Raw genomic sequence first — 288,358 nt, forward strand, 5'->3', positions numbered from 1 at the left:
CGTCTGAACTGATAGTGACAGTTCTGTACCACGAACCTGAGGTACCCTTGTTGAGAAGGCAAATTTTGACATGTAGGTAAGCGTCCCTGATATCCAGTGACACCATATCGTCCCCTTCTTCCTGGTTCGCTATCACTACTCTGAGTGACTCCATCTTGATTTGAACGCTTGTATGTAAGTGTTCAAATATTTCAGATCTCACCGAGCCGTCTGGCTTCAGTACCACAATATAGTGTGGAATAATACCCCTTCCCTTGTTGTAGAAGGGGTACTTTGATTATCACCTGCTGGGAATACAGCCTGTGAATTGTTCCCAATACTGCCTCCCTGTCGGAGGGAGACGTTGGTAAAGCAGACTTCAGGAACTTGTGAGGGGGAGACGTCTCGAATTTCCAATGTACACCTGGGATACTACGTGTAGGATCCAGGAGTCCACTTGTGAGTGAGCCCCCTGCGTGCTGAAACTCTTGAGATGACCCCCTACCGCACCTGAGTCCGCTTGTACTGCCCCAGCGTCATGCTGCGGACTTGGCAGAAGCTGTGGAGGGCTTCTGTTCCTGGGAATGGGCTGCCTGCTGCAGTCTTCTTCCCTTTCCTCTACCCCTGGGCAGATATGACTGGCCCTTTTGCCCGCCTGCCCTTATGGGGACGAAAGGACTGAGACTGAAAAGACTGTGTCCTTTTCTGCTGAGATGTGACTTGGGGTAACAAAAGGTGGATTTTTCAGCTGTTGCCATGGCCACCAGGTCCGATGGACCGCCCCTTTATACGGCAATACTTCCATGTGCCGTCTGGAATCTGCATCACCTGACCACTGTCGTGTCTTCGTCTGGCAGATATGGACATCACATTTACTCTTGATGCCAGAATGCAAATATCCCTCTGCGCATCTCGCATATATAGAAATGCATCCTTAAAATGCTCTATAGTCAATAAAATCTTGTCCCTGTCAAGGGTATCAATATTTTCAGTCAGGAAATCCGACCAAGCCCCCTCAGCGCTGCACATCCAGGCTGAGGCGATTGCTGGTCGTAGTATAACACCAGTATGTGTGTATATACTTTTAGGATATTTTTCAGCTCCCTATCAGCTGGCTCCTTGAGGGCTGCCGTATCTGGAGACGGTAACGCCACTTGTTTTTATAAGCGTGTGAGCGCCTTATCCACCCTAAGGTGTGTTTCCCAACTCGCCCTAACTTCTGGCGGGAAAGGGTATACCGCCAATAATTTTCTATCGGAGGAAACCCACGTATCATCACACACTTCATTTAATTTATCTGATTCAGGAAAAACTACAAGTAGTTTATTCACACCCTACATAATACCCTTATTTGTGGTACTTGTAGTATCAGAAATATGTAACACCTCCTTCATTGCCCTTAACATGAAACGTGTGGCCCTAAAGGAAAATACGTTTGTTTATTCACCGTCGACACTGGAGTCAGTGTCCGTGTCTGTGTCTGTGTCAACTGACTGAGGTAAATGGGCGTTTTTACAAGCCCCTGACGGTGTCTGAGACGCCTGGACAGGTACTAATTTGTTTGCCGGCCGTCTCATGTCGTCAACCGACCTTGCAGCGTGTTGACTCACGTAATTCCTAAATAAGCCATCCATTCCAGTGTCGACTCCCTAGAGAGTGACATCACCAATACAGGCAATTTGCTCCGCCTCCTCACCAACATCGTCCTCCTACATGTCGACACACACGTACCGACACACAGCACACACACAGGGAATGCTCTGATAGAGGACAGGACCCCACTAGCCCTTTGGGGAGACAGAGGGAGAGTTTGCCAGCACACACCAAAAACGCTATAATTATACAGGGACAACCCCTTATACAAGTGTTTTCCCTTATAGCATTTTTATATATGTAATCATATCGCCAAATAAGTGCCCCCCCTCTCTGTTTTAACCCTGTTTCTGTAGTGCAGTGCAGGGGAGAGCCTGGGAGCCTTCCTCACAGCAGAGCTGAGCAGGAAAATGGCGCCGTGTGCTGAGGAGAATAGGCCCCGCCCCCTTTTCGGCAGGCTCTTCTCCCGGAGTTTGTGAGATCTGGCAGGGGTTAAATACATCCATATAGCCTCAAGGGCTATATGTGATGTATTTTAGCCATAAAAAGGTATTATACATTGCTGCCCAGGGCGCCCCCCCCAGCGCCCTGCACCCTCAGTGACAGTTGGTGACTGTTGGTGAAGTGTGCTGACAACAATGGCGCACAGCTGCAGTGCTGTGCGCTACCTTATGAAGACTGAAAGTCTTCTGCCGCCTGTTTCTGGACCTCTGGACGTCTTCAAATTCGGCATCTGCAAGGGGGGTCGGCGGCACGGCTCCGGGACGAACCCCAGGGTGAGACCTGTGTTCCGACTCCCTCTGGAGCTAATGGTGTCCAGTAGCCTAAGAAGCAAATCCATCCTGCACGCAGGTGAGTTTACTTCTCTCCCCTAAGTCCCTCGTAGCAGTGAGCCTGTTGCCAGCAGGTCTCACTGAAAGAAAAAAACCTAACTTAAACTTTTATTCTAAGCAGCTCAGGAGAGCCACCTAGATTGCACCCTTCTCGGCCGGGCACAAAAATCTAACTGAGGCTTGGAGGAGGGTCATAGGGGGAGGAGCCAGTGCACACCACCTGATCCTAAAGCTTTTATTATTGTGCCCTGTCTCCTGCGGAGCCGCTATATCCCCATGGTCCTTACGGAGTCCCCAGCATCCACTAGGACGTCAGAGAAAAAGTTTTCTCTGTAGAGTAACCGGGAATCCCAATTAGTGCACCGTGTCCCCTCGCATGGTTCCCCATGCTGCGCTCGGCACAGGTTACCATTCCCAATTGTAGTCCATGTGGACCGTAAAGCATGAAAAAGTAAAAAATAAAAAAATTGTGAAAAACTCATGTCGGCCTTCTGTCATATCGACTTAGAAACCCTGTCGACCTACTTACTGTCGATCAATAGTGGTCAACCTAGACATTGTCGACCTAAGTGGCGACCTAGAGACCAGATACCATGCCGACTAATAGGGACTATTCCTACTCGTCAATGTCCACGAAACCCATAGAGTTGGAATAGAACCTGGGGCGAGCCTCCAAGCCCGAAAGGGGCTCACCCCCCCCCTCCACGCAGGCAATCTGGGGACTAGGATCTCGGGGTCCGTATGGTGATCTCCTGGATCCCAAACGCCGGTCTCCAGATCCCAACGCAGCCTATCCTATATAATAAAAGGATAACGCTGCTCCTCATCTCTCTGGAGGGAATTCGAGTGTTTTGCGCAACGGCGGCCACTAGATGGCGCCCGATGTAGCAATTCAAGTGTTGCCTCGTTCGGGCGCGCACAGCCGCCGGTGCTGACATTACTGTTACGTTGTTCTGACATTTTGACGAGCTGGTAACTAGACACACACACTCACAGTATAATGGAGAGAAAAAAAAATCGATATTAGGACCTTGGTATCTTGGGTTATTGACCAACAGTCTCTAATTGGCTATCTTTAGCATGTGGTATATTTACGTCTAAAGAACATAACCAACAGTTCTGCCGGAGTGATAATAATTGTTGTAAATGTAAAAGAATTGAGGTGGTGGCCTTCAATACAGATGTTTGGTCTTGAACAAAAGGCTGAGGCAAGAAGTCCAGTTATTGTACACTTTGTAATAGAGAGAGCCCCATGTATAAATTAAAGGGGTCATTCCGACCCGATCGCTCGCTGCAGTTTGTCGCAGAGCAGCAATCAGGTCAGAACTGCGCATGGCCGCTTTCATTACCTAGCGATCGCCTCTGAGACAGAGGCGGTCGCTGGGCGGGAGGGGGCTGAACAGCGGCGTTATTTAACTCTATGGAGCCCTAATGCGGCATTGTTTTTCTTATGACTAAGCAAATGCGAAACGATCGTTAGGAGATCGGACGCACTTACTCTGTGTCCTTTTAATGTTAGCCTAGCCACTGTATAAATTCATGTTTGCCTAGCAATGGTGTTCTTATAATTAAGTGCTGTGCCTCATAGCAAAAGCTGCTGCTGCTGCCGCTGCGGGTGCGACCGCCCGCACTCCACACTAGAGACGGCTTCCACTTAGATCACCAAGCGGGTGGTCTCATATAGGAGAGCCGCGGCCAGCGGCTTCCCGCTAATACACGCTGTTACACACAGCGTGAGGGAGCCGAAGGGCAATGCCGCATTAGGGCTCCATAGAGTTAAATAAGTGTGGTGGTTCCGTAAATTTGGTATACTGTGTGCTAGCGGCAATACATGAGGGGAGAAATTATGGTCTCTGGTATATTTAGTACAGTGTGTAGGTAGTACAAATGCACTGCGTTACCACATATAGGGACAAAAGAAAATACATGTGCTAAACACAATAATAAACACTGTTCCAATACAAACAAAAGCTATATGGCAAATGTGATATAAACTAATCTACAATATGTTACATATGTGTGTATATTTGGTGCGGTCATAAATAGGGGTGATTGCTATACAAAATTGAGTACCTTTATTATTATATAAAAGGAATAACTGTTCTATTACCCACAATAAATAAAAGCTGTATGGATATGCACTTTAAAGATCTTATAATAACATATCATATGTCTGTGCAAGTAATGTGAAACAATACGACTTACTGCCATACAGAACGGAGCACCTTTAACATAAGTGATATACACACATAAAAGGCAGAGAGAACGAGAATAAGCTCCATTTGTCCGTGGATTACATTTTGGTAGACATAACGTAAGGGAGCTTAAGATAAGGAGAGAATTTAGATACGCACAAGCCATCATATAGCTATCTGCCAGAGACAGGAGCATAGGGACATCAATCCCCCTAGCAGTAATAAATAAATACAATTATAGTAGGCACTTTATAAATAACATGGTTCACCACTTAAGCAAAAATAGAGTGTATTATAGCCAGTGATGCGCACGCTGGAAACACGGAGCTGAATTATAATAGTGGTGACACAATCTTATTACACCTGGGAGCTGTCCACTCCCAGATATGAATGTATCATTGCAAGATATTTGGCAACTAATTTTGTTACATAATTGAAACACTGTTCAAGACATTAGAGATAGTGAAGTAATACACAATTACAGTGACTTAGCTTTTTAATTCACTTTATTTAATTTTCACGGTATCCGGACTCCAGGTCGACAGCACAAAGGTCGACACACCTTAAGTCGACACCAATTGGTCGACACACCTTAGGTCGACATGGACAAAAGGTCGACAGGAACAAGGTCGACATGGAAAAAGGTCGACGTGGTTTTTTCACGATTTTTTTCTTTTTTTGAACCTTTTCATACTTAACGATCCACGTGGATTACGATTGGAATGGTAAAGTGTGCCGAGCGAAGCGGTAGCGGAGCGAAGGCACCATGCCCGAAGCATGGCGAGCGAAGCGAGCCATGCGAGGGGACACGGTGCACTAATTGGGGTTCCCGGTCACTCTACGAAGAAAACGACAACAAAAAAACATAAAAAACTCATGTCGACCTTTTTCCATGTCGACCTTGTTCCTGTCGACCTTTTGCCCATGTCGACCTTTTGTCCATGTCGACCTAAGGTGTGTCGATCAATTGGCGTCGACCTAAGGTGTGTCGACCTTTGTGCTGTCGACCCTCAGTCCCAGACCCAATTTTCACAACCTTCACAATTTAATCCACATGCACTATATTTCGCTAATGTTTTAAAGATTATAATAAAAGTTATATTTTAGAATTTGTGGTCATCTATCATAATAGATATTTGACTTTTAGAAATTACACAAGTCCGAGTGTGCCCAATATAGGGAATCTTCTTCTTTTTGACTTTCTACATTTATATTATTCCTTGGAGCACCTCCCAATATATAAAAGGTACATACCTGGACTATTGAACATAAGGGAAAGGACATACACTACATATGAAAAATATTTAACAAAAATACTTAACGTAAATAGGCGTCTGTGCGACTCTTCATTCACCCTGTAAGTGTATCTTAGCATAGCAGAATTGCGAACGAAAGCTTCGCTAATTTTCTCGGAACGATTACCCCGCAGTTTCTGAGTAGCTCCAGACTTACTCAGCCATTGCGACCAGCTCAGTCCTTTTCGTTCCTGGTTTGATAACACACCCAGCGTTCGCCCAGCCACTCCCCCGTTTCTCCAGACACTCCCGCGTTTTGGAACTTGAACGCCTGCGTTTTTCCCCACACTCCCATAAAACGGCTAGTTTCCGCCCAGAAACACCCACTTCCTGTCAATTACACTACGATCAGCACAGCGATTAAAAAACTTTGTAATGCCGTGAGTAAAATACATAACTTTTGTGTAAAATAACTAAGCGCATGCGCTCTGCGAACATTGCGCATGCGCAGTTAGCGGATAATCGCAGAATAGCGAAAATCGGCAACGAGCGAACAACTCGGAATGACCACCCTTGTTGTGTATCCTGGGTATTGTGTAGAGACTAGGATTTTACTGGCACTTCTTCAAGTACTAGTGCATTGCTAGTTGCTGGTGTATGGTAACCAGATTCTCCTCGGCTGCTGTTATAGTAGAGTAATAGTAACAGTGGGGGTCATTCCGAGTTGTTCGCTCGCAAGTGGTTTTTAGCAGATTTGCTCATGCTAAGCCACCGCCTACTGGGAGTGAATCTTAGCATCTTAAAATTGCGAACGATGTATTCGCAATATTGCGATTACACACCTCGTAGCAGTTTCTGAGTAGCTCCAGACTTACTCGGCATCTGCGATCATTTCACTGCTTGTCGTTCCTGGTTTGACGTCACAAACACACCCAGCGTTCGCCCAGACACTCCCCCGTTTCTCCGGCCACTCCTGCGTTTTTTCCGGAAACTGTAGCGTTTTTTCCCACACGCCCATAAAACGGCCTGTTTCCGCCCAGTAACACCCATTTCCTGTCAATCACATTACGATCGCCAGAACGAAGAAAAAGCCGTGAGTAAAAATCCTAACTGCATAGCAAATTTACTTGGCGCAGTCGCAATGCGGACATTGCGCATGCGCATTAAGCGGAAAATCGCTGCGATGCGAAGATTTTTACCGAGCGAACAACTCGGAATGACCCCCAGTAATCGGTAATCGTTTGTGTACGCTTAATGTCCCTGGTAAAAGATTTTAATATAGCTGAAATTTTTGATCAGAAACAAGGGGCTAAATGCGCCTATAAAGCTATTACATTTAGCGTAGCTTTACCACGGTCGGCTGTTTTATCAATAATACATGTAGTTTATTATTAACTCTCAATATATCATACCCTCCAACATGACCCGCCCCACTAGGTACAAAATGCTCAGTTTCTGGACTTCCATCTTAATTTATTATTGCCATCACCTGAGTAGAAACAGCTTTCTTATCATTTAACTAGTTCAACACAGGTGCTGGAAATCATAAATTAAGAGGGAAGTCCAGAAACAGAGCATTTTGTACCTAGTGGGGCGGGTCATGTTGGAGGGTCTGAATATATTACATACCCCACATGTGTAATAAATGTGGGCAGTGTCTGGAGACCGCAAACCCAACAATTATAACATTCCCACATGGAGATAACACTGTAGGGAAAACATGATAGTGATCTTTACCCAAGATTTATCAAGGTCTTAGCTACCTATTATAGTAACATTGCACCATTCTGATTCTGCACTACTTGCCTTACTATGGCAGTAACACAAACGGGAAAGGCTTTAAGAAAATGGCCGACGCAGCGTGCGCCCACAGTGTAGCTGGAGACAGAGCGACCTCGTGTTGCTAATCAGCGGCAGCCACAGGAAAAAGGGCGTTACTATGCTAATATTTCCTTTGTGTAGATGCTCTTATAAGAGGTTGATAGTGCGACTGGTAACGCCCGCTAATTTGCATAAGGACGCCTCCTTAGACACTTGAGCGTTCATCCAGCTGTGTGGCGGTTTTTGTCTAACGGCGGCGGCCATTATGTCGGGGCTATTCTTACTTTGGAACGCACAAGCCGGAAAATATTTGGACCGCAAGAACCGGAAGTCGGTGGTAAGCTTCCGGCCATCGAGATGAAAGGGATGCAACAAAGTGAACTCGTTGATGAGCACTTTATAATGTTAATGTGATTCGTCTTGTGTAACAGGTATTGTCATGTCTTTCCTTATAGTGTTTATAGATGGAGCATGCTCTGGTGCCCTGTTATTATTATTATTATTATTATTATTATTATGATGATGATGATGATTATTCAGATGGAGTAGGCTCTGGTGCCCTGTTATTGTATTGCAGATGGAGCAGGCTCTGGTGCCCTGTTATTGTATTACAAATGGAGCAGGATCTGGTGCCCTGTTATTATACAGATGGAGCAGACTCTGGTGTCAGGTTGTATTACAAATGGAGCATACTCTGGTGTCCCGTTGTATTACAGACGGAGCAGGTCCTGGTGCCCTGTTATTATTATACAGATGGCTCATGCTCTGGTGTCCTATTATTATACAGATGGAGCATGCTCTGGAGTCTTGCTATTGTATTACAGATTGAGCAGGCTCTGATGTGTTGTTATTATAAAGACTGACCATATTATCCCTTTTACCTGGGACGCTCATGGATTACACAGGTTCTGTGGCTGACTGACTTCAAGCCTACATTTCAGATGGTTTTAATCCGCCACAGAACCTGTGTAATCCATGAGCGTCCCAGGTAAAAGGACTTTCTTCGGGCTGCACCCACTCTGTGGAACGCCCTACCATGCACAATAAGACTCTCCTCTAGTCTCCAAACCTTCAAGCGTTCCCTGAAAACTCACCTCTTTAGGCGAGCCTATCAAATTCCAGAACCGCCCACTTAACTTTCATAAACCTTCCTATCAAATTGCATCCACTCTGCACAGTCCACACATATCCTCACATGTCTTCTCATGCTTCACTTTCCCTTCCTCTCGACCCCAGTTCGTTATTGCTGTATGACCATATCATACAGCCCACCAAGAACCTTTGCAATCTGGCGGACAACTATGCAATAGATAGCACCTATCCTTGTGTACACATGCCTATTTTCCTATAGATTGTAAGCTTGCGAGCAGGGTCTTCCTACCTCTGTCTGTTATCACCCAGTTTTGTTATATCTCATTGTTATTTCCAAACTGTTAATAAATAATAAATAAATAAGATGATCACCCTATATACAGATGGAGCAGGCTCTGGTGTCCTGTACAGATGAAGCAGATTAAGATGTCTTGTTATTGCAATTCATATTGGAGCAGTCTCTGGTTTCCTATGCTTCTGGGGGTTACTGTACATTATATATTCTAGTATATTTATATATCCGTTCCCGGTTTCCATGTAGACAGGCACATTCTAATATATATATATATATATATATATATATATATATATATATATATATATATATATATATACAAAATGTCAAAAGGGAGCTAGATGTATTGTGTACATACAATATCTTTCCAGATTATGACCGCAAAGTGATAAAAACAATGGATTTTATTCACATATTCTCTATGCACAATATACTTTTAGTGTACATAGATTATCACATAAAAAATTCAATGGTGAATATAATAAAAATGCAGTTTACAATTTTGTTGAAGACATGATATAGACAGTATATCCCATCAAGTAGTATATTATATAGGATGTCTGATGTTTTCACAAGAAACCATACCCGACGCGTTTCGTCCCCACGGACTTCATCAGGGGTTCATGTCAATCAAAGTAGGGGCCAAAAACCGATTTTAGCGGTATAGTTAGTCCCACAAACAATTTCAAAAAGGATTTAAAATCAAATGATCACGCTGAATGCATCAGTATTCACCATAGGTCCAGCCCTCATAAGAGTGCAAACTGTAAGTTTGTGCTGTTGTGATCCCTAATTTGTTATAACCACATTTATAATGTTCCAGCTTTGAATAATGACAGGCTCTCCTGAACAGCAGTTCACTGCTGTTCAGGAGAGCCTGTCACTATTCAAAGCTGGAACATTATAAATGTGGTTATAACAAATTAGGGATCACAACAGCACAAACTTACAGTTTGCACTCTTATGAGGGCTGGACCTATGGTGAATACTGATGCATTCAGCGTGATCATTTGATTTTAAATCCTTTTTGAAATTGTTTGTGGGACTAACTATACCGCTAAAATCGGTTTTTGGCCCCTACTTTGATTGACATGAACCCCTGATGAAGTCCGTGGGGACGAAACGCGTCGGGTATGGTTTCTTGTGAAAACATCAGACATCCTATATAATATACTACTTGATGGGATATACTGTCTATATCATGTCTTCAACAAAATTGTAAACTGCATTTTTATTATATTCACCATTGAATTTTTTATGTGATAATCTATGTACACTAAAAGTATATTGTGCATAGAGAATATGTGAATAAAATCCATTGTTTTTATCACTTTGCGGTCATAATCTGGAAAGATATTGTATGTACACAATACATCTAGCTCCCTTTTGACATTTTGTATCTGTATCCCTTTTCTGTACTCTATCTAACAGGGAGTACGTCATTAAGGTTTGGAGCTTTCACGTAGCGCATAATTAGGTCTACATCTTTTTCAATATATATATATATATATATATATAATATACCCCGTCCCTACCATGTTCCTGCACCTCCGTTATGTACTTTTCTTCTGTTATTATACATTCCTTCTCTGTCACTAGCCTAATCCTCCATATTCACCGTCACATTTTATATAATGTTCAGGACAATTATACTGCTGGCCAGGTAGTAATAATAATAGACTGCTCAAAAAAATAAAGGGAACACTAAAATAACACATCCTAGATCTGAATGAATGAAATATTCTTATTAAATACTTTGTTCTTTACATAGTTGAATGTGCTGACAACAAAATCACACACAAATTATCAATGGAAATCAAATTTATTAACCCATGGAGGTCTGGATTTGGAGTCACACTCAAAATTAAAGTGGAAAAACACACTACAGGCTGGATCCAACTTTGATGTAATGTCCTTAAAACAAGTCAAAATGAGGCTCAGTAGTGTGTGTGGCCTCCACGTGCCTGTATGACCTCCCTACAATGCCTGGGCATGCTCCTGATGAGGTGGCGGATGATCTCCTGAGGGATCTCCTCCCAGACCTGGACTAAAGCATCCGCCAACTCCTGGAAAATCTGTGGTGCAATGTGGCGTTGGTGGATGGAGCGAGACATGATGTCCCAGATGTGCTCAATTGGATTCAGGTCTGGGGAACGGGCAGGCCAGTCCATAGCATCAATACCTTCGTCTTGCAGGAACTGCTGACACACTCTAGCCACATGAGGTCTAGCATTGTCTTGCATTAGGAGGAACCCAGGGCCAACGCACCAGCATATGGTCTCACAAGGGGTCTGAGGATCTCATCTCGGTACCTAATGGCAGTCAGGCTACCTCTGGCGAGCACATGGAGGGCTGTGCGGCCCCCCAAAGAAATGCCACCCCACACCATTACTGACCCACTGCCAAACTGGTCATGCTGGAGGATGTTGCAGGCAGCAGAACGTTCTCCTTGGCGTCTCCAGACTCTGTCACGTCTGTCACATGTGCTCAGTGAGAACCTGCTTTCATCTGTGAAGAGCACAGGGCGCCAGTGGCGAATTTGCCAATCTTGGTGTTCTCTGGCAAATGCCAAACGTCCTGCACGGTGTTGGGCTGTAAGCACAACCCCCACCTGTGGATGTCGGGCCCTCATACCACCCTCATGGAGTCTGTTTCTGATTGTTTAAGTAGACACATGCACATTTGTGGCTTGCTGGAGGTCATTTTGCAGGGCTCTGGCAGTGCTCCCCCTGTTCCTCCTTGCACAAAGGCGGAGGTAGCGGTCCTGCTGCTGGGTTGTTGCCCTCCTACGGCCTCCTCCACGTCTCCTTATGTACCGGCCTGTCTCCTGGTAACGCCTCCATGCTCTGGACACTACGCTGACAGACACAGCAAACCTTGCCACAGCTCGCATTGATGTGCCATCCTGGATGAGCTGCACTACCTGAGCCACTTGTGTGGGTTGTAGACTCCGTCTCATGCTACCACTAGAGTGAAAGCACCGGCAGCTTTCAAAAGTGACCAAAACATCAGCCAGAAAGCATAGGAGCTGAGAAGTGGTCTGTGGTCACCACCTGCAGAACAACTCCTTTATTGGGGTGTCTTGCTAATTGCCTATAAGTTCCACCTGTTGTCTATTCCATTTGCACAACAGCATGTGAAATTAATTGTCAATCAGTGTTGCTTCCTAAGTGGATAGTTTGATTTCACAGAAGTGTGATTGACTTGGAGTTACATTGTGTTGTTTAAGTGTTCCCTTTATTTTTTTTGAGCAGTGTATATTCCTTGCCTCTTACTGTTTGTTCTTCTATAACACACACACAATGGTAAAAATAATACATTTCATGGTGTTTGTTATATATACTCAATGTTCCTTTATGGAATGATTCCTATACCCCCATCATGCCACGTTGTAGCTTGAATTCAGTGGGGGGTATTCAATTGCTTGAAAAGTCAGTTGGGTGTCTGTTTTTTTTCCTATCTAATAGGAAAAAACAGACACCCCACTGACTTTTCAAACATTTGAATTCCCCCCAGTGTGTCTCTTTCTTCTATATGTGTCACTATTTGTTATTTTACTCACCATTTCTAACTCGCTTCTACAGGGGAAACTGTCCAGTATATGTTATCCCACTGTCTCAAGGAGGATGGATGAGGACAAAAGTCACATGACTCAGAAGATATTAAGCCTCACCCTGGAGATCATCTACCTGCTGACTGGGGAGGTGAGGGAGTCTGGGAGTGTCACAGTGACATCACTCTTATCTATAATACTAACACAGGGACCTGACTGTGGAGGTGAGGGAGCCTGGAGTGTCACAGTGACATCCCTCTTATCTCTATCACTGACACAGGGACCTGACTGGGGAGGTGAGAGAGTCTGGGAGTGTCACCGTGATGTCACTCTTATCTCTATTACTAACACAGGGATCCGACTGGGAAGGTGAGGGAGTCTGGGAGCATCACAGTGTAGTCACTGTCATCTCTATTACTAACACAGGGACCTGACTGAGGCAGTGATGGAGTATGGATGTGTCACAGTGACCTCACTCTCATCTCTGTTACTAACACAGGGACCTGACTGGTGAGGGGAGGGAATCTGGGAGTGTCACAGTGACATCACTCTTTTTTTTTTTTTTTTTTTCATCAATAGTGGTTTTTAAAAATTTTGTTTCGTTGGTCACGGATGTAGGGGGATACAGAAAAAATAAAAGGGAAGGGAAGGGGATAAAGGAGTCATCCGACACAGACATGTAAGATATTGTATAAACAGTCAGAATAACCTTTCCACATAAGTAGAGTGAACGACCCAATGTTGTTATAATGAACAATATCACCATTAAGGATTAGCTAACAGCAGATTATCCTCCAACAACAAATCAACCTTTTGTTTCAAGCAAGGTATTGGCTCGCTCTCCAGTTGTTGAGTATTCGTGCCAACTAAACCACTTAACTAGAGAGGATTTTGCATTAAAAGAGTATGGTAAACCCTGAGTCTCCATCTTAAAGGGCTGGTGAGTTTTACAAATAATTTTAAGAAGAGATGGAGAGGCAGAAGCATTTGCTGGGCGGGAGGGGGGTGGGCCGGTGACGCAGCAAAAAAAGTCGCCTACCAGTGCAGCAATGCTGCGCAGGTAGGGACTTACTTGCTGGGTGCGCTAGCATTGCCGCCGTGCGATGCTATCGCACCAGTGCGGCGGGGGGAGGGCCAGACATGTGGGGCGGCCTAGCCCTGTGCTGGGCGTCCCCCTGCATGTCAGGGTGGCTGATCGTAGCCATGCAAAATTTTGTGCGTCTGCAATCAGGTCTGAATTAGGCCCTTCGAGAGAAGTTTTAAGAACTTTAGAAGCGAGAGTAAATACTTCACTCCACTCTAAAGTTGGCGTATCTTGGGGCATGTCCAAAATATATGGAATATGTCTCCTGTCTCTAAGCAATTCCTCCAGCAAAACTTTGATTGATTAGACCAAATTTTTTGTGAAGTATAGTCTGTGTAGGAGTTTGAAGTGTCACAGTGACATGTTTTGCAATAGAACAGCACAAATCAGTACGTGAGAAGATGTGGAAAAACATATACCATTATCTCATGAACACATAGCTCAAACAACTCCCCACAAATGAAAGAGAACAGCAATACACATATCCAATATAGTAAACATATTCGAAAGAGCACTCAACCACACACTCATTCCACAAGACATACAGAATGTAAGGGGGGCATGAATCCCAAACCAGCATTCGAAAAAGAAGATAAATCATTCTAAACCATATAATGAGGCAATAACAGAACAAATAGAATGATTAGTCGTCCGACACGGTTTTGTATGATGTCAACGAAAGGCTGTCAAACAATTGTAGTATATGAACACGTTGCAAGGGTCCTAAAGATTCCACCAGGGGACCCCATTTCTTATAAAAGTGTGGTACCCAAATCTGGTAAGGTAGCTTGCCTCTCAAAGTATAATAGCGTTATCAGAGAGGTTTTCAAAACTTCTAACCTTGGGGGGGAGCACAGATCCATTGGGATAAGATCAGTTTTTTTCCCAACTGTAAGAATCACCCACAATAGGGGTATAAAATTTGAGTGAGAGCGGGGCAAGTTCCAGGACGAAACAAGCATGCCCAAGAAGGAATCGAGAGTCAGGGGATGAGGATACCAAAAGTTTGGCGTATGTTCCGTTGTACCTTGTGCCAAAACTTTACAATCTTGGGGCAGTGCCAAACATTATGCATAAAGGAGGCATCTGGTGCCTTACATTTGGGGCATCTGCCCGATTCCGTAGGAACCATGTGCTTCTGCTTTCCAGGTGATATATCTCTGTAGAAACTTGTAATGAGTTTCCTGCTATTGGGAAGAATGTAGTACTTTAAAGACCGTCGGTATAGATTTAAAAATATCTACCCAGGCTACATCTCGGGAAAAATCAGTGCTCCACTTTTGTGACCAAAGTAACCACATCTTATTTAACTTAGTACCCGCAGGAAGAAGGTCCCAGTAGATCCATTGAGTTTTAAAACTTTGTTTACTGGTTCTAGTGATTAGAGCCACCAGGGGGTCAGGTTCATCTTCGAACCTCCACACAGGTGGTAAGAACTGGACGTAGTGGCGAAGTTGGAGGTACATAAAGAAGTCTGAGCGATGAAGTCCAAACTTCTCCACTAGGTTCAGAAAGGAGTATAGTACACCCCCAGGATCGAAAACATCTCTCACCACCGCTATACCTTTCTCTATCGTCCTAAGTGGATGCTGGGGTTCCTGAAAGGACCATGGGGAATAGCGGCTCCGCAGGAGACAGGGCACAAAAAAGTAAAGCTTTTACCAGATCAGGTGGTGTGCACTGGCTCCTCCCCCTATGACCCTCCTCCAGACTCCAGTTAGATTTTGTGCCCGAACGAGAAGGGTGCAATCTAGGTGGCTCTCCTAAAGAGCTGCTTAGAGAAAGTTTAGCTTAGGTTTTTTACTTTACAGTGAGTCCTGCTGGCAACAGGATCACTGCAACGAGGGACTTAGGGGAGAAGTAGTGAACTCACCTGCGTGCAGAGTGGATTTGCTGCTTGGCTACTGGACACTAGCTCCAGAGGGACGATCACAGGTACAGCCTGGATGGTCACCGGAGCCGCGCCGCCGGCCCCCTTGCAGACGCTGAAGAGAGAAGAGGTCCAAAATCGGCGGCTGAAGACTCCTGAGTCTTCATAAAGGTAGCGCACAGCACTGCAGCTGTGCGCCATTTTCCTCTCAGCACACTTCACACAACAGTCACTGAGGGTGCAGAGCGCTGGGGGGGGCGCTCTGAGAGGCAAATAAAAACCTTATTAGAGGCAAAAAATACCTCACATATAGCCCACAGAGGCTATATGGAGATATTTAACCCCTGCCTAACTTCAAAAATAGCGGGAGACGAGCCCGCCGTAAAAGGGGCGGGGCCTATCTCCTCAGCACACAGCGCCATTTTCTCTCACAGAAAAGCTGGAGAGAAGGCTCCCAGGCTCTCCCCTGCACTGCACTACAGAAACAGGGTTAAAACAGAGAGGGGGGGCACTGATTTTGGCGATATTGTATATATATAAAAGATGCTATAAGGGAGAAACACTTATATAAGGTTGTCCCTATATAATTATAGCGTTTTTGGTGTGTGCTGGCAGACTCTCCCTCTGTCTCCCCAAAGGGCTAGTGGGTCCTGTCCTCTGTCAGAGCATTCCCGGTGTGTGTGCTGTGTGTCGGTACGTGTGTGTCGACATGTATGAGGACGATGTTGGTGAGGAGGCGGAGAAATTGCCTGTAATGGTGATGTCACTCTCTAGGGAGTCGACACCGGAATGGATGGCTTATTTAGAGAATTACGTGAGAATGTCAACACGCTGCAAGGTCGGTTGACGACATGAGACGGCCGACAATCTATTAGGACCGGTCCAGGCGTCTCAGAAACACCGTCACGGACACTGAATACAGTGTCGACGGTGAATAAACAAACGTATTTCTCATTAGGGCCACACGTTAAGGGCAATGAAGGAGGTGTTACGTGTTTCTGATACTACAAGTACCACAAGAAAGGGTATTATGTGGGAGTGAAAAAACTACCTGTAGTTTTTCCTGAATCAGATAAAATAAAATGAAGTGTGTGATGATGCGTAGGGTTACCCCGATAGCAAATATTGGCGTTATACCCTTTCCCGCCAGAAATTAGGGTACGTTGGGAAACACCCCTTAGGGTGATAAGGCGCTCACACGCTTATCAAGTGGCGTTACCGTCTCCAGATACGGCCGCCCTCAAGGAGCCAGCTGATAGGAAGCTGGAAAAATATCCTAAAAAGTATATACACACATACGGTGGTTATACTGCGACCAGCGATCGCCATCAGCCTGGAGATGCAGTGCTGGGTTGGCTTGGTCGGATTCCCTGACTGAAAATATTTTATTCATGTAGAGCATTTAATAGGATGCATTCTATATATATGTATGTGAGATGCACAGAGGGATATTTGCTCTCTGGCATCAAGATAAGTGCGTTGTCCATATCTCCCAGAAGATGTCAGGGACACGACAGTGGTCAGGTGATACAGATCCCATACGGCAGATGGAAGTATTGCTGTATAAAGGGAAGGAGTTATTTGGGGGTCGGTCCATCGGACCTGGGGACCACAGCAACAGCTGGGAAATCCAACCTTTTTTACCCCAAGTTACATCTCAGCTAAAAAAGACACCGTCTTTTCAGCCTCAATCTTTCCTTTCCCATGAGGGCATGCAGGCAAAAGGCCAGTCATATCTGCCCAGACATAGAGGTAAGGGAAGTAGACTGCAGCAGGCAGCCCTTTCCCAGGAAAAGAAGCCCTCCACCGCGTCTGCCAAGTCCTCAGCATGACGCTGGGGCCGTGCAAGCGGACTCAAGGTGGGGGGGTAGTCTCAAGAGTCTCAGGGCGCAGTGGGATCACTCGCAAGTTGACCCCTAGATCGTACGAGTATTATCCCAGGGGTAAAGATTGGAGAGTCGAGACATCTTCTCCTCGCAGGTTCCTGAAGTCTGCTTTACCAACGGCTCCCTCCGACAGGGAGGCAGCATTGGAAACAATTCACAAGCTGTATATCCAGCAGGTGATAATCAAAGTACCCCTCCTACGACAAGGAAAAGGGTATTATTTTTCCACACTATATTGTGGTACTGAAGCCAGACGGCTTGGTGACACATAGTCTAAATCTAAAATGTTTTGAACACTTACATAAAAGGTTCAAATCGAGATAAAGTCACTCAGAGCAGTGATAGCGAACCGGAAAAAAGGGGACTATATGGTGTCCCTGGACATCAAGGATTACCTCCATGTCCAAATTTTGTCCTTCTCATCAAGGGTACCTCTGGTTCGTGGTACAGAACTGTCAATATCAGTTTCAGACGATGCCGTTTGAATTATCCACGGCACCCCGGGCCTTTTTACCAAGGTAATGGCCGAAAAGATGTTTCTTCAAAGAAAAAAGGCATCTAAATTATCCCTTACTTGCACGACCTAAAAAGGGCAAGTTCCAGAGAACAGTTGGAGGTCGGAAGAGCACTATCTAAAGTAGTTCTTCGACGGCACGACTGGATTCTAAATATTCCAAGAATCGCAGCTGTTTTCCGACGATACGTCTGCTGTTCCTAGGGATGATTCTGGACACGGTTCAGAAAAAGGTTTTTCTTCCCGAGGAAAAAGCCAAGGAGTTATCCGACCTGTCAGGAACCTCCTAAAACCAGGAAAGGTGTCTGTACACAAGAGTCCTGGGAAAAATGGTGGCTTTTTACGAAGCAATTCCATTCGGCAGATTCCATGCAAGAATTTTCCAAAGGGATCTGTTGGACAAATGGTCAGGGTCGCATCCTCAGATGCACCTGCGAATAACCCTGTCGCCAAGGACAAGGGTATATCTTCTGTGGTGGTTGCAAAAGGCTCATCTATTGGAGGGCCGCAGATTCGGCATACAGGATTTGATCCTGGTGACCACGGACGCCAGCCTGAGAGGTTGGGGAGCAGTCACACAAGGAAGAAACTTCCAGGGGGTATGGACGAACCTGGAAAAGTCTCTTCACATAAACATTCTGGTACTAAGAGCAATCTAAAATGCTCTAAGCCAGGCGGAACCACTCCTGCAAGGAAAACCGGTGTTGATTCAGTCGGACAACATCACGGCGGTCGCCCATGTAAACAGACAGGGCGGCACAAGAAGCAGGAGTGCAATGGCAGAAGCTGCCAACATTCTTCGCTGGGCGGAGAATCACGTAATAGCACTGTCAGCAGTGTTCTTCCCGGGCGTGGACAACTGGGAAGCAGACTTCCTCAGCAGACACGATATTCACCCGGGAGAGGGGGGTCTTCATCCAGAAGTCTTCCACATGCTAATAAACTGTTGGGAAAGACCAATGGTAGACATGATGGCGTCTCGCCTCAAGGACAAGTATTGCGCCAGGTCAAGAGATCCACAGGCAATAGCTGTGGACGCACTGGTAACACCTTGGGTGTACAAATCAGTATATGTGTTTCCTCCTCTGCCTCTCATACCAAAGGTATTGAAGATTATACGGTGAGGAGGAGTAAGAACAATACTAGTGGCTCCGGATTAGCCAAGAAGGACTTGGTACCCGGAACTTCAAGAGTTGGTCACGGACGACCCGTGCCCTCTACTTCTGAGAAGGGACCTGCTACAACAGGGTCCCTGTCTCTTTCAAGACTTACCGCGGCTGCGTTTGACGGCATGGCGGTTGAACGCCAGATCCTAAAAGGGAAAGGCATTCCAGAAGAAGTCATTCCTACCTTGATTAAGGCAAGGAAGGAAGTCACCGCGAAACATTATCACCGCATTTGGCGAAAATATGTCGCGTGGTGCGAGGATCGGAGTGTTCCGACGGAGGAATTTCAACTGGGTCGTTTCCTACATTTCCTACAATCAGGATTGTCTATGGGTCTCAAATTGAGATCTATTAAGGTTCAAATTTCGGCCCTGTCAATATTCTTCCAAAAAGAATTGGCCTCAGTTCCTGAGGTACAGACTTTTGTTAAAGGAGTACTGCATATACAGCCTCCTGTGGTGCCTCCGGTGGCACCGTGGGATCTAAATGTCGTTTTAGATTTCCTCAAATCCCATTGGTTTGAACCATTGAAAAAGGTGGATTTTAAATATCTCACATGGAAAGTGACTATGTTACTGGCCCTGGCTTCCGCCAGGAGAGTATCTGAATTGGCGGCTTTATCTTATAAAAGCCCTTATCTAATCTTCCATTCGGATAGGGCAGAACTGAGGACTCGTCCGCATTTTCTCCCTAAGGTGGTATCAGCGTTTCACCTGAACCAACCTATTGTGGTGCCTGCGGCCACTGGCGACTTGGAGGACTCCAAGTTGTTGGACGTTGTCAGAGCCTTAAAAATATACATTTCAAGCACGGCTGAAGTCAGAAAATCTGACTCGCTGTTGATACTATATGCACCCAACAAGTTGGGTGCCCCTGCTTCTAAGCAGACGATTGCTCGTTGGATTTGTAACACAATTCAACTTGCTCATTCTGTGGCAGGCCTGCCACAGCCTAAATCTGTTAAGGCCCATTCCACAAGGAAGGTGGGCTCATCTTGGGCGGCTGCCCGAGGGGTCTCGGCATTACAATTCTGCCGAGCAGCTACGTGGTCGGGGGAAAACACGTTTGTAAAATTCTACAAATTTGATACCCTGGCAAAAGAGGACTTGGAATTCTCTCATTCGGTGCTGCAGAGTCATCCGCACTCTCCCGCCCGTTTGGGAGCTTTGGTATAATCCCCATGGTCCTTTCAGGAACCCCAGCATCCACTTAGGACGATAGAGAAAATAAGAATTTACTTACCGATAATTCTATTTCTCGGAGTCCGTAGTGGATGCTGGGCGCCCATCCCAAGTGCGGATTATCTGCAATACTGTACATAGTTATTGTTAACAAATTCGGGTTATATTGTTAAGGAGCCATCTTTAAGAGGCTCTTTCTGTTATCATACTGTTAACTGGGTTTAGATCATAAGTTGTACGGTGTGATTGGTGTGGCTGGTATGAGTCTTACCCGGGATTCAAATTGCCTCCCTTATTGTGTACGCTCGTCCGGGCACAGTACCTAACTGGAGTCTGGAGGAGGGTCATAGGGGGAGGAGCCAGTGCACACCACCTGATCTGGTAAAAGCTTTACTTTTTTGTGCCCTGTCTCCTGCGGAGCCGCTATTCCCCATGGTCCTTTCAGGAACCCCAGCATCCACTACGGACTCCGAGAAATAGAATTATCGGTAAGTAAATTCTTATTTTCTGTTTCCAAGTTTGAAATTGTATGTTTTCTAAAGCCGGGGTAAAACAAAGGTTGCCTAAAAATGGAATAAACAGAGACTGCTCAGGATGTCTACCTAGGGCTAAATTTATGGCCCCCCAAGCTTGGTAAGTATCCCAAAATAGTATATTGGTCTTGACACTTAAAGGTAACAGATTTTTTGGGGTGTGAATCAGTGCACGTAGATCATACGGTGCCACAAGAGCCTGTTCAATATCATAGTTAGCAAAAGTGGAAGATTCTAACAGCCAGTCTGAAAGGTATCTAAAAGAGACCGCCTTGGAGAATGCTGCCAATCCCCCATTAGTTTTCTTGAGTTTGGATAGGGCTATGCGGGGTCTTTTTCCACTCCATAAAAATTTTGTGAATAGTCTGTCATAAGCAAGAAGATCAGCCTTATTAAGTTTAAATGGTAACATCTGAAGAGCACAAGAAATCTTAGGGAAGATTATACTTTTTAGTACAGCTATTCTACCCATTAAGGAGATAGGGATATGTAGACCAAGAAAATAACAAGTGCGAAACTTTGGTCAGGATGGGGGAAAAATTGACCAAATAAAGCTGGGAAAGCTCAGTCAGGATAAAGATGCCCAAGTATTTAAGTGTGGAAGTATTAAACGTAAATTGCGACAGGACAGGTGAAGAGGCCATGTGTAAAGCAGGGGGGTTAAGTGGTAAAAGTTTGGATTTAGACATGTTAATTTTATACCCAGCAAAGGAACCGAACATGAGTAGCAAGGACATTATGGCCGGTATTGATTTGTGAGGGTCTGAGACAAATAACATGTCGTCAGCAAAAAGACTTAACTTTAATTCTTGATCACCAATAGAAATTCCAGAAAATTGTGAGAGCTCTCTCAAAGCCACAGCCAAAGGCTCAATAGCTAAGGATGACTGATAAGGGGCACAGGGGGCAGCCCTGTCTGGTACCTTAATGTAATTGCACTGGCGCAGAGAGATATCCATTACAGAGGATACGGGAGCTCGAGGAGGCACATTGGAGAGGCCCAGCGGAAACCCAAAATGTGATAGTGTAGTAAACAAGTGATCCCAACTGACTAAGTCAAAAGCTTTCTTGGCATCCATAGAAAGTATAAAGTGTGGGTTCTGGTCCCCGCTGAGCCCCACCCAGTGTGCCGCAGCCAGTACTTTTCGAATATTGCTAGAAGAGTGCCGCCCTGTAATAAATCCAGTCTAGTCTACGTGTATTAAGGAGGGAAAAGGGGTTTTAACCTGTCCGCCAATATTTTTGTAAATAATTTGTAGTCTACATTAAGTAGTGAAATGGGTCTATAGCTGCCTGGGAGATTAGGATCTTTCCCTGGTTTAGGGAGAAGACGAATCATGACATCATTAAAATATTGTGGAATTTTATGGGAACACAAAATAACATTGAACACTTCCGTCAGGGTTGCCACTATTCTAGATTGTAAGATTTTATAAAATTCCCCCGAAAAGCCATCGGGACCTGGAGTCTTAACTGGCTTCAGAGACCTTACTGCTTTCTCAACTTCTTGAGTAGTAATTGGTCCACAGATTTCGTTAGCCAGAGAAGAGTCGAGAACTGGTAACTGCAGAGAGTTCCAAAAAGAAGATTTAGAAGTTAAATCAATCTGGGGTGATGCATAAATATCCGAGTAAAAACTTGAAAGTACAGCCTTTAGATCTTTAGAATCTTTAGATTCTGTGGCGAGGGAGGCATCAGGGCGTCTAAGCGCCTGTATAAGTGAGTCTGGAGAAGCTCCCTTTAATAAGTTTGATAACAGTCGGCCTGTTTTATTACCAAAACGGTGAAATCTATGATTTTTATGGAAGGAATGCCTATCCCCTAAGGTTTTCAAGGTGGCCTCAAAGTGGGTTTTAGCCTCAAGGTAGAGCCGTCTGGAAGTTATTGTAGGTCTCGTCTTAAAATTTGTATAAGTCTCAGTCAATTTTAATTGGGCTAATTTAAAAGTGGCAGCAAACTGGGGGTTTTTTTTGTGGCGGGATACAAATTCTATTATACGTCCTCGCAGAACAGCTTTTGCGGCCTGCCAGAAAAGTTGAGGGTCAGTTTGGGCCAATTTAGCATTTTCTCTTTGAAAATCTTCCCAAAATACTGTCAACTGTTCCCGAAAAGGAAACAGAGGAGGCAAAATCAGTAGAGAATCGCCACTGACTAAAAGCGCCTACGTCTAGTGAAGTAGAAAATTCCACCCAAACCAAAGAGTCATCAGAGATGGCCATGGGTTCTATACTAGCCTGTATCGAACTGGGGATCAAAGAATCTGACAGTAAAAGGAAGTCAATACGTGACAACGAATTATGTGCATCAGAGAGCATGTAAAATCCTTCTCAGTAGGATGAAAGAATCTCCACACATCAGTAGTCTTCAATTGTTGCATTATATAGGGAATACCAAGCTTGGGGGGAGATCTCGAGTGTGTACGAGAATTAGTATCCAGCAGTTTCGAGGATATCATATTGAAATCGCCACCTATAATTAACGGCATAGAGGAATACAGGAGAAGTTTTGAAATGAGCAGAGAAATTGTTTAGAGTACTTATTGGGGGTATAAACAGCACAGAAAACATATCTCATATTATAGACATCAATTTCTAGTATTAAAAACCGGCCTTCCGTGTCTGGGGTAGATGAGATTATCTGGATTGGGAGCCTGAATCTGGCTAAGATCATAACACCTCTAGCTTTTGTGGAATAGGGGGCACCCGCAAGAACACTCCAACCTAAAGTACTTAGTTTTTGGGCTTCTGGGGAAAGGAGATGTGTTTATTGCAAAAGTACAAAATCCAGCTTTAATCTATTCAGGTACATGAGACACTTTTTCCTTTTGATCAGTGAGTGTATACCACCGACATTCCATGTTGCTACTCTAAGAGGGGCCATAACCCTGTATTATACTCTAGAAAGACATATATGCAATATACATAACAGAATGTTAGTAGCAGCACATCATGAATAGAAAGGCATTGAGATACTGAGGGAAACATGAGGGGGATGGGGAGAAATAAGGGGGAGGGAGGACAACCAGACATACTTAGCCATACCAAAACAACACAAAAACATTCTAACAATATAAACAAAGAACAAAATCACAGAGAATTCCTTGCCCGAAAAACTCTGAATTCTCTCTTCAATAGACTTCACGGCAGGCAAGGGAGGCCTTGCGCTATGCAGCACGGAGTTACCCACTCCTAGCCACCACCACCTATCATAGTCAAAAAGTAGGACACTGGATACCCAAACACAAACATTCGACCATATGAGATGAGGGATCAGCACAGAGACTGATCCCGTCAGAGGACATGTCCAAAGTTAGACGAGGTGTACATGTTCTCAGAATCACAGCAAAGGCATTTGGAAAAATGGAAGGACAAGAGCGCTGCAGAGGAAACCAACTATCCCGCAGAAACTGGAAAAATCATATATGATCCAGGAAAATCCCAGGTCTGTACAGTTAGTCAGCCTCAGAATGATTTGCTTCGGAGAGATACGCCTCTGCATCCTCAGGAACAGTAAAATCTTTAAACGAGGTACCCTCAAATACCCGCAGTCTTGCCGGGTAAAGTAACGCAAACTTACGCCCCGCCTGGGCTAGTTTAGAACAGGTAGGAGAAAAAGCTTTACGCAGCCTGGTGAGTTCTGGGGAATGATCCTGGAACACTAACAGTCGAGATTCCTCCCAAATAAGATCCTTCTTCCTGCGTGATGCAGACCACATGGCCTCCTTGTGAATGAAGTTGAGGCACCAAAACAGCACCGGTCTGAGTCTAGCAGAGGTAGAGGAAGTCATACGGACAGGACCTGTCCTATGGGCTCTCTCCACTACCAAATCTTTGCAAATGTCTGGTATCCCCAACAAATCAGGCAGGGTATTACGTAGAAAGTCATACAATGCGGGGCCCTTGATGGCTTACTGGAGGCCAATCAAACTGATGTTGTTTCGACCTGATCTGTTCTCGAGATCGTCCAACTTCGCCCATACCAGTGTATCAGATTTATGTAATTTGTCCATTCCTTCCTTCAGGGCACCTATAGCCTGGAAATGTTCCCCTGCAGTGTGCTCAATATAGGAGATGCATTTAGCAAGCTGCTTGCACTGGCTTTTTATGTCAGTGACTACTTATTGCAAAGCTGCAGCATGTGTTTGTGCCTGTTCCTGGAGCAGGGGCTGTACTGTCTCCCTAACTGCTTTAACTATATCTTGGTAGGACAGAGGGAGGTCAGGGGGCTGCTCAGTGTTGTGAGGCTGTTTAACTGACCTTTTGGAAGCGGGTCCGTCAGCCTGTGGTCCAGAGGCAGAGTCCCTGGCGTCAGGCTGAGTGGCGGCCGCCATTTTGGATGCGGACCAGCGATCAGAATCGCGCCGCGAACGGGCTGATTTCCCCGGCATCCCGGGCAGGAAGCGATCCATACACAGTGGGGGCAACCAGAGGCAGGTATGGGGTGCTGTGAGGGGGTGTTTAGACTCCTGGAAACGGCGTGGAGCAGGGTAGATAGGTGGCTGGCACCGGAGCTGGCTGAAGGAGCTGCTACTCCATGCAGCACCAGAACCGGAAGTCCCAGTGACATCACTCTTATCTCTAGTACTAACACAGGGACCTGACTGGGAAGAGAGGGAGTCTGGGAGTGTCACAGTGACATCACTCTTATCTCTATCACTAACACAGGACCTGACTGGGGAGGTGAGGGAGTGTCACAGTGACATCACTCTTATCTCTATTACTAACACAGGAACTTGACTGGGGAAGTGAGGGAGTCTGGGAGTATCACACTGACATCACTCCTTTCTTGTTTGTGGGTCCTTTTTTGCCTCTGGTGCTGCATGTCACGATCCGGGTATCTGGACGTCATTTCTTACCCATCAGATGCCTCCTAAGGCTGGCTCAGCGCTCCAGGACCGGATCCCATCTGTTATCCTAATGTTCACATTCCTGCATCCTCTCCTGTCTCTCTGAGACGCTGTCACAGTAACGCCTTATTACATCTGGCATGGCGTCTCCCGCGGCCTCCGCCGCCGTCCCTGAGCTTCTGCATGCAGAGTGTCAGAGTGGCGATTACGTCAGCCGCGGCCTCCGCTGTGTCCGCGTGGTTGGATGTGCACTTGTCAGCCTGGCGTCTCCTGTCTCCAGTGGCCGGCGCCGCCATTACTGTTTTCATTACCACATGGATTACAAACCAAACTTCCCTCCAAGTGTCTGCATGGGCGCAGCCATCTTGGATTCTGTCAGCTGATCATTTCCTCCAATCTGTTGTCAGTATTGTTAATCTGCATAATTGCCTAGCCAATCCCTTCCTTGCTGCAGGTATAAATACACTGTGCCTGAGCAAGGAAGGCGTCAGTGCTTTGGTTGTCAAACCTAGTTCCTGTTTGTCTCTCTCCTGTGATTGTCTTCCAGGTTCCAGCTCCTGTCTCAAGACTTCCACCATAGAGACCCGCACCAGCATTCCACCTGCGGTGTAGCCTGACTCTCCAATCCATTGTGGATTCATCTGTTTCCAGCTACAACATTACCTGCTTCCAGCTCAGCTTCCAGCAGAGTACAGCTTCCCTTAAAGGGCCGGTGTCCTTTCTACACTTTACCACTCTCCACCGGTATTATTATTTCTCCGCTCTCAAGTTCTACATTTCAGTTCATATTTCATCGCTCCCAAGTTCATTTATTATTTAACTGGTTCCAGCCAGTATCCACTCCGTGCTAACAACAGTCTGGTTCCAGCCAGTATCCACAGCAGCTGTTTTACCTTCAGCAACCCAGCTTTTCCTGGAACACCAGCTGGCACAATCCTGGGTTATCTCCATTGCTACAGTCGGGCCTGGTAAGGACTTTCCATCTAGAAGATCATAAGAACTATCTCACACTACCAGTGCCCTGTGGCTCCTGCCATCCTGTAGTACCCAGGAACTGTATTTATTATTTGCTGACTTTTACGTTTTCTTTTACTGCTGCTGTGTTGCGGAGTTGTCATAATAAACATCATTGACTTTTATCCAAGTTGTCGTGGTCACGCCTTCGGGCAGTTATTATTCATGTTACTTACATGTCCAGGGGTCTGATACAACCTCCCAGGTTCCGGTACATCTCAGCCCCTACAACTGAGGCTGCCTCCCGTCAGCTCAGGCCCTCAGTTGTGACAGTAAGCACTGACCTAATGAATCCAGCCGGAGACCAGGATCAAGCGGCCAGGCCGATGCAAGAACTGGCAGCCCGACTAGAACATCAGGAGGCTGCACAGGGCCACATCATCCGCTGTCTCCAGGATCTCTCTACTCGGCTGGATGGGATTCAGACAACTCTCCGTGGATCAGGCGCATCTGGTGCGTCAACCACAGTGACTCCAGCTATAACCCCACCCACCTTACCCATTTCTGCTCCACGTCTTCATCTTCCAACGCCAGCAAAATTTGACGGATCTCCAAGATTCTGCAGGGGATTTCTCAACCAGTGTGAGATTCAGTTTGAGCTACAACCTGGCAATTTTCCCAGTGACCGTACAAAAATTGCCTACATCATCTCTCTTCTCAGTGGCTCCGCCCTTGACTGGGCATCACCGTTATGGGAAAGGTCCGACACCCTGCTATCTTCTTACACTGCATTCGTGTCAACATTCAGGCGCATCTTCGACGAGCCAGGCCGGGTAACCTCAGCTTCATCCGAGATTCTCCGTTTACGCCAGGGGTCACGTACTGTAGGACAATATCTGATACAGTTCCAGATCCTGGCATCCGAACTGGCATGGAACGACGAGGCCCTGTATGCTGCATTCTGGCATGGCTTATCTGAGCTTATTAAAGATGAGTTAGCTACCAGAGACTTACCTTCTAAGTTAGATGAGCTAATCTCACTCTGCACGAAAGTTGATTTACGTTTCAGAGAGAGAGCAACTGAGCGTGGAAGATCATCTGCTCCAAAATCTTCTGCTCCTCCTCCTCGTCAACTGTCACCATCTAAAGATGAGCCCATGCAAATTGGCCGTTCCCGTTTAACTCCTGCTGAGCGCCGAAGACGTCTCTCTGAGTCTCTTTGTCTTTACTGTGCAGCTCCGTCTCACACCATCAATGCCTGTCCCGAACGTCCGGGAAAACTCCAAACCCTAGCTCGCCCAGGAGAGGGCCGGCTAGGAGTAATGATCTCCTCTCCATCTCCTCATGATTGTAATCTCCCAGTCTCGCTTCAAGTTGCTCAACGTTATCGGAACGTCATTGCTCTCCTTGATTCCGGAGCAGCTGGGAACTTTATTACTGAAGCCTATGTTAAACGGTGGTCCCTACCCACCGAGAGACTTCCTTCCTCCTTTTCCTTAACTGCCGTGGATGGCAGTAAAATTTTTGATACTGTTATTGCTCTAAGGACTCTACCAGTTCGTCTGAGAGTGGGAGTTCTTCATTCCGAACTTATTTCACTTTTAGTGATTCCAAGAGCCACACATCCTGTGGTCCTGGGCCTTCCATGGCTCCGTCTTCACAATCCTACAATTGATTGGACGACTACGCAAATCCTGGCATGGGGTTCCTCCTGTGCAGAGACATGTTTGTTTAAAGTATTGCCTGTCTGTTCTTCCTCCCCCAGGTCGTCTGATGTTCCACCTCCTCCATATCAAGATTTCACGGATGTGTTCAGTAAAGCTTCTGCTGATATCCTTCCTCCTCATAGAGAATGGGACTGCCCGATTGATCTCGTTCCAGGGAAGGTTCCACCTCGAGGCCGAACTTATCCGTTGTCTCTGCCTGAGACGCATTCTATGGAGGAATACATTAAAGAGAACCTAGCAAAGGGGTTCATTCGACCTTCTTCTTCCCCAGCCGGCGCAGGCTTCTTTTTTGTAAAAAAGAAAGATGGTGGTCTGCGGCCGTGCATCGACTACAGAGGTTTGAACGACATTACCATCAAGAACCGTTATCCTTTACCCCTGATTACTGAGCTCTTTGACAGAGTTAGCGGAGCTACCATCTTTACAAAGCTGGACTTGCGAGGTGCATACAATCTCATCCGGATCCGTGAGGGTGACGAGTGGAAGACCGCCTTTAACACCCGTGACGGACATTATGAGTACCTCGTCATGCCCTTCGGATTGAGCAATGCTCCAGCTGTCTTCCAGCATTTTGTCAATGAGATTTTCAGAGACATTCTAAACCGTCATGTCGTGGTCTATCTAGACGATATCCTCATTTTTGCCAACGATTTAGAGGAACATCGTTTTTGGGTTAAAGAGGTTCTGTCCCGTCTCCGTGTCAATCATCTCTATTGCAAATTAGAAAAATGCGTCTTTGAAGTCAAGTCCATTCCGTTTCTAGGGTACATTGTGTCCGGTTCCGGACTAGAGATGGATCCTGAGAAACTACAAGCAATTCAGAATTGGCCGGTACCCTTAACCCTCAAAGGGGTCCAGAGGTTCTTAGGGTTCGCCAATTATTACCGAAAGTTTATACGAGACTTTTCCACCATTGTGGCGCCTATTACTGCTTTCACCAAGAAGGGTGCTAACCCGTCCAAGTGGTCTGAAGAAGCCATGCAAGCTTTTCATCTTTTAAAACAGAGGTTCATCTCTGCGCCTGTCCTGAAACAGCCTGACATCGACTCTCCTTTCATCCTAGAGGTGGATGCCTCCTCCGTTGGAGTAGGAGCGGTGTTATCTCAGAGGGCTAAAGATGGCCATTTACATCCTTGCAGTTTCTTCTCCCGGAAGTTCTCCCCAGCTGAGCGCAACTATGCCATTGGCGACCAGGAGTTGCTAGCCATCAAGCTCGCTCTAGAAGAGTGGAGGTATCTGTTGGAGGGAGCTTCTCATTTAATCACCATACTTACAGACCACAAGAACCTTTTATACCTGAAGGGCGCACAATGTCTCAACCCTCGTCAGGCCAGATGGGCACTTTTCTTTTCCAGGTTCGACTTTAAACTCCAGTTCTGTCCGGGCTCTCAGAATCGCAAGGCCGATGCCCTTTCCCGCTCATGGGAGCAAGAAAATGAGTCAGAGTCTTCGGACAAGCATCCTATTATAAATCCGTTGGCATTCTCCACGGTAGGGATGGACTCTACGCCCCCATCAGGGAAAAGTTTTGTGAAGCCGATGCTAAGGAAGAAGCTCATGCATTGGGCCCATGCTTCCCGTTTTGCCGGACATACAGGTATCCAAAAAACCCTGGAGTTTATCTCTAGGTCCTATTGGTGGCCAACTCTGAAAAAGGACGTCTTGGAGTTTATTGCATCTTGCCCAAAGTGTGCCCAACATAAAGTATCCCGCCAGTCGCCTGCGGGGCAACTGGTTCCACTATCCGTTCCCCGTCGACCATGGACCCACTTGTCGATGGATTTCATTACAGACTTACCCATGTGCAACAAGTTCAATACCATCTGGGTGGTAGTTGACCGGTTCACCAAGATGGCACACTTCATTCCTCTCACCGGTCTTCCGTCAGCTTCCAAGTTGGCTCAAGTATTCATACAAGAGATCTTCCGACTCCACGGTCTTCCTGAAGAAATTATCTCAGATCGAGGAGTTCAATTCACAGCCAAATTCTGGCGAAGTTTATGTCAAGTCCTCCAAGTCAAGCTAAAGTTTTCCACGGCTTACCATCCTCAGACCAATGGTCAAACCGAGAGGGTGAATCAGGACTTGGAGGCCTTCCTCCGCATCTATGTGTCCTCCTCTCAAGATGACTGGGTTCAATTACTTCCCTGGGCCGAGTTCTGTCATAACAACCAGTATCATTCTTCATCTGCTTCAACACCATTCTTCACTAACTTTGGATTCCACCCTAAAGTTCCTGAGTTCCAACCGCTTCCAGCAACTTCTGTTCCCGCAGTGGATATCACCTTGCATCAGTTTGCCAATATCTGGAAGAGCGTACGATCAGCTCTGCTCAAGGCATCGTTCAGGTACAAGAAGTTTGCGGATAAGAAGCGTCGAGCAGTTCCTGCTCTCAAGGTGGGTGATCGGGTATGGTTATCCACGAAGAATTTGAGGTTAAGAGTTCCCAGTATGAAGTTTGCACCTCGCTATATCGGTCCTTTCAAGATTGAACAAGTCATCAATCCTGTTGCTTACAGACTCCAGTTGCCTCCCTTCTTAAAAATACCCAGGACATTCCATGTTTCCCTGTTGAAACCGCTGATCTTGAATCGGTTTCATTCCTCACTTCCTCCAACTCCGAAAGTCCAAACTCAATGAGGCGTTGAGTATGAAGTGGCCAAGATCCTGGACTCACGTCACCGTTACGGTCAAATACAATATCTTATTGACTGGAAGGGTTATGGTCCTGAGGAACGTTCATGGACCAATGCTTCTGATGTCCATGCTCCTGCCTTGGTCCGGAGATTCCATTCCAAGTTTCCTCAAAAGCCAAAGAAGTGTCCTGGGGCCACTCCTAAAGGGGGGGGTGCTGTCACGATCCGGGTATCTGGACGTCATTTCTTACCCATCAGATGCCTCCTAAGGCTGGCTCAGCGCTCCAGGACCGGATCCCATCTGTTATCCTAATGTTCACATTCCTGCATCCTCTCCTGTCTCTCTGAGACGCTGTCACAGTAACGCCTTATTACATCTGGCATGGCGTCTCCCGCGGCCTCCGCCGCCGTCCCTGAGCTTCTGCATGCAGAGTGTCAGAGTGGCGATTACGTCAGCCGCGGCCTCTGCTGTGTCCGCGTGGTTGGATGTGCACTTGTCAGCCTGGCGTCTCCTGTCTCCAGTGGCCGGCGCCGCCATTACTGTTTTCATTACCACATAGATTACAAACCAAACTTCCCTCCAAGTGTCTGCATGGGCGCAGCCATCTTGGATTCTGTCAGCTGATCATTTCCTCCAATCTGTTGTCAGTATTGTTAATCTGCATAATTGCCTAGCCAATCCCTTCCTTGCTGCAGGTATAAATACACTGTGCCTGAGCAAGGAAGGCGTCAGTGCTTTGGTTGTCAAACCTAGTTCCTGTTTGTCTCTCTCCTGTGATTGTCTTCCAGGTTCCAGCTCCTGTCTCAAGACTTCCACCATAGAGACCCGCACCAGCATTCCACCTGCGGTGTAGCCTGACTCTCCAATCCATTGTGGATTCATCTGTTTCCAGCTACAACATTACCTGCTTCCAGCTCAGCTTCCAGCAGAGTACAGCTTCCCTTAAAGGGCCGGTGTCCTTTCTACACTTTACCACTCTCCACCGGTATTATTATTTCTCCGCTCTCAAGTTCTACATTTCAGTTCATATTTCATCGCTCCCAAGTTCATTTATTATTTAACTGGTTCCAGCCAGTATCCACTCCGTGCTAACAACAGTCTGGTTCCAGCCAGTATCCACAGCAGCTGTTTTACCTTCAGCAACCCAGCTTTTCCTGGAACACCAGCTGGCACAATCCTGGGTTATCTCCATTGCTACAGTCGGGCCTGGTAAGGACTTTCCATCTAGAAGATCATAAGAACTATCTCACACTACCAGTGCCCTGTGGCTCCTGCCATCCTGTAGTACCCAGGAACTGTATTTATTATTTGCTGACTTTTACGTTTTCTTTTACTGCTGCTGTGTTGCGGAGTTGTCATAATAAACATCATTGACTTTTATCCAAGTTGTCGTGGTCACGCCTTCGGGCAGTTATTATTCATGTTACTTACATGTCCAGGGGTCTGATACAACCTCCCAGGTTCCGGTACATCTCAGCCCCTACAATTGAGGCTGCCTCCCGTCAGCTCAGGCCCTCAGTTGTGACACTGCAGTGCAGAGGAAAAGGGGGTCTCGTCGTCTTTACTGAAGGGGCTAAAAGAAGCTTCTTGTGGGTCCTAATAGTCAAAAATTTGTATTTCTCTATCGTCCTAGTGGATGCTGGGGTTCCTGAAAGGACCATGGGGAATAGCGGCTCCGCAGGAGACAGGGCACAAAAAGTAAAGCTTTTTCAGATCAGGTGGTGTGCACTGGCTCCTCCCCCTATGACCCTCCTCCAGACTCCAGTTAGATTTTTGTGCCCGGCCGAGAAGGGTGCAATCTAGGTGGCTCTCCTAAAGAGCTGCTTAGAAAAAGTTTAGCTAGGTTTTTTATTTTACAGTGATTCCTGCTGGCAACAGGATCACTGCTGCGAGGGACTGAGGGGAGAAGGAGTCAACTCACCTGCGTGCAGGATGGATTGGCTTCTTGGCTACTGGACATCAAGCTCCAGAGGGACGATCACAGGTACAGCCTGGATGGTCACCGGAGCCGCGCCGCCGGCCCCCTTGCAGATGCTGAAGTCAGAAGAGGTCCAGAATCGGCGGCTGAAGACTCCTGCAGTCTTCTAAAGGTAGCGCACAGCACTGCAGCTGTGCGCCATTTTCCTCTCAGCACACTTCACACGGCAGTCACTGAGGGTGCAGGGCGCTGGGAGGGGGGCGCCCTGGGAGGCAAATGAATACCTATAAAGGCTAAAAATACCTCACATATAGCCCCTAGAGGCTATATGGAGATATTTAACCCCTGCCTGATTTTTCTAAATAGCGGGAGACGAGCCCGCCAGAAAAGGGGCGGGGCCTATCTCCTCAGCACACGGCGCCATTTCCTCTCACAGCTCCGCTGGTCAGGACGGCTCCCAAGTCTCTCCCCTGCACTGCACTACAGAAACAGGGTAAAACAGAGAGGGGGGGGCAAATTTATGGCGATATTTTGATATAACAAAGCAGCTATAAGGGAGCACTTATTATAAGGCTTTCCCTGATATATATATATAGCGCTTTTGGTGTGTGCTGGCAAACTCTCCCTCTGTCTCCCCAAAGGGCTAGTGGGTCCTGTCTTCGTTAGGAGCATTCCCTGTGTGTCTGCTGTGTGTCGGTACGTGTGTGTCGACATGTATGAGGACGATATTGGTGTGGAGGCGGAGCAATTGCCAAATATGAGGATGTCACCCCCTAGGGAGTCGACACCAGAATGGATGCCTTTATTTATGGAACTACGGGATAGTGTCAACACGCTAAAGCAGTCGTTTGACGACATGAGGCGGCCGGACAATCAATTAGTGCCTGTCCAGGCGACTCAAACACCGTCAGGGGCTGTGAAACGCCCTTTGCCTCAGTCGGTCGACACAGACCCAGACGCAGGCACTGACTCCAGTGGTGACGGTGACGATTCAACCGTATTTTCCAGTAGGGCCACACGTTATATGATTTTGGCAATGAAGGAGGCGTTACATTTAGCTGATACTACAGGTACCACTAAACAGGGTATTATGTGGGGTATGAAAAAACTACCTATAGTTTTTCCTGAATCAGAAGAATTAAATGACGTGTGTAATGAAGCGTGGGTTGCCCCTGATAAAAAACTGATAATTTCAAAGAAATTATTGGCATTATACCCTTTCCCGCCAGAGGTTAGGGAGCGCTGGGAAACACCTCCTAGGGTGGACAAGGCGCTAACACGCTTATCTAAACAAGTGGCGTTACCCTCTCCTGAGACGGCCGCACTTAAAGATCCATCAGATAGGAGGATGGAAAATATCCAAAAAAGTATATACACACATGCAGGTGTTATACTACGACCAGCTGTAGCGACTGCCTGGATGGGCAGTGCTGGGGTAGTTTGGTCAGAGTCCCTGATTGAAAATATTGATACCCTGGACAGGGACAATATTTTACTGTCGTTAGAACAAATAAAGGATGCATTTCTTTATATGCGTGATGCACAGAGGGATATCTGCACACTGGCATCACGGGTAAGTGCTATGTCCATTTCGGCCAGAAGAGCTTTATGGACGCGACAGTGGACAGGCGATGCGGATTCAAAACGGCATATGGAAGTTTCGCCGTATAAAGGGGAGGAGTTATTTGGAGTCGGTCTATCAGATTTGGTGGCCACGGCTACAGCCGGGAAATCCACCTTTCTACCTCAAGTCACTCCCCAACAGAAAAAGGCACCGACTTTTCAACCGCAGCCCTTTCGTTCCTTTAAAAATAAGAGAGCAAAGGGCTATTCATATCTGCCACGAGGCAGAGGTCGAGGGAAGAGACAGCAACACGCAGCTCCTTCCCAGGAACAGAAGCCCTACCCGGCTTCTACAAAAGCCTCAGCATGACGCTGGGGCTTCTCAAGCGGACTCGGGGACGGTGGGCGGTCGTCTCAAAAATTACAGCGCGCAGTGGGCTCACTCGCAGGTAGATCCCTGGATCCTGCAGATAATATCTCAAGGGTACAGGTTGGAATTAGAGACAGATCCAACTCGCCGTTTCCTGAAGTCTGCTTTACCAACGTCCCCCTCCGAAAGGGAGACGGTTTTGGAAGCCATTCACAAGCTGTATTCTCAGCAGATGATAGTCAAGGTACCTCTTCTACAACAAGGGAAGGGGTATTATTCCACTCTTTTTGTGGTACCGAAGCCGGATGGCTCGGTAAGGCCTATTCTAAATCTGAAGTCCTTGAACCTGTACATAAAGAAGTTCAAGTTCAAGATGGAGTCACTCAGAGCAGTGATAGCGAACCTGGAAGAGGGGGACTTTATGGTATCCTTGGACATCAAGGATGCGTATCTCCACGTTCCAATTTACCCCTCACACCAGGGGTACCTCAGGTTCGTTGTACAAAACTGTCACTATCAGTTTCAGACGCTGCCGTTCGGATTGTCCACGGCACCTCGGATCTTTACAAAGGTAATGGCCGAGATGATGATTCTTCTTCGAAGAAAAGGCATATTAATTATCCCATACTTGGACGATCTCCTAATAAGGGCGAGGTCCAGAGAACAGCTAGAGATGGGATTAGCACTGTCTCAAGAAGTGCTAAAACAGCACGGGTGGATTCTGAATATTCCAAAATCCCAGTTAATGCCGACAACTCGTCTGCTGTTCCTAGGGATGATTCTGGACACGGTTCAGAAAAAGGTTTTTCTCCCGGAGGAAAAAGCCAAGGAGTTATCCGACCTTGTCAGGAACCTCCTAAAACCAGGAAAGGTGTCTGTACATCAATGCACAAGAGTCCTGGGAAAAATGGTGGCTTCTTACGAAGCAATTCCATTCGGCAGATTCCACGCAAGAATTTTCCAAAGGGATCTGTTGGACAAATGGTCAGGGTCGCATCTTCAGATGCACCTACGGATAACCCTGTCTCCAAGGACAAGGGTGTCTCTTCTGTGGTGGTTGCAGAGTCCTCATCTATTGGAGGGCCGCAGATTCGGCATACAGGATTGGATCCTGGTGACCACGGACGCCAGCCTGAGAGGCTGGGGAGCAGTCACACAAGGAAGAAACTTCCAGGGAGTATGGACGAGCCTGGAAACGTCTCTTCACATAAACATTCTGGAACTAAGAGCAATATACAATGCTCTAAGCCAGGCAGAACCTCTGCTTCAGGGAAAACCGGTGTTGATCCAGTCGGACAACATCACGGCAGTCGCCCATGTGAACAGACAGGGCGGCACAAGAAGCAGGAGTGCAATGGCAGAAGCTGCATGGATTCTTCGCTGGGCAGAGAATCATGTGATAGCACTGTCAGCAGTGTTCATCCCGGGAGTGGACAACTGGGAAGCAGACTTCCTCAGCAGACACGATCTTCACCCGGGAGAGTGGGGACTTCATCCAGAAGTCTTCCACATGCTGGTAACCCATTGGGAAAGACCAATGGTGGACATGATGGCGTCTCGCCTCAACAAAAAACTGGACAGGTATTGCGCCAGGTCAAGAGATCCGCAGGCAATAGCTGTGGACGCGCTGGTAACGCCTTGGGTGTACCAGTCGGTGTATGTGTTTCCTCCTCTGCCTCTCATACCAAAAGTATTGAGAATTATACGGCAAAGAGGCGTAAGAACGATACTAGTGGTTCCGGATTGGCCAAGAAGGACTTGGTACCCGGAACTTCAAGAGATGATCACGGAAGATCCGTGGCCTCTACCTCTAAGGAGGGACTTGCTTCAGCAGGGTCCCTGTCTGTTTCAAGACTTACCGCGGCTGCGTTTGACGGCATGGCGGTTGAACGCCGGATCCTAAAGGAAAAAGGCATGCCGGAAGAAGTCATTCCTACTTTGATTAAAGCAAGGAAGGAAGTAACCGTGCAACATTATCACCGAATTTGGCGAAAATATGTTGCGTGGTGCGAAGATCGGAGTGCTCCGACGGAGGAATTTCAACTGGGTCGATTCCTACATTTCCTGCAATCAGGATTGTCTATGGGTCTCAAATTGGGATCTATTAAGGTTCAAATTTCGGCCCTGTCGATTTTCTTTCAAAAAGAATTGGCTTCAGTCCCTGAAGTCCAGACCTTTGTTAAGGGAGTGCTGCATATACAGCCTCCTGTGGTGCCTCCAGTGGCACCGTGGGATCTCAATGTGGTTTTGGACTTTCTAAAATCTCATTGGTTTGAACCACTAAATAAGGTGGATTTGAAATATCTCACTTGGAAAGTGACCATGCTTCTAGCCCTGGCTTCTGCCAGGAGAGTATCAGAATTGGCAGCTTTGTCTTACAAAAGCCCATATCTGATTTTCCATTCGGACAGGGCAGAACTGCGGACTCGTCCGCATTTTCTCCCTAAGGTGGTGTCAGCATTTCATCTGAACCAGCCTATTGTAGTGCCTGCGGCTACAAGTGACTTGGAGGACTCCAAGTTACTGGACGTTGTCAGAGCATTAAAAATATATATTGCAAGGACAGCTGGAGTCAGAAAATCTGACTCGTTGTTTATATTGTATGCACCCAACAAGATGGGTGCTCCTGCGTCTAAGCAGACGATTGCTCGTTGGATCTGTAGCACAATCCAACTTGCACATTCTGTGGCAGGCCTGCCACAGCCTAAATCTGTAAAGGCCCACTCCACAAGGAAGGTGGGCTCATCTTGGGCGGCTGCCCGAGGGGTCTCGGCATTACAACTTTGCCGAGCAGCTACGTGGTCAGGGGAGAACACGTTTGTAAAATTTTACAAATTTGATACTCTGGCTAAGGAGGACCTGGAGTTCTCTCATTCGGTGCTGCAGAGTCATCCGCACTCTCCCGCCCGTTTGGGAGCTTTGGTATAATCCCCATGGTCCTTTCAGGAACCCCAGCATCCACTAGGACGATAGAGAAAATAAGATTTTACTTACCGATAAATCTATTTCTCGGAGTCCGTAGTGGATGCTGGGCGCCCATCCCAAGTGCGGATTATCTGCATAAATTGTACATAGTTATTGTTAACTAATTCGGGTTATTGTTGAAGGAAGCCATCTTTCAGAGGCTCCGCTGTTATCATACTGTTAACTGGGTTTAGATCACAGGTTGTACGGTGTGATTGGTGTGGCTGGTATGAGTCTTACCCGGGATTCAAAATCCTCCCTTATTGTGTACGCTCGTCCGGGCACAGTACCTAACTGGAGTCTGGAGGAGGGTCATAGGGGGAGGAGCCAGTGCACACCACCTGATCTGAAAAAGCTTTACTTTTTGTGCCCTGTCTCCTGCGGAGCCGCTATTCCCCATGGTCCTTTCAGGAACCCCAGCATCCCCTACGGACTCCGAGAAATAGATTTATCGGTAAGTAAAATCTTATTTTTTGCTTGGTTGAATCATCTGTATCTAAACTTGCTCAGATTATTCTCTGGTGCCTTTGCAAGAGTATGTGTTTACTAAGCTTAAATGTAAAAGGAAACAAACCAAACCCTCAATGTGCTATTAAGATACAAATATATATGTAATATAATAGTAATATTTAGAAGATAAATAGCAACTCCTACTCTTAGATCTGGCAGCCAGCAACCAATCTAAAAAGCAGACATAGAACAAAACAGGAATGTAATCAGAGAATATTAAACATTTCACCAAAACTCTTGGAGGATGGAATTCATCTGTATCCAAGATGACACTTCAGAAAACTGTGAGTTCCTGACTGGAATAGATCTCTGGTATGATAAAGAATGGATAAGCTGCAGGAACAGCCAACGCGTTTCAACAGCTCTGATTGAATGTAATCATAGCATATTAAACATTTCACCCAAAACTCCTGGAGGATGGAATTCATCTGTATCCAAGATGACACTTCAGAAAAGTGTGAGCTCCTGACTGGAATAGATCTCTGGTATGATAAAGTATGGATTAGGGAGGCCAATCCCGGGATATAGGCCCAAAATCGGACGGGATTCAATCCCGGGATTGAAAGCTCCAATCTCAGGGATTGAGGGATCAGCGTTGAGCGTCCTCAGGACGCTCAGGCACTGCCCGGCCTCCTGCTCCCAGCTCCCCCACGCAGCGTGATGTGCATTGAGAGGTCACGCTGCGCTGTCACATGCTGCCGGGAGCCGCCAGGAGAGAGCTGCTGAATGGTCCCACCCACCCGCCCTGGTGTATGGTTTGGGAGGGGCGGCCACACAGAGAAACACAAATCCCGGGAATCCTGGGATTGACCATTTTTCAATCCTGATACCGGGGATAGAGAAAATGGTCCAGGATTGGCCTCCCTAGTATGGATAATATGCAGGAATATCCAACGCATTTCACCAGCTCTGACTGAATGTAATCAGAGCATATTAAACATTTCACCAAAACTCCTGGAGGATGGAATTCATCTGTATCCAAGATGACATGTCAGAAAAGCGGGTGCTCCTGACTGGATAGATCTCCGGTGTGATGAAGAATGGATAAGCTGCAGGACCAACCAACACATTTTGCCAGCTCTGACTTCCTCATATTAGACCGATATATATTAAATATGTATCTGTCTAACTTACTAAGGCCATTCATTACATAGTAACATAGTAACATAGTATCTGAGGTTGAAAAAAGACATATGTCCATCGAGTTCAACCTATTTGTGGTCTCCTATGCATGATGATTTGACTAAAATTTCTGACTGATGCTGCTGTCAGCCGTTGCATTTTATCCCTATTTATAGTAACTATAATGCATGACTATGCACCATACCCCTGGATATCCTTATCCATTAGGAATTTATGTAACCCATTTTTAAAGGTGTTGACAGATTCCGCCATTACAACTCCCTCGGGCAGGGAATTCCAAACACGTATTGTCCTTACCGTGAAAAAGCCTTTACGCCGTATTGTGCGGAATCTCCTCTCCTCTAACCTGAGCGAGTGTCCACGAGTCCTCTGTGTTGATCTAACCAAAAACAGGTCCCGCGCAAGCTCTGTGTATTGTCCCCTTATATATTTGTAGATGCTGATCATATCCCCTCTTAGTCTCCGCTTTTCCAATGTAAACATGCCTAGTCTTTCAAGCCTTTCCTTGTATTCCATCGTCTCCATGCCCTTAATTAGTTTGGTCGCCCTCCTCTGTACCTTTTCAAGCTCCAGGATATCCTTTTTGTAGTACGGTGCCCAGAATTGTACACAGTATTCAAGGTGTGGCCTCACTAGTGATTTATATAACGGGAGTATAATACTCTCGTCCCTAGCATCAATACCCCGTTTTATGCATGCTAATATCTTATTAGCCTTCTTTGCTGCAGTCCTACTTTGGGTACTACTGCTTAGCTTGCTATCTATGAGGACACCTAAGTCCTTTTCCAGTACAGAATCCCCTAATTTTACCCCATTTAGTAGGTAGGTGTAATTTTTGTTCTTGTTACCACAGTGCATTACCTTACACTTGTCTGTGTTGAAGCGCATTCTCCATTTGGCTGCCCATGCTTCTAATTTAACTAAGTCATTCTGAAGAGACTCGGCATCCTCCTCTGTATTTATAGCCTTACACAATTTGGTATCATCTGCAAAAATTGACACCATGCTCTCTAGACCTTCTGTTAGGTCGTTAATGAAAATATTGAACAATAGCGGTCCTAATACTGAGCCTTGCGGCACACCACTTAGCACTTCAGTCCAAGTTGAAAAAGATCCATTAACCACAACGCGCTGCTCCCTATTATCTAACCAGTTTTTGACCCAAGTGCATATTGTGCTTCCTAGCCCTGATTCTTGTAGCTTGTAGATAAGTCTCATGTGTGGTACAGTATCGAACGCTTTGGCAAAGTCTAAAAAGATTACATCCACGTCTTTACCCTGATCTAGGTTTGCGCTTACTGTTTCATAAAAGCCAAGTAAGTTGGTTTGACAGGATCTGTCCTTCATAAACCCATGTTGATTCCTTTTAATGACCTTATTGGTTTCAAGGAACTTCTGAATACTATCTCTTAGAATACCTTCCAATACTTTCCCCACTATAGATGTAAGACTAACTGGTCTATAATTACCTGGTTCAGCTTTACTTCCCTTTTTGAATATAGGCAATACTTCCGCTATACGCCAGTCTTTGGGAACCATACCTGATATAACTGAATCCTTAAAGATCAAAGATAGCGGTTTTGCCAGTTCAGAGTGAAGCTCCATTAGAACCCTTGGATGAATGCCATCGGGCCCTGGTGATTTATTAATCTTTAAATGTTTTAATCGGTCACAGACTACTTCCTCGCTTAAATAAGTACCTATCAGTGTGATATTCTCATTATTGAGATTGTGTGTCAGTCCCTGAATTGGGTCCTCTCTAGTGAATACTGTTGAAAAAAACTCATTTAGTGTGTCCGCTATGTCATTAGCATTTTTGCTTAAGACTCCCAACTTGTCTTTTAAAGGGCCTATACTCTCCTTCTTTAATCTCTTGCTATTAATGTATTTAAATAATTTTTTGGGATTCGCTTTGCTTTCCTTTGCTACTAGTTTTTCAGTTTCTACTTTAGCCGCTCTTATTTCCTTTTTGCAAACTTTGTTACATTCCTTATAGTGCTGAAATGACTCTGCTTCCCCGTCAGATTTGTATTTTTTAAATGCTCGCCTTTTCTTGCCCATAAGTTCCTTAATCTTTTTGTTAAGCCACATCGGTTTATGATTTTTATTCCTTTTTTTGCTACTCATAGGAATACATTTGAGTGTATTTTTAGCTAGCAGGAATGTTAGTACCTCCCATTTCTCCGTAGTATTTTTTCCTAAAAACAAACCTTCCCATTCAATATCCCTGAAAAATACTCTCATCTTTTCAAAATATGCTTTGCTAAAGTTTAAAGTCCTAGTTGAGCCAGTATAGGGCTGTTTATAGAAACTGATATTGAATGTGACCATATTGTGGTCGCTGTTTCCTATGGGTTCCCCTACTATAATACCTGATACCAAATCCCCATTGTTTGTTAATACCAGGTCTAAGATTGCATTGTACCTAGTTGGTTCCTCAATTAGTTGGACTAAGTAGTTATCATTAAGGGTGTTTAAAAACATATTGCCCTTAGCAGTATCACATAAGTCGTTTTTCCAGTTTATCTCTGGATAGTTAAAATAGTATACGTTTATTTCTGTATATTCTCCATATATAGAGATACCAATGAAGTTTTACTTCTATAAACAGGATTATACAGTGGTGAAGAAGACATCTAAGGAGTTTGAGACACTCGGGAACCATCCACTTATCTCAGGAGAGTTGAGCAGGACACGGAGCCCCATCACGGTGCCTTCACCTCACTCACTGATAAATGAGAGGCACAATGACCAGAAGATCCTGGAACTCACCAACAAGATCATTCAGCTGCTGACTGGAGAGGTGACTGCTGGGAATGGGAGATTATACAGTAACACCAGGGATGTGTCTGGGTGATGACTGTATTGTGTTTGTCTCAGGTTCCTATAAAGTGTGAGGATGTTACTGTCTATTTCTCCATGGAGGAGTGGGAGTGTTTTGAAGGAGGAAAAGGTCTTTACAAGGACGTGATGATGAAGAATCATGATTATCAGACTCTCACATCAGTGGGTAAGAAAACATTTTCATTTATTGTGACCACCTCATAAACACATCATCTGATAATCACATATATACAATGTACTCAGTCACTGTGTCTCCTACAGATGGAGCCAGTAACAGGAATACCCCAGAGAGATGTCCCCGTCCTCTTTATTCTCCGGATCATTCAGAGGAGAATCACAGTGTCCCACAGGAGGATCAGGTAGATATATTTCAGGGTCTAACCAAATACCAACATATAGTTGCTACTCTGCACTATATGATAGTTATTGAAGCTGTGTGGATTTAAAAACCTGATTTTATTTGATTTAATCTCATTTAAATCAGACATCATTAAAGTTTTTTTTGTTTTGTGATTGTGTAGGGTGGAGACGTAACTGGTATTACATTAGTAGATATGAGGAGAGAGGAAGAGACATACAGGAGGGGTGATCAGCAGTGTAAGGAGGAGGAAATCCCTACAGGTATCAGCACAGGTGAGTAATAGTCCCTAAGTACAGGGCAGGGAGCCTGATTTGGAGATGTATGGAAACCTGATGGTTTCCGCACATCTCCGAGGGTGTGTCTCCTGAGCATGTGCAGACCTGTGCCTGTGTGGTAGCACAAAGTGCCCCCAAGCTGCAGCCTATTTGACAGATTGCGGACATTTTTGGGGCGTGACTTGGTAGACCTAATGAACATTACTGAAAACGGGGGGGGGGGGGGGGGGCACGTCGCCCGCATTTTCTGGGAGTAGTGAGACCGGGGTCTGCGTCTTTGGATGCAGATTTCCTGGCCTTTGTAGCGGGAACAGTCCAGCCATCCCGTATAACGTGAAGGTCACTAATGTTCAAGCAGGTGATACGACGCAACAGCAGAACACAGAAGCATTCAGGAGGCGTGTCTTCACACGAGGTGCCTCCAGTTGCAGCAGCTGGGTTCAAAGATCCAGCTGCTGCGTGAACTGTGTCCATCTCTGAATTAGGCCCAGAGTCTCATATTCCCCTTTTTCAGTCACTACAGCCATATGCACATAGGGGAGTTTCCAGTTGCCCGAAAAATCCCATTCTCCACAGCCTGGCCAGCGCCCACCTCAATGCGGTATAAAAGGTGAAATGGAGCTGCTGCACATGCCCAGTGGCAGTAGATTTTCCTGTATGTGTGTCTGTGGATCTGAGTGCTCAATCATCGAAACAGAGAGAATCTGGTAAGTGGCTTACCGTGATTATTGGGCCAGCTTATGCCTGACGTACTGTATTACATGAAATGCTCTTTGTTTGGGTGCAGACTACAGCTTGTTACAGGCTAATTGTGCATCCTTCATGGGCTGGTGGCAATCGCACTAAAATCAAACCTTTGGAAACCCCCCTCCACAAATTTTGGGTATGCTCCTGATGGAAATCTCTTATTCTACATACTCTTGTTTCAGTACAGACCAATGAGGGAAAGTATCTGTCCAGTATGGACTTCAGTCTGTATTTACTTACACCTGACTACCCATAGGGATCTAATTACTGACCAATGGCACCAATCATTACACAATCTACTATAGATGCACACCTCATCTTATAGTCACATATATGCAGTGTACTCAGTCACTGTGTGTCTCCTACAGATGGGGCCAGTAACAGGAATACCCCAGAGAGATGTCCCCGTCCTCTTTATTCCCAGGACTGTGCAGAGGAGAATCACAGTGTCCCACAGGAGGGTCAGGTAGGTGGAAGCACCAATATATCAGTGACTTCTCATTATATGGTCTGTACAGAAGCTGTGTGGGTCTTATACACTGATATATATATATATATATATATATATATATATATATATATATATATATATATTATAAATAAAATTCTTTATTTTCAAGTATCTTTTCAGAACAAAAGATCAGTATAGAGCATGTATAGTACAATAATACATAATACACTTTAGAGACCATGAAAAATGTATTCGTACATACTCCCTTTTCATAACAAACTGATACCTTACAAGGGCCCTCATTCCGAGTTGTTCGCTCGCTAGCTGCTTCTAGCAGCCGTGCATACGCTAAGCCGCCGCCCTCTAGGAGTGTATCTTAGCTTAGCAGAAGTGCGAACGATAGGATTGCACAGCGGCTACAAAGTAATTTTGTGAAGCTTCAGAGTAGTGCCAGACCTACCCAGCGCTTGCGATCACTGCAGACTATTTAGTTCCTGTTTTGACGTCACGAACACGCCCTGCGTTTGGCCAGCCACGCCTGCGTTTGTATGTGACACGCCTGCGTTTTTACACACACTCCCCGAAAACGGTCAGTTGACACCCAGAAATACCCACTTCCTGTCAATCACTCTGCGGCCAGCAGTGCGAATGAAAAGCTTTGCTAGACCTTGTGTGAAACTACATCGTTCGTTGTAAGAGTACAACGCACGTGCGCATTGCGCCCCATACGCATGCGCAGAACTGCCGTTTTTTTGCCTGATCGCTGCGCTGCGAAAGAAAGCAGCAAGCGATCAACTCGGAATGACCACCCAAGATTGTTAATAAAGAGGGTAATTCAGAGTTGATCGCAGCAGCAAATTGTTAGCAGTTGGGCAAAACCATGTGCAGTGCAGGTGTGGCAGATATAACATGTGCAGAGAGAGTTAGATGTGGGTGGGGCGTGTGACTTCTCATTATATGGTCTGTACAGAAGCTGTGTGGGTCTTATACACTGAGAGATAGATAGATATATGCTATTTATTTATCTATCTATTTCTCTTACGTCCTAGAGGATGCTGGGGTCTACATTAGTACCATGGGGTATAGACGGGTCCACCAGTAGCCATTGGCACTTTAAGAGTTTGAGAGTGTGGGATGGCTCCTCCCTCTATGCCCCTCCTACCAGACTCAGTTTAGAAAATGTGCCCGGAGGAGTCGGTCACAGCTAGGGTAGCGCCATAGGAGTTCTTTTAGTTTTATTATTTTGATTAGAGTTTAGACACAGGAAGGCTGCTGGCAACAGCCTCCCTGTTTCAAAGGACTAAGGGGGGAGTAGTGTCCGCCCTGCGGGGTCTGAGCCACTATCTCCGCTGACAGTACACTGAGCTCCTGAGGGGGTCGAACGTTCCCCGCCACAGGGGATCGCTCACCCCAGCAGCATGCCGCCACCTCCTTACAGAGCCAGAAGATCAGTGGCGAGTTAGTCACCGTCCCCCCTGGCAAGCGGGGAGCCTATATGAAGATGGCGGCAACAGGGTATGGAGCGCAGTACTAACTGCGCTCCGGGGCTCAGTGGTACATAGTGCGGCCCTGTGAGGGGCGTCCTGAGCCAGCGCCTACACCCTACACTGTCCAGAAAGCCTGTCAGAGTACCAGGATCACTGCCAGCACAATCACTCAGGCCAGTATAATCTTCAGGAGAGCGGGAAGCAGTGCAATGAAAGGGGGCGGAGCTTCTCAGAGCGGACCCAGCAGCGTTCAGCGCCATTTTCCTGCCTGCAAAAGAGCTGACAGGGAGAGCTGTCCCTCCAACTCCAGCTATCTTGTACAGTACCAGGGGGTTGTAGAAGGGAGGGGAAGGTTGTGTAAAGTGTGTGTAGTCTATTAAGGTACACAGACAGCGCTGGGAGTTTCATTAGTTCTACCTTAAAAAGTGCTGTGTGTGGGTTGGCTCCAATCTCTGTGTCTCTCTGTGGCATGCTTGGGGGGAAACGGTGTCTGACATTTCCCTGTGTGTGTGTGTGTGTGTGTGGGTGTTTACGATCTCACATAGCCATGTCTAGGAACTCTGTCATATGCTGCAGAAGATGTTTCCTCTCAGGAGGGATCCATTCCATGTACACAGGATTGTAATATTGGTCTCAGATAGCTAATATGGAGGCTGAAATTCAGGTGTTGGAAGTCTATGGCATGTTGGTCAGGCTCTGTCCTTATTCCTACAAGATCCCCTAGCATGTTCCCACAGAGATGTGCACTGGCCCAAATTATGCAAGATGACATGGATACCGATTCTGATACTACAGACTGTGATGGGGATGTGCTGAGGGGGGCGGCATCCCTTGCAAAGGGGGTGCAGCTCATGATTGAGGCCATTAGAGATGTGTTAAACATTAATGACACGCCACCTGAGCAGGTTGAGGAGGCTTACTTCACTGATAATAAAAAAGCCCCGCTAGCCTTTCCCGCGTCTAAAAAATTAAACGCTATATTTGAAAAGTCCTGGAAAAACCCGGAGAAAAAAATTCCAGATCCCAAAAAGAGTTCTGGTTGCTTTTCCCTTCCCTGAGGAAGATAGGAAAAAATGAGAAAACCCACCAATGACGCATCAGTCTCCAGACTGTCTAAAAGGTGGTTTTACCTGTGACTGGATCTACCGTGTTAAAAGAACCGGCTGATTGTAAGATTGACACTACGCTCAAATCCATTTACACTGCTTCAGGAGTGGCGTTAAGGCCTACTTTTGCCTGTGCATGGATTTCTAAACCCATAGTAAAGTGGTCAGGCACATTACTAGAGGATTTGGATACAATGGATAGAAGTGACATTGAATTGTTTTTACATAACAGACAGGATTCTGCAGGGTTCATGGTGGAATCCATGAAGAAACTGGGTACGTTGACTTCACTTATATCCTCCATGTTGGTATCCGCTCGCAGGGGACTCTGGCTACGCCAGTGGTCTGCAGACGCTGAATCCAGGAGAAATGTGGAGAACCTACCCTACACAGGTCAGGCTCTGTTTGGGGATGCGTTGGATGCATGGATTTCCACAGCAACCGCGGGTAAGTCACCTTTCCTTCCCTCTGCTACTCCTTCTACGAAGAAACCATTTTCTTCAGCTATGCCGCAGTCCTTTCGGACCGCTAAAACAAAAAAGCTCAAGCCTTCTACCACTTTCTTTAGAGGTGGTCGGGCAAAATCCAAAAAGCCTGCACCCGCAGGCTCCCAGGACCAGAGACCTACTTTTGGTCCCTCAAAATCCTCAGCATGACGACGGACCTCAAAGCCTAGAGGATGAGCTGGGGGGTGGGAGACTCAGACGTTCATGCACATCTGGGTGTCTTCCGGCCTGGATCCCTGGGTACAGCATATTGTGTCCCAGGGTTACGGACTGGAGTTTCAAGAACTCCCGCCTCACCAATTCTTCAAATTAGGCTTGCTAGCTTTGCTGACAGACAAGGCTATCCCACAGGAAGCCATCCTAAAATTGGAAAAGTCACAGGTCATTGTCCTTTTTCCACCTCATGCAAAACAAAGGTTACTATTTGAACCTTTTCGTGGTACCGAAACCGGATGGTTCGGTCAGATTAATTTTGAACTTGAAATCGTTGAACCCTTATCTGAGGGTGTTCAAGTTCAAAATGGAGTCTCTCAGAGCAGTGATTTCATGTCTGGAGGAGGGAGAGTTTCTGGCATCCCTGTATATGAAAGATGCATACCTCCACATTCCGATTTGGCCGACTCACAGGCTTATCTCAGATTTGCACTGTTAGATAGTCACTATCAATTCCAGGCACTACCATTCGGCCTCTCCACAGCACCAAGAGTGTTCACCAAGGTGATGGCAGAGATGATGGTTCTCCTCCGCAGACAGGGGGTGAACATAATGCCATATCTGGACGATCTGCTGATAAAGGAATCTTCCAGGGAGAGGTTGTTGCAGTTAATTGTTCTCACGACTCATCTGCTCAGGGAACACGGTTGGATCCTGAATCTTCCAAAATCACATTTGGAGCCGACCAGGAGGTTGTCTTTTCTGGGAATGATCCTCGACACGAAAGTGCAGAGGGTGTTTTTTCCGGAATAGAAAGTGATGTTGACACAAATAATGGACCGGGATGTCCTGAAGCCAGCCCGGGTATTGGTTCATCAGTGCATTCGCCTTCTGGGGAAGAGGGTGGCCTCTTACGAGGCTCTACAGTACGGAAGGTTTCATGCTCGGACCTTCCAACTGGATCTCGTGGACAAGTGGTCGGGATCTCATCTACACATGCACCAGAGAATACGTCTGCCACCAAAGGCCAGGATTTCACTGCTCTGGTGGCTCCAATTACCTTACCTTCTGGAGGGCCGCAGGTTCGGGATTCATGACTGGATCCTTCTAACCACAGATGCAAGTCTCCGGGGCTGGGACACAGTCACTCAAGGGGAAACCTTCCAAGGAAGGTGGTCAAGTCTGAAAACCGGCCTACCGATAAACATTCTGGAACTAAGAGCCGTCTACAACGGTCTTCTCCAAGCGGCCCATCTTCTGAGAAATTGGGCCATTCAAGTGCAGTGGACTATGTAACAACAGTGGCTTACATAAACCGACAGGGCGGAACAAAGAGCAGAGCTGCAATGTCAGAGGTAACAAGAATCAGCCTCTGGACAGAAAAACACGCGTTGGCGCTGTCAGCAATCTTCATTCCGGGAGTAGACAACTGGGAAGCGGACTTCCTCAGCAGACACAGACTCCATCCGGAGGTGTTCAGGGAGGTAACAGATTTTGGGGTGTACCTCAAATAGACCTGATGGCCTCTCGTCTCAACAAGAAGCTTCGGCGATATTGTTCCAGGTCGAGGGACCCACAAGCGGTGGCGGTGGATGCCCTAGTGACTCCGTGGGTGTTCCAGTCTGTGTACGTGTTTCCTCCACTCATTCCAAGAGTTCTAAAGCTCGTAAGGCGAACAAGAGTACAAGCGATCCTTATTGCTCCAGACTTGGAAAGCGGATCTTCTGCTAGAAGAGCCGAGGCCTCTTCGGTAGGACCTGCTGCAGCAGGGGCCGTTCGCCTATCAAGACTTACCGCGGCTACGTTTGACGGCATGGAGTTTGAACGCCAGATATTAGCTCGGAAGGGCATTCCGAACAGGGTTATTCCTACCCTGATACAGGCTAGGAAAGGAGTAACGTCTAAACTTTACCATCGTATTTGGAAAAAATATGTTTCTTGGTATGAGTCCAAGAAGTTCCTGCAGTGGAGTTTCAACTGGGACAGTTTCTCCTCTTCCTTCAAGCAGGTGTGGATATGGGCCTGAGGTTGGGATCCGTGAAGGTCCACATTTCGGCCCTATCCATTTTCTTCCAGAAACAATTGGCTGCCCTCCCTGAGGTTCAGACTTTTTTGGAGGAGGTTCTGCACATCCAACCTCCCTTTGTACAACCTACGGCGCCCTGGGATCTTAACGTGGTGTTGCAGTTCCTCCAATCGGATTGGTTTGAGCCTCTACCGGAGGTTGAGGTCAAGTTTCTCACGTGGAAGGCCGTCACTTTGTTGGCCTAAGCTTCTGCTAGACGTGTGTTGGAGTTGGGGGCTTTGTCCTGTAAAAGCCCCTACTTGATCTTCCATGTAGATAGAGCTGAGCTCCGGACACGTCAGCAGTTCCTTCCGAAGGTGGTGTCGGCTTTTCATATCAATGCAACCTATTGTGGTGCCAATTACGACTGACTCCTCAATTTCATCAAAGTCCTTAGATATTGTAAGGGCTCTGAAAATCTATGTGAGGCGGACTGCTTGTCACAGAAAATCGGACTCTCTGTCCTGCATGATCCCAAGAAAATTGGGTGTCCTGCTGCTAAGCAGACTGTATCTCGCTGGATCAGTTTCACTATCCAGCATGCTTATTCTACGGCAGGCTTGCCGTGTCCTACGTCTGTTAAGGCCCACTCTACTCGTAAGGTGGGTTCTTCCTGGGCGGCTGCCCGGGGTGTCTCGGCTTTACAACTCTGCCAAGCATCTACTTGCAAACACGTTTACAAAGTTCTACAAGTTCGATACTTTGGCCTCTGAGGACCTAAAGTTTGGTCAATCAGTTCTGCAGGAGCGTCCGCGCTCTCCCTCCCGTTCTGGGAGCTTTGGTACATCCCCATGGTACTAATGTGGATCCCAGCATCCTCTAAGATGTAAGAGAAAATAGGATTTTAATTACCTACTGGTAAATCCTTTTCTCGTAGTCCGTAGTGGATGCTGGGCACCCGCCCAGCGCTTCGTTTTCCTGCAGTGGTTATCTGGTTCAGTACAACTTTGTTTTTAGTTAAGTACTGCATTGTTACTTGGTAAGTAATGTTTCAGCGGTTGTTGAGTTTTAAGCTAGTTAGCTTGTTTTGCCTTGTATGTGTGAGCGGGTATGAATCTCGCCACTATCTGTGTATAATCCTTCTCTCGAAGATGTCCGTCTCCTCGGGCACAGTTTCTAGACTCAGTCTGGTAGGAGGGGCATAGAGGGAGGAGCCAGCCCACACCCTCAAACTCTTAAAGTGCCAATGGCTCCTGGTGGACCCGTCTATACCCCATGATACTAATGTGGATCCCAGCATCCCCTACGGACTACAAGAAAAGGATTTACGGTAGGTAATTAAAATTCTATTATATATATATATAAAACTAGACCTTGTGTGAAACTACATCATTCGTTGTAAGAGTACAACGCGCGTGCGCATTGCGCCCCATACGCATGCGCAAAACTGCCATTTTTTTGCCTGATCGCTGCGAAAGAAAGCAGCTAGCGATCAACTCTGAATGACCACCCTAGATTGTTAATAAAGGGGGTAATTCAGAGTTGATCGCAGCAGCAAATTTGTTAGCAGTTGGGCAAAACCATGTGCAGTGCAGGTGTGGCAGATATAACGTGCAGAGAGAGTTACATGTGGGTTGGGCGTGTTAAAACTGAAATCTAAATTGCAGTGTAAAAATAAAGCAGCCAGTATTTACCCTGCACAGAAACAATATAACCCACCCAAATCTAACTCTCTCTGCAAATGTTATATCTGCCCCCCCTGCAGTGCACATGGTTTTGACCAACTGCTAACAAATTTTCTGCTGCGATCAACTCTGAATGGTAAAGGGCATCAGACAATTTAGTGTTCTAAGAGAAAAGAGAGAGAGAGAAAACTTAGAATAAGAAAGAAAGAGAATAGAAGAAGAGATAAAGAGAGAAACAAGAAGTGTCCACCTGGCCGGGAGGTACTGCCAACAATATCTTCCAAGTCTTCCAAAAGAATAGGAATAGTAGGTACAAGCAGGCTAAGGGTATTATCGCCAGCTGTAGCCGTAACCATGTCAAACTGTGTCTAACCAAGTTAAGGTGGGGTCATAGGTGCCAAGCCTTATATGAGGGAGATAATTAGAATTCCAACCATCCAAACCATATGGCTCCATATATACCATGTTTCTCTGGGGTGGAAAAGTATATTTCGTCCATGGCCACATAAAAAGCCATGCGTTGACACCAATCCCACAAAGTAGGTGGAGAGGGAGAGCACCAACGAACTGGCACTACCGCTCTGGCTGCACTCTTATTTGCTTCTATAGAGACTGTTGAAAATTTTGAAAATAGGGATATCTGAGTGGAACAACAATCAAGAGTCAGGGCCCAGTGGGATAGGGAAGCCCAAACTCTCTGCAGCTAACCTTTTTATTCCATCCCAAAAAAGGGACGAGCATAGAGCAATCCTAAGAGATATGTATCAGTGACCCCTGTTTCCTACCACATCTCCAACACAAAGGAGACACACCAGGACAATACTTATGAACTGTAGTTGGGTAGCGGTACCACCTAGATAAATGTTTATATTGAGTCTCCACTACATCCATACTAGATGAGCAAGCACTAGTCACTTGGTATGTTTTGTTCCAGTTTACCTCAATTCCCTTATATAAAAAATCTCTGTCCCATAGGGGTTGGATACGTGTGACCGGCGGTTGGGAGACTGCCGGTCACCATCCTGACGGCTAGATCCCGGCATTTAGATGGCTGACGGGGAGGGGGAGGGGGCGAGTGCAACAAAGCCTCTTGCGGGCTCGGAGGGTTGCTGCCCTTGCCACAAGTTGTATTACCACTCTACCACGAATGGGAATAGTCCCTGGTGGTCGGCATGCCAACAGGTGGGCTATTCACCGCTCAGGATCCTGGCATCGGTATATTGACCGGTGCTCTCCCGACTACCGGTCACATAACTGCATCCATCCCATAGATCTTGATAAGTCAGACTAGAGGGTAGTATTGCTGGTAGGAGAATTTGATATATATTAGAAATAATATGAGTGGGGTTATGCAGTTGCACAGAAAGTTTTCCAAATGTGGTTAGTTCATAGTCCCATACGTTAGACTTCCCCAGCGAGGAAATAAAATGACGCACCTGTAGATAAAACCAGTAGTCCAACTTTAGGTAGATCTGACTCATCTGATAATGTCTCAAATGATTTAAAAGAGCCATCCAAAAACAAGTTACATATTCTGGTAATACCCGCTGATTTTCAGGATGCAATGGCTCTACCTGAAGTGCCTGGTGGAAACAAGGGCTTGTGAACAATGTCAATGGTGTTGAATTTGGGTGTAGTAGGGTATGCCGGCGGCCGGGGCTCCCGACTGCCGGCATACCGACAGCTGGGCGAACGCACATGAGCCCCTTGCGGGCTTTCTGCGCTCGCCACGCTGCGGGCACGATGGCGCGCTATCTATTCTCCCTCCAGGGCTGTCGTGGACCCCCCAAGAGGGAGAAAAGGTGTCGGTATGCCGGCTGTCGGGATTCCGGCGCCGGTATACTGTGCGCCGGGATCCCGACAGCCGGCAAACTGAAGACCACCCGTTGAATTTACTCTGTAACCTCTTCCACATCAATAAAGTGGGTCCTACAGTTGGATGATCAATTTGTCCCAACTTTGAGCACCATGACATGTAGTTGAGGTGTGAGTTGGTGGAGATTGATGCTATTGTCATCCATTGTTTGTCCCCTGAGTCTCTTATCCTGCTCAACAGAGGCGCTTGATAATACGCTGAGACTATTGCCAATTGCCTGCCACCGTGAGACTTACGTCTAAAAAGAATTTGGTGCTTAAATCTTGGTTTCCTCCATCTCCTACCTGCCATGTCACAGGCTGTGTTTGAAAAACGACAGTTATGAGCTGATTAGCTGGTACTTTACCTCTCTCCCCCCCACACACTTTGTCACTCTCCAAGGCTTGCTAAATCTGGGCCTTAGTATAAATAGTCTTAAAATTAGATAGGGTGTTGAATCGATAAAGCTCGGAAGAGAGACCATCGGATTAGTGATGGCAGCTAGAAGGTCATGTGCAAAAAGACTTAACTTATATTCCTGTGTTCCCAAATCCGGGTTTGCCTTAATCGCTCTTCCCAGTGCTTCCATACAAAGCAGAAAAATTAGCGGCAAGAGTGGGCACCCTTGTCTTTTACCATTCATGATATGTATCACTTTAGACAGGATACCATTGATCCTCACCTGCACTGATGGAACTCTGTATAAAGCAAGTATCTTATAAAGGAAGTATTCCCCCCAGACCCAGTTTTCATAAAACCCCTTACTTTTACCACTCCTGCTTTACGTGGTTCATAGGAAGTGTCACAAAGTTGTTCATCTCAATTGTTAGTCAGACAAAATAAAGTATTACTATGTTATTTAAAGTGTTTATTTTTATTGTGGCTTTTTTAGGGTGGAGACCTGAATTATACTACAGATACAGGCCATGAAAAAGGGACATATGTGTGGGGTGATCAGCCGTGTAAGGAGGAGGAAATCCCTACAGATATCGGCACAGGTGAGTAATAATCACTAAGTACAGAATCACATATTCTCCTTGTTCAGTCACTACAGCAATCTCTTATCCTACATCCTCCTCTGTCACTACAGACTAATGAGGGAAATGTATCTGTCCAGTGGGGTAGTCAGGAGCCATCAGCCCCTATTATACTCCTGCTCTCCCCCTCGCATCATGTCACTGTGTGTTACCAGCCCAGAGATCTGACCAGTCTCCTCCTCACACTCTCTGGTGTATCTCATACATCAGGAGCCATCAGCCCCTATTATACTCCTGCTCTCCTCCTCACATCATGTCACTGTGTTACCAGCCCAGATATCTGACCAGTCTCCTCCCCACACTCTCTGGTGTATCTCATACATCAGCCCCTATTATACTCCTGCTCTCCCCCTCGCATCATGTCACTGTGTGTTACCATCCCAGACATCTGACCAGTCTCCTCCCCACACTCTCTCTGGTGTATCTCATACATCAGGAGCCATCAGCCCCTACTATACTCCTGTTCTTCCCCTCACATCATGTCACTGCGTGTGACCAGCCCAGAGATCTGACCAGTCTCTTCCCCACACTCTTTGGTGTATACAAAGTTATTTGGGGGCTGTTGTAATACACACTGTATAGCTAATGTAATTCCCTTGTGTACTTAACATTCACTTTGGGGTTTTTCGCTGCTTATTTTTATATCTGTATATTTATTTTGTTTCCAACAGATAGACGTAACAGCAGTAATTACGCGGGAGGAAGTCTAGTTTCATCTACAGATTGTAAAGTGGAAGATACGGACATCACACAGGATTCTCCAGTAATAAACCCCATTACCCAAGTTATACATCCAGTACATTACAGTGCAGATACATCATCTGATCCCTTTATTAATGAGGAAGGTTCTCCTGGTAAATCAGATATTATTGACCAGTATGCAGATTACACTGGTGGTAGACTATTCCCATGTTCTGAGTGTGGGAAATGTTTTGTCTATAAGTCCATGCTTGTAGAACATGAGAGAGTCCACACCGGTGAGAGGCCGTTTCAGTGTTCCGAGTGCGGGAAGTGTTTTGCCCGGAAATGCAAACTCGTCAGGCATCAGAAAGTCCACTCCGGGGAGAAGCCGTTCCAGTGCTCGGAGTGCGGGAAGTGTTTCTCACAGAAGACCAAACTCGTAAGACATCTGCAAGTCCACACGGGCGAGAAGCCGTTTTCTTGCTCCGAGTGCGGGAGAGGTTTTACATGCAAATCAAATCTCATCCAGCACCAGAGAATCCATACGGGCGAGAAGCCGTTTCCATGCAATGAGTGTGGGAAGTATTTCAGGCAGAAATCGGAACTAGCCGCCCACCAGAAGGTGCACACGGGCGAGAGGCCCTTCCCATGTCCCGAGTGTGGGAAATGCTTTTCTTACAAGTCCAATCTCATCCAGCACGAGAGAGTCCACACCGGGGAGAAGCCGTTTTCCTGCGCCGAGTGTGGGAAGTGTTTTTCCCAGAAGTCAAAAATTGTCAGCCACCAGAAAGTCCACACCGGCGAGCGGCCATTTTCCTGTAATGAATGTGGGAAATGTTTTGCGCTGAAAGGAAACCTCAGCAGGCACCGAAAGGTCCACACGGCGGAGAAACTTTTTCCGTGCTCCGAATGCGGCAAGCGTTTTGTTTCCAAATCGCATCTCATTCGGCATCAGAGCGTTCACACCGGCGAGCGGCCATTTAAGTGCTCCGATTGCGGCAAATGTTTCCCGCGCAGATCGAACCTTGTTAACCACCAGAGGATCCACACCAGTGAGAAGGCGTTCCCCTGCTCCGAATGTGGGAAATGTTTTACTTGCAAGTCGAACCTCATTCAGCATTATAAGGTTCACACTGGGGAGAAACCTTTTTCATGCCCCGAGTGTGGCAAATGCTTCAGGCAGAAGATAGAGCTGGCTGTCCACCAGCGCATTCACACCGGCGTCAAGCCGTTTCCCTGCTCCGATTGCGGCAAGTATTTTACATGCAAAACCAATCTCATCCAGCATCAGAGAGTTCACACGGGCGAGAAGCCGTTCCCGTGCCCTGACTGCGGCAAATGGTTTAGGCAGAAATCGGAACTTGGCAGACATCGGCTGATGCACACGGGCGAGAAGCCGTTTCTGTGCTCTCAGTGCGGGAAATGTTTTGCCCACAGATCGAAACTAACGAGACATCTCCGAGTTCACACTGGAGAGCAGGAAACCATTCCCGTGAGCTGATGGAAGGTTATCCGGCCTCTAGGTCGACCACACTTAGGTCGACAGTCATTAGGTTGACCGCTATTGGTCGATGTGGTCACTAGGTCGACATGACAAAAGGTCGACACAAGTTTTTCACAATTTTTAATTTTTTTAAAATTTTTCATACTTTACGATCCACATGAACTTCAATTGGGAATGATAAGTTTGCCCAAGACACGGTGCACTAATTGGGGTTCCCGGTCACTCTACGAAAAAAACAACCCCCCCCCCCAAAAAAAAACAAAAAACCAAAACCTCATGTCGACCTTATGCTTATGTCAACCTATTTTTGGATGTCGACTTAGTTACTGTCGACCAATAGTGGTCAACCTAGACACTGTCAACCTTAGTATGGTCGACCCTATGAACCACACCTGATGGAAGTGCAGGAGGGGAGATTGATGGACTAGAATTGTATTATGGGAAAACGATAAAAGCAAGCAAAATACTTTTTCTTTTCTAGACTGTATTTAACTTTATCGCAGCCTTCCTGCTTAATGGAGTGCAATTCAAACCGTCAAGATATTAGTACATCCCGATTTATTGCACACACATAGGCCCTCATTCCGAGTTGTTAGCTCGCTGACGTTTTTCACAGCGCAGCGATCAGGTGAAAAATGCGCATGCGCATGGTACGCAGCGCGCATGCGCTAAGTACTTTTACACAAAACGTTGTACTTTTACAGAAGCTCGAGCGACGTTTTCTAGTCACTCGAGTGATCGTTGTTTGATTGACAGGAAAGGGGTGTTTCTGGGCGGCAACTCAGCGTTTTCAGGGAGTGTGCTAAAAAACGCAGGAGTGCCAGGGAAAAACGCAGGAGTGGCTGGAGAAACGGAAGTGGCTGGCCGAACGCAGGGTGTGTTTGTGACGTCAAAGCAGGAACTAAACTGACTGAGGTGATCGCAAGGTAGGAGTAGGTCTGGAGCTACTCAGAAACTGCAAGGAATTATTTCATAGCAATTCTGCTAATGTCAGACATCTTTTCTAAAATGAGAATAAGACGCATGGTCTGCGTCGGCTGCTGCTGCATCATTTACTTGCAATGCTGCTGGTGGGCGTTTCAGTACAAATCCGGTCAGCAGCGACAGTTGCATGTTTTCGTGTACATTCCCAGCTGCCAATACATTTGCCTACATCTCTGAATCGGGCCCATAGCTGGGATTTAAGTCATCAGAATGCAACCGATAGATTATTATCGGTTGGCTCATTTATTTAATACATTGGAGAAATGAAACAGTTTTAGGACATTAGAGGCCTGATTCGATAGGTGCTCGCAGTTGGCTGATTGTTTTAAGTCTGTGCTGAGAGACGCGGTACAGAATCGGACGCAGGGTCTGTGGTTTTTAGTGGGTGTTCCTGGGAGGTAGTGGGAGTGGCTAAGCCGATGCAGACATGTCGCCTAAAGCGGCCGCTTCCAAAGATGCGGAACCGCTCACTCAGGAAGCCATACCGGGATGGAGATTCTGTACCTGCCATAGGGCTGCTGCAAGTATTGATGGTGCGTCACGGTGGGGTCTAAAGACGCATAGACACAGAAATGCACTTTCTCAGCATGCTGCAAGTGGGCATTTGTAAAAACCAGCCACCGCGTTAACATAAGATACGCCGCTGCATCTTCATCCAATTCAGAATCAATCCCTATAGCATACCTTTCAACAGGTGCAGAATTGAAGTTTGGACAATCCGAAATAGAGGTGTGGCCTGCAGCTGGTGGGTGTGGCCTCACATTACATATCTCTCCCCCCCCCCCCCCCTTTGTTTTTGTCATTTGGAGGCATTCCCAGTATTCCCAAACCCCCCATCCCCGCAGTGTCTGTCCCGCTGTAATAGGGACAGTTGTGAGATATGCTATAGGTCACAGGAAGCTGATGGCTGTGAAAATATAATAATAATACATTGTCATCATGAAATAAACAGGATCAGTAACGGTCAATATGTAATTTTTTGAGCTAAACCTACCGCAGCCGCTTTACCGGCAGTACTGTGCAGGGTCAGGAGATAGAGCCCCATCAGCAGTGGCCGGATGTGGAAAGCCAATATATAGAGTATAAAAAAAGGCGGGAAGCTCAACATGCTGAATACAGCAGCTGAAATAAGGGTTACGGTGTGTACATACGGTGAGATATTTTCTTTCGATTTTGACTATATAGTCAAAATCGCAAGAAAAGTTAGTGCAGATCGCAAGGTGAAAGTCACCTTGCGATCCCGATTTGATCCCGATGCGCGGTCCCGCCAGGTCGGCATCGCAAGAAAAGATAGACTGTGCAGGCAAGTCATCCTTGCTAGATCGATGTACTATCTAGTTCATCTCACTTGTCAATGACATCTCACATTAAGCCAAAATCTCGCATAAGCCAAAATCGTAAGCACATATAGGGGTCATTCCGAGTCGATCGCTAGCTGAAAATATTTGCAGCGCAGCAATTAGGCAAAAAAGCGGCAGTTCTGCGCATGCGTATGCGGCGCAATGCGCATGCACGACGTACTTTCACAACACCCGATGCTTTTTTACACAAGGTCTAGCGAAGCTTTTCAGTCGCACTGCTGGCCGCAGAGTGACAGGAAAGGGGCGTTTCTGGGAGGTAACTGACCGTTTTCAGGGAGTGTGCTGAAAAACGCAGTCGTGTCAAGTACAAACGCAGGCGTGGCTGGCCAAACGCAGGGCGTGTTTGTGATGTCAAAACAGAAACTAAATAGTCTGAAGTGATCGCAAGCTAGGAGTAGGTCTGGAGCTACTCAGAAACTGCTCAAAAATATTTTGCTGCCGCTCTGCGATCCTTTCGTTCGCAATTCTGCTAAGCTAAGATACACTCCCAAAGGGCGGCGGCTTAGCGTTTGCACGGCTGCTAAAAGCAGCTAGCGAGCTAACAACTCGGAATGAGGGCCATAGTCCATATCTCAAGAAAAGTTAGTCAAAATCGGTGGTGCTGGGCTCCGGGGGAGTTCAGGGGAAATCGCAAGTGAAAATCGGGCATAACAAGGATCTCACCATGTGTACACACCCTTAGTCAAGCCCTTAATACTAAAACATAAAGAGAAAAAAAGATTTTTCCAGAGCTAGAGTTGTTTCTCTAAAGTAATTAAATGCGATGGATATAATTAAACACCAGTTTATTAAAAAGCACAGAAAATTAGGTTATGCACACAAATTCTGAGAATTAAAAGATTAGTTCTGCCACTTAGAAATAAATACCATGCATTGGATCCCGGACTAGATATTAATAATTAAATATTTGTCCTTATAGAAAATGTCTTTGAATGTCAGTTATTTGACTTGTATTCCTTTTAGCAGAAGGTTAGCACATGCAGCTGGTATTACCCGATGCACAGCAGTTTCACACAGGTGTCAGCAGAGGCAGCATGCAGTTACTGTGTTGGTGGTTTAGGAGGAAGTCCATATTTTGCTGCTGGGTGCAAGATGATGATCTGCAGAATTTTCCAAGGATTATCCGATGTAAAGTCCTAATCTGGATCCGATGGTGGTAAAAAAATTGAAATCTTAGTAGCGTTGGAGGGTTCTTAACGCGTTTCCCTGGGCTAGGTCACCCAGCTTCATCAGAAGTAGTTCTCAGTGTGACCTGTTTGGTCTTTTGGAAAGCCGTAGCGCTAATAGGACCACAGCTATTACATGTTGTACTGCGCAGGGTCAGGAGATGGAGCTCCATCAGCAGTGGACGGATGAGGAATGCGGCAGCGCTAATAGGACCACAGCTGTTACATTTTATAAAATGAACAATTCAGACTTTCTTCTGCAGGGTCCACAGTAGTATCCACAGGATATACATTGGGATATTAGGTAGCGTCAGTGGATTGGCACCAACGATCAAAAGATTTCAGCCTCCCAGAATGCAACGGGCCAGTCCCCTATATCCCCGCCTCCTGGCTCAGGCAATTCAGTTTTTTTGTTGGTGTGGCGGGAGCTAGACCATGATCTTTGGGCAGCTGATTTTGGCAGCCATAATCTTTTTATTCAATTTATTTTTATAGTCTTAAGTTTTTGAGCGAGTTTTCTAAAAAGCATCTTGCATGCACCTTAAAAGAGTTGCTCCAACAACTCCCCGCCGGGTCGCGACAATGCTTACCCACGTGTACAGTGATGTTTCGGCGGGCATCAGTATGGATGTACTAGCAAGTCCAGCTCATGTTGCCAGGCTGTGGCCCGGAGCACGGGGAGAAGGTAAGGCGTTGGTTCCGCTTAGAGGGGGAGACGCGAGACACAGCCGCCCTGTTTACAGGAGGAGACTACTGAACAGTCGCCGACGAGGCTGCCACCTCGGGTGCACCAGCGCTAGGCCCCAGGGATCATAGGCTACAGGGATTAGTGCAAGGCAGAGGTCCCTGGGATTAATGTCAGCAGTGAGGAGTAAGGTGCTCTCCTGGTTGCCCATCCCCCCGGTTCATGACCAGTTTCCGCCATGAACTGATTTCCTGCTTCCGTCTGAGACGCTGTGTATCTAAAGGACCCAGTCGCAGCATAGGTGGCTGTGTGACTGGTGCGTCTGTGTTCACTGAGCGTTTGTGTACACTATTTGCGTCTGGATCCACTCGGCATTCACTAAACTATTGATCGATCCTGGAAGCGGGGTGAAGTCTCCCGGTATCCCGCTCTCCTGAGGCAGGTGATACAGCATAAGTCTCTACCTACCATCGGGGTACGAGTAGTTGGATAAGTGCCTGAAGCATAGGAGTCTGTAAACTATTGCTGCCGTTTCTTTCGCTGTGCAACTGAATACGTTAAAGGTCCTATATGAGGTCCTATATGAGGTAATGCAGTAATATGTTTCTCCTACATACTTGAAATGCATCTGTAGTTGATTATGTACATATATTGCTTATTATACTAATGTATAACTTGTGACTGATTGCTAGTGTGATTGCTGACTTTTTACTATTCCTGTCAGTTTCTGTGTATTCCGATCCTCAATGCTGGGGCAAGGCAGGGAGGGACCAGATTGTATGTCACTTTAGCAAGCTATAAAGTGATTTCAGTCACAAATTGTGTAGTTAACACCATACAGGTGTGTGATTTGTTTACCATGTCTAAGAGAGGCAAGGGTGAGGAGGATACACTCTCCACAGCAGCACCAACACTAATTTCATTTATGTACTGCAAAGCTGGGTTAACTTCTCAGGATCTGGTTCAAAATGTATTATGTGCAAATTGTTATAGTTTTCACCAAAGCCTCCTAAATAATCCAAGGCAGGCACAGGTTCAAGTTGAACCCCTATGGGCTTCTTTTGTACAGACATCCAATGTAGCTGAGCGGATAGTGCCAGCTCCCATACCAAGGGATAGGTTACCCTGTTAACACTTACATGAAACATTCTCCCTGGGTCTTATCGCATCCTGTCCAGGAATCTGCAGCTTTTCAACAAAAACAGGTTGAAAGGCCTGTGGAAAGTAAATCACACAGACATGAAACAACATCTTCACAGTCTACACGTTTCAGATGGGGACACTTCGGAGGATGAGGATGGTTCCTCACATTCTGGTTCTGCATACAGAAATGAGGGTGAAGGTCCCAACTCAGTAGATATTCCTGAGTTAATTAATGCTATGAAAGCCATTCTGTCCTTAGAGGAGGCAGCAGAGCCTATGTTAAAATCCAAGGCACCTATTAAACCTTCCAAAAGAGTCATAACTGAATTTCCGGGGTCAGAAAAGCTGACTGAGATTGTGCAAGAGGCTTGGGTCACACCCAGTAAGAAGTTTAGAATTCCAAAGTAATGAAATTCCCATTATCCTCTTCTAGCTGGTGACTTTAAAAAGGGAGGTGGCTCCCAAAGTAGATACGCACGTCATTCGAATGGTGTGTAAATCTACATTGCCTCTGCCTTCAACATCATTAAATGATGTTGCGGATAGAAAGTAAGATGTTTTTTTTTAAAAACCATTTTCTCCTTGTCTGGGGCAGTTGTAAGACCAGTGATAGAGCCCCCAATTGATAAAGCTAAATATTTATCTTATATAAAACCCTTTATGAGGTCTAAGAACACTGTACGCTATTTATGTATGGAGTACCGTAAGGGTACGCTCGTTACGTAACAATCGCTTAGCCGTGGTCGAGACGCTCAAGCGTCACGTTCGCTCACGGCAAAGAGATCACAGGCAGGCACGCTATTGGCTGCCGACTAACGTAATGGTTCACTATAGCGTAACGGACGCTGTATCGGGAGCGGGCTGCTCGAGCGATACAGACGCTCACGAGAATACGCTGTTGGTATCGGGCACACTTACAGGTGAGCGACTACCGTAATGCTACGCTATCAGCGTAGCGGACGCTCGAGACCATGAGATCACGAGCGGCGCAGACGCTCACAAAGTTAAACCTTTATATCTAAACCATAAACAATGTAATATGCTGTAAAACCTTTGTGTAGAGATAGGGTGTAGATGCAACACAGTCTAACCTTATTAACTTAAAAGCTGTTTGAGCGTCACCGACGCTCTGAGAATACTTAACACTATAAGAAATACACAGATACCGTGCTTAGGGTCCAACGCCTAGTATATATATATATTATGAATGATATACTTGCAAAAGAATTAACACAATACAAGTCATACACTACAATATAACATAGACTACCTAACCAGATAACGATACATGAAATACAATACAATACTATTACGTTCAAGGGATTACGAGAGAAAAAGGAGAAGAGAGAGAGAGAGAGATATGGCCCATAACAACAAGAAAGACTATATGATTGCGGAGAAAACTTACGCACAAAGGAAACGATCGCATGCGCCTCTGGACATCCAGCTCCCGATTTTCAGCAATGATAACCGTTGAAGAGTGAGAGCTGGATGTGATCGGCTTGTCTATTTATGCCCCACACACAATACAATTCAATGGTCCCTACAATCTCATTGTTCATTGGACACAGGAATTCCTCCTCGCATTATAACAAAAGGTCATAGGTTGATTCATACAGGTGGGCTGTGACTATTTCCAACAGCTCAGGTGGGAGGGAAACTGGGTTTCCCGCCGCATGGATAATTAAGTGCAAATAATAGTAAATGGACATAAACTTCTTATGTCCATAATTATTCGCACGAGCGATTAATCCGCTTCAAACCAACACCAGAATATTGCTAATTAGATACTCTTCCGATGGATACTAAACACCACTGTATTACTCCTGTCTGACCCTTCGTATCAAACAAAGGGGGATTTCTCTGTTCATGAACATTCTACATTAACCAAACTTTCAGAATCTATCAAAGGGACCATGATCTACAAAATACATTATATAGTGAAAATATGTAACGATTGAGTCGCACGCTACGATCACATAAACTCTACCGTAAATACGCATACCGTGCGCCTGCGGGTGCCCGCGACTGTGAGTATGCGCACGCACGGGAGAGCGTACGCATGCGCAGCGTGGACGTGTATGAGGTGCAAATATGGCAGTGTGTATAGAGATATTTTTCTGACTTTGACAGTCCACCCTTTGGCAGTCAATAATAACTGCCACCTTCTAAAACATTTCAAAAAGAAAAATATATGTCAGGAGTTAATACATTTCCATGGTTGGGTAAGGGAGGAGAGAGGAGGAGGTATGAAGAGGGTATGACCTAGTGAGATAGCAGAAGCATGTGTGTATGGATCCATGTTTGGGGGGGTCATGTATCATCGTGCCGTACATGTTTTAAATCAAGCTTCGAGGTATTGCGAAGTATACATTTTAATTCCTTCTTATCCCGTGGTACGGGTCTGTGGATGGGCTGTCAAACTTTACCGAGCTCTTTTCGGCTGTGGTTGTAACAAAATGGGGGAGCACATTTTAGTTGATGATACATGAATGGGGGAGATATGTGATTGCTGATATCTGTGCCTGTATTCCCTATCGACTATGTGTGTCATTACCTGAGGGTTGTAGAAATGAAGATAAAGAACACTTATGGTAAATGCAGTGGTATTCTTTTTTTTTTCCAATAAGTGTTTATTGATTAAAGGTAATAACAGGTTATTGCAAGTTAACGGTGACAGCAGTTACAGGTCAAATATCAATATGTCAATTTTGGTACAAGCAACGACTAATTGCAAACTTAACATGGCCTACTGTTGGGAGGATTCCCTGGCCATGGCCTTATCTTGAATTCACGGTCGCTTCCGGCCTTTCTAGGTGCTGGCTGTCTCAAAAAACATTCCTACATTTAAGAACAGTAAACAGAACAGTTGAGTATAGGGTGAAAAGAGAGAGAAAGAAAAAAGGAGAATTGAGGGGGGGGGAGGGGTTATAGGGTCTGAGAAGGGGGGGTAAGGGAGGAGGGGTAAGGTCATAACGTCTCCCCCATGTCTTGTCCGGTCGGGGGTCCGCAATATGTGCTTCTAGCTTAGTCGTTCCCAAGAGGATTGCAGCAGAGCCCAGGTAGGGGGTGAAGGCAACTGATCTAGGTCACTATGTCAATGTCGAGTATGTTTGTGAGGCCTTAAATTCCAGCCAAGGGGACCAAGTAGTCGTAAACCTTTGATTCGTCTCTGGTGTCACCCGCAGTTCCTCCATAATCATATACCAATCTACCCTGGCGACCCACTCTCTCACGGTAGGAGGTTTAATAGATCGCCAGTGAACCGGGATGACCGCTTTGGCTGCGCTATTGAGAAACTTTAATAGAGATTTTTTATATGTTGACAGGGGCCATGAAGTACAGTTGAGGAGCCAGAAAGTAGGCTCCGAGGGAACCCCTGGGTCCACCAACCCTTTTGAAATTGCTATAACTTTGTCCCAGAAGGGACGAAGGACGGGGCAGCTCCACCAGATATGCATCGGGGAGCCCGGTTGGCTATTACATCTCCAGCATGTGTCTGGTACATTGGGGAACATTTTAGCTAATGTTTGGGGACACCTGTACCAACGGGATAAGACTTTAAAATGTGTCTCGAGGACCGAATAACTAGAGGAGCTGGCAAAGGTGGCTTGGAAGCTCCTCTCCCAGTCCTCCTCTGACAAGTCGACCTGCACATCATGGCCCCAATCTCTAGCGTATTTGGGTAGATCTGGGAATTTATTCTCAATCAGTAGTCTATAGCATCTTGAGAGGAAGTGTGTTGGGCGAGAAGGTTCCAGGCAGAGGCTCTCAAAAGCTGTTAGTGATCTGCTCAGGTTCGGGCGTATAGTACTCCCCGTGGCAAAATGTTTTAGTTGAAGGTATCTCCAGATCTCTGAAGGTGAAAGGTTCCACTTAGATTGCATTAAGGGGAAAGGGATCATCTCTCCACGTTCCACCAGCCCACCAACCCGCGTCACCCCCACCCTTTTCCAGGAGTCGAATCCCCGGCCTGAGGCTGCCGGTGGGAAATCTGGGTTATTGAACAGTGGGGTCAATGGGGAGTATTTAGAAGAGATATGTGGTAATGACCTAAGTCTACCCCAGCGTGTAAGTGTAGGGCCAATAGTAGGATGGTCTATATGTGGTAGCCTTGAGCGCCAAGGGTAGTATGCAATAGGGGCAGGCATCGCTGTTCCTTCAATATGAACCCACTGTTTTATGTCGTGTGGGCGCGACCATTCCATAATTCGGTGGAGGATAACAGCCTCATAGTACAGTGTAAAGTTCGGTAGCTGGAGACCACCCTTGTGTTTGGGGCGAAAAAGAATGTTGTGTTGGAAACGAGGCCGTTTATCTCCCCAGACAAAGTCCCTCACCAGATTATGCAGGTCTCTGAACCACGCTTTGGGAATGGATATCGGGAGAGCCTGGAGGAGATAAAGGACTCTCGGCAGAACATTCATTTTAATGACACTTAGCCTCCCCAGCCAGGACAGCCTCCTGTTGCCCCAGTCCCGAAACTCAGAACGGAGTGAGGTCAATAATTTTTTGAAGTTTTCGTCAAAAAGACGTGATATATCTTTATGGAGCGTGATCCCCAGGTATTTGAAGTTAGAGGGATGCCAGTGGAAGGGGAAAGATTGTTTGAGGTTATCAAGGGCTTGGGAGGGCATTGACACGTTCACTGCCACTGACTTAGAAAGGTTAATCTTGAAGTTTGACATAGAGCCATATCTATCAAGTTCGGCCATCAGGTTGGGGACAGACACCACCGGGTTCGACAAGATAGCTAACAGGTCATCTGCGAACAGTGCAAGTTTGAATTCTCTACCCCCCGCCATGAGTCCCGTGATGTTCGGATTTAATCTAATGGCTCCCGCCAAGGCCTCCATACAGAGGACAAAAATTAGGGGTGAGAGGGGGCATCCTTGTCTAGTACCATTCCGTATCGGAACTGGGCGGGACAAGTCTCCATTAATTTTGATCCTTGCAGAGGGGGAGTTATAAAGCGCTAAAATGCGTCCCAAACTGACCGGTCCCAGCCCCAGGTGACGCAGGACTCCCTCCATAAATATCCAGTCAACCCTATCGAAAGCCTTCTCAGCGTCGGTGGAGAGCACCACCATCGGTTCATGTTTGCTCGAGGCCAAGTGCATCAAATCAATGATCTTTGTGGTGTTATCGCGCGCTTCTCTTCCGGGTATGAAACCCACCTGATCCGAATGCACAATGTTGGGAAGTAGCCGCTTCAGTCTGTTTGCTATAAGTTTAGCAAACAGCTTGACGTCTGTGTTGAGGAGGGATATGGGTCGGTAGCTAGCGCATTGGGCCGGGTCCTTCCCCTCCTTTGGTATAACCGTAATGAAAGCCTCTAAGGATTGAGGGGAGAAACCACGGTCATCAGAGATCTCATTGAATGCCAGCAGCATTTTGGGCAGGAGGGTAGTCTTAAAAAGCTTATAGTAAGAAACTGTGTAGCCATCCGGGCCTGGGCTCTTCCCAGAGGGAGCTTCCTTAAGGGCTTGTTCCAATTCTGGGAGGGAAAAGGGGGAGTCTAGCCAAGCACTCTCATCCGCCGATATTCTAGGGAGTCCCGCGTCATCAAGGTATCCCTCCACCAAGTCTCGAGTTGTCGACAGGGATGTCGGAGTTCTAGGAGTCTGAAGATTGTATAGTTTGGTGTAGTAAGCGTGGAAGGTTTCAGCGATGTCTTTTGTAAGGGTGCGGCGGGTCCCCGCCGCATCCTGTATCGACTGTATAAATAACGTGGCCCTCTGCGCGCGGAGTGCCCTAGCCAATAGTTTCCCTGGTCTGTTGCCCCATTGGTAAAAGCGGTTTCTGCAGAGCCTATAATCCCTCTTAATGTCTGCAAACAACAATGTGTTGAGAGCAGATCTCGTCTCAATCAGGTCGGTCAACACCGACGGGGAAGGGTTCGCTTTGTGTGTTGTCTCGAAGTCCTTAAGCCGCTGGAGCAGAGCGGTCTTTTCCCCGAGTCTCTCTTTTTTCAGTTGGGAGCCTAGCTGTATAAGTTTTCCTCTCAGAACACACTTGTGGGCCTCCCATACCGTGACCCGGGAGACATCTGGTGTCTCATTAGTTAGGAAATAATTCTCCAGAGTCTCAAGCAGCTGGGGTTGGAACCTCGTATCCATCAGAAGTTGTTCATTCAACCGCCAGGTACATTGCTTGGAGTGTGGATGGGATGTCCCCAGGGTCATGCAGACAGGGGCGTGGTCCGACCAGGTAATTAGTCCAATAGCTGTTTCCCTAACTAGATGTAGGAATCTATGGGGCAAGAGGAGGTAGTCCAATCTAGAGTAAGTGTCGTGGGGTCTGGAATAAAACGTATAATCCCTGTCCCCGGGGTGTTGGAGCCGCCAGGCGTCAATCAGCTGGTGGTCGTGGAGGGACCGTCGCACTCTACGGTGCGATGCTAAGGAGGGTCTTGCCGGCGTTCCGGAGATGTCCACCTCTGGTTGGAGGGTCCAATTAAGATCGCCTCCAATAACTGGAATACCCACTACCAAGGGAGCAATGCGATTGAGAGCCTTTGCCAAGAAACTGGGTTGCGATTGGTTGGAAGCATAGAGATTAATAAAAGTGTATAGCTGGTCAAACAGTGTACATTTCACTAAGAGTATCCTGCCCTCCCCCAAGGATTCAGACGTGATTTCCCGAAAGGGTAGACGTTTAGATAGCAAAATAGCCACTCCCAGAGATTTACTTTTGCTGTTATTATTGTAAAAGGAATGTGGGTAGTTTCGATCCTTGAGGCCCGGGGCCATCCCCACTTTAAAGTGGGTTTCCTGTAGGAAGGCCACATCAGCTCTGGATGCGAAGAGATCCCTAAGCAACCTTGAGCGTTTCTCTGGGACATTGAGGCCCTTCACATTAAGGGAAACCAGTTTTATATTCGTCACTTTAGGGTCCACCGCCATCATCCAGGGGCAAATAGGGAATGCTTAATCCAATCAGAAAGACAGGGCAATTCGCACAGCAATAAGTCGCACAGTGGGGGAGGGGGGGGGAGAGGGAGGGAGAAGAGGAAGAGGTGGAAACAGAAGCAAAGAAAACATAAAAGAGGTAAGCCAATAGACTTAACATATTCAGATATCAGCAGAAGAAAACGACTGAATGGGTGAAAACTCTACCGCCTCCCGGGAGCTCGGACGCGCTAGTCGCGTCGGAGACCAAGAATACTCGGGCGGTGTAGGGGCGAACTGGGGGGTCAGTGCCAATCCCAACCCCAACAGGAAATATAACATCACAATCAGTAATATTTCTTAACAATTAAACACACAACACAGAAAAACGACCACTGAAAAGAAATGGCATTTAACCAGGAGCAGGTATCCCCGCCCTATTCAGGGCCGGAGAGCGTTCGTTGAGTCGAGCACGATCTCGATGTCCCGGCCACCTCCCCTGGGGGAGGGTGCGCCGCACGGCTAAGAGATCCCTGCAGTGGTATTCTATGTCAGGTAAATGAACATTTGTCGGTTGAAGTCTTGTTCGGTGTCTGTTGAATGCAGTCTTCTTTGTGCTTTTGCCCATAAGGTGCGAGCAAAAGCTTTGTCAATGTCCATAGATTTACAAAAGTGTTGGGCTAGCGTAATTTTAAAATTTCTAGGGAAACTGGGGATCTATGGCAAAGTTCATCAAAAATCTGTGTATCAGGTTGTCAAAACTTCTTCTTTAATCCATCTGTTGTCTGTATATCGGCTCATCAAATTCCTCGTCCAAGTGGGTCTTTTTACCTTGGAGGAAACGGAAAAACAGGTGAAAGAAACGGACCGTAGAAATCGCATTTTCATCACATCATTGTTTCTACCGTCGGGTCATAAATCAAATCCATGGGAATTACAGTTTCCTCACTCCTTAAACTCATTACCCTAGTACGACGATTGCACTTCATTAAAGCCTGACCGCATCTAAATATCAAACCAATTGATATGACAACACCTAAGATACATAGGAGAAACTTCCCAACATCCATTATGACTCCTTGAGCCCATTCTCCTAAACCAGAAAACCAATTTCGCGGGTTCAACCATGACACCCAACCAGTCAGCTCATTACCTACAGCAGCAAGAGTGAGATTGTGTCTCCTGCGAAATTCCCACTTCAGTTGGAGAATATCGTCCATCTTTTGGTCTATGACCTCGACCGGGTCCTCGGTGCTATTCGTAATATATGTGCAACATTTCACGCCGTATTGTGTTGCCAGTGTGACACAATATCCGCCTGTCACTGCTGTGAGGTAATTAAGAACCATTCTATGCTGTACCAGTTCTGTTTTATAAGCTTGAAGTTCTCTTCCAGTATACCTAAACGTGTCATCATACATTTCAGTGATATTATCTAACAAATTTGCAAGCGCAGATATGTATTTATAATTCAACACTCCTCTGGCGGTGCGAGTGATGTCTAACGCGATTAGAAACTGAATCCCGGTGGATTCATGGATCATGTCAGAGGCCGGATGCTCTGTTCTTTCTATCAGGTGCCGTTTAACTACGTGCTCGTAATGGGTGTGAGTATAAGGAGTTTGGGCAACACGGTGTATGTCTTTCATTTTGTCATGTGATACAGTCATTACTTCAGGCAGTACTTTTCCAATATAACACAATCCTTCAGAGTTTGGGGCAAGCCACTTATACGCCTTTCTCCCGCATATGAAATATGCACCATCGGGGAGGACATATGGGACGGAATAGGACATAACCATATTACACACCTTCCATGTGAAATCTCCTAACCCTAATTCTTCCATCTGCTTAGTACACGTATCAGGTTGTACGATATGTGCACAGTATCCTGGTGATACCTCTCCAACTCTCGTAATCCTATTTCCTAAGGTATACCTATACCGGAAAGATTTTCCTCTACTGGCTATGTGGCGTATAAGCTCTGTATCTGTAGGCATTCTATCTGCTCTATGCGAAAAGGTCATGGTTTGGTTACTCCATGACACTTCCCAATTTCCCGGCTTTCGGGGATTGGAGATGTTAAAACATAATAGGGACCTATCCACATGGTATTGGTGGAGCTTCAAACTAGGAGGGCTGGAGATATTAAACCTCCTGTCCACCGGTCTCCCACCACTTAACTCAAGTACCTCCCCTAACGTTAAAGGAAATGGTACTAGCCCTGATTTGCTATGACCTTGAGGTACTTGAGACCATACCCAACAATCTGTTTTATTTAACACACTACCCACTAAGGAGTGATAGTCACTCAATGGATGCCGGTCCATATGGATATTAAAACTGGATTGGCATTTCTTAATGCACCCATCCTCAACTACATGGTCACAGAGCCTACAGATACAGTTTTCTTCAACTAACAATCCTTCACAATGTTTACAAATAACATGGCTGCTAGATTGTTTCCGGTACTCGCCTTTGCTTGGTGGTTGTGTTGCTATTGGAAATTTACACCTCCGTCTCAGTCATCGGAACCTTTCTGGATCCTTTCTCGACCTCCATGGTACTCTCGCCGGAACAGACTGCTCGGGTCAACATCATGGTCAACAGGAAAATCCATATCACAGTCTCTTTGGGCAAGTCCATCTTATAGGAGGAGAAAAGAAGAAATTTGTAATGGGGGTACAGAAAAACAGTTTGAGGGGGAGAGAAACTTGTCACGATAATTAAGTTCTCTAGTCTTGTTGTTCTTCTTGTTCTGCTGTCATCTCAAAGGTGCTGTCTCTCAGTCTTCCAAACGAACATTCCGGTGATGCAATATTCCCTCCAAACCAGCGATCTTTCTGTAAGGAGAAAAAAAATAAAAATCTTGCATTACCATTTGTCTAACTGAGGTGTGACATACCATCTTTAAAACATAAAACATGAGTGAGAAGAGGAAAAAAAAAACAAAAGAGAGAGAGAACAATTCATATATGTATATATATCATAACACATCAATAAACAACAGAAAAAGAAAGAAACATTTTTCAAACATAAACATTTTCTAAAACATTGTCAGATCATCGGGCTGTCATATCTACATGTCCAATGGTTTCCTTGCGCAGTCCCTCCCCCCAGCACTTCCATATTCCATTGTCTGTATCTGGCCAGAATACGTTGGTGCGGATAGGTCATGCTGGGGTTTGGTAGACTTCTGCAAAGACCAAGTATATATGCAATGTTTGAATCCTACCAATAATCGTCAGAGGTGGGGAGAGAGAAAAAGAAAACATTTCACAGATACATTTACAACGTTTCACCCGGTCATTCCTGTGTCTTCAGGGAATGACCTCCCAATTTTATTAACTATAACCTCAGGCTTACCATCAGTCCTAATGATCACCTTTCCTGATTGCACATTATGGGTGTGGCTCAAAATTTTTCCTATATGATCCCTGTTTATAATTTTGTGTGTCATAACCCTGCTCATATCTTTGTCTAGGGGGTTTATGTGAATTTTGTCTACTTCCTGATCTGCAATCTCTTGCAAAATTACCTTCCTTTTGGCAGTTATAACACCTTGTCACCTTTGGCTTAACCACCGGGATCTGAGGCTTCTTTGTTTCCCTTTGCTTGATGTTGGTTTGCTCATGCCCAACAGCAGAGTCCCTTAATGCAGTTACTGATTTATCTCTCCAGTATGGATTGGTGATCTGTATCTTTGCTCTCAACACTTCCTTTAAACCATCCATTAGCACAGATACTGCTACTTCTCTGTGCGGTGCACTTGTTTTGATGTCTGTGATCCCAGTGTTCCTAGCCATTACTTGCAGTGCTCGATTGAAATAATTGGAAATACTTTCCCCTTTGTTTTGTCTTATGGAGAAGATTTTGTTCCACTCGACAATGGCTGGGAAATATATTTCTAACTGTCGGTTGATTTGCTTAATACATTCCTGATTGTGTTCCTCCGTACAAGGTGCCTCCGTGTCTAATTTACAATCAGCAATGAATTTTTCAGGGTCAACACTGGAGGGCAAACATGTCCTCAGCACTGCTCGCCACTCTTTGTTGGTGAGTTCTGTTGAGTTTCCTAGTTCTTTAACAAACCTTTGACATGCTACTAGATTTTTCCTAGGATCAGGAAATTCAGACATAATTGATCTCAATTCGGTCCGGGACCAGAGACAGCGCATTGCACTGTCCTTGACGGGAATGATTCCCTGATCGTCAGTCTTCCCATTGGGGACTGCGATCACCCTGACCGGATCAAACTCAACTACATCATTTTGTGTTGATCTTACAATATGGGGTACATCTGTTTGTGCGTGATATAAAACATTGGCCCTCATTCCGAGGAGTTCGCTCGGTAAAAATCTTCGCATCGCAGCGATTTTCCGCTTAATGCGCATGCGCAATGTCCGCACTGCGACTGCGCCAAGTAAATTTGCTATGCAGTTAGGATTTTTACTCACAGCTTTTTCATCGGTCTGGCGATCGTAATGTGATTGACAGGAAATGGGTGTTACTGGGCGGAAATAGGCCGTTTTATGGGCGTGTGGGAAAAAACGCTACCGTTTCCGGAAAAAACGCAGGAGTGGCCGGAGAAACGGAGGAGTGTCTGGGCGAACGCTGGGAGTGTTTGTGACGTCAAACCAGGAACGACAAGCACTGAACTGATCGCAGATGCCGAGTAAGCCTGAAGCTACTCAGAAACTGCTACGAGGTGTGTAATCGCAATATTGCGAATACTTCGTTCGCAATTTTAAGATGCTAAGATTCACTCCCAGTAGGCGGCGGCTTAGCTTAGCGTGAGCAACTCTGCTAAAATCGCCTTGCGAGCGAACAACTCGGAATGACCTCCATTGTACGTACCTGTGGACACGACCTCACCTGACCCTCCGTTAGGGGGTTTGATTATTGCCTTTACCGATTTGGTCGCGTCCACCTGGATGTCTTGTAGGATGGCTTCTGGAAGAGGTGCCGACATTGTTCTGGGCTCACTTTCTTGTTTGTATTCCTGAGGGAAGTTTGACATGGGGTGCAACTTGCATAGGTTAATAGTTGTACATTTAACAGTATTACAATTATCATTGTTATATTTATTACTCTTATTCTTATCATCTATACTACAGTTGCTAAGAGCGTTTTTATTGTTCAACCTTGTGCTTTTCTCCGCAACCATAATCCTCTCCATTGCCATGTCTCTCCTCTCAAGATAAGAGTCAGATAAGTCAATTAAATCTCTTTGCAATTCACTTTCCTGTTGCCATAACTGCAAATAATCATAATGTTTGATTCGTCTCTTTGCTGGTTTAATAAGACCTATCCTTCTCCTTAAATTCATGAACACTTCTGGGCTGAAGCTACCTATTCTTGGGAATTTCTCCCCGTCATGCATTGTCATTCTCTCCCATTCATCACATAAAATTTCTGTGTGCCTTCCGTATTTTTCACACATTACGTACCTTGCCGACCCGATTGGTCGGTTTATAGAATCAACCCGAACCGAGGTTGATCGCCCCCTTCCTGAACAACTGGCCCCCATAATTTGCAGGTGTTACGGAACCTTACAAAAAACCAAGATATTCACGATAGGTTGGCGGTGAAGTTCACCTGATCACACTGATATAGTGCTGGCGTACTCGACCCAGGGCCCCTATTAACATTTGTTTACTGGAACATGTGGGTGTGATCCGCAGAGCATTAACCCTTTCCAGTAAAGGTGTGGTTGTCAGATAGTTCCTGAGTGACCAGCGAACTTCCCTTTTTGAAAAAATAAAAAATTACACAAATCACGTTAGAATGTACAAATAGCGTTTATGACCTTCGTACACAAATAGTACCGGTCAGGTTTACTAATGCACACAATTACGTGCGGTACAATCGTTCAGCACATAAGCAACTAATCTTATGTACGGAGCGACCAGCGGAATCGAAAATTGCGGCTGCGAATTCCTTCAGCCTGAGCTTTATGGCCTATATGGGTGTTGCACCAACCCTTTTTTTTGGTGTTGTGCCTGTGGACTCTATAGCGGACTTCCTTGTCTGCTGTACCTAGACCTCCTGGTCTGTTATGCGACCTCCTGGTCTGACCTCCTGGTCTGTTACAGTATGACCTCCTGGTCTGCTACACTCTAATGCTCAAATTTTATGTTTAACCAAGGATGCCTCCCTAGCCACCGTGCATGTCACTTACACGTATGTACCTTCACGAGAACTCGATGATTTCTTTTGGTTCAATCCTCAAAATTGTAAAAACAAACACTCACTCACCACATATACACTTTTGTTTCTATTTCTGCGCAGAAATTTCTCTTTAGACCAGATGTGTTACAAATTAGGAGAAGGATCTATTAATTTAAATTTCGAATTTAAAATAGATTTGCGCTACTTATCGCCTGTTGCGCTATTTATCGCTTGTTGCGCTATTTATCGCCTGTTGCGTTACTTATCGCTTGTTGCGCTATTTAAAAATCAACACTATCGTGTGACTTGAGTTACGTGGGCGTACTCAGACGCTCCGTTGCGTAATTTACGCTGCGTGCGTCGGCTTTTGCGTACGCGAGTCTCTCCCTTTGTTAGAGACACGTGTACACCAGTCTTTGTCCACCGTAACACAACTAACACGTTTTATCAATGTAGATGATCCTCGATCATCTACCGCACACCACACCAATCTCTCCTTTTACCTTTAGGTAGAGCTGTGTGTATTTCTATACCTTAACTGTATTACCTTTACTCTTTAACTATGAAATAGCGGCAAATCTCACTTAGTACGTTTATCAATTATACAATGGCAAACAGGAGAGTGATATATGAAAATACACGAATGAAAAGAAATGCAGATATGCGTGCGTGTGTATGCAAGACAGAAATAAACAGTTTTAAAAAGACACTATCGTTTTGTTCTTACCTCCGGTCCCGGATTCCTTCAGCACCCTTTACTAAGCGAAGCAGACGCTTATCCAAACAGCACTACGAGGAATATGACCTCCCGCCCTTTGCTGCTGGATAATGTCTGCTGAAATTACCTAGTGCAGATATGTGAAGGACGGGCGAGCCGCCAATTGATAAAGCTAAATATTTATCTTATATAAAACCCTTTATGAGGTCTAAGAACACTGTACGCTATTTATGTATGGAGTACCGTAAGGGTACGCTCGTTACGTAACAATCGCTTAACCGTGGTCGAGACGCTCAAGCGTCACGTTCGCTCACGGCAAAGAGATCACAGGCAGGCACGCTATTGGCTGCCGACTAACGTAATGGTTCACTATAGCGTAACGGACGCTGTATCGGGAGCGGGCTGCTCGAGCGATACAGACGCTCACGAGAATACGCTGTTGGTATCGGGCACACTTACAGGTGAGCGACTACCGTAATGCTACGCTATCAGCGTAGCGAAAGCTCGAGACCACGAGGAGATCACGAGCGGCGCAGACGCTCACAAAGTTAAACCTTTATATCTAAACCATAAACAATGTAATATGCTGTAAAACCTTTGTGTAGAGATAGGGTGTAGATGCAACACAGTCTAACCTTATTAACTTAAAAGCTGTTTGAGCGTCACCGACGCTCTGAGAATACTTAACACTATAAGAAATACACAGATACCGTGCTTAGGGTCCAACGCCTAGTATATATATATATATTATGAATGATATACTTGCAAAAGAATTAACACAAAACAAGTCATACACTACAATATAACATAGACTACCTAACCAGATAACGATACATGAAATACAATACAATACTATTACGTTCAAGGGATTACGAGAGAAAAAGGAGAAGAGAGAGAGAGAGAGATATGGCCCATAACAACAAGAAAGACTATATGATTGCGGAGAAAACTTATGCACAAAGGAAACGATCGCATGCGCCTCTGGACATCCAGCTCCCGATTTTCAGCAATGATAACCGTTGAAGAGTGAGAGCTGGATGTGATCGGCTTGTCTATTTATGCCCCACACACAATACAATTCAATGGTCCCTACAATCTCATTGTTCATTGGACACAGGAATTCCTCCTCGCATTATAACAAAAGGTCATAGGTTGATTCATACAGGTGGGCTGTGACTATTTCCAACAGCTCAGGTGGGAGGGAAACTGGGTTTCCCGCCGCATGGATAATTAAGTGCAAATAATAGTAAATGGACATAAACTTCTTATGTCCATAATTATTCGCACGAGCGATTAATCCGCTTCAAACCAACACCGGAATATTGCTAATTAGCTACTCTTCCGATGGATACTAAACACCACTGTATTACTCCTGTCTGACCCTTCGTATCAAACAAAGGGGGATTTCTCTGTTCATGAACATTCTACATTAACCAAACTTTCAGAATCTATCAAAGGGACCATGATCTACAAAATACATTATATAGTGAAAATATGTAACGATTGAGTCGCACGCTACGATCACATAAACTCTACCGTAAATACGCATACCGTGCGCCTGCGGGTGCCCGCGACTGTGAGTATGCGCACGCACAGGAGAGCGTACGCATGCGCAGCGCGGACGTGTATGAGGTGCAAATATGGCAGTGTGTATAGAGATATTTTTCTGACTTTGACACCAGCCATGGCTTTAGCCTGGATGGCAAAAGCAGTGGCAGCCTGGGCTGATTCATTGGAAGATGATCTCCCATTGGCATCTAGAGAGCAAAAATCCCATATTGCACATATTAAACAGGCAGCTATTTTTATGGAAGAAGCAGCCTTGGATATATGGGTACTATTGCCTCTCAAGCCTCAACAGTAGCAGCTCGCAGAGCTGTCTGGCTGCGTACATGGAAGGCGGACTCAGAGTCCAAGAAGGTTCTAGAGTCTTTGCCTTTTATTGGAGATATTCTTTTTGGTAAAGAATTAAACAGTATTTTGAAGTCAGAGACAGACTCCAAGAAAGTGAAGTTTCCTTCAACCTACAATTCCAAACCTGGGTTTCCAGTTTTTCGGTCCTTTCGGACTCAAGGAAAAGCAAAAGGAAAGGGTTATGGCAAACAGTCTCAATCTGATAAGTCTGGAAAGACTAATAAGCATTGTGTTACCAGAGGGCCTGCTTCCAAGCCAGTAGATAAGCCATCAGCCTGATGGCGCGGGCCTCCACCTGGGGGATCCCGGGGTGGGAGACCGACTTCTTCAATTTGCACAGATCTGGCAGCAGTCCACCACAGATGCTTGGGTGCAAGAAGTGGTATCTCACGGTTATGCATTTGCCTTCAAGAAACACCCTCCACAAAGGTTTTTTTTGTACCAGCCCGTCTTCAGTTGAAATGAAGGCCAAGGCCTTACTAGAGGCAGTTCAGAAGTTGCTTCAATCAGGAGTGATAATTCCAGTCCCTCCTGCGCAACAAGGACAGGGTTTCTATTCCAACCTGTTTACAGAAGCCGAATGGGTCATTCCCGGCCCATAATCGGTCTCAATGCGCTTAACAAGTACATTTGGGTGCCTCTGTTTCATTTGGAGACTTTACGGTCCATTATTTTGGCCATATCCTGGATGCTTGTCTGCATGTTCCTATAGCACTGTCCCATCAGTACTGTCTCAGGTTTGCTATCCTCCAGCAACACTTTCAATTTTAGGCCCTACCATTTGGACTGGCCACAACTCCAAGAGTGTTCACCAAAAGTATGGTGGTAATGGCGGCTTATCTCCATCGACAGGGGATAAGGATTTTTCTATACCTAGACGACCTGTTAATCCTGGCGCAGTCTCAGGAATTGTTTCAGTGCCATCTGCAACAGACGATAGCTTGTTTACAGAAACACGGCTGGCTCATAAATTGGGCAAAGTCGTCACAGGATCCGTGACAACGTATGACACACTTGGGGGCTATATTGGATTTTGGGCTTCAGAGAGTTTCTAGCTCTGAACAAAATATCCAAAATATAGTCGAGGATTCAGGAGCTTCTACACAGTCACAGGGTATCCAGTCACGCAGCTATGCATGTGATGAGCTCAGTGGTGTCGACATTTGACATGGTGGAGTATGCTCAATTCCACTCGCAGCCTCTTCAACGTCTGATCGTTCCAAATGGAATGGGTTACATCTGACAATAAAGACTCAGACTATGATCCTTCCTCTGGAAGTACGGAGGTCATTAGCCTGGTGGCTACAGACATCCCATCTGGACAAATTGAGACCCTTTCTCGTATTGGGAGGTTCTGAGAACGGATGCCAGTCTTGAGGGCTGGGGAGCAGTGTGAAAAAAAGTTGCTTTCAGGGGCAGTGGACCAAGGAAGAAAGTTGCCTGCCGATAAATATATTGGAACTTTGGGCCCGTATATATGGCACTCACTCGAGCAAAGGACATTCTTCAGGGGAAGCCAGTTCAAATTCGCTCAGACAATGTGACCACAGTAGCGTACCTCAATCATCAAGGAGGAATGTGCAGCCAAAAGGCAATGAAGGAGGTAAGCCACACGTTAAGGTGGACAGAACTTCATCATCCTGCCTTGTCCGCAGTATGTGTTCCAGGAGTCCTAAATTGGGAAGCGGATTTTCCCAGTCAACACGCCATTCATGCAAACGAATGGGCTTTACACACCGAGGTCTTCCAGAGTCTGGTAGACAAGTGGGGGTTGACCGAGATAGATCTCATGGCTTCTCGGCAGAATTTCAAAGTGACAGCATACGGGTCAAGAACAGAGGATCCCAAAGCGATCTTCGTGGATGCTCTTTCACTGAGATGGGACTTTAAACTAGCCTATGTGTTTCCATCAATCACCCTTTTGCCCAGGCTGATTCAGAAGGTCAAACAAGGAAATAGCGCTGTGATTTCAATAGTTCCGGTATGGCCCAGAAGACATTGGTACACAGATCTGCAGAGGCTGTCAGTGGACACTCCGTTGCTACTGCATCAACATCCAGATCTGCCATCTCAGGGTCCTTGTCATCACAAGCACCTGCTGTCTTTGACAGCATGGTTTTTGAGGCATCCATCCTGAGAGCTAGAGGATTTTCTCATACGTCCTAAAGGATGCTGGGGACTCCAAAAGGACCATGGGATCCACAGGAGACATGGGCACACCATAAGACCTTGAATGGGTGTGAACTGGCTCCTCCCTCCACGCCCCCCCCTCCAGACCCCAGTTAGACTTTGTGCCCAGAGAGACTGGACACACACTAGGGCAGCTCTCCTGAGTTTCTCTGAAAATACTTTGTTAGGTTTATTATTTTCAGGGAGACCTGCTGGCTACAGGCTCCCTTCATCGTGGGAGTGAAGGGAGAGAAGCAAAGCCAGAAGAAAGAAGCCGGGTGAGTATTAGAAGAACAGAAGACTTCAGTGACGGCAGAAGACTTCAGAGTCTCGGAGGTAACGCGCAGTGGTCGCGCTGCGCGCCATTGCTCCCACGCACAAGCGGCACTACAAGGGTGCAGGGCACAGGGGGGGGCGCCTTGGGCAGCAATATACCTCATAAAATAGCTGGCAAAGAACTATACAGTGCATAGGCACTCTATACGGACCCTCGCCAGTATAAAAATGTAAAAAGATAGAGGGGCTGAAGCACACCGAGAAGGGGGTGTGGCTTAGCCCTCACAACTCTATACAGCGCCATTTTCTCCTCACAGAGATGCTGGGCCTGCCAAAACACTGTTATACCCCTAACAGTGTGAACTGAGGGGGGGCACAGTTATTTAGTGCAATATAGGTTTAACCATGAAGCACTATATATGTGCGTGTGTACAAGGAGTTGGTTAGAGTTTTCTGTGTTTTTCCTGTCAGAAATCTGCCCTTTTTAGCAATGTTGGTGGGTGTTGGTACACGTGTGTCGACATGTGTGAGTGCTCTACCACAAACAGATATAGGAATCCCTCTGTCGGCATTGCCGACTCTGGATGGTAATTAATTCATGAGATTAAGCATGTCAGCAGTTGTTAGCTTTTCCAAAGTAAACACTGTTGGGGAACACAGACGTAGGTGGGTGACCCTGTCGACACCAACTATTAGGACTGGGTGTAAAATAATATAAAAAACCTATACCTGTATGTGTATGTATGTATGTATATATATATATACACAAACAAGATGTCATGAGGGAGCTATACGTATTGTGTATGCATAATATTTTCCAGATTCTGACCACACAATAATAAGAACAGTAAAATTTATTCACATATGGTCCATGTACAATTTCAGTAAACATAGACTATCACATAAAATCCAACATTGGATACAGTAAAAATTGCAGTATTACAATTTTGTTGTAGACATGAAGCATTCAGTATATCCCATCAAGTAGTATAATTTGCAGGATGCCTGATGTTTTTTGCTAGAGACAGTACCCGACGCGTTTCGTCCTCACGGACTTCATCAGGGGTTCATGTCAATTGAACTAAGGGCCAAAGACCGATTTTTAGCGGTATACAATAGTCCCACAACAATTTCAGAATAATTTAAAATCAAATGGTCATATTGATTGTATCAGTGGTCGCACAAGGTCCAGCCCTTATGGGAGTGCAAACCATGTAATTGTGCTGTTATAGTCACTAATTGTTAGACCAGATTAGTAGTGTTCAGCTTTGAGTAGTGAACGTGCTCTCCTGTTCAGGAGAGCACGTTCACTACTCAAAGCTGAACACTACTAATCTGGTCTAACAATTAGTGACTATAACAGCACAATTACATGGTTTGCACTCCCATAAGGGCTGGACCTTGTGCGACCACTGATACAATCAATATGACCATTTGATTTTAAATTATTCTGAAATTGTTGTGGGACTATTGTATACCGCTAAAAATCGGTCTTTGGCCCTTAGTTCAATTGACATGAACCCCTGATGAAGTCCGTGAGGACGAAACGCGTCGGGTACTGTCTCTAGCAAAAAACATCAGGCATCCTGCAAATTATACTACTTGATGGGATATACTGAATGCTTCATGTCTACAACAAAATTGTAATACTGCAATTTTTACTGTATCCAATGTTGGATTTTATGTGATAGTCTATGTTTACTGAAATTGTACATGGACCATATGTGAATAAATTTTACTGTTCTTATTATTGTGTGGTCAGAATCTGGAAAATATTATGCATACACAATACGTATAGCTCCCTCATGACATCTTGTTTGTGTATTTTTATGTTGTACTCCATCTAACAGGGAGTACGTCATTAAGGTTTTGAGCTCTTTATAGCGCATAATTAGGTCTATACCACTTCCATGTATATATATGTATATATATATATATATATATGTATGGTACGTTTGCAGTGAGCTGTAGCTCGAGCACAGACGTGGTAATATTCGTGGGAAGTCCTAGTGAGATTAGGTATATGTTTCCCTCAGACCCCTTGGGGTCACAAAACTGTTGTTTTGCCCTGTTACTACTCCCTGTTGTCGACACAAATACTATGCCGGCCATAATGTTTCCTGATTAGATCCACAACATTGGCATTCTGTACATGTTCAAACACATTCAGAACACATTAATGTCACTAGGGACCCTGATGTTCCTGACAGATTTTATATATATATATATATATATATATATATATAATGTGTATTTAAATGTGTACATTTGTATTACAATTTATTATGAATGCTGAAGTAAAGTTATTCCTTCTCATGTGCTGGTCGCTCTGTTGACGAAGCTCTAGGTCAGCCGTGACAAGATAGTCTCGAATCCTCACGAGGAGTCCGAGTGTTTATTCTTCTCCCGCCGTGGATAGAATAAAGTGAATGTCAACCCCTGGTCTGCACGGGGCCCTGTCACAAAGGATCGTATACAGGAAGCTAAGTGATATCTTAATTATATGCTTTCATGATATTTGCATTACATACGCATGGGGGAGTGCTTGTATTCAGAAATGGTCGGTTACCTTGTTATCCGATATAATTATCCTGGAGAGAAATGGGATATTCCTTGGGTCTTATCTAGAACATTGCAGCTTGCTGCCGTGCGACTACAAGAGGTATGCACTGACTCCGAGAAATACTGGAGTATCTTCCCTATGAAGGGATAATCTGGTTTGGGGATGGCTTGGTTAAGTTACTCTCGGCGGATACCACTGGTAAGTCTACCTTCTTGTGCTATGTTCCATCACAACGGTTGGTGACGCATTTTTTGTGGGATGCAGTCATTTTGACCGGTTGGATACCGTTTTTTCTCTGACGTCCTAGTGGATGCTGGGACTCCGTAAGGACCATGGGGAATAGCGGCTCCGCAGGAGACAGGGCACAAGAATAAAAGCTTTAGGATCAGGTGGTGTGCACTGGCTCCTCCCCCTATGACCCTCCTCCAAGCCTCAGTTAGATTTTTGTGCCCGAACGAGAAGGGTGCAGGCTAGGTGGCTCTCCTGAGCTGCTTAGAATAAAAGTTTAATTTAGGTTTTTTTTATTTTCAGTGAGTCCTGCTGGCAACAGGCTCACTGCATCGTGGGACTAAGGGGAGAAGAAACGGACTCACCTGCGTGCAGAGTGGATCGGGTTTCTTAGGCTACTGGACATTAGCTCCAGAGGGACGATCACAGGTTCAGCCTGGATGGGTCACCGGAGCCGCGCCGCCGTCCCCCTTACAGAGCCAGAAGAGACGAAGAGGTCCGGTGAAATCGGCAGCAGAAGACAATCCTGTCTTCAGACTAAGGTAGCGCACAGCACCGCAGCTGTGCGCCATTGCTCTCAGCACACTTCACACTCCGGTCACTGAGGGTGCAGGGCGCTTGGGGGGGAGCGCCCTGAGACGCAATATAGATGACAAATACCTTAGGTGGCAAAAGAATACATCACATATAGCTCCTGGGCTATATGGATGTATTTTAACCCCTGCCATTTTTACACAAAAAAGCGGGAGATAAGGACGTCGTGAAGGGGCGGGGCCTATCTCCTCAGCACACAAGCGCCATTTTCCCTCACAGTTCCGCTGGAAGGACGGCTCCCTGACTCTCCCCTGCAGTCCTGCTTCAGAATCAGGGTAAAAAAGAGAAGGGGGGGCACTATTGGCAGCAAATGACAATATAAGCAGCAGCTATAAGGGAATAACACTTATATAAGGTTATCCCTGTATATATATATAGCGCTGGGTGTGTGCTGGCAGACTCTCCCTCTGTCTCTCCAAAGGGCTCGTGGGGTCCTGTCCTCTATCAGAGCATTCCCGGTGTGTGTGCTGTGTGTCGGTACGTGTGTGTCGACATGTATGAGGAGGAAAATGATGTGGAGGCGGAGCAATTGCCTGCGTTAGTGATGTCACCCCCTAGGGAGTCGACACCTGACTGGATGATCGTGTTCAAATAAGTGATAATGTCAACACTTTGCAAAAAACTGTTGACGACATGAGACAGCCGGCAAATCAATTAGTGCCTGTCCAGGCGTCTCAGACACCGTCAGGGGCCCTAAAACGCCCGTTACCTCAGTGGGTCGACACAGACCCAGACACAGATACGGAGTCTAGTGTCGACGGTGATGAGTCGAACGTAATGTCCAGTAGGGCCACACGTTACATGATCACGGCAATGAAGGAAGCATTGCACATTTCTGACACTACAAATACCACTAAGAAGGGTATTATGTGGGGGGTGAAAAAACTACCAATAGTTTTTCCTGAGTCAGATGAATTGAATGAGGTGTGTGATAAAGCGTGGGTTTCTCCCGACAAAAAACTGCTAATTTCTAATAAATTATTGGCACTATACCCTTTCCCATCAGAGGTTAGGACACGTTGGGAAACACCCCCTAGGGTAGATAAGGCGCTCACACGTTTATCAAAACAAGTAGCGTTACCGTCTCCTGATACGGCCACCCTCAAAGAACCAGCTGATAGAAGGCTGGAAAATATTCTAAAAAGTATATACACACATACTGGTGTTATACTGCGACCAGCAATCGCTTCAGCCTGGATGTGCAGTGCTGGAGTCGCGTGGTCGGATTCCCTGACTGAAAATATTGATACCCTGGATAGGGACAATATATTGTTAACTATAGAGCATTTGAAGGATGCATTACTATATATGCGTGATGCACAGAGGGATATTTGCACCCTGGCATCAAGAGTAAGTGCTATGTCCATCTCTGCCAGAAGAACGTTATGGACGCGTCAGTGGTCAGGGGATGCGGATTCCAAACGACATATGGAAGTATTGCCGTATAAAGGGGAGGAGTTATTTGGGGCTGGTCTTTCGGACCTGGTGGCCACGGCAACGGCTGGAAAGTCCACCTTCTTACCCCAGGTCACTTCACATCAACAGAAAAAAAACTCAGTCCTTTCGTTCCCATAAATACAAGCGAGCAAAAGGCCATTCCTTTCTGCCCCGGGGCAGAGGAAGGGGAAAAAGACTGCACCATGCAGCCGCTTCCCAGGATCAGAAGCCTTCCCCTGCTTCTGCCAAGTCTTCAGCATGACGCTGGGGCTTTACAAGCAGACTCAGGCTTGGTGGGGGCCCGTCTCAAGAATTTCAACGCGCAGTGGGCTCACTCGCAAGTGGATCCCTGGATTCTACAGGTAGTATCGCAGGGGTACAAACTGGAATTCGAGGCGTTTCCCCCTCGCCGGTTCCTGAAGTCTGCTCTGCCAAAGTCTCCCTCCGACAGGGAGGCAGTTCTGGAAGCCATTCACAAGCTGTATTCCCAGCAGGTGATAATCAAGGTACCCCTCCTACAACAAGGAAAGGGTTATTATTCCACGCTGTTTGTGGTACCGAAACCGGACGGCTCGGTGAGACCAATTTTAAATCTGAAATCCTTGAACACTTACATAAAAAGGTTCAAATTCAAGATGGAATCACTCAGAGCGGTGATAGCGAACCTGGAAGAAGGGGACTATATGGTGTCTCTGGACATCAAAGATGCTTATCTCCACGTCCCAATCTACCCTTCTCACCAAGGGTATCTCAGGTTTGTAGTACAAGACTGTCATTATCAGTTTCAGACGCTGCCGTTTGGGTTGTCCACGGCACCTCGGGTCTTTACCAAGGTAATGGCCGAAATGATGATTCTTCTTCGAAGAAAAGGCGTATTAATTATCCCTTACTTGGACGATCTCCTGATAAGGGCAAGGTCCAGGGAACGGTTAGAAGTCGGAGTAGCACTATCTCAGATAGTGTTACGTCAGCACGGGTGGATCCTAAATATTCCAAAATCGCAGCTGATTCCAACGACACGTCTTCTGTTCCTAGGAATGATTCTGGACACAGTCCAGAAGAAGGTTTTTCTCCCGGAGGAGAAGGCCAAGGAGTTATCCGAGCTAGTCAGGAACCTCCTAAAACCAGCCCAGGTGTCAGTGCATCAGTGCACGAGGGTCCTGGGAAAAATGGTGGCTTCTTACGAAGCAATTCCATTCGGAAGATTCCATGCAAGAACGTTTCAGTGGGATCTACTGGACAAATGGTCCGGTTCGCATCTTCAGATGCAGCAGCGGATAACCCTGTCACCAAAGACAAGGGTGTCTCTCCTGTGGTGGTTGCAGAGTGCTCATCTTCTAGAGGGCCGCAGATTCGGCATTCAGGATTGGATCCTGGTGACCACGGATGCAAGCCTGAGAGGCTGGGGAGCAGTCACACAGGGAAAAAACTTCCAGGGCTTGTGGTCAAGCATGGAAACATCTCTTCATATAAACATTCTGGAACTACGGGCCATTTACAATGCCCTAAGTCAAGCGAAACCCCTGCTTCAGGGTCAGGCGGTATTGATCCAATCGGACAACATCACGTCAGTCGCCCACGTAAACAGACAGGGCGGCACGAGAAGCAGGGGGGCTATGGCAGAGACTGCAAGGATTCTTCGCTGGGCGGAAAATCATGTGATAGCTCTGTCAGCAGTGTTCATTCCGGGAGTGGACAACTGGGAAGCAGACTTCCTCAGCAGACACGACCTTCACCCGGGAGAGTGGGGACTTCACCCAGAAGTCTTCCACCTGATTGTAAACCGTTGGGAAAAACCAAAGGTGGACATGATGGCGTCACGTCTAAACAAAAAATTAGACAGATATTGCGCCAGGTCAAGGGACCCTCAGGCAATAGCGGTGGACGCTCTGGTGACACCGTGGGTGTACCAGTCAGTGTATGTGTTCCCTCCTCTGCCTCTCATACCAAAAGTACTGAGAATCATAAGAAGGAGAGGAGTAAGAACGATACTCGTGGTTCCGGATTGGCCAAGAAGGACTTGGTACCCGGAACTTCAGGAGATGCTCACGGAAGACCCGTGGCCTCTACCTCTAAGAAAGGACCTGCTCCAGCAGGGGCCTTGTCTGTTCCAAGACTTACCGCGGCTGCGTTTGACGGCATGGCGGTTGAACGCCGGATCCTGAAGGAAAAAGGCATTCCAGATGAAGTCATCCCTACCCTGGTCAAAGCCAGGAAGGATGTAACCGCAAAACATTATCACCACATTTGGCGAAAATATGTTGCGTGGTGTGAGGCCAAGAAGGCCCCTACAGAGGAATTTCAACTGGGTCGTTTCCTCCATTTCCTGCAAACAGGACTGTCTATGGGCCTAAAATTAGGGTCCATTAAGGTTCAAATTTCGGCCCTGTCGATTTTCTTCCAGAAAGAACTGGCTTCAGTACCTGAAGTTCAGACATTTGTAAAAGGGGTACTGCATATACAACCTCCTTTTGTGCCTCCAGTGGCACCTTGGGATCTCAATGTTGTTTTGAGGTTCCTTAAGTCACATTGGTTTGAACCACTCACCACTGTGGACTTAAAATATCTCACATGGAAGGTGACGATGCTGTTAGCCCTGGCTTCAGCCAGGCGTGTGTCAGAATTGGCGGCTTTATCATATAAAAGCCCTTACTTAATTTTTCATTCTGACAGGGCAGAATTGAGGACTCGTCCTCAATTTCTCCCTAAGGTGGTTTCTGCTTTTCACATGAACCAACCTATTGTGGTGCCTGCGGCTACTAGGGACTTGGAGGACTCCAAGTTACTTGACGTTGTCAGGGCCCTGAAAATATATGTTTCCAGGACGGCTGGAGTCAGAAAGTCTGACTCGCTGTTTATCCTGTATGCACCCAACAAGCTGGGTGCTCCTGCTTCTAAGCAGACTATTGCTCGTTGGATTTGTAGTACAATTCAACTTGCACATTCTGTGGCAGGCCTGCCACAGCCTAAATCGGTAAAAGCCCATTCCACAAGGAAAGTGGGCTCATCTTGGGCGGCTGCCCGAGGGGTCTCGGCTTTACAACTTTGTCGAGCAGCTACTTGGTCAGGGGCAAACACGTTTGCTAAATTCTACAAATTTGATACCCTGGCTGAGGAGGACCTGGAGTTCTCTCATTCGGTGCTGCAGAGTCATCCGCACTCTCCCGCCCGTTTGGGAGCTTTGGTATAATCCCCATGGTCCTTACGGAGTCCCAGCATCCACTAGGACGTCAGAGAAAATAAGATTTTACTTACCGATAAATCTATTTCTCATAGTCCGTAGTGGATGCTGGGCGCCCATCCCAAGTGCGGATTGTCTGCAATACTTGTACATAGTTATTGTTAACAAAATCGGGTTATTGTTGTTGTGAGCCATCTTTTCAGAGGCTCCTTCGTTGTTATCATACTGTTAACTGGGTTCAGATCACGAGTTGTACGGTGTGATTGGTGTGGCTGGTATGAGTCTTACCCGGGATTCAATATCCTTCCTTATTATGTACGCTCGTCCGGGCACAGTCTCCTAACTGAGGCTTGGAGGAGGGTCATAGGGGGAGGAGCCAGTGCACACCACCTGATCCTAAAGCTTTTATTCTTGTGCCCTGTCTCCTGCAGAGCCGCTATTCCCCATGGTCCTTACGGAGTCCCAGCATCCACTACGGACTATGAGAAATAGATTTATCGGTAAGTAAAATCTTATTTTTTCTCCTTCTTTGTAGGTAGAGGGAGGTGAAAAGGTAAGAGGTCTACAGCCTTTTCAACTTCGCAGAACCTGATATCGTCCTCTGTTTCTACCACATCCACCGCAGGTCGCTGGTTCTATCTTGCTGGAGCCCACACCGGTGGGAACTCGTCTAATACTCTTCAGTCAGTCCTGGAATGACTTGACACAGTGGGTTAGGTATAGAGTCCAAAGGGGGACATACTCGAGGTTTCCAAATGATTCCCCTCACTGAGTTTTCAAATAGATCTTACCGATTCTCCTCTGGAGGGGTAGTATGCAACGTCATACAAGAGTTGGGTCAGGATCAGGACATTGTCCTGCTGTCCATGTCACAAAAAAAAGAAGAAGCTGTTCTTCAAGCTGTTTCGTGCTTCTGAGCCCGGACAGCTCGGTCAGAACAATCCCAAAAAAGATTTCAATTCAAGAAATTGAATTACAAGATGGAATCTCTCAGGGCAGGGATCTCCAACCTGTAAAAGAAGAAAGAGGGTTTAAATGCGGTGTCATCCGCATTAAGCTCACTTGGTTTTGCTATTCAGGATTGTCATTGCCATTTCACCGGAGTGATGGCAGTATGATGGTTTTCCTTCTATAGTAAGAGCCATTATTATTCTGTACTGGGACGCTCTCCTGACTACGGCGAGGTCAAGAAACAAGTGTTACAATTTGTTGTTTCTCTCAGACACTTCTTCAACACAAAGAATCGCTGTTGATTCCAATGACGCAGAGGTCGGAGTTGGGAATAAGAGCAGATACTGATCGGTTAAGAGTTTGTTTTTTTCTGTGGAAAGAGATCTGATTATCCAGAGTCTGATCAGATTTGCAACCGTGTAAACCCGTCGATACGTTCCGTTGATGCAGAAGATGGTTGCGGCCTACGAGGCCAATCGGTGAGCAGGTCAAATGCCAGAGTTGTTTTTGCGGGACCAGTTGGGCATGTGGTCCGGGTCTTACCTGCACATGCACCGGAAAATATTCCTATTTTCCAGGACCAGGATATATCTTTTGTGGTGACTTCACGGTTCTCCTAGGGAGATGAAGGTTCGGGATCCAGGATTAGATCCTGGTGTCCATGGATACAAGTCTCCGAGGCTGGGAAGCAGTCTTTCCAGGGGGAAAGGTCAAGCCGGGAAGCTTGTCTGCAATAAGCTTTCTTGAATTAAGAGCTATTTACAATGGAACATCTTCGTGTTCTGCCAGTCTTAATTCTGTCGGACGATTAAACAGCAGTGGCGTAAGTAAGCCGCTAGGGCGGAACGAAGAGCAAAGCGGAAATGGTAAAAGCCGAAAAGGTTTTCCGGTGGGTGGAAAGGCATGTAAACGCTGTATTAGAGATCGTCGCGCCGGGTTTAGACAACGAAGAAATAGACTTCCTCAACAGACACGATCTCCATCCAGGAGAGTGGGGTCTTCATCAAGAAGTTTTCACAGAAGTGACAAGTCTTTGGGGAATTCCTCGATTAGGCAGGATGGCGTCTCGCCTCAACAAGAAAATTCAGGGATATTGTTCCCGGTCAAGGAACACTCAAGCTATAGCAGTGGACGTCCTCGTGATGCCTTGGGTGTTTCAGTCGGTCTATGTGTTCCCTCCACTTTCACTCTTTCCGAAGGTGATAAACGTAAGAAAAACAAAGGTTCAGGCGATCCTCGTTATTCCGGTCTAGCCAAGGAGGGCTAAGTATCCAGATCTTCAAGACTTACTCATAGAATATCCCTGGCCTCTTCCTCTACGAGAGGACCTGTTACAGCAAGGACGGGCGTGTATTAAGACTTACCGGGGCTGCGTTTGATGGCTTGGCGGTTGAACGCCATATCCTAGCCCGAAAGGGTATTGCCGGTGAAGTCATTCCCACATTGCTTCAGGCTAGGGAAGAAGTAACGGCGAAGCTTTACCACTGTATTTGGAGGAAGTATGTGTCTTGGTGTGGATCCAAGAAGGCTCCTGCGGAGGAATTTCAGCTGGGTCATTTTCTCCATTAAAGAATTAGCCGCCTTTAACAGAAGCTTGGACTTTCGTGGAAAGAGCACTGCACATCCAACCTCCATTTGTGCCCAGTGGCACCATGGGACCTTAACGTGATGTTGCAGGTTCTTATGTCACAATGGTTGGAACCATTACAAAAGGTTTGGTAAAAATTCTCACTTGGAAAGTGGTCATGCTATTGGCCACAAGGCGGGTGTTGGAATTGGCGGCTTTGTCTCACAAGAGCCCCTATTTGATCGTCCATGTCGATAGAGCGGAATTGAGAACTCTGCAACAATTTCTGCCAAAAGGTGGTTTCTGCGTTTCACAGCATCCAGCCTATTGTGGCGCCTGGGGCTACTTAAGCTACTTGATTCGAAGTCTCTCGATGTAGTCAGAGTTTTGAATATTTGTCGCAAGAACGGCTCAGATTGGGGAAACAGAGGCTCGGTTTATCCTGTATGCTACCAACAAGATTGGGGTTCCTGCTTCTAAGCAGACTGTTGCGCGTTGGATCTGTGATACGATTCGGCGTGCTCATTCTACGGCTGGATTGCCGGTACAGAAGTCTGTGAAGACCCATTCTACCAGGAAGGTGGGCTCTTCTTGCGGCAGATGCCCGAGGAGTCTCGACGGTTCAACTTTGCCGAGCAGCTACTTGGTCGGGTTCAAACACTTTTGCTAAGTTCTATGAGTTTGATACCCTGGCTGATGGGGACCTCTGGTTTGTCAAACGGTGCTGCAGAGTCGTCCGCACTCTCCCGCCCGGTCTGGCGCTTTGATATAAACCCCATGGTCCTTTTGGAGTCCCCAGCATCCTCTAGGACGTATGAGAAAAGGGTATTTAATACCTACCGGTAAATCCTTTTCTCTTAGTCCGTAGAGGATGCTGGGCGCCCGTCCCAGTGCGTACTGTATCTGCAGCTCTTGGTTGTCGTTACACTCATGTGGTGTTTCTTTTCAGTCAAGTCTGTTGCTGCTGTTATTCATGCCATGGCATGCGGTATGTGATTGCTGGTCGTGTTACACACAGGTTGTGTTACTTTTTCGGTCAGCATATTGCTGTATGTTTTTTCCATGCCGTCAGCTGGTGTTCTGTTGAATGCCACGTTCTGCATGTTTGAGGTGTGAGCTGGTATGACACTCACCGTGTTTAAATAATAAATTCTTTCCTCAAAATGTCCGTCTCCCTGGGCACAGTTTCTGACTGGGGTCTGGAGGGGGTGCGTAGAGGGAAGAGAGAGTTCACACCCATTCAAGGTCTTATGGTGTGCCCATGTCTCATGCGGATCCCGTCTGTACCCCATGGTCCTTTTGGAGTCCCCAGCATCCTCTACGGACTAAGAGAAAAGGATTTACCGGTAGGTATTAAAATCCTCTTTTCACCACAGGTAATTCAAACCATGCTTAGAGCAAGGAAACCATCCTCTGATCGCATTTATTACGGGTGTAGCAAGCATATATCCAATGGTGCAATGCCAGGAAGCTGGACCCCAGGTCTTTTAGAGTTTCTAGGGTCTTAGCATTCCTTCACGCAGGATTTGGTAAAGGTCTCTGTGTGGCTTCCTTGAGAGTACAGGTGTCTGCTTTAACGGTTTGGTTTCAAAAGAAAATTTCCAACCTGCAAGATATTCGCATTTTTTTCCAGAGGGCACTTCACATCCAACCGCCTTTTGTTCCTCCTACAGTTCCTTGGGTTCTAGGTATAGTCCTAAAAGCACTTCAAGTTGCTCCATTTGAACCACTGACTCAAATGGATCTTAAATGGTTGACAGCTAAGGTTCTCTTTTTACTAGCTATTGCCTCAGCTAGGAGAGTGTCAGATCTAGGCGCATTGTTATGTCGCCCTACTTTTCTGATATTTCATCCAGATAGAGCAGTTCTCAGAACCAAATCTGGTTATCTTCCGAAGGTGGTGACTAAATTCCACCTTAATGAAGAAATTGTAGTGCCGGCTTTACAAGGGCCGGATCTTTCTGTGGGAGATGCATCCTTGGATGTAGTACGGGCTTTAAGAATCTACATGGATCGTACCAGGGTCATCAGAAAGACAGATACTCTCTTCGTTCTCTATGGATTCCACAAGAGAGGATGGCCTCCAGACAAGCAAACGCTGGCGATGTGGCTTCGAATTACTATCTCGGAAGCTTACTCTTGGGCTGATCTCCCTATTCTGGCTAATGTCTCTGGCCATTCTACTCATAAGGTAGGTCCATCTTGGACAGCACGCCGTGGTGCCTCTGGAGAACGGATATGTAAGGCAGCCACATGGACTTCCATTGTCACCTTTGCCTCTCAGGACGCTGCATTCGGGCAAGGATTCTCCTGTCCAATCAGGAGCGTCCACTCCACTAAATTTGCTTTGGGACATTCCAATGTATATCCTGTAGATACTACTGTGGACCCTGCAGGAGAAATACGTAGTTATGGTAGACTTACACGTTGATAACTCTATTTCTCCTAAGTCCACAGTATCCACAGGGATCCCACCCTGACGCACCTGATTTGAGGATTCTTACACCTACTAACCTCTTCCTTCTTGTACGGAAGTGTGTGTTCTTCTCGCCTAATTAGGTCTCTCTGTGATGCTCCTGCCTTCAACTTTGGTAAAGAACTGAATTGCCTGAACCAGGAGGCGTGGATATAGGGGACTGGCCCGTTGCATTCTGGGAGGCCGAAAGCTTTTGAACATTGGTGCCAAACCGCTGATGCTACCTAATATCCCAGTGTATATCCTGTGGATATAGGAGAAATAGATTTATCGACTGTAAGTCTGCCATAACTACGTATTTTTTTTAAAACATCAAAGAAAAATGCACTTTGGGGAGATGCATCAAACGTAAAGGGGACAAGCAGGGAAGTCGCCCATAGTAACCAATCCACTTGTAGCTAGTTTTTTTTTAAAGAACCTTTTTTTATTGTACAATAATTATATAATTACAATAAATGTGTTACATTTTTAATTTCTGTACAGTGTGTTAATTCTTTACCTTTCCCTCCCCAGTCCCTTAAATAAAAGACACAGACCATAAGGGGCGTGGCTTCCTGAGCTCCTGCCCTAATCCCCTAACATTCCCTTTTCATCCCACTCCTGTGGCTGCAATTACCCCTCCGATATCCCCACTCCTCCTCCTCTCCCCCTTCCCGCCTGCACAGTCAGCGCTGCGGAGCCGAGGAACTCTCTAGGCATTCTAGTGGGTTGCGGCCTGTCTGCCTCACAACGGAGGAGATGTACTAAGCCTGAAAAGTGATAAATTTCACAGTGATAAACTGCCAGCCAATCAGCTCCTAACTACCATGTCACTGGCTGTGTTTGAAAAATGACAGTTAGGAGCCGATTGGCTGGTACTTTATCACTGTGATATTTATCACTTTTCAAGGCTTAGTACATCTGGCCCAACAGCCGAGACCTGACTTACCCGCAATCCCTGCCGCGGATCTCAGGTGACGGGCGGCGGGAGATGACAGACTTCTGAGGGCTGGCCGGAGTCACCGCTGGCATCTCTCCTGGTGGCTCTGATCATCCGCTGCCGCCACTGCATTGCTGGGCGCCCAGGGTAGGTCCCACGCTGCCTCTGATCTCCCTGCTCTGTTGACGGGGGCCATATTGCCCAGGAGAGCGCTGCTGATGGTCCTATTGACTTCCTGGTCTCACTGCTGACACCCTGTACTGGATCCCCTGTCTGGTGGATTCCTGGGTCCCGAATATTGCTGCCCCTGACACTAGTACCTGGCAGCAGCCTGTGTCAATATTTAGGGAGCTTCTGCCTGTCTCAAAAGTCAGGGTGCTGCAGCCTGTCTCCCTAACCAGAGTGCTGCAACCTGTATCCATAATAAAGGAGATGCAGCCTGTGTCCCTATCCAGGGAGCCGCAGCCTGTGTCCCTATCCAGCGAGCCGCAGCCTGTGTCCCTATCCAGGGAGCCGCAGCCTGTGTCCCTATCCAGGGAGCCGCAGCCTGTGTCCCTATCCAGGGAGCCGCAGCCTGTGTCCCTATCCAGGGAGCCGCAGCCTGTGTCCCTATCCAGGGAGCCGCAGCCTGTGTCCCTATCCAGGGAGCCGCAGCCTGTGTCCCTATCCAGGGAGCCGCAGCCCCTGTCCCTATCCAGGGAGCCGCAGCCAGTGTCCCTAACCAGGGAGCTGCAGCTCGCGTCATTCTAGAAGCTGCAGCCTGTGTCCATACCAAAGGAGCTGCATCCTTGTCCATAATCTGGGAGCTGCAGCTTGTGTCCATAGTCTGGGAGCAGCAGCCTGTGTCCATAGTCTGGGAGCTGCAGCCTGTGTCCATAGTCTGGGAGCTGCAGCCTGTGTCCATAGTCTGGGAGCTGCAGCCTGTGTCCATAGTCTGGGAGCTGCAGCCTGTGTCCATAGTCTGGGAGCTGCAGCCTGTGTCCATAGTCTGGGAGCTGCAGCCTGTGTCCATAGTCTGGGAGCTGCAGCCTGTGTCCATAGTCTGGGAGCTGCAGCCTGTGTCCATAGTCTGGGAGCTGCAGCCTGGGTCCATAGTCTGGGAGCTGCAGTCTGGGTCCATAGTCTGGGAGCTGCAGTCTGGGTCCATAATCAGGGAGCTGTGATGCTTGCGGCTCTCCCTGCACTCCTGCAAACCTAATCTCATCTCCGCTGATATTTCCACACTCGTGGGGATCCCCCCTTCCCTGCACATCTGAGAGTTGGGTGCCGGACCAGACCTGGTATCTGCTGTACCCCTACACCCTCATTGTGAGATATACTGATCCCTGGAATTACTGGTCTCTGAGAGGTCCACGCAGGGAATACTGCTGTCACAGTCGGCAGGCACTAATATTTACTCTGAGGCACCCCACCTGCACTGATGCTCCCTTGGCGTAATTGTTTCCCCCCCTCCCTCTAGTGGTATTTTTCTAGACCTCTTCCTCCTAACCTCCCCCATCCTCTCATTGTGCAATTTAGTGGCCATTCTGGGTTTTAGTACCCATTGTCATAATAGGTCGAGCAGCCAAGAAACGTGTGGGAGCCGATATTACTCACCACTTCTCCAAAAATGATAAATCCTCTCCGAATTCAGGTCCTTCCTCCCCCAACCCCTCCCAAGGGGACAAAACTGACCCGCCACCTCCTGCCCTGTCAACTAAAGAAGATATTATTATGGTACTACGGTCCCTCATCATGTATTTTAAAGAATCCCTGGAATCTAAATTAGACAAAGCTGTTTCATCTATTAGATCCGATCTTTTGCAATTATCTACCAGAATGTCCAAACTTGAATTGGGTCAGGACACTCTCCAAAAGGTCCAGAACGAGACACTGCGGGATGTAGATCACATTATTTAAGATTTGATGCACCTTCGTTCTAAAAACGAGGATTTGGAAAACGCGAAAGGAGAAATAATCTCAGGACCCGTAACATCTCCGAGTCCATTCTGCCGATGGACTTAGAGACTTACCTACATGGAGTGTTCTATCACTTGCTACCGGATCTAGGCACTCGTCAACTCCCTTTGGAGAGGGCCCATAGAACCCTTCGACCTAGACATCGAGATGGGGATACACAGAGGGATGTTCTCATGCGTTTCTTTAGTTTCAAGGATAAGGAAATGGTTTTGGCTCCGACGAGAGGCAAGCCCTTTATTCTTCATGACAACGTTAACTTGCAATTCTGTCAGGACTTGGCCCCTATCACCATCATTAAGAGAAGAGAACTCAGAGACCTTACAAACGTCCCCACAACCGGGGGATCTGCTACCGCTGGGGTTTCCACCTTTAAATTGTTGGTGGACATCAATGGTAAGACTGTGGTAATTAGGGATCCAAGAGAAGGGAAAGACTTTCTCTCGCAACTGGAAGATTCAAGTCCTTCTCATGCTCCATCTTCCGCTACTTAATCAATCTTGCATGGACCTGATTTACGCATCTGGTCCTTTTCCTCGCATCTGTTCCTATATGCACGCAGGTAGACCTTATTGTATTTCATATTGACTTATACCTGCGCACCTACTGGTGAGTACCTATTGTCAGAGCCGGGCATAGGCAAACTAGGCAATTGCCTAGGGCATTTGATATGCCATGGGGCATCAGCAGCTTCTGCTGATTAAAATGATATGCGGCATGCCTATATTCTGTGTGTAGCATTTCATATGCAGATACAGCCACAGTCTCACACAGTATATAGGCATGCTGCATATCATTTGAATCAGCAGAAGCTGCTTGTGCATCCTAGCCACATAGCAATGCAAATAAGATGCATTTTCATAAAAAAAATGTGTTTCCGACATTCGCATCGAGGCAAGATTTATGAGGACACATCTGCATCCAAGCAGAGGCAGAGGTCACAGTGTTAGTGGCAGTGTGAGTGCTGTGTGCATGTGAGTGGGTTGGTTGTGCAGTAGTGTTCGGAATATGTGTAAGGAGCATTATGTGCGTCATGTAAAAATGCATTAATAATGTGCAACATATGTGTAAGGGGCACTATGTGTGTCATTATGTGTATAGGAGCATTCATGTGCGGCATATGTGTAACAGGGTACTACCGTATGTGTGTCATTATGTGTATAGGGGCACTAATAATGTGCAGCAAATGTGTAGGGGGCACTATGTGTGTCATGTGTATAAGGACATTAATAATGTGTGGAATATGTGTAAGGGACATTATGTGTAAAAGGGCATTAATAAAGGTTGTCATAATGTGTAAGGCGCATTATGTTTATAAGGACATTAATAATGTGTCTCATATGTGTTACGGGGCATTACTGTGTGGCATTATGTGTATAAGGTGCTCTACTATGTGGCGTGTATGGAAAGGGCACTACTGTGTCATCTAATGTGAATAAAGAGCAATAGGGTGTGATGTAATGTGAATAAGGGGCTCTACTGTGAGGAGTAAAGTTTATAAGGTAAAGTGATACTACTGTGGGATGTAATATATGAATTATGGAAACTATCGCATGATCAAATGTGAATAAAGTGCAGTACTGTGTGGCGTAATTGGAATTGGGGTTACTATTGTGTGGCCATGCCCCTTGCCAGCAAAAACACCCCCCTTTTTGGGCTGTGCGCCAAATGTGCACACTGTTCCTATTTAAAAAATAGTGGGTACAAACACCACAATAAGGACTGCTATGGATGAGGGGTGATGGTGCTGGGAAAGAAGTGCAAGGTCAGAGGCGGAATCAGCAGTGGTGCTAGGGGGCACCAGCCAAAATCTTGCCTAGGGCATCATATTGGTTAAGGCCGGCTCTGCCTATTGTCCTCCCATATAATGCTGCTCCTGAAAGCCATGGGTGCACAGGTAAATTTGTTGTTGTTTTTTTTGTCCCTGCCTGTACTGAGATTGATTATACTTGCGATTCTTGTCTCCCTTGTACTCTAGTCTGTTACCTTGTTATTAGGAAATTTTGATGTCCTCAATACCTCAGTCTGTTTTGTTGTTTCATATGTTGCTTCACCACTGGAGGGGCTTGACCCTCAATTTTATAACCCCCACACACACCCTTTTTTAGGTTCCATCTCACATACCGACATGTTTAAATAACTTACCTGTCCCCCCAAATTACCTTTTAGGGTGAAACGGTCTTAGTCCCAACTCGCCTCATTTTGGGCCCTCTGGTCCTGCGCTCCGGGTGCATCTCCTTTAGCTGGTCGCAGGATATTTCCCACCCAGCCCCTCTCCCTTCCACCTCCTTGCTGTTCTTTTTTTTTTTCTCCACTTTTTTTTTTTCATACTCTATCGATGAATTGTGAGCCCCAATCCAGACAACTACTTTCATATTTCCGATAATGTCTATCACCCTAGCCACTATGAATGTCATGGGTCTGAATACCCCTCAAAAACGTTCCACTTTATTTTGTTTGATCCACAGTCTTAAAGCTGGGATTGTTTTAATCCAAGAGACCCATTTCAAAGCCAACTCGCACCCGTCCCTTTTGCACTAAACGCTTCCCAACTGTGTTTTACTCCTCCAGCCAAACTAAACACAATGGGGTCACAATTCTGATACATAATAGAATCCTTTTCACCCTTCACTCAGTCTACATGGGCCGTGATGGTAGATATATTATTCTCACAGGATTCCTGGGCCATCTAGAATGCACTATTGCAAATTTATATGCACATAACTCAGACCAGGTCCCCTTTTTCAATGCCTTCTTCTCTCAGTTAAACAAGAGACGAAAAGGTTATTTAATAGTTGTAGGGGATTTCAATATTATTCTTGACTCCACACTAGATAAAACTAACTCCACCGCACACACTCGACCCAGCCCACCGACTCGTACATTGAACAAACATATTAAGGAAGCAGGACTGTTTGAAGCCTGGCGGGCCCTCAATCCCTCCTCCAGAGACTACATGTTTTTTTTTCGATACCGCATCAGTCTTATTCTCGTATTGATATGTTTTTCTGTTGCACATCAGTTGCTAAACATATTTCCGGTTCTTCAATCATTCCCAATACTTGGTCTGACCACTCGATCTTAACTTTTTCACTTGCCCTTTTTGACGCCACGGCCTCTCGCCCACCCTGGCACTTAAACAAAACTCTACTGAAAATTCCCAATTCCAAAATACAATTGACTCTGCTATTTCAGACTATTTCTCCCTCAACGTCACTGATTCCGCATGCTCCCCCCTGGTTTGGGAAGCCCACAAAGCTGTAATTAAAGGTCACATTATTAGCTACGCTTCACATAGAAATAGGGATCATAAACAAAAACTGTCTTCACTGACGGCTGAAGTTCACAGACTGGAAATATTGCACAAAACTGACCCTTCAAGCGTGTTATTCAGGCAGCTTACTTCTGCCAGGGCATCTCTAAACGCCTTATTATCTGAAGGTACCGAAAGAGCCTTGCGTAGACTGAAACAACGCTTTCATGAAAAAACCAATAAAGCTGACCAGCTTCTAGCTAATAGATTGAAGGCCCGCAGGGCTCTGACGGCTATCTCGGCTATTAAAGATGACAAGGAGCTTCTTCACTACAATCCTTCTACTATTAACTCCCTTTTTAAAGCATATTATGAGCGCTTATACAATTTGTCGACCTCATCGCCCCCACAGCATATGAGTACTACCTCTTCTGATGAATATTTGTCTTCATGTGACCTCCCTAGCATAGATTCCAACACTTCCGCTAGCCTTGACAGGCCCATAGCCGACAAAGAAATGTTATCTGCTCTTCAAACGCAAAAACCGTCAAAGGCTCCGGGGCTGGATGGCTTCCTGATGTCTTATTACAAAACATTCCAGTCCTCCTTAGTTCCTCATTTATCAAAGATGTTCAATCTGATCTTGGATGGTACCCCATTCCACCCAAGCACTACTAAAGCCACCATCGTGGTTATCCCCAAGCCTGACAAAGACCCCCAATTGGTCTCCAATTATTGCCCCATCTCACTGCTTAATACAGACTTGAAACTTTTTGCCAAAGTTCTCACTAATAGGCTAAACCCAATTCTCCCTTCACTGATTCACCGAGACCAAGTGGGTTTTGTCCCATCCTGGCAAGCATGGGATAATACAAGGCGCACAATTGACATCATTCATTACATTAATATTAATATACTCCCTTCTTTGATACTTGCACTGGATGTCGAAAAAGCTTTCGACAGGGTCTCTTGGCCCTTCATGCTCCAAATGTTGCAACAATTTAGTTTTCGAGGGTAATTGTTGAAGGCTGTACAAGCTTTATATCACAGCCCCTCAGCCATGGTTCAAGCAGGAGGTCTCCTCTCTAGCCCCTTCTTAATCACCAACGGCACTAGACAGGGATACCCATTATCTCCCCTCATCTTTGCACGCACTCTTAATAGAACCCCTAGATTGTCGTATACGTAATAACCCAGCCATCACTGGGGTTTCGATCAAACAATCGCAATACACTCTCTCCTTATTTGCAGATGATATTCTTCTTACATTGACTAAGCCTCTAATTTCACTTCCAAACTTATTTCTTGAACTCTCCCTATATGGGAACCTTTCAGGTTACAAAATCAATAACACAAAATCTGAGGCCCTACCGCTTCATATTCCAGGTCATACCACCACTCTTCTAAAATCAAATTTTGATTTTCTTTGGAGAAAACGCTCACTAAAATACAAAGGGGTACAGATTACTAATTATTTTAATTACCTCTACCGCGCTAACTATCCTCCCTTAATCCGGTCTATCCATAAAGACATTCAGCAATGGCAATCTTACTTTATTTCTTGGGTCGGTCGCATTAACGCAATAAAAATGAACTCACTCCCCAAACTGCTATATCTTTTTCAAACCCTACAAATACGGGTCCCCTCATCCACTGTCACTGCTCTTCGATCTATGTTTTTGTAAATTTATTTGGAATTATAAAAAAACGAGAATCTGATGGACTCGGGCTACCAATCCTTCAGTGATATTTCCATGCAACTCGATTAAGTCAGCTGATTGCTTGGCATTCCCCGGGGAACGTCAAGCGATGGGTCGATTTGGAAAGTGATTTAGTAGGCATATATTCGGTCTCATACCTTCCATGGCTTACATGTAGACACCATCCTCCATTTTTTTCCCCCTCCCCCTCAATAGAACATGGGAAAACCTCAACAGAAAACTCAAACTATCCCCATCTCCCTCATCTCCCTCCCCTCTTACTCCCCTTGCTTTTCCTTTGGGTCTATCTCTCACAATGGCCCGACCCTGGACCTCTGCAGGTGTAACCAGAGTTCACCATATAACAGGTACTTTTGCTCCTAAATCATTTGCAGACCTGCAGGAAAAGCGTGGAATTCCTACTTCTTTACACTACCAATATTTACAAATATGCCACTTTGCGACCACTCTTCGTTCTTCTCAATTGCCCTCAATTCCCGCCCCAATAGAAAGGGCCTGCATATATCAACCTAATGACAAAGGGGCTATTTCGCATCTTTATCACATCATTCTAACTCAAGACCCCCCCCCCCCCCCCCCCCGTCCTTCTTGAAAAACACGAACAAGACTGGGAACTTGATATGGGACAACATTTTGCCGAAAAGGTTTGGGATTCAATTCGTGTTGCAATCTCAAAATATCCTATTAGTGTTGCCGTATGAGAAAACTCCTTTCTCACTCCTCCCTCTCCCTCCTACTCCCCTCACATCCCTTGCTCTGTCCTATTGCCACGGCACATTACTTGTTCTCTGGCTTAGGCCAGCCACATCAGCCGTACTAACTTTTTTCTCCCGAACTGTCCAGGATGGATATTGCTATTTTTTTCTCTGAGTTCACCTACTAATTCACATTATCGATAGTTAACTCTGCTAGTTGTTGATATGCTTGTAACTGGATCTTTATTTCTGACACTTTATTGTAACACTCTGTTTTCACATGTTCCATCTCCTTGTCGTTTGTACTATTTTTCATTTGTTTTATAAAATATGATTATAAAAAAAAAACCCAGACCATTAGATTGTACAAAAAGTGGGGAAAAAACAGCAAAAATATTTTCATTAAACACTTTTAATAATTGTATCAACTTGTTTTAAATTTGTAATATTTATAATTAACTATAAACTGATTACTGACAGTGCACGATGCACTAGTCCAAGTTACAACACCATAAACAAATGCTTAGAAGAGGGAGAGTTGGACCAAAAAGGTGGGTGTTTGATTTTGGAATCCTAATATATTATTTTACAGTTGTCCGCTTAGAAACCATTCATTCGTTTTGAAGACCTTCATAATATTGGATTGGTATTTTTTATTTATGGTAGTGTATGCTATAGAACTTGTGTTAAATTGCTTCACGCCTTTCTCTATAGTCGGGCATTTGTGTACTATCAAAAGAAAAAAAAAATTGCTTGCTTGGCTATAGTAACCCCTGTTATTAGTATTTGCTTAATATTGTCATCTGTCATTCAATAGCTGAAATTGGAGAACAGGAGTAGAAACTCTTCACACTAGTTATATCAATAAGTTACGACCCCGCTCAAACCTCCCCCCCCCCCACCTCCGCCTCGGAATCAGCACATAACCAGGGAAAGAGAACGGGATGGGGCATATCCTCCTCCCAGCTCTCTCTCTCTTCTTCTCTGTTACATCAGAAGGGGATCAGTATGATTTCCTGACTGACGGGATCCCGGTGGTCGAAATAACGATGGCAGAATCCCAACCTCGAGCGCAGCATGTCCCATCGAGGTCTCGCTGCGCTTCGGGGCCACCACCCAAGCCGGGTGGTCAGGATTCTGAACATCTGCATTTCCATACTTGTCAGGATTTCGGCACCGGGATCCCTACAATCGGGAATATAACTGCATAACATCAGAAGAACAGGTTACATTATAGAAGTTAAAATAGCCTGAATGGGGCTTTTCTAAGAACATTCCTGGGGGGGGGGGGGGGGGGGGGAGGCAAATGTAAGAGCCTATGACTTGCTGGCATCAAAGGTGTCTTCGCAGTCTGCCCAATGTTTTAAAGGAGCAATCACTTAAAAGGCAGAACCAACCTGCTTTTGACTATTAAATGATTGCCCCTTTAAAACATCCTGTAGACTCGCCGGGAACTGGCAGATGCCTTCTTGGTTGGACTTGCTCGATTTGCTTCTTATGTTTGTGTATTTGCAGCAATTTGCAAACACCACTCAGAGGAATACACTGGGAGAGGGGCTTTAAGAAGTTATTAGACAAGGTACAAAATTATAAAAAAAAAAGTACTTTTCATTGCAGAGAGAGGAAGGAGTAAGATATCAGTCGGTGCCCATGGGTCCAAGTACAAAATTAGTACTTAGTACAAAGAGGATGGGGATTTATGCTCAGTAAGCAACCACAGAGCCTAAACTTGGGTAAAAACATGGCCGCTGTTGTGGCGGTAATAAGTTATTTCTTCCATGGCTGCGACCTTTGAGTTTTAAGCGCAGAAAATAATGGGGGAGAAGCTTGTTTCCAATTTAAAGCAATCGGGGACCTACCCGTCGCCAACTTGCTAGAAAATCTGTGGAGATCCGGGGAATGATAACGAAAATATCCAGGGGTCCTTTGCTATCGAGGCGTCCAAAAGAGAGTTCAAAAGTCCAGGAACTAAGTCCTAAAAGGGGACACTATTCGGGCAGGTCCACCATATATGGACCATAGTACCCCTGCAGCCACAATCCCACCAACAGAAGAAGAGGATGGGAAAATTTTATTAAGTGTATCAGGGGTATAGTAACAGCGATAATAAACTTAATATGCAGTTTCTTTGATTTTGGTAGCAATCAAACTTTTAGCAATCCGCAGTCTCATGTCGTCTCAGGCCTTGTGATCCAGAGGAGGGCCAAGGCCTCGTTCCCAGGCAATCTAATGGGGTCTGAGAGAGGAGAGAGTGGCATCTAAAAGGAAGGAGTAGAGTTGAGAGATCAAGCCTTTGAATAAAGGGCTGCATTTACACAGACTCTTGAAAGGGGTAAAGGCACGTAGAACAGAGAGTGGAGGTAGGGAGAGTAGAAAATGTTGGATTTCAAGTCATTCAAAAGGGTTCAAAGGAGAAATCGAAGAAGAGCGCTTCATGTTAGTCGAATGGAGATCCCAGAGCGGCGTTGAATTTGAGAGTGGGCAGACGTTTGAAAGTAGGGGGCCGAGATATTGAAGGTAGGCCACATAGGCGTTTCTGTAATAGGTGCAGTGTCTGCGGTGCCCCTGGTCCAGGGTGGCCCACACCGCACCCATATATTATACTTACCCCTCCAGAGTCTCGCGACGGTGGCCATGCACTGCAGACAGAAATTACTCTGAAAAAGGGCCGCTGCTGCCATTTCTGAGTGATTTGCGCATGCGCACTGGAGATGTCCCCGGGACTGGAGATGTCCTCGGGAATTTGTCAGAAATACCAGATACGTCACATAAACTCTGAAAATGTTCATCTCTGACTGCTACATTCAAACATAAATAGCAGAACAGCAAAAAATGTCTCCGGTCAGCAGCATATTAAATCACTTTTGTCACCAGTGTATCCATTAGGGCATATTCATTCAGATATGCGTGAGACTTGCAAGGAGACAGAAAATCCAAATAATAGCTTGATTACACCATAAAGCTAAGTGAGGCTTATGAATTTGTATTTCACTACAGGCCAAACTTAGTATAGAAAAAAACAGGGAAATAAATGTCCCAGGATATAACAATCTTTGGATATCTAGGGATTAATGATTAACCATAATGGAAAAAAATAAGATTTTAAACCTACCGGTAAATCTTTTTCTCGTAGTCCGTAGAGGATGCTGGGACTCCGTAAGGACCATGGGGATAGACTGGCTCCGCAGGAGACATGGGCACTTTAAGAAAGACTTTAGGCTCTGGGTGTGCACTGGCTCCTCCCTCTATGCCCCTCCTCCAGACCTCAGTTAGAGAAACTGTGCCCAGAGGAGACGGACAGTACAAGGAAAGGATTTTAGGTAATCCAAGGGCAAGATTCATACCAGCCACACCAATCACACCGTATAACCTGTGATATACAATCTAGTTAACAGTATGAAAAACCAACATAGCCTCGGTCCACCACCGATGAAACTATAACATAACCCTTATGTACGCAATAACTATATACAAGCCTTGCAGAAGTAGTCCGCACTTGGGACGGGTGCCCAGCATCCTCTACGGACTACGAGAAAAATATTTACCGGTAGGTTTAAAATCTTATTTTCTCTACCGTCCTAGAGGATGCTGGGACTCCGTAAGGACCATGGGGATTATACCAAAGCTCCCAAACGGACGGGAGAGTGCGGATAACTCTGCAGCACCGATTGAGCAAACAGGAGGTCTTCCTCAGCCAGGGTATCAAACTTATAGAACTTTGCAAAGGTGTTTGACCCCGACCAAGTAGCAGCTCGGCATAGCTGTAGTGCCGAGACCCCTCGGGCAGCCGCCCAAGAAGAGCCCACCTTCCTAGTGGAATGGGCCTTAACCGATTTTGGGAACGGCAATCCTGCCATAGAATGCGCCTGCTGAATTGTGTTACAGATCCAGCGAGCAATAGTCTGCTTTGAAGCAGGGCCGCCAACCTTGTTGGCTGCATACAGGACAAACAGTGCCTCTGTTTTTCTGATCCTAGCCGTTCTGGCCACGTAAATCTTCAAAGCCCTGACCATATCAAGGGACTCTGAATCCTCCAAGTCACGTGTAGCCACAGGCACCACAATAGGCTGGTTCATATGAAAGGATGAGACCACTTTAGGTAGGAATTGAGCACGAGTCCGCAATTCCGCCCTATCCATATGAAAAACCAGATAGGGGCTTTTATGTGATAAAGCCGCTAATTCCGAAACTCGCCTAGCCGAAGCTAAGGCTAACAACATGACCACCTTCCAAGTGAGATATTTTAACTCCACCGTTTTGAGTGGTTCAAACCAATGTGACTTAAGGAAACTTAAAACCACGTTAAGGTCCCAAGGCGCCACCGGAGGTACAAAAGGAGGCTGAATATGCAGTACTCCCTTCACAAACGTCTGTACTTCAGGAAGAAAGGCCAATTCCTTCTGAAAGAAAATGGATAGGGCCGAAATCTGAACCTTAATGGAGCCTAATTTTAGGCCCAAATTCACTCCAGTTTGTAGGAAGTGAAGGAGACGGCCCAGCTGGAATTCTTCCGTAGGAGCATTCCTGGTCTCACACCAAGAATCATATTTTTGCCATATTCGGTGATAATGTTTTGATGTCACGTCCTTCCTAGCCTTTATTAGTGTAGTAATGACCTCATCCGGAATACCTTTTTCTGCTAGGATCCGGCGTTCAACCGCCATGCCGTCAAACTGATAAAGCCTACTGATTTATCCTATATTAAACACGCTAAAAGGTTAAGAGACTCAGTACGCTATTGGAGTATGTGGTACCGTAAGGGTACGCACTTAGCGTAGCGGACGCTTAGCCGTGGACGAGACGCACGAGCGGCACGTTCGCTCACGGCTTAATGCGTAGAGGCAAGCACGCTATAGGCTGCCGATTACCGTAATGATACGCTACCAGCGTAGCGGACGCTCGAGACCACGAGGAGATCACAAGCGGCGCTGACGCTCACAGAGTTAAACCTTTGTAACTATACCATAAATAATGTACTTATACTGTAAACCTTTGTGCAGTGTTAGGGTGTAAATGCAACACAGTGTAACCTTGTTAGTTTAAAAGCTGTATGAGCGTCCGTGACGCTCTGAGAACACTTAGCAATATAATAAACACTCAAATACCGGTCTAAGGGTCTAACACCTTTTAAGGGAGAGAATGAACGTTCAATTGCAAAAGGATACACATTACAACTTATACACTACCAAACTAACATAAAATACCTAACCGAATTACTACACGTTAAAATTACAATAGCGGCACAATTACATTTAAGGGGAAAGAGAGAGAAAAATGGCTTACAACAAAATAGGAGATAAATATGGTTGCAGAGAACTTACGCACAAGGGGAAACAATCGCATGCGCCTTTCTGGATATCCAGCTCCCGATTATCAGTGATGAGAACCGTTGAGAAGAGTAGAGAGCTGGCCCAGGTCGGCTTGTCTTTATATACACTACACAAAGTACAGTACAATGGTCCCTACATTCTTATTGTTCATTGGACACAGGAATCCGTCTCCGCATTATAACAAAAGGTCATAGGTTGGTTCATACAGGTGGGCTGTGACTATTTCAAACTGCTCAAGTGGGAGGGAAACTCAGGTTTCCCGCCGCATGGGTAATAAACTGCAAATATAGTAAATGTCCATAAACTTCTTATAGTCATAACTATACGCACGAGCGATTAATCCGTTTCTAACCATCACCGGAATATTGCTAATTTAATACTCTTCCGATGGATACTAAACACCACTGTGTCACCCCTGTCTGACCCTTCGTATCAAACAAAGAGGGATCTCTTTGTCTCTGAACATACTACATTAACTAAACTTTCAGATTCTATCAAAGGGACCATAATCTACAAAATACATTATATGACTAAAATATGTAACGATCGAGTCGCCCGCTAGACGCACACAAACTCTACCGTAAATGCGCATACCGTGCGCCTGCGAGTGCACGCGACTGCGAGTATACGCACGCGCGGGAGGGCTCATGCACGTGCAGCGGGCACACGCATGAGGTGCATATATGGCAATGTGCAGCGTTATATTTTTCTGACTTTGACAGTCCACCCTTTGGCAGTCACCAAATAACTGCCACTTCCTAAAACAGTTTAAAAAGAGAAAAATATATGTCATGTATAATACATTTCTATGATTGGGTAAGGGAGAAGAGAAGAAGGTGGGAAACCGGTATGACCTAGTGAGATAGCAGAAGCATGTGTGTATGAATCCATGTTTGGGGGGTCATGTATCATCGTGCCGTACGTGTTTTAAATCAAGCTTCGAGGTATTGCGAAGTATACATTTGAATTCCTTCTTATCCCGTGGTACGGGTCTGTGGATGGGCTGTCAAACTTTACCGAGCTCTTTTCGGCTTTTGGTTGCAACAAAATGGGGGAGCACATTTTAGTTGATGATACATGGATGGGGGGATATGTGAGTGCTGATATCTGTGCCTATATTCCCTATCGACTATGTGTGTCATTACCTGAAGGTTGTAGAGATGAAGATAAGGAGCAATTATGGTAAATGCAGTCATAAACTGTGTGAGTTTAATATACATTTGTTGATTGAAGTCTTGTCTGGTGTCTTGTCTTGATGTACATGTTGACTGTAGTCTCTTTGGGCTTTTGCCAAAATGCGAGCAAAAACTTTCTCAATGTCCATAGACTTACAAAAGTGTTGGGCTATCGTAGAATTTTAAAATCGCTAGGGATATTGGGGGTCTATGGCATTGTCCATCAATGGTCTGTGTAAAAGGTTGTCAAATTCTTCTTCCAAGCGGATGTCTTTGTACCTTGGAGGAAAACAAAAGGAGAAACGGGTGAAAAACGGACCGTGGAATCACATTTTCATCACAACATTGTCTCAATGGTTGGGTCGTAAATCAAATCAGTCGTTGTTATTACAGTATCTTCACTTCTTAAACTCATCACTCGGGCGCTACGTTTACACTTTGTTAAAACCCGAACGCATCTAAATATCAGACCGACCAACATGATGACACCCAGAATACACAAAAGAAATTTCCCTACATCCATGATAATACCTTGGGCCCATTCTCCTAAACCAGAGAACCAATTTCGTGGGTTCAACCATGACACCCAACCGGTCAGCTCATTACCCACAGCGGCAAGGGTGAGATTGTGTTTCCTTCGGAACTCCCATTTTAATTGCAAAATGTCATCCATCTTTTGGTCTATGACCTCGGCTGGGTCCTCAGTGCTGTTTGTAATATACGTGCAGCACTTTATTCCATACTGAGTCGCTAGGGTAACACAATACCCGCCTGTCACAGCCGTGAGATAATTGAGAATCATCCTATGCTGAACCAGTTCTGTTTTGTAGGCTTGTAACTCTCTCCCAGTATACCTGAATGTGTCATCATACATTTCAGTGATATTGTCTAATAAATTTGCAAGCGCAGATATATATTTATAATTTATCACTCCTCTGGCGGTACGAGTGATATCTAACGCGATTAGGAATTGAATCCCGGTGGATTCATGGATCAGGTCAGAGGCCGGATGCTCTGTTCTTTCTATCAGGTGCCATTTAACGATGTGTTCGTAATGAGTGTGAGTATAAGGAGCTTGGGCACTGCGGTGAATATCCTTCATTTTAGTGTGGGATAAAGTCATTACCTCAGGCAGTACTTTTCCAATATAACACAATCCCTCTGAGTTTAGGGCAAGCCACTTATACGCCTTTCTCCCGCATATGAAATATGCATCATCGGGGAGAACATATGGGACTGAATATGTTAGAACCATGTTACACATCTTCCATGTGAACCCTCCTAACCCTAATTCTCCCATCTGTCTAGTACACGTATCCGGTTGTATGATATGTGCACAGTATCCTGGTGATACTTCTCCAACTCTTATGGTCCTACTTCCTAGGGTATACCTATATCGGAAATATTTTCCACTATCGGCTATGTGGCGTATAAGCTCTGTATCTGTAGGCATTCCATCGGCTCTATATGAAAAGGTCATGGTTTTGTTATTCCATGACACTTCCCAATTTCCCGGCTTTCGGGGATTGGAAATGTTAAAACACACTAAGGACCTATCCACATGATATTGGTGGAGCTTCAAACTAGGAGGACTAGAGATATTAAACCTCTTGTCCACCGGCCTCCCACCACTTAACTCAAGTACCTCCCCTATCGTTAAAGGAAATGGTACTAGTCCTGACTTGCTGTGACCTTGAGGTACTTGAGAGCATACCCAACAGTCTGTTTGGTTTAACACCTTACCCACTAATGAGTGATAGTCACCCAATGGATGCCGGTCCATGTTAATGTTAAAACTGGACTGACATTTCTTGATGCACCCATCCTCAACTAAGTTATCACAATGCCTACAGATGCAATTTTCTTCAGCTAACAATCCTTCACAGTTCCGTCTATGGTCAATGCTACCAGATCGTTTTCTGATACTCGCCTTTGCTTGGTGATTATGTTGTTCTTGGAAATCTACGCCTCCATCTCTGTCATCAGAACCCATTCCAGAACCTCTCCCGACCTCCATGGTACTCTCGCCGAAACAGACTGCTCTGGTCAACATCATGGTCAACAGGAAAATCCGGATCACAGTCTCTTGGGGCAAGTCCATCTTATAGGAGGAAATGGAGAAAAATGAGAAGGGGGAAAGAAATAATTGAGGAAGATGGGATGGGAGGTGGAGAAAAACAATAAAAGGGAACAGGGGATCGACAACTTCCTCCGATCTTATTATTTCTCAATGCTCAGGTGCCGTTTCACTCTTCCTGAAACAAACACTCCAGTGATACAACTTCCTCTACCGTCTGTTCTTTATCACGAGACCTCTCTGGATCAGCAACCTTCTTACAATGGGACGAATGAACCCAAGTCTCTCTCTCGGCAACCTTCAATGCTGTCGTGCTAATCAATAAGACTTGGTATGGTCCTTCCCATCTGTCAATAAGGCAACCTGAGCGTAGAAAATTCCGTATCATTACATAATCCCCAGGTTCAATGTCATGACAATTACTATCTGGCAGATCAGGAATCACCAACTTCAAATTGTCATTCTGATTCCTTAGCTGTTTACTCATCTTAACCAGGTATTTTACAGTCACTTCATTGTTACACTTCAAATCATCCTGAGGGTTAATCATAACATGCGGTTGTCGACCGAACAGAATTTCAAAGGGGGACAGATTAAGAGGGGACCTGGGAGTGGTTCTGATGCTGTATAATACAATGGGCAAAGCTTCTGGCCATGTCAATCCTGTTTCTGCCATAACTTTGCTCAATTTATTTTTAATAGTGCTGTTCACTCTTTCTACCTTCGCACTCGCCTGGGGGCGGTACGGAGTGTGCAGCTTACTATTAATTCCCATCAACTTACACATTCCTTGAAAGACATCACCTGTAAAATGGGTACCCCTATCACTTTCAATTATTCTGGGGATACCGTATCTACACACAAATTCCTGCACCATTTTCTTAGCAGTAAACATAGCGGTATTTGTGGCCGCAGGAAATGCTTCGACCCAATTTGAAAACACATCTATACAAACTAGTACATACTTCAAATTTCGACAAGGGGGTAATTGTATGAAATCAATTTGTATTACCTGAAAAGGGCCGCCTGTAGGTGGGATATGAGATGGTTCTGTTGGTATTGCCTTTCCGATATTCTTCCTCAAGCAGGTGAGGCATGTCATTGCCCTTTTTCCCGCATGGGAAGAGAATCCTGGGGTGCACCAATATGCTCTTACCAACTTGCACATCCCTTCCTTGCCTAGATGAGTCAGCCCATGTGCTGCTTCCGCTAAACTTGGAAGGTATGCTCTGGGTGCCACTGGTTTACCCTGCCCATCTGTCCAGAGTCCTGAGGACTCCTGGCCATATCCTTTTGCCCTCCAAACTGCCTTTTCCTGTGTGGAACACAAATTTTGCATTTCACACAATTTCTGTGTGTTGACGGTATTAAATACCATCAGTTGTGTGGTGTCTGTCTGTCTGGGGGTACCAGCTGCTAACTTAGCAGCTTCGTCTGCTCGGCTGTTACCAAGTGATACCGGGTCTTGGCTATATGTATGTGCTTTACACTTGATAACAGCCACTCTGTCGGGTTCCTGTATCGCTGTTAGAAGCCTTTTGATGTGAACTGCATGCGCTACCGGTGTACCAGCTGCCGTCATGAAATTTCTGAGGCGCCATAGGGCTCCGAAATCATGGACTACTCCGAATGCGTATCTAGAATCGGTATAGATATTGGCTGATTTGCCCTTAGCCAATTCACATGCTCTGGTTAGGGCAACCAGTTCAGCAACCTATGCTGAGTGAGGTGGGCCTAGCGGTTCTGCTTCTATGGTGCCTTGGTCATCTACGACTGCGTATCCAGTACACAAGTCTCCCGAGTCCGTCTGTCTGTGACAACTACCGTCAGTGTAGAAAGTAAAATTTACATCTTCCAGTGGGTTGTCACTGATGTCAGGCCTTGCCGTGAAATTTTGGGTCAAATATTCCATACAACCATGCATGTCTTTTCCTATACTAAATCCTCCTTCACCATTACTCTCATCCTCCACCCTTTGTGCCTGTCCAGGCACACCTGGGAGATACGTTGCAGGATTTAATGCGCTGCATCTCTTTATGGTGATGTTTACGGGGGCCATCAATGCCAATTCCCATCTTGTAAACCGCGCTGATGAGAAGTGTCTGGTTTGAGCCGAATTTAGCAAGGCTGACACTGCATGCGGTGTATGGATTGTGAGGTTGTGTCCTAGCACTACATCTTCGCTTTTCGTTACTAGCAATGCTATCGCAGCGACACTTCGCAAGCATGTGGGGAGGGATCGCGCTACCGTATCTAGCTGAGCGCTGTAGTATGCTACCGGCCTGCTGGCATCACCGTGCTTTTGGGTTAGGACACCTGCCGCGCAACCAGCACTTTCTGTTCCGTACAGCTCAAAGGGTTTCCCATAGTCAGGCATACCTAATGCTGGTGCCTGTGTTAGGCACTGTTTAAGTCTCTCAAATGCCATCTCGGATTCGTCTGTATGCGAGATCCGATCAGGTTTGTTTGATGAGACCATCTCCTGCAAAGGTAATGCTAGAATGGAAAAACCTGGGATCCAGTTACGGCAATACCCACACATTCCTAAAAACGTTCTGATCTGTTGCTGGGTTTGTGGCAGAGTCATGTCTCGAATTGCTTGAATTCTATCAGCGGTCAGGTGTTTCAGTCCTTGTGTCAGACAGTGTCCCAAATATTTTACTTTAGTCTGGCATAATTGCAACTTGTCTTTGGAAACCTTGTGTCCTGTGTCTGAAAGATGAAACAGGAGCTGTTTCGTATCTTTCAGGGACGCTTCCAGTGAATCTGAACACAGTAGTAAATCATCCACATACTGTATCAATATTGATCCACTCTCTGGTTGGAAAGACTGTAAACAATCATGCAAAGCCTGTGAAAATATACTTGGACTGTCTATGAAACCTTGTGGTAATCGAGTCCATGTGTATTGGACTCCTCTGTATGTGAATGCAAACAAATATTGGCTGTCAGGGTGCAGAGGTACCGAGAAGAAGGCGGAGCAGAGGTCAATTACAGTGAAAAATTTCGCAGTGGGAGGGATTTGCATAAGCATGACAGCTGGATTTGGCACTACGGGGAACTGACTCTCAACTATTTTGTTAATCCCCCTTAGATCCTGCACTAGCCTGTAACCCCTCCTCCCACTCTTTTTCACAGGGAAGATGGGACTATTGGCAGTGCTGGATGTTCTTACGAGAATGCCCTGTTGTAGCAAGCGCTCTATTATGGGGTACACTCCTAACTCCACCTCTGGCTTCAGAGGGTATTGTGGGTTTTTTGGAGCTATCCTACCATCTTTTACTTGCACAACGACTGGAGCTACGTTTGCCATTAATCCAGTGTCTTGTCCATCTTTAGTCCAAAGTGACTCTGGTATTTGGGATGTCATTTCTTCTACCTGGAATGGACTCCTATTTATCATAAGGGTATGTGACATTAATTTTGATGGGGAGTCTAGCATATCTTGTACTTCCTGGGCGTGGTTCCCAGGTATGTCTAGGAATACACCTTCAGGAGTACAATATATGACGCACCCCATTTTACACAATAAATCTCTTCCCAGGAGATTAGTCGGTGCCGATGCAGCCAGCAAAAAGGAATGCTTGGTATGTAAAGGCCCTATTGTAATCTCTGCTGGTTTGCTAATAGGGTAGTGCTGTACTACTCCCGTTACTCCCATGGCTGGAATTGTCTTACCAGTGGTTCTCATGCCCACTGTCGAATTTATCACTGATTTGGCCGCCCCCGTATCTACAAGGAAATTTAATGATTTACCAGCTACATCAATTGTGACCTCGGGTTCACTTCCAAGACTTACAATCAATTTCACTGGCTGCAGATTACAGGTGTGGCCACACCCCTATTGGGTATGGTGACCTCCCTGAATCGCACTGGCAGCAATTATTTGTGGTGGGGGTAGATGGGAACTATCAGAGATTTGCCAGTCTCTTTTTGGGGGATACCTTTTGGTTTCCCCTGCATGTGGCTCATAGCTCCGCCCCTTCGGTCCTTGATCCCAATGTCTCGTATCAGGTCGTTGTCTATAGGGTTGATATGAATTTTGTTTTGGTCTTACTTTACAATCACGTGCTATGTGTCCCTCTCTGTGGCAACAATAACATTTTATACCTGTTGACTTACCCACAGGGGTCACAGTTCTGGGCTGAGGTGGCCGGGTAGTGAGGGCCTGTATGCTCACAGCCATTAATTTATCACTCTGTGACTCCCTGTGTCTGATGATATTCCGATCATGCCCAGCAGCAGCCTCTCCCAATGCATCCACCGACATACCTCTCCAATCAGGCCTAGTGGTTTGTATTCTATTCCTTAAAACCTCTTTTAGACCGTCCATTAATACTGAAACAGCTACTTCCCTGTGGTGTACATTAGTTTTAATGTCATCTATACCAGTGTACCTAGCCATATCCTGCAGAGCCCGGTGAAAATACTCTGGTGTGGATTCACCTTCTTTTTGTTTTATTGTAAAGATTTTATTCCACTTTACAACTGCAGGAAAATATACTCCTAACTGTAAGTTGATTCTCTTTACATTATCCTGATTATACTCGTCTGTTAGTGGTACTTCCTCATCTAACTTGCAATCAGCGATAAACTTTAACGAATCAACATTGGGGGGTAAACATGCCCTCAAAACTGTCCTCCAATATTTGTTATTTGGCTCTGCAGAATTTCCTAGCTCCCTAATATACTTTTGACATGCAACTAAGTCTTTCCTAGGATCAGGGAATTCAGACATCATTGATCTTAATTCTGCTCGGGAAAAGGGACAGTGCATGGCGATGTTCCTGACAGGAGTTGCTCCTGAAGTGTCAGTTTTCCCATTTGGCACTGCTATTACCCTAACAGGATTAAGTCCAGCAACATCATTCTGAGTAGATTCTACAACATGTGGTGAAATGGTTTCAGCATAGTGTATGGTGCCGTACTTACCAGTCGATACGACCTCACCTGTCCCTCCGCTAGGGGCCTTTGATACTAATCTTACGGGTTGGGTCATGCCCACTGCTGTTTCTGATATGGTGGCTGCTAGGGAGAGTGCTGATATTGTTGTGGGCTCATCCTCTTGGTCACAATCCTGGGGAAAGTTCAAAACAGGGTACAACTTGCACGGATTAGTGTTAGCATTAATTACTTTGGTTACATTATCTTTAACTTCTATACATTTAACATGACCCTGAGTGCCATTCTCTGCAACCAATTTCTCTCCAGGTATGTATGGTGGTGGGGGTGCAGTGGCTATCAGTTTCCTGATAGGGTTAGATCCAGCGGCTTGCTCCAACCCCCTTTGTATTTCACCTTCCTGTTGCCACAATGTTAAATAATCATAATGTCTAATACGCCTTTTTGAAGATTTAATCAGGCAAACTCTTCTCCTTAAATTCTGTAATACTTCTGGGTTAAAACTACCTACCCGGGGAAACTTTTCCCCGTCATGCACAGTCATCCTTTCCCATTCATTGCACAACATTTCTGTGTGATGACCATATTTCTCACACATGATATACCTTGCCGACCCGATTGGTCGGTTTACCAAATCAACCTGAACCTCGGTTGATCGCCCCTTACCTGAACAACTGGCCCCCATCTCTGCAGGTGCTGCTTTCACTACCTCTGACTTCAAATCAGGGTCTTCGGCAACCCTTACAAAAACCAAGATGCTCGGGGTAAGGCTGCGGTGGGGGTTTTGCTTCGAAGTCCGCCCACTTAACTCCCGCCCACGCTGGCCAATACGGCGACCAAAGTTCCCAGAGGTTCCGTACCCAACCTAGGGCACCTAAGTACGTCTACTTGCTCGGGCGTGTGGGAGTGTCTTACCCTCCCCAGCAAGTATCAGTCGCTGGAATGTCCCTGAGTGATCAGGCTACTTCCCTTAAAATAAAAAAAAATTACACAAATCACGTTAACAATGTGCAAGTAGCGTTCTTCTGAGTTCAAGACACGCTAATGCACACAATCACATGCGGTACAATCGTATCTGCACACAAGCAACTAATCTTATGTGCGGAACGATTAGTGGAATCGAAAATTTCGGCTGCGAATTCCTTCAGCAATGAGCTTCTTTGGCCTATATGGGTCTCGCACCAACACTCTTCGGTTGTGCTCTCTACTTCTAGTCTGCTGTACCTGAACCTCCTGGTCCTTGACCTCCTGGTCTGTTATGTACAGCAGACTCTACTGCTCATAAATATGTCCAGATTAACAAGGGACGCCTCCCAAGCCACCCCACGCTATCACTCTCGCTGGTGTACCTCTTTCTACTGGCCTATGGTTCCCACTTCCGTAATAAAAGAGAAATCTTATATATACACACTCTTACATTCGAACACTCTTATTTCTGTACAGAATTCCTTTCATTCAGTAATAGTCTAACCCAGAAGAATTGCAACAGAGAAAGTCTCTTTTTTCTTTTTTTTTTCTTTTAACTTTAAACTTTTGGATTTGAGATAGATTTGTGTTATTTTCGCGTTACTTCCTTATCGCCTATTAAAACAATACTATCGTGTGGTTTGTATTATGTGGGCGTATCCGTATGCTCCATTGCGTAATATACACTCCGTGCGTCGACCCTTGCGTTGCGTACGCCCTGCCCTTGTAAGGACACGTGTACGCAGACCAAGTACGTCCACAGTAACACACTACACGTTTATCAATGTGAATGATCTTTAACAGTAATCATTCACTGAACACCACCCAAATCTCCCTTGTATTTCTAGGCGAGACTGTGTGCGTGCCTTTTACAATTATTCCCTTAAATATTACTTTTTATCTTTTAACTATTAATAACAACAAATGTCTCAGCACGTTATCACTAGTGTGTGGCAATCAGGAGAATGAGGTACGGACAAATAATACTAAACAAGAAATACAGGTGTGTGTGCTTATGCGTACGTTCGCAAAACAGAAACGAAACAGGTTTTAAAAGACAATAACGTACTGTTCCTACCTTCCGGTTCCGGATTCCTTCAGCACTCCTTACTAAGCGAAGCAGACGCTTATCTGGTCAGCACTACGAGGAATATTACCTCCCGCCCTTTGCTGACCGATAATGTCTGCTGAAATTACCTAGTGCAGATATGTGAAGAGCGGGCGAGTCCCCAATTGATAAAGCCTACTGATTTATCCTATATTAAACACGCTAAAAGGTTAAGAGACTCAGTACGCTATTGGAGTATGTGGTACCGTAAGGGTACGCACTCAGCGTAGCGGACGCTTAGCTGTGGACGAGACGCACGAGCGGCACGTTCGTTCACGGCTTAATGCGTAGAGGCAAGCACGCTATAGGCTGCCGATTACCGTAATGATACGCTACCAGCGTAGCGGACGCTCGAGACCACGAGGAGATCACAAGCGGCGCTGACGCTCACAGAGTTAAACCTTTGTAACTATACCATAAATAATGTACTTATACTGTAAACCTTTGTGCAGTGTTAGGGTGTAAATGCAACACAGTGTAACCTTGTTAGTTTAAAAGCTGTATGAGCGTCCGTGACGCTCTGAGAACACTTAGCAATATAATAAACACTCAAATACCGGTCTAAGGGTCTAACACCTTTTAAGGGAGAGAATGAACGTTCAATTGCAAAAGGATACACATTACAACTTATACACTACCAAACTAACATAAAATACCTAACCGAATTACTACACGTTAAAATTACAATAGCGGCACAATTACATTTAAGGGGAAAGAGAGAGAAAAATGGCTTACAACAAAATAGGAGATAAATATGGTTGCAGAGAACTTACGCACAAGGGGAAACAATCGCATGCGCCTTTCTGGATATCCAGCTCCCGATTATCAGTGATGAGAACCGTTGAGAAGAGTAGAGAGCTGGCCCAGGTCGGCTTGTCTTTATATACACTACACAAAGTACAGTACAATGGTCCCTACATTCTTATTGTTCATTGGACACAGGAATCCGTCTCCGCATTATAACAAAAGGTCATAGGTTGGTTCATACAGGTGGGCTGTGACTATTTCAAACTGCTCAAGTGGGAGGGAAACTCAGGTTTCCCGCCGCATGGGTAATAAACTGCAAATATAGTAAATGTCCATAAACTTCTTATAGTCATAACTATACGCACGAGCGATTAATCCGTTTCTAACCATCACCGGAATATTGCTAATTTAATACTCTTTCGATGGATACTAAACACCACTGTGTCACCCCTGTCTGACCCTTCGTATCAAACAAAGAGGGATCTCCTTGTCTCTGAACATACTACATTAACTAAACTTTCAGATTCTATCAAAGGGACCATAATCTACAAAATACATTATATGACTAAAATATGTAACGATCGAGTCGCCCGCTAGACGCACACAAACTCTACCGTAAATGCGCATACCGTGCGCCTGCGAGTGCACGCGACTGCGAGTATACGCACGCGTGGGAGGGCTCATGCACGTGCAGCGGGCACACGCATGAGGTGCATATATGGCAATGTGCAGCGTTATATTTTTCTGACTTTGACAGTCCACCCTTTGGCAGTCACCAAATAACTGCCACTTCCTAAAACAGTTTAAAAAGAGAAAAATATATGTCATGTATAATACATTTCTATGATTGGGTAAGGGAGAAGAGAAGAAGGTGGGAAACCGGTATGACCTAGTGAGATAGCAGAAGCATGTGTGTATGAATCCATGTTTGGGGGGTCATGTATCATCGTGCCGTACGTGTTTTAAATCAAGCTTCGAGGTATTGCGAAGTATACATTTGAATTCCTTCTTATCCCGTGGTACGGGTCTGTGGATGGGCTGTCAAACTTTACCGAGCTCTTTTCGGCTTTTGGTTGCAACAAAATGGGGGAGCACATTTTAGTTGATGATACATGGATGGGGGGATATGTGAGTGCTGATATCTGTGCCTATATTCCCTATCGACTATGTGTGTCATTACCTGAAGGTTGTAGAGATGAAGATAAGGAGCAATTATGGTAAATGCAGTCATAAACTGTGTGAGTTTAATATACATTTGTTGATTGAAGTCTTGTCTGGTGTCTTGTCTTGATGTACATGTTGACTGTAGTCTCTTTGGGCTTTTGCCAAAATGCGAGCAAAAACTTTCTCAATGTCCATAGACTTACAAAAGTGTTGGGCTATCGTAGAATTTTAAAATCGCTAGGGATATTGGGGGTCTATAGCATTGTCCATCAATGGTCTGTGTAAAAGGTTGTCAAATTCTTCTTCCAAGCGGATGTCTTTGTACCTTGGAGGAAAACAAAAGGAGAAACGGGTGAAAAACGGACCGTGGAATCACATTTTCATCACAACATTGTCTCAATGGTTGGGTCGTAAATCAAATCAGTCGTTGTTATTACAGTATCTTCACTTCTTAAACTCATCACTCGGGCGCTACGTTTACACTTTGTTAAAACCCGAACGCATCTAAATATCAGACCGACCAATATGATGACACCCAGAATACACAAAAGAAATTTCCCTACATCCATGATAATACCTTGGGCCCATTCTCCTAAACCAGAGAACCAATTTCGTGGGTTCAACCATGACACCCAACCGGTCAGCTCATTACCCACAGCGGCAAGGGTGAGATTGTGTTTCCTTCGGAACTCCCATTTTAATTGCAAAATGTCATCCATCTTTTGGTCTATGACCTCGGCTGGGTCCTCAGTGCTGTTTGTAATATACGTGCAGCACTTTATTCCATACTGAGTCGCTAGGGTAACACAATACCCGCCTGTCACAGCCGTGAGATAATTGAGAATCATCCTATGCTGAACCAGTTCTGTTTTGTAGGCTTGTAACTCTCTCCCAGTATACCTGAATGTGTCATCATACATTTCAGTGATATTGTCTAATAAATTTGCAAGCGCGGATATATATTTATAATTTATCACTCCTCTGGCGGTACGAGTGATATCTAACGCGATTAGGAATTGAATCCCGGTGGATTCATGGATCAGGTCAGAGGCCGGATGCTCTGTTCTTTCTATCAGGTGCCGTTTAACGATGTGTTCGTAATGAGTGTGAGTATAAGGAGCTTGGGCACTGCGGTGAATATCCTTCATTTTAGTGTGGGATAAAGTCATTACCTCAGGCAGTACTTTTCCAATATAACACAATCCCTCTGAGTTTGGGGCAAGCCACTTATACGCCTTTCTCCCGCATATGAAATATGCATCATCGGGGAGAACATATGGGACTGAATATGTTAGAACCATGTTACACATCTTCCATGTGAACCCTCCTAACCCTAATTCTCCCATCTGTCTAGTACACGTATCCGGTTGTATGATATGTGCACAGTATCCTGGTGATACTTCTCCAACTCTTATGGTCCTACTTCCTAGGGTATACCTATATCGGAAATATTTTCCACTATCGGCTATGTGGCGTATAAGCTCTGTATCTGTAGGCATTCCATCGGCTCTATATGAAAAGGTCATGGTTTTGTTATTCCATGACACTTCCCAATTTCCCGGCTTTCGGGGATTGGAAATGTTAAAACACACTAAGGACCTATCCACATGATATTGGTGGAGCTTCAAACTAGGAGGACTAGAGATATTAAACCTCTTGTCCACCGGCCTCCCACCACTTAACTCAAGTACCTCCCCTATCGTTAAAGGAAATGGTACTAGTCCTGACTTGCTGTGACCTTGAGGTACTTGAGAGCATACCCAACAGATCTCTTTGTCTCTGAACATACTACATTAACTAAACTTTCAGATTCTATCAAAGGGACCATAATCTACAAAATACATTATATGACTAAAATATGTAACGATCGAGTCGCCCGCTAGACGCACACAAACTCTACCATAAATGCGCATACCGTGCGCCTGCGAGTGCACGCGACTGCGAGTATACGCACGCGCGGGAGGGCTCATGCACGTGCAGCGGGCACACGCATGAGGTGCATATATGGCAATGTGCAGCGTGATATTTTTCTGACTTTGACAAAACGCAACTGCGGTAAGTCCTGGAACAGACAGGGCCCCTGTTGCAGCAGGTCCTGTCTTAGAGGAAGAGGCCACGGATCTTCTGTGAGCAACTCCTGCAGCTCCGGATACCAGGTCCTTCGTGGGCAATCTGGAACAATGAGGATTGTTCTCACTCCTCTTTGTCTTATTATTCTCAACACCTTGGGTATGAGAGGAAGAGGAGGAAATACATAGACCGACCGGTACACCCACGGTGTCACCAGGGCGTCCACAGCTACCGCCTGAGGATCTCTTGACCTGGCGCAATACCTTTTTAGCTTTTTGTTGAGACGGGACGCCATCATGTCTATTTGGGGCAGTCCCCACCGACTTGCGATCTGCTCGAAGACCTCCTGATGAAGCCCCCACTCTCCCGGATGCAGATCGTATCTGCTGAGGAAGTCTGCTTCCCAATTGTCCACTCCCGGAATGAACACTGCTGACATGATTCTCCGTCCAGCGAAGAATCCTGGTGGCTTCCGCCATTGCCACCCTGCTCCTTGTGCCGCCTTGGCGGTTTACATGAGCCACTGCGGTGACATTGTCTGACTGAATCAGAACTGGTTTGTCGCGAAGTAATGCCTCCGCTTGACGTAGGGCGTTGTATATGGCCCTCAACTCCAGGACGTTGATGTGGAGACAAGTCTCTAGACTTGACCAAAGACCTTGGACATTTCTTCCCTGTGTGACTGCTCCCCAACCTCGGAGGCTTGCGTCCGTGGTCACCAGGATCCAGTCCTGAATGCCGAACCTGCGGCCCTCTAGGAGGTAAGCACTCTGCAGCCACCACAGGAGAGATACCCTGGCTCTGGGGGACAGGGTGATCCGCCGATGCATATGTAGATGTAACCCGGACCACTTGTCCAGCAGGTTCCATTGGAAGGTTCTTGCATGGAACCTGCCGAAGGGAATGGCTTCGTATGATGCCACCATTTTCCCCAGGACTCGAGTGCAGTGATGCACTGACACCTGTTTTGGCTTCAATAGGTTCCTGACCAGAGTCATGAGTTCCTGAGTTTTTTCCGTCGGAAGAAAACCCCTTTTCTGGTCTGTGTCCAGAATCAAGCCCAAGAAGGTCAGACGCGTCGTAGGAACCAGCTGCGACTTCGGGATATTGAGAATCCTGCCGTGTTGCTGTAACACCTTCAATGAAAGTGACACGCTGTCCAGTAACTTCTCCCGAGATCTCGCTTTTATGAGGAGATCGTCCAAGTATGGGATAATTGTGATACCTCGCTTGCGCAGGAGCACCATAATTTCCGCCAGTACCTTTTGTGAAAATCCTCGGGGCCGTGGAAAGCCCAAACGGCAACGTCTGAAATTGGTAATGACAATCCTGTACAGCAAATCTCCGGAACACCTGATGAGCTGGAAATATTGGAAGATGAAGGTACGCATCCTTTATGTCTAGGGAAACCATAAAATCCCCCCCTTCCAGGCTGGCAATGACCGCTCTGAGCGACTCCATCTTGAACTTGAACTTTTTCAAGTATAGGTTCAGGGATTTTAAATTCAAAATGGGTCTGACCGAACCGTCCGGTTTCGGGACCACAAACAGGGTTGAGTAATATCCCCTCCCCTGTTGCAGTAGGGGAACCTTGACCACCACCTGTTGAAGATACAATTTTTGAATTGCATTTAACACTAACTCCCTCTCTGAGGGAGAAGCTGGCAGAGCTGATTTGAAAAACCGGTGAGGGGGGACCTCTTCGAATTCCAGCTTGTATCCCTGAGAAACAATTTCTATTGCCCAGGGATCCACCTGTGAGAGAACCCAGATGTGGCTGAAAAGTCGAAGACGTGCCCCCACTGGAGCGGACTCCCTCAGGGGAGCCCCAGCGTCATGCGGTGGATTTTGCAGAGGCCGGGGAGGACTTCTGTTCCTGGGAACTAGCTGTGTTGTGCAGCTTTTTTCCTTTGCCCTTACCTCTGGCAAGAAAGGACGATCCACGTACTTTTTTGCTTTTATTCGAACGAAAGGACTGCATTTGATAATGAGGCGCTTTCTTAGATTGTGAGGGAACATAAGGCAAGAAATTCGATTTACCTGCCGTAGCTGTGGAGACGAGGTCCGAGAGGCCTTGTCCAAATAACTCCTCACCTTTGTAAGGCAAAAACTCCATATGCCTCTTCGAGTCGGCATCCCCCGTCCACTGTCTGGTCCATAAGACTCGCCTAGCGGAAACAGACATAGCGTTTATTCTGGAACTTAGTAAACAAACATCTCTTTGAGCATCCCTCATATATAATACAGCATCTTTTATATGCCCTAGGGTCATTAAAATGGTATCCTTATCTAGGGTCTCAATCTCCGCTGATAAGGAATCAGTCCATGCAGCCACAGCACTACAAACCCAGGCCGACGCCATTGCCGGTCTAAGTATTGTACCAGAATGTGTGTAAATGGACTTCATGGTAACCTCCTGCTTGCGATCAGCAGCACCCTTGAGGGTAGCCGTATCTTGGGATGGCAGCGCTATCTTTTTTGATAAGCGTGTCAATGCCTTGTCCACCTTAGGAGAGGATTCCCATCGTATCCTATCGTTTTGCGGCAAAGGATACGCCATAAGAATCCTTTTGGGAACCTGCCGTCTCTTGTCTGGGGTTTCCCAAGCCTTTTCGCATAATTCGTTCAGCTCATACGAGGATGGAAAGGTGACCTCAGGCTTTTTATCTTTATACATGTGTACCCTCGTGTCAGGGACAGGGGTTTCCTCTGTGATATGCAAAACCTCTTTTATTGCAATAATCATATATCTAATACCCTTAGCCACTTTTGGCTGTAATTTTGCATCATCGTAGTCGACACTGGAGTCTGAATCCGTGTCGGTATCTGTGTCAACTATTTGGGATAGTGTGCGCTTCTGAGACTCCGAAGGACTCGGCGACATTGGGACAGGCATGGTTTGACTTCCTGACTGTTCCCTAGCCTCAGCTTTGTCTAATCTTTTGTGCAATAAATTCACATTAGCATTTAAGACATTCCACATATCCATCCAGTCAGGTGTCGGCGCTGCCGACGGAGACCTTGAATTCATACACCCCCTCCTCCTTAGGTGAGCCTTCAACCTCATACATGTTGACACACGCGTACCGACACACCCCACCCACACAGGGAAGCTCTTTTCTGAAGACAAGTTCCCCACCAGGCCCTTTGGAGAGACAGAGAGAGAGTATGCCAGCACACACCCCAGCGCTATATGACCCAGGAAAAAACACAGAATGTTTTACCCAGTAGCGTTGTTATAACTTTATACACGCCAATTATGTACCGCCCCCCCCCCCCCCCCCTCTTGAAAAACTCACTGTCACCGTCAGTAAGCAGGGGAGAGTCCGGGGAGCTTCCTCTCAGCGCTGTGCTGTGGAGAAAATGGCGCTGGTGAGTGCTGAGGAAGAAGCCCCGCTCAAAATCTATAAAAACATGGCGGGTGCTCTTTATATACATGTACAGTGCTCAGCTGTACATGTATATATATGCTTTTGCCATAGGAGAGGTTTATACTGCTGCCCAGGGCGCCCGCCCTGCACCCTTACAGTGACCGGAGTGTGTGAGGTGAACGGGAGCAATGGCGCACAGCTTCACCGCTGTGCGTTACCTCTATGAAGATCAGACGTCTTCTGCCGCCTCTGAAGTCTTCTTTCTTCTCATACTCACCAGGAGGACGGCGGCGCGGCTCTGGGACGGACGGCGAGGATGAAACCTGCGTACCAATCCCTCTGGAGCTAATGGTGTCCTTGAAACTCAGAGAAGTAGGGCTGTTTCTCTCTCCTCAGTCCCTCGATGCAGGGAGTCTGTTGCCAGCAGGCTCCCTGAAAATAAAAAACCTAACCAAAATACTTTCTTACAGGAAACTCAGGAGAGCTCCCTGCAGTGCACCCATCTCCTCTGGGCACAGTATCAAACTGAGGTCTGGAGGAGGGGCATAGAGGGAGGAGCCAGTGCACACCCAGAGCCTAAAGTCTTTCTTAAAGTGCCCATGTCTCCTGCGGAGCCCGTCTATCCCCATGGTCCTTACGGAGTCCCAGCATCCTCTAGGACGTTAGAGAAATAGGAGCAAAATGCATATACCAAGGTTGAATGCAGATATGACTTTTTACTGCTGCCGACCTGCGTGCCCAAGGCAGTGAACAGGATTATGAATCACACTGCTCTTGTGGATGTCCTATGAGAGTCCATGTAAAACTGAGAGGAAAGATAGATAGTTTAAGTTGTGTATGTGTAAAGACCAGGGGCAAACGCAGGATCCAGGCAACTGGAAACTCCCCTGTGTTTTTTCCCAATGAAGACTGTATCCTACGATATCAATCTAGGATGTGCCCCATGTGGTGCGATCCATGCCCTGAGAACAGGAGTCTGAACAACTACTGAGAACAGGCGGCTGGAGCCCAGAACATTGCTCAGAAAGCGACAAATTGCTCAAGGCACTTGTAACACGTCAGTGCCTTCCATATATCCCCCTTGGCTTGGGGTGAATGGAAGGTGGAATCACCTGACAAATGTGGATGCCGGCATTGGAGGATCCGAAGTCAGCTGATTGCGGGTGTCATGGCGGCGCCCTGGGTCTGAGAAGGCAGGAGAACAATGGGGTTCACGGAATGGGGAACACTATCTCAAGCCTCCCAGCTTTCTTCATCAGACTTTCACCACTGGTCCCCCAGCGTCCCTACCGGGAACACAAAATACCTCAGACCTGACAGTTGAAAGTTAAGATGCACCAGAGGTCCAAGAGGTGTATGTCACATTACCAGAAATCAAAGAAACTGCCAAGCCTGTAATGGCTTATAAAGAAAAAAAAGGGGAGATTCCGCACCAGCTGATATATCTGTAGAGGTCAATTATTAGAAATCAACAAATTTTATGTAAGTAATAAAGAAAAATATATCTTGAGTATACCCAAAAATGTTGGTGGTGCTCCTTCTTTTGATGGTCCCGATCTGGAGTACACAGCAGTGGGATTGGGAAGACTGACAACCAGCCCGATTGCCTGACCTCCGCTAGTTAGCGCACCAGTGCGCTGGTAAGTATCGCTGAACCAAATACCGATTCCTGACAACAACCTCCTAGACCTCGAGTCGGAACAGGGCACGGAAACAGTGATTGTAGGCCCAGAACAGATAGAGTGTTCATGAACTCAAGTAGACCTGACCGCAGATACAGCTGCCCAGAGCTCAACCTAGAGACTTTACTGCCTGGGGTCAAGAAGGAACTGTGACACCACCCAAGCCCTGAACTATAACCATATTTACCTAAAATGTTAATTAGCGGAGTGGGTAGCTGTTCCTCTTGCACACACCTCCCATCATTGAGACAAGCTGAATCTGGACAAACAAACTGTAACCCTAATCTGTCCATACTTTGCCCCCTTTTGGGTACATTTTCCCTTCAACACCCATGATTCGGGACTGTGGCACCGAAATAGGAACCTTTGGAAGGTATGGTGGTAAGCACGTGGTAATCTGTGAAGTAACTGAATATGTAAAACATATTAAAATAATTTTTGGGGCTGTATAATCATGGCAATAATTTGGGTTTAACCGTATAGGTTAGACTTGGCCAACCTGTGGCTCTCCAGCTGTTGCTATTGGGGAATGCTAAAACTGTGGCAGGGAATGCTGGGATGTGTAGTTTCACAACAGCTGGAGAGACACAGGTTGGCCAGGCCTGGTATAGATAATATATATTATTACACAGAATTACTATATATTGTACGACACTTGACAAGTCAGTTGTCTCATGGAATCAAATAGCATCGGAATTTTGCTTTCATAAAAAAATTTGAGACCGATCCAATTAATCGCTTTGTAAAAGAAGAACACATTACGTTGGAGGGGAGTGACTAGTCAGTCTGGCTGCTGGATTCCAGGTCCCCAAGTTAAATCTGCCTACATTTTTAGGAAAGCATTGAAGGAATGTGAAATTTAGATGCTATTTGACTCCATCTGACTGGTTGGGTAAAAAAAAAAAGATATGGGGACAAACTACTGTTGCTCTCAGGCTGAGGGCCTAAAGACCTGAAATGGGCCTTGTAGATAGAGCCCTCACTTCTCTCACATCCATACCTCAGGAACCCTTAACCGGCTTTTACCAAAAGCCAAAAAGCTCTCAGCAGAGCAACCACAAACATCTTCCTACTGTTTTAAAATACATAGGCCAGACATCTGGGACAAACATATCTCATCACTTTACTAGTGCTTCTATCGATCTATCTGTTTTCCTGTGCCCGTGATCTCCCCCCCTCCCCCCCCCCCAGACAAACCCAAGTGATCATCACCCCCATGTCGCCCCTTTCTGCAGCCCTGTATATCATGCAATAGGTAAACTGCACATGAGTGATGGCGCCCCACACATTATTGTGTGCAAATGTATTTTACGTTGTGCAAGCACCGAACAGATACACTGTAATAAAATAGGTGGGGAAGGGGGGCGGGGGAATTGCCTTCACCGCTCCACCTTTGTTGTCTGATTTCTTAGTATGTAATAGATATACCTAGAAGAGCTGAATGCAATTTGAAGGGTATCTACTAATATCCTATCAACGATACCTACAGAGGGAAAAAACAATTGCGCTATATCTCTGGAGGTCAATTATACTAATAGTTTATTGCACTAATGCGTAATAAATATTGAATCAATAAAATAACAGCAGCAATGATTACATGGAAAAAAACAAAGATTAATAAATACAAAGGACAATATTCATATTCGCACACACGTGAAGTCTCACCACTTATGCTGGGTACACACTGAGCGATATATCACTAGCGGATCAGCGGGTGTGTACAACCAACATGTCTGTGAATGACATTCTTTACGGACATATTGCGTTGGTCCTGCAGGTTTTTCGGCGCATCTGGCTGTGTGTACAGGTGGTCCGCCGACCGCCCATACACTGGCTCCAGAGACTGAAGTCACAGCTTGGCGGGCAAATACAAATGCCCGCCCAGCGGGATGGCAGGACTGACATATGAAGCGGTTGATCAGTAAATGCATATGCTTACCTGAATTGGTCGCTCTGACGACGCAACGACTAGTTCGCCGACATCTAGATCTGGTGTATACTCAGCCTTAGAAGCTTTCTGCTATAAAGAAAATTGATAGTCCTTATTGATAGTGCCAAAAGTATATCCTTGTGGGAGGTATATATGAGTATAACCACCTACAATATTATCTGGCAATCGTAGGATATATAGGACTTGGTAGTGCAATAAAAGATTATTATATCTGACTTTTAGTATATACATTGCAATATTTACTGGCGCAATTTATTATTTTTCCTACACTGTAATAATGTGTTCTGTCATTTCATTACTCAAGGATGCAAGTGTATCTGTGTATCTGGGCTGATCTTGCTAACACAGGAGAACAAAACATATATACTGAGTCTAGTTTTAGAAATCTATATTATTACTATATGATATTTGGCCTGTACCAGCATGTCGGTATTATGGAATATAACAGTATAGATGATAATAATAATAATAATAATAATAATAATAATACGTATACATTATTAGTATGAGCTGTACCAGTATGCCGGTAATCTGGGGTATAACAGTACAGGTGGTAATAATAGGATTTTAATACCTACCGGTAAATCCTTTTCTCTTAGTCCGTAGAGGATGCTGGGGTCACCATTGAACCATGGGGTATAGACGGGATCCGCAGGAGACATGGGCACTTTAAGACTTTCAAAGGGTGTGAACTGGCTCCTCCCTCTATGCCCCTCCTCCAGACTCCAGTTATAGGAACTGTGCCCAGGGAGACGGACATTTCGAGGAAAGGACTTATTGTTAAACTAAGGTGAGATTCATACCAGCTCACACCTCAAGCATGCCGCACCACGTGGCATTCAACAGAACACAAGCCAACGGCATGAACAATTTCAGCAACAGGTTGATCATAAACGTAACACAACATGTGTGTAACCACAACTACAAACTGCAGATACAGCATGCACTGGGACGGGCGCCCAGCATCCTCTACGGACTAAGAGAAAAGGATTTACCGGTAGGTATTAAAATCCTATTTTCTCATACGTCCTAGAGGATGCTGGGGTCACCATAGAACCATGGGGTTATACCAAAGCTCTAGAACGGGCGGGAGAGTGCGGATGACTCTGCAGCACCGATTGACCAAACTTGAGGTCATCATCGGCTAGGGTATCAAACTTGTAAAACTTTGCAAAAGTGTTTGAACCCGACCAAGTAGCTGCTCGGCATAGTTGCAAAGCCGAGACCCCCCGGGCAGCCGCCCAGGACGAGCCCACCTTTCTGGTAGAATGGGACTTTACCGATTTTGGTAACGGTAATCCAGCTGTGGAATGAGCATGCTGAATCGTATTACAGATCCAGCAAGCAATAGTCTGCTTGGAAGCAGGACACCCAATCTTGTTAGAAGCATACAGGACAAACAGAGCCTCCGTTTTCCTAACCGGAGCCGTTCTGGCGACATAAATTTTCAAAGCTCTGACCACATCCAGAGACTTTGACTCGACCAAGGCGTCAGTAGCGACTGGCACCACAATAGGTTGGTTCATGTGGAAAGATGAAACCACCTTCGGTAGAAATTGCTGACGAGTCCTCAACTTTGCTCTATCTTCATGGAAGATTTAATAAGGGCTCTTGTGAGAGACAAAGCCGCTAACTCAGACACCCGCTTTGCGGATGCCAAAGCCAACAGGATGACCACTTTCCAAGTGAGGAACTTCAACTCCACCTTCTGTAAAGGTTCAAACCAATGTGATTGAAGGAACTACAACACCACGTTAAGATCCCATGGTGCCACTGGGGGAACAAATGGGGGTTGGATGTGCAACACACCTTTCACGAAAGTCTGAACTTCTGGAAGGGAGTGTCACGATCCGGGTATCTGGACGCCATTTCTTACCCATCAGATGCCTCCTAAGGCTGGCTCAGCGCTCCAGGACCGGATCCCATCTGTTATCCTAATGTTCACATTCCTGCATCCTCTCCTGTCTCTCTGAGACGCTGTCACAGTAACGCCTTATTACATCTGGCATGGCGTCTCCCGCGGCCTCCGCCGCCGTCCCTGAGCTTCTGCATGCAGAGTGTCAGAGTGGCGATTACGTCAGCCGCGGCCTCCGCTGTGTCCGCGTGGTTGGATGTGCACTTGTCAGCCTGGCGTCTCCTGTCTCCAGTGGCCGGCGCCGCCATTACTGTTTTCATTACCACATGGATTACAAACCAAACTTCCCTCCAAGTGTCTGCATGGGCGCAGCCATCTTGGATTCTGTCAGCTGATCATTTCCTCCAATCTGTTGTCAGTATTGTTAATCTGCATAATTGCCTAGCCAATCCCTTCCTTGCTGCAGGTATAAATACACTGTGCCTGAGCAAGGAAGGCGTCAGTGCTTTGGTTGTCAAACCTAGTTCCTGTTTGTCTCTCTCCTGTGATTGTCTTCCAGGTTCCAGCTCCTGTCTCAAGACTTCCACCATAGAGACCCGCACCAGCATTCCACCTGCGGTGTAGCCTGACTCTCCAATCCACTGTGGATTCATCTGTTTCCAGCTACAACATTACCTGCTTCCAGCTCAGCTTCCAGCAGAGTACAGCTTCCCTTAAAGGGCCGGTGTCCTTTCTACACTTTACCACTCTCCACCGGTATTATTATTTCTCCGCTCTCAAGTTCTACATTTCAGTTCATATTTCATCGCTCCCAAGTTCATTTATTATTTAACTGGTTCCAGCCAGTATCCACTCCGTGCTAACAACAGTCTGGTTCCAGCCAGTATCCACAGCAGCTGTTTTATCTTCAGCAACCCAGCTTTTCCTGGAACACCAGCTGGCACAATCCTGGGTTATCTCCATTGCTACAGTCGGGCCTGGTAAGGACTTTCCATCTAGAAGATCATAAGAACTATCTCACACTACCAGTGCCCTGTGGCTCCTGCCATCCTGTAGTACCCAGGAACTGTATTTATTCTTTGCTGACTTTTACGTTTTCTTTTACTGCTGCTGTGTTGCGGAGTTGTCATAATAAACATCATTGACTTTTATCCAAGTTGTCGTGGTCACGCCTTCGGGCAGTTATTATTCATGTTACCTACATGTCCAGGGGTCTGATACAACCTCCCAGGTTCCGGTACATCTCAGCCCCTACAACTGAGGCTGCCTCCCGTCAGCTCAGGCCCTCAGTTGTGACAGTAAGCACTGACCTAATGAATCCAGCCGGAGACCAGGATCAAGCGGCCAGGCCGATGCAAGAACTGGCAGCCCGACTAGAACATCAGGAGGCTGCACAGGGCCACATCATCCGCTGTCTCCAGGATCTCTCTACTCGGCTGGATGGGATTCAGACAACTCTCTGTGGATCAGGCGCGTCTGGTGCGTCAACCACAGTGACTCCAGCTATAACCCCACCCACCTTACCCATTTCTGCTCCACGTCTTCATCTTCCAACGCCAGCAAAATTTGACGGATCTCCAAGATTCTGCAGGGGATTTCTCAACCAGTGTGAGATTCAGTTTGAGCTACAACCTGGCAATTTTCCCAGTGACCGTACAAAAATTGCCTACATTATTTCTCTTCTCAGTGGCTCAGCCCTTGATTGGGCATCACCGTTATGGGAGAGGTCCGACACCCTGCTATCTTCCTACACTGCCTTCGTGTCAACATTCAGGCGCATCTTCGACGAGCCAGGCCGGGTAACCTCAGCTTCATCCGAGATTCTCCGTTTACGCCAGGGGTCACGTACTGTAGGACAATATCTGATACAGTTCCAGATCCTGGCATCCGAACTGGCATGGAACGACGAGGCCCTGTATGCTGCATTCTGGCATGGCTTATCTGAGCGTATTAAAGATGAGTTAGCTACCAGAGACTTACCTTCTAAGTTAGATGAGCTAATCTCACTCTGCACGAAAGTTGATTTACGTTTCAGAGAGAGAGCAACTGAGCGTGGAAGATCATCTGCTCCAAAATCTTCTGCTCCTCCTCCTCGTCAACTGTCACCATCTAAAGATGAGCCCATGCAACTTGGCCGTTCCCATTTAACTCCTGCTGAGCGCCGAAGACGTCTCTCCGAGTTTCTCTGTCTCTATTGTGCAGCTCCGTCTCACACCATTAATGCCTGTCCCAAACGTCCGGGAAACTCCAAATCCTAGCTCGCCAAGGAGAGGGCCGGCTAGGAGTAATGATCTCCTCTCCATCTCCTCAAGATTGTAATCTCCCAGTCTCGCTTCAAGTTGCTCAACGTTATCGGAACGTCATTGCCCTCCTTGATTCCGGAGCAGCTGGGAACTTTATTACCGAAGCCTATGTTAAACGGTGGTCCCTACCCACCGAGAGACTTCCTTCGTCCATTTCTTTAACTGCCGTGGATGGCAGCAAAATTTTTGATGCAGTCATTTCTTTAAGGACTCTACCAGTTCGTCTGAGAGTGGGAGTTCTTCATTCCGAACTTATTTCTTTTTTAGTGATTCCAAGAGCCACACATCCTGTGGTCCTGGGCCTTCCATGGCTCCGTCTTCACAATCCTACAATTGATTGGACGACTACGCAAATCCTGGCATGGGGTTCCTCCTGTGCTGAGACATGTTTGTTTAAAGTATTGCCTGTCTGTTCTTCCTCCCCCAGGTCGTCTGATGTTCCACCTCCTCCATATCAAGATTTCACGGATGTGTTCAGTAAAGCTTCTGCTGATATCCTTCCTACTCATAGAGAATGGGACTGTCCGATTGATCTCGTTCCAGGGAAGGTTCCACCTCGAGGCCGAACTTATCCGTTGTCTCTGCCTGAGACGCATTCTATGGAGGAATATATTAAAGAGAACCTAGCAAAGGGGTTCATTCGACCTTCTTCTTCTCCAGCCGGCGCAGGCTTCTTTTTTGTAAAAAAGAAAGATGGTGGTCTGCGGCCGTGCATCGACTACAGAGGTTTGAACGACATTACCATCAAGAACCGTTATCCTTTACCCCTGATTACTGAGCTCTTTGACAGAGTTAGCGGAGCTACCATCTTTACAAAGCTGGACTTGCGAGGTGCATACAATCTCATCCGGATCCGTGAGGGTGACGAGTGGAAGACCGCCTTTAACACCCGTGACGGACATTATGAGTACCTCGTCATGCCCTTCGGATTGAGCAATGCTCCAGCTGTCTTCCAGCATTTTGTCAATGAGATCTTCAGAGACATTCTATACCGTCATGTCGTGGTCTATCTAGACGATATCCTCATTTTTGCCAACGATTTAGAGGAACATCGTTTTTGGGTTAAAGAGGTTCTGTCCCGTCTCCGTGTCAATCATCTCTATTGCAAATTAGAAAAATGCGTCTTTGAAGTCAAGTCCATTCCGTTTCTAGGGTACATTGTGTCCGGTTCCGGACTAGAGATGGATCCTGAGAAACTACAAGCAATCCAAAATTGGCCGGTACCCTTAACCCTCAAAGGGGTCCAGAGGTTCTTAGGGTTCGCCAACTATTACCGAAAGTTTATACGAGACTTTTCCACCATTGTGGCGCCTATTACTGCTTTCACTAAGAAGGGTGCTAACCCGTCCAAGTGGTCTGAAGAAGCCATGCAAGCATTTCATCTTTTAAAACAAAGGTTCATCTCTGCGCCTGTTCTGAAACAGCCTGACATCGACTCTCCTTTCATCTTAGAGGTGGATGCCTCCTCCGTTGGAGTAGGAGCGGTGTTATCTCAGAGGGCTAAAGATGGCCATTTACACCCTTGCAGTTTCTTCTCCCGGAAGTTCTCCCCAGCTGAGCGCAACTATGCCATTGGCGACCAGGAGTTGCTAGCCATCAAGCTCGCTCTAGAAGAGTGGAGGTATCTGTTGGAGGGAGCTTCTCATTCAATCACCATACTTACAGACCACAAGAACCTTTTATACCTGAAGGGCGCACAATGTCTCAACCCTCATCAGGCCAGATGGGCACTTTTCTTTTCCAGGTTCGACTTTAAACTCCAGTTCTGTCCGGGCTCTCAGAATCGCAAGGCCGATGCCCTTTCCCGCTCATGGGAGCAAGAAAATGAGTCAGAGTCTTCAGACAAGCATCCTATTATAAATCCGTTGGCATTCTCCACGGTAGGGATGGACTCTACGCCCCCATCAGGGAAAAGTTTTGTGAAGCCGATGCTAAGGAAGAAGCTCATGCATTGGGCCCATGCTTCCCGTTTTGCCGGACATACAGGTATCCAAAAAACCCTGGAGTTTATCTCTAGGTCCTATTGGTGGCCAACTCTGAAAAAGGACGTCTTGGAGTTTATTGCATCTTGCCCAAAGTGTGCCCAACATAAAGTATCCCGCCAGTCGCCTGCGGGGCAACTGGTTCCACTATCCGTTCCCCGTCGACCATGGACCCACTTGTCGATGGATTTCATTACAGACTTACCCATGTGCAACAAGTTCAATACCATCTGGGTGGTAGTTGACCGGTTCACCAAGATGGCACACTTCATTCCTCTCACCGGTCTTCCGTCAGCTTCCAAGTTGGCTCAAGTATTCATACAAGAGATCTTCCGACTCCACGGTCTTCCTGAAGAAATTATCTCAGATCGAGGAGTTCAATTCACAGCCAAATTCTGGCGAAGTTTATGTCAAGTCCTCCAAGTCAAGCTAAAGTTTTCCACGGCTTACCATCCTCAGACCAATGGTCAAACCGAGAGGGTGAATCAGGACTTGGAGGCCTTCCTCCGCATCTATGTGTCCTCCTCTCAAGATGACTGGGTTCAATTACTTCCCTGGGCCGAGTTCTGTCATAACAACCAGTATCATTCTTCATCTGCTTCAACACCATTCTTCACTAACTTTGGATTCCACCCTAAAGTTCCTGAGTTCCAACCGCTTCCAGCAACTTCTGTTCCCGCAGTGGATATCACCTTGCATCAGTTTGCCAATATCTGGAAGAGCGTACGATCAGCTCTGCTCAAGGCATCGTTCAGGTACAAGAAGTTTGCGGATAAGAAGCGTCGAGCAGTTCCTGCTCTCAAGGTGGGTGATCGGGTATGGTTATCCACGAAGAATTTGAGGTTAAGAGTTCCCAGTATGAAGTTTGCACCTCGCTATATCGGTCCTTTCAAGATTGAACAAGTCATCAATCCTGTTGCTTACAGACTCCAGTTGCCTCCCTTCTTAAAAATACCCAGGACATTCCATGTTTCCCTGTTGAAACCGCTGATCTTGAATCGGTTTCATTCCTCACTTCCTCCAACTCCGAAAGTCCAAACTCAACGAGGCGTTGAGTATGAAGTGGCCAAGATCCTGGACTCACGTCACCGTTACGGTCAACTACAGTATCTTATTGACTGGAAGGGTTACGGCCCTGAGGAACGTTCATGGACCAATGCTTCTGATGTCCATGCTCCTGCCTTGGTCCGGAGATTCCATTCCAAGTTTCCTCAAAAGCCAAAGAAGTGTCCTGGGGCCACTCCTAAAGGGGGGGGTGCTGTCACGATCCGGGTATCTGGACGCCATTTCTTACCCATCAGATGCCTCCTAAGGCTGGCTCAGCGCTCCAGGACCGGATCCCATCTGTTATCCTAATGTTCACATTCCTGCATCCTCTCCTGTCTCTCTGAGACGCTGTCACAGTAACGCCTTATTACATCTGGCATGGCGTCTCCCGCGGCCTCCGCCGCCGTCCCTGAGCTTCTGCATGCAGAGTGTCAGAGTGGCGATTACGTCAGCCGCGGCCTCCGCTGTGTCCGCGTGGTTGGATGTGCACTTGTCAGCCTGGCGTCTCCTGTCTCCAGTGGCCGGCGCCGCCATTACTGTTTTCATTACCACATGGATTACAAACCAAACTTCCCTCCAAGTGTCTGCATGGGCGCAGCCATCTTGGATTCTGTCAGCTGATCATTTCCTCCAATCTGTTGTCAGTATTGTTAATCTGCATAATTGCCTAGCCAATCCCTTCCTTGCTGCAGGTATAAATACACTGTGCCTGAGCAAGGAAGGCGTCAGTGCTTTGGTTGTCAAACCTAGTTCCTGTTTGTCTCTCTCCTGTGATTGTCTTCCAGGTTCCAGCTCCTGTCTCAAGACTTCCACCATAGAGACCCGCACCAGCATTCCACCTGCGGTGTAGCCTGACTCTCCAATCCATTGTGGATTCATCTGTTTCCAGCTACAACATTACCTGCTTCCAGCTCAGCTTCCAGCAGAGTACAGCTTCCCTTAAAGGGCCGGTGTCCTTTCTACACTTTACCACTCTCCACCGGTATTATTATTTCTCCGCTCTCAAGTTCTACATTTCAGTTCATATTTCATCGCTCCCAAGTTCATTTATTATTTAACTGGTTCCAGCCAGTATCCACTCCGTGCTAACAACAGTCTGGTTCCAGCCAGTATCCACAGCAGCTGTTTTATCTTCAGCAACCCAGCTTTTCCTGGAACACCAGCTGGCACAATCCTGGGTTATCTCCATTGCTACAGTCGGGCCTGGTAAGGACTTTCCATCTAGAAGATCATAAGAACTATCTCACACTACCAGTGCCCTGTGGCTCCTGCCATCCTGTAGTACCCAGGAACTGTATTTATTCTTTGCTGACTTTTACGTTTTCTTTTACTGCTGCTGTGTTGCGGAGTTGTCATAATAAACATCATTGACTTTTATCCAAGTTGTCGTGGTCACGCCTTCGGGCAGTTATTATTCATGTTACCTATATGTCCAGGGGTCTGATACAACCTCCCAGGTTCCGGTACATCTCAGCCCCTACAACTGAGGCTGCCTCCCGTCAGCTCAGGCCCTCAGTTGTGACAGGGAGGCCAATTGTTTTTGAAAGAAAACCGATAAGGCTGAAATCTGTACTTTAATTGAGCCCAACTTAAGTCACGCATCCACACCTGCTTGTAGAAAATGGAGAAAACGTCCTAGCTGAAATTCTTCCGTAGGAGCCTTCTTGGATTCGCACCAAGACACATATTTTCTCCAAATACGGTGGTAATGTTTCGACGTTACTCCTTTCCTGGCCTGAAGAAGTGTGGTAATGACTTCACTGGGAATACCCTTTCAGGCTAGGATTTGGCGTTCAACCGCCATGCCGTCAAACGTAGCCGAGATAAGTCTTGATACAAGCATGGCCCCTGCTGTAACAGGTCCTCGCGTAGAGAAAGAGGCCAGGGATCTCCTATGAGTAATTCCTGAAGATCTGGATACCAAGCCCTCCTTGGCCGGTCTGGGACAATGAGGATCGCTTGAATCTTTGTTCTTATTATGATCTTTAGAACTTTTGGAATGAGAGGAAGTGGAGGGAATACATACATCGACTGAAACACCCATGGTGTCACCAGAGCATCCACTGCTATTGCTTGAGGATCCCTCAACCTGGAACAATATCTCTGAAGCTTCTTGTTGAGATGAGACGCCATCATGTCTATTTTAGGAATTCCCCAATGACTTGTCACTTCTGTGAAGACCTCTTGATGGAAGCCCCACTCTCCTGGATGGAGATCGTGTCTGCTGAGGAAGTCTGCTTCCCAGTTGTCCACTCCTGGAATGAAGATCGCTGACAGAGCGCTTGTATGCTTTTCTGCCCAGCGGAGAACCTTTGTGGCTTCTGCCATTGCCGCTCTGCTTTTTGTTCCGCCCTGGCAGTTTATGTGCACTACTGCAGTAACATTGTCCGACTGGATCAGTACGGGCAAATTGCGAAGAAGATGTTCCGCCTGTACAAGGCCGTTGTAAATGGCCCTTAACTCCAGAACGTTTATGTGGAGACAAGTTTCCTGGCTTGACCAACTTCCTTGGAAGTTTTCCCCCTGTGTGACTGTTCCCCAGCCACGGAGACTTGCATCCGTGGTCACTAGGATCCAGTTCTGGATCCCGAACCTGCGCCGCTGTAGGAGGTGAGAACTGCGCAGCCACCACAAGGGTGATATTCTGGTCTTGGAAGACAGGATTATCCTTCGGTGCATGTGCAGGTGGGATCCGGACCACTTGTCCAACAGGTCTAACTGAAACACTCTGGCATGGAATCTGCCAAACTGAATGGCTTCGTAGGCCGCAACCATCTTCCCCAGCAACCGAGTGCATTGATGGATTGACACTCTTGCTGGTTTCAGAATTTGTTTGACCAGACTCTGAAGTTCCAGAGCCTTTTCCACTGGAAGAAAAACTCTCTGTATTTCTGTGTCCAGTATCATTCCCAAAAATGACAACCGCGTCGTCGGAATCAACTGTGATTTTGGCAAGTTTAGGAGCCAACCATATTGCTGAAGAACTGTCAGGGAGAGTGCAATGTTTTGCACCAACTGGTCCCTGGATCTCACCTTTATCAGGAGATCGTCCAAGTACGGGATAATCGTGACTTCTTGCTTGCGAAGGAGAACCATCATTTCCGCCATCACATTGGTGAAAATCCTCGGAGCCGTGGACAGACCAAACGTCAACGTCTGAAATTGGTAATGACAATCCTGAATTGCAAATCTCAGGTAAGCCTGATGCGGAGGCTAAATGGGAACATGCAAGTAGGCATCCTTTATGTCCACCGACACCATAAAATCCCCTTCCTCCAGACTGGAGATCACTGCTCGGAGAGACTCCATCTTGAATTTGAATTTCTTTAGGTAGAAATTTAGGGATTTCAGGTTTAGGATTGGTCTGACCGAGCCATCCGGCTTCAGGACCACAAACAGGCTTAAATAAAAGCCTTCTCCCTGTTGTGACTGGGGAACCCTGATGATGACCTGATTTTGACACAACTTTTGTATTGCGTCGCAAACTACCTCCCTGTTCGAAAGAGAAGCTGGTAAGGCCGATTTGAAAAATCGGCGAGGGGGAATGTCTTGAAACTCCAGTTTGTACCCTTGGGATACTATTTGTAAAACCCATGGGTCCAGGTCTGTATGAACCCAGAACTGACTGAAGAGTTTGAGACGTGCCCCCACCGGTGCGGACTCCCACAGTGGAGCCCCAGCGTCATGCGCTGGATTTGGCAGAAGTCGGGGAGGACTTCTGCTCCTGGGAACCCGCCACGGCTGGTGATCTTTTACCCTTTCCCCTTCCTCTAGTGCAGGGGTGGGGAACCTCCGGCCCGCGGGCCGCATACGGCCCGCGAAGCCGTTTGGTCCGGCCCACCAGCTTGTGTCAGTGAGACACACTGCCGCTCAGTCCGGCGGCAGCGTGTCTCAGCTGTCAGAACAGGGAGACAGGGAGGAGAGCGCGGCTGTCGAGTGGGAGCGGAGGCGTGTAGTACTGCAAACCAGCCGCCGGTCCGTGAGCCAATCAGAGCTCACGGACCGGCAGCCAATCAGGAGCCGCGGCTGCCGGTCCGCGAGCTCTGATTGGCTCTCGAACCGGCGGCTGGTTTGAAGTACTACACGCCGCCGCTCCCACCCGACAGCCGCGCTCTCCTCCGTGTCCCACGGTAAGCAGCACGGAGGGGAGGGGGGAGGGCATCTGTATACCTGGCACTGTGGGGGCATCTGTATACCTGGCACTGTGGGGGCATCTGTATACCTGGCACTGTGGGGGCATCTGTATACCTGGCACTGTGGGGGCATCTGTATACCTGGCACTGTGGGGGCATCTGTATACCTGGCACTGTGGGGGGCATTTGTATACCTGGCACTGTGGGAGCATCTGTATACCTGGCACTGTGGGGGGCATTTGTATACCTGGCACTGTGGAGGCATCTGTATACCTGGCACTGTGGGGACATCTGTATACCTGGCACTGTGAGGGGCATTTGTATACCTGGCACTGTGAGGGGCATTTGTATACCTGGCACTGTGGGGGGCATTTGTATACCTGGCACTGTGGGGGCATCTGTATACCTGGCACTGTGAGGGGCATTTGTATACCTGGCACTGTGGGGGCATCTGTATACCTGGCACTGTGGGGACATCTGTATACCTGGCACTGTGAGGGACATCTGTATACCTGGCACTGTGAGGGGCATTTGTATACCTGGCACTGTGGGGCATTTGTATACCTGGCACTGTGGAGGCAATTGTGGATCTGGCACCGCACTATTGGGGGCATATGTGTATCACGTCCCATTTTAACTGGCCACACCCATTTTTTTGGCGCGCACACACAGTACCTCTAAGGGGCAGGGTAATTTTTTAAGTTGAGAATTTTGTACGGCCCCCGAAGGATTTTATAAATATCCAAATGGCCCTCTGTAGAAAAAAGGTTCCCCACCCCTGCTCTAGTGGCAAGTAAGGAAGAACCTCACCCTTTTCTGTATTTATTGGGCCGAAAGGACTGCATTTGATAGTGGTGTGTTTTCTTTTGTTATGAAGGAACATAAGGAAAAAAGGATGACTTACCCGCGGTAGCCGTAGATACCAAATCTGCGAGGCCGTCACCAAACAAGACACCACCTTTATATGGTAGAGACTCCATATTCTTCTTGGAGTCAGCATCCGCATTCCATTGATGAATCCACAATGCTCGCCTAGCTGAGACTGCCATGGCATTGGCCTTTGATCCCAAAAGGCCAATATCTCTCGCAGCTTCCTTTAGGTAAGCTGCAGCGTCCTTGATATATCCCAGCGTCAAGAGGATGCTATCCCTATCTAGGGCATCTATATCAGATGACAAGTTATCTGCCCACTTTTCGATAGCACTACTCACTCACGCAGATGCAATGGCCGGTCTGAGTAGCATACCTGTGGTCGCAAAAATAAGATTTTAAACCTACCGGTAAATATTTTTCTCCTAGTCCGTAGAGAATGCTGGGGACTCCGTAAGGACCATGGGGTATAGACGGGCTCCGCAGGAGACATGGGCACTATAAAGAACTTTAGAATGGGTGTGCACTGGCTCCACCCTCTATGCCCCTCCTCCAGACCTCAGTTAGAGAAACTGTGCCCAGAGGAGATGGACAGTACGAGGAAAGGATTTTGGTAATCTCAGGGCAAGATTCATACCAGCCCACACCATCCACACCGTATAACATGGAATATACTAACCTGTTAACAGTATGAAACAAAACAGCATCAGCTCGAGACTGATCAAAACTGTAACATAACCCTTATGTAAGCAAAAACTATATACAAGTCTTGCAGAATTTAGTCCGCACTGGGACGGACGCCCAGCATCCTCTATGGACTAGGAGAAAAAGATTTACCGGTAGGTTTAAAATCTTATTTTCTCTTACGTCCTAGAGGATGCTGGTGACTCCGTAAGGACCATGGGGATTATACCAAAGCTCCAAACCGGGCGGGAGAGTGCGGATGACTCTGCAGCACCGATTGAGCAAACATGAGGTCCTCATTAGCTAGGGTATCAAACTTGTAGAATTTTGCAAAAGTGTTTGAACCCGACCAAGTCGCCGCTCGGCAAAGCTGTAATGCCGAGACGCCTCGGGCAGCTGCCCAAGAAGAGCCCACCTTCCTAGTGGAATGGGCCTTTACCGAATTCGGTAACGGCAATCCAGCCGTAGAATGAGCCTGCTGAATCGTGTTACAGATCCAGCGAGCAATAGTCTGCTTAGAAGCAGGAGCGCCAATCTTGTTGGCTGCATACAGGACAAACAGAGCCTCTGTTTTCCTAACCCGAGCCGTCCTGGCTACATAAATTTTTAAGGCCCTGACTACATCAAGGGACGTGGAATCCTCCAAGTCCCCCATAGCCACAGGTACCACAATAGGCTGGTTCATATGAAAAGATGAAACCACCTTTGGCAAAAATTGAGGATGAGTCCTCAATTCTGCTCTATCCACATGGAAAATCAGATAGGGGCTTTTGTGAGACAAAGCCGCCAATTCGGATACCCTCCTTGCAGACGCCAAGGCCAACAACATGACCACCTTCCAAGTGAGAAATTTTAATTCCACTGTTTGAAGAAGTTCAAACCAGTGAGACTTAAGGAACTGTAACACCACGTTAAGGTCCCATGGCGCCACTGGAGGCACAAAAGGAGGCTGTATGTGCAGCACTCCCTTTACGAAAGTCTGGACTTCTGGGAGAGAAGCCAATTACTTCTGAAAAATTGATAGGGCCGAAATCTGTACCTTAATGGAGCCTAATTTCAGGCCCATATCCACTCCTGTCTGCAGAAAGTGGAGAAGACGGCCCAGATGGAAATCTTCCGTAGGAGCATTCTTGGCCTCACACCAAGATACATACTTTCTCCAGATACGGTGATAATGCTTCGCCGTCACCTTCTTCCTAGTCCTCATCAGAGTAGGGTTGACTTCTTCCGGAATGCCTTTTCCAGCTAGGATTCGGAGTTCAACCGCCATGCCGTCAAACGTAACCGCGGTAAGTCTTGGAACACGCAGGGCCCCTGTTGCAACAGGTCCTCTCTGAGAGGAAGAGGCCACGGATCTCCTGTGAGCATTTCCTGAAGATATGAATACCAGGCCCTTCGAGGCCAATCCGGAACAATGAGTATTGTCCGCACTCTTTTTCGTCTTATGATTTTCAATATCTTTGAGATGAGTGGAAGAGGAGGAAACACATAGACCGACCGAAACACCCACGGTGTCACCAGGGCGTCTACCGCTACTGCCTGAGGGTCCCTTGACCTGGCACAATACCTCCGAAGCTTCTTGTTGAGGCGTGACGCCATCATGTCTATTTGAGGAAGTCCCCAACGACTTGTTATCTCTGCAAAAACTTCTTGATGAAGTCCCCTCTTTCCTGGATGGAGATCGTGTCTGCTGAGGAAGTCTGCTTCCCAGTTGTCCACTCCCGGAATGAAGACTGCAGTCAAAGCGCTTACATGATTTTCTGCCCAGCGAAGAATCCTGGCGGCTTCCGCCATTGCCACTCTGCTCCTTGTTCCGCCCTGTCGGTTTACATGAGCCACGGCTGTGACGTTGTCTGACTGAATCAGAACAGGTAGGTCGTGAACAAGATTCTCCGCTTGACACAGGCCGTTGTATATGGCCCTCAATTCCAGTACGTTGATGTGAAGACAAGCCTCTTGGCTTGACCATAGTCCTTGAAAGTTTCTTCCCTGTGTGACTGCTCCCCATCCTTGGAGGCTCGCGTCCGTGGTCACCAGAACCCAGTCCTGAATGCCGAACCTGCGACCCTCTAGAAGGTGAGCACTCTGCAGCCACCACAGGAGAGACACCCTGGCCCTGGGGAACAGGCTGATTTTCTGATGAATATGAAGATGGGACCCGGTAAACTTGTCCAGAGTGTCCAGAATCATGTCTAAGAACGATATCCGAGTTGTTGGCACCAACTGTGACTTTGGTAGATTCAGAATCCAGCCGTGTTGCTGCAGCACTCTCAGGGAGAGCGCCACGCTTTCCAACAACTGACCTCTTGATCTCGCCTTTATCAGGAGATCGTCCAAGTACAGGATAATTGTGACTCCCTGCCTGCGCAGGAGTACCATCATTTCCGCCATTATGTTGGTGAAAATCCTCGGGGCCGTGGAAAGCCCAAACGGCAACGTCTGAAACTGGTAATGGCAGTCCTGTACAGCGAATCTCAAGTACGCCTGATGAGGGGGATATATGGGAACATGAAGGTACGCGTCCTTTATGTCCAGTCACACCATAAAATCCCCCCCCTCTCCAGGCTGGAAATAACTGCCCGGAGCTATTCCATCTTGAATGTGAACTTTTTCAAGTACTGGTTTAGGGATTTTAAATTTAGAATGGGTCTGACCGAGCCATCCGGTTTCGGGACCACAAATAGGGTTGAGTAGTACCCCTTCCCCTGATGACCTAGGGGAACCTCGACCACCACTTGTTGTTGACATAGTTTTTGAATCACAGCTAAAACTATCTCCCTCTCTGGGGGAGAAGCCGGTAAAGCCGATTTGAAAAACCGGCGAGGAGGCACCTCTTCGAATTCTAGCTTGTAGCCTTGGGATACAATTTCCATTGCCCAAGGATCCACGTCCGACTGAACCCAGACCTGGCTGAAGAGTCGAAGACGTGCCCCCACCGGCGCAGACTCCCTCAGTGGAGCCCCAGCGTCATGCGGTGGATTTGGCAGAAGCCGGGGAGGACTTCTGCTCCTGAGAACTAGCCGTAGCAGGCTGCTTTTTCCCTCTCCCCTTACCTCTGGCGAGGAAGGAAGAGCCCCGACCTCTTCTGGACTTATGCGACCGAAAGGACTGCATCTGATATTGTGGTGTTTTCTTTTGCTGTGGGGAAACATAAGGTAAAAAGGTAGATTTGACCGCGGTAGCTGTGGAAACCAGGTCCGCGAGACCTTCCCCAAATAAATCCTCACCTTTGTAAGGCAAAACTTCCATATGCTTCTTTGAGTCGGCATCACCCGACCATTGACGGGTCCACAGGGCTCGCCTAGCAGAAATCGCCATGGCGTTGGCTCTCGAACCTAGCAGACCAACGTCTCTCTGAGCGTCTCTCATATATAAGACTGCGTCTTTAATGTGACCTAAGGTCAATAAAATGGTATCCCTATCCAGGATATCAATGTCAGCTGACAAGGTATCCGTCCAAGCTGCAACCGCGCTACAAACCCAAGCCGAGGCTATTGCCGGTCTGAGCAAGGTCCCCGTATGTGTATAAATAGATTTTAAGGTAGTTTCCTGTCTGCGATCAGCAGGATCCTTGAGGGCGGCCGTGTCTGGAGATGGCAGCGCCACCTTTTTGGACAAGCGCGTTAATGCCTTGTCCACCCTGGGTGAGGATTCCCACCGTACCCTGTCCTGTGTCGGGAAAGGATACGCCATAAGAATTCTCTTGGGAATCTGCAGTTTCCTGTCTGGAGTTTCCCAAGCCTTTTCAAATAACGCGTTCAGTTCATGAGATGGGGGAAAGGTTACCTCAGGTTTCTTTTCCTTAAACATGTGTACCCTCTTGTCAGGGACAGAGGGTTCATCAGTGATATGTAAAACATCCTTTATTGCAATAATCATAAAATGAATACTTTTTGGCCACCCTTGGGTGTAACCTCGCATCATCGTAGTCGACACTGTAGTCAGAATCCGTGTCGGTATCAGTGTCTGCTACTTGGGACAGGGCACGTTTCTGAGACCCTGAAGGGCCCTGTGACACAGCCAAAGCCATGGATTGACTCCCTGTTCTATCCCTGGACTCTGCTTTGTCCAACCTCTGATGTAATAAAGACACATTTGCATTTAAAACATTCAGCATATCCATCCAATCATGTGTCGGCGTCGCCGACGGAGACACCACAATCATCTGCTCCACCTCCTCCTTAGAAGAGCCTTCCGCTTCAGACATGCCGACGCACGCGTACCGACACCCCCACACACCCAGGGATGTATCTATCTGGAGATAATTCCCCAATAAGGCCCTTTGGAGAGACAGAGAGAGAGTATGCCAGCACACACCCAGCGCCAACTGACACTGGAAACCAATTCCCAGACGAAAACAGCGCTTTTATATAAATATACACTCACTGCGCCAATAAAAAGTGCCCCCCCCCCCCCTCTTTTTTGCCCTCTGTCACCGTGTTCAGCAGGGGAGAGTCCGGGGAGCCAGCTTCTCTGCAGTGTGCTGTGGAGAAAATGGCGCTGGTTAGTGCTGGAAGACCAAGCTCCGCCCCCTCAGCGGCGGGCTTAGGTCCCGCTCAATTTTACCATACTGGTGGGGGATTTTACAATATAGTGCCTCCGTAGCCCCTATATTATCATTAGCCAGTCCCAAGAGGTTTCAAATTGCTGCCCAGGGTGCCCCCCCTGCGCCCTGCACCCTTCAGTGTCCGCTGTGTGTGTTGTGTGTGGGAGCAATGGCGCGTTACCTCAGAGAAGATCTGAAGTCTTCAGCCGCCTTTGAAGTCTTCTTTCTTCTTATACTCACCCGGTTTCTATCTTCCGGCTCTGTGAGGAGGACGGCGAGGGTGAGACCTGCGTTCCGACCCTCTGGAGCTAATGGTGTCCAGTAGCCTAAGAAGCAGAGCCTATCATTTAAGTAGGTCTGCTTCTCTCTCCTCAGTCCAACGATGCAGGGAGTCTGTTGCCAGCAGTGCTCCCTGAAAATAAAAAACCTAACAAAATTATTTTTTCAGAGAAACTCAGGAGAGCTCCCCTGTAGTGCCTCTAGTCTCCTCTGGGCACAGGATCTAACTGAGGTCTGGAGGAGGGGCATAGAGGGAGGAGCCAGTGCACACCCATTCTAAAGTTGTTTATAGTGCCCATGTCTCCTGCGGAGCCCGTCTATACGTAAGAGAAAATGGATTTTAACGTATTTTCCTGCTTACGATCCGCAGGGTCCTTAAGGGCTGCCGTGCCAGTTGACGTGAGAGCCACTGTTTTAGACAAACACGATAGGGCCTTGTCTACAATGGGGGGCGACTCCCACTTTTCCTTATCCCTCGAGGGAAACGGATAAGCCACCGGAATCCTTTTGGGAATCTGAAACTTTCTGTCAGGGCTTTCCCAGACTTTTTCAAATAGAGTGTTCAGTTCATGAGAGGGGTATAGAATGGTATGCCGGTGACCGGGCTCCCGGCGACCGGCATACCGGCGCCGGGAGCCCGACCGCCGGCATACCGACAGCGTGGCGAGCGCAAATGAGCCCCTTGCGGGCACGGTGGCGTGCTACGCGCCACGCTATTTATTCTCCCTCAAGGGGGATCGTGGACCCCCACGAGGGAGAATATCTGTCGGTATGCCGGGTGTCGGGATTCCGGCGCCGGTATACTGTGTGCCCGGATCCCGACATTCGGCATACTGAAGACCACCCCATGAGAGGGAGGAAACGTTAGCTCTGGTTTCTTTTCCTTATACATACACACCCTTTTATCAGGGACAGCAGGGTCCTCAGTGATATGTAATACCTCTTTAACCGCCACAATCATGTACTGAATGCTCTTTGCCAATTTTGGATCTAATCTGGAATCACTATAGTCGACACTGGAATCAGTGTCCGTGTCAGTATCAGTGTCTGCCAACTGGGCAAACGTACGTTTTTGTGACCCCCGAGGGGACCTGAACTTGTAATAACATATCCTCCACAGATTTCTTCCATGCCTGGGTCTGAGGCTCAGACTTATCTAATCTCTTACTAATAAGAGCCACATTAGCATTCAAGGCATTTATAACATTTACCAAATCAGGCGTCGGCGATGCCGACAGGGTCACCCCCACAGCCGTTTGTGTCCCTAATACAGCCTCCTCCTGGGAAGAGCATTCAGCCTCAGACATGTCGACACACGTGTACCAATCACCCACAGACGCACCGGGCATATAGGGGACAGACCCACAGTAAAGTCTATCAGAGAGACACAGAGGGGATTTGCCAGCTCACAACCCAGCGCCAACTCAACGGGTCTGAAACCACTAAATAATTGCCCCAGACCTGTAGCGCTTTAAATATCATGTATATTGCACCAAATTATACTGTGCCCCCCCCCCCCCGTTTTGCACCCTGATACTTGTCAGCAGTGTGAGGAAGGACCAGAGTCTCTGCAGCCTGCGGAGAGGAATGGCGCCGAGCTTAGAGTGAGCAGTGAGGAAGAAGCTCCGCCCCCTTAATGGCGTGCTTCTGTCCCGCTTATTTTAATAATATATTATCCTGGCAGGGGTTTAGTTCGCGTGCCTTGGCTCTTGTCAGTGGGAAATTGAGGATTTTTTAGCGCCCTGCACCCTGTGGTGCTGTGTGTGGGAGCCTGGCGCGTTCACTGCGCGGTACCTCAGAAATGCCGTCACTGAAGAAGTCTTCTTTTCTTCTGCTACTCACCTGGCTTCTGGCTCTGAATGGGGGTGACGGCCGGCTGTGGGAGCGAGCATCTAGGCGTACCCAGCGATCAGCACCCTCAGGAGCTAATGGTGTCCTGCAGCCAAAAGCAGAGCCATTGAACTCACTAGAACAGGCATTCCCAACCGCGGCCCTCAAGGCACACCAACAGTGCAGGTTTTAGTTATATCCAGGCTTCAGCACAGATGGTTAAATCAAAATAACTGAGGTACTAATTAAGTCACCTGTGTTCAAGCCTGGATATCACTAAAACCAGGACTGTTAGTGTGCCTTGAGGACCGCGGTTGGGAAACATTGCACTAGAAGTTGGTCATACTTCTCTCCCCTAAGTCCCACGAAGCAGGGAGACTGTTGCCAGCAGCCTCCCTGAACATAAAAAACCTAACATAAGTCTTTTTCAGAGAAACTCAGTAGAGCTCCCCTGTAGTGCGTCCAGTCTCACTGGGCACAATTCTAAAACTGGAGTCTGGAGGAGGGGCATAGAGGGAGGAGCCAGTTCACACCCTTTGAAAGCCTTAAAGTGTCCGTGTCTCCTGCGGATCCCGTCTATACCCCATGGTTCTATGGTGACCCCAGCATCCTCTAGGACGTATGAGAAAATACATATACTATACATTACCGGCATGCTGGTACAGCTCATACTAATAATCTAGGATATAACAGTACAGGTGATAATAATAATATACTATACATTATTAGTATGAGGTATTGGGGTGTAGTAATGTGATATAATGGCAGCAGGTGAGTATAAGGCTGTGTATGAGAGTATAACATGCTGCCTCTCCCCTCCCTGTATGATAATAAGGCTGGAACACAATACATTCGGTACAGTCTCTAACGGTGAAGCCACGCCCCTACGTTTGCATAGACACGCCCCTCTGCCCGCTGATGTCCCGTAGGTAGCAGGCAGCGGTGTCTCCTGTACATACACGACGGCGGCCATTTTGTTGTAGCCCTTCTGCTGTACACTGGCTCACACACCGGAAGTTGTGTGAATCAGTTTCCGATGGACAGGGGAATAGCAGTAACGGAGGACCCATTAATGAAGGATTTATCGTTTACTCTGATACATCTTGTTGCCTTTGAGTAGCAGAGAAGACATGCGGGGGATGTATGGCTGAAGGTATTAATGATCTTTATTATTATTACAATACAGATGGAGCAGACTTTAATGCCTTAATAGTACAGGGGGACTTTTAGTGTCCTGCTAATGTACTACAAAAGTAGCAGTCTTATTATTATAAAGCTGGTGTAGATTTTGGTGTCCTGATACTAAAGGACACTAAAGCCTGCTTCCCTGTAGTATAGTATCAGGACACTAAAGCCTGCTCCCCCTGTAGTATAGTATCAGAACATTAAAGCCTGCTTCCCCCTGTAGTATAGTATCAGGACACTAAAGCCTGCTCCCCCTGTAGTATAGTATCAGGATGCTAAAACCTGCTCTCGCTGTAGTATAGTACCAGGACGCTAAAACCTGCTCTCGCTGTAGTATAGTACCAGGACACTAAAGCCTGCTTCCCTGTAGTATAGTATCAGGACACTAAAGCGTAAACCTCCTGTAGTATAGTATCAGGACACTAAAGCCCGCTCCCCTTTAGGATAGTAACAGGACACTAAAGCCTGCTCCCACTTAAGGATAGTATCAGGACACTAAAGCCTGCTCCCCCTGTAGTATAATATCAGAGGAGCATGATTGTGCCATGTTAATATAATACAGATCAGGCTGTGATGTCCTATTTTCTCTAACGTCCTAGTGGATGCTGGGGACTCCGTAAGGACCATGGGGAATAGACGGGCTCCGCAGGAGACTGGGCACTCTAAAGAAAGATTCAGTACTATCTGGTGTGCACTGGCTCCTCCCTCTATGCCCCTCCTCCAGACCTCAGTTAGAATCTGTGCCCGGCCAGAGCTGGGTGCTCCTAGTGGGCTCTCCTGAGCTTGCTAGAAAAGAAAGTATTTTGTCAGGTTTTTTATTTTCAGAGAGCTTCTGCTGGCAACAGACTCTCTGCTACGGTTGCGTCTAGATTCTCTTCGCGCTAAGGACCTTTCCCATAACCCCCTGGGTCCATGTCACAATCTGTTTGGAATAGAAAAGTGTGGCGAGCGACACACAACCTCTCTGCTACGTGGGACTGAGGGGAGAGAAGCAAACCTACTCACTGCAGCTAAGTTGCGCTTCTTAGGCTACTGGACACCATTAGCTCCAGAGGGATCGAACACAGGTACCTAACCTTGATCGTCCGGAGCCGCACCGCCGTCCCCCTCGCAGAGCCAGAAGTACAGAAGCAGCAGAAGCAAGAAGACATCGAAATCGGCGGCAGAAGACTCCTGTCTTCACTTAAGGTAGCGCACAACACTGCAGCTGTGCGCCATTGCTCCCGCAGCACACCCACACACTCCGGTCACTGTAGGGTGCAGGGCGCAGGGGGGGTCGCCCTGGGCAGCAATTAAGATACCTGATGGCAAAAGTATACATATATACAGTCAGGCACTGTATATATGTGCGAGCCCCGCCATTTTTACACATGAGAAGCGGGACAGAAGCCCGCCGCTGAGGGGGTGGGGCCTTCTTCCTCAGCACACCAGCGCCATTTTCTCTAAACAGCTCCGCTTGAAGGACGCTCCCCAAGCTCTCCCCTGCAGTATACAGGTGCAATAGAGGGTAAAAAAGAGGGGGGGCACATAAATTTAGGCGCAGAGATATATATATATATATATATATATATATATATATAAATAAAAACAGCAGCTACTGGGTAAACACTAAGGTACAGTGTAATCCCTGGGTTATATAGCGCTGGGGTGTGTGCTGGCATACTCTCTCTCTGTCTCCCCAAAAGCCTTTGTGGGATCCTGTCCTCAGTCAGAGCGTTCCCTGTATGTGTGCGGTGTGTCGGTACGCCTGTGTCGACATGTTTGATGAGGAAGGATATGTGGAGGCAGAACAAGTGCGAATAGATGTGGTGTCGCCCCCGACGGGGCCGACACCTAATTGGATGGATATGTGGAAGGTGTTAAATGATAATGTAAGCTCCTTACATAACAGATTGGATAAAGCTGTAGTCTTGGGACAGTCGGGGTCTCAACCCATGCCTGCTCCCACAGCGCAGAGGCCGTCAGGGTCTCAAAAGCGCCCAATATCCCAGTTAGTTGACACAGACGTCGACACGGAATCTGATTCCAGTGTCGATGACGATGATGCAAAGTTGCAGCCTAAAATGACTAAAGCCATCCGCTACATGATTGTGGCAATGAAGGATGTGTTACACATTTCTGAGGAAAATCCTGTCCCTGACAAGAGGATTTATTATGTATGGGGAGAAAAAGCAAGAAGTGGCTTTTCCCCCGTCACATGAATTGAATGAATTATGTGAAAAAGCGTGGGATTCCCCTGATAGGAACGTAGTAATTTCCAAGAGATTGCTGATGGCGTATCCTTTCCCGCCAACGGACAGGTTACGCTGGGAATCCTCACCCAGGGTAGACAAGGCGTTGACACGCTTATCTAAGAAGGTGGCCCTGCCGTCTCAGGATACGGCCGCCCTAAAGGATCCTGCGGATAGAAAGCAGGAAGCTATCCTGAAGTCTGTTTACACACATTCTGGTACTCTGCTGAGGCCAGCAATTGCTTCGGCCTGGATGTGTAGTGCGGTAGCAGCATGGACGGATACTCTGTATTAGGAGTTTGATACCCTGGACAGGGACTCTGTTCTAATGACCCTGGCACATATGAAGGACGCGGTCCTATATATGCGGGATGCCCAGAGGGACATTTGCCTGCTGGGCTCTAGAGTAAACGCAATGTCCATTTCTGCCAGAAGGGTCTTATGGACTCGGCAATGGACAGGGGATACCGACTCTAAAAAACACATGGAGGTTTTACCTTATAAGGGTGAGGAATTGTTTGGAGACGGTCTCTCAGACCTAGTTTCCACAGCTACGGCTGGGAAGTCAAATTTCTTGCCTTATGTCCCGCCACAGCCTAAGAAAGCACCGTATTACCAAATGCAGTCCTTTTGTTCGCAAAAGAGCAAGAAAGTCAGAGGTGCATCCTTTCTTTCCAGAGGCAGGGGTAGAGGAAAGAGGCTGCACCACGCAGCTAGTTCCCAGGAACAAAAGTCCTCCCCGGCTTCCACTAAATCCACCGCATGACGCTGGGGCTCCACAGGCGGAGCCAGGAGCCGTGGGGGCGCGTCTCCGACATTTCAGCCACCAGTGGTTTCGCTCACGGGTGGATCCTTGGGCTATACAAGTTGTGTCTCAGGGATACAAACTGGAATTCGAGGTGACGCCCCCTCACCGTTACCTAAAATCGGCCTTGCCAGCTTCCCCCATGGAAAGGGAGGTAGTGCTGGCAGCAATTCACAAGTTATACCTCCAGCAGGTGGTTGTAAAGCTTCCTCTCCTTCAACAGGGAAGAGGTTACTATTCCACTATGTTTGTAGTACCGAAACCGGACGGTTCGGTCAGACCCATCTTGAATTTAAAATCCCTGAACATTTATCTGAAGAAATCAAGTTCAAAATGGAATCGCTCAGAGCGGTCATTGCAAGCCTGGAAGAGGGGGATTTTATGGTGTCTCTGGACATCAAGGATGCTTACTTGCATGTCCCCATTTATCCACCTCATCAGGAGTACCACAGATTTGTGGTACAGGACTGTCATTACCAATTCCAGACGTTGCCGTTTGGGCTCTCCACTTGCACCGAGAATATTTACCAAGGTAATGGCGGAAATGATGGTGCTCCTGAGAAAGCAAGGAGTCACAATTATCCCATACTTGGACGATCTCTTCATAAAGGCGAGGTCCAGAGAGCAGTTGCTGATCAGCGTAGCACACTCTCAGGAAGTGTTGCAACAGCACGGCTGGATTAGGAATATCCCAAAATCGCAGCTGATTCCTACGACGCGTCTGCCCTTTCTGGGCATGATTCTGGACACAGACAGAAGAAGGTGTTTCTCCCAGCGGAGGAGGCTCAGGAGCTCGTGACTCTAGTCAGAGACCTCTTAAAACCGAAACAGGTGTCGGTGCATCACTGCACGCGAGTCCTGGGAAAGATGGTGGCATCATACGAAGCCGTTCCCTTCGGCAGGTTCCATGCGAGGATCTTTCAGTGGGATCTGTTGGACAAGTGGTCCGGATCGCATCGTCAGATGCATCGGCTGATCACCCTGTCCCCCAAGGCCAGGGTGTCTCTTCTGTGGTGGCTGCAGAGTGCTCACCTTCTCGAGGGCCGCAGACTCGGCATACAGGACTGGGTCCTGGTGACCACGGATGCGAGCCTCCGGGGATGGGGGGCAGTCACTCAGGGAAGAAACTTCCAAGGGTTGTGGTCAAGTCAGGAGGCTTGTCTGCACATAAATATCCTGGAACTAAGGGCCATATACAACGCCCTGAGTCAAGCGGAGCCTCTGCTTCGCAACCAACCGGTGCTGATTCAGTCAGACAACATCACCGCAGTGGCTCATGTAAACCGCCAGGGCGGCACAAGAAGCAGAGTGGCGATGGCGGAAGCCACCAGGATTCTTCGTTGGGCGGAGAATCACGTGCAAGCACTGTCAGCAGTGTTCATTCCGGGAGTGGACAACTGGGAAGCAGACTTCCTCAGCAGGCACGACCTCCACCCGGGAGAGTGGGGACTTCATCAAGAAGTCTTCGCGCAGATTGCAAGTCGGTGGGAACTGCCACCGGTGGACATGATGGCATCCCGCCTCAACAAAAAGCTACAGAGGTATTGCGCCAGGTCAAGAGACCCTCAGGCGATAGCTGTGGACGCACTGGTAACACCGTGGGTGTTCCAGTCTGTCTATGTGTTTCTTCCTCTTCCTCTCATACCCAAGGTACTGAGAATCGTAAGGAAAAGAAGAGTGAAAACAATACTCATTGTTCCGGACTGGCCAAGAAGGACTTGATACCCGGAACTGCAAGAAATGCTCACAGAGGAACCATGGCCTCTGCCTCTCAGACAGGACCTGTTGCAACAGGGGCCCTGTCTGTTCCAAGACTTACCGCGGCTGCGTTTGATGGCATGGCGGTTGAACGCCGAATCCTAGCAGAAAAGGGCATTCCGGATGAAGGTATTCCTACGCTGATAAAGGCTAGGAAGGATGTGACAGCAAAGCATTATCACCGTATATGGCGAAAATATGTTGCTTGGTGAGAGGCCAGGAAGGCCCCTACAGAGGAATTCCAGCTGGGTCGATTCCTGCACTTCCTACAGTCAGGTGTGACTATGGGCCTAAAATTAGGGTCCATAAAGGTCCAGATTTCGGCCCTATCCATCTTCTTTCAAAAAGAACTGGCTTCACTGCCTGAGGTTCAGACGTTTGTTAAGGGAGTGCTGCATATTCAGCCCCCTTTTGTGCCACCAGTCGCACCTTGGGATCTTAACGTGGTGTTGGATTTCCTGAAATCCCACTGGTTTGAGCCACTTAAGACCGTGGAACTAAAGTATCTCACGTGGAAAGTGGTCATGCTGTTGGCTTTAGCTTCAGCTAGGCGTGTGTCAGAATTGGCGGCTTTGTCATGTAAAAGCCCCTATCTGGTTTTCCATATGGACAGGGCAGAATTGCGGACTCGTCCGCAGTTTCTGCCAAAGGTGGTGTCATCTTTTCATTTGAACCAACCTATTGTGGTGCCTGCGGCTACTCGTGACTTGGAGGACTCCAAGTTGCTCGACGTAGTCCGGGCTTTGAAAATTTATGTAACCAGAACGGCTGGTGTCGGGAAGACTGATTCGCTGTTTATCCTGTATGCATCCAACAAGCTGGGTGCTCCTGCTTCAAAGCAAACTATTGCTCGCTGGATCTGTAACACGATTCAGCAGGCTCATTCTGCGGCGGGATTGCCGCAGCCGAAATCAGTGAAAGCCCATTCCACAAGGAAAGTGGGCTCTTCTTGGGCGGCTGCCCGAGGGGTCTCGGCATTACAGCTTTGCCGAGCTGCTACTTGGTCGGGTTCAAACACTTTTGCAAAATTCTACGGGTTTGATACCCTGGCTGAGGAGGACCTTGTGTTTGCCCATTCGGTGCTGCAGAGTCATCCGCACTCTCCCGCCCGTTTGGGAGCTTTGGTATAATCCCCATGGTCCTTACGGAGTCCCCAGCATCCACTAGGACGTTAGAGAAAATAAGAATTTACTCACCGGTAATTCTATTTCTCGTAGTCCGTAGTGGATGCTGGGTGCCCGTCCCAAGTGCGGACTTTCTGCAATACGTGTATATAGTTATTGCTTAACAAAGGGTTATGGTTATGTAGCATCGGTTGAGTGATGCTCAGTTGTTGTTTATACTGTTAACTGGGTAAGTTTATCACAAGTTGTACAGTGTGATTGGTGTGGCTGGTATGAGTCTTACCCTGGATTCCAAAATCCTTTCCTCGTAATGTCAGCTCTTCCGGGCACAGGTTCCTTAACTGAGGTCTGGAGGAGGGGCATAGAGGGAGGAGCCAGTGCACACCAGATAGTACTGAATCTTTCTTTAGAGTGCCCAGTCTCCTGCGGAGCCCGTCTATTCCCCATGGTCCTTACGGAGTCCCCAGCATCCACTACGGACTACGAGAAATAGAATTTCCGGTGAGTAAATTCTTATTACATGGTTTGAAAGTTGTTACTGTCCTACTTAACTATATACACAATCACATTTGCTTAATTTATTATAACAAATAATATATATAATTTACCTGTCACTGTCCTCTTCGCATCAGCCATACTGGTTATATAATCCTGGCACACCAAATGCACCAGATATCTGCAAAAATGCTCACGTACTGCTGAGCGACACTGAAGGAAATCGCGCTCTAAGGCAGACTTCCTCCATTTCAAACTTATGCTCTCATCCTTCAGTGCTGCCCTTTCTCTTGCTAAACAGTCATACTTCAAGAACCTCATCTCCTCCCAATCTTCCAACCCCCGGCGCCTCTTTGCCACTCTCAACTCACTCCTCTGCCCACCTCCACCTCGTCTCCCTTCCTCACTCTCTGCTCTTGACTTTGCCACTTACTTCACATCCAAAATTGACTCCATACGTAAGGACATCACACCAGACCATCAGTAACCAGCTCTCTCCCATCCCTTACCACCCCTCCCCATCCCTCCCACCTACTCTGACCTCTTTCTCCCATGCATCTGGAGAGGAAATCATGGCCCTCATTCGTTCCTGTCCTTTCACCACCTCCCCACTTGACCCTATCCCCTCCCGCCTCTTCCGCTACCTCTCTCCTTCTGTTTGTTCCCACCTTCTTAATCTCTCCCTCTCATCAGGCACTGTCCCCTCTGCCTTCAAGCATGCACTCATCTCTCCTATTATTAAAAAAATACCCTTGATCCAAACACTCTCTCCAACTACCGACCCATCTCTCTCCTCCCTTTTGCCTCCAAACTCCTTGAGCGTATTGTCTACAACCGCCTTACTTCCTTTCTTTCCTCACATTCACTACTTGACCCATTCCAGTCTGGCTTCCGTCCTCTCCTCTCCACTGAAACTGCCCTTACAAAAGTATGCATTGACCTCCATGCTGCTAAATCTAAGATACACTACTCTCTACTTATTCTTCTTGATCTCTCTGCTGCTTTTGACACTGGACCATCCTCTCTTACTGCAAATCCTTCATTCCATTGGTCTGCGTGACACTGCCCTCTCTTGGCTGTCTTCCTACCTCTCTGACCGTTCATTCTCTGTCTCCTCACATGACTCCACCTCCCCCTCACTTCCACTAACTGTAGGTGTACCCCAAGGTTCTGTCCTTGGTCCTCTTCTTTTCTCTCTCTATACATCCTCACTGGGTAAGCTCATTAGTTCTTTTGGGTTCCAATATCATCTCTATGCTGATGACACCAAAATCTATCTTTCCTCTCCTGACCTCTCCCCTGCTCTCCTCACTCGTATCTCCAACTCTCTCTCTGCTACCTCTTCCGGGATGTCCCAGCGCTTTCTTAAACTTAACATGTCTAAGACCGAGCTGATCATCTTCCCTCCCTCCCGCATTACCTCACCTCCTACAATATCATTGTCTATTGATGGCACTACTATCTCCTCTATCCCCCAAGTGCGCTGTCTTGGAGTAATCCTTGACTCCCTCTCCTTCAAACCACACATTCAGCACCTCTCACAAACCTGCCGTTTTCATCTAAAAAATATTTTGAGGATCAGACCCTTTCTCACCCAGGATGCTACTAAGACTCTTATCCACTCACTGGTCATCTCCAGACTGGACTACTGTAATCTCCTCCTGACTGGCATTCCTGGCAAACACCTATCTCCACTCCAATCTATCCTCAATGCTGCTGCCCACCTCATTTTCCTCACCAAACGAACTACGTCTACCTCTCCTCTCTTACTAGACCTTCACTGGCTCCCCTTCCCTTTCAGAATCCATTTCAAGCTTCTCACACTCACTTACAAAGCCCTCACCCACTCCTCTCTCATGTACATCTCTGATCTTATCTCCCTTTACACTCCCACCCGTCCTCTTCGCTCTGCTAATGCACGCCACCTCTCCTGCCTACGGATTACTTCCTCCCACTCCTACCTCCAAGATTTTTCACGTGCTGCTCCACTTCTCTGGAATTCCCTACCTCTCCCCCTCAGACTCTCCACCTCTCTACAAAACTTCAAACGGGCTCTCAAGACCCACTTCTTCACCAAACCCAGCCAAATCTCATCCTAACCCTCTGTTCTACGCTCTCTATGTACCCCATCTGTGTCACCCCTGTCTGTCTACCCCTCACCTTTAGAATGTACGCTCTCACGAGTAGGGGCCTCTTCCCTCATGTGCTTATCCTTTCTCTTACTTTAATAATCTTCAACTGCACCACATCCAGCAGTCTTCTGCCACCTGATACTTATTCCAGTGTCATCTGCTGATGTAACTATGTGTATCTACCCTGTACTTGTCCTATACTGTCATCAACTGTAAGTTGCTGTTTTCCTGTTTGATTATTTATGTTTGATTATTTATGTACTCTGTAATTGGGCGCTGCGGAACCCTTGTGGCGCCATATAAATAAAGGATAATAATAAGAAGAATATGTTATGTAATTATGTATATTTTTCCTCTTACTGTCCTGTTCCTCCATAACTGCACACTATGTTAACAACAATATACGTCACAGTATAGGCTATGGCAAATGTGTCATTCTGTTTCTAAGGGAACAGGGAAAGGGTATGTATGGGGTGTGACAAGAAAATTCACATATGTCCATCACTCACTGTCAGGCCTATTGTGTTCAGTACATTCTGCACACCCCCTTCTTATTATATAACCTTATAATGTGTTTAAGTTGTTTATTCTCCATTTCTAACAAATCTACAGGGCAAACTTTCCTGTGTCATCTGTCAGTCTCACGGAGGATGGAGGAGGACAAAAATCTTATGACTCAGAAGATATTAAACCTCACCCTGGAGATCATCTACCTGCTGACTGGGGAGGTGAGGGAGTCTGGGAGTGTCACAGTGACATCACTCTTATCTCTATTACTAACACAGGGACCTGACAAGGGAGGTGAGGGAGTCTGGGAGTGTCACAGTGACATCACTCTTATCTCTGTTACTAACCGTCTGCTGTTGTCCAGGAAATTGTGGACAGTTTGCCAAGAAGAGTGTCTGCAGTAATCACTGCACTTGGTGGACCTACAAAGTCCTGACGTCAATAAAGTCTTGTTGATCCATTTGCTGTTAGTGTCCAATCACTTTTAGTGTATATCTAGTAGAGCATAATACAAAATAATGCATGGCTGACGGGTAAATGTAATAGGCTGCGAGAAGCCGGAGGTGTGGGAGTTTGTGTGAGTTGCCCATATTTGTAAAGCGGCAATCCTCTACAAGGCAAAACCTGGTTGGTTTTGCCTTGTTTAATGATTTCCACTTTAAAAATACAGGTATTCTCACACAAACTCCCGCACCTCCGGCGTTTCACATACTATTATATTTACCCCTAAGTGTGCTAGCGGATACACAAATAGGCATGTAAATACAAGTCTCAGAAATACAGGTATGGACATGGGCGGTTCAACCAAGATATGTGAGGAAAGACGATTTATAAAATGGGATTAGTATGAGATCCCGGCGCATGGGATCCCAAGCGTTCGAAATACAGATGTCGGGATCCCGATTCGGAAAATCCTGACGGGTGAGTAAGGCGTGTTCTCCCCTCTTCCCATCCCCCTAACCCTATTCCTCCCTACCTGCAGCCTAACCCTAACCACCCACCAGAGGTGCCTAAACCTAACCCTCCCCCCACCTCCCCACATCCTAATCCTAACCTACCCCCTTGGTGCCTAACCCATCCCCCTCCCGCAGCCTAACCCTAACCTCCCGGGACGCAATCTAAACCCAACACTCCCCACCTGCAGCCTAAACCTAACCCCCCGGGACACAACCTAACCCCAACACTCCCCACCCGCAGCCTGAACCTAACCTAAAAATAAATATCTTATTTTTATTGTTCGTTTGGCTTATGAGATAGTCGTCCTTTTAAAAGCAACTTCTCGTGGGTCTAATAGGCAATATATGTAGCGTCTGGTTTTAACTTTGTTGAAACCTTTTAAAAACCCATTCGTTTTTAATAGTATATATTTATATTTGTATATTCTTCATAAGTGATTAATCTGTTCTTATTTTTTCCTTTAATATGCAGGATTACACAGTAGTGAGGACATATGGTGAGTTTGTAACACCCAGCAGCCGTGTGTCAGGGGGACTGAGCAGGACCCGGAGCCCCATCCCGGTGCCTCCACCTCACTTACTGATACATGAGAGGCACAATGACCAGAAGATCCTGGAACTCACCAACAAGATCATCCACCTGCTGACTGGAGAGGTGACTGCTGGGAATGGGACATTATACAGTAACACCGGGGGATGTGACCGGAGAGGCGACTGCTGGGAATGAGACATTATACAGTAACACCAGGGGATGTGTCTGGGTGATGACTGGAGAGGTGACTGCTGGGAATGGGATATTATACAGTAACACCAGGGAATGTGTCCAGGTGATGACTGGAGAGGTGACTGCTGGGAATGGGACATTATACAGTAACACCAGGGGATGTGTCTGGGTGATGACTGGAGAGGTGACTGCTGGGAATGGGACATTATACAGTAACACCAGGGGATGTGTCTGGGTGATGACTGGAGAGGTGACTGCTGGGAATGGGACATTATACAGTAACACCAGGGGATGTGTCTGGGTGATGACTGGAGAGGTGACTGCTGGGAATGGGACATTATACAGTAACACCGGGGGATGTGTCTGGGTGGTGACTGGAGAGATGACTGCTGGGAATGGGGCATTATACAGTAACACCAGGGGATGTGTCTGGGTGATGACTGGAGAGGTGTCTGCTGGGAATGGGACATTATACAGTAACACCGGAGGATGTGACTGGGTGATGACTGGAGAGGTGACTTCTGGGAATGGGGCATTATACAGTAATACCAGGGGATGTGTCTGTGTGATGACTGGAGAGGTGACTGCTGGGAATTGGACATTATACTGTAACACCAGGGGATGTGTCTGGGTGATGACTGGAGAGGTGACTGCTGGGAATGGGACATTATACAGTAACACCAGGGGATGTGTCTGGGTGATGACTGGAGAGGTGACTGCTGGGAATGGGACATTATACAGTAACACCGGGGGATGTGTCTGGGTGATGACTGGAGAGGTGACTGCTGGGAATGGGACATTATACAGTAACACCAGGGGATGTGTCTGGGTGATGACTGGAGAGGTGACTGCTGGGAATGGGACATTATACAGTAACACCAGGGGATGTGTCTGGGTGATGACTGGAGAGGTGACTGCTGGGAATGGGACATTATACAGTAACACCAGGGGATGTGTCTGGATGATGACTGGAGAGGTGACTGCTGGGAATGGGACATTATACAGTAACACCAGGGGAGGTGTCTGGGTGATGACTGGAGAGGTGACTGCTGGGAATGGGACATTATACAGTAACACCAGGGGATGTGTCTGGGTGATGACAGGAGAGGTGACTGCTGGGAATGGGATATTATACAGTAACACCGGGGGATGTGACTGGAGAGGTGACTGCTGGGAATGGGACATTATACAGTAACACCAGAGGATGTGTCTGGGTGATGACTTTATCATTGTGTGTGTCAGGTTCCTATAAGGTGTGAGGATGTCACTGTGTATTTCTCCATGGAGGAGTGGGAGTATATAGAGGAACACAGGGGTCTGTACAAGGACGTGATGATGGAGAATCACCAGCCCCTCACATCACTGGGTAAGAGGAGACTGTCATATAGTGTAATGGAGAGAGCAGCTATGGGTGCCACCTAGATACACATCACCTGATAATCACATATATACAATGTACTCAGGCACTGTGTGTCTCCTACAGATGGAGCAAGTAACAGGAATACCCCAGAGAGATGTCCTCTTCCTCAGGAACATACAGTGGAAAAGCACTACAACCCAGAAGTCTGTCAGGTAGATAGAATTTAGGATCTCACACACAAAAAGGTGACTGGTTATAATATGATCTGCAGAGAAACAGTGTGGATCTTATAACCTGATTTTGGGCCTAATTCAGACCTGACCATAGCAGCAAATTTGTTAGCAGATGGGCAAAACCATGTGCACTGCAGGGGCAGGGCAGATATAACATGTGCATAGAGAGTTAGATTTGGATGGGGTGTGTTCAATCTGAAATCTAAATTGCAGTGTAAAAATAAAGCAGGCAGTATTTACCCTGCACAGAAACAAAATAACCCACCCAAATCTAACTCTCTCTGCACGTTACATCTGCCCCACCTGCAGTGCACGTAGTTTTGTCCAACTGCTAACAAATTTGCTGCTACGATCAGGTCTGAATTGGGCCCATTGTCTTTTCTCTAACGTCCTAAGTGGATGCTGGGGACTCCGTAAGGACCATGGGGATTAGCGGCTCCGCAGGAGACTGGGCACAACTAAAGAAAGCTTTAGGACTACCTGGTGTGCACTGGCTCCTCCCACTAAGACCCTCCTCCAGACCTCAGTTAGATTCTTGTGCCCGGCTGAGCTGGATGCACACTAGGGGCTCTCCTGAGCTCCTAGAAAGAAAGTATATTTAGGTTTTTTATTTTACAGTGAGATCTGCTGGCAACAGACTCACTGCAGCGAGGGACTAAGGGGAGAAGAAGCGAACCTACCTAACAGGTGGTAGTTTGGGCTTCTTAGGCTACTGGACACCATTAGCTCCAGAGGGATCGACCGCAGGACCCGACCTTGGTGTTCGTTTCCCGGAGCCGCGCCGCCGTCCCCCTTACAGAGCCAGAAGCAAGAAGAGGTCCGGAAAATCGGCGGCAGAAGACTTCACTCTTCACCAAGGTAACGCACAGCACTGCAGCTGTGCGCCATTGCTCCTCATGTACACCTCACACTCCGGTCACTGATGGGTGCAGGGCTCTGGGGGGGGGCGCCCTGAGGGCAATATATGACACCTTGGCTGGCAAATCTACATCATATATAGTCCTAGAGGCTATATAGATGTAAAATTACCCCTGCCAGTATTCCAGAAAAAGCGGGAGAAAGTCAGCCGAAAAAGGGGCGGGGCCATCTCCCTCAGCACACTGGCGCCATTTTTTCTTCACAGTGCAGCTGGAAGACAGCTCCCCAGGCTCTCCCCTGTAGTTTTCAGGCTCAAAGGGTTAAAAAGAGAGGGGGGGCACTAAATTTAGGCGCAATATATGTATACAAGCAGCTATTGGGGGAAAAATCACTCAGTTATAGTGTTAATCCCTGCATTATATAGCGCTCTGGTGTGTGCTGGCATACTATCTCTCTGTCACCCCAAAGGACTTTGTGGGGTCCTGTCCTCAGTCAGAGCATTCCCTGTGTGTGTGTGCGGTGTGTCGGTACGGCTGTGTCGACATGTTGGATGAGGAAGGTTACGTGGAGGCGGAGCAGAGGCCGATAAATGGGATGTCGCCCCCTGTGGGGCCGACACCAGAGTGGATGGATAGGTGGAAGGTATTAACCGACAATGTCAACTCCTTACATAAAAGGCTGGATGACGTAGCAGCTGTGGGACAGCCGGCTTCTCAGCCCGCGCCTGCCCAGGCGTCTCAAAGGCCATCAGGGGCTCAAAAAAACGCCCGTTACCTCAGATGGCAGACACAGATGTCGACACGGAGTCTGACTCCAGTGTCGACGAGGTTGAGACATCTACACAATCCACTAGGAACATCCGTTACATGATCTCGGCAATGAAAAATGTGTTACGCATTTCTGACATGAACCCAAGTACCACATAAAAGGGGTTTTATTTTTGGGGAGAAAAAGCAGCCAGTGTTTTGTTCCCCCATCAGATGAATGAATGAAGTGTGTAAAGAAGCGTGGGTTCCCCCGATAAGAAACTGGTAATTTCTAAACAGTTACTGATGGCGTACCCTTTCCCGCCAGAGGATAGGTCACGCTGGAAGATATCCCCTAGGGTGGATAAGGCGCTCACACGTTTGTCAAAAAAGGTGGCACTGCCGTCTTAGGATACGGCCACCTTGAAGGAGCCTGCTGATAAAAAGCAGGAGGCTATCCTGAAGTCTGTATATACACACACTCAGGTTCTATACTGAGACCTGCAATTGCCTCAGCAAAATAGTGCTGCTGCAGCGTGGTCTGATACCCTGTCAGATGATATTAATACCCTAGACAGGGATAATATTTTGCTAACATAGAGCATTTTAAAGACGTCGTCTTATATAGGAAGGATGCACAGAGGGATATTTACCGGCTGGCATCCAGAATTAATGCAATGTCCATTCTGCCAGGAGGGTATTAGAAACCCGGCAGTGGACAGGTGATGCTGCCTTTAAAAGGCACATGGAGATTCTGCCTTATAAGGGTGAGGAATTGTTTGGGGATGGTCTCTGGGACCTCGTATCCACAGCAACAGCTTGACGCTGGGGCTCCACAGGTGGAGACAGGTGCAGTGGGGGCGTGTCTCGGGAACTTCAGGGACCAGTGGGCTTGCCCACAGGTGGATCCCTAGGTTTTGCAAGTAGTATCACAGGGATACAGGCTGGAGTTCGAGGCGACTCCCCCTCGCCGTTACCTCACATCAGCCTTGCCTGCTGCCCTCGGAGAAAGGTAGTACTGGCGGCAATTCACAAGCTGTACTTCCAGCAGGTGAAATCAAGGTACCCCTCCTTCAACAAGGCCGGGGTTAATATTCCAAAATGTTGTGGTACCGAAACCAGACTGTTCGGTGAGACCCATTCTAAAATTGAAATCCTTGAACACTTATATACGAAGGTTCAAGTTCAAAATGGAATCGCTCAGGGCGATTATTGCAAGCCTGGAGAATTTCAGGGTATCACTGGACATCAAGGATGCTTACCTGCATGTCCCTATTTACCCTCTTCACCAGGTGTACCTCAAAATTGTGGTACAGGATTGTCATTACCAATTCCAGACGTTGCCGTTGGTCTGTCCCCGGCACCGAGGGTATTTACCAAGTTAATGGCCGAAGTACTTATCCCGTACTTGGACGATCTCCTTATAAAGGCGAGGTCCAGGGAGCAGTTGTTCGTCGGAGTAGCACTATCTCGGGAAGTGCTACAACAGCACGGCTGGATTCTGAATATTCCAAAGTCGCAGCTGGTTCCTACGACGCGTCTACTGTTCCTGGGTATGGTTCTGGACACAGAACATTATAAAAAGGGTTTCTCCCGGAGGAGAAGTCCAAGGAGTTGGCGTCTCTAGACGGAGACCTCCTAATACAAATACAGGTGTCGGTGCATCAATGCACGCGAGCCTTGGGAAAGATGGTAGCTTCTTACGAAGAAATTCCATTCGCCAGGTCCCATGCAAGGATCTTCCAGTGGGATCTTTTGGACAAGTGGTCCGGGTCGCATCTTCAGATGCATCGGCGGATAACCCTGTCTCCAAGGGCCAGGGTGTCGCTGTGGTGGTGACTGCAGAGTGCTCATCTTCTAGGGGGCCGCAGATTCGGCATACAGGACTGGGTCCTGGTGACCACGGATGCCAGCCTTCAAGGCTGGGGGGCAGTCACACAGGGAAGAAACTTCCAAGGCCTATGGAAAAGTCAGGAGACTTCCCTACACATAAATGTTCTGGAACTATGGGTCATTTACAATGCCCTAAGTCAGGCTAGACCCCTGCTTCAACACCGGCCGGTGCTGATCCAGTCAGACAACATCATGGCGGTCACTCAGGGAAACCGACAGGGCGGCACAAGAAGCAGGACGGCGATGGCAGAAGCCACAAGGATTCTCCGATGGGCGGAAAATCATGTGTTAGCACTGTCAGCAGTGTTCATTCCCGGAGTGGACAACTGAGAAGCAGACTTTCTCAGCAGACACGACCTCCACCCGGGAGAGTGGGGACTTCATCCAGAAGTCTTCCAAATGATTGTACACCGTTGGGAAAAGCCACAGGTGGACATGATGGCGTCCCGCCTCAACAAAAAGCTACAAAGATATTGCGCCAGGTCAAGGGACCCTCAGGCGATAGCTGTTGACGCTCTGGTAACACCATGGGTGTACCAGTCGGTGTATGTGTTCCCTTCTCTGCCTCTCATACCCAGGGTAATGAGAATAATAAGAAGGAGAGGAGTAAGAACTATACTCATTGTTCCAGGTTGGCCAAGAAGAGCTTGGTACCCATTACTCCAAGAAATGATCTCCGAGGACCCATGGCCTCTGCCGCTCAGACAGGACCTGCTGCAGCAGGGGGCCTGTCTGTTCCAAGACGTACCGCGGCTGCGTTTGACGGCATGGCGGTTGAACGCCGGATCCTGAAGGAAAAGGGCATTCCTGAGGAAGTTATCCCTACACTATTTAAAGCTAGGAAAGAAGTGAACGCAAACCATTATCACCGCATGTGGCGGAAATATGTTGCGTGCTGTGAGGCCAGTAAGGCCCCAAAAGGAGGAATTTCAGCTAGGTCGATTTCTGCACTTCCTACAAGTCAGAGGTGACTATGGGCCTAAAATTGGGTTCCATTAAGGTCCAGATTTCGGCTCTATCGATTTTCTTCCAAAATAGAACTGGCTTCACTGCCTGAAGTTCAGACTTTTGTTAAGGGAGTGCTGCATAGTCAGCCCCCTTTTGTGCCTCCAGTGGCACCGTGGGATCTCAACGTAGTGTTGGATTTCCTGAAGTCGCATTGAGTTGAGCCACTTAAATCCGTGGAGCTACAATACCTCACGTGGAAAGTGGTCATGCTGTGGGCCTTGGCGTCGGCCAGGCGTGTATCAGAATTGGCGGCTTTGTCATGCAAAAGCCCTTATCTGTATTTGATATGGATAAGGCGGAATTGAGGACTCGTTCCCAATTCCTTCCTAAGGTGGTATCAGTTTTTCATGTGAACCAACCTATTGTGGTGCCTGCGGCTACTTGGGACTTGGAGGATTCCAAGTTTCTGGACGTAGTCAGGGCCCTGAAAAATATATGTTTCCAGGACGGCTGGAGTCAGAAAGACTGACTCGCTATTTATCCTGTATGCACCCAACAAGCTGGGTGCTCCTGCTTCTAAGCAGACTATTGCTCGCTGGATCTGTAGCACGATTCAACTTGCACATTCTGTGGCTGGACTGCCGCACCCTAAATCTGTAAAAGCCCATTCCACGAGGAAAGTGGGCTCTTCTTGGGCGGCTGCCCGAGGGGTCTCGGCTTTACAAATTTGCCGAGCTGTTACTTGGTCGGGGTCAAACACTCTTGCAAGAGTCTACAAGTTTGATACCCTGGCTGAGGAGGACCTAGAGTTTGCTCATTCGGTGCTGCAGAGTCATCCGCACTCTCCCGCCCGTTTGGGAGCTTTGGTATAATCCCCATGGTCCTTACGGAGTCCCCAGCATCCACTTAGGTCGTTAGAGAAAATAAGATTTTACTCACCGGTAAATCTATTTCTCGTAGTCCGTAGTGGATGCTGGGCGCCCATCCCAAGTGCGGATTGTCTGCAATACTTGTATATAGTTATTGCCTAACTAAAGGGTTATTGTTGAGCCATCTGTTGAGAGGCTCAGTTGTTATCATACTGTTAACTGGGTATAGTATCACGAGTTATACGGTGTGATTGGTGTGGCTGGTATGAGTCTTACCCGGGATTCAAAATCCTTCCTTATTGTGTCAGCTCTTCCGGGCACAGTATCCTAACTGAGGTCTGGAGGAGGGTCTTAGTGGGGAGGAGCCAGTGCACACCAGGTAGTCCTAAAGCTTTCTTTAGTTGTGCCCAGTCTCCTGCGGAGCCGCTAATCCCCATGGTCCTTACGGAGTCCCCAGCATCCACTACGGACTACGAGAAATAGATTTACCGGTGAGTAAAATCTTGTTTTTTTTATTCGCCATTCACTTAAATACATTATATGTGTTATACCTGTACTTGAGAGAAGTAGGTCATACCTTTTTTGTAGTGACTGCAGGCAGAAGCATTGAGAAGTGTTTTTTTTTTATTTTATTTTCACTAATTAACACTTTGTCTTCCCTGTTTATTACACATAAAATAAACCCAAATGTGAAATGCACTAGGATAATCAGAGTTGTCATAAAATGAATTTGTATATTACTGACACAGCAGAACTAAATTGTGGTCTGGTTATGACGGTTTAAGTTATTCCGATTGTAATGTTGTAAGCTCCAGTTATTTTTATTCACTTTATAGTTTTATTACGTATTTATCTGTTCTATTGAATTCGCATAATGAAATACAAAGGGTATAAAACATAGTGAATACCAACAACGTTCAAAGGCATACACGTCATCATGGGAATAAGCGGATACAATAAAGAAGGTCAATAGAATCCAATCACGGTACAAAGCCTGAACAAGTATTGAGAGTGTATTGACCATGTAATAGCACAGTGATGGGGCTAAAATCCTATTGTTGGGAGGGGTTAGACAAGGGAAAAAACAATGAGCAATGAAGGAGGTGAGGGGAAAGTGGCGGAAACGAGGCAAAGTAATCCGGTGGAAATATAAGCAAGATCCTGGTAAGGTTGAAGTACCAACAAGAAAATGAAGCCTATATATGAGAGGAGGCAAATATTAAAGAAACCCGTAAGTCAGAAATCTTAAATTATGAAGAATAAGAAATACGCTGACAATATAAAAATTGGTCTGTTTACTCAAATATGTTAAGACTACGCTCCTGAAATACTGAATCTTATTTAATAATATATGGACCTCCTCCATTATAAAATCTATGTACACCGGTACTAATGTCAGGTTGGGCTGCTCGTTTACCAAAATATAAGAGCTGGAGGGCTTTAGCCTGAACTTCCTGGAGGGTAGGCGAGGAACGTTTCGGCCAGGGAATGAATAGAATTGTTTTGGCTATAGCGGTCAAAACAACAATAGTGGGAACAATAGGCTTTTTTGTTTGCGGGGCCAAGATTCTAGTTCGTAAAATTGGAACATAAGCACGCCAAAGGATCAAGGAGTAAATGCAATGAGCACATTTGATTAATTAAAGTCTTTTTTTTTTTTTTTTTTTTAGGGTGGACCGCTGATTGATATTACTGTAGAAGAAGAGACGTATGTGATGGGTGATCAGCTGTGTAAGGAGGAGGAAATCCCTACAGATATCAGCACAGGTGAGTAATAATCACTAAGTACAGAGTCACATATTCTCCTTGTTCAGTCACTACAGCAATATCTTATCCTACATTATGGGTCTTCAACCTGCGGCCCCCCAGCTGCTGTGGAACTACGCATCCCAGCATGCCCTGCTTCAGTTTTAACATGCTTTAATAGCAACACTGTGGCAGGGCATGCTGGGATGTGTAGTTTTACAGCATCTGGAGGGCCGCAGGTTGAAGACCCATGTCCTACACCCTCCTCAGTCAGTACAGACTAATGAGGAAAATGTTTCTGCCCAGTGGGGGAATCAAGAGCCATCAGCCCCTATTATACTCCTGTTCTTCCCCTCACATCTTGTCACTGTGTGTTACCAGTCCAGAGATCTGACCAGTCTCCTCCCCACACTCTCTGGTGTATCTCATACATCAGGAGCCATCAGCTCCTATTATACTCCTGCTCTCCCCCTCACATCATGTCACTGTGTGTTACCAGCCCAGAGATCTGACCAGTCTCCTCCCCACACTACCGCACCTGCCCGCAGCAGCATGTAGCAGCCTCAGGAGACCAGTGCCACGGACCCTTTAAATGGGATCCGTGCTCCGGCCCTATTTGATAGATTGCTTATTGAATTGTATGGTGGACACTAGACCACACACTCTATTTTATGACATTCATAAAAGATTTCTGTGCATTGCATGGTGGTCGTTTTCATGTTCTCAGTATTGTATAGCATTTCTTTAGATGCTCTCTGTATTGTATAGCAGTCAGTGTTGTGGATATGGTCACACCGACCACTATGGTCAGCATATTGAGCTTGCTACTAGAATGACAGGAGCCTTCCTGTGCAAGTATGCAGAGACAGGAGAGGAGACCCAGAAGATAGCATCTGATCATTGCCTACTTAGTGTACTTGTTGTGTATTTTATTATTGAATCAATTGTATTCCCTCGTTATTTTTATTTCCATAACAAATTTTTTATTCCCAACAGATGGTTGCTACATCAGAAATAGTGTGGGAAGAAATCTAATTTTATCTTCAGATTGTAAAATACAAGATAACATCGCACAAGGTTCCCATGAAAACCCCATTACCCCAACTATACATCCAGTACATTGCAGTGCAGATGTATCACTTTTTCCATCTACCCACGAGGAAAGCTATCTTGATATATTGGATATTGTCCCACAGAACACAGCTCACACTAGTGGTAAACTGTTTCCGTGTCCTGAGTGTGGTAAATGTTTTACACGGAAAGCAAAAGTTGCCAGACACCAGAGCGTGCACACGGGCGAGAAGCCATTTTTATGTTCTGAATGTGGGAAATTTTTTGCCCATCATGAAACACTTGCGGCACATAAGAGAACTCACACAGGTGAGAGGCCATTTCCGTGTTCCGAGTGCGGCAAATGTTTTACAAAGAAATCAAATCTTGTTGTTCATCAGCGAACTCACACAGGTGAGAAGCCATTCTCATGTTCTGAATGTGGGAAATGTTTTAAACATCCGGGAACACTTGCAGAGCATATGGGAACTCACACAGGTGAGAAGCCATTTTCATGTTCTGAATGTGGGAAATGTTTTACACAACATTCAACACTGGCGTTACATCAGAGAACTCACACTGGTGGGACGCCATTTCCATGTCCTGAGTGTGGCAAATGTTTTACAAAAAAATCAAAAGTTGCCATACACCAGAGAGTGCATACAGGTGAGAAGCCATTTTTATGTACTGATTGTGGGAAATGTTTTACACGCCATTCAACACTTGCAGCACATAAGCGAACTCACACAGGTGAGAAGCCATTTTCATGTTCTGAATGTGGGAAATGTTTTACACAGCATGCAACACTTTTGGGACATATGAGAACTCACACAGGTGAGAAGCCATTTTCATGTCCTGAATGTGGGAAATGTTATACACAGTATTCAACACTTGCGGCACATCAGAGAACTCACACAGGTGAGAGGCCATTTCAATGTCCTGAGTGTGGCAAATGTTTTTCAAAACAATCAAAAGTTACCAGACACCGGAGAGTGCACACAGGTGAGAGACCATTCCCATGTTCTGAGTGTGGGAAATGTTTTACACGCCATTCAACTCTTGCGGCACATAAAAGTATTCACACAGGTGAGAAGCCATTTTCATGTTCTAAATGTAGGAAATGTTTTGCACAGCAGGGAGCACTTGATGAACATCAGAGAACTCACATGGTTGAGAAGCAGTTTCCTTGTCCTGAGTGTGGGAAATGTTTTACACAGAAATCAAAAGTTGCCAGACACCAGAAAAATCACACAGGTGAGAGACCATTCCCTTGTTCTGAGTGTGGGAAATGTTTTATTTTTAAGGAAGATCTTGTTAAACATCAGAGAACTCACACAAGAGAAAAATCAATTTCCATGAACTGATTGAAAGATAATAAATGGTTCCAATATTTGTTGGAGAGTTGGCTATCTACATGGTGTCTTGTTTGCATGTCTATTTGAGCTGCCCCAAACTTGAGCTATTTTGGGAACAAATTTTCTCCCTGGTATTTCAAATTCTCAGCCTACAGATCTTCCATGACCCAAAGCAAATCCTCCTTCCTCTTCCTATACCAAATTGCCCTAAACGCACTCAAAAATTATTTCTGCAGCAGGTTACATTGTTTTCCACAGGGAAAACATTGGGGTGTAGAGTGGATCTTGATCCAAAGGCACCAACAGGCTAAAGCTTTAGCTGTCCCAGGATGCATAGGGGCCTACTCTATAACCCCGCTTCCAGGCACTGAGAGCTCAGTTTCGAGTTGGTGTCCGTAGCAGCAGGTCACATAACAGGACGGCTGCATTGGGCAGCCCTGAAAACTGTTTATGAAGAAAATTTCTACTCTGGCTGTATGTCAGGGTGAAATTCAGCGCTACAGCTCCATCACATCCCAAGCAGTGTTGCATACTCCCGCGGCTCCGTTCTCTTGGTGCTTGCGGCGGAGAAGTCACGGCTTAGGAACAGAGATGCAGACCGCTCTCCTGGTTCACGTGGCTGCTACAGGGAGGAGGTAAGAGGGTCCCCCAGACGGGACCCGTTATTAAATTGCATTCCGTCCGCGGCCTAGGGAGATCAGCTGTGGCGCTGGCGTGGACACTGTCACTGGGCAGGGACCCCACTAGACCACCAGGGCATTCAGAGCACAAGTCTGGTGTATTAGTGGAAGTTCAGCATAGGGGAGCCAGGGCTTGACCTGTAGCCCCATCCCCTGGCCCAGGGCGCCTTCTCCTTGCATATTTACCACCCTGAAGCTGCCTCACTCTCACAGAGACACTGGGCGCCATCTTACAGCATAGCAACATCAGCTGGTCACTGGGATTGCAGGGCAAGTCTTCCATGTAAAGCCCCCTGTATACAGAGCTGTGACTGTACATTCACCTGAGCATCCTATATGTCTTGATACAGACAGAGTTAGATGAGAAAAAGTGTACCTTTTCAGAATATATTGTACAAGTTTTCTGATCTATCCTCCGGTCACTGACCGTGCTGTGATATTTACATATATATAATAGTCCAGTGCAGCTTTATTGTGATAATTTCTGCATTGCGTGTGGCTGTGTGCCTGTATCTGCTGTGTGGTTTCACTTGCAGTGTTTCCCAGATATAACTGTCACTATATTCTGTACCCTGGGCTAGGTGCGGTTGGGTCTTATAATATAGTATTGGACAGTATTTCTCCTTCGTCCTAGAGGATGCTGGGGACTCCAAAAGAACCATGGGGTATAGACGGGATCCGCAGGAGACATGGGCACACTATAAGACTTTGAATGGGTGTGAACTGGCTCCTCCCTCTATGCCCCTCCTCCAGTTAGATTCTGTGCCCAGAGGAGACTGGTCACACTCTGGCGGAGCTCTACTGAGTTTCTCTAAAAAGACTTTTGTTAGCTTTATTATTTTCAGGGAGCACTGCTGGCAACAGGCTCCCTGCTTCGTGGGACTGAGGGGAGAGAAGCAGACCTACTTCTGTGAGACTGATAGGCTCTGCTTTTTAGGCTACTGGACACCATTAGCTCCAGAGGGTCCGATCACTTAGGTCGCCTAGCTGCTCGCTCCCGGAGCCGCGCCGCCACCCCCCTCACAGAGCCAGAAGATCGAAGACAGGTGAGTAACCGAAGCAAAGAAGACGTCTGAAGGCGGCAGAAGACTTCAGTCTTCCTGAGGTACCGCGCAGCGGTCGCGCTGCGCGCCATTGCTCCCGCTCACACAGACACTGCATGGGTGCAGGGCGCAGGGGGGGCGCCCTGGGCTGCAATAAAAAACTCTTTTGTACATTATCTGGCTATTTTAAGGTGCATAGGCATTATTTGTGACCCCCGCCAGTATAATCTCAGCGGGACCGAAGCGTACTTTTTAGGGGGCGGGGCTTCCTCCTCAGCTCTGACCAGCGCAATTTTCTCTCCACAGCTTGCTGCAGAGACGCTGCTCCTGGCCCTTCCACTGCTGTCACAAGTAACAGGGTGTTGAAAACAAAGGGGGGGGGGGCACTTAATTTTGGTGTTGGTTGTATTATATTCTAGAAAGAGAAAAGAAGACTCTATCTTGGGGGCACTCTTTGAAATATAAATAGGGCCAGATATACCCTTAGGTATCATTAAAATATAACCTTTAATTGTATCTTTAAAATTAATAGGAATTTGAAAAGGAAAAATATATAAACACACACACACAGGTTTATTCTTATACACCTTGGGATCACTTGTCTATCACAAGGAGTTCAAAGAACACTGATTGCTCACTATGGAGCTTATTGGTTCAGAGAACACTGATTGCTCACCGAGGAGCTTGTTTTAATTATTTTTATTCAGATTTTTTTATAACCAATTATGATCTCTCACTGTTTAAACAACCATATCATGAATAGGTATTGATTTACCGAACGTCAGCTCCTATATTCTCAAACACATGTATAATTATAAAAATTCAAAATTTGCCCAAATGGTATATACACAGTGTTGAGAGATGCAGAATGCCCATCGTATTTATATGGTATCTTATGCGCTCATTAGTAGCCCGACATAAATAGTTGGTATAGAGAGAAAAAAGGAAAGAGTAAAAAAGATGATCAGTATGCCATGGTACATTGCTTCTACTGTCTCACCGTCATGAGCTCAAGGTTTTTGTTAGCTCAGCGGCCGGTGGATGAGAGGGCAGCGACCTTGAAATTTCTGACCAGAAAGAGGATAAGTGGCCGTACTGCTTTCCCTGTTAGAGCGGATGGAATGTCTCGATATCCTAGGACATTGCAGGACACTGCACCGCAATCCAGGGATGAGTGTTAACCGAAATTGAGTACAATTCCTGCCTGTTGAATTTTCAGGTAATTGCAGGGAGATGATAGGGAGTGGTTCAATGTTAAACCAGTGCCGTGCACATTCTCACATAGAAATGCATTTATCAAAAAAGCCGTTCTCCACACAGGCTATTAGCAAAGTACTTTCCCAAATTTATTTTCAGGTATACTTTATCGGTATACTAATATTGTTAGGCTCACTTAACATAATTCATTATTTTCTCTAACATTTGACCATAGGTCACTGAACAATATGTGTTGGGCTAAAAAGTAGCAGCAAACCCAGCTAGAATGAAAAGTTTTTATGACCGCAAACCCAGTCCAGCCGCTGAGATCTCTTTTCGTCATGTACTCTGGTCACTAGGACCGGTGCAGCGGACGGCAAATATGAAAACAGCAGCGCTTCGGGTATTACTGGCCGGAAAAAAGATTAGTAGCTGTGCTGCTTTCCACGTTAGAGCGGTTGCAGCGCCTTGATATCATAGGACAGAGCAAGGACGCTGCACCACAATCCGTGGATGAGAGCTAGCTGAAAATAGGAAGATTACCGTTCTAAAGGCAGCAGGACTTCTGGACGGAGCAGCGTATGTTGGTTGTAGGACCAGTGATTCTAACTTTCACAAGGCGACATTGCCATGCTGATTCCAGCCGTGCCAAAACGCGTTTTCACCCGTAGGCTTGCTCACTTCACTGCACTATCTGGCATCAAAAGAGAGACTCTCACTAGCAGTCATTATATTGGCTTATTCATCCTATCATTGATTAGTGTGAGTGATTGACGTCAGTACAAACCAATAAAACAGGATGTATGTTAAACTTTCAGTGTTCACTCAATCATGACCTAATCGTCAGCTCCTGTGGATATTCCAAACACTGATTACCCTTTCCAAAGCAAGGATTGTTTGGACAAATTTTATACCCCCATTCTGTGTCATATGCTTACACATATGTGGGAGTTAAATTACCAGGCACCATTTAATATTCTGCTAAATTCAAGTAGTTGTTAGAAACATTCCCTTTATATAACTTTTATGTTACCGGTATTGTTGCTCCAAACATAATAAACTGAGTACAAACGGTTTGTGTACAGTCATATCTTGCTCTGGAAATTCCCTGAGTAGAAAATTATAAGTTACAGAGGACATAAATTAATTCTTCAGTAATTTTATCACAGTAACAGACTCCCCATAGGAAGAGGTAGTTTCCAAACAGAAAACGTTTTTTCAAAAAAGAGAAAAATATAAATATATATATAATATAATAAAATAATTTGAAGCATTTCATCAAACTCAAGCGCTGATAGGTCTGGGGCATTGTGTTTTTCAGACAGGTGTGAGCTGGCAAACTCCTCTGTCTCTCTGAAAGGCCTTGCTGTGGGTCTGTCCCCTTTTGCCCAGTGTGTTTGGGGGTGTTGGTATGTGTGTGTCGACATGGCAGAAACTGAATGCTCTTCCCAGGAGGAGGTTAGTGTGAGAGTTGAGCAGAATGAAGGTGTGACTCTGTCGGCACCGCCGACTGCTAAATGGGTTGACATGTGGAATGTGCTGAATAACAGTGTGGCTTTGTTACATAACAGGTTGGACAAATCTGAGTTTCAGAACCAGGCATGGAGGCAATCCATGGGAGACGTGGTACCACACACTCAGGCCCCCTCGGGGTCCCAAAAACGTTCATTTACCCAGGTAGCAGACACTGATACCGACATGGATTCTGACTCCAGTGTCGACTATAATGATGCAAAGTTGCATCCTAAGGTGGCTAAGAGTATTCAGTACATGATTGTAGCTATAAAAGACGTGTTGCATTTTACGGAAGACCCCGCTGTCCCTGAGACAAGGGTCTGTATGTATAAGGGCAAGAAACCGGAGGTAACATTTCCTCCCTCTCATGAACTGAATGCCCTTTTTGAAAAAGCCTGGGAAACGCCAGACAAAAGGTGGCACATTCCCAGGAGAATTGCTATGGCATACCCGTTTCCTTCTCAGGATAGGGTTGGGTCTGGGAGGCATCACCCGCGGTAGACAAAGCTGTAGCGCAATTGTCCAAGAAAGTGGCGCTACCGTCTCCTGAAATGGCGACCCTTAAAGATCTTGCTGATCGGAGGCAGGAAGCCACCTTGAAATCTATCTATGTCACGACAGGTACACTGCTCGGGCCGGCTGTGGCTTCGGCGTGGGTGAGTAACGCGATTGAAAAGTGGGTGTCACTGACCTGGGTTGGGGATGTTGTGGACTCAGGGGTTCTTCCGATGGTCGGGAAAAGGAACCACAGGTGGGTCGGAGCAGGGATAGTCGGATATAGGATTTCCTCATACAAGACTCTGATAGTTAGGCTTGGTGAAAGAATGCTGAGGAACTTTATTAAGGGAAGGGAGCAATACAGCGGCACATGAATGGAAGTGAACTGTGGGCAATGTCAAAAAGTTACTGGAGAATTCGTGAGCAATGTTCAACTGATGAATGAAGAATTTGTGAGCGATGTTTAGAGACACTGATGAATGAAGAACTTGTGAGCGATGGTAGATGACACTGAAGAATTTGTGAGCTATGTTTAAAGACACTGATGAATGAAGAACTTGTGAGCGATGATGAGACACTGAAGAATTTGTGAGCGATGTTTAAAAGATACAGATGAATGAAGAACTTGTGAGCGATGGTGAAAGACACTGAAGAATTTGTGAGCGATGTTTAAAGACACTGATGAATGAAGAACTTGTGAGCGATGATGAAAGACACTGAAGAATTTGTGAGCGATGTTTAAAGACACTGTAAATGAAGAACTTGTGAGCGATGATGAAAGACACTGAAGAATTTGTGAGTGATGTTAAAAGGCACTGATGAATGAAGAACTTGTGAGCGATGGTGAAAGACACTGAAGAATTTGTGAGCGATGTTTAAAGACACTGATGAATGAAGAACTTGTGAGCGATGATGAAAGACACTGAAGAATTTGTGAGCGATGTTTAAAGACACTGATGAATGAAGAACTTGTGAGCGATGATGAAAGACACTGAAGAATTTGTGAGCGATGTTTAAAGACACTGTAAATGAAGAACTTGTGAGCGATGATGAAAGACACTGAAGAATTTGTGAGTGATGTTAAAAGGCACTGATGAATGAAGAACTTGTGAGCGATGGTGAAAGACACTGAAGAATTTGTGAGCGATGTTTAAAGACACTGATGAATGAAGAACTTGTGAGCGATGATGAAAGACACTGAAGAATTTGTGAGCGATGTTTAAAGACACTGTAAATGAAGAACTTGTGAGCGATGATGAAAGACACTGAAGAATTTGTGAGTGATGTTAAAAGGCACTGATGAATGAAGAACTTGTGAGCGATGGTGAATGACACTGAAGAATTGGTTAGCGATGTTTAAGGACACTGATGAATGAGGAACTTGTGAGCGATGGTGAATGACACTGAACGCTGGAAACACTAAAGTTGGTTTGGCCCGCAGGCCTTGCTGAATCCAGGGAGCGCTGGCAACTGCACTGCAGAGGAACACACTAGTTGCTCGGATTACTGGAGACTGTGCTGCAGGAAGGCACCCAGAATGCTAGATGAACTGAAGTATAGCTGCTGGGAAACACACTGCGTACGGGAGCTCTGGCATCCACTACAGAAAAGAGACGATACTCAGGCGCCGAGGCTCTGCCCGGCGTCCGGTTTTGAATCTCCCGCCTCTATTTGATTGGTGAAGCGGGTTCGTGACATCACCTGCTCCCCGCCCACGTGACGCCGGCTGTCATGGCGGCGCCCACGCTCCGGGGAGCCGCGCCAGCCGGGACCGCCGGAGACGAGGACCGCCAAACGGACCAGCAGCCACGCAGGGGTAAGCGCGGCGGCCGCTGCCCCTGGCGTGTGGCAGTACCCCCTCCTCCAGGAGTGGCTCCTGGACACTTCCCGGGCTTTGTTGGATGTCTGGAAAGGAAGATCCGCACCAGTCGGGGGGCCGTAACATCAGTAGCTTTGACCCAGCTCCTCTCTTCAGGACCATAACCTTTCCATTCCACCAAGTACTGCAGATTCTTGTGAAGATAACGAGAGTCAAGAATAGCTTTAATTTTAAATTCCGTTCCGGCTTCAGTCTCTACAGAGGTTGGCCTAGGTGACTCTGAATGGAACCGATTTAAAATAAGGGGACGAAGAAGAGAAACATGGAAGGAATTTGGTACCCGAAAGTGGGAAGGCAAACCCAATTTGCAGACAACCGGGTTCAGAACTTGCAACACGGGATAAGGACCAATGAACCTCGGGGCAAACTTCATAGCGGGCACTCTTAAACGGAGATTGCGGGTAGAGAGCCATACTCTATCACCAACTTTGTATTGGGGAGCTGCCCGTCGTTTACTATCCGCAAAGAATTTGTAGCGGCTGGAGATTTTCTTGAGGTTAACGTGAACCCTACTCCAGATTTGACTGGAAGAGTAGAAGCTGCAACAGGAACATCTTCTGGAGGACAGACGGGTAATTTTGGAACTTGAGGATGGAATCCATAATTAATGAAGAATGGGGACTCACCAGTGGAAGAGTGGTACAAATGATTATGGGCAAACTCGGCCCAGGGCAACAGTTCCACCCAATCATCTTGCGAAGGAGAGAGATAAACGCGGAGAAAAGTCTCTAAATCTTGATTAACGCGTTCAGTTTGCCCATTGGTCTGAGGATGGTAGGCAGATGAAAACTTTAGTTTTATTTGTAAGGCTGAACCGAGAGCCCTCCAGAATCTTGCAGTGAACTGCACCCCCCAATCAGAGACTATTTCCTGAGGTAACCCATGCAGGCGGAAGTGTTCACGGATAAATAATAAAGCCAATTTGGGAGCTGACTGTAACCCGGTCAAAGGAACAAAATGTGCCATTTTAGAAAAGCGGTCAATAATCACCCACACGGTATTGTGACCCTTGGAGAGGGGCAGTTCGGTGACAAAGTCCATAGAGATATGGGTCCAAGGCCTCTTAGGAATGGACAGTGGATGAAGCAACCCTGCAGGAGGCAGACGAAGAATTTTGTGCTGAGCACATTGAGGACATGAGTTGACATAATCTTGTATGTCCTTCTTTATAGTGTCCCACCAGTATGACCTTCGTAGAAACTCCCACATTTTTTGAACTCCAGGATGACCGGAAAACTTGGAGGTATGAGCCTACTGCAACAACTTCGGTCGAAATTCAGCTGGTACAGATATTCTCCCAGGAGGAGGACCCAAAGCGGTGGGAGCTGCCGAAATAGAAACTGGACTGAGAATCAAAGCCTTTCCAACGCAGTTCTCCTCATCTGAAGCCGTCAAGGAACGAGATAAAGCATCAGCTTTGGTGTTAAGCGTCCCGGACCGGTACTTAATGACAAACGAGAATCGAGTGAAGAAGAGCGCCCATCTAGCTTGACGGGGATTCAAGCACTGGGCTGTCTTGAGATACAGCAAGTTCTTGTGATCGGTATAAATCGTAATTAGGTGTTTAGCACCTTCCAATAGATATCTCCATTCTTCCAGGGCAGATTTTATTGCTAAGAGTTCCTGGTCTCCGATGGTGTAGTTTCGTTCAGCAGAAGAGAACTTACGAGAATGGAAACCACATGGATGTTACTTCCCGTCAGAGGAGTACTGTGAAAGCATGGCACCGATGCCGACCGAGGAAGCATCGACCTCCAAGAAGAATGGTTTTGAAAAATTCGGTTGCTGGAGTACCGGAGCGGACATAAAGGCTGCTTTCAACTGGGCGAACGCTGCTACAGCTTCAGAAGACCAGTGACCTGGGTCAGACCCCTTTTTGGTTAGAGCAGTAATAGGTGCCACAATGGTAGAAAATCCCTTTATGAATTTCCGGTAGTAATTCGCAAAACCCAGAAATCTTTGTACCGCTTTCAAAGAAAGAGGCTGAGTCCAGTCCCGAATAGCAGTGAGTTTTTCCAGATCCATGCGAAACTCCGTACCTGAGATGACGTAACCAAGAAATGGAATTGAAGGAACCTCAAAGGTACATTTGGAGATCTTACCATAGAGATGATTCCTTCGTAGACGAAGAAGTACCTCCTTGACCTGAATTCTATGCTCCGTGAAATCATTAGAAAATATCAGAATGTCATCCAAGTATACCACTACACTTAGGTATAACATATCTCGGAAGATTTCATTCACAAAACCTTGGAAGACGGCAGGGGCATTACTGAGCCCAAACGGCATTACCAGATATTCGTAATGCCCGTCCCTGGTATTGAAGGCCGTCTTCCATTCGTCCCCCTGTCGAATACGAATCAATTTATAAGATCCCATTAAGTCGAGCTTCGTGAAGACATGGGCTCCGCGAACCCTATCAAATAGTTCCGTGATGAGCGGCAAAGGATATTTGTTCTTAATGGTGATCTCATTTAAGCCGCGGTAGTCAATGCATGGTCTCAACCCTCCGTCCTTCTTCTTCACAAAAAAGAGGCCTGCTCCCGCCGGGGAAGTAGAGGGGCGAATGAATTCTTTCTGCAGATTAGACTTGATATAGTCCGACATGGCTTGGGTCTCGGGCAATGACAAAGGATAAATGCGCCCCCAGGGTGACATCTTCCCTGGGATGAGCTCAATAGGACAGTCCCAGGGTCTATGGGGTGGTAACGGATAGGCCGCCTGTTCCGAAAACACGTCTGCAAACTCCCGATAGGCCTCTGGAATGAGCTCCTCTTCCGACTTGGAAGATACACGGAGCGGGTAGACAGGCGTGAGACAATTAGAATGACAGAATGAACTCCAAGATACTATTTGTAACGACTTCCAGTCGACGTGAGGGTTGTGTACTTTAAGCCAAGGTAGACCAAGAACCAGATCATGAGGCATCTCCCGAATCACTAGGAACTCCAGATGTTCTTGATGTAGAGCTCCAACCTGCAGTTTGATTGGCACTGTGCGACTTGAAATAAGACCATTAGAAATTTGGGTACCATTGATGGCAGTCAGCGTAATAGGTCGTTCGACGGATTGTAACTGTAAACCCAGTTTTTGGACGCAAGAAAGAGAAACAAAATTCACTGCAGCCCCGGAGTCCAGCAGGGCCTTAACAGGTTTGGCTATAGACCCAGAAAACAGAGACACGGAGAGTAAACAGTCCACTGTCGGAGAAGGTTTAGATGTAACCCCTATCTCGACTCCTCCGGAACAAGCTAGGACTCCCCGTTTCCCGGACGGGACTTACAAAACTTGAGAAAGTGATCCGCAGCTCCACAGTAGAGGCAGAGTCTACCCTCACGACGGCGCTGTCGTTCTTCCAGGGACAGCCGAGATCGATTAATTTGCATAGGTTCGTCTGGACTTGGGGTGATCGTTTGTTTAATCGGGAGAGACCGAAATCTGGATCGTTCTGTCCGACTACGTTCACCACCTCGTTCCTGCATACGAAGATCCACCTTTACACAGAGTGAGATCAACTCTTCTAAGGAATCTGGCAAGTTCCTAGTGATCAGTTCGTCCTTTAGACGGTCAGAGAGACCATTCCAGAAAGCGGCCCGGAGAGCATCATTATTCCAGCGCAGTTCCGAGGCTATGGTTTGGAAATGAATCACATACTGTCCCACTGAACGGGAGCCTTGTCGGACTCGGAGCAAATCCGAAGAAGCAGCGGTCGTTCTGCCGGGCTCATCGAAGATCCTACGAAATGACGTGATGAAATTGGTGTAACTGGAAACCAACGGGTCAGAACGCTCCCATAACGGAGACACCCAATCCAACGCTGAACCTTCAAGCAAGGAAATAATGTACGCCACCTTGGACCGATCTGTGGGGAAGTTGTGTGAGAGAAGTTCAAAATGTACCTCGCATTGGTTGAGAAAACCACGGCAATTCTTTGGATTCCCATTATAGCGAGAAGGAGTGGGAAGCTGAAGGCGTGACCTGGTTCCAGACAGGGATTGAACATTACTAGGGACAACCACAGGAGCGGGTACTGGAGCTGGAGCCGGAACTACTGAAGCCAGAGAAGCCTGAATTTGATCCAGCCGACCAGATAACTCCTGGAGATACTGCATCACTTGGCTTTGTGCCGTCTCCTGACTTTGAACTCGGAAAACCAGATCCTGGATGGCGCTTGCCCCTGGGTTCCGATCCCCCGGGTCCATGAGGCCTGAGTATACTGTCACTGACCTGGGTTGGGGGTGTTGTGGACTCGGGGGTTCTTCCGATGGTCGGAAAAAGGAACCACAGGTGGGTCGGAGCAGGGATGGTCGGATATAGGATTTCCTCATACAAGACTCTGATAGTTAGGCTTGGAGAAAGAATGCTGAGGAACTTTATTAATGGAAGGGAGCAATACAGCGGCACATGAATGGAAGTGAACTGTGGGCAATGTCAAAAAGTTACTGGAGAATTCGTGAGCAATGTTCAACTGATGAATGAAGAATTTGTGAGCGATGTTTAGAGACACTGATGAATGAAGAACTTGTGAGCGATGGTAGATGACACTGAAGAATTTGTGAGCGATGTTTAAAGACACTGATGAATGAAGAACTTGTGAGCGATGATGAAAGACACTGAAGAATTTGTGAGCGATGTTTAAAGACACTGATGAATGAAGAACTTGTGAGCGACGGTGAATGACACTGAAGAATTGGTGAGCGATGTTTAAGGACACTGATGAATGAGGAACTTGTGAGCGATGGTGAATGACACTGAACGCTGGAAACACTAAAGTTGCTTCGGCCCGCAGGCCTTGCTGAATCCAGGGAGCGCTGGCAACTGCACTGCAGAGGAACACACTAGTTGCTCGGATTACTGGAGACTGTGCTGCAGGAAGGTACCCAGAATGATACATGCACTGGAGTATAGCTGCTGGGAAACACACTGCGTACGGGAGCTCTGGCATCCACTTCAGAAAAGAGACGATACTCAGGCGCCGAGGCTCTGCCCGGCGTCCAGTTTTGAATCTCCCGCCTCTATAGGATTGGTGAAGCGGGTTCGTGACATCACCTGCTCCCCACCCACGTGACGCCGGCTGTCATGGCGGCGCCCACGCTCCGGGGAACCGCCGGGAGCCGCGCCAGCCAGACGCCGGGACCCGAGGACCGCCGGAGACGAGGACCGCCAAACGGACCAGCAGCCACGCAGGGGTAAGCGCGGCGGCCACTGCCCCTGGCGTGTGGCAGTGGGCAGATAACTTGTCATCGGATATAGACACCCTGGATCGGGATAGCGTGCTTTTGACACTGGGTCATATCAGGGACTGCAGTCTATCTAAAAGAGACAGCGAGAGATATTGGTCTTTTGGGATCAAGGGCCAATGCCATGGCGGTCTCGGCTAGAAGGGCGTTGTGGACTCATCAGTGGAATGGTCACGCTGATTCTAAGAAGGCTATGGAGGCTCTCCCCTACAAGGGTGGAGTTTTGTTTGGTGAAGGCCTCGCGGACCTGGTTTCTACAGCTACCGCGGGTAAGTCCTCTTTTCTACCTTTTGTTCCTCCACCGCAAAAGAAAACGCCCCCATATCAGATGCAGTCCTTTCGGTCGCAGAAATTCCAGAAAGGACGTGGGTCTTCTTTCCGTGCGGCAAGAGGTAAGGGTAGAGGAAAAAGATCGCCGGCCGTGGCAGGCTCCCAGGAGCAGAAGTCCTCCCCGGCTTCTACCAAATCCATCGCATGACGCTGGGGCTCCCCTGCGGGAGTCCGCACCGGTGGGAGCGCGTCTTCAACTCTTCAGTCAGGTATTGGTTTTCTCGGGCCTGGATCCTTGGGTGCTGGAAATTGTGACCCAAGGATACAAGCTGGAGTTTCAAGACGTGCCTCTACGCCAATTTTTCAAATCGGCCTTGCCAGCTTCTCTTCCGGAAAGAGAGGTAGTGTGTACGGCGATACAAAAACTGTGTCAGCAGCGAGTCATTGTCGAAGTTACCCTGTCACAGCGGGGAGAAGGGTTTTATTCAAGCCTGTTCGTGGTCCCAAAGCCGGACGGCTTGGTCAGACCGATTCTGAATTTAAAATCCCTCAATGTGTATTTGAAAAGTTTCAAATTCAAGATGGAATCTCTCCGAGCGGTGATCTCCAGTCTGGAGGGTGGTGATTTTATGGGGTCAGTCGACATAAAGGATGCTTACCTACATGTTCCCATATATCCTCCTCATCAGGCGTACCTGAGGTTAGCTGTGCAGGATTGTCACTACCAATTTCAGACGTTGCCGTTTGGTCTTTCCACGGCCCCGAGGATTTTCACAAAGGTAATGGCGGAAATGATGGTGCTCCTGCGCAAGCAAGGGGTCACAATTATCTCGTACTTGGACGATCTCCTGATAAAGGCGAGATCACAGGAGCGGTTACTAAAAAACGTTGCGCTCTCACTGCAGGTGCTGCAACAGCATGGCTGGCTCCTGAATTTGCCAAAGTCGCAGTTGATTCCGACAACTCGGTTGTCATTTTTGGCATGATTCTGGACACGGAACTGCAGAGGATTTTTCTCCCGTTGGAAAAAGCTCAGGAAATCCAGAACATGGTCAAGGAACTTCTGAAACCGCCAAGAGTGTCGATACATCAATGCACTCGAGTGCTGGGGAAAATGGTGGCGGCCTACGAGGCCATTCCGTTTGGCAGGTTCCATGCAAGATTGTTTCAGTGGGACTTACTGGACAAGTGGTCAGGGTCCCATCTGCAGATGCACCGGAAAATGACTCTGTCCCCCAAGACCAGGGTTTCTCTCCTGTGGTGGCTCCACAGTTCTCACCTTCTAGAGGGTCGCAGGTTCGGCATCCAAGATTGGATTCTGGTGAACACTGACGCGAGTCTCTGAGGTTGGGGAGCAGTCACACAGGAAAAAAAATTCCAGGGAAAATGGTCAAGCCAGGAAGCTTGTCTGCACATAAACATTCTGGAATTAAGGGCCCTCTACAACGGCCTGCTACAAGCGGAACATCTTCTTCGTGACCTGCCCGTCCTGATTCAGTCGGACAACATAACAGCCGTGGCGCACATAAACCGCCAGGGCGGAACAAAGAACAGAGCGGCGATGGCGGAGGCCACCAAGATCCTTCGCTGGGCGGAAAAACATGCAAGCGCCCTGTCAGCGGTCTTCATTCCAGGCGTGGACAACTGGGAAGCAGACTTCCTCAGCAGACATGATCTCCACCCAGGAGAGTGGGGTCTTCATCAAGAGGTCTTTGCAGAAGTGACAAGTCGTTGGGGAATTCCTCAAATAGACAAGATGGCGTCTCGCCTCAACAAGAAGCTTCAGACATATTGTTCCAGGTCAAGGGACCCTCAAGCAGTAGCAGTGGACGCTTTGGTGACGCCGTGGGTGTTTTAGTCGGTCTGTGTGTTCCTTCCACTTCCGCTCATTCCAAAGATGTTAAGGATCGTGAGAAGAACAAGGGTTCAGACGATACTCGTTGTTCCAGATTGGCCTCGGAGGGCCTGGTAGCCGGATCTTCAGGAATTACTCACAGGAGATCCTTGGCCTCTTCCTCTAAGAGAGGATCTGTTACAGCAAGGACCGTGCGTGTTCCAGGACTTACCGCGGTTGCGTTTGACGGCATGGCGGTTGAATGCCAAATCCTAGCTAGGAAGGGTATTCCCAGGGAAGTCATCCCCACCCTACTTAAGGCTAGAAAGGAAGTAACGGCGAAGCATTATCACCGTATCTGGAGAAAATATGTGTATTGGTGTGAATCCAAGAAAGCTCCTACGGAAGAGATTCACCTGGGGCGGTTTCTCCATTTTTTACAAGCAGGTGTGGATGTGGGCCTGAAGTTAGGCTCCATTAAAGTGCAGATTTCGGCCTTATCAATTTTCTTTCAAAGGGAATTGGCCTCACTTCCGGAAGTTCAGACGTTCGTGAAAGGCGTACTACACATACAACCTCCATTTGTGCCCCCAGTGGCTCCATGGGACCTTAACGTGGTATTCTAGTTCCTTACGTCACATTGGTTTGAACCTTTACAAACGGTTGAGTTGAAATTTCTCACTTGGAAAGTGGACATGCTATTGGCCTTGGCGTCCGCAAGGCGGGTGTCCGAATTGGCGGCTTTGTCTTACAAAAGCCCCTATCTAATCTTCCATGAGGATAGAGCGGAGTTGAGAACTCGTCAACAATTTCTACCAAAGGTGGTTTCTTCGTTTCACATGAACCAACCTATTGTGATACCTGTGGCTACTGAAGCCTTGGCTGATTCAAAGTCTCTTGATGCTGTCAGAGCTTTGAAAATTTATGTAGCCAGAATGGCTCGAGTGAGAAAAACAGAGGCGCTGTTTGTCCTATATGTGGACAACAAGGTTGGCGCTCCTGCTTCTAAGCAGACTATTGCGCGCTGGATCTGTAATACGATTCAGCAGGCTCATTCTACGGCTGGATTGCCGTTACCGAAATCGGTGAAAGCCCTTTCCACTAGCAAGGTGGGCTCATCTTGGGCGGTTGCCCGAGGCGTCTCGGCATTACAGCTTTGCCGAGCAGCTACTTGGTCGGTGTCAAACACTTTTGCAAAGTTCTACAAGTTTGATACCCTAGCTGATGAGGACCTCATGTTTGCTCAATCGGTGCTGCAGAGTCATCCGCACTCTCCCGCCCAGTTTGGAGCTTTGGTATAAACCCCATGGTCCTTTTGGAGTCCCCAGCATCCTCTAGGACGAAGGAGAAAATAGGATTTTAATACCTACCGGTAAATCCTTTCTCTAACGTCCTAGTGGATGCTGGGGACTCCGTAAGGACCATGGGGAATAGAAGGGCTCCGCAGGAGACAGGGCACTTTAAGAAAGAATTAGGATACTGGTGTGCACTGGCTCCTCCCTCTATGTCCCTCCTCCAGACCTCAGTTTGAATCTGTGCCCCGACGAGCTGGGTGCACCTTAGTGAGCTCTCCTGAGCTTGCTAAAAAAGAAAGTATTTTGTTAGGATTTTTTATTTTCAGAGAGATCTGCTGGCAACAGACTCTCTGCTACGTGGGACTGAGGGGAGAGAAGCAGCCCTACTCACTAGAAGATAGGTCCTGCTTCTTAGGCTACTGGACACCATTAGCTCCAGAGGGATCGTACACAGGAACGCACCCTTGGTCGTCCGATCCCGGAGCCGCGCCGCCGTCCCCCTCGCAGAGCCAGAAGACAGAAGCCGGCGTGAGAAGCAAGAAGACTTCGAAATCGGCGGCAGAAGACTCCAGTCTTCATATGAGGTAGCGCACAGCACTGCAGCTGTGCGCCATTGCTCCCACACTAAACCCACACACTCCGGTCACTGTAGGGTGCAGGGCGCAGGGGGGGCGCCCTGGGCAGCAATTAGGTACCTCTTGGCAAAAGCAGCATATATACAGTTGGGCACTGTATATATGCATGAGCCCCCGCCATTATTGTTACACAAAACGCGGGACAGAAGCCCGCCGCTGAAGGGGCGGGGCTTCTTCCTCAGCACTCACCAGCGCCATTTTCTCTCCACAGCTCCGCTGAGAGGACGCTCCCCAGGCTCTCCCCTGCAGAATCACGGTAGAAAGAGGGTAAAAAGAGAGGGGGCACATAAATTTAGCGCAAAAACAGTTATACAGCAGCTACTGGGTTAACACTAAGTTACTGTGTGACTCCTGGGTAATATAGCGCTGGGGTGTGTGCTGGCATACTCTCTCTCTGTCTCTCCAAAAGGCCTTGTGGGGGAATTGTCTTCAAATAGAGCATCCCCTGTGTGTGTGGTGTGTCAGTACGCTTGTGTCGGCATGTTTGACGAGGAAGGCTATGTGGAAGCAGAGCGGGTACAAATGAATGTGGGGTCGCCGCCGACGGCGCCGACACCCGATTGGATAGATATGTGGAAGGTTTTAAATGATAATGTTAATTCCTTGCATAAAAGGTTGGATAAAGCTGAAGCCTTGGGACAGTCAGGGTCTCAACCCATGCCTGATCCTACAGCGCAGAGGCCGTCGGGGTCTCAAAAGCGCCCACTATCCCAAGTTGTTGACACAGATATCGACACGGATTCCGATGGCGATGATGCAAAGTTGCAGCCTAAAATGGCTAAAGCCATCCGCTACATGATTATAGCAATGAAAGATGTGTTACACATCACAGAGGAAACCCCAGTCCCTGACAAGAGGGTTTATATGTATGGGGAGAAAAGGCAAGAGGTGACCTTTCCCCCTTCACATGAGTTAAATGAGTTATGTGAAAAGGCTTGGGAATCTCCAGAGAAAACTGCAGATTTCCAAACGGATGCTTATGGCGTATCCTTTCCCGCCAACGGACAGGTTACGCTGGGAATCCTCCCCTAGGGTAGACAAAGCTTTAACACGCTTATCCAAGAGGGTAGCCCTGCCGTCACAGGATACGGCCACCCTAAAAGATGCTGCGGATAGAAAGCAGGAGGGTATCCTGAAGTCCACTTATACACATTCAGGTACCCTGCTAAGGCCGGCGATTGCGTCGGCCTGGATGTGTAGTGCTGTAGCAGCATGGACAGATACCTTATCTGAGGAACTTGATACCTTGGACAAGGATACTATAGTACTGACCCTGGGGCATATAAAAGAAGCTGTCCTATATATGAGAGATGCCCAAAGAGACATTAGCCTACTGGGCTCTAGAATAAATGCAATGTCGATTTCCGCCAGAAGGGTCCTGTGGACTCGGCAATGGACAGGCGATGCCGACTCAAAAAGGCACATGGAGGTTTTACCTTACAGGGGTGAGGAATTGTTTGGGGACGGTCTCTCGGACCTGGTCTCCACAGCTACGGCTGGAAAGTCAAATTTTTTTGCCATATATTCCCTCACAACCTAAGAGAGCACCGTATTACCAAATGCAGTCCTTTCGATCACATAGAGGCAAGAAAGTCCGAGGTGCGTCCTTTCTTGCCAGAGGCAGGGGTAGAGGAAAGAAGCTGCACAATACAGCTAGTTCCCAGGAACAGAAGTCCTCCCCGGCTTCCTCTAAATCCGCCGCATGACGCTGGGGCTCCACAGGCGGAGCCAGGCCCGGTGGGGGCGCGTCTCCGAAATTTCAGCCACAAGTGGGTTCACTCACAGGTGGATCCCTGGGCTATAGAGATTGTGTCTCAGGGATACAAGCTGGAATTCGAAGTGATGCCCCCTCACCGTTACCTCAAATCGGCCCTGCCAGCTTCCCCCATAGAGAGGGAAATAGTGTTAGCAGCAATTCACAAATTGTATCTACAGCAGGTGGTGGTAAAGATTCCCCTCCTTCAACAGGGAAGGGGTTACTATTCGACAATGTTTGTGGTACCGAAACCGGATGGTTCGGTCAGACCCATATTGAATTTAAAATCCCTGAACATATACCTGAAAAGGTTCAAGTTCAAGATGGAATCGCTCAGAGCGGTCATCGCAAGTCTGGAGGAAGGGGATTTTATGGTGTCTCTGGACATAAAGGATGCTTACCTTCATGTCCCCATTTATCCACCTCATCAGGAGTACCTCAGATTTGTGGTACAGGATTGTCATTACCAATTCCAGACGTTGCCGTTTGGTCTGTCCACGGCACCGAGAATATTTACCAAGGTAATGGCAGAAATTATGGTGCTCCTGCGAAAGCAGGGAGTCACAATTATCCCATACTTGGACGATCTCCTCATAAAGGCGAGGTCCAGAGAGCAGTTGCTGATCAGCGTAGCACGCTCTCGGGAAGTGTTACAACAGCACGGCTGGATTCTGAATATTCCAAAGTCGCAGCTGATTCCTACGATGCGTCTGCCCTTCCTGGGCATGATTCTGGACACAGACCAGAAGAAGGTTTTTCTCCCGACGGAGACCTCTTAAAACCAAAACAGGTGTCGGTGCATCACTGCACGCGAGTCCTGGGAAAGATGGTGGCGTCATACGAGGCCATTCCATTCGGCAGGTTCCATGCGAGGACCTTTCAATGGGATCTGTTGGACAAGTGGTCCGGATCGCATCTACAGATGCATCGGCTGATCACCCTATCCCCAGGGCCAGGGTGTCTCTTCTGTGGTGGCTGCAGAGTGCTCACCTTCTCGAGGGCCGCAGATTCGGCATTCAGGACTTGGTCCTGGTGACCACGGACGCAAGCCTCTGAGGGTGGGGGCAGTCACACAGGGAAGAAATTTCCAGGGTCTGTGGTCCAGTCAGGAGACTTGCCTTCACATCAATATCCTGTAACTAAGGGCCATATACAACGCCCTAAGTCAAGCGGAGACCCTGCTACGCAACCAATCGGTGCTGATTCAATCAGACAACATCACCGCAGTGGCTCATGTACACCGCCAAGGCGGCACAAGGAGCAGGGTGGCGATGGCGGAAGCCACCAGAATTCTTTGATGGGCGGAGAATCACGTACGAGCACTGTCAGCAGTGTTCATTCCGGGAGTGGACAACTGGGAAGCAGACTTCCTCAGCAGACACGACCTCCACTTGGGAGAGTGGGGACTTCATCAAGAAGTCTTCACGCAGATTGCAAGGCGATGGGAACTGCCACAGATGGACATGATGGCATCCCGCCTCAACAAAAAGCTACAGAAGTATTGCGCCAGGTCAAGAGACCCTCAGGCGATAGCTGTAGACGCACTAGTGACACCGTGGGTGTTCCAGTCGGTTTATGTGTTTCCTCCTCTTCCTCTCATACCCAAGGTGCTGAGAATCATAAGAAAAAGAGGAGTGAGAACAATACTCATTGTTCCGGATTGGCCAAGAAGGACTTGGTATCCAGAGCTACAAGAAATGTTCACAGAAGACCCATGACCTCTGCCTCTAAGACAGGATCTGTTACAACAGGGGCCCTGTCTGTTCCAAGACTAACCGCGGCTGCGTTTGACGGCATGGCGGTTGAACGCCGGATCCTAGCAGAAAAAGGCATTCCGGATGAGGTTATTCCTACGCTGATAGAGGCTAGGAAGGACGTGACGGCTAAACATTATCACCGTATATGGCGAAAATATGTTGATTGGTGTGAGGCCAGGAATGCCCCTACGGAGGAATTCCAGCTGGGCCGTTTCCTTCACTTCCTACAGTCGGGAGTGACTTTGGGCCTAAAATTGGGGTCCATTAAGGTCCAGGTTTCGGCCCTATCCATTTTCTTTCAAAAAGAACTGGCTTCTCTTCCTGAAGTTCCGACGTTTGTAAAGGGTGTGCTGCATATTCAGCCCCCGTTTGTGCCTCCAGTGGCACCTTGGGATCTTAACGTGGTGTTGAGTTTCCTGAAATTACACTGCTTTGAGCCACTTAAAACCGTGGAGTTAAAATATCTAACGTGGAAGGTGGTCATGCTATTAGCCTTGGCTTCGGCTAGGCGTGTGTCAGAATTGGCGGCTTTGTCATATAAAAGCCCCTATCTGGTCTTCCATATGGACAGGGCAGAATTGCGGACTCGTCCGCAATTTCTGCCAAAAGTGGTGTCATCTTTTCATATGAACCAACCTATTGTGGTGCCTGTGGCTACTCGTGACTTGGAGGATTCCGAGTTACTAGATGTAGTCAGGGCTTTGAAGATTTATGTAGCCAGAACGGCTAAGGTCAGGAAAACTGAGTCGCTGTTTATCCTGTATGCATCCAACAAGCTGGGTGCTCCTGCTTCAAAGCAAACTATGGCTCGCTGGATCTGTAACACGATTCAGCAGGCTCATTCTGCGGCTGGATTGCCGCTTCCAACATCGGTAAAAGTTCACTCCACAAGGAAGGTGGGCTCTTCTTGGGTGGCTGCCCGAGGGGTCTCTGCATTACCGCTTTGCCGAGCGGCTACTTGGTCAGGTTCAAACACTTTTGCAAAGTTCTACAAGTTTGATACCCTGGCTGAGGAGGACCTTGTGTTTGCTCATTCGGTGCTGCAGAGTCATCCGCACTCTCCCGCCCGTTTGGGAGCTTTGGTATAATCCCCATGGTCCTTACGGAGTCCCCAGCATCCACTAGGACGTTAGAGAAAATAAGATTTTACTTACCGGTAAATCTATTTCTCGTAGTCCGTAGTGGATGCTGGGCGCCCGTCCCAAGTGCGGACTTCTTCTGCAATACTTGTATATAGTTATTGCTTAAATAAGGGTTATGTTATGGTTGCATCAGGGTTATCTGATGCTCTGTTGTTGTTCATACTGTTAACTGGGTAAGTTTATCACGAGTTATACGGTGTGGCTGGTATGAGTCTTGCCCTGGATTCCAAAATCCTTTCCTTGTACTGTCAGCTCTTCCGGGCACAGTTTCCTTAACTGAGGTCTGGAGGAGGGACATAGAGGGAGGAGCCAGTGCACACCAGTATCCTAATTCTTTCTTAAAGTGCCCTGTCTCCTGCGGAGCCCGTCTATTCACCATGGTCCTTACGAAGTCCCCAGCATCCACTACGGACTACGAGAAATAGATTTACCAGTAAGTAAAATCTTATTTTTCTCTTAGTCCGTAGAGGTTGCTGGGCGCCCGTCCCAGTGCGGACTCTATCTGCAGTACTTGTGTATATAGTTATTGCTCAAGTTACACAAGGTTGTGTTTGGTAAAGGTCAGGCTGTTGCTGATCTGTTTTAATTCACACTGTTAACTGGGTTTAATTAAATGGCATGTTGTACGGTGTGGTGTGAGCTGGTATGTATCTCACCCTTAATTTTACAAAGTCCTTTTCCCTCGAAATGTTCGTCTCCTCTGGGCACAGTTCCTATAACTGAGGTCTGGAGGAGGGGCATAGGGGGAGGAGCCAGTTCACACCCATTCAAAGTCTTATAGTGTGCCCATGTCTCTTGCGGAACCCGTCTATACCCCATGGTCCTTTTGGAGTCCCCAGCATCCTCTACGGACTAAGAGAAAATATGTATATTCTACTGTGTTACAGTCGCATAATACCAGGTTCTACCAGCAGGTATTGTTTTTGGTCTGGCTACATCGTACTAGAATAGCCCTGTTGTTGCATATAGCTCATAATGTCTAACAAAAAGGGCTGTAAATCAGTGGAAGCTCCTGCATCATGTAGATCATGCTCCAAGGACTTACCAGAGGGGCTATGATGGTCTGTGTACTACTTGGCATGCACCTCCCAGTCAGTTCGCAGCTCCTGCACTATTCAGGAGCCAATCTGGGCTGCGTTCATCAACCTACTGGGTACTCTGGTGGAACGCCTAGCGCCCCCCTATGGGACCACCTGTGCCACTACCGCCACAATTTGTCCCTATAGTTAATCCGCCTTGGGCAGAAAATCTGTCTAACCAACTGTAGCAACTAAATCAGTCCTTGGTGAGACACAAATCTACCCCAGGTCACTCCCGTGTCCCTGGGTCCTCTTCTCCTCACAATCTACAAACCTCTCTCATGTTTCATCAGAAGAGGATGGGGAGCATATGGTCCTGTCAGACACTGAATTCTGTGTTACTGATGAGGATTCTCCCTTGCAAATTGATGTCCCTGCCTTAGTGGTTGCTCTTAAGCATAGCCTACAAATCACTGATGATGAGGATTCCACTACTGTGGCAAAGAAAACTGATAAGTTTAAACAGCAGATGGTGGTTAAAATGGATTACCCCATTCTGATCATCTCGTGGACATCAGGTGGGAACCCTGGTCTAATCCAGGCAAAACATTCCCTTTGCCTAAATGCGCCTTGGCTCACTATCCTCTCCATGCAGAGTTGTGTAACAAATGGGAGACTCCACCTCCGGTGGATTCTCATGTCACCCGCCTTGTGGTGTCATCCACTCTGCCTGTCACCTCACTGAAGGAACCAACAGATAAGTGGGTGGAGGGATGGCTGAAATCTATTTACTCCCTTACAGGGGCTGTTCATAGATCCACTATTGCTGTATTTTGAGCGGCGAAAGGTATTGAAGCATGGGTTCAGGCATTAGAGGAAGAGCTGCCCGTGGATATTTCTGACAATGCCAGACAATGCCTGTCTCACATTACCGCCGCATTCTCCTTGTCACATTCAGGAGGTGTCCTCTGAGATGGGAGTATTGGCAGCCAAGGCGTTGACCACGTCTGTCCTGGCTCTCCGCATACTGTGGCTGAGGTCGTGGAAAGTGGACCTGGACTCCAAATAGACTTTGGAGGTACTCCCCTTTACTGGGGACATTCTAATCGTGTCTGAATTGGAAGCTGCTAAGACTGCTTTCCTCCCCACTACTAATCATTCTGCATAGAAGGCAAAAGGTACCACTTTTCGTTCCTTTCGGCCTCAAGGGAAAACAAAGGGTCAGTCATACCCGAGACAATCTTGTGCTCCCAACACCACCAAGCCCAGGGCGAAACAGTCCTGGGCAGTCCGCCAGCCTGCTTTAAAACATGACAAGCCCGCTGCATGACGGGGCGCTGCATCACTCCCCTGGGTGAGAGGCCGACTTCTACAGTTAGCCCAGGTCTGGTTAAAGACCACTTCAGATGCATGGGTACTGGAAGTTGTCTCTCACGGGTACGCTGTCTCCTTCAAGAGATGCCCCCCTCGCCAGTTCTGCGCTACGGCTCGCCCTTCGGACCCGTTAAAGGCGCAAGCTCTACAAACAGTTGTAGGTTCTCTCCTGAGTACCGCAGTGGTTGTGCCGGTACCTCAGTCCCAGAGGGGCAAAGGTTACTACTCGACCCTGTTTCTGGTTCCATAACCCAATGGGTCCTTCCGGCCTATACTCAACCTCAACTCTCTGAACAAGTCTGTGAGAGTAACCAGGTTTTGTATGGAAACACTGCGCTCAATTGTGCTGGCTATGGAACCCAAAGACTATATGGTATCCCTGGATATACAGGATGCATATCTGCATATTCCTATTGCCATGTCGCATCAGCAGTTCCTGCGGTTTGCTATTGGCAACCTTCACTACCAATTCCAGGCTCTGCCATTTAGACTGGCTACAGCTCCTCAGATCTTCACCAAGGTCATGGCTGTGATGACTGTGACCTTCCTGCAAGCCCATGGGTGGCTGATCAGTTGGAAGAAGTCCTCGCTGGTCCCAGCTCAGAGCATGCTGCACCCAGGGGCACTTTTGGACACACACAGTCAGAGACTGTTCCAGTCTCCAGACAATCCTGAAGCTTCAGGACAGGATAAGATACTTCCTTCATTGGCCCAGAGTGTCAATACGCTCGGCGATGCAAGTACTTGGTCTGATGGTGTTGGCATTCGATATGGTAGAGTACGATCAATTTCATTCCCACCCTCTTCAACGGTTAATCCTTTCCAAGTGGGACGGCCTTCCTCATTCTATCAGATCTCAAATGATCTCTTTGACTCTGGAGGTTCGTCTGTCGCTGACCTGGTGGCTTCAGGACCACCAATTGAGCAGGGGCCGTCCCTTCTGGATCCCCAACTGGGTCGTACTGACAAGGAGCGCCAGTCTGAGGGGATGAGGAGTGGTGTTGGAGCAACACTCTTTTCAGGGTCGCTGGACCAAGGAGGAATCACTCCTCCCGATAAACATCTTAGAGCTGAGGGCAGTGTTCAGTGCACTGTCTCTTGCCCTGCCTCTGGTACAGAACAGGCCTGTTCAAGTACGTTCTCACAACGGCATACATAAACCATCAAGGCGGCACTCGAAGCCGCATCGCAATGATGGAAGTGTCAAAAATCCTTTGTTGGGCGGAACGCCATCTGCCAGCCATATTGGCAGTGTTCATTCCGGGCGTAATAAACTGGGAAGCGGACTTCCTCAGTCGCCAGGACGTGCATGCCGGAGAGTTGAGTCTTCATTCAGAAGTCTTTCAACTCCTCGTGGACAGTTGGGGCCTACCGGACGTAGACCTTATGGCGTCTCGACACAATTACAAGGTTCCAGTCTTCGAATCTCAGGCTAGAGATCCTCAGACAGCGTTTGTGGAGGCACTGACAGTTCCAGGGAACTTTCGGCTGCCCTACGTATTCCCTACGGTGTCACTCCTGCCCAGGGTCCTACGGCAGTTCAAATAAGGAGGAATGCTACTTCTAGTAGCTCCAGCGTGGCCTAGATGGCATTGGTTCTCAGACCTGCAGGGTCTGTCGACAGGGCGTCCCCTTCTGCTTCCTCAGTGACCAGACAAACTCGTACTGGGTCCTTGTCTCTACCCAAACCTTGCCAGACTGGCTTTGCGTCTATAACTGACGTTCATACTTTCACTTAGGGTGCCCTACGGATTCAGCCTCCTTATGTTCCTACTGTAGCTCCATGGGATCTGTCTGTTGTACTGCATGCCTTGCAAGAGTCTCCAATTGAACCTCTTCGATCGGTGGACCTTAAACGGCTCACGCCCGAGGTACTGTTCTTGCTGGTTATTGCCTCTGTTAGATGGGTGTCGGACTTGGGCGCTTTGTCCTGTCGTCAACCCTTTCTGATATTTCACCGTGACCGGGCGGTTCTAAGAACTCAACCAGGTTATTTGCCTAAGGTGGTGTCATCTTTTCACCTTGACCAAGAGATTGTGGTCCCGGCCTTTATCTCTTTGGACTTGTCTTCCAAAGAACGTTCTTTGGATGTGGTTAGGGCTCTCCGTATCTATGCAGAGCGGACTGCTTCTGTCAGGAGATCAGGTACCCTTTTTGTCCAGTTTGGTTTCCACAAACGTGCCTGGCCTGCGAATAAGCAAACCTTGGCCAGATGAATTAGAATGGTGATTGCACAAGCTTATGTGTAGGCTGGACTCCCAGCTCCTGCTGCTATTAAAGCCCATTCTACTCGGTCTGTTGGACCTTCTTGGGCAGCCCAACATGGCGTGTCCACAGAACAATTGTGTAAGGCAGCTACGTGGTCCTCAGTGAATACGTTTATTAGGTTTTATGCCTTTGATACTTTTGCCTCCCAGGATGCTTCCTTTGGACGCCGGAGTCTCACATCCGCTAAGGCGCTTACCCTCCCTTGAGGAACTGCTTTAGGACATCCCAATGTTTTCCCTGTGGAAACTAATGTAACCTGCTGTAAAAAAGGAGAGTTATGGTAGACTTACCATTGTTAGCTTTTTCTGCGAGGTACATTGAGTTCCACAGGGCGCCCACCCTGATGCACCTAGCTTCTTTGGGTTTGTATGGCATTAGCCACTGGTCCCTTCTCCCGTTGTGAGAATGTGGTTCTATGTGACTAACATCTGCCTTCTCTCTTGCCTGCTCCTGCATTGGACTGGTTAACGAAACTGAGCTCTCAGTGCCTGGGGGTGGGGTTATAGAGGAGGACCCAATGCATCCTGGGACAGCTAAAGCTTTAGCCTGTTGGTGCCTCTGGATCAAGATCCACTCTACACTCCGATGACTTTCCTGTGGAACCCAGTGTACCTCACAAAAAGAGAGTTAGCAATGGTAAGTCTACCATAACTCTCCTTGTTGTTTCATCATGAGGCGCTACTAATTGCCAAATAGCTGCATCTTGGAAGTTGACTCCACCCACTCTCACCTCTGTTATCAACCGGGTTTGATACAAGTACCAAGTGGAGTATATGACAAGCATTTTGGGGAACTCCTTCACTTCATTTTGTAAAAATGTGGGTCCCCTGTACTTCATGGCATAACAAACCCTTTCTAGATATTTCATCATTTAGCGACTTTTCGTTCCTGGTCAGTTGGCTCTGCCCTATGACCCCCTAGTCCCTAGTCTTGCTAACGATTCTCCATGTGCTTCACCCTACCCTCTTCTCTTTCCTCAATCTTTCGCTCCCTCCCCTCTTCTGCCTTTCTTACTAATGGAAAATCCTGTCTTTTTGATTATGGGCCTAATTCAGACCTAATCGGTGCTGGGCGTCCCCCCGCATGTCTGTGTGAATGATCGAAGACGATCAGGTCTGAATTAGGCCCTATGTCGTTTATTTTCTATCTCCTGTTACAGTCTCTTCATTGATTGGTTAGTTTCCTGTTACCCTGTACTGTCATTCTTTCTGTGCTTTAAAAAAAACTTTCTTCAAAATAAAAACTATACTACATAGAATTGCAGGAGTATTGAAATGCAGAATAGAATATAGTTATTGTTATGAGACCTTATTAGTAACATTATATACCTGTCACCAGTGGGTTAAAATGATTACTACATGCCTTGTAGTTTTAGTACCTGAGGCCTTAAGGTGTCCACAGATCTTACAGACTTTGGGGGTAATTCCAAGTTGATCGCAGCAGGATTTTTGATTGCAACTGGGCAAAACCATGTGCACTGCAGGGGAGGCAGATATAACATGTGCAGAGAGAGTTAGATTTGGGTGTGGTGAGTTCAATCTGCAATCTAATTTGCAGTGTAAAAATAAAGCAGCCAGTATTTACCCTGCACAGAAACAATATAACCCACCCAAATCTAACTCTCTCTCTACACGTTATATCTGCCTCCCCTGCAGTGCACATGGTTTTGCCCAGTTGCTATCAAAAAACCTGCTGCGATCAACTTGGAATTACCCCCTTTGTTCTTGTAATAGAAACGCAAACAGACTTTGAAGATAAGACAATGGGCTTAATTCAGACCTGATCGCTAGGGTGCGTTTTTGCATCCCTGCGATCAGGTAGTCTCTGCCTACCGGGGGAGGGGGAAATCACTGTGAAGGGGTGCGATCGCATGTGCAGAAGGGGTGCGATCGCATGTGCACGGTCTCTGCACAGCCCAGGACTTACTCTTCCAGTGCGATGATCTTGGCCGGAGCTGATGTCAGACACCCTCCCTTCAAACGCCTGGTCTCCTGCGTTTCACCGGACACTCCCTGAAAACGGTCAGTTGCCACCCACAAACGTCCTCTTCCTGTCAGTCACCTTGCGATCGCCCGTGCAATCGCTTTTCTCGCACATCCCGGTGCTCCCCGCCGCTGCGGACCGGCGCGCCTGCGCATTGCGGTGCGTGCGCAGTTCAGACCTGATCGCAGGCTGTGCGAAAACGCAGACTAGCGATCAGGTCTGAATTACCCCCAATGAGTCTTGTTTGTAACAAAGAGTGGTATATGAAGGGGATCTTTCCTGTGTTGGGATTCAGCTAAGACAGAGAAACATGAATATCTGGGCTTTGGATCTTATTCAGTAAGGATTGCAATTTCTGCTAAAAAGCAGTTACTGCGATCAAATAGTTTCCGCCGAGAAACTGAGAATAAACGCCCATTGGAGAAAGATTTTTCCTATCTGCGCCAGGGAAGGTCTTCCACAATTCTTGCAACACAAGAGACAGGAAGTGGTCATCGATGGCGTCAGAGGCCCTCCTTAAAAACTCCTGGGCACGCCTGCGTTTTTTCACACACACCCAGAAAACGGCAGACTTCCGCCCAGAAACGCCGGCTTCCTCTCAGTCAAACAGCGGCTGCATTGCGTTCACGATGTGTACTTATTTTCTGCTGCGCAGTCGTTCGATAATCAGACAGATTACAATTTTGCAATCCTTACTGAATGAGGTCCTTAGTATGGTATTTCTGCGATGACTGACCATCGATTCCGAGCATCATGTGTGATGACTGATCCTTCTCAGATAAAAGAAGATATGAAGTTTCACATAGAACTTGAGTATTGATTCTTGTATTGCTTATCATTCTTTTGCATTGCATGCTGTTGTTTTATATGCGCCAATAAATTGTATTTCTATATTTTAAAATAATAGTCTCTGAGTATATTTTTTTGATTGACATAGAACCATTGAACTGAGAGTTGTCAATCAAAGTGGCAAATATTACAACATCCACTTTTTGTTGTCTGACAATACCACACGTGCCAGAGGGTAGAATGATTAGTTCTAATTGAGTACATCCCTTAGCAGTGCTCATCCACTGTCGGACTCTCAGAAGCGTATTGCACTCTGACACTCTCTGTGACTACAGTCACAATGATGGTGAATATAGCCGGGGAATGGGGCACTTCCAGGTATAGGGAGGGGGGAGGCACTTCCTCATCCGCTCCCCTTCTCATTGGTCCCACGTGGTCTGTCACCAGACACCAGCCCCTACAATCAGCACCAGTCAGCAGTGCAGCATGAGCATACCTGTACATTTTCTGCAGTACCGTAGCTGCACTGCATGGTCTATCCTGGCAGTCTGGATCACAGCTTACAAAGAGCTCTGTATGGAGAGGTATCTAGACCAGTGACTGCCTGTCCAGCTGTGTTGAGACTACAAGTCCCAGCACACCTTGTCAACTGGATTTGCTGAGACATGTAGTGCCATAACACCTAGAGAGGTTTTTTTTTAACTGTATGTATGTGTGCATATATCCCTTCGGTGTCCCTGTCCGCACCCTCCTTGTAATTCCCCCTCAGTGTTCCTGCCCGCACCATCCCTGTAACTGCCCCCTCAGTGACCCTGCCCATACACTCCTGTAATTCCCTCTCCGTGTCCCTGCCCGCACCCTCCCCGTAATTCCCTCTGTGTCTCTGACCTCAGCCTATCTGTAACTCCCCCCTCTTTTTACCTGAATGGGGGAGGTGGGGGGCGCCAGTTCCTTAAGATGCCAGGGGCACTCAGACCTCTAGATACACCCCTGGCTGCTACCTCTTAACAGATGCCGAAGACAGACGCCGGGAGTGTTATACCGGGGACCCGGTTAGCAGGTCCCTGGTGTATGATGGCAGCATGAGGGACAGCTTTTACCCAGCTCCGGTGCACACTGAAGTACCCAGACTGGCAATAGTGAACGGTGGCTGTATACTCTTCTTTTACACACATTATAGAGAAAGCCAGCATAAAAATAATGCGGGGACCGCGCGCCATTGTGGGGGTGGGGCTTCCCAGAGAGCGGACCAGAAGCCAAACGGCGCTATCTCCTGCTGTTGCACAGGCTGCACACAGAGACTGCTCCTCCAGGACCCACTGAATCACCATTGTAACTGGTACTAGGGTGTTATAGTACAGGGGGAAGCACATAATCGGCGGTGCTACCGCTGTGAGGAAAAATACACTCAAAGATCACCCAGCTCAGTCTGTGGTGTAGTGTTCTGGTTCCCATATCTCTGTCTCTCCTTTCAGGGTGGTTAGTGTGCATATATCATTTATACTGCTGTGTTTTTCATACTAATCTGTACTTTCTGCTCAGGCATGTCTGCTAATAAGTCTGTTTGTACTTTATGCAAGACTAGGTTTACACCTTTCTCTCAGGGGTCACTTATATGTACCCAGTGCTCACTACCTTCACGAGGTAGAGATGTGCAGGAACCTGAGTGGATGGAATTGTTTAAAACTATGATTTCCAATATTAAATCCGAGTTAGCTACAGCTAAGCAAGAAAGGCAAGCCCTGAAACAAACTATGGACACGTTTATGGTAACTGCTGCTGACCACAGACAGGCTCTTCAGCCCCCCCTGTTGGTCTCTCACAAATGCACTCTCCCTCAATTGTTACAATCTGATTCTGAACTACTAGAGCTTGCTGAAGGAGAGGCTGAGGTGGACGAGGAGGATTTCCTGTCCCCGGCGTTGAAGCCCTCATTTATGCCATTAGACAGGTGCTTAATATCCCTAATAAGGAGGAAGAACAGGCAGAAGTATTTTAATGTGAAGCCAAAGTCCTTTGCAACCTTCCCGGTTCCTGAGGAATTAGATTCCCTGGCTAGGGCAACATGGACTAATCCTGAAAATAAATTTATTACACCTAAACGGCTGTTAAATTCATTCCCTTTCTCTACAGAGGATAAAAAGTCTGGGAAACCCCGCCGACAGTGGATATCTCTGTGTCCAGGCTGTCACGTAAGATAGTTTTACCTGTACCTGGGACTGTTTTCCTTAAAGACCCAGCTGGTTGCAAAATTGAAACCACTCTTAAATCAATTTATTCTGCGGCAGGTGTAGCCCAACGCCCTACCATAGTATGCGGCTGCATTTCCAGAGCCATGGTAAAATGGTCTGATGATATTTTTAAAGGGTTGCTCACACTACCTCAGAGAGAGTTCAATTACTACAACACATCCAGGATGCTGCAAATTTTATGAGTAAGGCCGTTAAGGAACGGTGTGTCATTAATGGCCGTACCACTGCTATAAAGTATCAGCCAATCGGCTGCTAACTGTCATTTCTCTGACGTCCTAGTGGATGCTGGGTACTCCGTAAGGACCATGGGGAATAGACGGGCTCCGCAGGAGACTGGGCACTCTAAAAGAAAGATTAGGTACTATCTGGTGTGCACTGGCTCCTCCCTCTATGCCCATCCTCCAGACCTCAGTTAGAATCTGTGCCCGGCTCGAGCTGGTTGCACACTAGGGGCTCTCCTGAGCTTCTAGTAAAGAAAGTATTTGTTAGGTTTTTTATTTTCAGTGAGATCTGCTGGCAACAGACTCACTGCTACGAGGGACTTAGGGGAGAGAAGCGAACCTACCTGCTTGCAGCTAGCTTGGGCTTCTAGGCTACTGGACACCATTAGCTCCAGAGGGATCGAACACAGGCCCAGCCTCGGTCGTCCGGTCCCGGAGCCGCGCCGCCGTCCCCCTTGCAGAGCCAGAAGCAAGAAGGACATCCTGGAAATCGGCGGCTGAAGACTCCGGTCTTCATTAAGGTAGCGCACAGCACTGCAGCTGTGCGCAATTGCTCCCTATGCACACCACATACTCCGGTCACTGATGGGTGCAGGGCGCTGGGGGGGGGGGGGCGCCCTGGGCTGCAGTTAGAGTACCTTACATGGCGAACAGCACATAATATAGTCTAATAAACTATATATGTGCAAAAATCCCCCGCCATAATATAAATATAAGAGCGGGAGAAGTCCGCCGAGAAGGGGGCGGGGCTATCTCCCTCAGCACACTGGCGCCATTTCTTCTTCACAGCTCCGCTGGAAGACAGCTCCCCAGGCTCTCCCCTGCAGTTTCCAAAGGGTAAAAAAGAGAGGGGGGCACTAAATTTAGGCGCAAACTGTATATGTATAGCAGCTATAGGGAAAAATCACTTTGTGTTAGTGTAAATCCCTGATTATATAGCGCTGTGGTGTGTGCTGGCATACTCTCTCTCTGTCTCCCCAAAGGACTTTGTGGGTCCTGTCCTCAGTCAGAGCATTCCCTGTGTGTGTGCGGTGTGTCGGTACGGCTGTGTCGACATGTTTGATGAGGAGGCTTATGTGGAGGCGGAGCAGGTGCCGATAAATGTGATGTCACCCCCTGCGGGGTCGACATCAGAGTGGATGGATATGTGGAAGGTATTAACCGACAGTGTCAACTCCTTACATAAAATGCTGGATGACGTAACAGCCGTGGGACAGCCGGCTTCTCAGCCCGTGCCTGCCCAGGCGTCTCAAAGTCCATCAGGGGCTCACAAACGCCCGCTACCTCAGATGGCAAACACAGATGTCGATACGGAGTCTGACTCCAGTGTCGACGAGGATGAGACATATACACAATCCACAAGGGGCATCCGTTGCATGATTACGGCAATGAAAAATGTGTTACACATTTCTGACATTAACCCAGGTACCACTAAAAAGGGTATTATGTTTGGGGAGAAAAAGCAGCCAGTGTTTTTTCCCCCATCAGATGAGTTAAATGAAGTGTGTGAAGAAGCGTGGGGTTCCCCCGATAAGAAACTGGTAATTTCTAAAATGTTACTGATGGCGTACCCTTTCCCGCCAGAGGATAGTTGGGAGATATCTCCTAGGGTGGATAAGGCGCTCACACGCTTGTCAAAAAAGGTGGCACTGCCGTCTCAGGATACGGCCGCCTTGAAGGAGCCTGCTGATAGAAAGCAGGAGGCTATCCTGAAGTCTGTATATACACACTCAAGTACTATACTGAGACCTGCAATTGCTTCAGCATGGATGTGTAGTGCTGCAGCAGCTTGGTTCGATACCCTGTCAGATAATATTGATACCCTTGACGGGGATACTATTTTGCTAACCATAGAGCATATTAAAGACGTCGTCTTATATATGAGGGATGCACAGAGGGATATTTGCCGGCTGGCATCTAGAATTAATGCAATGTCCATTTCTGCCAGGAGGGTATTATGGACCCGGCAGTGGACAGGTGATGCTGATTCTAAAAGGCACATGGAGGTTTTGCCTTATAAGGGTGAGGAATTGTTTGGGGATGGTCTCTCGGACCTCGTATCCACAGCAACAGCTGGGAAATCGTAATTTTTACCTCAGGCTCCCTCACAACCTAAGAAAGCACCGTACTATCAGGTACAGTCCTTTCGGCCTCAGAAAGGCAAGCGGATCAAAGGTGCTTCCTTTCTGCCCAGAGGCAGGGGGAGAGGAAAAAAGCTGCACCAGACAGCCAGTTCCCAGGAACAAAAATCCTCCCCTGCTTCTACTAAGTCCACCGCATGACGCTGGGGCTCCACAGACGGAGCCAGGTGCGGTGGGGGCGCGTCTCCGGAACTTCAGCGACCAGTGGGTTCGCTCACAGGTGGATTTCTGGGTTCTACAAGTGGTATCTCAGGGATACAAGCTGGAATTCGAGGCGTCTCCCCCTCGCCGTTACCTCAAATCAGCCTTGCCAGCTACTCCCCAGGACTGGGAGGTAGTACTGGCGGCAATTCACAAGCTGTACCTCCAGCAGGTGAAAATAAAAGTTCCCCTCCTTCAACAGGGACAGGGTTACTATTCCACAATGTTTGTGGTACCGAAACCAGACGGTTCGGTGAGACCCATTCTAAAATTGAAATCCTTGAACACTTATATAAGGAAGTTCAAGTTCAAAATGGAATCGCTCAGGGCGGTTATTCCAAGCCTGGAAGAGGGGGATTACATAGTATCACTGGACATCATGGATGCTTACCTACATGTCCCCATTTACCCACCTCACCAGGAGTACCTCAAGGTTGTGGTACAGAACTGACATTACCAATTCCAGACGTTGCCGTTTGGTCTGTCCACGGCACCAAGGGTGTATTCCAAGGTAATGGCCAAAATAATGATACTCCTTCGAAAGAAGGGAGTTATAATGATCCCGTACTTGGACGATCTCCTTATAAAGGCGAGGTCCAAGGAGCAGTCGTTGATCGGAGTAGCACTGTCTCAGGATGTGCTACAACAGCACGGCTGGATTCTGAATATCCCAAAGTCGCAGCTGGTTCCTACGACGCGTCTGCTGATATTGGGCATGTTTCTGGACACAGAACAGAAGAAGGTGTTTCTCCCGGAGGAGAAGGCCAAGGAGTTGTCATCTCTGGTCAGAGACCTCCTGAAACCAAAACAGGTGTCGGTGCATCATTGCACGCGAGTCCTGGAAAAGATGGCAGCTTCTTACGAAGCAATTCCCTTCGGCAGGTTCCATGCAAGGAACTTTCAGTGGGACCTGTTAGACAAGTGAGGATCGCATCTTCGGATGCATCGGCTGATCCCAATGTCCCCGAGGGCCAGGGTGTCTCTGCTGTGGTTGCTGCAGAGTGCTCATCTTCTCGAGGGCCGCAGGTTCGGCATTCAGGACTGGGTCCTGGTGACCACGGATGCAAGCCTCCGAGGTTGGGGAGCAGTCACTCAGGGAAGAAATTTCCGAGGACAATGGTCGAGTCAGGAGACTTCCCTACACATAAATATTCTGGACCTAGGGGCCATTTACAATGCCCTAAGGCAAGCAGAACCCCTGCTTCAAAACCAGCCGGTGCTGATTCAGTCAGACAACATCACGGCTGTCGCCCATGTAAACCGACAAGGCGGCACAAGAAGCAGGATGGCGTTGGCAGAAGCCACAAGGATTCTCCGATGGGCGGAGTATCACGTGCTAACACTGTCAGCAGTGTTCATTCCGGGTGTGGAAAACTAGGAAGCAGACTTCCTCAGCAGGCACGACCTCCACCCGGGAGAGTGGGGGCTTCATCCAGAAGTCTTCACGCAGATTGTGAACCGTTGGGAACGGCCACAGGTGGACATGATGGCGTCCCGCCTCAACAAAAAGCTAAAAAAGTATTGCGCCAGGTCAAGAGACCCTCAGGCGATAGCTGTGGACGCACTAGTGACACCGTGGGTGTACCAGTAGGTTTATGTGTTCCCTCCTCTTCCTCTCATACCCAAGGTACTGAGGATAGTAAGTAAGAGAGGAGTAAGAACTATACTCGTAGTTCCGGATTGGCCAAGAAGAACTTGGTACCCAGAACTACAAGAAATGATCTCGGAGGACCCATGGCCTCTGTCTCTCAGACAGGACCTGTTACTGCAGGGGCCCTGTCTGTTCCAAGACTTAACGCGGCTGCGTTTGAAGGCTTGGCGGTTGAACGCCGGATCCTAACGGAAAAGGGCGTTCCAGATGAAGTGATTCCTACGCTGTTAAAGGCTTGGAAAGACGCTGCCTGAAGTTCAGACGTTGTTAAGGGAGTGCTGCATATTCAGCCCCCTTTTGTGCCTCCAGTGGCACCTTGGTATCTCAACGTAGTGTTGGTTTTCCTAAAATCACATTGTTTTGAGCCACTTCAGAACGTGGAGTTGAAGTATCTCACGTGGAAGGTGGTCATATATATATATATATATATATATATATTTGGCCTTGGCTTCGGCTAGGCGTGTGTCAGAATTGGCGGCTTTGTCATGTGAAAGCCCTTATCTGATCTTCCATAGGGACAGGGCAGAATTGAGGATTCGGCCCCAATTTCTCCCTAAGGTGGTATCAGCGTATCATTTGAACCAACCTATTGTGGTGCCTGCGGCTACTCGGGACTTGGAGGCCTCCAAGTTGCTGGATGTAGTCCGGGCCCTGAAAATCTATGTTTCCAGGACGGCTAGAGTCAGAAATACTGACTCGCTGTTATCCTGCATGCACACAACAAGCTGGGTGCTCCTGCTTCTAAGCAGACTATTGCTCGCTGGATCTGTAGCACGATTTAACTTGCACATTCTGCGGCTGGACTGCCGCATCCTAAATCAGTAAAAGCCCATTCCACGAGGAAGGGGGCTCTTCTTGGGCGGCTGCCCAAGGGGTCTCGGCATTACAACTTTGCAGAGCTGCTACCTGGTCGGGGTCAAACACGTTTGCAAAATTCTACAAGTTTGATACCCTGGCTGAGGAGGACCTTGAGTTTGCTCATGCGGTGCTGCAGAGTCATCCGCACTCTCCCGCCCGTTTGGGAGCTTTGGTATAATCCCCACGGTCCTTACGGAGTACCCAGCATCCACTAGGACGTCAGAGAAAATAAGAATTTACTCACCGGTAATTCTATTTCTCGTAGTCCGTAGTGGATGCTGGGAGCCCGTCCCAAGTGCGGACTCTCTGCAATACGTGTATATAGTTATTGCTTAACTAAAGGGTTTTGTTATGAGCCATCTGTTAATGAGGCTCATTTTGTTGTTTATACTGTTAACTGGGTATAGTTATCACAAGTTGTACGGTGTGATTGGTGTGGCTGGTATGAGTCTTACCCTGGATTCCGAATCCTTTCCTTGTAATGTCAGCTCTTCCGGGCACAGTTTCCCTAACTGAGGTCTGGAGGAGGGGCATAGAGTGAGGAGCCAGTGCACACCAGATAGTACCTAATCTTTCTTTTAGAGTGCCCAGTTTCCTGCGGAGCCCGTCTATTCCCCATGGTCCTTACGGAGTACCCAGCATCCACTACGGACTACGAGAAATAGAATTACCGGTGAGTAAATTCTTATTTTTTCAAACACATCCTGTGACATGGCAGTTAGGAGCTGATGGGTGTAATGGGTGTAACTATCACATATATTTATAGGTTGTGTGCATTGTATAGGTGACATCGGTAGGAGGTGTGCGGTGTTAGGTGACATTGGTAGGAGGTGCACAGTGTTAGGTAGCAGGCGCGCGGTGTTAGGTGACATCAGTAGGAGGCGTGTGGTGTTAGGTGACATCAGTAGGAGGCGTGTGGTGTTAGGTGACATCAGTAGGAGGCGTGTGGTGTTAGGTGACATCGGTAGGCGTGCAGTATTTGGTGACATCGGTATGAGGCGCGCGGTGTTAGGTGACATCGGTATGAGGTGCGCGGTGTTAGCTGACATCGGTTTGAGGCGCGCGGTGTTAGGTGACATCGATAGAAGGTGTTAGTTGACATCGGTATGAGGTGCGCAGTGTTAGCTGACATTGGTGGGAGGCGAGCAATGTTAGGTGACATTGGTAGGAGGCTCGCGGTGTTAGGTGACATCGGTGGATGGCGCGTGGTGTTAGGTGACATCGGTATGAGGTGCGCGTTGTGTGAGCTGACAACGGTAGGAGGTGTTAGATGACATCGGTAGGAGACGTGCGGTGTTAGGTGATATCTGTAGGAGGCGTGCGGTGTTAGGCGACATCGGTGGGAGGTGCGCGGTGTTAGGTGACATCGGTAGGAGGTGCGCGGTGTTGACATCGGTTGGAGGCACGCGGTGTTAGGTGACATCGGTAGGAGTCACGTGGTGTTGGATGACATCGGTAAGAGGCGCGCGGTGTTAGGTGACATCAGTTGGAGACGTGTGGTGTTAGGTTATATTTGTAGGAGGCACGCTGTGTTTGTTAACATCGGTGGGAGGCGCGCAGTGTTTTGTTGACATCGGTAGGAGGCGCGCAGTGTTTGTTGACATTGGTAGGAGGTGCACGGTGTTTGGAGACATCGGTTTATCTGTAGGAGGCGTGCAGTGTTAGGTGACATCGGTAGGCGTGCAGTGTTTGGTGACATCGGTATGAGGCGCACGGTGTTAGGTGACATCGGTATGAGGTGCGCGGTGTTAGCTGACATCGGTTTGAGGCGCGTAGTGTTAGCTGACATCGATAGAAGGTGTTAGTTGACATCGGTATGAGGTGCGCAGTGTTAGCTGACATCGGTGGGAGGCGAGCAATGTTAGGTGACATTGGTAGGAGGCTCGCGGTGTTAGGTGACATCGGTGGATGGCGCGTGGTGTTAGGTGACATTGGTAGAAGGTGTTAGATGACATCGGTATGAGGTGCGCGTTGTGTGAGCTGACAACGGTAGGAGGTGTTAGATGACATCGGTAGGAGACGTGCGGTGTTAGGTGATATCTGTAGGAGGCGTGCGGTGTTAGGCGACATCGGTGGGAGGTGCGCGGTGTTAGGTGACATCGGTAGGAGGCGCGCGGTGTTAGCTGACATCGGTTGGAGGCATGCGGTGTTAGGTGACATCGGTAGAAGGTGTTAGATGACATCGGTAGGAGGCACGTGGTGTTGGATGACATCGGTAAGAGGCGCGCGGTGTTAGGTGACATCAGTTGGAGACGTGTGGTGTTAGGTTATATTTGTAGGAGGCGCGCGGTGTTTGTTGACATCGGTAGGAGGCACGCGGTGTTTGTTGACATCGGTAGGAGGCGCGCAGTGTTTGGTGACATCGGTATGAGGTGCGCTGTGTTAGCTGACATTGGTTGGAGGCGCACAGTGTTAGGTGACATCGGTATGAGGTGCACGGTGTTAGCTGACATCGGAAGGCACGCGGTGTCAGGTGACATCAGTATGAGGTGCGCGGTGTTAGCTGACATCGGTAGGAGGTGCACGGTGTTAGGTGACATCGTTAGAATGTCTTCGATGACATCGGTAGGAGGCACGTGGTGTTGAATGACATCGGTAGGAGGCGCGCGGTGTTAGGTGACATCAGTTAGAGACGTGTGGTGTTAGGTTATATTTGTAGGAGGCACTCGGTGTTTGTTGACATCGGTAGGAGGTGTACGGTGTTAGGTGACATCGTTAGAATGTGTTAGATGACATCGGTAGGAGGCGTGCGGTGTTTGTTGACATCGGTATGAGGTGCGCGGTGTTAGCTGACATTGGTAGGAGGCGCACGGTGTTAGGTGACATCGGTAGGAGCCACGCGGTGTTTGGTGACATTGGTAGGAGGCGCGCGGTGTTAGGTGACATCGGTATGTGGTGCGCGGTGTTAGCTGACATTGGAAGGAGGCTCGCGGTGTTAGGTGACATCGGTATGAGGTGCGCGGCGTTAGCTGACATTGGTTGGAGGCGCACAGTGTTTGGTGACATCAGTATGAGGTGTGCAGTTTTAGGTAACCTCGGTAGGAGGCGCACGGTGTTAGGTGACATCGGTATAAGGTGTTAGATGACATCGGTATGAGGTGCGCAGTGTTAGCTGACATCGGTTGGAGGGGCGTGGTGTAAGGTGACATCGGTAAATAAATAAAATAAATAACTAATAAATAAATATGAGGGGCGCGGTGTTAGTTGACATCGGTGGGAGGCGAGCGGTGTTAAGTGACATCGGTAGGAGGTGCGCAGTGTTAGGTGACATCGGTGGGTGGCGTGCGGTGTTAGGGGACATCGGTAGAAGGTGTTAGATGACATTGGTATGAGACGCTCGGTGTTAGGTGACATCGGTATGTGGTGCGCGGTGTTAGCTGACATTGGTAAGAGGTGTTAGATGACATCTGTAGGAGGCGTGTGGTGTTAGGTGACATCGGTAGAAGGTGTTAGATGACATTGGTATTAGGCGCGCGGTGGTAGGTGACATCGGTATGAGGTGCGCGTTGTTAGCTGACATTGGTAGCAGGCTCGTGGTGTTGATATCTGTAGGAGGCGCCCGGTGTTAGATGACATCGTAGGAGGCGCGTGGTGTTAGGTGACATCGGTAGAAGGTGTTAGATGACATCGGTATGAGGTGCGCGGTGTTAGCTGACATTAGTTGGAGTCGCGCGGTGTTAGCTGACATCGGTATAAGGTGCGCGGTGTTAGTTGTCATCGGTATAAGGTGCGCGGTGTTAGTTGACATCGGTAGGAGGTGCGCGGTGTTAGGTGACATCGGTGGATGGCGTGCGGTGTTAGGTGACATCGGTATGAGGTGTGCGGTGTTAGCTGACATCGGTAGGAGGTGTTAGCTGACATCGGTAGGAGGTGTGCGGTTTTAGGTGACATCGGTAGAAGGTGTTAGATGACATCGGTATAGTGTGCGCGGTGTTAGCTGACATCGGTGGGAGGCGAGTGGTGTTAGGTGACATCGGTAGAAGGTGTTAGATGACATCGGTATGAGGAGCTCGGTGTTAGGTGACATCGGTATGAGGTGCACAGTGTTAACTGACATTGATTGGAGGCTCGCGGTGTTAGGTGACATCGGTAAGGGGTGTTAGTTGACATTGGTAGGAGGTGCGCGGTGTTAGGTGACATCGGTGGACGGCGTGCGGTGTTAAGTGACATCGGTATGAGGTGTGCAGTGTTAACTGACATTGATTGGAGGCTCGCGGTGTTAGGTGACATCGGTAAGGGGTGTTAGCTGATATCGGTGGGAGGCGAGCGGTGTTAGGTGACATCGGTAGAAGGTGTTAGATGACATCAGTATGAGGCGCTCGGTGTTAAGTGACATCGGTATGCGGTGTTAGATGACATTGATTGGAGGCTCGCGGTGTTAGGTGACATCGGTATGAGGTGTGCAGTGTTAACTGACATTGATTGGAGGCTCGCGGTGTTAGGTGACATCGGTAAGGGGTGTTAGCTGATATCGGTGGGAGGCGAGCGGTGTTAGGTGACATCGGTAGAAGGTGTTAGATGACATCAGTATGAGGCGCTCGGTGTTAAGTGACATCGGTATGCGGTGTTAGATGACATTGATTGGAGGCTCGCGGTGTTAGGTGACATCGGTAAGAGGTGTTAGATGACATCGGTAGGAGGCGTGCGGCGTTAGGTGACATCGGTAGGAGGCGTGCGGCGTTAGGTGACATCGGTAGGAGGCGCACAGTGTTAGGTGACATCGGTATGAGGTGCACAGTGTTAGCTGACATTGATTGGAGGCGCGCGGTGTTAGGTGACATCGGTGTGAGGTGCGCGGTGTTAGCTGACATTGGTAAGAGGTGTTAGATGACATCTGTAGGAGGTGAGCGGTGTTAGGTGACATCGGTAGAAGGTGTTAGATGACATCGGTATGAGGCGCACAGTGTTAGGTGACATCGGTATGTGGTGCGCGGTGTTAGGTGACATCGGTAGGAGGCGCACGGTGTTAGGTGACATCGGTATGAGGTGCACAGTGTTAGCCGACATTGGGGGTCATTCAGAGTTGTTCGCTCGTTATTTTTTTCTCGCAACGGAGCGATTAGTCGCTAATGCGCATGCGCAATGTTCGCACTGCGACTGCGCCAAGTAAATTTGCTATGCAGTTAGGTATTTTACTCACGGCATTACGAGGTTTTTTCTTCGTTCTGGTGATCGTAATGTGATTGACAGGAAGTGGGTGTTTCTGGGCGGAAACTGTCCGTTTTATGGGTGTGTGCGAAAAAACGCTACCGTTTCTGGGAAAAACGCGGGAGTGGCTGGAGAAACAGAGGAGTGTCTGGGCGAACGCTGGGTGTGTTTGTGACGTCAAACCAGGAACGACAAGCACTGAACTGATCGCAGATGCCGAGTAAGTCTGGAGCTACTCAGAAACTGCTAAGAAGTGTCTATTCGCAATTTTGCTAATCTTTCGTTCGCAATTTTGATAAGCTAAGATTCACTCCCAGTAGGCGGCGGCTTAGCGTGTGCAAAGCTGCTAAAAGCAGCTTGCGAGCAAACAACTCAGAATGAGGGCCCTTGATTGGAGGAGCGCGGTGTTAGGTGACATCAGTATGAGGTGTGCGGTATTAGCTGACATTGGTAAGAGGTGTTAGATGACATCTGTAGGAGGTGTGCGGTGTTAGGTGACATCGGTAGGAGGAGCGCGGTGTTAGGTGACATTGGTAGGCGCGCCGTGTCAGGTGACATCGGTAGGAGGCGCACGGTGTTAGGTGACATCGGTAGGAGGCGCACGGTGTTAGGTGACATCGGTGTGAGGTGCGCGGTGTTAGGTGATATCGGTGGGTGGCGTGCGGTGTTAGATGACATCGGTATGTGGTGCGCGGTGTTAGCTGATATTGGTAGGAGGCTCGCGGTGTTAGGTGACATCGGTATGAGGTGCGCTGTGTTAGCTGACATTGATTGGAGGCGCGCGGTATTAGGTGACATCGGTATGAGGTGCGCGGTGTTAGGTGACATCGGTATGTGGTGCGCGGTGTTAGCTGACATTGGTAAGAGGTGTTAGATGACATCTGTAGGAGGCGTGCGGTGTTAGGTGACATCGGTAGAAGGTGTTAGAAGACATCGGTATGTGGTGCGCGGTGTTAGCTGACATCGGTGGGAGGTGAGCGGTGTGTTAGGTGACATAGGTGGGTGGCGTGCGGTGTTAGCTGACTTTGGTAAGAGGTGTTAGATGACATCTGTAGGAGGCGCGTGGTGTTAGGTGACATCGGTAGAAGGTGTTAGATGACATCGTTATAAGGTGCGCTGTGTTAGCTGACATTGATTGGAGGCGCGTGGTGTTAGGTGACATCGGTATGAGGTGCGTGGTGTTAGCTGACATTGGTAAGAGGTGTTAGATGACATCTGTAGGAGGCGTGCGGTGTTAGGTGACATCGGTAGAAGGTGTTAGATGACATCGGTATGAGGTGCGCGGTGTTAGCGGACATCGGTGGGAGGCGAGCGGTGTTAGGTGACATCGGTGGGTGGCGTGCGGTGTTAGGTGACATCGGTAGAAGGTGTTAGATGACATCGGTATGAGGCGCGCGGTGGTAGGTGACATCGGTATGAGGAGCGCGGTGTTAGCTGACATTGGTAGGAGGCTCGTGGTGTTAGGTGACATCAGTAGGAGGCTCGTGGTGTTAGGTGACATCAGTAGGAGGCGTGCTGTTATTAGATGACATCGGTAGGAGGCGCGCAGTGTTAGATGACATTGTTAGGAGGCGCGCGGTGTTAGATGACATCGGTATGAGGTGCGCGGTGTTAGGTGACATCGGTAGGAGGTGCACAGTGTTAGCTGACATTGATTGGAGGCGCGCAGTGTTAGGTGACATCGGTATGAGGTGCGCAGTGTTAGCTGACATTGGTAAGAGGTAGGAGGTGCGCGGTGTTAGGTGACATCGGTGGGTGGCGTGCGGTGTTAGCTGACATTGGTAAGAGGTGTTAGATGACATCTGTAGGAGGCGTGCGGTGTTAGGTGACATCGGTAGAAGGTGTTAGCTGACATCGGTATGAAGTGCGGGATGTTAGCTGACATCGGTGGGAGGCGAGCGGTGTTAGGTGACATCTGTAGGAGGCGTGCGGTGTTAGGTGACAACGGTAGAAGGTGTTAGATGACATCGGTATGAGGTGCGCGGTGTTAGATGACATCGGTGGGTGGCGTGCGGTCTTAAGTGACATCGGTAGAAGGTGTTAGTTGACATCGGTATGAGGTGCGCTGTGTTAGCTGACATTGATTGGAGGCGAGCGGTGTTAGGTGACATCGGTATGAGGTGCGCAGTGTTAGCTGACATCGGTGGGTGGCGTGCGGTGTTAGGTGACATCGGTAGAAGGTGTTAGATGACATCGGTATGAGGCGCGCGGTGGTAGGTGACATCGGTATGAGGAGCGCGGTGTTAGCTGACATTGGTAGGAGGCTCGTGGTGTTAGGTGACATCAGTAGGAGGCTCGTGGTGTTAGGTGACATCAGTAGGAGGCGTGCTGTTATTAGATGACATCGGTAGGAGGCGCGCAGTGTTAGATGACATTGTTAGGAGGCGCGCGGTGTTAGATGACATCGGTATGAGGTGCGCGGTGTTAGGTGACATCGGTAGGAGGTGCACAGTGTTAGCTGACATTGATTGGAGGCGCGCAGTGTTAGGTGACATCGGTATGAGGTGCACAGTGTTAGCTGACATTGGTAAGAGGTAGGAGGTGTTAGGTGACATCGGTGGGTGGCGTGCGGTGTTAGCTGACATTGGTAAGAGGTGTTAGATGACATCTGTAGGAGGCGTGCGGTGTTAGGTGACATCGGTAGAAGGTGTTAGCTGACATCGGTATGAAGTGCGGGATGTTAGCTGACATCGGTGGGAGGCGAGCGGTGTTAGGTGACAACGGTAGAAGGTGTTAGATGACATCGGTATGAGGTGCGCGGTGTTAGATGACATCGGTGGGTGGCGTGCGGTCTTAAGTGACATCGGTAGAAGGTGTTAGTTGACATCGGTATGAGGTGCGCTGTGTTAGCTGACATTGATTGGAGGCGAGCGGTGTTAGGTGACATCGGTATGAGGTGCGCAGTGTTAGTTGACATCGGTGGGTGGCGTGCGGTGTTAGGTGACATCGGTAGAAGGTGTTAGATGACATCTGTAGGAGGCGTGCGGTGTTAGGTGACATCGGTAGAAGGTGTTAAATGACATCTGTATGAGGCGCGCAGTGGTAGGTGACATCGGTATGAGGTGCGCGGTCTTAGCTGACATTGGTAGGAGGCTTGTGGTGTTAGGTGACATCAGTATTATTTATTTATTTATTTATTAACAGTTTCTTATATAGCGCAGCAAATTCCGTTGCGCTTTACAATTTGAAATAACAATAACAAACTGGGTGATAACAGTCATAGAGGTAGGAAGGCCCTGCTCGCAAGCTTACAATCTATAGGGAAATAGGCATATGTACACAAGGAAAGGTGCTATCTATTGCATAGAATGAAAAGACATGTGAGGATATGTGTGGACTGTACAGAGTGGATGTAATTTGATAGGAAGGTTTATGAAAGTTATGTGGGCGGTTCAGGAATTTGATACGCTTGCCTAAAGAGGTGAGTTTTGAGGGAACGCTTGAAGGTTTGGAGACTAGAGGAGAGTCTTATTGTGCGTGGTAGGGCATTCCACAGAGTGGGTGCAGCCCGATGAAAGTTCTGCAGTCGTGAGTGGGAGCGAGTAATGAGTGTGGATGAGAGACGCAGGTCTTGTGAAGAGCGAAGAGGTCGGGTTGGGAGATATTTTGTGATAAGCGAAGTGATGTATGTTGGTGTAGTTTGGTTAATGGCCTTGTGTGTGAGTAAAAGTATTTTTTATTGAATGCGGTAGAGTACAGGTAACCAATGGAGGGACTGACAGAGTGGATCTGCAGACGATGAACGTCTAGCGAGGAAGATAAGCCTCGCCGCTGCATTCAGAATGGATTGTAGTGGTGAGAGTCTCGTTTTGGGAAGACCAGTTAGGAGACTATTGCAATAATCAATGCGAGAGATAATGAGAGCGTGGATTAGAGTTTTAGCAGTGTCTTGTGTAAGGTATGGTCGTATTTTGGATATGTTTTTTTCGATGCATGTAACATGATCTTGAGACAGATTGAATGTGGGGAACAAAGGACAGATCAGAGTCAAGGATGACACCTAGGCAGCGAGCTTGTGGGGTAGGGTAGATAGTCGAGTTTTCAACAGTGATAGAGATATCAGGTTGGTACCTACTATTGGCCGGTGGAAATATAATTAACTCTGTCTTTGAAATATTAAGTTTGAGGTGGCGAGATGTCATCCAGGATGAGATGGCAGAAAGGCATTCAGTGACACGGTCCAGTACAGATAGGGACAAGTCAGGGGAGGATAGGTAGATTTGAGTATCATCTGCGTACAGATGATACTGAAAACCAAAAGAGCTGATTAGTTTACCAAGAGATGAGGTATAGATAGAGAAAAGCAGAGTACCCAAGACTGAGCCTTGCGGTACTCCAACTGAAAGAGGTAGCGAAGAGGAGGTAGATTCAGAGAAGCGAACACTGAAGGAGCGATTAGAGAGGTACGATAGGAACCAAGAAAGGGCTGTGTCTTTAAGACCTAGGGATTGTAGTGTCTGTATGAGAAGAGAGTGGTCTACAGTGTCAAATGCAGCAGATAGGTCTAGAAGAATAAGTAGTGAGTAGTGGCCTTTAGACTTCGTAGTGACCAAATCATTAACCACTTTAGTCAGTGCCGTCTCTGTGGAATGTTGGGAACGGAAGCCTGACTGAAGTGGGTCCAACAAAGTGTATGAGTTAAGAAAGTGTGTGAGTCGAGTGTAGGCAAGTCTCTCAAGTAGCTTAGAGAGACAAGGGAGCTGAGAGATAGGGCGGTAGTTTGAGAGAGCATTAGGGTCAGAAATTTGTTTTTTTTAAATGGGAGTAATCACTGCATGCTTGAAGAGTGAAGGAAAAATACCAGTAGAGAGAGAGAGATTACAGATGTTAGTTAAGGTAGGGATGAGCACCAGAGACAGAGCTTTACTTATTTGTGAGGGTAAAGGATCAAGAGAAGAGGTAGTAGAGAAGCAGGATGAGAAGAGTGATGATACTTCATCTTCATTTGTGGGATCAAATGAAGAAAGAGTGCCAGAGGGTTCAGGTAAAGAACGGAGCAGGTCACTGGCTGCCGAAGAGCATACCATTTCATCTCGGATCTTAGCAATCTTCTCCTTGAAGTAGGAAGCAAGATCCTGTGCCTTGATAGTGGCTGGTGGGGTAGGTGCGGGAGGATTCAGAAGTGATTTAAATGTATTAAAGAGTCGTTTGGGGTTAGAGGCTTGAGCAGAGATAAGAGTTTCGAAATATGTTTGTTTGGCAGTGTCCAGGGCATTTTTATAAGAATGGTAGACTGTCTTATATGTGAGGAAGTCACTTGAAATACGAGATTTACGCCACTGACGTTCAAGTTTTCGTGTGAGTTTTTGTAGTTGTCTTGTTAATTTGGATTGCCATGGTTGACATCTAGGCCTACGTGGAGTGTGATGGGTAGCTGGAGCCACTTCATCAAGGGCTAGTTCTAGAGTCTCATTAAGGTGTGATACAGCCATCTCAGGAGAGGTGAATGCAGAAATAGGTGAAAGCAGTTGTTGGAGTGAAGTGGAAAGTTCTTGAAGATTAATTGTGTTAATATTTCTGCGAGTTTGAGGAAGATTGGAGAACTTCCGCAACACAGGGTTTGAATTAACAGAGGAAAGCATGCAGGTGATAAGGTTGTGATCTGAGAGGGGGAAAGGAGTGTTAGTGAGTTCAGCGATGGAGCATAGTCTGGTGAATACTAGATCAAGGCAGTGGCCCGCCTGATGAGTAGAGGAGTCAGTCCATTGGGAGAGGCCAAGAGAGGAGGTTAGAAAGAGTAGTTTGGAGGCATGCGCAGCAGATTTTGGACAATCAATAGCAATATTGAAATCACCCATGATAATGGTGGAGATGTCAGAAGATAGGAAGTAAGGGAGCCAGGCAGAAAAATCTTCCAAAAATTGTTTTGGATGCCCAGGTGGGCGGTAGATAGCTGCAACACGCAGAGAGAAAGGAGAGTAAACCCTAATGGAATGTACTTCAAATGATGTAAATGTGAGTGATGGAACCTGTGGTAGAACAGTATATGCAAAAGATTGGGAAAGTAAAAGTCCAACTCCTCCTCCTTTATGGTTATCGGGTCTGGAGGTGTGTGTAAAGTGGAGACCACCATGTGCCAGTGCTGCAGGGGAGGCTGTGTCAGATTGTGTGAGCCAGGTTTCTGTTATAGCCAGCAGATTGATGTTGTTAGATATGAAGAGGTCATGGATGGATGTTAATTTGTTACAAACAGAGCGTGCATTCCATAAGGCACATTTTAGTGATCTGGAGGGTGATGGAAGACATGTGATGTTTATGAGGTTAGCTGGATTTCTATGTTGCTGTGAATCAGGTGAATGCGAGTGATGCAAGTGGCTGGGTCCTGGATTTGGTGAAATGTCACCAGCTATCAGAAGCAGAAGAGAGAGATAAATGTGGGTGTCAGAGGTTTGTGAAAGTTTTTTATGGTGAGAGGTTGTAGATGTTATTGTCAATGAGTATAGGGAAGTAAAAAGCTCATGAGTGCTAATAAGAGGGGAGTGTAGAATCAGTAGGAGGCGTGCTGTTATTAGATGACATCGGTAGGAGGCGCGCGGTGTTAGATGACATTGGTAGGAGGCGCGCGGTTTAGGTGACATCGGTAGGAAGCGCGCGGTGTTAGCTGACATCGGTAGGAGGCGTGCGGTGTTAGGTGACATCGGTGTGAGGTGCACAGTGTTAGCTGACATTGATTGGAGGCGCGCGGTGTTAGGTGACATCGGTATGAGGTGCGCAGTGTTAGCTGACATTGGTAAGAGGTGTTAGGTGACATCGGTAGGAGGCGCACGGTGTTAGGTGACATCGGTGTGAGGTGCGCAGTGTTAGCTGACATTGGTAAGAGGTGTTAGGTGACATCGGTAGGAGGCACGCGGTGTTAGGTGACATCGGTGTGAGGTGCGCGGTGTGGCCCCAGCAGCAAGGTGATTTTCAGGTAGGTGCTCGCCTTCAACACTTCGCCCACATATGAGCAGAGTCCTGCCGGGATCCTTGGGTGAGGGATCTCGTATCCCAAGGGTATCGGCTGGAATTCCAGGAACTCCCTCCTCTCAGATTCTTCAGGTCGGGCTTATAAGCTTCACCTATAGCAAGGGTTACCTTGCAAGAGGCAGTTCAAAAACTGTTTTCAACAGGAGTTATTGTTCCAGTACCTCCTCACCTCCACACAAAGGGGTTTTAGTCAAGCCTCTTTGTAGTCCCGAAATCGGACTGCTCTGTACGATCCTGAACCTCAAATCCCTGAACCCTTATCTTCGAGTGTTCAAATTCAAGATGGAATCACTGAGAGCAGTGATAGCAAGTCTGGAGGAGGGGGAGTTCCTGGTATCACTGGATGTCAAGGATGCATACCAGCATATCCCAATATGGCCACCTCATCAGGCATTCCTACGGTTCGCTGTACTGGACCAACACTTCCAGATTCAGGCCTTACCCGTTGGTCTCTCCACAGCCCCAAGGGTATTCATGAAAGTCATGGCAGAGATGATGCTGCAATTGTGCATTATGGGTGTCAACATGATCCCGTACCTGGACAATCTCCTGATAAAGGCTATGTTCTGGGAACAACTGCTGCGCAGCATCAACTTGACTACTCGTCTGTTTACAGGTCACGGATGGGTCTACAATTTCAAGAAATCTTACCTGGAACCATCGCAGAGAATTCAGTTCCTGGGAATGATCCATGATAGCCTCTTTCGAGGCGATACAGTACGGCAGGTTTCATGCACGGCCATTCCAACTGGACCTATTGGACAAATGGTCAGGTTCTCACCTGTACATGTATCAGACTATAACTCTGTTGCCGAAAGCAAGGATATCCCTACTATGGTGGCTACAAGTCTCCCATCTAGTGGAGGGCCGGCGTTTCAATATCCAGTCTTGGACTCTGTTAACAACGGATGCCAGGCTCCAGGGTTGGGGGATTGTGACCCAAGGGGCACAGTTCCAGGGGAAGTGATCGTGTCAGGGATCTGCACCAGGGACGTGCAGTCAGGGGAGGCTGAGCCTAACCTGTCATTCTCCAACGAAAATAGCTGTTTTCCCACTGGTCTGTATTATAACACAGATCAGTGGAAATATCTGCTATTTTCATTGGGGTATGAATTAGCAGCGCTCTCCTCGCACGTAGAGAGAGACAGAGTTGAGGCAGTAAAATCTCTGCCTCCCTCCGGCAACCAGAATCCGCTTGGAGCTGGGGGCGGGCCGCACCTCATGCAGTTTCACTGCATTGAAAAAAGGGCCAGTGGAGGCAGCTCTGACATGCGTGCCTTGACATGGGCTCAAGGTACGCCCCCTCAATGATGTGGAAGATGTATGGCTACCTCCCCCTGGTACAATCCATTCCCACTGGCTCGGGCTGGAGTGGTGTCATAGAGTGAATGTGGCAAAGGTATGATCATTATCTCCTGCCTGATCACCATCGCCCCATTGATCCAGTGTACTGGTCTTGGTGAAGGGGGGAGAGAGAGAGGGCGGCCGGCTCAGACTCTCACTATCTCTCCCGTCACACCCACTGGCTAAGAAAGTGGGGACTTTTAGGGGTCTTGCATTCAACAATCTGGTCCCCCTTTCCCCTGGGACCCCCCTGACCGTGCAGCCAGTAGTGTGTGGACCTTGGTACCGTGGGCTCTGGACATGGTCTCCAGGTCCTTCATGCTCAAAGGATGCAGCAGCTGACATGTGCGTGCTGGGGAGAAGCGCTGTGCAGGGAGCCAAGGAGCAGGCATGTAGATGCCGGGGAGACAATAGCACATGCATAGTGCTGGCCGGCAGACACTATCCCCAGCTCCGACCAGAAGGTAACATTCTTAATGAGCCGGCTGGGCGCAGACATCTTATAAGATGCCTTGGATTGAACATCTATAGATATCTTTATTGGATTTGATTCAACACAGCATGTAGTCTAGACGCTTTGAAGGATAGGTTAAAAAAAAGGTAAACAGACAATCTGCACTCGATTGGAATGCCTGGATTCGATCTGCAGACGTGATAATGAGGATGTATGATACATCTCTACATTAAAATCCAGTGTTCTTATAGAGGACATGAGACCCATTTAAAAACATGTTGACACTTACTGAATATAGTACATGTATTGGAAACATCATAAGATAGATGAGTCATAGAGAAAGGGTACTCTGCAATCGACTACAAGGTCTTAATCGGACCTCTGTGAATTTGTAAACCACATGACTGTAGGGAATGCCGGATAGCCCAACAGTGAAGGACCATACGTCACCCAGTAGTACGATGGCGACTGGTACCAGACTGGTGTGCACCGGTATATAAGTCAGATCCCGGAGGCAATCTGGTTAGCCTTAGAAAAAGCTATTTTACGAAACGTGCGTCAGGTGTGCCTGCGCTCATGATGACTGCCAGTTAATTTAATTTCTCTAACGTCCTAAGTGGATGCTGGGGACTCCGTAAGGACCATGGGGAATAGACGGGCTCCGCAGGAGACAGGGCACTCTAAAGAAAGAATTAGGTCTACTGGTGTGCACTGGCTCCTCCCTCTATGCCCCTCCTCCAGACCTCAGTTAGAATCTGTGCCCGAACGAGATGGGTGCACCTTAGTGAGCTCTCCTGAGCTTGCTGAGAAAGAAAGTATTTTATTAGGTTTTTTATTTTCAGAAAGCTTCTGCTGGCAACAGACTCTCTGCTACGTGGGACTGAGGGGAGAGAAGCAAACCTTACCAACTGCGGGATAGGTTGCGCTTCTAAGGCTACTGGACACCATTAGCTCCAGAGGGATCGAACACAGGAACGCACCCTTGGTCGTCCGATCCCGGAGCCGCGCCGCCGTCCCCCTCGCAGAGCCAGAAGCTAGAAGCCGGCGCGGAGAAGAAAAAGCTGCGGCTGAAGACTCCTGTCTTCATATGAGGTAGCGCACAGCACTGCAGCTGTGCGCCATTGCTCCCACTTTACACCCACACACTCCGGTCACTGTAGGGTGCAGGGGGCAGGTGGGGGGGGGGGGGGGGCGCCCTGGGCAGCAATTAGAGTACCTCTTGGCAAAAGTGGGCATACAAACAGTGGGACACTGTTGTATGCATGAGCCCCCGTCATAATTTTTTGCACAGAATCGCAGGACAGAAGCCCGCCATTGAGGGAGCGGGGCTTCTTCCTCAGTACTCACCAGCGCCATTTTCTCTTCACAGCTTCGCTGGAAGGAAGCTCCCCAGACTCTCCCCTGCAGAACGGTAGACTAAGGGTGAAAAGAGAGGGGGGGGCACATAAATTTAGGTGCAAAAGCATAAATACAGCAGCTGCTGGGTAAACACTAAGTTACTGTGTGACTCCTGGGTCATATAGCGCTGGGGTGTGTACTGGCATACTCTCTCTCTGTCTCTCCAAGGGGCCTGGTGGGGGAACTGTCTTCAAAAAGAGCATCCCCTGTGTGTGTGGTGTGTCGGTACGCGCGTGTCGACATGTTTGACGAGGAAGGCTATGTGGAGGTGGAGCGGGAGGAAATGAGTGTGGTGTCGCCGCCGACGGCGCCGACACCGGATTGGATGGATATGTGGAAGGTTTTAAATGATAATGTTAATTCCTTACATAAAAGGTTGGATAGAGCAGAAGCCTTGGGACAGTCAGGGTCTCAGCCCATGCCTGATCCTGCGGCGCAGAGACCGTCAGGGTCTCAGAAGCGTCCACTATCCCAAATTGTTGACACAGATATCGACACGGAGTCTGACTCCAGTGTCGATGATGAGGAGGCCGGATTACAGCCTAAAATGGCTAAGGCTATACGCTATATGATTATAGCAATGAAGGAGGTTTTACACATCTCCGAGGAGAGCCCGGTCCCTGACAAGAGGGTTCATATGTATGGGGAGAAAAAGCAAGAGGTGACCTTTCCCCCTTCACATGAATTAAATGAGTTATGTGAAAAAGCTGGGGAATCTCCAGATAAGAAACTGCAGATTCCCAAATGGATGCTGATGGCGTACCCTTTCCCGCCAACGGACAGGTTACGCTGGGAATCCGCCCCGAGGGTAGACAAAGCGTTGACACACTTATCTAAAAGGGTGGCACTGCCGTCACAGGATACGGCCGCCCTAAAGGATCCTGCGGATAGAAAGCAGGAAGGGTCAATGTTGACAACCTTTGAATCGATCTCGGGGTTTAAAAGACAGAAGCTTTGGCGTTACATCCAAACGCTAAACATGGCTGGAACTTGCAATTCCCATTCCGCTGGGCGCACCAAACAATCACATACTTGGGGCTCCAGATACCTGTTCACCAATCTGACTTGTACAAATGTAACATTCCAAGATTAGTCGCACGTACTTTGACCGATTTCCAGGCATGGAAACATCTACCCCTTTCATACTTAGGACGATGCCAGTTGATCAAAATGATCTCCTTCCCGAAGTTGCTATACCCCATCCAAATGCTGCCTTTATTGATATCAGACACAGATATAAAGACTATAAATAAGGCTATTAGTGAATTTATATGGGCACATGAAAAACCTAGGATCTCACTATTTAAACTGAACCAATCACAGAAATTGGGGGGTGTTAATTTGCCTTGTATTAGGAGCTATATGCTGGCTGCGAACTACCGCTATGCTGTCGACTGGATTCATGAAACCGAGACGTTTGCTAACACTGGTCTGGAACAAGCCTTCTCCCCTGAGCTCTCTTTGGTCAGTTTACTGCATACGCGTCCGTCGGCTTTCCCCCACCTAATCCAAAACAACATACTACTGACCTCGACTTGTGCGGCTTGGAGGCAGACACGCTCTAGAATGGGTATCTCCAGCTATATTACGCCCTTTCTCCCCTTGGCCCATAACCCAGACCTTAGAAGAACTGCTGCACACACCACCTTGACCGCCCTGTCGAACCAAGGTACTAGATTGCTTTACCAGCTGATATGCAAAGATACCCACCAGACCTACACATATTCCAATCTTGGTGAAATTCTACCACACTTTAAAATCCCATTGTTTATATATTTCCAAATTCGTAGTTACATCAACAAATCCATAGCCGCCATGTCCACAGAAGACAGGACCAACACCTTAGACATCACGCTACAATCAACACCCAGGATACATCCCTCCACAGCATTGCTTTATACATATATTAAAAAATCTATTGATTGGGAGACCACCCAGACGGGATTAGTAAAGTGGACACCAGACTTCCCATCCATTAATATCCCCACTATGCTTACTGCGTTTAATAAGATCAATAAAACCCTCATTTCAGCATCTTATGCTGAGATGAATTATCAAATTCTACACCGATCCTACATCACACCGAAACTTAGGCAACAAATGGGGGCGGCATCCAATTCTAAATGCTTTAAATGTGGCATGGTAGAAGCCGACATATACCATTGTTTATGGAGCTGTCTAGAGGTACGTAAATTCTGGTACATAATACAAACCTTTATCAGAGTGGGTCATTTGGGACATACACCCGACACCTCCTGCCTCTAGGATGTCGAATGGCCAACGCCTATTATTAACCAAAATAGCAGCAGCGGGTAAGAAAACAATACTATCGCAATGGATAGCTACAGACTCCCTATCCCTAGCTCTGTTCTTACCACGACTATCATATCTATTCCACATGGAGTGGCTGGAGATGATACTCAACAAAGAAAACAAAATAAAGAGATTCTTTGAGATATGGCTTCCATACGTTCAGACACTAGATGGCCCTGTTAAGATCCACCTGCGACAAGCAGTAGTACACATTTAGAATTGGATGCCGCCCCCATTTGTTGCCTAAGTTTCGGTGTGATGTAGGATCGGTGTAGAATTTGATAATCTTGAAGTGCTAGACAGGGGTCATCCGCCTTTTTAAAAGGAGTCCCACAAGCTAATTCATAACCATGTTTGCATGATATATCAACTCGTTTTCTTTTCCTTTCTGTACCACAATGTTTATAACGACAGCTTGATGAAAGGGATGCCATTGTGACCTTACATCACATACTCATGTCTGTAATTGTTATACAGTTGTCCAATAAAGTATTATAAAAAAAAAAGAAAGCAGGAAGGTATCCTAAAGTCCATTTATACACATTCCGGTACCTTGCTTAGGCCGGCAATTGCGTCGGTGTGGATGTGTAGTCCTGTAGCAGCATGGGCAGATAAATTATCTGAGGAAATGGAAACCCTGGACAAGGATAATATTTTATTAACCCTGGGGCATATAAAAGACACTGTCCTGTATATGAGGGATGCCCAGAGGGACATTACCGTGCTGGGGTCTAGAATAAATGCTATGTCGATTTCTGCCAGGAGGGGCCTGTGGACTCGACAATGGACAGGTGATGCCGACTCTAAGCGGCACATGGAGGTTTTGCCTTATAAGGGTGTGGAATTGTTTGGGGAAGGTCTTTCGGACCTAGTGGCCACAGCTACGGCTGGGAAATCAAATTTTTTACCATATATTCCATCACAACCTAAGAAAGCACCGTATTACCAAATGCAGTCCTTTCATTCGCAAAAGGGTAAGAAAGTCCGAGATGCGTCCTTTCTTGCCAGAGGCAAGGGTAGAGGAAAGAAGCTGCACAATACAGCTAGTTCCCAAGAACAGAAGTCCTCCCCGGATTCCACTAAATCCACCGCATGACGCTGGGGCTCCACAGGTGGAGCCAGGGTCGGTGGGGCGTGTCTCCGAAATTTCAGCCACCAGTGGGTTCGCTCACAGGCAGATCCCTGGGCTATACAGATTGTATCTCAGGGGTACAGGCTGGAATTCGAAGAAATGCCCCCTCACCGTTACCTAAAATCGTCCCTGCCAACTTCCCCCATAGAGAGGGAAATAGTGTTAGCTGCAATTCACAAATTGTATCTTCAACGGGTGTTGGTGGAGGTCCCCCTCCTTCAACGGGGGAGAGGGTACTATTCCACGATGTTTGTGGTACCGAAACCGGACAGTTCGGTCTGACCCATTTTGAACTTAAAATCCCTGAAAGTTTACCTGAAAAAGTTCAAGTTCAAGATGGAATTGCTCAGAGCGGTCATTGCAAGTTTGGAGGAGGGGGGATTTTATGGTGTCGCTGGACATAAAGGACGCTTACCTGCATGTCCCCATTTATCTGCCTCATCAGGAGTACCTTAGGTTTGTGGTACAGGATTGTCATTACCAATTCCAGACGTTGCCGTTTGGTCTCTCCACGGCACCAAGAATTTTTACCAAGGTAATGGCGTAAATTATGGTGATCCTGCGGAAGCAAGGAGTCACAATTATCCCGTACTTGGACGATCTCCTCATAAAGGCGAGGTCCAGGGAGCAGTTGCTGATCAGCGTGGCACGCTCCCGGCAGGTGTTACAACAGCACGGCTGGGTGCTGAAAATGCCAAAGTCGCAGTTGATCCCAACGACTCGTCTGCCCTTCCTGGGCATGATTCTGGACACAGACCAGAAGAGGGTGTATCTCCCGATGGAGAAGGCTCAGGAGCTCATGATATTGTTGAAACCGCAACAGGTGTCGGTGCATCACTGCACGCGGGTCTTGGGAAAGATGGTAGCTTCATACGAAGCCATTCCCTTCGGCAGGTTCCATGCGAGGACCTTTCAATGGGATCTGTTGGACAAGTGGTCCGGATCACATCTACAGATGCATCGGATGATCACCCTATCCCCAAGGGCCAGGGTGTCTCTTCTGTGGTGGCTGCAGAGTGCTCACCTTCTCGAGGGCCGAAGATTCGGCATTCAGGACTGGGTCCTGGTGACCACGGATGCAAGCCTCCGAGGGTAGGGGGCAGTCACACAGGGAAGAAATTTCCAAGGTCTGTGGTCAAGTCAGGAGACTTGCCTTCACATAAATATTCTGGAACTAAGGGCCATATACAATGCCCTAAGTCAAGCGGAGACCCTGCTTCAAGACAAACCGGTGCTGATTCAATCAGACAACATCACCGCAGTGGCTCATGTAAACCGCCAAGGCGGCACAAGGAGCAGGGTGGCGATGGCGGAAGCCACCAGAATTCTTTGTTGGACGGAGAATCACGTAAAGGCACTGTCAGCAGTGTTTATTCCAGGAGTGGACAACTGGGAAGCAGACTTCCTCAGCAGACACGACCTCCACCCGGGAGAGTGGGGACTTCATCAAGAAGTCTTCACGCAGATTACAGACCGGTGGGAACTGCCACAGGTGGACATGATGGCGTCCTGACTCAACAAAAATCTACAAATGTATTGCGCCAGGTCAAGAGACCCTCAGGCGATAGCTTTGGACGCACTAGTGACACCGTGGGTGTTCCAGTCGGTTTATGTGTTTCCTCCTCTTTCTCTCATACCCAAGGTGCTGAGAATCGTAAGAAAAAGAGGAGTGAGAACAATACTCATTGTTCCGGATTGGCCAAGAAGGGCCTGGTATCCGGAGCTGCAAGAAATGCTCACAGAGGACCCATGGCCTCTGCCTCTCAGACAGGATCTGTTGCAACAGGGGCCCTGTCTGTTCCAAGACTTACCGCGGCTGCGTTTGAAGGCATGGCGGTTGAACGCCGGATCCTAGCAGAAAAGGGGATTCCGGATGAGGTTATTCCTACGCTAATAAAGGCTAGGAAAGAGGTGACGGCTAAGCAGTATCACCGTATATGGCGCAAATATGTTGCTTGGTGTGAAGCCAGGAAGGCTCCTACAGAGGAGTTCCAGCTGGGCCGTTTCCTTCACTTCCAACAGTCAGGAGTGTCTTTGGGCCTAAAATTAGGATCCATTAAGGTCCAGATTTCGGCCCTATCCATTTTCTTTCAAAAAGAACTGGCTTCTCTTCCTGAAGTTCAGACTTTTATAAAGGGAGTGCTGCATATTCATTCCCCATTTGTGCCTCCAGTGCACCTTGGGATCTTAACGTGGTGTTGAGTTTCCTGAAATCACACTGGTTTGAACCACTCAATACCGTGGAGTTAAAATATCTCACGTGGAAGGTGGTCATGCTGTTAGCCTTGGCTTCAGCTAGGCGTGTGTCGGAGTTGGCGGCTTTGTCACATAAAAGCCCCTATTTGGTGTTCCATATGGACAGGGCAGAATTGCGGACTCGTCCACAATTTCTGCCCAAGGTAGTGTCATCTTTTCATATGAACCAACCTATTGTGGTGCTTGTGGCTACCCGTGATTTGGAGGATTCTGAGTTACTAGATGTAGTCAGGGCTTTGAAGATTTATGTAGCCAGAACGGCTAAGGTCAGGAAAACTGAGTCGCTGTTTATCCTGTATGCATCCAACAAGCTGGGTGCGCCTGCTTCAAAGCAAACTATTGCTCGCTGGATCTGTAACACGATTCAGCAGGCTCATTCTGCGGCTGGATTGCCGCATCCAAAATCAGTAAAGGCCCATTCCACAAGGAAAGTGGGCTCTTCTTGGGCGGCTGCCCGAGGGGTCTCGGCATTACAGCTTTGCCGAGCAGCTACTTGGTCGGGGTCAAACACATTTGCAAAGTTCTACAGGTTTGATACCCTGGCTGAGGAGGACCTTGAGTTCGCTCATTCGGTGCTGCAGAGTCATCCGCACTCTCCCGCCCGTTTGGGTGCTTTGGTATAATCCCCATGGTCCTTACGGAGTCCCCAGCATCCACTTAGGACGGTAGAGAAAATAAGATTTTACTCACCGGTAAATCTATTTCTCGTAGTCCGTAGTGGATGCTGGGCACCCATCCCAAGTGCGGACTTCTTCTGCAATACTTGTATATAGTTGTTGCTTATATAAGGGTTATGTTATGGTTGCATCAGGGTTGCGCTGATGCTTGGTTGTTGTTCATGCTGTGAACTGGGTTTGATTATCACGAGTTATACGGTGTGATTGGTGTGCTGGTATGAGTCTTGCCCTGGATTCCAAAATCCTTTCCTTGTATTGTCATCTCTTCCGGGCACAGTTTCCTTAACTGAGGTCTGGAGGAGAGGCATAGAGGGAGGAGCCAGTGCACACCAGTAGACCTAATTCTTTCTTTAGAGTGCCCTGTCTCCTGCGGAGCCCGTCTATTCCCCATGGTCCTTACGGAGTCCCCAGCATCCACTACGGACTACGAGAAATAGATTTACCGGTGAGTAAAATTTTATTTTCATGTATATGCAGTGATTTCTCTGGCTGGGTCCACAGGATTATCCACAGGATAACATTGGGATATTGTCGAGCGACAGCGAAAATGGCACCAACACGGTCACAAGCTTTCTGGCCTCCCAGGATGCATTGGGGCCTTCACTATATAGTCCCGCCCACTGACTCGGTCAGATCAGGTTTTTGCTTGGTGCGGCAGGAAGTCGCATGGTCATAGGGCTGCTGTGGAGCAGCCTCAAGCTTTTATTATTTTATTTTTATAAACTTACTATATTGTATTTTTATTTTTTTGGAGCGACTTATCTTAACAGCGTCTTAAACGCATTCTAGAAAAAGTCGCTCCAACAACTCCCCACCAGGTCGCAACAACGCTTTCCTTCGGGTATCAGTGCTGTCTCGACGGGCGTCTGTGTCTGATGTTCTAGCAGGTCCAGCAGACGTTACCAGGCTGTGGCCGGAACATGGGGAGACGGTGAGTCTATGGACTTCCCCTTACTAGAGGGGTCAGGACACAGCTACACTTATTTTGGTGGAGACTACAAACAGTGTGTTGATGCGCAGAACATCTAGAGTGCGACAGCGCTACGCTCCGGGGATCATAGGCGCCAGGACTAGGTAGAGGCCGCGATCCTGGGAGTTTAAGTCAACAGGGGGATTCAGACGCTCTCCTGGCCGCCCCTCCTCCGAGTTCATGGCCAGTTCCCGCGTGTCTCTCGTTTCATGAACTGAATGACCTCACTTCCGGCTCAGACGCTACCACGACGGTACTCGGTCGCAGCTTAGACGCTGCGGTTATGTACACTGGAGATAAACCCGCCAGACCGAGTCGCAGGCCTTAGCGTCTGCATACACGTGGAAGTCGTTCAGCGTCCGTGTCCGTTGGTGAGCGTCCGTGTCCGTTATCAGTTATCAAGAGCGGCAGTGTACATCAGTAGCGTCTGAATCCACTCAGCGTCTTACGAGCGTATGTGCTTGGATATGGAAGTGTGGTGAGTCTCCCTGTATCCCGCTCTACGGAGGCAGGGTATACAGTACTAAAAATTCTCTCTACTTCTTAGTATTCATTGTTAATTTTTAGTACCTATTGCATATGTGGTCTGTATTTCTCTGACGTCCTAGTGGATGCTGGGAACTCCGTAAGGACCATGGGGAATAGCGGCTCCGCAGGAGACTGGGCACAACTAAAGAAAGCTTTAGGACTACCTGGTGTGCACTGGCTCCTCCCACTATGACCCTCCTCCAGACCCCAGTTAGAATCCTGTGCCCGGCTGAGCTGGATGCACACTAGGGGCTCTCCTCAGCTCCTAGAGAGAGAGTATATTTTAGGTTTTTTATTTTACAGTGAGATCTGCTGGCAACAGACTCACTGCAGCGAGGGACTAAGGGGAGAAGAAGCGAACCTACCTAACTGGTGGTAGCTTGGGCTTCTTAGGCTACTGGACACCATTAGCTCCAGAGGGATCGACCGCATGGAACCGGCCATTGATGTTCGGTCCCGGAGCCGCGCCACCGGCCCCCTTACAAAGCCAGAAGCAAGAAGTGTTCCGGAAAATCGGCGGCAGAAGACTTCAGTCTTCACCAAGGTAGCGCACAGCACTGCAGCTGTGCGCCATTGCTCCTCATGCACACCTCACACTCCGGTCACTGATGGGTGCAGGGCGCTGGGGGGGGGCGCCCTGAGCAGCAATATATACACCTTGCCTGGCAAAATCATCACAATATATAGCCCCAGAGGCTATATATATATATATATATATATATATAATAAATACCCCTGCCAGAATCCATAAAAAAGCGGGAGAAAAGTCTGCGAAAAAGGGGCGGGGCTATCTCCCTCAGCACACTGGCGCCATTTTCTCTTCACAGTGCAGCTGGAAGACAGCTCCCCAGGCTCTCCCCTGTAGTTTTCAGGCTCAAAGGGTTAAAAAGAGAGGGGGGGCACTAAATTTAGGCGCAATATTGTATATACAAGCAGCTATTGGGGAAAATTCACTCAGTTATAGTGTTAATCCCTGCATTATATAGCGCTCTGGTGTGTGCTGGCATACTCTCTCTCTGTCTCCCCAAAGGGCTTTGTGGGGTCCTGTCCTCTGTCAGAGCATTCCCTGTGTGTGTGCGGTGTGTCGGTACGGCTGTGTCGACATGTTTGATGAAGAGGCTTATGTGGAGGCGGAGCAGATGCCGATAAATGTGATGTCGCCCTCTGTGGGGCCGACACCAGAGTGGATGGATAGGTGGAAGGTATTAACCGACAGTGTCAACTCCTTACATAAAAGGCTGGATGACGTAACAGCTGTGGGACAGCCGGCTTCTCAGCCCGCGCCTGCCCAGGCGTCTCAAAGGCCATTAGGGGCTCAAAAACGCCCGCTCCCTCAGATGGCAGACACAGATGTCGACACGGAGTCTGACTCCAGTGTCGACAAGGTTGAGACATATACACAATCCACTAGGAACATCCGTTGCATGATCCTGGCAATAAAAAAATAAATAAAAAAAAATGTGTTACACATTTCTGACATTAACCCAAGTACCACTATAAAAGGGTTTATGTTTGGGGAGAAAAAGCAGGCAGTGTTTTGTTCCCCCATCTGATGAGTGAATGAAGTGTGTGAAAAAGCGTGGGTTCCCCCGATAAGAAACTGGTAATTTCTAAAAAGTTACGGATGGCGTACCCTTTCCCGCCAGAGGATAGGTTACGCTGGGAGATATCCCCTAGGGTGGATAAGGCGCTCACACGTTTGTCAAAAAAGGTGGCACTGCCGTCTTAGGATACGGCCACTTTTGAAGGTACCTGTTGATAAAAAGCAGGAGGCTATCCTGAAGTCTGTATTTACACACTCAGGTACTAGACTGAGACCTGCAATTGCCTCAGCATGGATAGTGCTGCTGCAGCGTGGTCTGTGACCCTGTCAGACAGGGATACTATTTTGCTAACATAAGAGCATATTAAAGACGTCGTCTTATATATGAGGGATGCACAGAGGGATATTTTGCCGGCTGGCATCCAGAATTAATGCAATGTCCATTCTGCCAGGAGGGTATTAGAGACCCGGCACTGGACAGGTGATGCTGACTTTAAAAGGCACATAGAGATTCTGCCTTATAAGGGTGAGGAATTGTTTGGGGATGGTCTCTGGGACCTCGTATCCACAGCAACAGCTGGGAAGAAATTTTTTTACCTCAGGTTTCCTCACACCCTGAGAAAGCACTGTATTATCAGGTACAGTCCTTTTGGCTTCAGAAAAGCAAGTGGGAAGGCGCTTCCTTTCTACACAGAGACAAGGGAAGAGGGAAAAAGCTGCACCAGTCAGCCAGTTCCCAGAATCAAAATTCTTCCCCCGCTTCCTCTGAGTCCACCGCATGACGCGGGGGCTCCACAGGCGTAGCCAGGTACGGTGGGGGGCCGCCTCAAAAATTTCAGCGACCAGTGGGCTCGCTCACAGGTGGATCCCTGGGTCCTTCAAGTAGTATCTCAGGGGTACAAGCTGGAATTCGAGACGTCTCCCCCCCGCCGTTTCCTCAAATCTGCCTTGCCGACAACTCCCTCAGGCAGGGAGGCTGTGCTAGAGGCAATTCACAAGCTGTATTCCCAGCAGGTGATAATCAAGGTGCCCCTACTTCAACAAGGACAGGGTTACTATTCCACAATGTTTGTGGTACCGAAACCGGACGGTTTGGTGAGACCCATTTTAAATTTGAAATCCTTGAACACAGACATAAAAAAATTAAAGTTCAAGATGGAATCGCTCAGGGCGGTTATTGCAAGCCTGGACGAGGGGGATTACATGGTATCCCTGGACATCAAGGATGCTTACCTGCATGTCCCCATTTACCATCCTCACCAGGAGTACCTCAGATTTGTGGTACAGGATTGCCATTACCAATTCCAGACGCTGCCGTTTGGACTGTCCATGGCACCGAGGGTGTTTACCAAGGTAATGGCAGAAATGATGATACTCCTTCGAAAAAAGGGAGTCTTAATTATCCCGTACTTGGACGATCTCCTTATAAAGGCGAGGTCCAAGGAGCAGTTGTTGGTCGGGGTAGCACTTTCTCGGGAAATGCTACAACAGCACGGATGGATTCTAAACATCCAAAGTCACAGCTGGTTCCTACCACACGCCTACTGTTCCTGGGGATGGTTCTGGACACGGAACAGAAAAAAGTGTTTCTCCCGCAGGAGAAAGACAAGGAGCTGTCATCTCTAGTCAGAGACCTCCTGAAACCAAAACAGGTATCGGTGCATCACTGCACACGAGTCCTGGGAAAAATGGTAGCTTTCTACGAAGCAATTCCATTCGGCAGGTTCCTTGCAAGAACTTTTCAGTGGGACCTCTTGGACAAGTGGTGGGGATCGCATCTTCAGATGCATAGGCTGATAACCCTGTCTCCAAGGACCAGGGTATCTCTACTGTGGTGGATGCAGAGTGCTCATCTTCAAGAGGGCCGCAGATTCGGCATACAGGACTGGGTCCTGGTGACCACGGATGCCAGCCTTCGAGGCTGGGGGGCAGTCACACAGGGAAGAAATTTCCAAGGACTTGGGTCAAGTCAGGAGTTGTCCCTACACATAAATATTCTGGAACTGAGGGCCTTTTACAATGCCCTAAGTCAGGCAAGGCACCTACTTCAAAACCAGCCGGTACTGATTCAATCAGACAACATCACGGCAGTCGCCCATGTAAACCGACAGGGCGGCACAAGAAGCAGGATGGCGATGGCAGAAGCCACAAGGATTCTCCGATGGGCGGAAAATCACGTGTTAGCACTGTCAGCAGTGTTCATTCCGGGTGTGGACAACTGGGAAGCAGACTTCCTCAGCACGACCTACACCCGGGAGAGTGGGGACTTCATCCAGAAGTCTTCCAACTGATTGTAAACCGTTGGGAAAGGCCACAGGTGGACATGCTGGCGTCCCGTCTAAACAAAAAGCTAGAAAGATATTGCGCCAGGTCGAGAGACCCTCAGGCAATAGCTGTGGACGCTCTAGTGACACCGTGGGTGTACCAGTCGGTTTATGTGTTCCCTCCTCTTCCTCTCATACCCAGGGTATTGAGGATAATAAGGAGAAGAGGAGTAAGAACTATACTCATTGGAGGTAATTCCGAGTTGTTCGCTCGCAAGGCGATTTTAGCAGAGTTGCTCACGCTAAGCCGCCGCCTACTGGGAGTGAATCTTAGCTTCTTAAAATTGCGACTGAAAGATTTGCAATATTGCGATTACAAACTTCTTAGCAGTTTCAGAGTAGCTCCACACTTACTCGGCATCTGCGATCAGTTCAGTGGTTGTCGTTCCTGGTTTGACGTCACAAACACACCCAGCGTTCGCCCAGACACTCCTCCGTTTCTCCAGCCATTTCTCGCGTTTTTTCCGGAAACTGTAGCGTTTTTTCCCACACGCCCATAAAACGGCCTGTTTCCGCCCAGTAACACCCATTTCCTGTCAATCACATTACGATCGCCGGAGCGAAGAAAAAGCCGTGAGTAAAAATACAATTTTCATAGCAAAATTACTTGGCGCAGTCGCAGTGCGAACATTGCGCATGCGCACTAAGCGGAAAATCACTGCGATGCGATGAAATTTACCGAGCGAACGACTCGGAATGAGGGCCATTGTTCCGGATTGGCCAAGAAGAACTTGGTACCCGGAGCTTCAAGAAATGTTATCAGAGGACCCATGGCCTCTACCGCTCAGACAGGACCTGCTGCAGCAGGGGCCCTGTCTGTTCCAAGACTTACCGCGGCTGAGTTTGACGGCATGGCTGTTGAATGCCGGATCCTGAAGGAAAAGGGCATTCCGGAGGAAGTCATTCCTACGCTGATTAAAGCTAGGAAAGAAGTAACCGCAAACCATTATCACTGCATTGGGCGAAAATATGTTGCGTGGTGTGAGGCCAGGAAGGCCCCAACAGAGGAATTTCAGCTGGGTCGATTTCTGCACTTCCTACAGTCAGGAGTGACTATGGGCCTAAAATTGGGTTCCATTAAGGTCCAGATTTTCGGCTCTGTCGATTTTCTTCCAGAAAGAACTGGCTTCATTGCCTGAAGTTCAGACATTGCCAAGGGAGTCCTGCACAGTCAGCCTCCTTTTGTGCCTCCAGTGGCACCTTGGGATCTCAACGTGGTGTTGAGTTTCCTAAAATCACATTGGTTTGAGCCACTTAAAACCGTGGATTTAAAATATCTCACGTGGAAAGTGGTCATGTTATTGGCCTTGGCTTCGGCCAGGCGTGTGTCAGAATTGGCGGCTTTCTCGTGTAAAAGCCCTTATCTGATTTTCCATATGGATAGGGCAGAATTGAGGACTCGTCCCCAGTTTCTCCCTAAGGTGGTATCAGCTTTTCACTTGAACCAACCTATTGTGGTGCCTGCGGCTACTAGGGACTTGGAGAATTCCAAGTTACTGGATGTAGTCAGGGCCTTGGACAATTATGTTTCCAGGACGGCTGGAGTCAGGAAAACTGACTCGCTATTTATCCTGTATGCACCCAGCAAGCTGGGTGCTCCTGCTTCTAAGCAGACTATGGCTCGCTGGATTTGTAGCACAATTCAGCTTGTGCATTTTGCAGCTGGACTGCCGCATCCTAAATCTGTAAAAGCCCATTCCACAAGGAAGGTGGGCTCTTCTTGGGCGGCTGCCCGAGGGGTCTCGGCTTTACAACTTTGCCGAGCTGCTACTTGGTCAGGGTCAAACACGTTTGCAAAATTCTACAAAATTGATACCCTGGCTGAGGAGGACCTTGAGTTCTCTCATTCGGTGCTGCAGAGTCATCCGCACTCTCCCGCCCGTTTGGGAGCTTTGGTATAATCCCCATGGTCCTTACGGAGTTCCCAGCATCCACTAGGACGTCAGAGAAAATAAGATTTTACTCACCGGTAAATCTATTTCTCGTAGTCCGTAGTGGATGCTGGGCGCCCATCCCAAGTGCGGATTGTCTGCAATACTTGTATATAGTTATTGCCTAACTAAAGGGTTATTGTTGAGCCATCTGTTGAGAGGCTCAGTTATATTTCATACTGTTAACTGGGTATAGTATCACGAGTTATACGGTGTGATTGGTGTGGCTGGTATGAGTCTTACCCGGGATTCAAAATCCTTCCTTATTGTGTCAGCTCTTCTGGGCACAGTAATCTAACTGAGGTCTGGAGGAGGGTCATAGTGGGAGGAGCCAGTGCACACCAGGTAGTCCTAAAGCTTTCTTTAGTTGTGCCCAGTCTTCTGCGGATCCGCTATCCCCCATGGTCCTTACGGAGTTCCCAGCATCCACTACGGACTACGAGAAATAGATTTACCGGTGAGTAAAATCTTATTATTACTGTGTTTTCTGCATGCTATGTTGAAAAAAAGAACCAGTTTAAAACAGAAGTACAATTTTCCTACTTATGTATAAGTTGTTATTGAGGTTGTATTCTCATATGGCAATGTGACTGACATGTGACTGACTACTAGTATGTGTGCTGACTTTTCTGTGTAATGTCAGTCCTGTTCTGACCCTCAAATCAGGTGCACTGTGGTCAGATTGATCTCACCTCTATATACTGACATATAGGGTGATTTTCAGTCACAAATTGTGTAGTCGATAACGGGTTAATACCATGTCTGTGAGCGGCAAAAGTGATGAGGTGATTTTACCAAGCACTCCTACAGCCCTAACATGCTTAGCTTGTATGTCAGGGGTAATTGATATGAATCAATTGGTCACTTATGAGGGTTTATGTGCAAACTGTTTCGCTTTTCAGCGAAGTAAAAAACAGGAGTTAGTTCAGCCTCCAGTAGAGCCACCATGGAATATGTTCGCAAAGACTCTGTCTTCAATAGCGGACAGGTTAACTCCGGTAGCACCACCTCAAGGATTAGGTTACACTATGAACCCATACATGCAGCTCCCTTTCTATGGTTTGGTTCCAGTAGCCTCTACAAGCAACCAAGGGACAGGTAAGACTAAGACAGATACGTCTTTATGGCAGACTACACAAGATGATACATCGGATGATGATGATACAATAGATTCAACTCCGTATGATGAGCAGTCGCAGAGCTTTAGTTCAGAAGATGTAGCTTAACTTATTAATGCTGTGAAGGCTGTTCTCTCGATGGAAGAGCCAGCCAAGACGGTGTTAAAGGCTAAAGCACCTGTATTTAAACCAACAAAATCAGTGAAAACTGAATTCCCAGCGTCACATGAGCTGACGGAAATGATGGATGAGTCTTGGACAGCGCCCAGTAAAAAGTATAAGATTCCTAAGAGATGGGATTCTTATTATCCGTTTCCTGCTGGGGATTGTTCGAAGAGAGAAGTTCCTCCAAAAGTAGATGCACATGTTCTGCGACTCGTGCATAAATCTACTTTACCACTGTCATCTACCTCATTGAATGATGTTACAGACAGAAGGGTAGAGAGCCTGTTGAAAACTATTTTTTCTCTAGTAGGAGCAGTGGTAAGACCTGCTATGGCTTTGGCCTGGGTAGCAAAGGCAATGGGCGAATGGATAGAGGAACTAGAGAATGACATCCCTTCTCCTACTAGGGAGCAAGAGGATCGTTTTTGCCGTTTAAGACAATCTGCTCAGTATTTGGAAGAAGCAGCAATTGATGTAGGTACAGTTGCTTCTAAAGCTTCAGCCTTGGCAGTAGTCGCTCGCAGAGCTGTTTGGTTACGTACCTGGAAGGCAGATGCGGAATGCAAGAAAGAATTGGAAGCATTGCCTTTTGTCGGTAATATATTATTTGGAAAACCTTTATCGGATATTCTAGAATCAGAGGCTGAATCGAAAAAGGTCAGATTTAAGGCTGCTTATAACCCTAAGTCCAAGGGTTTAAATTTTCGCTCATTTCGTTGGCAAAGTGAAAGCTAAAGAGGAGCCTAAGCAACCCCAGTTTAAATCCAGGGGTAGGAAGCAGTGGGCTAGCAAAAAGCCAGCTTCCAAACCTGAACAGAAACAGTCAAACTGAAGAGACGGGCCTCCGCCTGGAGGATTCCAGGGTTGGGGGCCGACTCCTTCTTTTTGCACACATATGGCAACAGTCAACAGCAGATGCTTGGGTGCAGAAGGTAGTATCTCAGGGGTATGGGTTCCCATTCAGGAGACAGCCTCCTCAAAGATTTTTTTGCACCAGCCCGTCTCGTATAGAGTCGAAGGCCAATGCCCTGCAAGAAGCAGTCCAAAAATTACTGCAGTCAGGTGTGATTGTCCCAGTACCTCCATCACAAAGGGGACAGGAGTTTTACTCCAATCTATTTCTAATCCAGAAGCTAAATGGGTCATATCGACCAATTCTAAATCTGAAAATGTTGAACAAATACATATGGATCCCGAAGTTCCACATGGAGATGTTACGCTCCATAATGTTGGCTATGGAACCGGGAGATTACATGGTATCTCTGGATGTACGGGATGCTTACCTGCATGTGCCTATAGCACTGTCACATCAGTGTTGCCTCAGGTTTGCCATCCTCCAAGAACATTTTCAGTTCCAATCTCTGCCTTTCGGGCTAGCTACAGCACCCAGGGTGTTTACCAAGATCATGGTGGTTATGGTAGCTTGTCTGCGCAAACGGGGATAAGAATATTCCCATACCTAGACGACCTGTTAATCTTAGCACAGTCGCAAGATTTACTGTTGAGCCATCTTCAACAGACGATAGTTTGTTTACAGAGACACGGGTGGCTCATAAATTGGGAAAAGTCGTCCCTGAATCCGTCACAGCGGATGGTTCAATTGGGAGCCATATTGGATTCAAACCTACAGAAGGTTCTCTTACCAGAGAAAAAGATAGTCAAGGTGCAGGTCATGGCTCAGGAAGCGTTGCAAGCCCAGACAATGTCAGTCCATGCAGCAATGCGACTGTTGGGTCTGATGGTATCAACCTTCGACATGGTGCAATATGCGCAATTCCACTCCAGACCGTTGCAGCACCTTATTCTGACCAAATGGAACGGAAATCATCAGACGATAAAGAAGCAGATGATAAAGATTCCAGTTGATAAAGTCAAATATTACCTTTGAACATAAGCTATATACTTATTATGGACTAAGTACGCAATTGGCGCACGGAGTACCGTAAGGGTACGCACTCTGCGTAGCAGACGCTAGACCATGGGCGCGACGCACGAGCGGCAAGTACGCTCACGGGCTTACGCTTAGTATCGAGCACGCTATAGGCGGCCGAGTACCGTAATGCTACGCTATTAGCGTAGCGGACGCTGTGTCCGAGAGTGGGACACGAGTGGCGCAGACGCTCACTGAATGACACACAGTAAACCTTGCTAACAACACACTGTAAGGGTATGCTTATACTGTAAACCTTAGTACTGTAATACTACAATGATGTAACGCTTATTGACCTTGATAATAAGAAAGCTGTTTGAGCGATTGAGACGCTCAGAAACCCTTTGTAATAAATGGTGAAATACACAAGACCTGGTAAGGTTCCAACACCTTCGTAGAAGATTCTTTTAGTATAAAAGGGGATAACAGTACAGTTCATACACTACAGACCTAACATTAATATCTAAACAGAATAACAAGACATAAAATGAACAATAGCGAAGCGATCGCAAATACTAGCAAACAGAAAAAGAATAATTGGCAAACATAAAAGGATAACAAAATGGCCACAGAGTACTTACACACGTGGGAATGATTCGCAAACGCAGTCCTGGAAACCAGCCCTCAGCCTTCAGTGATGAAAACCTTGCAGAGAGAGTGAGTGCTGGTCCAGCTATGGTGGTCCTTATATACACAACATACAGTAACAATACAATGGTCCCTACAATCTCATTGTTCATTGGACACAGGAATGTGTCTCTGCATTATAACAAAAGGTCATAGGTGAGTTCGAACAGGTGGGATGTGTCTCTTTCTCCAACTGCTCAGGTGGGAGGTATCCTCAGGATTCCCGCCGCATGGATAATGAACAGCAAATACAGTAAATGTCTATAAACTACTTTTACACACAACTCTACACAGGAGCGAGCGATCTCTTCCTAACCAACACCAAAATGTTACTATTAAAATACTCTACAGCTGGATACTAAACACCACCGTTCAACTTTTATCTGACCCTTCAAATCATGCAAAGCGGAATCTCTCTGTCCACGAACCGTTTATACTAAACATACTTGCTGACATTGTTAAGGGGAATATTATCTATAAAACACGCTATTTGGGTTAACTATGTAGCGATCGAGTCGCTCGCTAAACGCTCACAAACTCCGCCGTAAATACACATCCCCATGCGCAGGAGACGTCAGAGCGTCCCCTACGCAACCTGAGGGGATGCGTACGCACAGGGGAGTGGGTGCACGAGCAGCGGGCATGTGCATTGGGGTTAGTACAAGGCATTGTGAATCACGTTATTTTTCGACTTTGACACAGTAAACGTAAAAAGGTCTCTAGCGTGGTGGCTACAGACAGACCATTTAAACAAGGGGAGACCCTTTTGGATAAAAGAGTGGCAAGTCCTGACAACAAATGCCAGCCTGCAGGGCTGGGGGGTGGTACTCTGAAGCCTATGGTTCCAAGGAAAATGGACCGCAAGGGAAAGTCGCCTGCCAATAAATCTGTTAGAAATAAGAGCCATTTACTTGGCTCTGGTTCAGGCAAAGGACAATCTACAAGGAAGACCAGTCCAGATCCGCTCAGACAATGCGACGGCAGTAGCATACCTCAATCATCAAAGAGGAACTCACAGCAAGAGATTGATGGAGGAAGTAACTCCCATTCTAAAATGGGCAGAACTCCATCTCCCGGCATTGTCAGCAGTATTTGTCCCGGGTGTACTAAACTGGGAAGCGGATTTTCTCAGTCGGCACACCATACAGGAAACCGAATGGACACTATACCCAGAAGTGTTTCAGACACTGGTGAACAGATGGGGTCTACCAGAGATAGACCTTATGGCGTCTCTTCTGAATAACAAAGTTTCAAGGTATGGAGCGAGAACGAGGGACCTAGGAGCGGTCCTTGTAGATGCACTGTCAGTAGAATGGAGGTTTCAGCTGGCGTATCTGTTCCCGCCAATATCTATGTTACCCAGAGTAGTGAGAAAGATAAAACAGGTAAAAGGAGCAATCATTCTAATAGCTCCAGCTTGGCCAAGAAGGCATTGGTACACAGATCTGTTGAGAATGTCCATGGAAACACCGATACTGCTCCCTCAACGTCCAGATCTGCTAGTGCAGGGTCATTGTTGTCACAGTCATCTGGATCGCCTGTCTTTGACGGCGTGGCTGTTGAAACCTCTATCTTAGAGGCTAAAGGTTTTTCGAAACAAGTAATCCAAACTATGCTTAGAGCAAGAAAGCCTTCTTCGGCCGTGTGTATCATAGAATATGGCAAGCCTATTTTCATTGGTGTACTGGAAAAAATTTCAATCCGAGATCTTTTAAAGTAGCTAGGATTTTGGATTTCCTTCAGGCATGATTGGATAAAGGGTTGAAAGTTGCTTCCTTGAGGGTTCAAGTTTCAGCGTTAACTGTATGGTTTCAGCAGAAGATTGCTGATTTACAGGATGTACATATTCAGCCTCCATTTGTTCCTCCTGCTGCTCCCTGGGATTTGAATTTAGTTCTTAAATTTCTCCAGGGTCCTCTGTTTGAACCACTTGAGAGAGCAGATCTTAAGTGGTTAACGGTTAAAGTTCTTTTTTTACTGGCAATGGCGTCAGCCAGAAGAGTGTCAGATTTAGGAGCATTATCATGTAAGTCTCCTTTCCTAAGTTTTTTTTCCAGACAGAGCAGTTCTCAGAACGAGATCTAGCTATCTTCCAAAGGTGGTATCAAAGTTTCACCTGAATGAAGAGATTGTAGTCCCAGCTTTTCAGGTATCGGGACTTTCTGCGGGAGAAGCGTCGCTGGACGTAGTCCGGGCTTTAAGAATCTACATAGATCGTACTAGTGCCATCAGGAAAACAGATTCTCTCTTCATCCTCTACGAATTCCATAGAAGGGGATGGCCTGCTAGTAAACAGACGTTGGCGAGATGGCTCCGAATGGTAATATCAGAAGCTTATTCTCATGCAGATCTCCCTATTCCGGCTAATGTCTCTGCACACTCTACACGTAAGGTAGGTCCTTCGTGGGCAGCACAACAGGGTGCTTCAGCAGAACAGATATGTAAGGCAGCCACATGGTCTTCCATAAACACATTCATCAGACATTATGCCTTGGATACTTTTGCCTCTCATGACGCAGACTTCGGGCGAAAGGTCCTCCTGTGCAATCAGGAGCGTCCCCACCACTAAAATGGCTTTGGGAATCCCAATGTTAACCTGTGAATAATCCTGTGGACCCAGCCAGAGAAGTATACGTTATGGTAAGAACTTACCATTGATAACCAGATTTCTCTTATGTCCACAGGGATCCCACCCTGACGCATCTGATTTGGGATCTAGACAATCACTAAAACCTCTTCCTTCTTGTATGGAAGGGTGTGCATGTGTGCTCTTATCGCCTAAACAGGTCCCTGCCTGATGTTCCTGCCTAAAAACGCTGTGGAAAGAACTGATCTGACTGAGTCAGTGGGCGGGACTATATAGCGGAGGCCCCAATGCATCCTGGGAGGCCAGAAAGCTTGTGATCGTGTTGGTGACATTTTCGCTGTCGCTTGACAATATCCCAATGTTATCCTGTGGATACCTGTGGACATAAGAAATCACGTTATCAACGGTAAATTCTTACCATAGCGTATATATTTTCAATGTGTAATCCCGGGAGGGTATGATTTAACTGAACTATTGCTTAGATAGCACGAACTGTAAAGGCCAGTACCCACGGGCCGATATAGGAGAGATGTGTGCTGAGCGAAGCGCTCAGCACACATCTCTCCTGCCGCTCAGCACAGCGCGATGTGTGCTGAGCGTGCGGGGGGAGACGGGGGGGCTGCTCACTTCACCCAGCGGGTGAAGTGAGCGACCCGCTAAATTGGCCTGCATGCAGGCCAATCTAGCAGCGGTGATAGCTATGTGTGGGGCCGCGCATCGCTATCGCTGAGGGGGCTACACACGGAGCGATCATGCTGATATTCTAAGCAATCTAGTCAGATTGCTTAGAATATCGCTCCGTGAGTACCCCCCTTAACACTGACATGCTGCACTAATAACTTTATAAAGCAAATGCTGGGACAGTAATCAGCACACGATCAGTGTTATATATGAGTCATATAGGAGTTATGATATACGCTATATGAGTCAAAGAATCTGTGACTTTGTGATAATCTACCTCTAACTATGCATAGGATATGTGCTTATTTATAAGCTATATACTGTAGCTGTGCAGTAACAACATCTGGAACGGAATAAGCCAGAAGGATTTGTATAAATAAATGGAGGTATAAAATATTGGGGGTCATTCCGAGTTGTTCGCTCAGTATTTTTTTCTCGCAACGGAGCGATTAGTCGCTAATGCGCATGCGCAATGTCCGCAGTGCGACTGCGCCAAGTAAATTTGCTATACAGTTAGGTATTTTACTCACGGCATTACAAGGTTTTTTCTTCGTTCTGGTGATCGTAATGTGATTGACAGGAAGTGGGTGTTTCTGGGCGGAAATTGGCCGTTTTATGGGTGTGTGTGTGAAAAAACGCTGCCGTTCCTGGGAAAAACGCGGGAGTGGCTGAAGAAACGGAGGAGTGTCTGGGCGAACGCTGGGTGTGTTTGTGACGTCAAACCAGGAACGACAAGCACTGAACTGATCGCAGATGCCGAGTAAGTCTGGAGCTACTCAGAAACTGCTAAGAAGTGTCTATTCGCAATTTTGCTAATCTTTCGTTCGCAATTTTGCTAATCTTTCGTTCGCAATTTTGATAAGCTAAGATTCACTCCCAGTAGGCGGCGGCTTAGCGTGTGCAATGCTGCTAAAAGCAGCTTGCAAGCGAACAACTCGGAATGAGGACCATTGTGTGTTTAAATAGTTACAAATGATAGCACCAGCACGCTGTGCAATGAATAATAGATAAGACCTGCTGAGGTGGTAATAACATCTTCTAATCACCAGCAGCTTCCTATGAGTCATAGCAGAGCTAATCACCAGTGCTGATAACAAGGAACTCTGAGACTCTGTAACAACACACTCCTGATTCAGGACACTGTATCATCTGCGCACAGTTACAGAAACTAAGCAATATCTGATAAACATTTACAGCTATACCTGCTGGATTCTGTCTAGTATACTAATTTTAATGTGAGAGAGATTTGGGATTTACTGGATAATTACTTAAGAATATAGTATACAGATGATGACCTGATTTACATGGACAGTCACAGGAGATATTGATTAAGCATACCTCCCAACATTTCAGCCAGGGAAATAGGGACATCTGCGCAGCGCAGGATGAAAAAAAAAAAAGGGGGGGGCCTGTAAAAAGGGCGTGGCTTCAAGGGAGTGTCCCCCGAATCCGTCACTGAGGGGGCATGCCCAGCGCTCTCTGAGCTGCCGGCATGCCCTCTCCTCCTGTCTCCAGTGAATAGACGCTGTGCGCATGCGCAGAGCAGCAGTGACAGTAGCCTCCCAACTACCCCCCCACCGCGGGACCCTGTGGCCCGCGAGTGGGACAGTCCCAAAAAAAAACGGGACTGTCCTGTGAAAATCAGGACAGTTGGGAGGTATGGATTAAGCAACATCATATATGTGGCCCTATTAGTATTTTACTTAGAGTTACTCTTATATAAATATAATTGATGATAGATATCGACCTAAAACCCCATAAGATTGTAGTAGTGGTTCATATTAGACACCACATGTGAATGAGTCTATACAGACCTTTATGGGGACATTGGCCAATATCTATATACATATACTGTGACCGCGCCATTGCAGGAATCTCAATAAATCTAGAGATACCAGTACTTCCTATACCCACTGCAATGATATAAGCGGATATGCCCAAGCAGTGCATAGTGCAAATTTATTTTTGTATACAGTACTGAGAGGTCTGACTACATAGACCTACTTTTGGTTAAAAATACACAATGGGGATCATTCTGAGTTGTTCGCTCGTTGCCGATTTTCGCTGTGCTGCGATTAGTTGCAAATTGCGCAAGGCACGCAGGGCGCATGCGCTTAGTTATTTAACACAAAACTTAGCTGTTTTGCTGTGGCTTCTGCAGCGCTTTTCAGTCGCACTGGTATTCGGTAAATGATTGACAGGAAAGGGGCGTTTCTGGGCGGCAACTCAGCGTTTTCCCGGCGTTTGCAAAAAAAAACGCGGGAGTGTCTGGAGAAACGGGGGAGTGGCTGCCCGAACGCAGGGCGTGTTTGTGACGTCAAACCAGGAACTAAACGGCCTGAGCTGATCGCAATCTGTGAGTAGGTTCGGAGCTACTCAGAAACTGCAAATAATTATTTAGTAGCAATTCTGCTAATCTTTCGTTTGCTATTCTGCTAAGCTAAGATACACTCCCAGAGGGCGGCGGCCTAGCGTGTGCAATGCTGCTAAAAGCAGCTAGCGAGCGAACAACACGGAATGACCCCCAATATTCTTACAGTGTAGCTAAACACACATACATCTCTAAGAGGATTTACAACCATAACAGTGCTATACATATATTGTTTCTAACTAAGCAATATTGATACTGCATAACATTCATCACGAATCAATACGGATACATATTGATATGCTATAATAGATAGTCATACAAACCCTTTGTCTGGCAGATGTCCTGTGTGGAGGGAGTCATATTTTAAACTCTTTCTAAATTCTTTATCTGTATGTGTTTTTTTTTATATTTCGCAAGTTTTTTCAAATATAGCATAGGACGCCAGGCCTATTAGGACTGTCAAAGTCAGAAAAATATCACCCCACACGTTGCCATATTTGCACCTCATGCGTGTCCCCGCTGCGCGTGCATGCGCTCTCCCGTGCGTGCGCATACTCGCTGTTGCGTGCACCCGCAGGCGCACGGTATGCGCATTTACGGTAGAGTTTATGTGCGCCTAGCGTGCGACTCAATCGTAACATATTTTCTCTGACGTCCTAGTGGATGCTGGGACTCCGTAAGGACCATGGGGAATAGCGGCTCCGCAGGAGACAGGGCACAAAATAAAAGCTTAAGGATCAGGTGGTGTGCACTGGCTCCTCCCCCTTTGACCCTCCTCCAAGCCTCAGTTAGATTTTTGTGCCCGGCCGAGAAGGGTGCAATCTAGGTGGCTCTCTTGAGCTGCTTAGAATAAAAGTTTAGTTAGGTTTTTTTATTTTCAGTGAGTCCTGCTGGCAACAGGCTCACTGCATCGTGGGACTAAGGGGAGAAGAAACGGACTCACCTGAGTGCAGAGTGGATCGGGTTTCTTAGGCTACTGGACACTAGCTCCAGAGGGACGATCACAGGTTCAGCCTGGATGGGTCACCGGAGCCGCGCCGCCGTCCCCCTTACAGAGCCAGAAGAGACGAAGAGGTCCGGTGAAATCGGCGGCAGAAGACATCCTGTCTTCAGTCTAAGGTAGCGCACAGCACCGCAGCTGTGCGCCATTGCTCTCAGCACACTTCACACTCCGGTCACTGAGGGTGCAGGGCGCTGGGGGGGAGCGCCCTGAGACGCAATATAACAATATACCTTAGGTGGCAAAAAGAATACATCACATATAGCTCCTGGGCTATATGGATGTATTTTAATCCCCTGCCATTTTTACACAAAAAAGCGGGAGATAAGGACGTCGTGAAGGGGCGGAGCCTATCTCCTCAGCACACAAGCGCCATTTTCCCTCACAGCTCCGCTGGAAGGACGGCTCCCTGACTCTCCCCTGCAGTCCTGCTTCAGAATCAGGGTAAAAAAGAGAAGGGGGGGCATTTTTGGCAGCAAATAACGATAATAACAGCAGCTATTAGGGAATAACACTTATATAAGGTTATCCCTGTATATATATATATAGCGCTGGGTGTGTGCTGGCAGACTCTCCCTCTGTCTCTCCAAAGGGCTAAGTGGGGTCCTGTCCTCTATCAGAGCATTCCCGGTGTGTGTGCTGTGTGTCGGTACGCGTGTGTCGACATGTATGAGGAGGAAAATGATGTGGAGGCGGAGCAGTTGCCTGTGTTGGTGATGTCACCCCCTAGGGAGTCGACACCTGACTGGATGATTGTATTTAAACAATTAAGTGATAATGTCAGCAATTTGCAAAAAACTGTTGACGACATGAGACAGCCGGCAAATCAATTAGTGCCTGTCCAGGCGTCTCAGACACCGTCAGGGGCGCTAAAACGCCCGTTACCTCAGTGGGTCGACACAGACCCGGACACAGATACTGAGTCTAGTGTCGACGGTGACGAGACAAACGTAATGTCCAGTAGGGCCACACGTTACATGATCACGGCAATGAAAGAGGCCTTGAACCTTTCTGACACTACAAGTACCACAAAGAAGGGTATTATGTGGGGTGAGAAAAAACTACCAATAGTTTTTCCTGAGTCAGAGGAAATAAATGAGGTGTGTGAAAAAGCGTGGGTTTCCCCCGATAAAAAACAGCTAATTTCTAAAAAATTATTAGCATTATATCCTTTCCCACCAGAGGTTAGGGCGCGTTGGGAAACACCCCCTAGGGTAGATAAGGCGCTCACACGTTTATCTAAACAAGTAGCGTTACCGTCTCCTGATACGGCCACCCTCAAAGAACCAGCTGATAGAAGGCTGGAAAATATCCTAAAAAGTATATACACACATACTGGTGTTATACTGCGACCAGCAATCGCCTCAGCCTGGATGTGCAGTGCTGGAGTCGCATGGTCGGATTCCCTGACTGAGAATATTGATACCCTGGATAGGGACAATATTTTGTTAACTATAGAACATTTAAAGGATGCATTACTATATATGCGTGATGCACAGAGGGATATTTGCACCCTGGCATCAAGAGTAAGTGCTATGTCCATCTCTGCCAGAAGAGCGTTATGGACGCGACAGTGGTCAGGGGATGCGGATTCCAAACGGCACATGGAAGTATTGCCGTATAAAGGGGAGGAGTTATTTGGGGCTGGTCTATCGGACCTGGTGGCCACGGCAACGGCTGGAAAATCCACCTTTTTACCCCAGGTCACTCCACATCAGCAGAAAAAGACACCGTCTTTTCAAACTCAGTCCTTTCGTTCCCATAAGTACAAGCGAGCAAAAGGCCACTCTTTTCTGCCCCGGGGCAGAGGAAGAGGAAAAAGACTGCACCATGCAGCCGCTTCCCAGGAGCAGAAGCCCTCCCCTGCTTCTGCCAAGTCTTCAGCATGACGCTGGGGCTTTACAAGCAGACTCAGATATGGTGGGGGCCCGTCTCAAGAATTTCAACGCGCAGTGGGCTCACTCGCAAGTGGATCCCTGGATTCTACAGGTAGTATCGCAGGGGTACAAACTGGAATTCGAGGCGTTTCCCCCTCGTCGGTTCCTGAAGTCTGCTTTACCAAAGTCTCCCTCCGACAGGGAGGCAGTTTTGGAAGCCATTCACAAGCTGTATTCCCAGCAGGTGATAATCAAGGTACCCCTCCTGCAACAAGAAAAGGGGTATTATTCCACGCTGTTTGTGGTACCGAAGCCGGACGGCTCGGTGAGACCAATTTTAAATCTGAAATCCTTGAACACTTACATAAAAAGGTTCAAATTCAAGATGGAGTCACTCAGAGCAGTGATAGCGAACCTGGAAGAAGGGGACTATATGGTGTCTCTGGACATCAAAGATGCTTATCTCCACGTCCCAATATACCCTTCTCACCAAGGGTACCTCAGGTTTGTAGTACAAAACTGTCATTATCAGTTTCAGACGCTGCCGTTTGGATTGTCCACGGCACCTCGGGTCTTTACCAAGGTAATGGCCGAAATGATGATTCTTCTACGAAGAAAAGGCATTTTAATTATCCCTTACTTGGACGATCTCCTGATAAGGGCAAGATCCAGGGAACAGTTAGAAGTCGGAGTAGCACTATCTCAGGTAGTGTTACGTCAGCACGGGTGGATTCTAAATATTCCAAAATCGCAGCTGATTCCAACGACACGTCTACTGTTCCTAGGAATGATTCTGGACACAGTCCAGAAGAAGGTGTTTCTCCCGGAGGAGAAGGCCAGGGAGTTATCCGAGCTAGTCAGGAACCTCCTAAAACCAGGCCAGGTCTCAGTGCATCAGTGCACGAGGGTCCTGGGAAAAATGGTGGCTTCTTACGAAGCGATTCCATTCGGAAGATTCCATGCAAGAACATTTCAGTGGGATCTACTGGACAAATGGTCCGGATCGCATCTGCAGATGCATCAGCGGATAACCCTGTCGCCAAGGACAAGGGTGTCTCTCCTGTGGTGGCTGCAGAGTGCTCATCTACTAGAGGGCCGCAGATTTGGCATTCAGGATTGGATCCTGGTAACCACGGATGCCAGCCTGAGAGGCTGGGGAGCAGTCACACAGGGAAGGAATTTCCAGGGCCTGTGGTCAAGCATGGAAACATCTCTTCATATAAACATTCTGAAACTAAGGGCCATTTACAATGCCCTAAGTCAAGCAAAACCTCTGCTTCAGGGTCAGGCGGTGTTGATCCAATCGGACAACATCACGTCAGTCGCCCACGTAAACAGACAGGGCGGCACGAGAAGCAGGAGGGCAATGGCAGAAGCTGCAAGGATTCTTCGCTGGGCGGAAAATCATGTGATAGCACTGTCAGCAGTATTCATTCCGGGAGTGGACAACTGGGAAGCAGACTTCCTCAGCAGACACGACCTTCACCCGGGAGAGTGGGGACTTCTCCCAGAAGTCTTCCACCTGATTGTAAACCGTTGGGAAAAACCAAAGGTGGACATGATGGCGTCACGTCTAAACAAAAAACTGAACAGATATTGCGCCAGGTCAAGGGACCCTCAGGCAATAGCAGTGAACGCTCTGGTAACGCCGTGGGTGTACCAGTCAGTGTATGTGTTCCCTCCTCTGCCTCTCATACCAAAAGTACTGAGAATCATAAGAAGGAGAGGAGTAAGAACTATACTCGTGGTCCCGGATTGGCCAAGAAGGACTTGGTACCCGGAACTTCAAGAGATGCTCACGGACGAACCGTGGCCTCTACCTCTAAGAAAGGACCTGCTACTGCAGGGGCCTTGTCTGTTCCAAGACTTACCGCGGCTGCGTTTGACGGCATGGCGGTTGAACGCCGGATCCTGAGGGAAAAAGGCATTCCAGAAGAAGTCATTCCTACTCTGGTCAAAGCCAGGAAGGACGTAACCGCAAAACATTATCACCGCATTTGGCGTAAATATGTTGCGTGGTGTGAGGCCAAGAGGGCCCCTACAGAGGAATTTCAACTGGGTCGTTTCCTTCATTTCCTGCAAACAGGACTGTCTATGGGCCTAAAATTAGGGTCCATTAAGGTTCAAATTTCGGCCCTGTCGATTTTCTTCCAGAAAGAACTGGCTTCAGTTCCTGAAGTTCAGACGTTTGTCAAGGGGGTACTGCACATACAGCCTCCTTTTGTGCCTCCAGTGGCACCTTGGGATCTCAACGTGGTGTTGAGTTTTCTAAAGTCACATTGGTTTGAACCACTTTCCACTGTGGACTTAAAATATCTCACATGGAAGGTGTCGATGCTGTTAGCCTTGGCTTCAGCCAGGCGTGTGTCAGAATTGGCGGCCTTGTCATATAAAAGCCCTTACTTAATTTTTCATTCTGACAGGGCGGAATTGATGACTCGTCCTCAATTTCTACCTAAGGTGGTTTCTGCATTTCACATGAACCAACCTATTGTGGTACCTGCGGCTACCAGGGACTTAGAGGACTCTAAGTTGCTTGACGTTGTCAGGGCCTTGAAAATATATGTTTCCAGGACGGCTGGAGTCAGAAAATCTGACTCGCTGTTTATCCTGTATGCACCCAACAAGCTGGGTGCTCCTGCTTCTAAGCAGACGATTGCTCGTTGGATTTGTAGTACAATTCAGCTTGCACATTCTGTGGCAGGATTGCCACAGCCAAAATCAGTAAAAGCCCATTCCACAAGGAAAGTGGGCTCATCTTGGGCGGCTGCCCGAGGGGTCTCGGCTTTACAACTTTGCCGAGCAGCTACTTGGTCAGGGGCAAACACGTTTGCTAAATTCTACAAATTTGATACCCTGGCTGAGGAGGACCTGGAGTTCTCTCATTCGGTGCTGCAGAGTCATCCGCACTCTCCCGCCCGTTTGGGAGCTTTGGTATAATCCCCATGGTCCTTACGGAGTCCCAGCATCCACTAGGACGTCAGAGAAAATAAGATTTTACTTACCGATAAATCTATTTCTCGTAGTCCGTAGTGGATGCTGGGCGCCCATCCCTAGTGCGGATTGTCTGCAATACTTGTATATAGTTATTGTTACAAAAATTCGGGTTATTATTGTTGTGAGCCATCTTTTCAGAGGCTCCCTTACGTTTATCATACTGTTAACTGGGTTCAGATCACAAGTTGTACGGTGTGATTGGTGTGGCTGGTATGAGTCTTACCCGGGATTCAATATCCTTCCTTATTATGTACGCTCGTCCGGGCACAGTATCCTAACTGAGGCTTGGAGGAGGGTCATAGGGGGAGGAGCCAGTGCACACCACCTGATCCTTAAGCTTTTATTTTGTGCCCTGTCTCCTGCGGAGCCGCTATTCCCCATGGTCCTTACGGAGTCCCAGCATCCACTACGGACTACGAGAAATAGATTTATCGGTAAGTAAAATCTTATTTTTACCATATAATGTATTTTGTAGATTATGGTCCCTTTGATAGAATCTGAAAGTTTAGTTAATGTAGCATGTTCATAGACAGAGAGATCCCTCTTTGTTTGATACGAAGGGTCAGACAGGGGTTACGCAGTGGTGTTTAGTATCCATCGGAAGAGTATTTAATTAGCAATATTCCGGTGTTGGTTTGAAGCGGATTGATCGCTCGTGCGAATAGTTATGGACATAAAAAGTTTATGGACATTTACTATTATTTACACTTTATTATCCATGCGGCGGGAAACCCAGTTCCCACCCACCTGAGCAGTTGTAAATAGTCACAGCCCACCTGTATGAATCAACCTATGACCTTTTGTTATAATGCGAAGACGAATTCCTGTGTCCAATGAACAATAAGAATATAGGGACCATTGTACTGTATTGTGTGCAGTGTATATAAGGGTCACCGTCTCCAGACCGGCCAGTACTCTCTCTTCAACAGTTATCGCTGATAATTGGAGGACTGGATTCCGGTTGCGCCTGCGAGTGTTCCCCGTATGGTATGTTTCTCTGTTGCCACTTTGTTACCCGTATATTGTTAGCCATTCACACTTAGTCTATGTATTTGTAATGCGATCGTTCTCTATTGTGTATATTACTGTCTAGATACTCTGTTAGAATTATATGTTAGTTTGTAGCGTATGACTTGTGAACTGTTTCTCTTTTCAAAATAACGTAAGACTCTTGTTAGTAAAAGGTGTTGGATCCTTAACACGGTATTGTATGTTCATTATATTGCAAGGGGTAATAGGAGCGTCTCAATCGCTCAAACAGCTTTAGTATTAACAAGGTTAAACAGCGTTATATCGCTACAGTGTTTTAGTACAAGGTTTACAGCATAAGAATATCCTTTCTGTGTGTTACTTACAAGGTTTACTGATTGTCATCTTGTGAGCGTCTGCGCCGCTCGTGATCTCCTCGTGGTCTCGAGCGTCCGCTACGCTGTTAGCGTATCATTACGGTAGTCGGCAGCCTATAGCGTGCTTGCCTCTACGCAAGCGAACGTGCCGCTCGTGCGTCTCATCCACGGCTGAACGTCTGTGACGCAAAGTGCGTACCCTTACGGTACTACATGCTCCAATAGCGTACAAAGTCTATTAACCTTTTAGAGTGTTTAATAAGGTAATCAATATCAGCATTCTCAATTGGGGCCTCGTCCGTCCTCCACACATCCATCCGCACTAGCGAAAACAGACTTTATCTGTCAGCAAAGGGCGGGAACGCAGTATCCTTTCGTATCCGTATTGGTGGTGAGGGATACCGTGGTGCTGACTAGATAAGCATCTGTTACGCTACGCTGAGGGAGTGCTGGGGTGGAATCCGAATCCGGAGGTAAGAACAATACGCTAGTATCTTTTAAAACTGTTTTTCTCTGACGTCCTTGTGGATGCTGGGACTCCGTCAGGACCATGGGGAATAGCGGCTCCGCAGGAGACTGGGCACAAAAGTAAAAGCTTTAGGACTACCTGGTGTGCACTGGCTCCTCCCCCTATGACCCTCCTCCAAGCCTCAGTTAGATTTTTGTGCCCGAACGAGAAGGGTGCATACTAGGTAGCTCTCCTGAGCTGCTTAGGGTAAAAGTTTAAGTTAGGTTTTTTATTTTCAGTGAGTCCTGCTGGCAACAGGCTCACTGCATCGAGGGACTAAGGGGAGAAGAAGCGAACTCACCTGCGTGCAGAGTGGATTGGGCTTCTTGGCTACTGGACATTAGCTTCAGAGGGACGATCACAGGCCCAGCCATGGATGGGTCCCAGAGCCGCGCCGCCGGCCCCCTTACAGAGCCAAAAGACTGAAGAGGTCCGGGAAATCGGCGGCAGAAGACGTCCTGTCTTCAATAAGGTAGCGCACAGCACCGCAGCTGTGCGCCATTGCTCTCAGCACACTTCACACTCCGGTCACTGAGGGTGCAGGGCGCTGGGGGGGGGCTCCCTGAGACGCAATAAAAACACCTTAGATGGCAAAAAATACATCACATATAGCTCCTGGGCTATATGGATGCATTTAACCCCTGCCAGTTTTCCTTAAAAAAGCGGGAGAAAGGCCGCCGAGAAGGGGGCGGAGCCTATCTCCTCAGCACACAAGCGCCATTTTCCCTCACAGCTCCGCTGGAAGGACGTCTCCCTGACTCTCCCCTGCAGTCCTGCACTACAGAAACAGGGTAAAACAAGAGAGGGGGGGGCACTAAATTGGCAAATAAATCTATACAGCAGCTATATAAGGGAAAAACACTTTTATAAGGTTATCCCTGTATATATATATAGCGCTCTGGTGTGTGCTGGCAAACTCTCCCTCTGTCTCCCCAAAGGGCTAGTGGGGTCCTGTCCTCTATCAGAGCATTCCCTGTGTGTGTGCTGTGTGTCGGTACGTTTGTGTCGACATGTATGAGGAGGAAAATGGTGTGGAGGCGGAGCAATTGCCTGTAATAGTGATGTCACCCCCTAGGGAGTCGACACCTGACTGGATGGTCTTATGGAAGGAATTACGTGACAGCGTCAGCACTTTGCAAAAGACTGTTGACGACATGAGACAGCCGGCAAATCAGTTAGTGCCTGTCCAGGCGTCTCAAGCACCGTCAGGGGCTCTAAAGCGCCCGTTACCTCAGATGGTCGACACAGACCCAGACACGGATACTGACTCCAGTGTCGACGGTGAGGAAACAAACGTGATTTCCAGTAGGGCCACACGTTACATGATCACGGCAATGAAGGAGGTTTTGAACATTTCTGATACTACAAGTACCACAAAAAAGGGTATTATGTGGGGTGTGAAAAAACTACCCGTAGTTTTTCCTGAATCAGATGAATTAAATGAGGTGTGTGATGAAGCGTGGGTTTCCCCCGATAAAAAACTGCTAATTTCTAAAAAATTATTGGCATTATACCCTTTCCCGCCAGAGGTTAGGGCGCGTTGGGAAACACCCCCTAGGGTAGATAAGGCGCTCACACGCTTATCAAAACAAGTGGCGTTACCGTCTCCTGATACGGCCGCCCTCAAGGAGCCAGCTGATAGGAAGCTGGAAAATATCCTAAAAAGTATATACACACATACTGGTGTTATACTGCGACCAGCAATCGCCTCAGCCTGGATGTGCAGTGCTGGGGTGGCTTGGTCGGATTCGCTGACTGAAAATATTGATACCCTGGACAGGGACAGTATATTACTGACTATAGAGCATTAAAAGATGCATTTCTATATATGCGAGATGCACAGAGGGATATTTGCACCCTGGCATCAAGAGTAAGTGCGCTGTCCATTTCTGCCAGAAGAGGGTTATGGACGCGACAGTGGTCAGGTGATGCGGATTCCAAACGGCATATGGAAGTATTGCCGTATAAAGGGGAGGAGTTATTTGGGGTCGGTCTATCGGACCTGGTGGCCACGGCAACGGCTGGGAAATCCACCTTTTTACCCCAGGTCACCTCTCAGCAGAAAAAGACACCGTCTTTTCAGGCTCAGTCCTTTCGTCCCCATAAGGGCAAGCGGGCAAAAGGCCACTCATTTCTGCCCCGGGGCAGAGGAAGGGGAAAAAGACTGCAGCAGGCAGCCTCTTCCCAGGAACAGAAGCCCTCCCCCGCTTCTGCCAAGTCCTCAGCATGACGCTGGGGCCTTGCAAGCGGACTCAGGTACGGTGGGGGGCCGTCTCAAGAATTTCAGCGCGCAGTGGGCTCACTCGCAAGTGGACCCCTGGATCCTGCAGGTAGTATCTCAGGGGTACAAATTGGAATTCGAGACGTCTCCCCCTCGCCGGTTCCTGAAGTGTGCTTTACCAACGTCTCCCGCCGACAGGGAGGCGGTATTGGAAGCTATTCACAAGCTGTACTCCCAGCAGGTGATAATCAAGGTACCCCTCCTACAACAGGGAAAGGGGTATTATTCCACGCTGTTTGTGGTACCGAAGCCGGACGGCTCGGTGAGACCTATTTTAAATCTGAAATCCTTGAACACTTACATACAAAGGTTCAAATTCAAGATGGAGTCACTCAGAGCAGTGATAGCGAACCTGGAAGAAGGGGACTATATGGTGTCTCTGGACATCAAGGATGCTTACCTCCATGTCCCAATTTGCCCTTCTCACCAAGGGTACCTCAGGTTTGTGGTACAGAACTGTCATTATCAGTTTCAGACGCTGCCGTTTGGATTGTCCACGGCACCCCGGGTCTTTACCAAGGTAATGGCCGAAATGATGATTCTTCTTCGAAGAAAAGGCGTCTTTTTTTTTTTTTCCAAATATGTTTATTAAATACCTCCAAAACATGGTACAGAAATAAGGAAAGAAAAACCGCATACATATCAGACATATCGACATCAAAGTAAGCAGATAAGAAAGGTAAAAGTACACAGCATATATGAGTAGGTGGAGGAAATTTTCCAATTTTCCATAACAATCAACAAGAACAAATTGTAAACCACCAGAAGAGCGGCGGTCAGGCTATAATATATTGAGAATGGGACTGAATATAACTGACTAAAAACTGACACTCAATTCCGGCAGTTCAAATTAAGAAAAAGAAGAGGTAAAAAAGAACATCACAAAAACGTTAGAACAAAAATAAGCAAAAACACCTACCAAGAGCCACAGGCCACCGATCCGTCCATAGAAGTGTCCATCCAATCCGCCAGGGAAGAAACAGCAGAAATAAGAAGAGAGGGGAAAGAAAAGAAGAAGTGTGTGGAGAGGGAAGTACGGATGAAGAAGAGGGAGGGGGGAAGATAGGAAGCTCAGTCAGTTAGAGAAGCTTGGTTATCAAGTTGTCGGAGAGAGTACCAAAAGTTAGATTGGAAACATTTATGTATTGCTAGTTTAGTGTGGGGAGGGAGGGTACAAATGTATTTATCCCAGCACTTAAAGAGTGCAGGAGTCAGGGTTTCCTTGTGGATAGAGGCCTCCAGCCAGTCCATATTAAATAAGAAGAGTAACCTAGAAGTAGCCATAGGGAGAGTCGGAGAGGTAGGATGGATCCATTGTTGCAATATAGCTTTTTTTCCCACTGCTGAAAGTAACACTATCAATTTTTTATCAGTGCGTGGAATTCCAGGCTGGTCCGACAGATGACCAAAGAGGGCCCAGGGAGCAGTGCATTGAAAGGGGATGCCTAGTGTTGAGGTGCCATAATGGTGTAAGGTATGCCAGAATTTTTGAATGACAGGGCAGGCCCAGAGACAATGGAAAAGGTCAGCTTCTACCGTTGAGCATTTATTACATCCGGCCCTATCTGATATACCCATTAGAAAACCTTGTTTAGGCGAGATATATGCCCTGTGTAGCAGTTTATAGGCCATTTCCTGATATATACTAGCCGGTATTAGTTTAAGGGTCATAAAAAAAGTATCTAATAGGGTGTCTACTGTGAGTGTAGGAACTTGGGAGATCCATTTAGCTAGATCAGGAAAATCAGTGTGGGGGTCCAGTTCAGTGCGGATACGCGCATAGATAGAAGATATGGAGTATGTGTTGGAGCGTAATAGGGAGTCTAAGGGGTTAACAAAGTCTTTTCCCGTGAGGTGAGGGAGAACGGATGTAAGATAATGTATAGCCTGGGAGTAGTAAAATCCATGCAGGGGTGAAATTGCATATTTCTCAATAGCCTCCTGGAATGGCAAAGGAGTGTGAGTAGGTGTCATCAGATTATGTAGAGTCTTTAAACCAGAGGAGCACCAAGCACCAAAAGGCAAAGAGGCAGTACCATTTTGGAACTCCAGGTTTCCAAGCAAAGGTAGAGATACTGAGTAATAATATTTGAGACCAAGAGCTTTCCTAGCCATTTTCCACGCTCTAATAGTGGAAGACAATAGCGGGTTATCAAATTGTGAAGATTTTATTTGAGAGGGCCGGGCATGTAGGAGGTAAGCAAGAGAGAGAGGAGCACAAAGCTGAGATTCTAACTTGGTATCTGTGAATACATCGTTGCCACTGAGCCAATCCATAGCGAAACGTAGTAAGCAGGCTAGATTGTATTGTTTAATGTTTGGTAGGTTTACACCCCCTTGGCGCACCGATTGCGACATTTTTTTTAGACTTATCCTGGGGCGCTTACGGTTCCATATAAACTTGGAAAGCAAGGTATTAAGTAAAGAAAAGTCGGAGTTAGTGAGAAGAATGGGAGTCATTTGGAGAATATACAGGAGTTTCGGGAAGCTTGCCATTTTAAATAGGTTGCATCTCCCTAACATATTAAGGGGAAGGTTTTGCCATAGGCTAAGTTCAGTCTGTATTTTATGTATGATCGGGGTAATATTACGTGCATAGAGGGTGGAGAGATGTTGTGGTAGAGCCACTCCTAAAAAGGTGATATGCGAGGGGGCCCATCTAAACGGGAAGGGTCTAATCCAACCCAGTCTCGCCTGGCCAAATATGGCCAGGGCTTCAGACTTGGCAAAGTTAATGGAGAAGCCAGCAAAAGACGAAAATCTGTCAATTGCCTCTACCAATACAGGAAGGGAGCGTTTAGGGTCAGAGGTACATATAAGTAGGTCATCTGCGAAGGCTATAACTTTGAGTACGCGATCCCCAACAACAATGCCTCTAAACCCAGGTAGCAGTTGGATATAACGAATAAAAGGTTCCAAGGCCAAATTAAAAAGCAAAGGGGAGAGAGGGCATCCTTGTCTGGTGCCTCTCTCAAGAAAAAAGGAAGAGGAGGCCACATTATTAACTACCACCTGGGCCATCGGAGCAGTGCAGAGGGTCCGCATTAGACTACAGAAATTAGTGCCAAATTGCTGATGGGAGAGCACTCTAAAAAGGTGTGGCCAAGCGATTTTATCGAAGGCCTTTTCGGCGTCTAGATTAATAAGAATATTGTCTTCCAAATTATGAAGGCGGGTATGGGAAATAGCAGCTATCGCCGATCTAATACCTTGTACAGATTGTCTGCCTTTAATAAAGCCTAACTGGGCCGGGGAAATGAGATGAGGCAGACAAGACTGTAGACGGTTGGCCATTAGTTTGGTAAGCAATTTGAAGTCTTGGTTAAGAAGTGAGATAGGGCGATAGGAACCCACGAGGGAGGGATCTTTACCCGGCTTGGGTATTACGATTATCCGTGCCTCATTGAAGTATAAGGGTATAGTTCCGGAGGTAAAGATATGATTATATAATTTGGCTAGAGTGGGTGTGAGTTCAGCATGAAGTAATTTATAATATTCAGCCCCAAAGCCATCGGGGCCTGGGCTCTTGCCGTTTGGTAAAGATTTGATAGTTGTGAGTATCTCTTCCTCAGTTATAGACATCTCGAGAAGGTCCCTGTCATCTCGAGAGAGGACAGGAAGCTGAGCGTCATGCAAAAAGGATTCACCTGTCTCCACGTTATCTGGCTCTGCTGTATATAGGGATTTGTAAAACTGCATAAATTCGGCGCAAATGGCTGTCGGATCTGATATAATAGTGTCTGAAGATTTAACCACCTCAACCCATGTGCGCGTGCGGGGTCCCCGAGCGAGGTTTGCCAAGAGTCTGCCCGATTTATTACCCCATCTAAAAAATTTGTTCCGCTGGTAATCATATCGTGTCTGGGCCTGCTCTGTTAGGAAGGTATCATATACTTGTTTAGCAGTCAGGTATGCCTCTTTATGTGCGGGAGTGTCGGAACGCTTATACGTTCTATAGGTTGAGGTGAGAAGGGAGCTTAGCTCATGGAGGCGGGAGTTAAATGTTTTGCGTTTAGAATTTACGTATGAGATAATGTGGCCCCGGATAACAGCTTTAGAGGCGCTCCAGAACAGTGAGACATCCTCCGCCTGGGTCAAATTATCAGCAACGTAAGTGTGCCAAGTGTGTCTAAGGTGTAAGAGAAAATCCTCAGAGTGAGTAAGATAAGCAGGGAATCGCCAGCATTTGGAAAAGCATTGGGACAACGCAAGCTTAAGAGAAATCATAATAGGGGCATGGTCTGAGATAATAATATTTTTAATCGATGTGTGAGTGACTTTAGGGAAGAGATGTCGGGATAAGAAAATATAATCAATACGGGAGTGCGTAGAGTGGGGGTGAGAGTAGAAAGAGTAATCACGAAGAAGAGGGTGATGGATACGCCAAGGGTCGGAGAGAGCAAGTTGTGAACAGAGGGAGGAAAGAAGATCACAGCCGGATTTGGAGGATGAAGTACTCACCCCAGACCTGTCCATGGACGGATCGATGACCGTGTTGAAATCTCCTCCTAGGATTAGATTAGAGCTCCCCCAAGAAGAAAGTTTCTGTAGGACAACTGCAAAAAAATCCTGTTGAGAGACATTTGGGGCATATAGATTAAGGAGAGTATACAAGACATTATCAATAATCACATCTAGCAAAATAAATCTCCCATTAGGATCGAGAAACCTTCTGCGTATCGAATATTGTAGGGACTTGTGAAAAAGGATGGCAACTCCCCTGGTCTTATTAGAATAAGGGGCCGAGATACAATCCCCGATCCAGGGGGCACGTAGAGTGTTACGGGGATCGTCCAGCCAATGTGTTTCCTGTAGGAAGGTGATGTGAGGGGTCAAACGGTGGAGGTGGGAGAGCACTTTCTTGCGCTTCACTGGAGCGTTAAGGCCCTCCACATTCCATGATACTATATTGAAGGCAAGGAGTGGGGTATCCTCCGCGGCGGCGGGGGGAGTAGGAGCAGGGTCAGCTATATCAGCCTATACCGATGGATGGGAATGCAAGAAAAAATATACTAGAGGTAAAGTAGGGCCCCTGCCCGTCCCAGCGAGCGGGAAGGGGTTGACCCATGGAGGATCGGGGTCGGCAGGTGCAACCAACAATATTAAACAGTAACATAAAAAACAAACAAGAAAAACAAGAAAATTTACAGCTCATTGTATACACAGAGCTGCGCAATTATTCCTCTCCACGTGACCTACAGATGGAGAAAAACATAAGAGAGAAAAACATGTATGCAAGCAATAATAACAGTGCAACAGTCAAGTGGGTAAACTCGAGAAGTGGGCCTTGGCGAGTGTTATGTCGTCGAAGAACAACGGCTTGCCGTCTTCGAAGACCCGCAGCCGGGCCGGGTATAGGAGAGAGAATTTGATTTTGGCATTAAACAGTTGCTTGCACAACGGGGCAAACTCCTTGCGTTTAGCAGCGACAATGGTGGAAAAATCCTGAAATATCAAGAGCCGATCTCCGTTGTAGGTTAAGCTATCCGTCTTCCGGTAGTGGTCTAGGAGTCGAGCTTTGTCGGCATAATTAAGGATTTTCATGATCACCGGGCGAGGGCGACCAGAGTTTGTTTTACGTTCAGGGCCGATTCTATGTGCCCGCTCAATAGCCAGAGGGGCACCTTTGAGATCCATGGCCAGTTGTTGCGGTATCCAGTTAGAAAGAAGATCAAGTAACTCATGGCCTTTGACCGATTCGGGGATACCCACCACCCGGAGATTACTTCTGCGTCCGCGATTCTCCAAATCATCTAGCTTCTGGGTCAGATCCGAAATGTCACTTTGCTGTGAATTAATGGTGAGTTGTGCTGCATGCAAATCATCCTCCAGGGTAGACACCCTCTGTTCGACGTCATCTAAGCGGCCAGAGTGTTGAGTTAATTTGGATAGAGTAGAGTCGATAGCTTCTCTAATACCCGCCAGTTTTTCATCTAGCAGAGGGCCCAGCACCGCCGCAATATCCGCAGGTTTCATTTTGGGAGGCTTACTGGCCGGAGCAGACTTGCGTTTTTGTAAGGACCTGGAACGGGTGACAGAGCAATCTGAATCAGACGAGTGTCCCCACACAGTATCGCCTCGGGTTGTAGAGGCGGGGTCAGCAATTGACATCGGGGTGGGTATGAGAAATTTTTCCATAAAAATAAGCGGGCAACGGAGGACCGATTTATACAGTAGGAGTCGCCTCACGCGAGGAGTAGGCTATAATGAGGTCACATGGAGAGGAAAAAAAAGGGGGAAGTATAACAGGTTACATCCCAACGAGTAATAGCTCAGGACCGGTAGGCATCAGTCCGTGAACAGCGCACATGGGCGAGGAGAAATGTCACACAGGTGTAGAAGCCGGCATGGGTTTATGGGTGGAGCAGGTGGAGCGAAGCCGTCAGCCGGAGAGTCAGATATGCCAGAAGGCAGTAGGGGGAGAGCTGGTTTTATAGTGATAGGAGCAGCTGAGATAATCAACACGGTGTGTGGTCCAGGGGTAGTGGGCAAAGCAGCTCCCAAGTGTTGTAATCCTGCAGCAAACAGAATAAGAGGAGGTCTCCCAGCCGAGAGAATATCTGGGTACCTCAGGGGTCACAGCAGTAGGTAGCAGGTTCCGAGATAGAGGTGATCGCAGCAGCACCTATTCCAGCAGGGGTGCAGGGTCAGCTTTCTGCAGGGTGAAAGCCCCCGGGTAGATGGCGGCAGGGCTGTTAAAGTTCGCACCTGTTGTTTCAAGGTGTAATATGATGACTCCCCTCCGGCCGCTAAACAGGAGACATGAGAAAAGGCAGAAGTATAGAAATATATTTATAGTGGCTGTGAGTTGTCTAATCTAAAAGTCGCCACAAGAGGGAGCTAGAGTTACAGCCATTTCTAGCTATGGAGTGAAGAGAGAGTTGTGCCAGTCACAAGATGGCCGCCGCCTGTGAATGAGACACGGATCCTCCGGAGGTCCCCGGGTCGTTAATCCCCGCCAGTGAGGGGGGGAGATCTGTCTTGTAAGGATGTGTGAGGTGGGGGTCGGAGGGCAGGCGCCCGGAGAGGCCGGGGATCGGCAAAGCAGAGCTCAAAGTCCGGGCGGCGCCAACCACAAGATGGCCGCCGGCCGCCAGTCACACTCGTCCCGGCTCTCACCACCCGCAGATTGTCCGGACGCCGGTCTCCTGTGAGGGTCAGTGCCTGATGGGTGAGCTCTTGGGTGCCAGGGAGCGCCGCTCAGGTGGGGGAGGGGGTCCGCAGAATCGCCGCACCAGGTCCAGCGGACCGACGGCTCCACTCTCAAATCGAGGCCCCGGCTTCTTGAGGAGGGGAAGGCCGCAACCTGCAGAAGCCCTGATAAGGGCTCCCCGGCTCAGCAACCGAGCCCCTCTGGTGCTTAGCGGTCAGGGGGGCAGGCGGTCCAGTACAGAGGTGTTTGGGGACCCGTGAAACAGGTTTTAAATAGGTTTTATGAGCGGGGCCAGCAGGAGCTCACAAAGAAGGCTTCCTCTCAGCTTGCAGGCTAGGCCACGCCCCCCAGAAAAGGCGTCTTAATTATCCCTTACTTGGACGATCTCCTGATAAGGGCAAGGTCCAGGGAACAGTTAGAGGTCGGAGTAGCACTATCTCAAGTAGTGCTACGACAGCACGGGTGGATTCTAAATATTCCAAAATCGCAGCTGATTCCAACGACACGTCTTCTGTTCCTAGGGATGATTCTGGATACAGTCCAGAAAAAGGTGTTTCTCCCGGAGGAGAAAGCCAGGGAGTTATCCGAGCTAGTCAGGAACCTCCTAAAACCAGGCCAAGTGTCAGTGCATCAATGCACGAGGGTCCTGGGAAAAATGGCTTCTTACGAAGCGATTCCATTCGGCAGATTCCATGCAAGAACTTTTCTTTTAAATTCAATAAGTTTTTATTGGTTTTTACAATGCTTTAACATTTAAACAATGCCTAGGGCAGCTATAACAGACATAGCTCAACTAGACTTAAACACTTATACAAATAGAAAGTAATAAAACAACATGCTTACGGTATTTCATCAATAGCATAGTGTGACGTGGTGTTATGTACCTCATTCGAAGTATAAATAGCAACAAAGCAGTGATGACCCGGCTTTTCTAAATATTATATACACATCTTATTATCTTTTGTCATGTCAGTATCGTGCCTTAGAATCTTTGAATCCGGCTGGCCATGGGCCACCCACCCCAGGGATCCCGCACAGAGAACACCCATATCGGTTAGTTAAATAAATCTAGGGATCAGCATTATTCATCTGTGAAGCGAAATAGCGAGAACTCAACCACTTTCCCCATATAGCAATAAACTTTTTTTCCGCATTCCTGGCCAGATAAACAAATTTTTCATGTATAACAGAGGCATTAACCAGAGCAATCCAGGATTGTGGTGCTGGGGCTTCATTAGCCATCCACAGTCTGGCTATGCAAACCTTGGCCAGAGCACAGAGGTTTACAACATAGCGTCGACTGGGTGGATCTAGAGCCTCCTCATCTATAGTTGCCAATATACAAGATATAGGTGTAAGTACGGTAGAGGGGATACCCGTAGCCGCAATGGCACGTATAACCGCCTCCCAAAAGATTGACACCAAGGGGCATAGCCATATCATATGCCAAAAGTCCGCTCCCAGACTGCCACACTTGTGACATTTTGAACTATGGGATCCCCCTATATGTGACAATCTCAGAGGTGACATGTATACTCTGTGGAGCACGAACAACTGGATTTGTTGATATCTAACAGACGATGTTGAAAGCCGGCTCGATCCCAAAGCACCCTCCCACATATCATCCGATACTGGACCTAGATCAGTTTCCCACTTGGTCCTGAGGGCGCCAAGGGGGTCTATATGGTGCATTTGGAGTAAACGGCCATATATTTTGGAGACTAAATGACTGGATCCCACCGTCTGCAACAGCAATTTGACCGGGGAATCAGTGAGTGCCGGCGGGCCATCGGGGAATTGGGCAGTCATAGCATGTCGTAATTGAAGGAATCGAAAAAAATACGCTGAAGGGACATTGAATTCCTGTTGAATCTGCTGAAAGGATTTAAAAAACCCGCCAGTGTATAATTGTCCCAGTGAAGTTATTCCCCACGGTTCCCACACCTCCCTGACTTGAAGCTGACACAACTCCGGCAATCCGTATTTATTGTCCAGCGGAGTGTCAGGGTCAATGCCCTGCCCCTGCAATATCCGGTGTGCCTGCCTCCAAATAGTGATATATTGTTTAATAAGTGGTAGTGCCGACCCCTTGACGCCTCCACAGAGAAGTAGTCTAAGTGGGGAGCCACCGGGATACTCCTGCAGCACCGTCTGCGAGTGCAGACTTGAGGTGTCAGAATCATTAACCCATTCCCATAGATGTGCTAATTGTGCTGCAAAGTAATAAAAACGAAAGTTGGGAAGAGCCAGCCCCCCTGACGTTTTGGGCCTGGTCAGAGTAGTAAGTTTCAACCGTGCCCGTTTACTAGCCCAGACCAAAGAGGACATCAAACCATCTATCTGTTTGAAAGTTTTCTGGGGGATATATATTGGGGATTGTTGTAGTATGTACAGGAGTTTGGGCTGAAAAACCATTTTCACCAAGTTAACCCTCCCTGTAACTGTCAGGGGCAATTTCCCCCAGACTTTCACTTTATTGCGGAGATAAGATATTTGCGGTGTAATATTAAGAGAAGTAAATTTATGAGGGTCATTGGATACCCAAATGCCCAGATATTTAAAGGAATTCACCCACCTTAGAGGAAGAGCAACCGTTGGGGAGGCCGGGACCTCGCCCTGTAGCGGTATAATGGAGGATTTCTCCCAATTTATCAGGAGCCCGGAGTAACCTCCGAACTTATTAATAATATCTAAAATCTTAGGCATAGACTCAGCATAGCGATCCACAAATAGCAGGATGTCATCGGCATATAAAGCTATTTTCTCCTCTCTGGTGCCCACTGTATAGCCAGCAATCTCAGGGTTCGCTCGCAGAAGACAAGCAAGGGGTTCAATGGCCATCGCAAACAGGGTAGGGGACAATGGGCATCCCTGACGAGTACCTCTAGATAATGGAAAGGAGTGCGACACAAAGCCATTAACCGCCACCCTAGCCAGGGGAGAGGAGTACATCAAACGGACAAATTTGATAAAACTGGGGCCTATACCAAACTTGCGCATGACACTCCACAAATATTCCCATTCCACGGAATCAAAGGCCTTAGCGGCGTCCAATGAAACTACTATGGATGAGGTTGCCTCACGGGAGACCTGGAGATGGGTAAATAATCGTCTGAGATTAATGGATGTTGATTTATTGGGCATAAATCCCGTCTGGTCTGGGTGTATGAGCTGCGTAATGACCTGATTTAATCTACATGCTAGGATTTTGGCCAGAATTTTAATGTCGGTCGGAAGAAGGGAGATAGGTCTGTAAGACTCAACTTTCCTATGGTCCTTATCGGGCTTCGGAAGGACAATAATCAATGCCTCCGCCATAGATAATGGGAGGGATTCCTGTGTAAATATCTGATTATATAACTCAAGTAATTGGGGGACAAAAAAGTCTAAATGGCGTTTATATAACTAAGACGGTATGCCGTCGAGCCCCGAAGCCTTCCCATTAGGGGCAGCGTTGATCGCAGTCGCAATCTCCTCCGGTGAAATAGGTGCCTCTAGGAAGTCACGTGCCTCACAAGTCAGCAAGGGGAGCTGTATAGTCTGTAAATATTCTTCTAATTGCATCGGGGTACAGTGGGGTCTGCAGTAAAGTGGTACCGTCTGAGGCCTCTATTTCAACCACGGTATTAGCGGACCTCTCACCCCGTGCCAGGGAGGCCAAATATGAACCTGGCCTATCCCCGGAGGCGTAAAAGGCGTGAGAGGAGAAGAGAAGTCTATGCTGAGTCTTTTCCATTAGATATTCCCTCCATTCCCCCTGAGCTGACAACCATGCCGATTTGGAACTATCCAAGCAATCCTGTAAATATTGTGCCTCTGCAGCAACACTTATGGTCTCTAGTTCGGACTCCCGGTGCCTGAAAAATGTTTTTAAATTAGCCACTCGTTTAATTAGGGTTCCCCGCAAAAAGGCCTTGAACGCATCCCATAAATTAGAGATAGGCTGCCCAACCTTGTTTATCTCGAAAAATTCCCACCACGCGGCCACCAGATCGGAGCCATCTCCCATATGTACTAGCCAGAACGGATTGAACTTCCACACTGTCTGGCCTCTAGAGCAATTAAAGTCCAGGATCAATGTTAAAGGGGAGTGATCCGATATACCCCTAGTCTCATATTTGCTATCCCGGACCCTAGGAATCAGATCGCTCGAGAGAAGGGCCAGGTCAATCCTAGAGAACGAGGAGTGGGAGTGTGAGAAACATGAATATTGTTTAACAGATGGATGTCTCAGTCTCCAGGGATCAACCAGGCCCAGCCCCGACACGACATCAGCAAAATCATTTCTACCGGAGTGTGGACCGGAGGGATTAGCTGAGAGTCTATCCATTGCTTTATCCAACACATTGTTAAAATCTCCCACACAAACCACGGGTGTTCCTGGTGACAAGGCCATAAACCCTGCAACCTTTTTCAGGACATCGGAGGAGTACGGGGGAGGCACATACACGGACAGCAAAAGCAAAGGGGTACAGTGGATCTTACACTTTAAAAAAACATATCTCCCCCATGGGTCCGTTTGCACTGACTCCAGTACAAAGGGAACAGTCCTTTTTACAAGAATAGAGACCCCCCGAGAGGCAGAAGTGTGTGTAGAATGGAATGCCCACCCTACCCAAGGCCTTTTAATGGCTAGGGTCTTGCTGCCCACCAGGTGGGTTTCCATAAGACATATCACATCAGCGGCATATTGCTTAATTTGTCGAAGCACCAGAGATCTCTTAATCTGATCATTGAGTCCCCGTACATTCCATGACAACATCCTAAGTCCAACCATGAGTGGTCGTTTTGGTAATAATAGAGGCTGCAGCCCACAGCCAGCCAGATCCACCCTCTTTGAATATAAGTAAAGGGCACCACCGCTCAATTAATAGATTCGTAAGCCACACACACTCAAATTCTAAGTATCCATACCATAGACAACCGTAGCTATTAACTTCCCCCCTCCCCCCACCCTGTACACTACTCCCAACCTGCAGCATACTTGGATCCCTTAACCTAACACCGGCTCAGACCCAGAGCACACAACCAGTTATACTCTGGGTGGAGCCAATTATATAATGGCCCTAAGATAGAGAGAACAAAACACAAACAAAACATCCCCAGCCATTAGACGAAATCGCCCCCATACAATAAAATAAAAAATAAAAAAAAAGGGGGGCAAAACATACATAGTCACTCCCCGGGACTTAAGAACGAAATATGATCGGGTATATTCGGGCCACTAATATATTCCTCCTCTCCCCCCAGCTCTCCCCTCCCCAGCATCCCAGCAATATGCATATAATGATTGGCCTGCGTGAGAAGAGTAACAGGATATAAAATAGGGCAGGCAATTATCCCCCCTACCACCCTCACAGCCTCAGGGAGCAGCACTGAGATATTTAAAAAAATTTCACATCCTGCATCCCCCCAGTATATATGCAGATAATCTTATCCTGTATATAAACTCTCTTGCACCCATAGTCACAGGAATTAATCACGGATCAGCAAGAGCCCGTCTCGCCGGGAAGCGTCTATCCAGCCATACCATCTCCTCTCGAGGAGTCGCAAAAAATTTAGTCTCGCCATCAGCTACCACTCGTAATCGTGATGGAAAGAACATGGCGTACGGCAAATCAAGTTCCCGGAGTCTCCTCTTAACAGGCAGAAATTGAGCTCTATCTTTCTGCACCTCCACCGCAAAGTCTGGGAAGACCGATATTGGCGACCCGTTCCATTTTAGGGGGCCTTTCGTGCGAGCAAGTTTCAGAACAGTATCCCGGTCGCGGAAGTGAAGGAACTTAGCGATGAAGGTACGAGGTGGAGCCCCCGGAGGCAATGGGCGCATCGGAACCCTATGAGCTCATTCTATGGTGAAATGAGGCGAGAATTCATCGGGACCAAATGCCTTCCGAAGCCATGTTTCTAGAAATTCCTCAGGAGATGAGCCTTCCTCCTTCTCGGGCAAACCAATGAAACGGACATTATTGCGACGTAAGCGTCCCTCCATATCCGTCAGTTTTTTGTGCACATCAGTCATCTGAGACTCCAAAGTATCAGTACGCCGTCCCAGTGGAGTGATAGTATCCTCGACATTGGAGATACGGGTTTCGGCCTCACCCACCCTCTCTCTCACCCGTTGTAGGTCCTGATGGATAATGGAGAGATCAGACTGCACCTGCCCAATTTTGTCAGCCAAGCGGGCCTCACTAGCTGTCACGGCATCCAACACTCTTTGTAACGCAGCATCAGGCGGATCAGATGAGGCAGAGCTGTATGCAGGAGAGGGGGGCGAAGACTCAGCTTGCGTAGTTTCCCTCCTCTGTTGTTGGGGACCGGGGTTACGGACAAACTTCTCCATTGCGCCCGCCGCCGCGTTTTGTTGGCGGCCTTCCACCATCTTGGACAACACAATGCCGCCGTATACGTTTAATTATGTATCAAAGCAATGCAAACCGAGAGAGGGGACGCAGGCACTAGCGCGCCGTGTGAGGGCCAAGAGGCACGGGACAATTATATATATATATATAAAAGGACCAGTGTTATTGATTGTGTTGCTGCGTGTCGGCACTATGGGTTCGGGAGCTGTAATCAGGATCAGGGAGTCAGGCACTTTCCCACCTTAACAGCCAGCACTTTCCTGAGGCAAAGCAATGCAGGTTTTCACTGTAACAGGCACCAGTCTCCAGGCACTTCCAGCAGGGGGGGTGTGGATAGGAACAGAACTGAGCCTGTTGCCAACCCCAAGATGGCGCCCGGGATACCCCACAGTCAGCACAGCTAATAGTATACCCTTAAGGGTGCAAGGGCTCCTGTATTAGGCAGCGGGAGGTGCCCTCCAGTCAGTGCTCAGGCCTTTTCAAGTTTCGTCCAGAGCTGTCAGGAGCGGGCAGCGGAGCTCCGTGTGCGCGCCCGCCAACCGCAAGATGGCGCCCGGCGGCTTGTCGTTACTGCACGGCCGCGACAAGCGCCCTGGTCATCTGGCGGGGAAGAGGAGCAGACCGAGGCGCTGTTCGGGTGGCGGGGCCCCCGCGCTATCCACTCACCGGCCGCGGGGTATGTCAGGCAAGCCGGGTGGGAGGCGGATGGTGAAGTTCCCCTGCAGCACTATTCAAGATGGCGCCGGCTGCATGCAGATCTAAAACAGCTCACCCCTTCCAACGGTCTCAGCAGGGACACCGGGCACTGTATCCTCCCAAAACGAGGTCCAGAATGGGCAGCAGATAATGAGGTATCCGTACAGGGCCACTTGTGCAGTCACTCAGGGGGTGCAGGATATATTCAGGATGTAGTCGGCTGGGGAGCTAGGAGAACACGTCCTACTCCATATCCCGTCAGGCCACGCCCCCCATGCAAGAACTTTTCAGTGGGATCTGCTGGACAAATGGTCCGGATCGCATCTTCAGATGCATCAGCGGATAACCCTGTCTCCGAGGACAAGGGTGTCTCTCCTGTGGTGGTTGCACAGTGCTCATCTTCTAGAGGGCCGCAGATTCGGCATTCAGGACTGGGTCCTGGTGACCACGGATGCCAGCCTGAGAGGCTGGGGAGCAGTCACACAGGGAAGAAATTTCCAGGGCTTGTGGTCAAGCATGGAAACGTAATTTCACATAAATATCCTGGAACTAAGGGCCATTTACAATGCCCTAAGTCAAGCAAGGCCTCTGCTTCAGGGTCAGCCGGTGTTGATCCAGTCGGACAACATCACGGCAGTCGCCCACGTAAACAGACAGGGCGGCACAAGAAGCAGGAGAGCGATGGCAGAAGCTACAAGGATTCTTCGCTGGGCGGAAAATCATGTGATAGCACTGTCAGCAGTGTTCATTCCCGGAGTGGACAACTGGGAAGCAGATTTTCTCAGCAGACACGATCTCCACCCGGGAGAGTGGGGACTTCATCCAGAAGTCTTCCAAGTGATTGTAAACCGTTGGGAAAAACCAAAGGTGGACATGATGGCGTCCCGCCTCAACAAAAAACTAGACCGGTATTGCGCCAGGTCAAGGGACCCTCAGGCAATAGCGGTGGAAGCTCTGGTAACACCGTGGGTGTACCAGTCAGTGTATGTGTTCCCTCCTCTGCCTCTCATACCAAAGGTACTGAGGCTTATAAGACGGAGAGGAGTAAGAACTATACTCGTGGCTCCGGATTGGCCAAGAAGGACTTGGTACCCGGAACTTCAAGAGATGCTCACGGAGGATCCGTGGCCTCTACCTCTAAGAAGGGACCTGCTTCAGCAAGGACCCTGTCTGTTCCAAGACTTACCGCGGCTGCGTTTGACGGCATGGCGGTTGAACGCCGGATCCTGAAGGAAAAAGGCATTCCAGATGAAGTCATCCCTACCTTGATCAAAGCCAGGAAGGATGTAACTGCACAACATTATCACCGTATTTGGAGGAAATATGTTGCGTGGTGCGAGGCCAGGAATGCCCCGACAGAGGAATTTCAACTAGGTCGTTTCCTGCATTTCCTGCAAACAGGACTGTCAATGGGCCTAAAATTAGGATCCATTAAGGTCCAAATTTCGGCCTTGTCGATTTTCTTCCAGAAAGAATTGGCTTCAGTTCCTGAAGTCCAGACCTTTGTAAAGGGGGTACTGCATATACAGCCTCCCTTTGTGCCTCCAGTGGCACCCTGGGATCTCAATGTGGTTTTGGGATTCCTAAAATCACATTGGTTCGAACCACTTACCAGGGTGGATTTAAAATATCTCACATGAAAAGTGGTAATGCTGTTGGCCCTGGCGTCAGCCAGGCGCGTATCAGAATTCGCGGCTTTATCCTATAAAAGCCCTTACCTGATATTTCATTCGGATAGGGCGGAGTTGAGGACTCGCCCTCAATTTCTTCCTAAGGTGGTTTCAGCGTTTCACCTAAGTTACTGGATGTAGTCAGGGCCCTGAAAATATATGTTTCCAGGACGGCTGGAGTCAGGAAATCTGACTCGCTGTTTATATTGTATGCACCCAACAAGCTGGGTGCTCCTGCTTCTAAGCAGACTATTGCTCGTTGGATTTGTAGTACAATTCAGCTTGCACATTCTGTGGCAGGCCTGCCACAGCCAAAATCTGTCAATGCCCATTCCACAAGGAAGGTGGGCTCATCTTGGGCGGCTGCCCGAGGGGTCTCGGCTTTACAACTTTGCCGAGCAGCTACGTGGTCAGGGGAAAACACGTTTGTAAAATTCTACAAATTTGATACCCTGGCTAAGGAGGACCTGGAGTTCTCTCATTCGGTGCTGCAGAGTCATCCGCACTCTCCCGCCCGTTTGGGAGCTTTGGTATAATCCCCATGGTCCTGACGGAGTCCCAGCATCCACAAGGACGTCAGAGAAAATAAGAATTTACTTACCGATAATTCTATTTCTCGTAGTCCGTAGTGGATGCTGGGCGCCCATCCCAAGTGCAGATTGTCTGCAATACTTGTACATAGTTATTGTTGCCAAAAAATTCGGGTTTTGTTGTAGTGAGCCATCTGTTCTGGAGGCTCCTCATGTTATCATACTGTTAACTGGGTTTAGATCACAAGTTATATGGTGTGATTGGTGTGGCTGGTATGAGTCTTACCCGGGATTCAAAAATCCTTCCTTATTGTGTACGCTCGTCCGGGCACAGTATCTTAACTGAGGCTTGGAGGAGGGTCATAGGGGGAGGAGCCAGTGCACACCAGGTAGTCCTAAAGCTTTTACTTTTGTGCCCAGTCTCCTGCGGAGCCGCTATTCCCCATGGTCCTGACGGAGTCCCAGCATCCACTACGGACTACGAGAAATAGAATTATCGGTAAGTAAATTCTTATTATTTCTGCTTTTGCATACGCATGCACGCACGCATCTACATTGTCGCAGCTCACTTTCTTGTTGCCATTAGAATTGATTATTAGACACGTGCTGAGGAATCTAGTGCTATTTAGTTGAGATTACAAAGGATAATTGTTAAGGGTATAATTGTAAAGGACACCCACACAGCATAACAAATACTGTGTGGTGTACGGTAAGCGATTTCTGTTGAATATTGTTTACATTGATAGAAACGTGTTGATTGTGTCGCTGTGGGCGTATCTGCACTTTGTGCATAAGGGTCTCGGGCAACGTGCGAAAGCACGTACGTGACGCAAAGGCATACGCACGTGGCGTGTTTTACGCAACGGAGCGTACGGATACGCCCATTGAGACTCAGATCACACAATAACCTTGTTTAGGGTGGGCGGTATAGTATAGCCACCTGATAATAGCACACGGTTGTTCAGTGCAGTTTTTCCAAAAAGTATTAGTTAAAAGAAAACCTTTTTCTACTGCAAACCCAGGGATTGGACCCCTACCTGTATGAAAGGAATTTCTGTACAGAAAGATTAAAAGTGTATATGATTGAATAGGAGTGAGTGTGGAACTTAAGGTATTATTTTTGTGAACCCACAAATCGGGATCCCGTCGGAGACCACATCAGGTGAGTGGACACTTGGTGGCGTGGGACTGGCTCACCCGCGTTAACATTGTATAAAGTAAAGGAGCAAGTAGTTTCCGCAGACAAAAGGACTGCAAGGTATTTAAGCGCAGCCCCGGGGGGGTTTGGCGTAACACCCATATAGTCAAGGTAAAAGCTCCGGCTGAAGGTTTCGCAGCCTAAACAACCGATTCCGTTGGTCGTAAGGCGGATAAGTAATAGTTACTTATACGCAGTGCGACTGTACCGCACGTAATTGTGTGCATTTAGTTTGTTACCTTGATACCCATTAACAATTTACTGTGGGATCATAAACGCTATTTGTACATTCTAACGTGATTTGTGTAGGTGTTTGTTATTTTAAGGGAGTTTCGCTTTTCACTCAGGAAATCTCTAACAACCAATACTTACTGGGGAGGGTAGCATACTCCCACACGCCCCAGTAAATAGAGGTTACCGGAAAGCAGAAGTGAGTGAAAGCACTGGTTAAACTTTCACCGTCGCCTTACCGCGGGCAAATTTGGTCTGTTTGTAAGAATTAGCTAAGACAGCAATATCTACAAACGATGGGGGCCAGTTGTTCAAAGAAGGGACGTCCAACAAGGGTTCACGTTGGTAGTTGCTGGGCCAAAGGGTCCGCACGGTTAATGTGTGAAGGATCACACACACAGGTATTCAAAGAATGGGAACGTATGACAGAGGATGATGGGGAGCAGTCTCCCCGGGTAGACAGTCTGAACCCTGAGGTATTGCAGAACCCACGAAAAAGGATAGGTCTAATAAAATCTGCCAAGCAGAGGATTAGACAAAATTATTGTTTACAGTTATGGCAACAGGAGAGTGAAATACAGCAGGAATGAGCTCAGAAAGCAAATTCAAATCCTGGTAGGAGTCTGATAGCAACGGCACCACCACCATATATAGTAGGGGACAAAGTGGCTGCAGAGAACGACTTGCGGGTGCACAATAAGAGTGCACTTAACCAATGTAGTAATGAAAAGAATAATTGTAATAAATATAACAATGATAAAAGTAACACCTGTAACTATGATAAATGCAAAACTGTTAAATGTACAACTGTTAACCTGTGCAAGTCGCACCCCATGTTAAACTTCCCTCAGGATTACCAGCAAGAAAGTGAGCCCAGAACGATGTCGGCACCTCTTCCAGCATCCAGCCTACGAGACATCCAGGTGGACGCGACCAAATTGGTAAAGACAGTAATCAAACCCCCTAACGGAGGGTCAGGTGAGGTCGTGTCCACAGGTACGTACGGTGTTATATATCACGCACAAACAAATGTACCCTATATTGTAAGACCAACACAAGGTGATGTAATTGAATTTAGTCCTGTCAGGGTGATCACAGTCCCCAATGGGAAGACTGACGATCAGGGAATCATTCCCGTCAAGGACAGTGCAATGCGCCATCCCTGGTCCAGGACAGAATTGAGATCAATCATGTCTGATTTCCCAGATCCTAGGAAAGATCTAGATGTATGTCAAAGGTTCATTAAAGAACTAGGAAACTCCACAGAACCCACCAACAAAGATTGGCGGACAGTGCTAAGGGCATGTTTGCCCTCCAGTGTTGACCCTGCGAAATTTATTGCTGATTGTAAATTAAACACAGAGGTACCACGTACGGAGGAAAACAAACAGGAATGTATTAAGCAGATCAACCGACAGTTAGGAGTATATTTCCCAGCCATTGTCGAGTGGAACAAAATTTTCTCCATAAGACAAAACGAAGGGGAAAGTATTTCTGATTATTTCCATCGGGCATTGCAGGACATGACTAGGTATACAGGTATAGGAAACATTGAAACAAGTGCACCGCACAGAGAAGTAGCGGTTAAGGTATTAATGAATGGTTTAAAGGAGGTGTTGAGAACAAGGATACAGACCACCAACCCAAACTGGAGAAATATCTCGGTGGCTGCATTAAGAGAGGCCGCTATTGATCATGATCTGAACATTAGCAAACACCTGAAGTCACAAGGCAGTAAGCAAATGACTACCAGTGGAAAAGCCCTGACAACAAAGCAACACCAGCTTAAGCCCCAAACCCCTGCGAGAAATTCAAATGTGGTAGTTTGTTACAATTGTCATAAAGAGGGACATTTTGCACGAGACTGTAGATTGAACAAAGCACAGACAGATAAGAAGCCTCAGGTCCCGGTGGGTAAGTCTAAGTCAAAGATGATAAAGTGTTACAATTGCCAGAAGGAAGGTCATTTTGCACGTAAGTGTATGATCAAAGATTCACAGAATATCAACTCCCTAGACAACGACATAATCATGGTATCCAAGGAATCAGGGAGGTACAGGGAAAGCGGTTGATGGTGATGAGCATCCAAGCGTTTGAGGAGGCATCAAATCAACCAAGACCTCATTTCACTGACACTTGGAGGAAGCCCAGGGTTTGTGATCTTTGCAAAAGAGAAGGGCATTATGCCAGCAACTGTAACAGCCCACATAAAGTCAGACCCCCTAGACAAGAACATGAGCAGAGTTATGATACACAAAATCGTAATGGTACCACATATGTAAAATTTTGAGCTACACCCATAATATGTAGTCGGGAAAGGTGATCATTAGGACTGATGGAAAATCTGAGGTTAAAGTAAATAAATTGGGAGGTCATTCCCTGAAGACACAGGAATGACCGGGTGAAACGTTGTAAATGTATCTGTAAAATGTTTTTTTCTCTCCCCATCTCCGACGGTTATCAGTAGGACTCAAACATTACATAGCTACTTGGTCTTTGCAGAAGTCTACCAAACCCCAGCATGACCTACCCGCATCAATGTATCTTGGCCAGATCCAAAGGGTGGAGTTTGGAAATGCTGGTGGAAGGGACTGCGCAAAGATACCATTGGACATGTAGATATGACAGCCTGATGAACAATGTTTTAAAATGTTTGAAAAATGTTTTTTTTTTCCGGTTGTTGTTTATTGTTGGTTTATGTAATATATATATATATATATATATATATATATATATATATTGTTCTCTCTCTCTTTTTTGTTTTTTTTTAATGTTTTCTCTCTTCTCACTCATGTTTTCATGTTTTAAAGATGGTATGTCACACATCAGTTAGACAAATGGTGATGCAAGATTTTTGCTCCTTACAGAAAGATCGCTGGTTTGGAAGGAATATTGTATCACCGGAGTGTTCGTTTGGAAGACTGAGAGACAGCACCTTTGAGATGACAGCAGAACAAGAAGAACAACAAGACTAGAGAACTAATTATCGTAACAAGTTTCTCTCCCCCTCAAACTGTTTTCCTGTACCCCCATTACAAATTTCTCCTTTTCTCCTCCTGTAAGATGGACTTGCCCCAAGAGACTGTGATCCGGATTTTCCTGTTGACCCTGATGTTGACCAGAGCAGTCTGTTCCGGCGAGAGTACCATGGAGGTCGAGAGAGGTTCTGGAATGGGTTCTGATGATACAATCTGATTGAGCAGCTTTCCACTTTGTGTAATGTCACTCAGGTGCTAAAAGGGGAGGGGTAATTCTGTGTAGGAAAAAAACTGTGTTCCCTAATATTATTCACTCGGTGTGCATTAGGGAACACAGTTTTTTTCCTACATGGGTTCTGATGACAAAGATGGAGGCGTAGTTTTCCAAGAACAACATAATCAACAAGTAAAGGCGAGTATCAGAAAACGATCCGATAGCATTGACAATAGAAGGAATTGTGAAGGATTGTTAGCTGAAGAGAACTTGTATCTGTAGACTCTGTGACAGCATAGTTGAGGATGGGTGCATCAAGAAATGTCAGTCCAGTTTTTTTTTTTTTTTAAATCAAGTAATTTTTTTTTATTGAATTTTGTAACACATTGACATAACAAGACAAAACAACAACATTGAAATTAACTATAACAATTGCCATCAATAAACAGGTATTTTCAGATCACAGTTCGGTGTGCGTGTTAATTCTTTTCGCATATGTGTCCACGACAAAGAATATCAATATTATTACGAATGTCGCTCAAGTGCTCAATACCTGCCCGCCCAGCCATGTGCTACTCCAGCGACCCCACATCTCCGTAAATCGAGAGGTGGAACCCCGTATTTTATACATATGTCTCTCATGACGAATTACCTCGTTCACCAACGCCCTCCAGTGCTCCACCCTAGGCACATCTGCCGAGAACCAGACCCTAGCAATAACAACTTTTGCCAGCGTAGTGAGACACAGGACATATTTATACAGTAAGACAGAGTGTGTTTCCTCAAGATCTAACCCAAATAAGCATATACCAGGATCTAATGTAGGGAGGGACGGTGCTGTCATGATCACATCACTCCACACTTTACGCCAAAAAAGGGAAATCTCAGGGCCACAGTAAGTGCCAAAATCCGGCATCGGCTGCCAGACACCTGGGGCAATTAGAATCTTCCCTAAGACCAGCCCTCTGCATAGTAACTGGAGTACGATAGGCCCTGTGTAAAATATAGAAAAAAACCTGCTTATATCTTATACACGGCGTAGTGTATCTAAGGGAGCTCATAATCTGGAGCCACTGCTCATGGGACAAGCGCCCCAAATCAGTCTCCCATTTAATACGGAGATTATTTAATAGATCGGGGTAGCTTCTATTATTTAAAGCAGCATATATGGTAGACACCCTCCCCCTCTGACTCAGAGAAGTAAGCATCGTCCTAACAGGTGAGTCAACAATCAGTGGTGGGCCGTGAGGGAATTGAGTTTGTACAGCATGTCTAAGCCGAAAATACCGGAACAGAGCAGTGTTAGGTACATCAAATTCGATCTTCAGTTGCTGAAATGACTTCAGCACTCCACCGTGGTACAGCTGACCCAGCGCCATGACACCCCTAGCAATCCATATATTATCTAGCGACATCTCATATAGCTCAGGGTATGCACTATTGAACCACAATGGAGTACAGGCATCATGTCCCTCCCAATCATACAAAGTGTGTGCATAGCGCCAGATGAGCAAGGCTTGACGCAACAGGGGAGGCAAGCCAGGCGCTGAGAGACCAGAGAGGAGAAGCTGAAGAGGAGAAAGAGAGAAAGTAGGAGAGCACTCCGCCCGCTCAGCCAGAAACCCCCTCACCGTAGTACCCAGAGAATCCCCGATCCATTCACTCAGATGAGACAGCTGAGCCGCTACATGGTATAGTCTGAGATCAGGGAGACTTGCCCCGCCGGACATCTGAGATCTGCATAATGTCCTGATAGAGATTCTCGCTGGCCTGCCACCCCATATAAATGAGGACAGAACGCCCTCTATAACAGTAAAGATCTTCTTGGGGAGGTAGACCGGAGAATTGTGTAGAGCATAAAGGAATTTTGGCTGCATCACCATTTTAAATAGATTAACCCGACCCAGGACAGACAACGGTAGCTTTTTCCAGCTATGAGCCTTCTCTTTAAATGTCGCTAAAATGGGGTCAATATTTTGGGCCACATAGCTACGCGCCATAGGAGTAATCCAGATGCCTAAATACTTGAACCGCAATGTCCATTGCAAAGGATACGCCCCCTGTGTATTTTCAGGGAGAAGGCCAGAGATGGGGAAAATGTGGGATTTGTCCCAGTTAATCAGCAGACCGGAAAAGATACCAAAATTTTCCACTACCTGTAACACTGCTTGTAGGGAGTCATCAGAGTCTTGCAAAAAAAGAAGCATGTCATCCGCGTATAGCGCTACCACATCCACATGACCCCCAATCTCAACGCCCCTGACCCTACCATTACTGCGCAGCAGGCCGGCCAACGGCTCCACGGTGATCGCAAACAGTGCAGGAGATAAGGGGCAACCCTGTCGAGTGCCCCTCTCCAACGCAAAAAGCTCAGACGTGAAACCATTAGCCGTCACCCGAGCCACAGGCAAGGAATACAACAACTGGATAAAGCTAATAAATCGAGGGCCAAAAGAAAATTTCTCCAGCACCCCCCACAGGTACCTCCATTCTACGGAGTCGAACGCTTTGGCCGCATCAAGGGACACCACCACCGCGTCCGACCCCACCACATCACCCCTCTGGAGATGACAGAACAGTCTACGCAAATTTTGGGCCGTGGACTTACCTGGCATAAAGCCAGTCTGGTCCGGGTGAATTATTGTTGCAATTACCAAATTCAATCGAGATGCCAAGATTTTTGCCAGTATCTTGACATCAGTATTGAGGAGGGAAATGGGTCGATAAGACTCGGGGAGCAGGGGGTCTTTCCCTGGTTTCAACAGGACAATTATATTGGCCTCGGCCATAGAGCGCGGGAGAGCCCTACCCTCTAAGAGTAAGTCAAACAATTGTAGGAGATAGGGGGCAAAAAACGTACTGTATTTTTTATAGACTTCCCCCGGAAGCCCATCGGATCCCGGTGCCTTAGACGCCGGGAGAGACAGGATCGCAGCCTCCACTTCTTCCAACGTGATAGGTGCATCCAAAGCCCCCGAGTCCTCCCGGGACAAGCATGGCAAGGTCAACTGAGCCAAAAAATCCCGAAGCTGATCGTCAGAGTAACTGGCTCGGGAGGCATAAAGCGAGGAATAATAACTACGGAACGTCTCCGCCACCATTGAGCCACAGTAACACAATTGGCCAGCAGAGTTCTTCACACACTGAATTACAGTTCTAGGGGAATCGGACCGGGCCAAAAAAGCCAAGTAGCTGCCATTCATCTCCGCCCGAAAATACTGCTCATGTCCTGCAAAAAGGAGTCTACGCCTGGATTTCTCAAATAAACAATCCGACCACTCGCTCTGCGCGCTCTTCCACAACAGCTCATCAGATCGCAAATGGGTAATAAGATATTGAGACTCCAACTGCCGGCACAAAGATTCCAACCGCACCTCTTCCCTCTTCCTAAACGCTTTAACTTCAGAGATCCGCTTTATAAAGGAGCCTCGCAAGAACGCTTTAAAAGCATCATGTTTCAGCGGCAGATCACTGAATAGTAAATTGTCTTCCTGGAACCCTTCCCAAGCGGCAATCAGGTCCGCACCCTCCCCCAGTAGAGTCAACCAAAAGGGGTTAAGCTTCCACATTTTTGCACCCCGCTCCCAACCAATATTAACTGTAACTAAAACAGGAGAGTGATCCGATATACCCCTAGGGAGATAATCTACCGCCAGCACGTCCGGGGACAGATCAGGAGAAACCAAAACCAAATCAATACGAGAAAAAGCATGATGGGTAGCGGACTGACAGGAGAAGTGAGTAGCTGTGGGATTACGACATCTCCATACATCCTCCAGCCCCAGTTCCCCCACCAGTCTTGCGAACGGGGTAGGGGACGCTAGGGGAGGGGAGGACGCAACAGACTCCCTCCACCTGTCCATACCACCATCCATAACATTGTTAATATCCCCTAGGCATATTACAGGGGTAGCAGGGGACCGGGCCAGGAATCGGGCAGCATGACGGAGAACCTCATTATTATATGGCGGGGGGACATATACTGCTAATACATGAAACAATCTGCAGTTGATATGGGCTCGTAGGAAGACGTATCTGCCATATTGGTCAGTTTCACAGTCATCCAGGTGAAATTGTACGGACTTTCTAATCATTACAGAAACACCTCTGGCACTGCTAGAGAAAGTGGAATGATACACGTGACTAACCCATGGTTTTTTAAGTGCCAACACCCTACCTCCATGCAAATGTGTTTCAGAAAGACAAATTATGTCCGCCTGGTATTTTTTAACCTGAGTCAGGACCAACGATCTTTTCATTTTCTCATTCAATCCCCGAACATTCCAGCTGAGCAGACGAAGCCCCTCAGAAACAGCAGACATAGAAATTATAGAAGGAAGGGGCAACAGGATAGATTAAAGAGACATACATCAAAACCTGGCATCGCAGCATAGCAAGGCTGAGCAAACAATAAACAGGGACAGGAGCAACCAGTCCCCTTACGCCCCAGGAGACAAAAGAGCACAGAGCAGTATCATACGGATATAGCGTGTCATTGCACAGTACGCACAGAACTAAAAAATGATGGCTTAGAAAAAAACAAACTAACCCCCCCCGCACCCACCCTGTATCACCTCGCAAACTTAAGGCATACCTGGATCCCATAACTCCCATTAAGTAACCAAACTAAGGAATAAGGGCCTAACCAAAGAACCTTAGGAAAAGCCCCTACACTATTTTCGGCAAGAGCTCTCCACAACTTGTAGAAAGAAGAAGTAGTACCCCAACCCTGAAAAAAAAAAAGAAAAAACAACATAGCTAGGCACATGCCCCATTATAAAACATCAAACAGCAGTAAAACAACGTGGGGCTGACCGTTACCGCCATATCATAACGATGCATAGCAAGCAATACCATAATTTTGCCCCATTTCTATACGCCCCACATCGCATATATCCCCACAGTGCATTTATATTCACAGGAATATGCATCAGATAAATAGAAACAGCGGTACAAGAAGAATGAAATCAACATCTGAGCAACAACACATCATCAAGGAGAACGTGGTTGACGTTCCAGCCATGCACCAGCATCTTGAGGAGATGTAAAAAAATGAGTGGTGTTGTTAAGCACCACCCGCAACTTGGCTGGAAACAGCATAGCATATTGTATATTGCGGTCTCTGAGCTGACGCTTGACGTGAATAAATTGAGATCGGCTCTTTTGCACCTCCAGGGCAAAATCAGGAAATACGGAAATATTATGTCCATCTTGTTGAATAGGGCCCTTTGTTCGGGCCAGGCGGAGCACCGCATCACGGTCCTTGAAATGCAGGAAGCGTGCAATAAATGTTCTAGCCGGGGCCCCCGGCGGCGGCGGCCTAGGTGGAAGCCTGTGCGCCCTCTCCACCGCAAATTGAGAGGTAAATGCCTCCTTGCCAAATAGATCAATAAGCCACCCTTCAAGAAATGACTCCGGGGAGGTGCCCTCCGCTCTCTCGGGGAGCCCGACAAACCGGACGTTGTTGCGCCGCAATCTCCCTTCTATATCTGACATTTTAGCCTGCATAGATGTCACTTGGGTAGACAGGTCCGCCACCTTCAACTGCAAGGGTGGAGCAGCATCCTCCAAAGCCGATATCCGATGTTCAGTTTCACCCACTCGCTCTCGGATCTTCTGCATATCCTGCCTTAGCAGAGAAACATCCATTTGTACTTGCCCAATCCGGTCCGTGACCCTCTGCACGGACGCAGAAATTGCCTGCAGTATTTGCTGGGTAGAATGCACCTGTTCATCATGGTCAGAGGTGTCCCCCTCGGCCGCCGGCGAGGGCGGGCCGGCCTCACCCCGCTTTGTCGAAGTGGATGCCTGCTGTGGTCTGGCAAATTTCTCCAGTTTCGCAGCAGCGTTAGCTGCACTCTGTCCTCCCCTCACCATGGTATCCCTGAACGGGAATGCAGATCCGGAGGAGTATTACAGCAGGTTCCGCACAAGAGTCAGGGCAGAGATGGCACCCCAATAAACGGAGCAAGTATGTGGGCACACTGCAGATAATCAGGAAGCAGGTGTATGTTGTAGAAATTGCAGCAGAGTGAAAGCTGAGTCAGGGGCACCCAAGCTGTCCCCACAGGATAACAGGCAGCTAATGTAGGGCAACTGGCTCCAGTGAAATATATACAGTCCATCCAAAAAAGGGCACTGTGGACAGGTATTAAGCACAGGAGGGAAACAGGATGGCAACCACAGTCATCGCATCGCACAGCACCTCAGGGGGAGAAGGAGCAGCAGGACTGAAAATGGCGGCTTTTCGCGGGCTTTTTCGCCCGTACTCGGTCTCCAGCGTCACCGCAGTGGGGCCCCAGGCATGCACCTCCACTGGACCCAGCAGACGACAGGGCCCTCCTCTCTGTAGTCCCCCAGCCGGAGGACCAGCGCTCAGACACCGCCGGGTGCGCGGACACGCGCCGCTCCCGGAGCTCCGACGGCGGCCGGCGGAGGGGTAGGGAGCCGGAGACCACGCTGGAAGGTCCACAACAGCACACCCGCGCCGCTCACCGGATCAGCAAGGGCAGCAGCAAAGGCAGCACACACTCAGGGGCCAGCTGGCAGGGAACAGGATCCACAGGCTGGGGTAAAACGGATGGGTTTACAGGATTTTAGTGGAGAGCTAAGGCTGCACACAGCTACTCCATGCCGATCCAAGCCACGCCCCCCCGTCAGTCCAGTTTTAATATCCACATGGACCGGCATCCATTGAGTGACTATCACTCCTTAGTGGGTAGTGTGTTAAATCAAACAGATTGTTGGGTATGCTCTCAAGTACCTCAAGGCCATAGCAAATCAGGATTAGTACCATTCCCTTTAACGGTAGGGGAGGTACTTGAGCTAAGTGGTGGGAGGCCAGTGGACAGGAGGTTTAATATCTCCAGTCCTCCTAGTTTGAAGCTCCACCAATATCATGTGGATAGATCCCTAATATGTTTTAACATTTCCAATCCCCGAAAGCCAGGAAATTGGGAAGTGTCATGGAATAACCAAACCATGACCTTTTCATATAGAGCAGATAGAATGCCTACAGATACAGAGCTTATACGCCACATAGCCGGTAGTGGAAAATCTTTCCGATATAGCTATACCCTAGGAAGTAGGATCATGAGAGTTGGAGAGGTATCACCAGGATACTGTGCACATATCATACAAACAGATACGTGTACTAAACAGATGGGAGAATTAGGGTTAGGAGATTTCATATGGAAAATGTGTAATATGGTTATGACCTACTCCGTCCCATATGTTCTCCCCGATGATGCATATTTCATATGCGGGAGGAAGGCGTATAAGTGGCTTGCCCCAAACTCAGAAGGATTGTGTTATATTGGAAAAGTACTGCCTGAGGTAATGACTGTATCGCATACCAAAATGAAAGATATTCACCATGGTGGCCAAGCTCCTTATACTCACACTAATTACGAGCACGTAGTTAAAAGGCAACTGACAGTAAGGGCAGAGCATCCGGCCTCTGACATGATCCATGAATCCACCGGGATTCAGGTTCTACTCGCGTTAGATTTCACTTGCACCGCTAGAGGAGTGTTGAACTATAAATACATATCTGCGCTTGCAAATTTATTAGACAATATCACTGAAATGTATGACAACACTTTTAGGTATACTGGAAGGGAGCTCCAAGCTTATAAAACAGAACTGGTTCAGCATAGGATGGTTCTTAATTATCTCACGGCAGTGACAGGTGGATATTGTGTCACACTGGCAACGCAGTATGGCGTGAAATGCTGCACTTATATTACGAATAGCACCGAGGACCCGGTCGAGGTCATAGACCAAAAGACGGACGACATTCTCCAATTAAAGTGGGAATTCCGCAGGAGACACAATCTCACCCTTGCTGCTGTGGGTAATGAGCTGACCGGTTGGGTGTCATGGTTGAACCCACGAAATTGGTTCTCTGGTTTAGGAGAATGGGCTCAAGGAGTTATAATGGATGTAGGGAAGTTTCTTCTATGTATCCTGGGTGTTGTCATATCGATTGGCTTGATATTTAGATGCGGTCAGGCTTTAACGAAGTGTAAACGAAGTACTAGGGTAATGAGTCTAAGGAGTGAGGAAATTGTAATTCCAATGGATTTGATTTATGACCCAACGATAGAGACAATGATGTGATGAAAATGTGATTCTACGGTCCGTTTCTTTCACCCGTTTCTCCTTTGTTTTTCTCCAAGGTAAAAAGACCCGCTTGGAAGAGGAATCTGACGACCTTGTACGCAGACAACAGATGGACTATGCCATAGACCCCCCATTTCCCTAGAAATTTTAACTTACGCTAGCCCAACACTTTTTGTAAGTCTATGGACATTGACAAAGCTTTTTGCATACTGTTAATAGCAAAAGCCCAAAGGAGACTACAGTCAACATGTACATCGAGACAAGACACCAGACAAGACTTCAATCAACAAATGTTTATTAACCTCACATAGAATACCACTGCATTTACCATAATTGTTTCTTATCTTCACCTCTACAACCTTCAGGTAATGACACACATAGTCGATAGGGAATACAGGCACAGATATCAGCAATCACATATCCCCCCATTCATGTATCATCAACTAAAATGTGCTCCCCCATTTTGTTGCAACTAAAAGCCGAAAAGAGCTCGGTAAAGTTTGACAGCCCATCCACAGACCCTTAATACGGGATAAGAAGGAATTCAAATGTATACTTCGCAATACCTCGAAGCTTGATTTAAAACACGTACGGCACGATGATACATGACCCCCCAAACATGGATTCATACACACATGCTTCTGCTATCTCACTAGGTCATACCCTTTTCACACCTTCTTCTCTCCTCCCCTACCCGACCATGGAAATGTATTTACACATGACATATATTTTTCTCTTTTTGAAATGTTTTAGGAAGTGGCAGTTATTGGTGACTGCCAAAGGGTGGACTGTCAAAGTCAGAAAAATATCACCCCACACGTTGCCATATTTGCACCTCATGCGTGTCCCCGCTGCGCGTGCATGCGCTCTCCCTTGCGTGCGCATACTCGCTGTTGCGTGCACCCGCAGGCGCACGGTATGCGCATTTACGGTAGAGTTTATGTGCGCCTAGCGTGCGACTCAATCGTAACATATTTTTACCATATAATGTATTTTGTAGATTATGGTCCCTTTGATAGAATCTGAAAGTTTAGTTAATGTAGCATGTTCATAGACAAAGAGATCCCTCTTTGTTTGATACGAAGGGTCAGACAGGGGTTACGCAGTGGTGTTTAGTATCCATTGGAAGAGTATTTAATTAGCAATATTCCGGTGTTGGTTTGAAGCGGATTGATCGCTCGTGCGAATAGTTATGGACATAAGAAGTTTATGGACATTTACTATTATTTACACTTTATTATCCATGCGGCGGGAAACCCAGTTTCCCACCCACCTGAGCAGTTGTAAATAGTCACAGCCCACCTGTATGAATCAACCTATGACCTTTTGTTATAATGCGAAGACGAATTCCTGTGTCCAATGAACAATAAGAATATAGGGACCATTGTACTGTATTGTGTGCAGTGTATATAAGGGTCACCGTCTCCAGACCGGCCAGTACTCTCTCTTCAACAGTTATCGCTGATAATTGGAGGACTGGATTCCGGTTGCGCCTGCGAGTGTTCCCCGTATGGTATGTTTCTCTGTTGCCACTTTGTTACCCGTATATTGTTAGCCATTCACACTTAGTCTATGTATTTGTAATGCGATCGTTCTCTATTGTGTATATTTCTGTCTAGATATATGTTAGTTTGTAGCGTATGACTTGTGAACTGTTTCTCTTTTCAAAATAACTTAAGACTCTTGTTAGTAAAAGGTGTTGGATCCTTAACACGGTATTGTGTGTTCATTATATTGCAAGGGGTAATAGGAGCGTCTCAATCGCTCAAACAGCTTTAGTATTAACAAGGTTAAACAGCGTTATATCGCTACAGTGTTTTAGTACAAGGTTTACAGCATAAGAATATCCTTTCTGTGTGTTACTTACAAGGTTTACTGATTGTCATCTTGTGAGCGTCTGCGCCGCTCGTGATCTCCTCGTGGTCTCGAGCGTCCGCTACGTTGTTAGCGTATCATTACGGTAGTCGGCAGCCTATAGCGTGCTTGCCTCTACGCAAGCGAACGTGCCGCTCGTGCGTCTCATCCACGGCTGAACGTCTGTGACGCAAAGTGCGTACCCTTACGGTACTACATACTCCAATAGCGTACAAAGTCTCTTAACCTTTTAGAGTGTTTAATAAGGTAATCAATATCAGCATCTTTATCTGTATGTGTTTTTTTTTATATTTCGCAAGTTTTTTCAAATATAGCATAGGACGCCAGGCCTATTAGGACGCTGCAGTGCCTACTATATGAAGTGGCTAGTTATTAAGTGGCAGCTAATATCAATAGCCGTGTTATACCTGTGTTTCATTGGTTGCATCTTCAGCTGATATTTGTAATTGACTCCTGTCTCTCCTTTTCACCAACAGGTAACTAATGCAGAGGGCTGACCACTGTTTTCTAGCTAAAGGATTTATTTGGTAACTAATGCAGAGGGCTGACCACTGTTTTCTAGCTAAAGGATTTATTTGGTAACTAATGCAGAGGGCTGACCACTGTTTTCTAGCTAAAGGATTTATTTGGTAACTAATGCAGAGGGCTGACCACTGTTTTCTAGCTAAAGGATTTATTTGGTAACTAATGCAGAGGGCTGACCACTGTTTTCTAGCTAAAGGATTTATTTGGTAACTAATGCAGAGGGCTGACCACTGTTTTCTAGCTAAAGGATTTATTTGGTAACTAATGCAGAGGGCTGACCACTGTTTTCTAGCTAAAGGATTTATTTGGTAAATTGTTAAATGGATTAATATCTGTAGTCAGCAAAAACTTTGTGATTGACTTTGTTTAGTGATCTCACATTTGGTAGTAATTAACACCTTTTGGAGGAGGGTTGCTGTGTGGGGAGGGGGTTGTAATCACAAGGAGCTTGTGCTGGTAGACTTACTTAACTAGTATAGCATAGGACGCCAGGCCTATTAGGACGCTGCAGTGCCTAGTATATGAAGTGGCTAGTTATTAAGTGGCAGCTAATATCAATAGCAGTATTATACCTGTGTTTAACCAAAGGAAAACAGAAGGCAAACAAACTAATAAGATAACAAACGACTGCATTACAACCTAAATACTCTGGAACTTTATGTGGCCTCTCCTCGCCACAAACATGAGAACACCAAAACCAGGCTTACCACCTCTCTGGCTGAGAACATCAAGCCTGCCCCTGGGCCTAACCATCAAGATGAACAGGGAACTGTGGGGGCCGAGCACCAGGACCAGGATCAGCAGGGACATCACCATTGCGTCTGAGTATGCCCCCCACATTCTCCTACCCACCCGTACTAAGACCTGATCAAAATGTTATCCCACTTCTACTTCTGCCACTAGTTACCTGCTATTGTGTTTTTTTTTTCCCCTCTGCTTTGCTCGCTTCCACCCCACCATGTGTTTTCCTGTAATGTGTACCTCCACTGATTGCACACCTTTCCATTGTGCCCTACATGCAGGGTACATCGGACTACTACATGAGCATCAGTTTTCCCATATATGAACTTGGCCTTGTATGGCTCACCTTCCACAGTGTAACCTTCAAAGTGCGCCCAACATGGCTGCCCCATATGGTACACTTGTGGATGGGATGAAAAATACATGGACCTTGTGGTTTTGTTGGAACCCTACTCTAAACTGTAGGACTCTGAAATCACCCCCATTTTGTGTCGTCTCTTCTAGGGGTAGACTATTCCACCCTGGGTAATCCTACGCGGAGCGCCCAAGATGGCTGCTGCACTTGGTACCTGTGAGGGTGGAATACACAACCCTTGGAAGTTATTACCCAAAATACCTGCACCAATCCTGCGTTATGCTTTCCGTGGGCTTAAGGTTTTCTTTTATGTCTGTGTTGCTTGTCTATTGTTGTATTACTCAAATCCTCTGTATCGTGTATTATTTTTGATGTCTGTAAAGCGCCTTGAGTCCTGTTGGAGAAAGAGCGCTATATAAATAAAATTATTATTATTATTATTATTATTATTATTATTAAATAATATGTGAATTAAAAGTTATGTTTTATATGTAACAATGCACCACTTTAAGGCAACTCTGTTCTCTTTTCTCGTGTACCAAAAAGGGAGGAGGGGTATGTCTCTTTGTTAAACCATCTCTAAAACCAAACTTAATATGAAGGTATTTATGAGGGGACTGCAGATACAGTAACGTGGAATCACTATGGGTTGAGATCACAAGTGGGGGCACAGAAGCAAAGAAACTAGTCACTGGCACGTGCTACAAGCAACCAGATATTAGCGTACATGACGGGGAACAACTCTTACTGCAAATTGAAAAAGCTGCGAGAATGGGGGACATCCTAGTGTTAGGGGATTTTAACTATCCTGATATAAATTGGAGTAACGATTCATGTGTAAAAACTAGGAGCAGCAGGTTCTTAAATACATTAAAGGATCAATTCTTGACTCAATTAGTCGAGGACCCGACTAGAGGTAAATTATTCTGGACCTAGTTATTACCAATAATGTGGACATTGGGCCTAATTCAGAGGTGATCGCAGCAGAACATTTGTTAGCAGTGGGGGGGGGGGGGCATATGTAACATGTGCAGAGAAAGTTAGATTTGGGTGGGGTGTGTTCAGGCTGAAATCTAAATTGCAGTGTAAAAAAACAAGAGTTATGGTAAGAACTTACCATTGTTAAATCTCTTTCTGCGAGGCACACTGGGCTCCACAAAGAAATAACATCGGGGTGTAGAGTAGGATCTTGATCAGAGGCACCAACAGACTCAAAGCTTTAGACTGTTTCCAAGATGCACAGCGCCATCTCCTCTATAACCCCGCCTCCATGCCAGTGAGCTCAGTTTAGTTAACCAGCCCAATGCAGTAGCAGATACCTGAGACGACAGCCACTCGTAGCCAATTACACCACGTACTCACTGCAGGAGAGGGTGTCAGCGGCTATGCCAGTACCAACCCAAAAAAGCAAAGTGCATCAGGGTGGGCGCCTTGTGGAGCTCAGTGGAGCTCACAGAAAGAGATTTAACAATGGTAAGTTCTTACCATAAATCTCATTTTCTGCTGCGGGGT

General features: G+C 47.3%; 1 protein-coding gene across 1 annotated transcript; it reads left to right on the plus strand.

The window, feature by feature from the left end:
* The first annotated feature begins 7,960 nt into the window (after window positions 1-7,960).
* LOC134983642 (zinc finger protein 665-like) lies at window positions 7,961-170,425 on the plus strand. The gene is made up of 10 exons (XM_063949325.1): window positions 7,961-8,087; window positions 12,628-12,747; window positions 42,074-42,265; window positions 42,343-42,472; window positions 42,568-42,665; window positions 42,828-42,939; window positions 44,058-44,155; window positions 53,830-53,935; window positions 54,646-55,939; window positions 169,096-170,425. The coding sequence occupies exons 2-10, from the start codon at window positions 12,670-12,672 to the stop codon at window positions 170,231-170,233; spliced, it is 3,246 nt and encodes a 1,081-aa protein (XP_063805395.1). The 5' UTR covers window positions 7,961-8,087; window positions 12,628-12,669; the 3' UTR covers window positions 170,234-170,425.
* The last annotated feature ends 117,933 nt before the right edge of the window (window positions 170,426-288,358 follow it).

The sequence above is a fragment of the Pseudophryne corroboree genome, assembly GCF_028390025.1.
Source record: "Pseudophryne corroboree isolate aPseCor3 chromosome 3 unlocalized genomic scaffold, aPseCor3.hap2 SUPER_3_unloc_2, whole genome shotgun sequence".
In the NCBI taxonomy this organism is placed as follows: Eukaryota; Metazoa; Chordata; class Amphibia; order Anura; family Myobatrachidae; genus Pseudophryne; species Pseudophryne corroboree.

Excerpts from the sequence above, each read along its gene's own strand:
- LOC134983642 (XM_063949325.1), top strand. The coding sequence starts at position 12,670 with ATGGATGAGGACAAAAGTCACATGACTCAGAAGATATTAAGCCTCACC. Across the intron at positions 42,266-42,342 it reads TTCAGCTGCTGACTGGAGAG|GTTCCTATAAAGTGTGAGGA; the intron begins GTGACTGCTGGG and ends TGTTTGTCTCAG. Across the intron at positions 42,940-44,057 it reads CCCTACAGGTATCAGCACAG|ATGGGGCCAGTAACAGGAAT; the intron begins GTGAGTAATAGT and ends TGTCTCCTACAG.